This window comes from Hirundo rustica, chromosome 2, assembly GCF_015227805.2.
Source record: "Hirundo rustica isolate bHirRus1 chromosome 2, bHirRus1.pri.v3, whole genome shotgun sequence".
Classification (NCBI taxonomy): Eukaryota; Metazoa; Chordata; class Aves; order Passeriformes; family Hirundinidae; genus Hirundo; species Hirundo rustica.
The window spans coordinates 92,975,718-93,264,075 of NC_053451.1; the positions used below are offsets into that span (position 1 = coordinate 92,975,718).

Here is a 288,358-nt window from a genome sequence, read left to right on the forward strand (position 1 = left end):
TTGTAATTGAACCAACACTGGGGACAGCATTAGCCCCAAAAAGCAAGCAGAGTTTGTGCAGCTGATGTGCCACAGCTACCCTACACAGCAGAGCTTCCAAAAAGGGCCTGGAAGAGCAATGCAACCTTAAATGCCTGTCACAAGACAGAGGGTGGTATAGGGAAATCATCTCCCCATATTTTGATTTAGCAAATATTCATTCTGGAAGTGGCTGTAGAAAATCTGTTTTGTTGTTTACCTGGGTGATCGGCACAGAATCAGAGTCTTCCATCACTCCTGGTGCCTGTAAAAGATATCTGGCATGTGGAGCACATGATCCTCTTTCCTCTCCTCCCTTCCTTCCTTTCAGGATAACAAGTCAGACGAGGTCTCTTGTTAGTAGTCCCACAGCTGTTAAGGGTATTGGGAGGTCTGGAAGATCTGCCTGTAGCCCCAAGTGTCTAAATGGAAGGAGGAAGATTCCCTGGCTAGAGATTTGGGACTCTGAAGACGCTTCGGTTCTACAACACTCTACAGCTTCAGGCTGCAATTGTCAGCTAAATAAATTAGTCCTAAAATGTGTACTGGGGACATGGCCACAAGTGACAAAATTCATGTGGGAGGGCAAAGCTCTGAGTCCATCCCACCAATGGCTTGTGCAAGAGCCCCAAATTCTACCTTTGCTATTTACATTTCAAATTTTGTGTCTGTGTCTTTGTTGTCATAGTGACAGAAGGCACCAAGAATATTCTCTGGGTTTTTTCTTTGTCATGGACGCAGAACATCCTTTGGCATGTATGTTTCCTCTCCCTCATGGTTACTTTCTTCCTTTGCTTTCCCAAGAGCTTAAAAAAAATAAAATTGAAATAATTAATGCTTATGCTCAGTAAATTAGATAGTAAATACAAACAAATACAATACATACTAAGGAACTTGGGTTGAATGTCATGATTAAAAATGTGTTGCAGGTACTATTTGTTTTTATTTCACCCAACAGGAAATATCCTGCTGGCTGTAATGGGAGCTTAGACACCAGCATTCAACACAAACAGCTGCAAGTACCTGAACCTGAACCTCACATTTGGCTTCTCACATCATATTTTGAGGTTGAGTTGTCCAAATACACAACTTCCACTTAATTCTGCTTGTGCAGATAAGAGGCAGAGAGGGAGAGGGGACTGGGAAAGTTCCTGGTACTAGATAGGTGCTGCTGTTTTGTTCTGTGAGAAACAATCGAGGTCAGAGTTTTGGAAGGTGCACCATGAAACAACTGAAATGAAACAATGAAGACTTACAGTAAAGGAAAGAAATTGTTTGGGATTGAACAAAAAACATGGATTTTCTTTAAAAATATTAGTAGAACATGTTAATTTTGAATCTGATGTGGTGGGAGAGAATAAATGGATTTGCAAGCCACAAACACTATCAGAAGAGTGGTGTGACATGGCAGTAAGATGAAATGTCTGTGAACAGTAATGTAAAAGGTGAGGTGCAGGCAGATGTTCAAACGGACAGTCATCAGATTTACAGGTGAACCCACATGAGAGGATGCCCAAACTCTACTGGGGATAGTGGAATTTATTTTTATGCCACACTAATTAACTTTCCTAACTCCCAAGCTGACATACTTTCATATAATGCCTGTAGTGTCCACACAGAGATGAGAAAGCACATCAGTGACAAGAGTATTGTAGGATTTATAGTGCCTGGCTGCAGTAGCCTGGGCTTTTTGCACTTTTCTCCCTAAATCAGTGTCTTGACTCAATACCTGGATCTAAAATTAATTATATCAGGATTGGTAAGTGTGCATCTCTGTGAAATGTAAGGGGAATGTAAATCTTCATAGACTGAAACAGTTAAAAAGTTAATAGTGTGGTTGGCAATTAACTTTATGGAAAACACAAACAGCTTCTAGCAACAGCTCTTAAACAATGAGTCAGGGTGGACCCTTCTTGAATGAGATTAGATGCCAGTGAAATTAAGACATATCTCAACTTTCTGTATTTCAGTGTTCATACACATTTGGAAATAAAGTTGACAGAGGGTTCTCATGAGCTACATCTGGATATATAAGATGCCAAAGTTATGTGTATTCAGCTATGATATGGAAATACTCATGGACTCAGGATAATGGCATACTTCCCAAAGTTGATTGAAGGATATAATCATGATCGATGCAGAACCAGATCAGCAGGAAATCAGAGTGAAACTTATCTTTTGGATATGGATAAGAATTTCCTTGGTGGCAGTGGTGTTAGAATTTAAACAGCCATTCTCTTTCTATGTTAGCTTAAAATCTTTGGGTAGGTATGAAAAAAGACCTTTTTTCCTGTTAAGACAAATGTGTAGGACATAGGTAGTTTTCAATAAATTAAGTGGGTTGAAAATTCCTTTTTTTTTTTTAATGATTTCTCCAAATCACAATTTTTATAAGGCAAAATAAATTTAGTAAGTCCCATGAGACCACCTATCCTTTTGGAACAATTCACATAAATGGACTCAATAGGCAGAAGGTTAACTTCCAAACATGCCCCATTTCAGTAAAGGATGAATAAGCTTACTTTGAGAGTTAATTTGCTGAGAAAGAAGCCTGGGAAAAGCAGGATGAAGATGAGTGATTGTCTCCCACATGAGATGGGGACACAGAGTTTGTGGTGTTTATGTGCACGCGATCAAGTACTTTTTGTGCAAAAGCAACCAAGGCAAGGAACCATTGTGGTGGTGAGCATGTTGCTTCAGATCTGCTGGTTTGCCTGCTGAATATTCCTCTGAGAGAGCATGAAAAAGATCACTCTTGTTAAAATGCATGGAACTATGTTTGCCCATTCATAAAAGGAATGGGTTTGTTTTCTTTCAGAATTAAGCATGGTAACACAGACTTGTAGGGGAAAGGGAGGTACTCCAGCATGTCAGGCTAGAGGCAAGTAAGGGGAAATGTAAACGTATGTATTCATTTCCTACCTATAGAGAGAACAAGAGTTGAGTGGGAATAAAGTTTGAAACCATAGTTAAACTCCAGATGGACAATTCAAGAAAGGCAGATTCCAGATCACCTGCTGTGATCCATATTTGAGAAGACAGAGAAGCCTGACTCATGTTCCAGTACAATATACAGTGGAAGGACCTTTAGCTTTTTTCCACCTGGACCAGTTCCTTCCAGCACAATGATGCACAAACATGGCTTTTGTACTAAACTAACACATAATTTGCACTTTCTAAGAAGAGTCACTTAAAAGCCAAGTGAATTCCAACTGTTACTGAGCTCTATCACAGCATCAGTGTCAAGCTTTGTGATCTTGTGCCTGAAACCACTCAAGAGAAGAAATATTTATTTCTGAGCTATAACTTGGAATCGAATTATACACACTACCTCTTCATAGCTGGGAATAAACAATTAGATTTCAACCTAATTAATACTCACAACTTTCTCTAACTATGCAATTTTCTTCATGCTAGAAGCAACTTGTTCAGTACTTAGAGGAAAAAATGCTCTTCTAGGCCGGCTAATTGGTTGGAAGTATTTTCTGAAATAAAAGTCAGCATACCACTTGACGGCTTGATCCTTGGACCAGAATTTGTTTTCCTTCTCTTCTAGAGAAGTGTTTATTAGATGGCAAGATTCAGAGCTTTCAAATTTGGTTAACATTTCAGCATGAAGCATCTTTACAAAAGATGTCCGGAATCTCAAGGTAAGTTGTTGATCTACTTTTGAAAAAAGTATTTAAATTCTTTACCTTGTTAGGAAGAAAAGCAGATCAGGTTTTTTCCACATTAAATAAGGAGAGACTCATCAGTTCTCCCTGAAATAGGAAGTCTCTAAACCTAGCAGGACACTGCATCCTATGTATTTTTAAAAGCATAACGCACCATGAGATTTTCTTAACCAAAATGAATAATGGAAAACAACAAGTCTTTTGGTAGTTTTAAATTGAATCCTGTTTGTCACCTTTAAATGGAAAACCAACACTTAAACTATTAGGGCTCAACATTATTAATTTACTGCAGGCTTGCCTGTTAAAAAAGAAAGATCACACAGTACAATTCTCTTTTAAAAACCTTTTAAACCTAGATGGGGACATTAGGCACCTGATAAACTGACCTGTATAATGAAGAAAGTTAATGGATATATTTGGTTTTATCCCTGTCTTAACACTTCCTAGTGTAAATGAAGCCTTTAAGTGGGTATGGGGCTTGCTTTAGCATTTGAATAAAATGAAAATTAATACACCTGTATGTGCAGTGGAAACACACAACAACAAAGCTTTAATAGAATTATAGTCAAATGCTGTTTTTAAATTCCTGTACAGTATCACCTGAGGAAATCAGAATATTTGAAAAACAAAACCAAGGAACTTCAGTCTGTCTCCAACCTACCTCACTTCTTATCAAGATAACCGTCAGGAATGATTTTATAGAACAGTGTTGCATAAATTGCAGAAAATATTGAGTAGCCTCACTGTAGAATATAAAAAAGTTTTCAATTAATTCTATAATGTAGCTTACTAAAAGAGCATAACTTAAAACACATGGTATTTAATTGAGAATACTGTTCATCACTTAAATGGTTTTCTATCCTTTTTTCCTTTAAATAAGTAAATGCATTTTTATGTGCAAAATGAATTTGTGTGGTAACATGTCCATATGGGCACTGTGTTCTTCCTGAAATCCAGATACATCATCACATTATTTTTTCAAAAATAGTTTCAATGTTAATATCCTATCTAATTGCAATTTATGCATTTTTTTTCTTCTTTGCATGGATAAAGGGAAAAACATCTTCCATATTTACACAGCCCCTTCAAACTACCTTCTCTAGAAGTTCATTTAGTAGAAACACAAAATTTCTTGATGTACAAAAGGGAGATGGGTACAACATTCTTGTTTAGATAAAAATTTCACATAAATACAAACCTATTCCTCTGAAACCTTTATTACGGGAAGTGCAAAATCAACACAGAAGCAAAGGCCTATGCATTCTACACATCCTCAGAGCAGCAGAGGGAGGGACCATACCTGACACCCTGAACTGCTTTGTGGAGGCTGGCTGGGATGCCTTCATCCTGATGGAGTCAATGTACTTTGGAGCCTGTAATGATTTTGAAACTGCAAGGAAGTTCTGTAAAATTGTATCACCAAATGAAATAAAATTATGGTCTTTCTGTGCACTCAGCCTCTTCTGTAAAAATACATGAACACTGCTACCAGCTCACATGTCAGAGCACATTGTTTTTACTTTAGCTTCTTTAAATTGACAACATTGCAAAAGAAAGGAGAAATAGCTCTGGGTACCTCACACAGCGGAACAGTAAGGAAATGTAGCAGACCTTCTCATGCGTAGCTTATGAGTTTACTTTGGAAAGAACCTTCGCACTTACTCAATCTGTGCAGGAGGAACAAAGCTCTCCTGGACTGGTACCAATTTCTATTCGTTTTGGAACAATCCCCCAGACCCCAGCTCATGTTCCAGCCCTCTTTGAACTTCTTTTTGTTAGCTTGCTTTTTTTTTAGCTGGCTACACACACTCTGAAAATTGCAGACTTACAGAACTGGTAGGGGTTGGAAGGGACCTCTGGATATCACCCAGACCAACCCTTCTACCAAGGCAGGGTCACCGACAGCAGGTGACACAGAAATGTGTCCAGGTGGGTTCTGAGTGTCTCCAGAGAGGGAAACTCCACAAACCCCCTGGGCAGCCTGTTCAGTGCTCTGCCACTCTCAAGATAAAGAAGTTCTTCCTCATGTTGAGGTGAAACTTCTTGTGTTTTTGTTTAAGGCTATTGCTCCTTGTCCTGTTGCTGGGCACTGCTGAAAAGAGCCTGGCACTATCCTCTTGGCACCCATCTTTGAGATATTTGTGTGTATGGATCACATCCCCTCTCAGTCTTCTCTCCTCTAGAGTAAAGAGGCCCAGCTCCCACAGTCTCTCATAAGAGAAATGCTCCAAGTCCACTTAATCATTTTTCTAGTGGGCCACTGGACCCTGTCCCGTATGAGAAATGAGCATGACTACAAACATATTCAATAATCAAATCAAACACTCTGTTTTCTTTATATACTTACATTTTATTACAGACTAATATGAAACCATCTCATATTCATACTAGAATTACAGTAATTACTTGTGAGCAAACTTAAACCAGTCTTGAATGTTTATGTTTATTGCAAGCAGATTTGTATCTCCTGCTTATATTCTACATAAGGATTCAAAATGTGGCTGAATATAAACAAGTTCTATTTGGTTGTCTACAGAAATAAAAGTTAAAAATAGTAGTGAAAAGAAACTTTACAGTAATGTATTCACACAATGACTCTTCAAATCAAATAAATGAAGTAGTATAGGATAATCTGAACATTAGATTTGAAGGCTGATTTCTTTTCAAATAAATGCACCTAAAATTGTTCCATTAAAAATAAGTGTCAGTATTTGGTGCTGATGACTACAGACATCTTTAATGTTTAAAGCACAGATAACTACTCCCAGCCCCATACAGCAACTTTCGCAGATTCTACTTTACATTAGATCATGAAAGAACCTCTAAAATGCGACGTGTACATAGCACAGAATTTATGTCCAAGACAAAGCAGACTGAAATCCTGTGAATTTTCATAAGATAAAAAATTAAAGCTATATAAACTGATTTTTTGATTATTCTGCAAAGTAGAATCATGTATGTTCTTTTGTAATACTTTAACAAATTTCCATTAAAGCTTTTTTTAACAGAGACAGTAGCATGAGCACAAGGATCCCACTGGCTTCCAAAAGAAAACTAGTGCAGTTCGTCAGTTAAGCTATTTTTTTCCTCTTATTTTTGCAAGCCAGTTGGGTCAAGACAAACAGGCTAATGCAAGCAAGAAAGTAAACTGCAATCTTTTACATTAAGTGGCTGAACAAACAATTATTGTACATGGTAAAACAAAAAAGATCTTTTGCCACAAGCCACTGCAGGAATATATGAGCTTCTGTGGCCAAAAAGCTTGAAATACTTTCTAAGTCTTCACGTACATTTGGTTTTAGCGCTTACCAGTTTCAAGACATTTATAGAAGCAGTTATGGAGACATTATGCTGTTAAAGCTGCAACAATTTAAACGAGGCAAGTTAGAAGGTTACATAGATATTTAGACTTTTCCTCTTTCTTTTTCTTCTTCATACATAAAAATCTGTCTCCTTTCAGTGTCTCACCCATAATCAAACACTCTAATGCATTTTGACCTAATTTCTACTTTTTCATCTTTTTATCTTTTGCAGTAAAACTCCCAGGTTAACACCTGCTGCAGTGGACTAGGTTTACATGACAGTAGTAACAGGGACTGAAGCAAAAACACATCAAGTGAAGCCAAGTTGATGTTTTATGTTCATTTCACTAAACAGTCTATTATAACAAACAATCAGCACCAACTTTTAAGGGTAAAAGTATTGCTAAATCAAAGCAGAAACTCCCACTTAAACTCAAGCACTCTTTCTCCTACAAAAAATGACATGTTGAACTAAAATTTTTCAAACATGTATACAGGTGTTTCAGCCTGAACAATGTTGTCAACAATATCTAAGTGCAGGGCTACATGAAGTTTGCAGTGAACTGCTTCGTTAGTAGGCAGAACAGGAATGCAGCATTTTCAAAAACATCAAGCAAAAATTTCCTTATTTAAGGCTAAAAGATAGAACTCACAAAGTAAAAAAGCAGGAGGCTTTATAGAGTAAAAAAGCAGTTGTAATATAGCACTGCAAGTACAGCGCTCTAATCGCTGCTACCACAAATCCCAACAAAACATCAATAACTTGGATGAGACTCATAGAGCAACAGACCTGTATTTCTAATTTGACATTCATTAGAATTTTAACATTCAGCCACAACTCCACTCTAAGCTAAATTTAAGTGGCCAAAACTTATAGTTATAAAAAAGCCTTCAAAACATATACTTAAAAAAAATAGAAATGGTGTGTTAACAAATGTATGCGTAAAACAGATTTATAAATAGCTACAGTATGAAAAATATTTCAGTGCAAAGGCAATTTTAAGATTTCTAAAAAATACATTACAAATAATTTGTTAACTACACACAAGAAATTTGTCACTGCTACCGGTATAAAATGTATACCCATATTAACTTCTTAAAAATATATACACCAGTGTTTTATGTAGGGGACAGCTCTAACTGACCAACATTCAAGTCTGCAATGGCAAGTATATGTACACACACCCACACATGTGTATGTATTTCAAAATGCTACTGCTATAAGGACATTCTTTGAAACTTAAAAGCACTATATGTTAAATGATAAAAAACCTTTATCTGTGGTGCTCACTGTTAGACTTTGTAAAATTCTGTTATCTTTGGTATACTGAAGATGTCATAACTCACTTTACAATCTCTGCTTGACCCAGGGCATTTTAAAAACAAATCACTGTTTGTTTAATATGAAAACTACTCAGATTACTGTGAGGAACATTTCCTTCTAAGCTGATTTTTCTTTTATTAAAAAGTAAACTAGTTAGTAAACTTCTTTTGCCTCCATTTTTTTTTTTCCTGTTAAAACACAAAAGGGGAAATCATTTTTCTTTGTCACCCTTGTCTATGTGAAAGACAACTAACAATGTCTTGGCCAGGTCTTCCAATAAGTGCTGCAGGTCTGATTCCAAATACTTTGTTTTCACAGTGAAATAAATTTTTAGGTAATGTCCTCGCAGAGGTATTGAATAAGGATGGCTGTTAACCAATTGCAACCACCAAGCTGAAATTGACTGAAATTGGATTACTCCTTCAAATATTTTTGCACCCCAAAATAAAACACTGGACTAAAGAAACAACACAAGGATGCAGCTAATAGTTGAATTACTGCAAGATAACATAAATGTAGCAGAAAAAACAGAAGTGCAAGTTGGCTGTCATTCTTAAGGGAATTCAAACAGAATCCTTGTAGTCAAACTAGTTTCTATATCCCAACAATGGTTCAACTGTTAGTCAACAGTTGTGTGCCACCTCGTGGTTTGCTTGCAAAAGCTAACAGTTGTGTGCTTTATCTACCAAGCCTATTAACCAGCTTCTAACCCCACATGCACACCAAAACAAATCAGAATTAAGAGGATGAATCAAGACAGTTAAAGGTACTCATCCAGAAAAACCAGCTTTTCTTCTTTTAAGAAAAAAACCCCAACAAACTGTCAAAAAAAGGTTAATATATAGTACTTTCTACTATACGTATTTGACAATCATAAGGATAAGAAGTGAGAACACCAAATAATGTGCATTTTTTGACAAATTCTAAGATGTTTTAGGCAAAATGCTTACATTCAGTTTGTAAGTAGATACCAACATTGGTGATATTTACCTATTTAACAGCCAACTTGACTTCATATTGTGTGTGCATACTCTACACAAGGATTGTTTTGCCTATCTTTCTACAGGGAAAAACTAACCAAAACCATACATAGCCCTGATTTGGCCACTTACAAGGAAGTGAACATTAGAGAGTGTTTCTTGAAAGCAGATTTGCACAGAGGAAACACCAGTTTGTTCTACAGAAAGAGCAAAGGAAGAAAAAAGGACAGAGGAAAATCAGAAACGGCATTTGTTAAATATGCTTTAGGAGAATTTCATTTGAGATAACTGAGACAATTGCTCCTGGCTGAAAATTAAAACTGTCGATCTTAAAATGTAGGTCACTGACTGAAACTATGCACTTCAAGTAACAAAGAAAATCACTAAAGATGACAGAAGTAGTAAATACACAGAGGTCTTGACATAGGATGAAGAGAATTTTTAGTGCTACCAGTCTCACAGTACCAGACTGTGCAGATTGTTCATTGCTCCAGTAGTTCAAAACATAAAAGGAGGCCTATTGGCCGGGAAGGGTTCATACTTCTAGCTCTTGATCCTGTTTGTCTCAACACTACCTCAGACAGCAAAAGCCACATATAGTTTAATATGTTTCTGTGACATGTCTGTTTCCTGAAAAAACAAATAAACAAAACCACAGTTTTTAAAGGCTTGACTTGGTGCTCTGTCATATGGACGTTTCCAAACCTGACCCACTGTAGTGGTAGCCTGCACTGGAACGGCAATGCTTATTTGAATAGCCAAAGACAGATGGAAGTACTGAATAATCAACGCCTCTCCACTGCGTAAACATCACTTTTTTAGAATGAGAATTAGACCTTCTTGCTGGGGAATTGCTGCAGTCACTGCTCCTGTATCTTGGGCTTTTCAGACAGGCGAGAGGTGTGAATTCTGAGATGTGCTCCCGACAGTGCCTCGATGCATTCTGTTAAAGGGAAAAAAAAGAAACAAATACACAGTAAGGAGACAATCTTGGAACCAAAAGTATGTAATTGTTTTCTTTCACAGGACCACTGTCCCCTTGGTATAATAATGCCTTTCCCTAGACCACCACTCTGGCTATTCATTTCATGTGAAAGTATAATCTTGTGTTGCTTTGCAATCAACCAGTTTCAACATGATTAGTTTTACATTAAGACCTACAGAACCATGCACGATTTTATACTTAGCTTCTAAACCTAATAACGAGCTCTTCAAAGAGATGAAGACACAGAGGCCTGCTTTCAAATGGAAGTGTTTTAAATCAAGGTTATGTGTCATTTTGGAATTTCTCCCAGTTTTATCCCTGAATTTCTTATATGGAATTTTAAGAAGGACAGATTCAAGTACTTTGCGGTATATGTCCAAAGAGAGGAAATTCTTTACAGTCAGTTTATGCTAACAGATGAAGCTTTCAGAGTTCATCTGAAACTGAGTTTCAGAGTTCATCTGAACATTACACTTGCTTTGTACTTCTAAGCAGTATTGAATTTTAGACTTGCTTAGGTTACATGTAGCATCTATACAGGCAACTTATACTGTACATCTCAATACTATCTTGGTCTAATTGCTTATTAGAATTTATCTTTCTCACATAATCACTCTACACTCTGGCAGAATGAGCACATCCACTCAGAAAATGCTCAAGACTACAGAACACCACAGCTGCATGACAAGAGCCTGGACACGTACACAAACTGAAATACAACTAGCACAGCCCTTTCTCCAATGAGTTTATAAAATTCTTTTCACTAAATGCACATATAATTTCCAGGTATAAAGGTATCTAAGGTATAAATGCATTATAAACATGGTTCAAAGCGATGTTATTCATTAATTTCTCCATGAATGCTACATAAATGAGTTAATCCTCTATTCTTAATCATCCCCCCTTCTTTCCTGTTAATCAGAACCCAGTAGCAGAAGGACAAAATCACAACATAAATATTAATGATCTGGCTTACAGAACTTTGGCTGCAATGTAACATGACACTTTATTGACAATCACAAGCTTAAAACTCTACTCTTGCAGAACTTAGAGCAATCTGAAAGCTCTCTTAAAAAGACACTCTTAGAAAGGTCACAGAACTATCCTAAACTGCTCAGTACAGTGAGGCCTGGGTTCTTTTAAACACATATAGACCAAATAGCAACATTATTACATAAAAATCAGGTAACAGATTAGCAGATTTGTTTTGGAAATGTAAGAGGGAGTAGTCATACAGTTTGGTAATTAATTTTCCTATTCTTTCAGCTAGAAAATTAAGTATTTTAGTTACCATAGATAGTTCTAAAAATAAAATGCTTTTTTCTATACATGGCTCCGAGACAAGAGCCTTTACCAAGCCTGAAGCTTGTCAAGGAAGTTGGCATTTTCTACTAGTACTCGTGTAACAGTCATCAAAAGCAAATCAGGTATTTTAGCTACCTTCAGGTACTTTAAAGTCTTACAGCACACAGAGGACGTGACATTTGTCCTTTTCACATACTGCTAACTTTGCACTTTCACTTATATTCCTCATGTGCTGCTTTTGGGGTCAGGAGAGCATGAAAGGACTGGAATAGTCATGGCATCCAGGTGGGAATCATTAGAATAAAGAGTGCACCTTCTTACTCGTTTGTGTAACCAGTGGCATAGCAAGGAGATGACGTAAAGCAAAGAACTTCATTCTGCTGGCTTTATGTTTGGGGAATTATGTTCACTGCTTATGCTGCTGTCTCAGATATTCAGCCAAACTATCACACTTCTCTCTTGATCGGAGGCAGTGACACATCAGTGCCCTGGTCTGTACAGAACACGGCACTGTGGCAGACACTGTCACATGCACAGCCCCAGTCTTCTGACCCAAGGTCCTACTCACAAGTAACTCACTATGATTATCTTCACATGTTACCATCTGCATTTGGTCTATATACGTATTCAAGAACATGAAAGATGATGGATAAACTGCTTGTGGGTAAGAATTATCTCTGACTTTATGGATTCTACATTGTGGTGTAATGCAATGATGACTGCAGGTCTTACAGAAGAAATGTCACCCAACACCTATACATAATACTTTGTATTTACAGGACATGAATATGGATATATCGATTTATTGGTTTGCTTTACACGATTAAGATTCTGAGACAAAAAGATCTTACCTGTGGCATGGAACATCTCTTGCAAAAAACTAGGCTCTCCAAGTAAAACAATGATTTTGTATCAATACTGATAAAGAACATCAAAAACTCTGGAGGAAACAATTGATTTGTAAATAGCACCAATAGAAATTAATCCAAATTGGCAACACATACAGTACTGTTACCTAGCTTTGATCTAATTATGGCTCGGAAGGTGAAAGATTTCCTTCAAGAAGTGGCCCATCGCAGTTCGTCAGTGCATTTTGGGCTGTTTTATGTCTCATACTCTTCTGCAAGGATGAGGAAAAACAGTGAGACTCTTGCTGAATACAAGAAATGTGAATGAATTGTACCATTTGGTAACTGTTACAGCAAAGTCCTGTAAAAGTGATGGATTTTCTGACAGATTTAAAAAGGAAAGGTTATCCAGTGTAAAATAAGGTTTCTCTTTCTGGATCCTGAGATTAATCCTTTGGGGGCGTTTTTAATTCAATTTCAAACTCTTAAAAAATTACTCTCAAAAGCGCTAAACTGACTAAGTACTGTGGGCTGTGTGTCCTGCCTCTCTAACAATACAATAACCTGCAGTGAACGGGAGAGGTGCCTGTGCTACGTGGAGGCCAAATCAATCCTACGTTAAGGAGAGGACATCCCACTTCACTACTCCCAGAACATCTGGCACACTGAAGGGAGGTGATGGGCTAAGGAGGGCTGACTTACAGCTCAGTCCTTACACTATGGGCACAGAGGGACAGGGAGCTGCCAAGGAAACTTCTTCCACAGCATTCAAATATTGCAACAGCAAGATCCATCGCTTTGTTTCCACAGAGGAGCGTGACACGTGACAAAGGCAGCGGTTTGCTGGTGAGCACAAGGCAGCAGTTTGCTGGTGAGCACTTTTCTGAGCGCCCAGCGCAGTTGTTCAACAGCAGCTAAGCCCACTGCGGAACAGAAGAATGATGAATCCCCAGAGAAGCTTCCCCAGGCAGAAGGACCACTTTGGGTTTCCCCAGGTGCAGCAAAGGGTAAAGATCTCATAGTATGGCTGATGGCCCAAGCTTGTGGCTGAGTGAAAGCGAAGTAAAAAATCATCAGTCAAAAACAAAGAGAAAAAGAAAAAATATTTCTTAAAAAGGGATCAAAGTACAGAAGTAATTTACAGTTCAGAAACTAAACACCTGGTATTTCAGCTACCAAATACTTGGAATTGCTGAAACACTGTCAGTCAAAGTGAAAATTATAAAAATGGAAATAGGATAATTTAAATTGAATTTATATTTTCCCTAACAGAGCAGATGAAATTCTGCTACTAATGAAAGAAGAATGAAGAAAATATAATCAGTGTAGATTTATTTTAAAAACCCTATTGCTTTTTAAAAGTAAAAGCTGAAAGAAATCTGACAGCTGCCCAGTCACCAGTTAAAGCACAAAATTCAGTTTGTTATTGAGCCAGAGTTGCAGAGACTACATATGTAAGAAATAAGTAGATTTTGACCGAAATTACCAAAAGGCAATAGATTCCTCCAAAGCTTTTGCAGAAGTAATGTTTTAGCCCAAGAAAACCGTTTGTATGTATATATATATAAAAAATCAACACACATGCACATATATATACACACCTACATGTACATATATGTATGTGTACACACATATATGTCTGTATGTATATATGTATCACAGGAAAGCTCTCTGAAAAAAACCCAGAGCTATATGTGGTATATTTAAAAACATTCAAATGTTAATGATGGTAAGCAATCTCTCACCACACACCTCTCAAATAACTGAAAAATTCAGAAGTGTAAGAACTGCATCAAAGGCTTAATGCATTCTTATTGCCTGAGTAGAACTAATTTAGTAACCTGAGAAATGGTCACTGGTCCTATGTTAATCTTTTCAATTGTTACCAAAGCCTTTTTGTTATAAAGAAAGCAATATCACTTTTAGGAATGCAGTACATTTAAAAATAATTATTTATAAGCTCAGTTCAAACCAATCCTAAGGCACTTAATAGACTATTTTAGTCAGAATTGTTGATAGTTAAAAAATTTCTCTCTGTATTTTCCCTCTGATTTACATAATTACAGTAAATTTTATTGACTATATATTCTTGAGGGGGAAAGAAGGAGGAAATACTTTTTTTATCTTAACCACTTAAGGAAGAAAGATATAAAATCTGCAATGGAAACCAACAGTCTCTGAATATTAAGAACAAAACAGTTTTCTTGCAGACTGTAGGGGAAACAAGATTAACCAGCATTTATTCTACTTTTATATTGAATAAAGTCATAAACTTTCCGATCTTGAGCTGTTTTCTTTCCAGAAAGAGCACAGAATTTCATTAAAGGGCACACAAGGAAAGCTCAGTTTTATAATGCATGCTTGAAAAAGAAAAAAAGCTGCATTTTCTAGCAGCAGAGAAGACACATTAATAATACTCCAAAGACTGTTTAAGTGGTTTCCAGTACCACATTTTGTGTATGATGCTAGCAACATCAACCTAATCAGAATTATCACTTGTTTGTGTGGCCACTATCCTACTTATTCAGGTACAGTGGAAACACAACATACATTCATCTACAGACAGGCCAATGATTAAAATGGGATATAAGAGTCATAGATTCCTGTGACAGAAACATTCTGTAAAATGAAGCAAGAACAGTGACAAAAATTGATAGTGACAGTGACGGACTGTAACAACAATTTATACAATCTTTGAGATACACAGGAGGAAAAAGCTATACTAAAAAGTATTCCTCAAAATATAGTTGACATGAATCACAAATGGAGATAATGAGTATGGTAAATAACTTCTGATGATAAACTTTATAAAGTCCTTTGAATGAAATGGCCAAGCATGCAGAAAGGCAGAAAAAAGTCACCTTTTGTTCCATTAGAAACTTAGACTGCTTGAAGTCTGAGAAAGCATAAAGATGGTGGACTGCTCAACAGAAAGGCACTGATGTTTAGTCTGATTTCCCCAGAAGATTGTAGGAAGCAACCGAGCACATCATTTATGTTTAAAGCAAGGTAGCAGTTATTTAGACAAAGCAGATTGGAAGAGAGGAAGAAACAAAGAGAGGGAAGAAGAAACACAAGCGATATAACTGGTTAAAAATCACAGATCTTTGACTAAATATTTAAAAATGAATATTGCCAGTGTTGAGCCCAAAGTCTGCTTCACTATTGATTCATTTTCCACCACTAATACAAAATGTCTGGAAGAAATGCGAAGATATCTTTGCTAGGGGTTTTTATTTACTAGCTTGTTTCTTTATCTTAACCCTTGCTCATTCTCTCTCTTTAGACTTTTAAATTAACTATTGAGAATTCATACTGATGTCAACTCCTTCCACAAGTAGTGCCTATGGCAAAGAGACATCTAAGATCTCCAAATGATAAAACGTTAAATACTGATCTGCCTGGGAATGCTTTCCTGCTATTCTTTATTCTTTCCTGAAGTGAGGCATTATTACACCTGTACATTCTAGGAATACAAAACAGTGGCAGAGGGTTTTACATTTGCCATAGAGATATTTTTTTCCTTGGTAGCAAAATTCCTTTATTCCTTTCCTCTTAATGCAAAGTACCTTCTCAATTAAACATCAAAATCCTACCTAATCCCTTCCACTGTTGGTAAATCATTCTTTTAACCTAGTGGTGGCAGCTGATGGGCTGAAAAGGGCAAGGGCAGTATCATTAAGTTTAAAGTTCAGCACCTCTATTGTCCTTCACAATCTAACATTTATAATATATAAAAGTTTATTGTGGTTAAAATACAGGAAACAGTTTCTATTCATGTCCCCAGCATAGCACCATGGTTCCTTCCCACAGAACCTGGCCTCATCTCCAGCCTCAGAAGAGCTGGCCTGTATTTATACAGTCATTTCTCCTTTTGGGCTGATCAAATGAAAGGAGAGAATAGATTTTTAAATCCTCGTCCCGTTGGGCACAGCAAGGCACATTTATGTACAAATAATGGATCAGAACAGGCAAAATGTAAGTTGAAATATAAAAGAGGAAAAAATTATTAATAGGATATGAGTAAGTTTTAATACGTGTGTTTTTGTAACAGGCATCAGTATGTCATCAGGTATAAGTGCCTCTTATCTACCCTTATGGAGATCCCAATCCCCTTGCCCTTCTTATCTCCTCAAATCAAAAATCAGGTTGAGCCATTGAAGCGTCTCCTACCATCCTCATCAGCTGATTTCCCTGGGGTTGCTGGTACGAAGGCACAAGTGTTGCCCCAGAATTCAGGGTAATGCCAACAGGTATGTCAACAACAGGCAGCATCTTTCACCATATTGCTCAGACACCACAGATGGGGAACCTCTGCTCTAATCCCTGACCTTGGTCTAGGTGATTAGACACTTGTAATACAAAAAACCCCTAACTTCACAATGAAAAAGATTGTTTACCTGGATTCTTTCTGTTGCTGTAGGCCACAACTGCCTGCATAAAACCTTCTTCAGAACATCTGGAAGAAGGCTGACAGTTATGAGCAGAATTATACCCAGCCATGCAGGACCACTGGAGAGCATTTGCATGAACACGTAATACATCCTCTGATAATTGAGAAAAGGCCTGAGAGGAAAAAAGATAAAATAATTATTACACTTCAGTACACAAAAGAAAGGCTGACACTATTAAATACAAGAATTATGCCAGTGATTAAATACTTCAGGTTCAGTTTCCCAGTTTGTGGGTGTTCATCCATCCCAGTCTTCTCAAAAAGAGCTAACCATGCACCATCTGGAGAGAACTACCTTCTTCTTGTCTTCCAGACTGCAGGAGCTATCATGCTCTCCCCTCCCTGCCATAATGTGTCTCCCTTGCAAAGATAAATTAAGTTCATTCTTAAAGTGTTTATGCTCTTCCATGAACCCTCATCTTGCCCCAGGTATTTTCCACCTTTCTCCTTAGTGTCTTACCCACCACTTCCCTGGTCTTTGCTAAGGCTAAGGATTCATACATACTGCTTGTATGAATCCTCAGAGTAAGCCTAGTTAACCACGCTTATCTTCATACCTCTCAGGCTCCCCATAGCATCTCTAATGCTTTCATGTTATGCTCCCCATCCTATTCACCACATAGTTAATCCAACCACGCTATTAATACCTTCTCTTCACTATCTCCCTGTATCCCATGCAGTTGCATGATTATTAAAATGCCATCACTGTATATTACTGGGAACCAGAAGCCATAATCACTGAGAGCCAAGATCAAGAGGACAGTTTGCAGCAACACTGCAATGCAAAACCAGTAGGGCATTTTCCTGACAGCTTCCAAAATTTGACAGTATTTGCATACTAAAAAGCCAGCTAAGCTAAATTACATTTTTGTATACAGTCACATCTCTAATACAGAGTAGCAAGGCTGCTTGAGAACATTATCTGGGAAAATGTCACTTCTGCAAACTGATGGTGCAGAAACTGAGATCTGATCTTACTAGAAAAAAGAAGAGGCAGCTAAATATCCAAGGAGTTAAGAAGTAGTTCTCATTTGCAAAAGACATGCTAAATACAAATCCTTTCTCTAAATTAAATGGCATCTTAATCACCAAGCAATAGTTAGCCCCCTCCTTCTCTGGTCCCTCAAAATAGTGTATACAAAGTAGAATGGTTCCAGCAGTAGTTAAAAAGATGGCACCTCTATAAGTATGAAACAAAATTTCCAGCTCCTGATGGCAATCAGGCACACTAAGGAACAGAATTTGTTCCAACTTCATGTCCTTTCGAAAACTTTCAGTTTCAAGTACACAGAACTTTTAATAGCAAAACCTCCCAATACTTTAAATTGGCTACGCACAAGAGTTATACTAATTCTTACAAAGCTTCTTACCAACATGAATAAGTAGGTGATAAGACACCTACAGTAACTCCACTTTGCTAAGTAAGGAGACAAAATAATGAGCTCAAACACAGGACTCGTGGCCATCCACATCACTTCAAAATTGAGCTCCACTCCCTGTCTCTAGTTTTGACTGCTACAACTAGCTTCCAACATATGCCCAGCAGGTAGATGGGTAGTCACCAACTGCACAGACATGACCTATTCTGTGACATTTTGACTCAGAAAGGCAACATCAGCTCCTTGAACCAACCCTTGGGCTGCTTTTGACTGACACTACTAACATAAGCTCAGTGGCAGTCAGGGGTCTGACACTCTCCTTGTATTCTTCTTTAAGATTTTAGCAGACATTCATTGATATAAGAGCTGAGCACTCTCCAGTTAGCAATTATTTTTTAAAATAGAGTTCTGCAACGTATAAAGGCTAATTTAATTCTGTGAAAAAAAGGCGCAATATTAACAACTTCATCCTCCTGAAACAACTTTTGCAATGCAATTAATATTATGGTTCATACCAAATAATTCCTCCCCAGAGCAGAGAAAAGACAATGTAGAATACCAGTGATCCCCAGATCATGAAGTGATTTATCCATGTCCAATAATGTGTATCTAGTGCAAGCTGAAAAAAAAAGATATTACATGATGTTATTACTATCTAGACACAACAAGAATTCCCAGCAGGAGATAGAATAGTATTATACCTTTTGAAAACAGGGAAGGATTCTACACAGAATTAGTTGGAAACATCTTTCAAGTTTGAACACCGTTAAGAAGGCACACATAACAAACTCTCTACTTAAAGTAATAAAACAATGCATGGTGATAGAAAGAAATCAATATAAGAAAGCAACAAATAAAAAACCCCAAGTTTAAAGAAAGTTTCAGTGGATCAGGTACAGCATACCTTACCTTAAATGTAACCGTGAATACAAGCACAGTGAACACCACTGTTCCAAAGGTCCAAGTTCCAAACATCTATAAAAAATGGTCCAAAGCAGTTATAGGCAATATTGTCCACTATGTCATGAATTGTTCAGAGTAAACATCTTAAAGCTTAGTACTGCTTTGTAGCATGAACTGACACTTGAGCAAAAACTGAATTCCTACATGATCTATCCAGTGCAAAGTGTTCTGGTTTCTTGCTCTGCATGTACACACCTCAGATTTCAGAGAGTCAGAAAAAGACCATAACCTGAAGTTTACATGCATATTTCCTAATAAAAATCACAGGTAGCACAATTAACAAATCACTGAGATCAAAAAACAAACTGCAGTCATTTCATCAATCTTCTTGGATGTCATCTTTTTTCTGATTTCCCTTCTCTGTTGGATGCTCTTGGCATCCAGCAAAATTTCTTGGAGGTTCAACAGCATGTTATACAGATAAGCATAAGAATGTTATAACCATAAAGTACAAAAACGTCCTCATATGTTTTAAGATAAAACATTTTTGTGTTTGATTTTCTCCCCACTTGCATAAGGACATGAAAACACCTCAGCTATTCAAGTGGGTAGAAATAACCATTAATGCTGATGCAGGGAGGAACTAGTGGTGAATATTGTCACAGAGGACTGCTTGGACTTCAGCAGCTACCAGATGACCGGGTTCAGGATCCAGAGAAGTACTGGGAAAGTAGGCAATAGTTAGGACACTGTATTTTAGAAGAGACTGTGTTTGATTCAGGGTATTGCACCCATGAAAGAGAAGTGTCCAAGAGATCTGAATTACTTTGACAGACAACTGTTGAGATCTCTTGAACTCCCTGTTGCAGTTACAACTTCAATAATGAGACAAGTTCCATGCAGGCATGGAATTTCAGCAGAAGATCCAGTTGGCAAAGTAGGATGTTACTGCATGGACAAAAAGGCAAAATGGGAACATTCAAGAGATGACAATGTGGGCAGGCAGCAAACAGTATAAAAGCAGGGGAACAAATCACAGACAAAATTCAGCTCTAACTAGGATTACTGAGGGGTGTTGAGGGGGACAAAAAGGATATTTACAGTTATCCTTGCTACAAAGGAAAAATGCAAGTCTGCTGATGGAGTCGTAAGACAACATAGTGGAAGGTTTCAAAGAAAATGCTGAATTACTCAGTATTCTGGATATTAAACTTCACAAGCAAAACCCACTCCTTGCATTTAGCTGCAAAACTTGGGAAGGAAAGGAGCAGACAACTCCTGAGCTGTTCTGAGTTCTGAGTTGTTCTTAAGGAGGAAAAGCAGTGGATGCAAAATACTCTGAATTTAGCAAGGCATTTGACATTTGGACAATAAGGAAACAGGGGCCGGCTAAAAGGACTACTGTTACACCTGAAAACTGGTTGAACCACTGGACTCAAAAATCCTTGATAGATGGCTGGCTCCTGGTAATCAGTCAACCACACTAGGAACAGCAACTGGGCTGGAAATCACGGAATATCCCTGTCAGTAGCTGGTTGGACAGAATATCATGAGCAAACTACCAGGTGGTATAAAAATAGAGAACAGCTGAAATAATGAATGACAGAGTTACAATCCAGAGGGACCTCTGCTGATTTGAGAAGCAGGCTAACAGATACCTTACAGAATGAAGTAAGGAGAAATGCAAAGATTTACACCTAAGATGGACTAGTGACTGGCTGTGCAATGGCCCTGCTGAAAAGGAAGTTCAAGTGGGTTAATGTGGATTTCAGATTGAATACAAGCCTCTATTATGCCCTCTCTATAAATAAGGTAAACTGCACAGCAACTGGGAGGAACATGGCCACTGAAGAAAGGTTTTTACTTCCATGTACTCAGCTATAGTGAGGTTGAACCTGGAACAATGTTTTGGGCCCCTCAGCTCATGAGTGATGTGAAAAAAATAGGAAATGATCAGTGGCAGGCAAACCAAGGTGTTTAGCAGCCTACAGCTCTTTTGCAAAGAGGCGTGGAATAGCTTAATCTGGTGAAGGGAAAGTTGAGAAACAATCTAGCAGCTGCCCACAAATATCTGAAGAACTAAAAAGATGAAGAACTGGAACAAATCCCTCTTCAACAACAAGAAATATTCTGCTTAGGTATTGTGAGAAATTTTTCCACCACGAAGAGAGAAAAACATTGGAATAGGTTGCCCTGGAAGGTTAAGGAATCTGCATCTTCAGAGATACTGAAAACCTGAAAAACACTAGACAAAGCCTTCAGCAAATTGATTTTAATTAGCCCTACACAGAGCAGTGAGTTGAACTGGATCATGTCCAATCTACACTTTTCTGTATGAGCTTACCCAATACTACATGACAGGGTATCCATGTGGGAAGTTGATCAAACAAGTATGCTGCTGTGTGAAAAATTGTGAAAGAAGGCCACAGCCAGCCACAGGACATAAATTAGTAGGAAGCTAGGCTAAGATAATGCAATCAACTGTGAATGGAAATAAAAATTAAAATAAACAAATGACCAGCCAAAAGATTCATTATTCTCAGTAATCATTTCACTATTTTAAAACTACTCACTGTGTGACCGAGTCTATTGAACATTAGATAAAATTCAGAAAACCTTTAGCATTTTAATCTTTTACTTTGATATGCAATAGGCTCATGCTATCATCCTATTTTCTGTGCCCTATAAAAACAAGTGCTGTTAACACTGGATAGAAATCTGGATCAGCAACTTCCAATCATGCCATTTACCAACTTACTTCTTGCAGTTAAATTTTACAACATTCTCATGTCATAATCTCTCAGAGAACCTACTGTCAGTCTACATTTCTGCATACTGAAGAGATTTGTCCATATTTGCAATAAAAGCTGCTAGATGAAATAAAGAATTTGAAACAATCTTCCCCTATTAGGCTAGATAGAAAACACTGGTCTGCAACCAAACCCCTTATCCATCCATCTTATTGACTCAGAAAGTGAGGTCCCAGCACAGGGACAAGATCCATAAAGCTGCTACTTTGGCACAGAGAAAGGTAAGTGAAGTAATATGGGAAGACATGAGTTGCAAAAATTCACAACGTCTTTTTAGCATTGAATGTCTCAAGATACTACTCATGCCTTCAGGCAATGAATTGGTTTTTTTTCGAAGTCTGTTTGTCAACATCCAGTTTATTAACAAGTATTTTCCTGTGTTCCGCCCCCAACCTATCCAAGATTTCCCTTCCTCCCCCTGTGACTGTATTTGTTGATCTTCCATGTTTCAATTCAGCATTCTGCTCACCTATCTTCCTTCCCGTTGTTTTGTATTTCCCATTCTGTTTTTCCTTTTTACTTGATCTCTCTCAACCCAGTTTAATTGCATTTAATGTACTCTGTATCAAATGTTAAAATAAAGAAAATCACCCAGGAAATACATTTTATTATATGGGTAAACTAAGATGACATTTGCAATGTGCAATAACTTCTACAATGCCTCTCTTTCCTCTTACCTTTCTTCTGTAATTGATTTCTAACTAGTTGGTTTGTTGCAACACCAACCATGATGTCCTATCCATAGTGGAACATCATACACTCAAAGCAGTATCACAAATTTCTAACAATTGATAGGAGATAAATCTTAGTTTTGCTTTCTAGAAAATGACCAATGGAGGCATTTATGAAGTAGATCTCAGTGATTGGAAGAACACTTTTCCATTATTCTAGTAATATCACACTACAGGAAGCAAATAGTTTCAAACTAATTTCAAAACACTGAGAAACATTTCGGGGGGAACTATTTGGAGGCAAGCATAATGGTATGTTCATTTTAGTCTGACAGGCATCATCATATGGGAAAGATATTGACTTGGTTCACTTTTTTACTAGTTTTGTGATAATAGTGATTAGTTCATTTGTGGTGGAAAAAAATTTTTTTTTTGCTTTAGTACCTATTTTAACAATCTGGAACCTGACTTGTATCATTACATATCACTTATGGCATCAGTGTTACTGTCAGCTCTTTTATGTTCTTTACTGCCTTCTGCCTTTTCCCTGTTCAATAATAACATTTTTGTTGCAGTAGCAAACCTTTCAAACTTTTCAGTTCTTCACTGACTTTTTCCAGATGTAAGCATAATTTAAGAACTGGGAAATAACTATCAACACCTATTAGCATTCATGTGTTTATAAACTCACTTATGTGTTTCTGACTATTCTTGAACACTTGAAATTTTCAAGCCTTTAATCTAAAATTGCAGCTTAATATCTCTCAAGTTTTAAACATAAACACAGGCATGCATCTTCAATAAAGACAAATTTTCTAACACAGATACTCAAGACTCAGAATGTCTCTTCAAGTGTTAATATGGATATCTAGTTGTAGACTTCAACATTTGAAATTTGAGAATTAGGCATCAATCTGGCTTTAGAGCCTTTGAATTAGATTGAATTTGTGCAACGGAAGGTGACTAGAATTTCAGAATGGAATCGAGTCAGAATACTTGCAACACAAACTGTTTATAAGATTGGTACAGGTATGTTAGGTCTAATTTTCAGCACCTTAAGTATGTGGTGATGAAGAATTTTAGACATCTAACAGAGAGCATAATGGTATCAAAAAAAGCTGTAGAGCAATGTACAGTTCTGTCTAGTGGAAGTTCGTTCTGTCCTTAGATAAAATGCTTTTTAACAAGTGTTCTCTATCACACTAGAAGTTCATTTCCCTGACAATGTCACAAAGATGGTTTTTAATGATATCTGAACACTGCAAATGTGCATGTTGCATACAGACAACAAAACTGTGTAGAGTTTATTTTCTCTCTCACTTTGAGGACATTTTCTAAACCTATTAAAGCACATTATAGCATAAACTCTAAAAAAATTTTTATAGCAGAGAGTCAGCAACAAAATGTAGGTTACATAAAAGCACACAACAGAATAACAAAATGCAAGGAAGCAAAAAGCTTTTTTGAAGTTCAAGGTTGTTTACCACACCTCATATATCTCAATACACTTTGTATAAAGTTCCTATTATTTTAAGTACTTATAGAGTAGCTATAAAGAATATTTCTAACTATTGGTTTAAATGATATTTTACTGCTCTTTAACAGTTTAATTTAAGAACAGTGAAAGATGAAATGGATATCATGACAAATCCACAATAGTCTTACCATGTGAGTGCTGGTTGTCATTAGCTGAGGATAGGAAGAGAAGCAAGTAGCAAAAAGAAAAAAAGCACACAAATAAAATAGACCAAAATATCAATGGATAAAATAAATAAAATGCAAAACTTCATAAAATTTGCATTCATGTGACTGCAAAGCAAGTAGAGACGGATTATTTTAAGCTGCTATATGTCAAAAATAATTAAACTATTAAAAAGCTTGTTATATTTAAGACCTTTTATGATCATTCATAACTACTCTACCGAGAGTCTTTTGATATGTTAAACAGATATTCATCAGATGCATGTTAAGTATGAAACTGAAAAGTTACTGTATAAATTCAGAAGTAACGTGGAATTTATGTTATATATTCCTCCTAATTAGTATCCAATCCTATATCTCTGCTTACTAATACACAGTATGTTTCATTGTATAGTTCAGATTTTGTTAAACAGATAAATCGTCTATCTCCCTGTAACTCATAAAGAAGTTATAATCTTACATGAAATACTGAAGAAAACAATTAAAACTATGTTCATTTCACAAATGGCATTAAAAAAAATTACCACTGACTGATGAAATCCAACACTAACCTGTCCATTGCTGGTCACAACTGTGTTGTCTAACAATAAATAGGCACCAAAGAAAAATACCACAGCATCAAACACTCCTAGGAATGTCCAATAAATAAATGCACGCCAGCGCAGCAAAGCGTTCTTGGCAACATCTCTGTGTGAAACAAGAAATGTGTTCATTATCAACAAGTTTGAAAATTCCAGATAAATGAGATAATTCGTATTGTTTCTTGAAAACTATCACATTTCCACATTACCAACTGTCTACCACTTCAAATCTAACTGCTTCCTCAAAATGTCCTCTTCATTTATTTTTATTTAATTCTTACTAAACCCTTTTTACTGCTCCCTGTAATTCTGCTTATTTCAACAATGGCAAACTCCGTGTGCTGAATCCGTTTACTTTTCAATCTTTTTACAGAAGGTATCTCTTTTCCAGTGCTTGCTGTGCATGTCATGATCCACTGCAGATATTGAATGGTAACACTAGAGGTCTCTGGAGACTTTGCTTTATTTCCCCTAGGATACTTATATGCAGAATACTGCAACAAAATAAAACATTAATTTTATTTTGGAATGTGAAACAAGGGGGTTGCACTTGACTTGAAGCTTCAGGTCAAATAGAGTTTCTTGAATGTTTTTCCACAAAAACATACAGGGATTTATCAACAACAGAACTCTTCACTAGTATGCATTTTCTTACTAACAAAAAATCTTAAATGTTACTACTTCAGTTCTTCTCCACAGAAGAGGTATCAACTTAGCAAATAGCATAGAACGCATCAGAGTAAATCAGGACACAGTTAAATGAAAACCCCAAGTTACAAACACATTTACTACCAACCAGTACTTCCACCATACGAACTTTAAAGACTGTCTGATGGCCATATAAAGTATTTTCTCCCCAGAGATTAACAATATAGAGTGCAAACCCGTATGTGGCCAACCAGAATAACCACTATTGCCCAAAACAGCTTAGCAATAGGCTGTTAGGTATCACAACCCACAAGTTTCTGACAAACAAGCTCTGCTAGCTTTCATAAACCAAAAAAGGCCTCTGAATTACCATTTCTAAATTAAAAACATTCAAAACATCAAAGAGAAAATAAAAACATTACTGTTGAAACTCAGTAAATTCTTCTTTCAAAGAATGCTTTTCCTTTGATTATCTACTGTTACCCCTCCCTGAAATGCACTGGCTTTGTAGCTACAAGGATCTAAACTGGGCACCCTTCCTAATTTACATGGCCAAATGCAGTTAATTGGCAAGAACCGTATTTCAAGTGGCTAAGAACCTAAATGAGTCAATTCCAATGCCCAGAAGTGAGTCAACAATATGCAGAACACAATGCTGGACATGACACGGAATACATCCTCAGATACACTCGAACACTCTTTTCATCATCTTTTCTTTCAGAATGAAATGTGTATATAGAAAAACCCAGCATGTTTTCTTTTTTAAAAATACTTCTGTTCCCCGTGTTTCTTCCCCATGACTGGAGAAAATAAAGAGTACTAAAATAAATCTCCTAATTTGATTTTGTTAAACAGTGATTTCTATTTGGCTCTCACTCCCTTTGTAGCAAATGCATGGTGTGGTTTGTAAATGTGCATGTAAAAATACACATTTATCTATTGTACTTTGTAGGCCATGCACGTGCTCTTCCACACTTCTGTTGCAGTGTATCTGATGTTCTACCATATCCTTTTGGTACAGAAGTCCTGAGGATTTCCATTGTAACAGACACAGATCCCACAGCTGAACAATCAAATTTTGGGGTACGGTGTTTTAATTTTACCTGTACAGGGAAGGCTCTCTCTTGAGTGTGTCTGGACTGACATGTTGTTCCATTAGACTGTACAAGAGGATAGGAAGGGAGGTGAAGCTGATATTGTACAGTGTTAGATACGCAGTATCATATAAAGTCTGTAGATGGAAAAGAATTAAATCAACTACTTTTAATTTAAAATTAAATCCTCTGCATGCAACTTGATGTAAAATGAATGGGTGAACTTCTGCAGGAAACCAAAGTTATATTCCTTCAGAATGGAGGCAAATGCCCCTGAACAGCTGCTAAATGATATAGGACACAATTCTCCATTTGCATCCCATTCACCTGGAGGAAAAAGATCAGCTAAAAAATCCATTTCATGGACCAATATGATCCATATACTGGCTCCTCCTATAGTTTCAGCTGTAATACCAACTCCAAAGTGCCCAAACTGAACAGCACATTCCTGCAGAGGAAGAAATTCTGCTCTGACAAAGTTTTCAGTGGTCGTTTGAAAGGGAAACCAAAACAGAAAAAAATAGTTTTGTCATTTTAACTCCTCCTGGAGCTTTCTTTCAACAAAATCAAAGCAATAGTATTATTTTCCCCCAATTAAATCCAACTAATACTCAATTTAATACTGAAAACATAAACCCTTTTGTCTAAATTCAGTCATTCATTCTTTTGGTTTCTGTTCCCTCATTTAGAAGAAAGAAGAGGTAGATCCTTTCTACACAGATGAGAACAAGGGAGAAGACAAAAATTTAGGAAAGCAAATATTGGATCGCCTCCTGAATGATGGCACTTTTGTGGTGAGCAACAGTTCAATTTTTTCTCTATTTTTCAGTTTTTATATTTCCTTTTCAACTAACTTAATGCTGAAATTTCATCTGAAATTTGTAATTCATACCTGTTCATGCTAGAGAAGACTAGTTCATTCTCTCATTTTCATTCTGGATTCTAAAAATGAACAACTGGTTCAATTACTCATCTTTCAGGATTTCCTCCATTCATATCCAGTAGGCTTAAATCTAACTGACTGTACATTTCCCACAGACATTTCACTTTGCACTGCCATTTCCAAAAATTGTATTTCTGTATTCCTTGACTTTAACATTGTTTTTATGATAATTCATAAAACTGACTTCTGTAACTTAAATGCAATTGCCACTGAATACCACATGAATCAAAAATTACGTTCTTTTTTGTGTAAATTAACACTAAATTCTCAGGAAGATCCTATACTTTTGTTACAAAAAAGCAAAAGAGGTAACATAACATTGATGGGAAAAGATCAACTAACCTGTTGTGAAAACCCACAGAAGAACTGATACAAAAACTGAGGAAAAATGAAGCAGACATTCTGAAAAACAAAGTGACTGTTGTCAAGCAAAATTCAGACACTAATTTATTTACAATTCTATAGATATTTATATCATATACACTAACAATAGTGAGTATTGCAGGAACAGTAGAAGAAACTGCATATATTAAACCCCAACAGTCACATTCTGCAGTAATACTGTTAGACAAAAACACTTAATATATTTTTGAAACACTAGGCTACATTTTGAAAATTCAAGGGCAGTGAAATTTGGGATCCAGGAATACAGTTCAGTTAAAGCAAAGCAAAAAAAGGGACAATCCAGAGGAGGAGATAAACCTTGATAAGCAAGCAGGGATACTCTGGTTAGCATGGTTTCCAGCAAAGCAACTGTAAGATATTTCTAGCTGTAACCCCAAATGTCATCCTCTCCCAATTATACCTATAGTCAAACACTAGAACCCTGAATTACCCTGTGACAGTTCCTTTATACAATCTTCCATTGCTTACCGAAAGAACTTGGATTGCCAACAATTAGAAATAACGAAACTGTCTAAATAGGACGATACTCACTATGAACTTTTCCCACCTACATTATCCTAATGCATTTAGCACAACTTCATTTGCAGTAATGTCTAAGTTCTCAAATACTATTTCCAGTGTGAATTAGAAGTTCACTATAGAGACAGCGTGGAAGGTACTGGAAATAAGCAGACCAGTCTGAGATGGAATTTGTAGGATATGAAAAAATAAAAAAAATTTTTGCTTTTAAATGGAACATCTATTACAGAGTTTATCTATATAAAATCTACTTCTCTTCATGTTCAGAATAAAAACTATAATCTCATTTCAGCATTGCATCTGGTACTCAAGAAAATCTCTTTATACAATTGTTGCTGGTTTGTACCATTAGCTGCAAAAACTGTATATAGTTAGATATTACCATTTAAGTTTTTGAGGTTTCTGTAATTAGAATAAGGATTCTCCTACCTTATAAAAGAAGTATTGCACAAGTTCAGATATCCTAATATAATAAAAATGCCCATGAACAAGCAACATTTTTTTCAAATGTTTAAATTTAGGTATTGCATAGTCACTGTTTCTTGCTGCTTGACGACCTTCTTTGCCAATGATTCCTTTAAAAAACAAAAAGGAGGTGAAGCTATTTAATAACTAAAGAACTACTGAAAAGAGAATTGCAAAATTATGTAATAATGCTAAGATACTGATCTAAAGGGAGATAACGAATGTATCTCATACAATTCCTAGGATAAATGCACTAAAAGTTGTCTGTAACACATATAACCTGATTCATTGAGACTGCCTGTTTTTAAGAAATATATGGTTTTTGTCATTTCCCTTGAAATAACATACTAAGGAGCAGGCTTACCTATACCAACATGTGCTTCCAGAATCATACTGACATCATTTGCTCCATCACCAATTGCTAATGTGATAGGATGTTCTTTTGATAACTTAATCAACTTTACAATCTGGAAAAAAAAAAGTGTTAGAAACCCTCCTCTGTAATGGTTTGCTTATTTTGCATAACTGTAACACAAAATAAAAATTACCAAGGCAGTTTTATAAGAAATTCTCTGAAGGAACACAAAACCGACATTACTCAATGCAACAATTATGCATGAAGATCACAAGTTTCTTCATATTATGAAGTATTTGTTCCAAACATTTTTTATATACTTCTAAAGTACTTTGAGAGAGATGGGACAGGAGGAAGGAAGATCCAAATAATGGAAGATGTTGTTGAGATTGCTTAATGCTGTGTCAGTGCATCAATGAATTAAGAGTGTTCCAGAGACAGAGTGGACAATTTCAAAGAAGTCCTGAAATGAAAGACTAAAAACTTGTGCTTTCTCATCTGTGTTGAACTTTTTTTCCTACATTTAAGAAAATATATTTGACTCTGTATACATACAAAAACTATCAATGTATAAACTATCCAAAAATTTGACTTCAAATCTCTCCATTACAAATTATCGCCTCTGTAAATTTGGTACCGAGTCAGCTGCAACTAAAAAGCTGTACAAACTTCCAGACAGTTATAGTGCTGGTTAAATACATTTGTTACTGTGAATAAGGGTTACGTATGCTGTACCTGCACACTGAGAAAATGACATGACAAACTGAAAGAAAAAAGAGATGTGTATTCCAGTACTTCTTTCCTTTAAAAGTTCTTCAGCTACCTTGAGAGGTTTCAGTAAGGGAAGGATGTGTTTTTACTTGATACAAACAACAAATGCAAGCGTCAGGTACACTTAACCATGATAATGCACACATTTTTTTGCCTGTATTCTTTTTGGCTTTCCACTTATGTTAAAAACAGAGAAAAAATACCACTCTGCCATAATAAGTAACACAGGTTCTTGTAGTGTCAAAAGAGCACAAAGCTTCTTAGGTTAAAAAGAGAGCAGTTAGTTAATTTTTTTAATATGTTCATATTAGCATATACCAACCATAAATTTGAACAGTATGTACCTAAATCAAATTCAGGCGCACAGATGGGTGCTGTTTTAGCATACCATTATCTAAATTGCTTGCCAGCAGAAATTCTCCCCTCTCTTTTTTTTTGTTTTGGCTTTTCACTTTAGAAGATACAAAAATGAGCGGTAGCATCCTAAGTTACCATAGTAAGTCATACAGAGTATTAACCTTCAATATTTACATATGTGCATAGCTAACAAGCAGTTATGGAATTAAACACAAACCTGTGCTTTTTGCAGCGGTGCCATTCGACAGCATAACACTGCACTGCAGTTCCTGCAAATATTAAGAAAGATCTCTCTGTAGTTACCAGAGCTCCCATCATGTCTTGGTTTCATTATTAATGATAATGCTGCTCCATCAATAATTAAACCATAATCTTGCGTATCGGTTGAAAGTCTGTTCGGGGATAAAATATAAACTAAGTGTCACTGTAAAATTCTCAGACACATTTAAAATCTGGCAATAAGAATTATGCGAAAATTAATTAATGAAAAAATAATGAGCATAGAATACCACAAAGTTAATACACTTCTAATGGAAATTCTTTGTGTAAGACTGATATTTTACAACATTTTTAAATTCTGGATTATGCTGAAAATATTCAGTGCTTCACCAGTATGAATACAAATCTGATACCTCAGTGACTTCACCAGAGAGTATGAGTGTATAATAAATGACTTTTCAGTTTGGTTTGGAACCAAAGAACTGCAAGTGAGGTAAACCAAGAACTGCAGTGAGGTAAACCAAGCTGCAGGAATAAAGTTAATTTTGTGGTACATTCCATACATTCCATAACACACAGGAAAAATAGGTTATAAGGAAAGGCCTTTGGTACTGTGATGAAGAAATAATTTCTTTTCCAAAGGTCTACATTTACAAAAGTAAATGCGCCTTGAAGGAAATGCCTAAAAGAAACCTGTTGGCCCAAATGGATATGGCCACTCTCTACATCTAGAGCATAGATATTTTGCCTTTAGAGTAGTGGCTAAGTCAAAGACAGGTTTACTTTTATTTATAATACTAAAATAAAATAAAATAATTATTTATGTTCCCTATAATATTACAATATAGTCTCATCCATAAAAATCTATTAGCAGTACGCCTGTAGTAATCTGAGCATTGCTAGAAGTGTAACCACGGTCACAGGAAGTAGTTTATTCACTACTTTATCATACACTGAACAATGGGGAAAGATAACATGGTCTGGACTGCAAGAACCATTTTCTGTGGCATCCAAAAAAGTTATTTCAGAGCACCCTTGCATCTGCCTGCATTACACAACAGCCTCAGGCTCCAGGTAAACGTGAATGTTGTATAAGCGTACACTGAGGTTTATTTTTATTCTCTTTTCACTGTTCCAAGGTTATACACTTCTGTGCATGGGGTTTCAACAAACATGGTTTCAGAAAGACCAGTGTTTGTAAGTAAAACAGCATATTTATTATTATGTATTCTAGGCATCTCCCTCTTTTTGACTAGAACACAAGCTGGTTTTGGCAAGTAAGATAAATTTCTGTAAACTACATTTAATAACAGTTCCCAGATATTTTCACCACTTTTGCTACTGTTGGCACAAATAGGGCAATGTCACTGCTGTACAATAATATCAAGTGAAAAGGTATCATTATGAAGTTCAAGCAATGTACTGAAAGTTTGGTGTATTATAGTGAAATATTTTTAGCCTGAATTTGAACATACAGGTAGAATCCTGCTATTACTGTCTTAGTACTATTCTCCAGCTCTGGAGATAAAGGTAAAAAAAAAAAAAAAATCCAAAGAGTTTTAACATGGAGGAAATTGGCATTGCACAAGAAGTCAAACAAACATGCTAAATCACACTTTGTAAAGCCTGTGGTACTTAAAATGGTACAGATGACATGGAGAAAAATTATTTATTTAACTGAATATACAAATGTTCATGATTAGACTAACGGGATATAAAGTGTAAGGAGGGCTAAGAAAAATTATCGGGTCCAGAGATTTAAGCTCTAAGGCTAAGAGTTATAGAAAATCTCTCCTAAAATAGTATCACAAATGCTTGTTAACTTATTGCTAACAGTTTTATGGTGGAAAAATTATTACAGTATCAGCCATGATTTTTCTTTTAATAGACAAAGTAGTACCAGAAATGAGATAAAGAACATGACTGAAAACCTAAATTTATCCAAACAAGCTTATACTTAATCACCACACCGTAACTCACACATTAGCAAGAGAAACTGAAACATACTGTTGTTCTTAAGGTACTTGGTCATAATTTCGTTGTTTGCAAAATGCCCAGAAGCTTATTTCTGGCCTGAAAATCCGACTTTTTCCTTACCCTGAGAAGGTATCCCTGGTTAAGCTGCCATTTTGCCTTATGACAGTTTTATTTAGGTCAAAAAGCACATCATGTAAACTCTGCTCCTCAATTTTCTTTGTGGTTAGCTCAAGTATTTGTGTATTTCTTCGGAAGAGCTTGCAAGCGTAGCAAGTAGCTGCAGCAGTCTCCATTTTGTCTCCTGTCAGTACCCAAACTTTAATTCCTGCTTTCTGGAGTGCTTCAATAGTGTCAGCAGCTTTTTCTTGTAGTCTGTAAAGTCAATTGACAACAAAATTGACAGATTGCTTGGAAATGAGAAAGGTCTCTATTGAAAGATTTTCATAAACAAATAAAAAATTTCAACGTAAGTTAACAGATCTAAGAATTTCCCCCAAAGTATGACTCCAAAAATGTTTAGGGGACTAGTATATGTTTTTGCACCTTTTTAAGAGCTAAAGATTCTTCCTTCATTTCCTCAATACCCATTTTGTAGTCCTTTTCTCCAAAACTTTTGTCTATAACTTGATCAGTAAATTAATACACGCATGTCAATAGCTCGAATACACTGATTTTTGTACACTTAACTATTATTACTTGCTTACTAGGTTATAAAGTTACCATGTGTAACTTTAGTAAGCTAAGGGTGTGGAACTGATTCAAATAAGGGGTTTCCCAAATAAATCTCTAATACACAAAAAGAGTTTCCAATTACTTTGTCACCACCACTGAACAAAAGAAACTAAGAAATGTACTAACTAACCGATCTTCAACAGCTGTAGCACCAAGTAATATAAAATCTCTTTCTATCTTCTCATACACTTCTGCCAATTTCTTGTCCCGGTCCTGAAGGGCCAACTTTGCACTCTGAAGCAGCTTCTGTACCTTGCTGTATTCTTCTGCTGTGAGCTTTTTATATGCGACACACAACGTTCGCAGTCCTTCCTGAAGAACGCAATCAAAAGAAACAACACACGTTTTACAAAACTCTTTAAGCTTAGACTTCTTGCTGGTGTTTATGCTGGGGGATTTGAAAAAGGAACATCATGAAGTGACTAAGTATAGACTGGTACAGTAGAGTATAGACTAGGATATGGTTCAGCTTAATTCTGTTGTGTTCTGGAAGCAGTCACAACCTGATGGACCAACCTCAATCTCCCAAAAGATAAACAGCTCAGTGATCCAACTGGATATATGATTACAAGAGCAGGCAAAGTCAAGGTAAAGGTTTCCTTCCCTATGTGTATAATTAGGCAGGATGAGTCAGAATAGATAAAAGTAATATAAATAGTAGCTCTGCAGCTACTATGTAAGTGTACTTTATACACAAGAAGAGTACAGATTTTGATGCTCGGTTGCAGCAGATCCACAGACAGGGACAAAACATCACAAAGAGAACTGAAAGTGAAAATCCAACTGTACCATTTCAGTCAAGTGAAAATCAGAATTTAGCTGTGGGTGTTTCAAACTGCATCAAACTTTTGGACTGTGTGATGAATAAGAAAGGGATCTAGATTGTGTAAGGTGGGGAAAAGCTATAATAACACAGTAAAGTTTTGCCAGCTGAGTTATCTATTGCCTCTCTTAACACCATTTAACTGGCATTTCAGCTTCCATCCATCCAGTAGGTCTTTGTATACTTACTTATTCCCAAACAATGAATGTGAATTATTAAAATACCTCCCTGTCTCTTGATATTGATAAAAGCAGGTGCCTGGTATTTTCTTTGAGAGGCTTGTGTGTACGAGCCAGTCCTATTTCCAATTATGTCCAATGAAAAAATAGTTGCTGGTCTGGATTTCTTTCTTGACAGACGTGGACTGGATATGATATGTAAATACTTTTCAATTCCATTAGCCTCTTTTACTTGTAGTTATCAGACAGCTGTCCCATATAATGAAGCTTAGTAAAGCACTTTGAGAGTTTTTTGCTTCAAAACAAAAGCAGGAGACACTGCAGTGGTCCTTTTCCCACACACCTGTAATATTACTTTGTTTTCAGTTTGAGTAGTGGATGCCAGCAAATCACATGTTATGTAAGACTGGCAATTGTCCTGCATTGCAATGAATTCTGCATATTTTCGGACACAACAAAATTCAAATACTACTTTTAGGTAAAACCAAGTTCTGAAATCATTTTAAAGGTGATCAGCCAGCTCACAGCTAAATTTTAGCAAGCAAAAAATATAAGATATGGAAGATCACTGATCTCACCCAGAGCTTGTAAAGCAAAGGCAGAAAATCACAGCTGCTAAGGCTGGGGACTGAAACCAGCAATGGTTTCTAGGGAGATTTACAGTTTTTCACTTTTCTTCTATTCAAAAATTAATTCAAATCACAACTGTGAAAATGCCATACTAATGAGCTAACCGGTTACAGGAACTAATGACCTCTGGTTAAACATACAGTTGTGCATATCTAATGCACCACAACTGACATTTGGAAGATGAGATGGAGGACATGCAAATAAGGGAGTTACACAGACTGCTACCCACAAAGCCTGAGCCAACTTTGGCATATAATAACCTTGGTGCCTGTAAAGACAAATCTTTTAGCAGATAAAGCAGGTGGTCAGAACACTTAATTTCTTTTTGATACTGATATCATGTGAACAGATCGATAAAATGGAATCTTACCACTGCATTGCGTTCTACTCGGGATCGTACTTGTTCAATTTTACCTTCTTTAACCCTAGGAAATATGGAGGAATCTGCTCCCTTACAAAACAGAAATATATCACCTAGAAGAGACAGCATATGGAATTCAAAATGATCAAATATACTTTCTTCAAAAAACATCCAAATTAATAAGCCTTCAAAATGGTTTTTTCCAACTTTTTTATAACATTTGTACTCATATTTTATAAAGAAGTCTCTTATTTTATACAGAAAAGTACACAGACTGTGTTTAATGCTTAACTGATAAATCTGAAATAAATGCAAGTGAAACAAAAACATCTAACAGAATTGTGACAGCCCTACCTGCTGAAGACTTAACGATTACACTCATTCGCCGTCTCACAGAATCAAAACTGAAAACTTCCAATAATTCAAACCTGAAACAGATCAAGCATATAAATTAAACGTTACTTCTAACATGAATATGGAATATGGAACTAGTACAGAATAAAACAGCTGGTTGCAAAAAATAAATAAGGAAAGCCCTTAGGGACATCACAGGTTCTACTTCAAGTAATTAGGAGCTAAGTATGATGGGATTTATCGCGAATCTAATTTATTTAAGTAGAAGACCAGAAACCTTCCAGTAGAGCGCCGTACTGATTTTAAATTAAGTTTCTATGTGTAATACTTAAACATAGCCTTAGAACTTGAAATGCATACTTACACATAAGTTTGTTTTACATTTTTTCTAATTTTTACTATTCCTAATCACCCAGAAGTGCTGACAAAATTCCATATTCTTGTTCACATGTTGATAATTTATTCAAGTGAAAAAAACCCCTCTTCTATTTACTGGTTTTGTACTTGCCATTATTTCAATGATTTGATCTTATCACATGTTCCTTTCCTTTCTAAGAGGAAAAATTAACACAAGCTCCTGTTGCACTGTTTTGGTTTCATCAGTTTGTATGCTTCTATCATTTACTCTCTTACCTATTAAGACAATTTAAAACAACCTGTCTTTTTCCAGGACAAACATAAGCAATCCAACCATTAACCCCAACTTTTTCAGGATTTAACTCTGTCCAGATCTGCTTGTTTAATTACATCCTTAAGTCCTAAGTCCTTTTAACGCCCTAGAACTCAGACCTGTGCTAAGCTACATCAGGCCTATGTCTACAAACTGCATTTGGGAGAAAATGCTCAGTGATTATACTGCTTTCTTCTGAGTCACTAAATGACACTGACTCCACTTCTTATGGGCTAGGCTAAAAAAGTCTGAAGTAGCCTTTGGGAAAAATTCTCTATATTATCCTAAAAGGGTTAAACTAACAGCAGGGTTCCTATATTTGTGCCCAAGAGTCCCTGTGTAGTTGGCAGAGTACCCAAGCAGGAAGATCCAGATATACAACAGACTTAACCAGCAGACATCTGGAGAAGTGCAAGGTGGATTTTCAAGGGTATGTGTATACCACGGAACAGCTGTACTATTTCAGTGTTACTGAAAATCTGGCTCATATTGTGGTCTACAAAATTTATCCTACAGATACTACACTCCTGTAAATTCCATGGATTATTATGTGATAAAACCTGCACATTTGTGAACAACAAATTGGGTACACAGCATTTTCTATTACAAATATATTATTTACTATATATAAAACCATCAGGAACTATTAGATTAGGTCATGAATCCCACACCACACCTTCATTGTCATATAGATAATTTTTACTGCATATAATGTCAAAAAAAATTACTAATTTTTCTTTATTTTTTTACTAAAATGCAAGGTTCCTGGCTTTCCTGACTTAAAAATTCATGTGTAAGGAAACAATGATTTATTAAACATAGCAACAAAAACTTGTCATCAGTCTATTTTGTTATATATTTAACCACTCACTTTTCTATGTTATTTTCCCGATTTAAGATCTCCATGTAATTGTCTTTCAGCCTTAGATAGGTGTAACCAAGTCTGTAAAATCAAACACAGAACAAGAGAATGAATGCAACACCTATATAATTACCTGGTTCAAGTATGTCGCAATGATTTAAGACTGAGCCTACAACAGACCAGCACCAAAACTCCTAACTGTTTTTAGTTGATTTTAGACTATGAATATTCATTAATTCACCTTAAGAAAGCAATCAGCTGTGGATAACTTGGTGCTTGTTACTACAATTTTTGTTCTGAAAACAATTTTGAGCTTCAGTGATTAGATCTGTAGTTTAGAAAAATATAATATCTAAGTGCACACATACCTTTGTATTCCTTCAACTAAAGCAACTTCATCAGGTGATGATGATATATATATACAAGATCTTCTCGATACCTGGTTTTTCTTCAAACCATCTACACTGTCATCATCCTTTACCTGAACAGTGTGGCAAAGACAAAGAGCTCGGAAAAATAGTTCCTCTCTCTCCTGAAAAATAAAAGGGACAGTTGTCATTACGTGCTATCACTTGAAAACTCTTCTTTTGGGAGGTGATCGATGTCACTGATTACTGCTGATTATTAATCAAAGGCAGTCTCCTTTGAGGGGGAGCCAGGTCTTTCCCTGTGATAACCATACAATTGTGTCACAGCTGTACCCTTAGGATCGCACACAGGTGAAGCTAATGATGCAAAAAAACCCCAGAGTGCATCTTCTACCTCCTCTGAATGCCTAGATGTGGCTGATGGTGTTTTTTCTTTACTTTTGCTTAAACTTAGCAACAAGTATTTATTAAATACTAGTCAAGGTATAATTTAGAAGTCCTGAGTTCACACAGAAGGATGTAGTACCTGGAGCACAGGTCTTAGCAGATCTTACAGATTTCAATCTCTTGAGCAGCTTGAACATGCCTCAGTACTAAATAAATTACTGAAGTTCACACACTTTGGCAGCTCCAGCTGACCACTTCCTATAATATTTCAGATGGTTTGGTAATGACAGCTCCTGGTACCAGAAAGAGATTTCTCTTTCATGGATACCTGTCTGTGTTATATCTTTATGTCTGAAACCTATTCTTCTGTGTTGTTTAATACAAACTGTCTGTGCCATTGTGATTCCAAGATAAAAACTCAGCATACCTTGGGACCACATTCTGAGGGCCATGGGTGAGAGACATTAGGCTGCTGAATTACACAAACATATTCTAAGAGACCTTATTTTGTCACAGTGAAGGGCATGATATGAAGTGAGTGTGAATGATATGATACTGATGTAATAAAAAATACATTGTACTTTGGCTGTGATTATCCTGCCTATATACACCCTGTTCACCTGTTGACACGTGAAGACTCCCCAGCTTTCAACTAATTTTGCTTTACATAGCAAATAGCCACAATACATACATGCTGTAGGTAGCACACTCGAGATGTGGCTAAATTAAGTCACATTTTGAAGTAATTTAATTTGGTCATAACCATTCTCTGGCCACATTTTCACTCAGTGATGACTAAATAAGGGCTTGCACTAAGCCCCCATTTTCCCCTTTAAGTATTTTCTTGTCCTTTTCTTGCTTTCCCTGTTGTAGCTAAGGTTAAATAGAAACCAGTTATCTCTGTCTGTAGCTATTAACCAGAGAAAGTTCTATATTTGGGGTTTAAGTCAGCTTTACAACTGCATTAAAATGAGAAACTTCCCGTTAAGCCTTTAAATCTTACTCTTAACTAGGAAACGAAAATGTCTATGCAGTTACCTACTTTGATTAGTAAAATTCAAGGATGTTGAATTTCTAATATTCCCTTCATCAGTACGGTTCAATTTTCATGTTTCACTGTAAAAACCAAGAACACAGAAAGAGTTATCATACCTTTCCACTACTTCCTGGAGATGAATCAATCATATCAATGCCTGTACAATCATGGAGGATTTGTCCATTGCAGATAACATGTGGTATATAAACATGCCCTTCAATGCAACATTCTACGAATTCCATATTGTTCTCAGTTAACGTTCCTGTTTTATCTGTGAAGACATACTCAATCTGCAAATAAGCACAAAATAAAAACAGCAGGAATGTGAAAAGAAATTTTCCAACGTCTCTGAACAAAACTGAGTTTAATACTGAGTTACACCTTCCTTTGAAAATCCTTATGCTCTTTCAGAAAAGGAAGATAACAATTTCTTTCGGCAGCTATCTTCATAGAAATATAGGCCCTGAAAGATTTTATCCTATGAGAGTGTCAAACAGTGCTATCCTTCTGCCTCATAACACATTTAAATGATGTGTTTAACCCACTTCCACTCTTCTCTCTAGATCCTTTTTAGTTTTTAATGTCTTTCTTACTGCAAGACAGGTATTTATAGAAACAAAACACAAACAAATTTCATTTCCCAGGGATTATTATTTAATGCACATGCCTGGTTTTGGATCAGTTACTGTCAGAACAATCTTTAGGGTAGTATCAGAATTCCCCACTACAATTGTTTTAGTTTAAATGAGGAATATAGACACATACAGTTATACACATGGGCACTGTAATTGCCCTGGAAACACTAATTCTGTCTCAATATTGAATTTTTCATTAACTTTGTCTTTTACAATGAGCCCCAGAGCTTAAGTCTAACAACATTAAAAATAGAACTATCAACCAGAAGAACTAGATTGGCTCAATTTTGGAACTTGGATGTAGGTATTGTATACATACTGCATGTCATATTTGATAAACTAAGAGAATGAAGTAAGGTAAGGAACTAAGCCCTGAAAAGAAGGCTATTATTTAAAATTCATCAGATTGTTTATCAAACTTCCCCATTTATGCAGTGCATTGAATATCATTAATTATGCACACTTTCCACTGAGATTGACTTTTATAATATTCACTAATCTGAAAAGGCAAATGCCAAATTTTCTGGTGGCTTTTTATCTGTGGACAAAACACCCGCAGTTAAACTTTTTCAGAGTGAGTAGGATTTATACAGTTTTTTTTCATCTCAATCCCTACATTCAGGTTCATCATAAAAGTTCCAAAACGCTATCAATCGAAGGTCTTTTAGTCATTCAGCGTGTTGCTTTGTCACAGTGTTTCCTCGTGTTCAGACAGACCCTCCAGTTTCAGGTTGTGCTTACTGCCTCTGGTCCTGTCACTGGGCGCTGCAGAGAAAATCCCGGCTCTATCCTCTTAGTACCCTCCCATTCAGGTATTTGTATACATCGGTAAGATCTTCCCTGAACCTTCCTTCCTCCAGGCTGGACAGTCCCAGCTCCCTCTACCTCTTTGCATGAGCCACGTCAAGTCCAGTCCCTTGGCTGTCTTTGTGGCCCTTCACCAGGCTCCCTCCAGGATGCCCATGTGCCTGAGGTGGGGAGCCCAGAACCGGACACAGCACTCCAGGCAAGGCCTGGAGAAGGGCAGGATCACTTCCCTCAACCTGGTGGCAACACTAATGCAGCCCATGATACCACTGGCCCTCTTTGCCATAAGGACACACCGCTGGCTCACGTCGAACTTGAGTTCCATCAGGACTCGCAGGTCCTTTTCCACAAATCTGCTTTTCAGCTGGATGGCCCCAGTCATCCAACTCATTAATGATCAGGATGGGAGCCAGTACTGACCCCGGTGTACACTGTTAGATACTGGCCTCCCACTGTGCACTGCTGACCTCCACCCTCTGTTCACCCCCTTTTCAATCCACCTCACTGTGCTCCTCCAGGCCGTAATTCCGCAGATCCTCTTCGAGGATCTTATTGGAGACAATGTCAACTGTCTGCCTTAATAATGAAACACCTGCTACCACCCTTAATCCAAATAGATAAAAGATTACCTGTTTGACTAGAAAAAGCAAGAAATACAGCATCTTACTTATTTATTTGAAAAACCTGTGAAAACATTTTTAAGTGAGATCTTCAATATTTTCTCAAATAAAATTTATCTGTGTCTGTCTCAACATGATGATTTTCTTAACACAGAACAGAATTTCCTTTTTCAAAAATGAGACTAACAACTGATCATTTTAATGGATGAAACTTGAGAGTTGTGGCACTGGAAAATCAGTACCAGTCTAGTCAGACAAAAAGGTGGGGTTTTTTTCCATTAAAGTTTTAATCTAAGGAATATCGATGCTTATATATTTTCCCTCTATAATCAATGGAGAGGAAGTGTTTATCCTTAATACTATAGCAATACTAATTGAATTCCACTGACTGGGTGAGAAATCAGAATTTTTGATTCTGAAAATAAAAATATCTCAGATTTTATTTTTAAAATTAATTAGCACTAAAGAAAATGCACGTGTAGCTGCAAAAAAAACCCCAAAATAAAATCAAAAAACCTTGAAGAATCAATTTTAAAATAAAAACCTACAGTAGAAACATTTTAAAAAATATATATAATTCGATGAAATTTACCTGTCCCAACTCTTCATTGAGGTCAGAAGTGTTCACCAGTGGTCCTTCACCTGTATCCTCATCAAACATTTCCTCATCCCATGCAATGAAATAAGAACCAAGAAATTTCTGCATTTCCACAGTGACATACATGGATACAGGAATAATGTAGTTGAAAAGAACCATGAATGCAAGGAAGTCTGTAAAAGCTTGAAGAAACTGCCAAAGAAACAAGATAAAAATACTGATTTTTCATGTACCATTAAAGACTGCAAGATTACTACATGTATTTACAAATTGTTTTTTTCAAATAACTTTTGAACAGTGAGCAACGTCTTTCATAGCTCACAGTTCAGCACAGGATGGAAACCTTCATGATTTATAACATCACAACTGGCATGCAATAGAGCTTTTTGGTTTAAATCTGCCTTTTTTTTTTTTTTTGCAGATATACAGGTATGGAATACCATTACATAGCATTATTGTAAAGTTCTAGAGCAACTAATGAGCATGGTGAAGACTTTTTGGGGAACAAGGGAAACATTAACAGGTACATTTAAAAATTACCAGAAAAACAGCACAATTTCACAGCAACTCCTTCAAGGATTACCAAATTACATAATTTTCAGGCAGCACTTAATAAATAAATAAAGGGTTTCCTTTCCCTCTCTCAACACAAGCAGAACATATGCACATAATCTGGCTCGATTTTTCAGTGGTGGACACTTGCTGGAGCTACAGCCAACCTGCTGAGCAGGTTGAGAGTGCTGCTGGCAGTAATGAGAACTCTAGAATACCTGCCTAGCATGTGCTCCTCATGACTTAGGGCAAGGAAGCAAATTTTCCCCTAGTCTGATTGAGAGGATTTAGTGAAATAAATACTGTGCTTTCTGTAGGGCAGGGTTCAGTTGACTGCTTTGGATCCTCTGGGTATCCATTCAGGACAATGTCCCTGTTTCCTGTAAGAACTTCTGGCACTGGTGGACTGATGCTCTCTGATGCCTTTGAGCACTCATAACAGAGAGATACAAAATAGTGTTTGAGGGGCATTTTTATGGAGTTTCCTACAGTGGATTATTTTGAACGCGTCTCTTACAGGACTGCCAATAGCTGTGGGATTCCTTCCAGCCCTTGTATTTCTCTGCAAGAGGTCAATTCTTTAGTAATTTATATAAATAACAGGCAGCTCCAAAACACTTTTATGAAGCTTTTTATACTAAACCAGACATTCTCATCAGTTAAATTAACACATACAATTTAAGGGCAAAAATTTTATACACAAGCTTTCTACAAATACACTGTCACCACTGTCAACAAAAAAGCATGAGTGGTAAGTAAACAGGCTGTATATACTTTTCAGCAGAATCTCTAGAAATTAAGGGTTTAGGGAAACTTTCTTGGTATTATAATTTATTTCCATACCAAATTTCTTTTCTTTTCAGGCTCTGTTTTCTGATTATACCATGGCTCATCACGAAATGGTTCACTCTGCCAGGCATACTTCAGAACAGTATTTATTAGTGCTTTACTGACGAGAATACAGAGGTATACAACAAGAAATACATTCATTGATCTAAAAAAAAAAAAAAAATAAACACACCAAAAAGGCAAAATAAGAATCCCATTAGCATTTAAACTATAGAGTTTATTAGAAAATGTTATACTTGGTTCATCAGTCTAATATTTGCTGCAAGTCTAACAGTGCTAAGATGTTAAAGTAACTCTTCCAAAGTGCTTTTCCAATAAGGAAAAACATAATTGACATTATTTTCTATTTTTAATTTTTATTTTTCTATTTTTATAATGGCTTCCAAAATCTGTGTGACTAATTAACAAAACTAGTATATTAGTGAAAACAAAAGCATAGATAAAATCATAACAGAATATCTCTGCTTGTGTCTTCAGACCTTTCCATGCCACTTTGCTGAATCATTATAAGATTACTCCCATAAGTACTATTATAGAAATATAAAACCAAAAAAGAACATTTTGCCATGTAGCTGTAACGTTTTAACTCTAGGCAGATCTAAAAAAAGAGCAAGAGCATTTTGCATTTAAGATTATGTTTTCATTAATGAGGGGCACTAACTAAAAGCCGTGTATTACACATCAATAACAGAAAGAGACACATCACCACTGCTCAGTCACTGTGTAAGGGAAAGGCTGTCAGCGGCTCAGTGCCTCAACCAATGACATCTTGCTTTTCACAAGGCTGGACGCCTTACTTAGAGCTGATGGTTTTGGTAGCAGAGTAGGAATAGAAAATAGTCTCTATTTTAAAAATAGTAAGCAACCAAGGTCAGCTCACTCCTTAAGGATAGCACTGCCTTACTTTCCCATCATATATGTCTGTATGGGACTTGTTAATTTCAGCTAAACCATGGAAAACATGCCACAGACAAGCACTGTTACTGCAGCTGATCCAAAGTGAAGTCCATTTAAAAAGTTATTTTAACTGAATTCAAAACTTAATTGCAATAAAAAGCATTGAATGCTAGGATAATAAAAAACCACAGCTTTGGAAAGCTGTCAGTAAATGTACTCTAAACAGTGAAAGAAAAGTCATATGGAACAACAAAACATCATACATTAAAGAGCTAAGCATTAAATTAAAATGGCTTTATTTTCTAAACATCTAACAAAATAATTCAGTATTGAGAACCTCATTTATATGGTGTTACATGACTTGCATTATAAGTAAAAAATTATTGAAGAAGAAGCAAATTTGAAGTCCCTCTACCTCATTTTTTTCTTTTAAATCATTGAAACATACACCTTCAGATGAAAAAAAAAATCTGACTTGCACCATTCAAACATGCAGCTTTCAAACCCCAAAATAAGTATTAGAAATTTTACTTCTCTACAGCAGATCGCTTCTGTGATTTTGATTGGTAATTTAACGCCATCTTAGTTTCCATGCCAGTGTAGATAGCAACACCTGAAATTAGACAACTTGTTTTACTGAAGATTGCACAGTGCAGTAACTTCAATTCATTACATTATTATACTCTGTAATTTCTTTAATTCTTTAGTCTGAAGAAAGAAACCACAGACTTAGATGATAACCCAAATTTAGAATGGCTTTATTATCTTCGTACTTAGAAATTTTAAGCACCATTTGCATCCCGTTCCATACATACACACAGCTTCCAATTGAAAAAGTGTTTCTATGTAACAATATTAAACCTCATTACAAAGGTGTAAAACAAGTGACCCAATAGAAATCATAGGCCCAGCAGTAACTGCAGGCTGTAACCTTGTTTGGTGTTTGCTCATTACTTCAGGTACCATTAAAATAGTCAATAGAAACATTTACCAAAGATTTTTTCTGTGTTCTTTAAAGTGGCTCCTCTAAGAAGCAGATTTTCAGATCCTAATGGCCTGAAAAGGTAAGTATTAGAAAAGGTAAACATTTAGAGAAAATCATCAGACCTTAGTGGAAGTTACATAAAACAGGAAATCAGTTTTACTAAAAAACTTTTATTTTAACAAGTTGTAAGGCATATTTAAAAATTTAAAGTGAAAATTAAAAATAAACAGATGCCTAAGATTAAGCTCATAATTTCACAACTCAAGCATTAAATCAATGTATCTAAACCCCACGTATATAGGTACCCAAATAAAGACAACACCGTAATTGCACAGTACTTATTTTTAAAAATATAAATTCTATTATTTTTTAGAGTAATATAAACTGTAGTGTCCTGTATGTAAGAACTACTTAAGGACAATACACTCCTTAATTTTAAGTATAAATGGTATACAAGATATTTTTGATAATTACTGTAAACAATTTTTAAAATGCCGATAAATATAGGTAAAATAATTTACTGAAGAGTACAGGAATTAATGTAAGGAGCTCAATGAAATTGAAATAATATTTTGGAACATGATATGTACACTAATCATCTTATGACTTCAAAACCAAGGACTGCTTTACAGACAGACTGCATGCAGAATTGTCAGATTTTATCTATACAGCAATAATAATAATAATAAAGCCCACCAAGAAGTTCATGCACTGTTTTCAAATATTATTCAAAGTGCACTTTTGGTAAGAAACTCCCCCAAAAATCAAGAAACTCCAAACAAACAGGGCCACAATTCTCATGTAAAACCTGAAACTAGTTTCAAGAATCTAGTGGAATAATGTTAAATGAATGACCTAGATCAATGGACAGTTTCCATAGCAGACTGTGACAGGAAACAAGAATCTACAGACACACTGAGGTTAAGAAGGCACTTCACCAGCACTGAGCAACTCCCCACATGCTGGGATCTTGGATATCACCCTAGCAAGCAGCTTTCCCCTCCTATTGCTTTGCCTCCTTGCGGCAAGAATCAGAACAAAATCAGGTACAGCAAGTTGGATGTTGCCTTTCCTGAACACACAGCACTATGGACATTTTAGACAGAAGTACAAACACACTTAGTAAAATTTAACACAAAAAAAATTACTTGACATGTTCAAACCCTTCAACAACTAAGAAAAATGAAATACCCAAGTGATACTATTTATATTGTTTAGCACACCAGCAAGATCTCATGCTAATGGGGCAGTATTGTACAAGTGCCGTGAAAATCCTATCAAACATAATTTACAAACTAAGTATATTTCAAATAAAATTGAAACTGAATAAAGACACTAAAATACTAAAGAAGAGAAATATTATTAGAAGATGAAAAATCAATTATTTATGAAATAGCAGTGTGGAATCTCCTAAGAGAAAAATATTCTATCACTAAAAACAAAGCAGCACAATGATGGTGAACCAAAGGTAATTCTCATCATTATACTTATTCAACTGTGAAATATTTAAATGTGTAGAAACTCTGGATTTCCCCACCTTGCAATAGGCTCATTCCTATCATGGTAAACATTTATTCGACCCACAAATCTGAAAGGGAAATATACAAGTAGTTTAACAGTACTGCTAATAGATTATTTAAGAAATATTTTTTAGAATGCATCACAGAGACCATTTTCCAACTGAACAGACTCCAATTATCTAGAACATGAACAAGAACGTAAGAAATACATGTAGATATACACTTAAAACATGTAAATACAAAAAATACACAGAATGGTAACTTGACATAATTTTTGCAAATAAAGAGGTGTAAGAGATTATAAAAATAGGGATAAATCTTCTAAGTCGACACGAACAAGAAATAAAAAGTCTCATTCCCTAAACTACCCAAGCTAAGTCAGCGCAATTACTATCTTTTACAACATCTAAAGCCTGCAACTTAATTAAAACCAAAGCATAGAGCTAGTAAGTAATTCTTCCTCTGCATATCTGCCAGTACATTTTATCTGTATGTGGTGGCTTGACCCTGGATAGCAGCTAAGCACCCATCAGCCTCTTGCTCCTTCCCTCCCCAGCAGGACAGGGAAGAGAACTGAAAGAGCAAAAGCAAGATCTTGACAGTTTAATAAGTGAAGGGAAAAAAAAACCAAGTGACACAAAGGCAACCACTCACCACCTTCCATGCAAATGTCCAGCCAGTCTCCAAGCAACAGCTGCTTTGGAAGACTGCCTCCTGCCCCCGGGTTTTATTGCTGAGCATGACACTATATGGCACAGACCCTCTGGTCAACGGAGGTCAGCCATCCTCCCTGTGTCCATCATCAGCCTCTTGCCCACCCCCAGCTCATCTGCCGGAGGGGCAAAATGAGGAACAAAAAGTTTGACATTGTGTAAAAATTTGGGAACAATAGCTAAAACCATGGTGTGCAATTAATGCTGTTTTAGTGTCATAGTTGTCAACAACTCTACACTACACTGACTATTCTTCACAATCAGTGACAAGTACTGACTTCATTCCAGCCTGTCCAAGTGGATAACCTAATGCAAAGGGGATTAAGCTGGACATTTGGGTTCTCAATGACAGAGGAAACCGTGGCAAGCAGGTGGGCCCGAAAGGGAACCTCTGAGGCTCAAAGGAGTGCTAACTTGTCTGTCCAGAGAACATACAACATGGTGGGGCCACATCTGAAGAAAATAAGGTACAGTTGGTTATGATGCATCATGATATAAAATAACCACGTGCCTTTGGGAAAAAAGATTCACCACAGTGTTTTGTTGAGAGGTCAAGTTTCAAGTAAAAATCAGCAGAGATACAAGCTACCAATAAACATTTTCATCATTTCTGTGTCAACAGCTGTCCCAAAGAATTTCACCAGCTATACTAGCATGAGGTTCAACTCGCAGTCATTCACTTTGAGAGCCAAGTATTTAGAAAAAGGATCAAGCAAGTGATAGGCTTGATACTCTAAAGAACCTGTTCTCAAGCAGATTTCTAAACCAGCTTCTTAATCACACAGATCACAGAAAAGAGGTGCCTTCACACCTCAGAAATAAGCAATGTTTTTGATGCATCTTCCAACACTATTTGCTGACAAAAGAAGGCATTTTAGCTTGACATAATATCGTTTTCTGTGTATTATTTCAGCTATTTTTTACTGTGAAAACAAGTGTTCTCTCAATGGTATAGGACTTTTTGTATTACTGTTTAGAAACAAACCTCAAAAGAGGGTTCTCAAGATTTCTCATTAGGTTTAGTGGAATAGTGTACAGTTCTTCTGTAAAATATTGAGTATTGTATGACTTTTTTCAACTGTAGACATTCTTCTTCATGTTCTGCATTTAAGCGTTTTCCTAATCATGATGGCTTTGTGCTGTCATTAGCCGATATTTCAAAGCTTGTGCTGTGAGGCTCATGGTTAAAAACTGCAGATGAAAATCTGTATTTCAAATAGTCTTGACAATTTATTTTTTTTTCTGGCTGACATCCTTTCAGATTTGATTAGATTGACAGTGGCTTTACTTTGTAATGTGAGTGATGAAGTTCTCTACCAGGACTAGAAGTGCTTGCCATTTACTTATTGTTCATTTGTGCTAGAATGTTACTATTATCCTCTATCTGCAATATATTTGCAAGAGTCTTTTTAAGCCACTTCAGCATTCTGTGAGTGTTATTTTAGTTAAAACTAGATAATACAATGTATAAATCCATTATATACGACAATACTTTGCAATAGGCTGAAAGCAAACGAGTGAGTGCCCCAGGCAACTTCTCCATATTGTGGAATACCCTCTTCGTTTAAAGAACCTCACAAACTGTATGTGACATACAGAGAGGGTATGGGTGCCAATATCAATAAGCATACTAATTATTAGTAAAGCTTACTTTCTTTCTTATTTTTGTATTAAAAGAAGAGAAACTGAACTTCTAAATTTTTTACCACATTCCTCAGTGGACTGCTTTGTGCCATCCCTTTTTGGAAATCCCAGAGCACACCTTGGGAGCTACCTGCACAAAAGGAGTATGGATGGAAGACCTACCTGACTTCAAACTCACTCTAACCAGAGAGATGCAGGCAGCATCTTTTCATTATGATATTTTTATGATTTATTGCTCAGGTACCTTAAATGAAACAGGTAAGAATTATTTATAAGCCTTACTTATAAAGGTCAGGCTGAGGTTGTTCACATTCAATGGTAGCATGTAGTGCATCAATTTCTTGTTCATTGTGAAATGCCTTCGTGTCTTGAACAGCATAGTAAGTCTGGAATTAATAAAAAATGTAAATAAAATAAAAAAAGAACAGATATACAAGACATTAATCTGTACATACACTGCAGTTCAGCATGAAATTTACTAACTTTTATGTAAGAGCTCATCATTCAAATAAGAAGCATCTCTAAATGTTCCTATTTGGGCATCATCTTACATGGTGTTTTCCAACCTTTTTATTTTTTTTATGATTCTCCAGTTATGTGCAAGCACCTTGCAGTGTATTCATAAATCAGGTTACTGTGAAAGTATCTGAGTACAAAACTTTAGTATATTACCACTGTAATCTTCATGCCTATACAGGACACATACAAAATCAAAAATAAGTGTCTTAAAACTTTTCATAAAATAATATTACTTTTAAGAAATTAAGTAAGATGGTATAAACATAAATTACACAGATCAGTGTACCTGCTTACACATATAAGCATGAAGCCATATTGTGATTTGTATCAAAAATTAAAAGCAAAGTTTGCCTTATAAAGAAAATGTAGAGTATTTAATTACTTTGTGACTGGATTCACCATCCAAACTAGTTGTTGTAACAAAACACGTTCCATCTCCTCTACTACTCGATAGGAATATTAAATCACATGGGAATTTTTCATCTTCTTTCACCATTACAATATCTCCAACCTAAGGAAAAAAACACAAGAAAATAAAATGCAGGTATGTTAGCAGCCCAAATTTCAGATTTCAAAATAAAAACCTAGATTAACAAAAATATTTTGAAAATTCAACAATTTTTATTTACGCCAGGAATTTACCACAATAGTAAATAACTACAGAGATATCTCTGGAAAACTGAATTATATCATGTGGAATGACTGAGATCTGCTGTTTCTGGCTGTCCTCTCAGGATAACCATCCTGCAAGTACTGTCTAATTAAGTTTTGCAACATTATTTGTGAGATGGAAGATATAAGCCTTGTTTTAAGACTAAATACAACAAAAATGTTTCAAAACCACCAGGAGATGTGAGCTCAGACACAGATGAAAAAGCCAGTAATTTCATCTCCTGATGAAAACAGGATACATTTTTAGCAGAATTTTTGACTAGAAATCCATCTTATTTTTACCCATGTTTAAAGGTGAACAAAATAATTTTTACTCATGGAAACATAGGCAATATTTTACAGCATGTTAGAATGTTGCAACAGAACAGCCAACCAACTACAAATTCAAAATATTCTTGCAAATACCTCAAGAAAAACAAGCTTTTCTACATTTTTCTTGTTTAAACAAGTGGTGAAGACATACTCCATGTTCTAAGAATATCAGGGGTTTAATCAAAATCCCATCAAAATACATAATTTTTGCTATTTTTCATGTAGGTCAACATCTGTTCGATACATTTTTATGTGATAATTTATTATAATAAGACTCAGCTTAATCATTGTTCTTGTTATATGCTTTTAAAGCTAAATTCCACTACCCTTAGCAGTTGGCAGGAGTCACTTAATTCCATTTAAGCAAAACAGTCTGACAAAAATCAGCAATAGTAACATCTAAAAATAAAATTTTAGAATGATTATAAAAAATGAGATTTATCTAATTGTAGATATGAAAAAGTCACATGGCACAGGAGAACACAAACTCTAAGTGAACCTGCAACATTCAGGTATGAAATTCTCATTTTCCTTAGCTCAAACCAAATAAAAGTATTAGTGCATAGCATCTTCATAAAATTTAAAAGGTTTTCCAGCATTTGCCACTATGTCAACTAAGGATGCAAAGAGGACAGGGACAGGTCCTTTCTGGTGGAAAGTGACAGGACCTGGGGCAGTGGGTACAGCCTGGAACATGGGAGGCTGCACCTCCTTTTCATCATGCCGTTGACTGGACACTGGAACAGTTGCCCAAGAGAGGTAATGGAGTCTCCAGCCTTGGAGAGACTTAAAACTTGTCTAGATGGGGTCCTGAGCAAACAGCTCTTGGTGGTCCTGCTGGAGCTGGGGGCTGGATGAGAAGACCTCCAGAGATGCCTGCCAACCTCAACCATTCTCTGATTGTGTGAAAAAGAACTCCATTTTTAGCAATTCTTTTTTTTCTTTAATCAAGTGTCTTCAGGCTTTAGGTGCAGAGGGGTCTACTTTATAAAACCTAGCTGTTTTCTCATGTAATGTAAATCACCCGTTTACAAATATACATAGATATCCCTTTCTATGCAAGTATTTTCAAGGTCTGCCTCTCTTATCATTCAGTCACTCAATATACACCCTCTGAAAGGCAATAAATAGGGGAGAAATTCAGAAAATACAGGCAACAGATTAACCACTAAAATTCAAAATCCAGTCGCATGGCACTTAACTATTTTTGTTTGGAATATTTAACTCGTTAGTTAACACACCTGGAATTCTCAAGCATGTGATGTCGTGATTTTTTTTATTACCAGGAAGCCCTAGGCAGAAACTATCACACTCAAATAGAAGGTCACAGCAGAAAGGTTGTGAACACTGTTGATACACTTATGCCCAAAAACAGCAGAGCAGAAAAAGACACTCAAACAAACATATTAAAAATAAGAAAATTCCAAACAAATATCTATCAAATTTTCTGAGTTCTAAAGAAAATAATGTTTAGAAGTTAATCTGCTGCTCGCCAAAAAAAAAAAAAAAAAAAAAAAAAAAAAAAAAAAAAAAAAAGCAGCAAAACCTAATTTCTGAAAATATATCAAAAAGGGAATGCAGTAGCATTCACAGGGTCAATGAAGAGATTGTGATTTGATGGATTTTGAGAAAATATTCAGAATGTGTTGTGTCTGTATGCATGTATATATCTCTATACATTGCACTGACTGTCACAATCAGGCTTAAATAAATTATTAATGTGCATAATAGTCTTTATAGCTCATTCCAGAGTGTTCAAGGCCAGGTTGAATAAGGCTCTGAACAACCTGATCTAGTGCAAGGCGTTGCTGCCCACAGCACAGGGATTGGAACTAGATGAGGTCCCTGCCAGCCCAAAGCATCCTATGATTCTGTGATAATCACAATGGACAGGAAATAGATAAAAGATAAATCACGACAGAAATTCCAAGTAAAAAATGGAAAATTAAAGAAACGGTTACAGAAGGAGATAGTTAATTCGAATTAAGCAAAACAGCCTGATAAAATCAGCAATTTTAACATCTAAAAATAAAATTTTAGAATGACGATAATAAATGAGATTTATCTCATTAGACAGTTTAACTCATTAGGAGTTCAATTTTATAAAAATATCTTATTCAGAGGCATAAAACTAAAAATTAGTACACAGTAGGTCTAATCATTAAATGCAATAAATACTACATCATCATACTACGTATCTGTATAACTTGTTTTAGGTGTACAAGAAGGTTGAAGTAAAGTCTGACTCATGAAATCTGTTAAATCATAGTTACTTACTCTTAATTTTCGGCTTTGCTTTCTAACCAGTTTACCGTGCTGAATGAAATGAACAGGGCAATGATTTATTGCATTGTCAGCTTTATGTCGCAGCCAATCTTCATAACCCTAGAAAACAGTGAAATGGAATGATGCAGTGATGCACATTTGGCTATAAAGAGACAGAATAGCTCTAGCTTGTAAGAAAAATTTTAAGAACTATCCTTGATCACAGGAAGGGAAAAAATACTCTCACTACAACAAATGAAATTGTGATACATGTCAGTACTAGAGTTGTGCTGGATGTCTATGAAAAAGAGCATTCATGGTTACAATTAGTCCAACAAAACCATGTATTTTAATGAAGTCATTTGGGTGAATATGGGTTTCGAAAGTGTAGAACAGTTTCTGGTATTTAAGTGATCATCTCTTGCTCATGCTCTATTGACTTGACTAAGTGCATAGTACTTGTAAAAGCAGTTGACAAGAAGGTAGTAGTGTAGGCAATGTATTTTGGAAGAATGGGACTTTATCCTGCAAGATGATAGAGATGACATGACAAAAGGTTGTCATATTTGATGACTGCCATACAACTAAGCCAAACCTTTTAACCCTATATACAAGATACAGTTGTGAAGAGTATTGTTTCAAGAACCTTTGCTGAGTACCCTATTTTTAGCGCTCAATTACCCTAGGAATTTGTGTTTTATAAGAGCAGACAATCTAAAGGATAGGGGATCTGCAACTTTCTATTGAAAAGGTCCTGCCATATGACAAAGATTGGGACTGACAAAGTCAGCAGTGGTAAAGATTTGGAAAATACCACTTGTAGTCCATAGCATTTTTAGATCTAACTTTCTTGAGCACATTTGAAAATTCAATGCAGAACAAAAGTATCACTACCTTGGATGCTCTCAAAAATAATCTGGGAACTCACAGAGACTTTATAACTGTAGTTGTAACTCAAGAAAGTCCCAAAATCTACACAAGATGTCAGGAAGAAAAATCAAATGAAATACACAGACCTACAGTACCAGGCACTGTCATAATCCCGGCTTTGGTAGGTCACTACTAACAATAAAATAAAGTGTGAAGTTTAAGATCTTAAGACTGGGAAAGCCACACTAAAATACTAGCTCTTGCATGTATCACAACCTTTGCTCAACAACAAGTGCTGAATTTAACTATAGAATATACTCAATTATGAATAGCTACCACTGTAAAGAAAGAGAAACACAACTCTCCATAGGTTCTTTAAAGACTCATGAAGGAAAAGTCTGCATTTAGCAGACTGTAAAGGTAGTAAGTTATCTGTTATCTATTAAGGAACAACTTTTATCCTCTGCTTTGGGTCTGTCTGGGGTGGAGTTAACTTTCTTCACAGCAGTCCTGTGCTGCTGTGCTTTGTACTTGGGGCTAAACCAGTCTTGGTTACACCACAGTGTTTTGCCTACTACTGACGAGTGGCAGTATCAAGGCTTTCTCTTCAATCTTCTCCTACAGCAGACCAGCAAGCTGGGGGTGGGCAAGAGGCTGGGAGGGGACATTCCTTGGACAGCACACCCAAACTGACCCAATTCTCTCTTTAGTCTTACTTTTGCTCACTACGTTACTCACCTGTTTGATAGCTGTGACAGTGATGACAAACAAAAGTGGAAGTCCGCTTGTAACTGGACTAGTAGGTGTATCAATAATTAACTGCAACAAAAGGAACAATTATTTTCTGGTTATATTTTTGTGAATGTAAGCAGTCAATCTTTCAAGTAAGATTTTTCAAGCAATTCCATCAATATGAACAGAGCATCAAGGAATTTTAATTGAAAAAAACAGTGCTTCAATACAACTTTAAGAATGCATACTACACTGATAAAAATTTGAAAACTGGATTCTATAAGAAGATACAATACTGTAGTTAGATCACATTAACATCAGATGTTAATGCCTCATATAAATAGTTGCTTGCAAGACTTTAAGGAGGTATTAGTCTGGAAAGCTGCAGCTTTGGAAGCAAAATAATGGAGCACCATTAGAAATTAGCATGGCACTCACTGGCTTTACATGTTATACAACAGAGCTATTCTTATGCACACAAAGAATAAATTCTGAGTTATTGAGCTGGGGCTTCTGCAAATATAAACAAAGGGGTAGAATTCACAGAGGGAGTGCAAAGGACAAAATCGAAGTTGTCCTGGGAATCTGCATTTCTTTTTTTCTACAGAAATACAGCTTTTCAATTAGTAAGATTTTTATTATTTAATACAATAAGTGACTGTGACAGGTTCAGAAATAAGACACCTAGAAAGCAGCACACTAGGTATTCATGGAACTCATTTCAAAAATAAGTATGGATATACCTCCCAAAGAAAGCATCATATCAGTACCTACTTCAGTTCTCACAGGCTTTAATCACAGTACACTTGGAAAACTGCTATTGAGACATTATCTTGTTATAAAATATAATATTTTTGCAAAACAAAACTTTGTCATCAACAAAATTTACAGTAACAGTTTTATTCCTCTGGATGTTTATTACAAAATAAAAATTAGAGATGTTCTTTTTTATTTTTTCAAGATATGTCTTGGTATCCAACTAGTGATGCTGTCAAACTCTCTTCAGATTAAATTCACACTGACAACCTGGAAATTAAATAAAACTCCTTTTGTCACATCATCAGTGTAAAAGGCTTTCTAGCCTCAACCATTGACCTCCATTGTCATCAAAATCAGTTAATTTTAAAACCTTTTTCAACTTCTCCCTATTTTATAAAGAGCACAGAACTTATTGGAAAGTGGGGATAGCTTACCTGAACAAGGAAAATGATGAGAAAATAGAAGTTAGCTATTCTTCTGAATTGCTCAAACAAATTTTTTGGTATAAAGTTCCAAAATGTGTACTGAAAACAAATGCACAGATTATGAGTGTTTGTGAAGGAAATATTATTCACATTCAATTTCATATCTTACATGACAAGATTAAACTAAGCAAGAAGGAGTGTTTTTGTTACTTAGTTTAATAATTTACTGAATTTGAATCTTAATTGACAATCACGTATTCTCAGAATAGTATCATTTTTCTGAACTGCGATGATAGTATCATTTTTCTTTGTACTAGGGACTGTAAAGATTTTTAACTAGCAACAATACTTGTCCAGAGTTAGTTAGTTATGGAATAGTTTATTTAAAGCCATTAATGGATTTTAGAAGCAGCTTAGTAATTTCAAAGAGCACTTTTAACTCGCTTTCATGTTGTGTTCATGACTTGAGATAGGTGGCACTCAAGAGTTAACTACACAGTAAGAGCAAGACAACCAAATAAAAGCTATCAGCCCCTCTTTTGTTCCTTGGCAGGGACACAAAAATACTCCTTAAGATAAACTACAGTGGTGAGTAAGAGTAAGTGGCTGCATATTCCTGTATTGATCTTACAAATTACCACAAGTGTTGTAAAATGACATAAGAAACAAAGCTGCAAAGAGAAAATGTAAAAACCTCTAATTTAAGAAGTCATGTAACAGGGATAAAGGACCATCATCCAGTCCTCATCCCCTGCCCTGCAGCAGGTTCAACTACAGACTTTTTACACAGCTCACTCTGTAGCTCCAGAAAAACACTGCAAGGACTGCTTATTGGAACACATAAAAATGTAAAAAATGTCAGCTAAAACTGTGAAAAGGTTTGAAAAACGGCTTGAGAAGACTAGCAGGGCATCATCTTATTATCCAAATTATTCTCTGACACATAATAAAATGACAACTCCAATAAAACTTTCATTTCAGACAAGATGGACTAAGAAGCTTATCCTAATTTATTTGCTGTGTTACAAATGTGCCTTGTCTCCTCCTGGCAGATTGCACTTAGACTTGCTGATAACCAAATTATTCCATGAGCTAGATATCTGGATTTGGCCCTGAAGGCAAAGACAGACAGAGCTCCAGAAGAAAAGTACTTCTATTGCATCTCAAGACAAAAAGTATCCATAAGAAATATGCTTTAAATGCATATGAAACCCTGTTATATAGAGCAATCTTTTTTTACTTCTTGGATGTTAAAGCCTGAATATGTATAAGACACAGAAATGTTTTTCTTCTATCATGTCCCAAAAATCAGTATCTATCTTAAATACGCCTGAAGTCACCACTTAATCCTTCATAATAGCTAGTTCAGTATTAAATCACCTGTAAGCAAGCCAAAAACTCAGGCAGGCAGACATGCAACAGCTAGAAAATCAAGTGTTCTAGTCTTGCATTAAGAACACTTTTTATCAGACAGGAATGCAGTTTGCATTATCCATTATCCAGCTACGTGGAATTTTCAGAGAACAAGTTAGACTTGATTATTTTTCCTTGCACAACAATGCTGACCATTCAAAACTGCTCTTATGATAGATGACCATATGTATTCTATTCAATGACAATAATTGCATATTCTCAGCATTATCTGGTAAGTTATCTTTGTTTTCTAATTTTATCCATTTATCTTTTAAGAAAAGTGAAAAACCATTAAAAGTTTGATGATTTACTCAAGTCCCCCAAATCACCATTCATTAAATAAAAATGTAATCTCTTACATAATAACTTCTACTTTAAACCTCCTAGAGGGTTATTTGACTAAATGTCTGGCAATAGCATTTTATTGTTGGACTAGATATTTAAAATATCTGATTGAGGAAGCAAGTAAATAATTTAAAACAACAATCTGTAAAAAGGTTGTTCACCTTTATCCTTAGAATCCAATCCACCTCATATTCTAATCTTAGTTCACTGCTTTCCCTGCCAAACTGTTGTCTACAACAACTCCACCTTTGATGTCTCTTAGGCGAATAAAAGTGAATAATAGAGGAACTAATCACCTTTATGGTTGAGAAGTGCTTGCTAAAATGGATGCTTCTTTAACACAGACTACTTCTTAAAACTTTATTTTCAATCTGAAAAATTTTTAGCACTTTATGACTCTGGGTTTCAGGCACAGTAAGCACGTCCTTATTCTGCCCATTCATCTTCAACAGAGAAGGATTTTTACAGTTTAGGCAAGAAAGAACACTAAGATGTCTCGACAGACCCTGCCCTACCCAAGCCATCAGCAGCTCAAGAGCAGCACCTACAAATGCGCAAGTAATGTTTAATCAACATAACCACTTGTCAGAGAAGCAACAGAGGAGCTGCCACTCAGAACAAGATTTGTCTCATGACTGCTGCATTCAAGGCAGTTTCTCCACCCTAGCTAGGCAGGAACAAAATAAAAACTTTTAAAGGAAAGTCATTAAAACTGATTATATTAAATCCATCGGATTACTGTGCTAGGAGTCACTAATTTCATCTCTTTTCTTCAGATAATTTCTAGTCATGCTCTTTACAAACTCTTGAAAAGTAGTTTATATATATTAAACTACTTTTTTTTTTTTTCATTGTAATTTACTTAAAACATAAAAGTTTATCCAAAGAGTTACACACTATTTAGATAAGCTTTCAAGTTGGAGATGGCTCAGTTGATCTTTTCCAAATGTTACAGAAGACCTAGAGGCTGGGTGCTTTTTGCATATGGGAGGCAACACATCAGACACCAAGTAGCAGTAGTTACACATTCAGCCAAAAGAAGAACACATGGTGCCAACAGATGCATCTGAAGCACTGTGCAAGAGCCTGTAAGATCAATCTGGTGTCAAAACAGCAGAATTCAAGTAGATTTTCTTCCCATTTATACTTGCAGTAGCACCTGCAGTCCTGGTGTATTTCTGCACTCATGAGCACATCCATAGTGTCCCTGCCCATGCCCCCGGCTACATCTTGCTCTTTACTGATACCATCTTGCTTTCAGCTACCACACCTTGTTACAGCCTGTCACACAAATTCAAAAAAGTAAAATACAGTGTTCTTGACACTGTATTTTGACCTTTTCATTTGGTATCTGCATGCCAGAATTTTGGCTCATGTTTCAAGCTTCTCTTTCCACGCTAAGAACCTGATATTTTCTTAAGAGAGTTGCTTGAGTAATCACTTGACATCAAAAGCTGAAGTTGCAAGAAAAAGCACTTCATACTGAGTTTTGTCAACACCTCAGTTTCTTACAGATTATTTGTTTTAAATAGTCACCACCTCTCTCCTAACACACTCTGATTTCACTCTTTTCACTCAACCTTTTTGACTGTTTCTTATAAATGCTTAAAACTATTACAAATAAATATCTACTATATTGGTTTAGCTCTGGTTTGTAGACATCTTCCTATGATGATTTTCATCCCTTCTGCAAAATAGTAAAATAATAATAAAATCAGGGTAGTATAGAGAAAAGCTGATCTTGCAGTCATTTGGGTCCACAGTGACTTCAATATTTTTGATGTACACATTTTTATATCAATTACCAAGAAAAAAATGCATTCTTAAAGCTGCAGTTTAAAAACTAGATTGCAGGCATGTGTGCATATCGTAGGATGGTTTGGGTGGAAAAGGACGTTCCAGATCTTCTCAAGCATCTAGTGCCAACCTCCCTGCCATGGGCACGGACACCTTCCACCTGACCAGGGTGCTCCGAGCCCCATCCAAACCAACCCTGAACACTTCCAGAGATGCAGCATCGACAACATCTCTGGATAACCTGCTCCAGTGCCTCACCATCTTCAAGCTAAATCTAACCCAATCTTCTTTCAGCTTCAAGTCCTTCTCCCTTGCGCTTTCATTGAATCCCTTGTAAAAAGCCCCCTCTCCAGCTTTTCTGTAGTCTCCTTTTAGGTACTGGACATAAGACTTCATATATAACACCACCTTATATAGTATTATGTTATTAAAACAACATAAATATTACACATATTATGTATGTACATATCGTAGCCCTCTTCAGTAGAACAGCTGAAAAAAATCTAATCAAAAGTTCACAGTTTCTTTAAAGGTATTTTTATTTATAAATACATAACTTTTTTGAAATGCCACTTATCTATAAAGAGAACTGGTAGAGAAAACTATAGCAAAGGGTATAAAAAAAACAGGAAAGCAATAATTATTTGAAATCATAAGAAGTGATTTGAGAGTGTGCCCTGTGTAACTCAAGTGACTTGCTTATAAACATATAGGAAGTTTATAGCAGAACTCACCTATATTCTTTAATGTATTAAACTAATATCAAGACTTTGACTTGAAGCAAAAACATTCAGACTTCTGTGCCTGTATGCTAGCCAACAGAATTTGAATATTTTGAAAAGTGTTGTGCCATTTTTATAACAATTTGAAATGAATGTAGAAAGACACAATTTTTAAGAAAAGTATTAACATATGCACCATCGGCACAGTGTTTATTACTCCACTGAGGGAGGGATTCCTGTTTCTCCACATCACAAGGTCATTCACAACACAGGCATCAGTGAAAGCTCCGCTACATATAGCTTTTACACTCTTACAATTGAGTAACTGTTATTGTAGGACACAAAAGATGAGAGATTCCAAATATTTCAGAAGGCAAAGAGTATAGAAGGCTTTATTGTCTAATTCTTACCACCTTTTATAAGGTGCTGTGTTACAGACTTAACGTGATTGGTGAATAGGAACGACACCTCTCTAATCCCACTGGTGAAACTAGAGAAACAGCAAAACACCACCTGGAGGAGGATTGTTTTGGGAAAGGATAGTTGTTTGCGAAGATTGTTTTGCTAAGACTTTCTTGAGAAATTTTCTCTTGGGAAAAAGTTAGCAGCTGCTAGCAGGCTAAAATCTCTTAGACCCAGAAATACCAGGCCCACAAGTAACAACAACCACCATGTTCAGAGAAAGTGCAAAAATGAAACTGATTTGGGGCAGTTAGATCAAATTGTACACCTGATGAACAAAACCACATTTTGGCATAGGATTTCTTAAAAACAGTTGCTGATAAAACAGGATTTCTATTACAAACAAGTCTGCCTTTAGTAGTCTCTGTTCAGCAACTCAGTCTTATCAAAATAGAGGGTATTAAGTACAGGAACTCCTCTGACAAACAAAATCCCCCAGCATTTGTAATTATGTAATTTTAATAAAGAAAAAACTTACAGCAGGGATGACTGACTGAAGACAGAAGTCACAGAGAACAGAAAAGAGCATTTGAGAGAAAGCAAGCTTCGCTTTCTCACTTTTAAAGAGAGAATTACACCTGTCTTCCCTGACCTTAGGTTTAGACCTGTTGTTTTCCTTCCTTCTTCTGCTTCTTTTTCTCTGCGTGAAGACTCCAGACTGATACATAAAAACTTACAAGGCTTTGTTAGGGGCAGTACATCAGAAGATAAAATATTGCTAATAACCCTGAACTGGGATGGGAAGGGTAAATGATTTCTCCTGAGAACACAAGAGAGGTTGCAAAGAGCCCCTGATCTGGAAATCCCAAGCTGAGCAGGATCATCAAGAGCAAAGAACTTTTCCTTGCTCTCTCCAGGCACTGACAGTTATTCCCAGAACAAAACTGCACTATTGTGCCTGCAAGAAGTGCACACTCATGCACATTCCCATTGCAGCTCAGGTATTGAGATCCCTGAGCTAGCCCCTTTGAGAGTCCAATTGATTCAGAAGCATTTAAGCTTCACTGCCAGCCAAGTCCATTTACTCTTTCCATCTCTAACAGCTCCTGCCCCATTCTGTCTCTGGCAGGGCTGGGCACATCTGACTCTTCAGCCCTTCTAGCATAGGATCTGACCTCCTGCTTCCTCAGTGTGGCTGGGAGTCAGGGGATTACCCAGGCAGAAATGGAGAGCTCTGTGTTACAGCTGCTTTCAGAGCCAATCAGTAAAAGGCACACACAACACTCCCTGCATTAGTCCCTGTCCCATACACATTTCTGTCTACCCACCCTCTCTGCCCTGCCAGAGTATGCTACACAATTAAATATTGGTTTCACAAACACATGACCATGCCTCTTAGCACTGTGGGCTTTGGATGCTTTTCTGACTTTCAAATACCATTGCTTAGGGCTACGTTCGAACTCATCTTGCAAGTGCTATGTCATGGCCCTGGAGAGGCCAGACAAAGCCTTCCAGTTGCAAAGTATCACCTTGGAAAGTGTGAGAGAGCCTAGGTCTCTGCTGGGTTCCAAGTGGCTCGTCTTGATAGAGGTGGTTTAGTATTTCCTTGAGCTTCACAGTGTTAACATTACTGCTAAATGTGGCAACAAAATGAAAACAATCAGAGCAGACCCATTCTTTGTGTGTTTACAATAGCCCTGTAAGCGAGTGCTGCAGGAAAGAGGTACATCACAAGAGCACATATTTCTGATGAAAGAAATGAATCTTTCAACAACACCTGCTGAAACATGTCAAAATTGCTTAACTTTAATAAATTATTAGTCACTGAGATTAATTATGAGTCATCTCAATCAGATTAGCATGAAGGTTGCTAAGGTTTCCCTTGCAATGTACAGGATTCCCAACACACAGCATTATTATCTCAGGCCACTATCACAGAAATCTATGTTTGGATCAGCATTTAATGAAAAGTCCTAAGGAAATAGACAGACAACAGAAGACTGCATCACTTGTGAAACAAAATCAGGATCGCTTCTGATCTGTGAATATAGCATACAGCATTACAAAGTAGGAAATAAGAGTGGTACTGCTGTCCCACCTGAGTTCAACTTACTGCTTTTATACAAGCAAGAAGAGAAAACAAAGCTACAGCACAAATGATCACACCGTAATTTCATGTATAATTTAATTCTAGTGACATCTCTCTAGGGCAAATTCTTCAAGTAATAATTCTGCATCTACTGTAGAGTCAATCTTGCATTTCAGGCAGGAGTCATATCTCACTACTCCTCAGTATCATCTTCCAGGAGCATAAGCCCTGCTGCCTACAGTTATGTTGGTGATGCAGGCATAAGTGGGTTCTGTAGCTGTAAAATTTCTCTTTATTAAATTATGACAGTGAAAGTTTGCAGCTGGACAGGAGCACCAAGGCAAAATACTGTGTGTTGATTACCCACAAACTGAAACACAGAGCAAAAGCCTTTGTAAGTCTCCTTAACCCAGCTTCCTCTATGGGTGGTATGAGGGGGGGGGGGGGAAAAACCAAAAAAACAAACCCCAAAAAACCACACACACACACAAAACCCCCTGTTCTCCTGCCTAAAGTTCGTGGATTTTCTAATTTTGCCAGGTGTCTCTGACACAGGAAAGTCTCTCAGCTCTAATTAAACAGGCTGTTCCTATTCAAGAATTTTTGGCTCTTTCTTGTGGTTCTTTAATTTTTTTTTTTAAGGGGTGTTTTTTTTCCAAAAGCCATAAGCAGCTATAATTAAACATGTTCCTATGAACTCCATGTTGTTGCCTCAAAGATCTTATTTTCAGTACCATTTTTCCCTCTGTTCAACAGAAATGTACACGTCCAATCAGTCTTCAAGTCATTGATTCAAGTAGAACAAGAAGTGCAAATCCCTACTTTGTCAACAAATGAGCTTCTTGAAGCAGAGCAATTCTATAAAGGTATTAGACTAACTTCATAAAAAGGGAATTTGGATATTGAAAATATTAAATTAAAAACAAACCAGAACCATCATCATGCCACCACATAAATCCATAGCTGGCTATGTACTGGACAATCTGTGCATTACTCCACTGGCTTGAGAAAAGGTACAGACCAAACCTGAGCAAAGGCATGGAGCAGCTTTCACACAAACAGTTACTAAACAGGCTAAAGCTATTTCTCCTGGGAAAGAATATGGTGGAACACCACCAACAGAAACAAGACTATAAACAGGGGATAAGTCATTGTCAGATTCAAGGATTTGGAATATGAACTCAAATTAGCAGGAAGTTGTAAAATGAAAGCTCATAGTTTATTCTGGCAAACATTCCCACAGTTGAACTGTTCTGAGAATTTACATGGGTTTAAAATGTATTGAAGGAATTCACAGAGGAGAAATCCATTAAACACTACTAAATACAAAATCATATTCCCAGCACAATAATATGAAGCCTGAACCTTAAGGAAATTCTGTACTAAAAATTTTGATAATTTATCAGGTTTTTTCAAAAAGTAAAATCCTATTTCAGAAGGAAAAGAGATTGTTTCTCACCAAGTTTCGGTAGCTGCTACTGCTGCCTATTTTAACTTAGTTTCCTTTTACTCTGTAAGTTCTACCAAAAAGTAAATAGTATCAAAATGTGTATAATTTTTTTTCAAAAAAAAGCAAGCCACCTCCCTGCCAATTCAATTACTTTCTTTCTTCTACTTTTGAAACATTGGAGTTTTTTGACCAGCTGATATTTTTACATGCTGCAGCACTGTCATGTGATAAATTCAATCAAGGGCACATAACAGCCACTTCAAAGGCCAACACCCAAGGCAGCTGAAGTAGCTAAAAGTTAAATCAACAAAAGGATACATGGTACAAAGGTCACTGTCTCTAGAATGCAAAAGAAACTGCATGCACAATCCAAAAGACAGGAGTTTTAGTATTTTACTACTTCAACATATACCTTTTGCAACATCAGATATTTAATGTGTTAATATCATAATTGAATTAACACATCAAATCAACAGAACATTTCTGTCTAGCCAAGGTCTGCCCCGTATCATTTTTAACTATCGTTAAGAAGACAGAGCATTAAGCACATTCCACAGTGACACTGCAATGCACATGAAATATCCCTCTGCACTTGAATCAAAGTATTACCTTGCTGACATCGGGAAGCTTCTGGCGAAGCACAGCAAAGTGTACCTTCAGAAGGACCAGTAAAGTCTAACATTCATATTACTGCAAACTGATGACTTCTTCAAAGAATTATGACATCTTTTAGAAAAGCAGCATACAGAGACAAATTGATGACATTTCCTCACGCTTTTCAACTACCCTTTTTAGAAACTCAGTTTCTCTTAAATTGGTAACGTCTGTACTTGGAGTTTAGAGTTCCTCATCCTTGAAGAGCAATCATACACCCACTTACATAAGCACTAAACACCTATAAAAGCCCAGCTGAAAGTTACTGTCTGTCTCACTGATGAAAGATGAAGGAAGTAACCTTCATGGTTGAGATAACACTATACAGTGTGTTTGAGAGTGTGTACCTTTACTCTACTCTAACAATTATGAATCTGCCATCTTAATTTTGCACATTTGAGCATTTAGTAGGAAATTCATGTCCGTGTTCCGTAAGCTGTAATAGGTGCCCCCTCCAGAGAGTTCATAAGTGAGCAAGGGACCAGGATGGGGCAAAGGGTAAGAGGTAGCAGCTTACAGAACCAGAACAAATTCTAGTCAAGTAACAATGCTGTCTGGGATGGAGCATGGGAATAATAAGACTTTACTTGAAAGGGACAGCATGGGAAGTTCTCATATACAGGCAACAGTCATCGAAACAGCTTTCATCAGTCTAAGGAACTGTTCAATACTATAAAGCATTTACGTGAATTCTGTTCCCTCCTGAAATATCACCACTGTATTTACTTCCAGAAAGACAACCTACATTTTATTTTTTAAATGAGAAGTTTAATCAATAAACAGAAAAACTGAGAAACATCATGTATATATAAAATGTATGCCTTTCCCCTAATACTTTTTGTTTATGAAAGGCTATTTACAGAAACAGATACAGTTCACAGCTAAATAGTTTAACATTTAGGACATTTAACTAAATATGCTTTATATCCAAATAAAAATATAGTGAAGTCTCTGTCCTGAACTGGTCGAAGTCATACGTATTTACTAATTGCTGGAAGGGATTCGTTAGTTCCATGCATGCTTAAATCATACTTTTAAAAATATTGCTCTGCGAAGCAAAGCAATTTGAACTTTCACTAACTTAATAATCACAAAAAGATGTCAAAACATAGTTGAACAGAATGTTTTTATTTCAAGAAAAGTATCAGCAGTACCTTCAATGGCTTTATTTACATACATCTCAGATGAGATTGAAAAAATAAAAATGTCACAGAAGTACAAAAATTTGCATTAAATGTGTTTACTCTTCCATAATTCAAAAGGCAATATGAATCAATGCACAGAGCACAAGACTTCTCACTGTACCAGTTTCAATGAGTATTTTATCTGCCTCACCTTTCAAGCATTCTATGTAATTAAAGATGCCTAAATTCTGCACTGCTTCTTAGTACACTTCCTTTGAATGAAGTATGGTAAGAAGGTAGTAAATAGAAAAATCTCAAATGAGAACTGACACACCATTTGTGCAAAGTCTGGCTTTCACTGTGTTAATGGCTGGCAAGTGTTCAGGTCCATGAGGGTAATCACTCAGTTCCTTGATATCACAATGCTACCAAGGTTCTTAAAATGGTTGGGGATTTGAGACACTATTCAAAAAGAAATTCTCAGTAGAGGAGACATTATTTTGAACTGATTATTTCATATTAGCTAAAGGTGTGAGCTCATGAAGATTAAAATCTAAGTATATTGTAAACTTGGGAGTTATTGAGTAGCGAGCTATAAATCACCTGTGAGCATTCAAATTTCTATGTCACTGTAGTAGAAACCTTTGGCTAAAAAGCAAGCCAGCTGGAAAGTACCAGCTGGAAGTTAAAACTTACTGACGTAAGGGACAACTGGAAGGTTTCTAAACAGCACAAATGTATTATGCTACCAAGACTTCAAGTATGATGCACTTTCATTGAATAAAAAAACCCCACAGAAACCATAGGAGCTTTTGAAGGGAATGACACTTTTATGGTGGAGAGAGTATGATGAATCTAAGTGCACAACAAATTAAATTACTTCTAGTACTTTTTAAAGTATTGTTTTTGAGTACAAAGGATGCAGTCTTTCTTTAGGAAGATTTTATTTACTCCAGGATTGCCTCAAATGAAATTTGCTTTTTTCTTTGTTGAAAAGCTCATTATTACTCAAAGACTGTACTATACTAGTACTACAGTAAGCATGGGAGAAATTATTCCATTTCTGTTCATTTTAGAGGCAACTTAACAATTAGTTTCTCTAGAAGAAATGTGAGATATTTTCACTTTACCATTGCTGGTTGTGGAAAGGAAAAATATACAGGAAGCCTAGGAAAAATCTTAAAAGAAATAAACAGAATAACTTCAGCTGATTTATCTAAAGAAATTATTGGTACCTTTGATGAGACTATTCTATTATCTGGAAATCTCTGTGGAATGTAAGCTTCAGCGCCTGGAGGTGGTTCACGATGCCCAACATAAATAGTGCGACTGTCCACCCAATTCTCTTCTCCAGCACACTGCAGGGGGAAAAAAAGAGTTATGGTGTCAGTATTTCTGCAGCAACATGAGTCACACAGTGAATTAACTAATCACATGCCTGACCATCAACACATACACAGCCACCAGCGCATGACCCCTCACACTTTTCTCTATCGGCTCAAGATCACCAAAACACCTAATGCCAAGTCAAATGACAAAACTCTGTCTTAACTGCACTTCATTTTTCCATAGCGCAATGAAAGAGAATCCACGAAAATCGCTATTCTGACCTTTTCGTCTATAACTGAAAAAAGTGCGAATGGTTTAAGACTCTGAGTCAAATTAGGTATTTAGTATGCATTTGTATATTTGTTACTCTTCGCCACTGAAAAATCTGTGCTAGTTAATATATTTTAATATATGTCAAATACTTTACATTTTTGAGATTAGCCAGCTGTGACTTAGAATTTCATTTGCAGAAAGTGAAACTCTGTTCTCCTGAAATACTAGTAGTAATAATTTCTCCAATTCACACATGAACAAGCTTAGAGACTCCTAGGCTGCCAGGAAAAGACCTTAGCTTGTCAACTCAGAGCACTTCCTCTTCTATGAAAGCTGTAGAAAAAAAAAAGTAGGTGTTCCAAATTTTCACATTGACATGAAACTCTACCATACCTATAGCCTCCCCAAAATTAGTATTTCTGTGGTCTATTAACTGTAAAAAAAAAAAAAAAAAAAGGACAAATCACAAAATAACCAATTCTTTAAATTTAGAAGTTAATTTTTTGGAAGGGACATGGATTATAAAAATCCCTGTTGACCATCCCTTAGTCCACAGTCTAATTCACACCTACCTTATGAAAAACATTTTTGAAGCGCAGAACACATTCCTAACACCTGGAGTAAAAATACATCATAATTTAAACTCAAAACCTCTGCTTTATGTTGCACTGATGCATTTACACATACTTTAGTCAAGCATAAAGGAGGGAAGCTTCTTTTCTGCATCTCCAACAGCTACATTTACTTAGTACATTAAGTATGTCCTGGAAGTGCTCCTGGGCACTGGTGCTTGTCTGCCTCTATTGGCAACCTGTCAGACTGACACTGTGCAAACTAGCCCCAGACAAACAGTGTGACTTTGGCAGTTTACACAGCCAAAGCATCACTGCCCAAAGCAGCTGGATGTACCTGTGCAGTTCTTGACAGAATTTAATCATACAGATACACTACCTTCTTTTCTAGGTAGTCTTAATTTCAGTAGTTATAGGTCAATTTACTTTACTAGTACACACTTGGCTAGTAGTCCTAAAACAAAAATTTAGTTCTCAAACTTAAAAAACATTCACCTTAACATTTCCTTCATCAATTTGTGTCTATGTGATTTTTCCACTGCCCTTAAATGCAACACAGCCAAAGATCCCTTTCTGCATAATTTATTGGGGAGAGATGTATAAAATCTTGCAATACTCTGCAGATTTGGAGCAGTTAAGCTAATAAAACAATTATCTCTGTGATGTGCATGACTTTTTCGAGGTTGGAGAGAACATCAAATATATAAGAAGAAAACCTATTGGACTCAGACTATTAACCACAAAATAGCTGAGTAGAAGTCATCAAGTAAAATGTAAAGTGAAGTAGAAGGATTTAAGAAAAGCAACCTCTGCCATCCCAGAAGTAGATACTAGAAGCAGACACAAAGGACTCAAAATCATTACTTGATGCTTACACATGACAGAAAAATTAAGGCATTATGTTCAGAAGATACCAGAGGACAAAACTGCAATACTAGGCACAAAACTAAAACCAAAAGTAAACCCCACATTTTTTCTTATGCGTTATTCAACTTCCAATAATTTGAAAGAGTCACTTAATACACACTACATGAAGCTGTTCACAAAGTTAATAAAAATGACAGCCCCTCATAAGACCCACCAATGGCTCAGCCAGGGCTTATGCTAAGCCCTGTAACTGCCCCTGGCTCAGTGGGAGTGCACACACAACATCTCTCCCATGCCACATCTAGCACAGACTTGAAACCAGGACGTGCCTTGGAATAAAAACTGATTGATTTTCCAGTCAGACAACTTCTCCCTTATCACCAACCAAGTGGACTTGTCAAAAAGTAAAGTGTCATTCAGCCAGACCATTTCTGAAGGTCAGGTAGCATTCTTTGAGCCAGCCAAAATATTTTGGAAGGAAGTAAAGCATGATAATGTTTCCATATTCCACCTTACTCCCATGGCAATAACAAAACATGGTATCTTTTATTATTTTTTAAGTACACAGTACTTTTTTCTATCTTGTCAGTACACTAAAGGTACAACGCACACAAATTATCTACTGACACATAATACTCCTAGGAATGCAAGGGAATGTGAGCTATTCCTCTACAATACATCAAATTGTACAATATTTTTTAGTTTTTCATTAGGAAGGGCATTCCAGACATAAACACGAAGATTACTCCTGGTAAGTGAAGTGCCTAAGTTCAGAGATAATTACATAAAGGGCTAATGGGAATGCCACACAAACTTTGAAAACCAAGAAGAAATCACTTGGTTTCTACTTTCCTCTACAGAGGCCCAACTCAACAATTTATCTTACAATTATTATGAACCAGTCCAAGACAGCTTGACAACACTTTTAGCTCAAAAAAGCACTTTTTAAAGTTCCACTGTATACATTGAGTCTTTATCATGACTAAGTTAAAACAGGCCTCAGAAATTACCTATGAGCCTGGGAAGATACACCCTCCTGCTATTACCGCCAGTATTTCCAGGTCTGATAGTCCTGGAGTACTGTGTCAACACTAAGTAAACCAATCACTCTGGAATTTGTATCCTTAAAGCAAGGCATTACTTTAAGCATCGATAGAAATGAAGACAATCTCTTCTGTTAGCTTAATTTCACCTGGTTTTACTACAAATTGATAAATTTACCACAAATGTATAAAACCATATCTAACTTAAACTATCTGCTAGCACAGAACATTTTTTATTTCTCATTGTGTTAATAGGTTATAGAAAATAAATGCACTTTACCAACCTAATTCAACAACTTTAAACCTCAAACCACTCACAGTCCAAATGTAAAAACCTAAGCATGGAAGAGTAAGGCTCTCCTTGCCAGCAAGGCAACAAGGCAACTCATTTGTGTGAAGCCAAAAGTATCAGAAAATGATACTTTTAGAAAAACAGCACTGTAAGTCAGGACACAGGTCATGTAGAGAAATCAAACTACAGCAACTAAATGTCCTTTAATGACAATCTCCAAAGCCAAACACCCTGATCTGACAGTTCTTTCAGTGTTCTGGTATTACAACTTACAGAATGACACCAGAGATGCTGAAAAAAGCAGTCTGATGCCCCTGCCAGAACAATGAACTATATTAACTTTTTTTTAAAAGTTCCATTGCTTAAGCCCATTAAGAATATGTCCAAGAAACCATAACTATACCTTAGCATTATCTGCTTCTATTTATAGAGTAAAGCTCAATGTACTGAGACCTAGTTTTACTGGCAATGAAATGTTACATACCTTTTACTCTTTCAAGCAGTGTCAGCAACCATGAAAGCAAAGACCAGCAAAAGACTAAGGCACAGAGACAGAGACAGTTAACAGGACTTTACCTTGGGAGTTTAACTATTTCTGAAGCTTATTTTTTTCTGATCTTAAAAAAAAAAAAAAATCAAACTGAAACTACTTGAGATTCACCTTCATGCTACTCTGGTAATTTTTATCTAGATTTAATTTAAACAAAATATATTGCCTGAAAAGACAAGGGGGCTTGTATTCATTGGGTGACAGCAAAAGGACAATAGGAAGGTGCTGGTGGTAGTTGCTGGAAAAGTAACTGACTTTGAAAGACTCCAAGACCTTCCACACGTTTTTAGTAAAGAGATTTAATGTATGATTTTGAAATCAGTGGAAACACTGAATGACATTTCCAGACTCTCCACTTGAACTATTAACTCAGGCACAATTACCAGCAACAATCTTCAGTTCATTACATTTTCTCTCCAAATAATATAAATACAATCTTTAGTCAAATAAGTTAATATGCTCTAAGTACAGCTGAAAACTCAATCAGTCTGCCCTGGCCAGGCTCTAAGTACATTTCATTGAAGAGTATTCTCTTCTACTTTTTTCTAAATGCTTTGTGATTAAAAGGGATAGCGCACTCTAACCACAGATTTGACAGCAACAAATTCTCAGCCTCAGCTATCGCCCTGTTCACCCAGGCCGTGACTCCATCCCTCCACAGGGAAGTACTTCACACTGATAGAGGCTGGCTTTCCTAACAGCCTGGTGTTTCACTGAATCACCAATGGTTGATGTCAATTAAGCAATTAGCACCACTGTTAAAACTGCACACCAAACACACAGCTGCTCAACCACTTTGGAGTTTCAGGGTAACAGATACTGACAAGCCATTATCACTCAGAATCTACGGGAAGAACTGATAGTGCCCAGTGTGAAAAAAACATTCACGAGTTACAACAGCTCTGCACTAAAGGTTCTCAGTTTCCAATTTTTCATTCAGTGAAGAGAAACAACTTGAATATCTCAAAGCTGTAATTCACTAAAGTGAAAAGGGGAAAAAAAAGTTGTTTTCCTTTCTAATACTGTAAGGAAATCATCTTTATCATGCAGTATTTACATGAGATCATATAATCTCGTCTTTGTCTTCATTTGTACTGAGTATCTGCTCTTTTATGCTTGACATCATTCTGCAAGAATAGGTGCAGCCATCTCCCTTTGCAAGCAATGGCACAGAGCGCAGATTTTTACCTCATTGTTACAAATCCAGTCCTTTTAAGGGTAGATTTGATCTACAGATAAAAATCCATCTAAAGAAATAATAATTTAAAAATAATCTACATTTCTTAAAATTGCTAATGAGTAAAACAGATTAGCTTTTTAAAAGTCCACTTTTGTAGAAAAAAAAAAATCTCTAATTTGTATGCTTGTATTTGGAGAGATAGAGTGAAATTCCCCCTTAATCCATTTAAAGGATCTTAGTTAGATTTCCAATGATAGGCCAACTCACAAATACCTACAGACACAACACTTAAGCTTTACATTTTGTTCACAGCATTATGCCACCCTTCATATGAATTTGCCAAGCTCAGAATGAAGAGTATGACTTTGAAAGCTGCTCAGATTGTCATGTTTTGTACGAATATAGAATGGGACAGATAAAAATTCATATATTATCAGATAAATACCCTATGAGGTTTTATATTCTGAAAAAGGACTACTTCAATACAAGACATGGTAAAGAGAAAGTAAATTACTTCGTTCACCTATAAGTCATGGATGTATGCCATTAAATAACTAATGGAATACCAAAACACAGCTCTTCAGAGGCAACCACCAAAAAAACCCACAAAAAAACCCACAAAAAACTCTCCCAGAAACTTCTATGACTAATTAACACATTTCCTATGGGTCACGCATAATGGGATCTGCTGCCACAGAATATTATTGCATTTCATTTCAGCAAATGAATTTTAAATCCTTGGATGATGATTTTTGTCAGAAATAACATTTGAAATCAAAACTTTCCCCAATCAATTGCCTAAAAATCACAGAATATTGGATGCAAGTGTACGGAGAGGGAAAAGAAAGAAGATATTAACATTCTTTAACTGCAAATAGATTATTTTATTTATGAGTCTCAAAGAAAAGTGATCAGAAGCAAAAACAGGTACATCTTAACTACAGAAACGGGTGCCAGGCCCACGTTTCCCAGCCAAGCCGTATTTTCTACTACTTGGTGCATCCTGGTTGTCTGATCTTTCTTTCTACCTCCTGCAAGGGCCTTGTGCATGCAGACAGAAGTGGAAATGGATTTATAGCAATAGGCTGAAATAAGTTTTTGTGACATTTTTGAAGAGGAAATGGAGAAGTATGATGATGAAATGATACAAAGTTCTGTAATTCACAGCTGTTAGAACAAAGACTTTCACAACAGCAAATGTTCCAGTTTCTGTAAAATACCTAACACTTCTATATGTGTCCTTAATATAAATTTTATTTCAGCCTTCCAGGTCATGCTTCCTTGAGCACTGTACTTAAAGTAAAACATCAGCTATCCTAATAAAACTATATTCCAGTTGTGTCACATGAGCCGGCACTGGGACACTGCAATATAGCACTTTGAAGACAGTCTAATTCTCCTTTCTGATTTCCAGTTTGGAACATTTTTTAGCTGAATTCCCCATACTTTGTACTTTGAATGGTTGAATAATTTGACCTCCTGGATGACAATGGTTGAATAATTTGATCCTCCTAGATCTGTGTTCTTCCTAAAAAGGGTTACAATAATTCTTTGTTTCACATACATAAAAGCTCACCTCAGTTATTCAAGGAAGATTGAGATATATTCTAAGCAGTCAATTTAAAATCCAAATACTGCTGACATAGTGGCTCATTAGGTATAGCTGTTTCTGATGCCTGTGCTTTCTCTTCAGGCAAATCTTTAGTTTCCCTGTTTATTTCCTATTGTTACTGGAAAGTAACAATGAAAGTGACAGAGATAAATCGCCTATTCCATCCACATATGCATCCTTCACCTAGTTTCACAGAATCGCTGCAATGATGGCAAGAAAGAAGACCTGTGACATATGCGAATTACTAAGCATCTGAAAAAATGCTCTTGCTACACTTTTCCTTCCTCTCAATGTACCAGTTCTGACACATTCTGCCCTCTGTTGCTAGTGGGACAGGGACACCGTGTGCCTCCTGCTCCTCTGCCCAGGTCCAGTCAAGGACCCCTCAACAGTGAAATCCTTTCAAGAGTCTCACACAATTAAAAAGGCAAATGAGAAACAAACTTCATTGCAAAGTGCAGTGGTAAGAGAAACTAGATGGGAATGTGTCACATAAGACACGGTATACTTGACAGCCTTAGTACTTAAATTAATTAAAATCAGGTTTATTTCTAAGTAGCTTCAGACCAAAAGGAGCTACTGAAATTAAGGCTTGCAGAGGAAATTCACAGCTTCCTTAGGTGCAAAGAAGACCTGTAGAAGAAGAGCAATTTCATTTTTTTAAGACAACTAAAGGCCACTAAGATCTACATGCAGCATCAGTCACTCGGAGTATCTACAAAGATAGTTTCAAGAGAGTTGTATAGATACTTCAGAACACAGATTTTTTTTTTTTTTTACTCTTAGTTGCCAATAACTACTTCTGTTTGCAGTAATCCAACAAGAAAAAATCTAAAGCTATCAAAGTTCTCAGGGCAGAAAATAGAATTTCTTTATTTAAGAAAATATATTTACAGATTCTAAAGAGACAGGAGGATGGAGGGAGGCAAGCAGGAGATTGCTTCCATTCATTCAAAAATAAACAATAAACCCACAGATATCCCACACTAGCTATTTTCTTTTAGATTAACATTATTATTAAATTAAGTAACTAAATTATTAAGAAAAATCAAGCAAGAATGCATGTTGTGAATCTTTTCCAAGGAACAACACAATGCATATGGAGACAAATTGCACTAGTAAGATTTACAAGATCAAATGCAACAAAATCCATTCCTAAATAGTATTCTTATAGGAGCTTCAGATTATTCAAAAGGGAATGCATTCTAAAAATATGCTTTATCTTTAGAACAGTAAATTACTCCACCATTAGACACAATCAGAATTGGTGAGAGTGACACCACCTTCCACTAGGATTTTAGCAAACAAAACCAGAAGAGTCAAATTTCTCTTCTGAATTCTAAGACAAAGATAATTAAAATATATGGGCCTCTGCATTCTTCTTTATACTTAGTACAAGGGCTGTGCAAATGCCTCATCTACACGTTCCCTGGTTTTTAAATTATTCAAGTAAACTATGGATTTTAAAAGGATAGCTAACTATTGCACTCTGCAGTCTGTTGACACACAGTAGAGCCGCAGACTATTCCTACTTTTACTACAAAAATATAATGTAGTTTTGATGTCAAGAAAACACCTCCCCCCATTGTTAACCCCCGTCATCACATTTAAATCTGTAAAACAAGTTCACTGACAAGTAGCAACTACTCACTATGCTAATGGTCAGTGCCTGTTAGACTTCAAAAGGATTTTCATTCCTAAGTGAGTATAGAGCTAGTGAAGCTATGATTCTGGCAGACAGAAGGTGGGGCAACCTTCTTGTATTATATGATGATACCACAAAACTAACCAGCTTGTAAAATGCTGATCTTGTGGGCCACCAAGTCAGTTATTACATGAACTGTTCCATCCATAATAATCTAAAGCTACTTCCATATTTGTACTGGAGAATCACCAAAATATTTACTGTAAACTCAAATCTCCATATACCTTTACATATCTAATTATTTATACTTACTTGATACTGAACTACAGTTTCTTAAAGAACAGTGACTCTAACACCTTTTTGGGGTTGTTTTTGCTACACAAAGATTACTTTAAAAAATTCTCCCAGTATATATCTGTAGCTATGCTACCACACACACTTGAGGTCAGGCTGCAGCCTTATCAGAAGCAAATACACCAAGATAAAACTGAGAGAGAAAAACTACCACGTGGGTGCTACTGAAGTACAGTGGTACTACTAAAGCAATTGCTACCTGTTAGTTTTCCACATCGATAAGGTGAAACCTGAACCCTCAGTAAAAGTGGCAGATGTCATGTTTTGACAATTTTTCAAATCAAGATCTTGCTCATGTAGGCTGGTCCTGAATTACTCCCCCTAAGGCCAGACTCTATCAGTCTACAGAACTATCCACAGAAGTAGAAAGATGTAGTACAAGCACAAAGCTCTCCCTGCATTACTGGTAAATTTATCAACAGCCTGGAATAAGTCAAGATGACAATATGAATAGCCAAATCTCCTACTATGAGTAATTATATTTTGCCATACTCCCTGCAGCGTAATATGCAAATTCTCTCTTATATGCAATTGGTTTTGAGCACTATTTAAGGAGACAATACATAACCCCAGCATCCCGATACTTCATCTTGAAGAAATCTTGGACTTGTAGTTCAAAAATAACTTGGCTGTTCAAAATAAAGGACTAATTATGTAGCATTAGAAGCTACCTAGCAGTTTCCTTCATCTCCATGCTTTTCATTGAACATCAGCACCAAATCTGATGTTAAGCAAGTTCAGCTTGGTGAACACATAAGACACTGTGATAGAAGGACCCTAATTACAGTTGGCTATAAGGTTAATAAAACATTTATTTGGAGCTATTTGAAACACTTGCAACATACTTCTACACTCTTACATATACAATAGTATTTAAGTACAGTTCTGAAACATTCAAGGAATATAAAATTTTAAGCTATTAGTACTTCCTTTACTGCAAAGCAGTGTTATGCATTGAAGCATTTCAGGGGGAAAAGCCATATGCTGATTCAGGTAAAAGGTCATAAACCATATTTTACAGTTTTACCTACTAACACATAGGTGTTGCTGATGAAATGCCACATTCAATCCTCATGCATAATAGTGAAGATCTTATAAATTTTCCAAAATTAGCAGGCATCAGGATCATAAATCTGACTTCAGATAAAGTCTACATTGATGAAAGACAGGAATTTCAAACTTATAAAACAGCATAAAGGACATTCAATAGCTTTAAGTGTTCACATCAGGAGTATGAGCAAACCTACTCACGGCTGCATAAGAAGTTCATGACACCAGTAACCACAAGATTTTAGAATCCCTTTTGTTTTCACTGCACTTAAGAAATGTGAATTCCATTAAGATTAAACATTACTTTACAATTCTTTTAATGTAGTGAGCTTTTTAATATTTACTTTTAATCTCAAAGAATAGATTTAAATACTTGCAGGTGAACAATCTCAAGTACAATAAATATTTCACAACTCTGTACTTTTATGAACATCAAAAGCCATCAAGAACTTCAGTCAATTATTTACAAAAAATAAATTTTACCAGCATTTGCTATAAGTTTTAAAAGTCAGATATTTGTACAGAACCATTATTTTACATTAGAGGTATTTCCTTTCTCATATATAGTCACATACAGAATAAGATATAACATCTTTAAAAACTCATTACAAGACATTGACTTCTTAGTTAGAAGCTTGTTGCCAATTGCTAGTCAAAAACCCAAAAACTAGAAAGTCCAGAACACGTTATACAAGTAATTAAATCACAAACTCGAGAAATCAAAACAGCCAGTGTTTAGCACTTAAAACAGTGAAAATGAAGGTTTACAATTAAATTCCTTGAGAACTGGTCAGAGAAACTCCAGTATCTAACTAATCCCTGAACAAGCAGGACACCAGAACTCAAGGACAGACTTTCAGTTTTTATCATCCTAAACAGTTCAGTGAAGACAGGGTGAATTTTGAACCAAGATATCATTAATAATTCAGAGGAAACTTCTGATACAGCAAAGGTGAGGAATGCTTAAATAAATCACTTTCGTAAAATATAGTCAGTCACCTGTAAAGTACAAGTTGATCTACAATGAACGGCCAGCCTGAATAAACATTTGATACTTGTAAATTACTACTACTAAAAGCATGAATAATAGCCTGAGAACTCAAAGTAAGGTCAGCACAGTACACCCAGCACATCTACATCAAGCTCCAGTATACTAAGTACAGTATAAAATACATTATATATAAATACAGTATAAGAGACCATCTCTTGATCAGAAGCAAAGATAGTCCAAATTGTTTTATTTTAGCAGAACTGTAGCTACTTCCCATTTTAAAATGTTACTATGAGACTTGTATCAGTATAATTATACAATAAGATGTTATTTTAAGCTTTAGGTGATCCATATACCTCCTTTTATTTGTATGTGGAAGACAAAATGTCCACAACACAATTCAATATATCAAAACTGTTCTGTGTCCTTCATGCAGAAAAGGAAAGGTATTTTAAAAAAGATTTTTCTAACAAATCTAGAATGGTATACTGTAGGTTGAGATTAAGATATTCTGACTTGCAATGATTTTGATAATAAAGGCAAAGGAGTTTATGCAGGCTTGTCTGGGATGAGATAAGTGTAATCTCAGCCCTCACATGTCTGTCATTCAATGATACAGAGAAGAGGCTTAACAACCTTTTGATGCTGCTGGTTTCTATGCAGCAGCAAAAGCATATATAAAAGCATAAGAGGCGTCACTGACTTTTAGGCTTTGATTTACTGAAGTGACTTCTTTGATGTGGGGAGGAGTGAAGGCAAGTAGTTACAATGCATCACACCCTAAAAACAACTTGTGATGGGATAGATGCCTTTTGCCATAAAACTCTCTCAGTACTCTAGAATCTAAGAAAAATCACCATTTTCCCCCCACGACAAACATACTCCACAACATCAACTCATATCTTTAAAAATCTCCCTGAAGAAATGTTTCTCAGACTTCAAAGGCTGATCTGCTATTCCTTCCCTTTTTAATGATAAGCAAAGGAAAAAAAACAACAACAAAAAAACCTAACCACACTTGCTCTTCAATAAAATCAGTCTTTGTACCCCACACTTTGGGAAAAGCAAGTAGAAGCAAGCTCCCAGTACATGCTGGCAGGAAAGACCTCTATTTAGCAAATTTGAAAAAGCATACATATACCTAAGGGTGTCACAGGCCCTACATATCCTTCAGAAACCAAGTTGAGTATATCCAGCTTTTGGATAGCCTCTATGACAGATTATCTTAGAAAAAAACACCCAAGAAATAAACAATTCACCTTTACAATAAAAGAATGACTCCTGGGAGATATTACTTCAACTGAACAAATATCAAAAAACTACTGAACCAGAATCATCAGGATTATCTATATTAATCTGCTGTGTATGACAGGCACTTCACACCTGTGAAGTGAAATAGCTAGATAATCATAAAGAGCACATTTGCTAATTTTTTTTTGCTTCAAATGAATACACATACTTAAGAAATTGAGTTATTACAACAGCAAAGAAAATATTTTTAATAGATTTTCCCTAGTGTTCTTTTCTCAAAAAACTCCCATAGACAAATGTTCTTTTAAAGTTTCAGCTTTCATGCTTAATAAAACTAATTCCCAGAAAACAGCTTGCCCCCTCATGTGTCTTTTCCTGTTGGACTGGAAATTCCTATAATCAGTCCAAGTGAAAAATAAAAAACAAAACCCAAACTGAAAAATCTCATTTGCTGCAAAATTGAGTTAGGAAAAGCAATGAGGACTTCTGAACTAGCTTGTCATGCTGTGTTGTTTTGGGGTTTTTTACATCTCTGTGGAGGAAATAAGAATTAAGTATGAAGTAAATATCCAATACCGTCATTATACTGTAATGTCTGTTTCAAATATTGTTTCTTTCCAAAGTACACAACAGTTCTGTACTTCGTAATCATTTGATACCATCTAATAATAGGGAAGTGGGAATCAGATTTGACTGACTTCAAAGTGCAATGAACTGTAAAACTGTCCATATTCTGAGCAGAGGTTCAGGTCAAACAACTTGCACATTATCAGCTGGTTTGCATAAACTGACAGATAAATGCCTAGAATTCAGTGATTTTAGGAGAGGGAATTCTATACTCTCTCTAAACCATCTAACATGAGTTTATTGATTACCAGGCCAATATCAATAACAACTGTGTTTGTAAACAGAAGTCTAACCATTCATAACATTTATTCTATCAGGTAATTCTTTACCTTAAACCTTTAAAAAATGTTGAAATCCAAAGGCAATCCCTAAATGAAATTATAAATCCTTGCTCTAGACTAAACCTCTTTGTTCCACCCAAAACACAGTAAAATAACAAGATTCTAGAAATCCCACTTCACCCATAGACAGAAACACAGACTCCTAATGCATGAGGCATGTTTGATTCCTGCAGAAGAGCACATGACCATGTGGATTTTTTGTAAAATCCACATTTCCAAATGTGTTTTGATGACATGGGGCACACTTCAGGACATGTATCCTACAGGCAGTATCAGCTGTCCTGTAGGCAACAAAAATGGGGCAAGATACCAAAAGGATGGTGCCAATAATAAAACTTCAGGTGATAGCCAAAGGAGTATTACTACAGATGAGCTAAGTAATCCTTGACAGTGCCCTGGTTGGTAGTACAATGTCTTACAGGAGTTATTTCTGTCCACTTCCTAATACTTTCCTATTTTTCCCCTCCTCTAAATGTAAGAGCATACAATCCATAAGTATGAGAGAATTTCAGGAGGAGAAAGTAATTTACTTTTGCCATCTAGGAACAATCTTTCTTGGTTTTAGGAGGCATTCTATTATACAATTCCTTAGAAATAAAATACAACTACATTTAATAAAGACAGAGGGAATACCAGGCATAGATCCCAGATTGAATCATCGTAGGAAGCACACTACAAACAGAAAAGGAAACTCAACAGCTTTTTCCTTATAAATAAGCAGCTATGACTAAAAATCAAGGAAAGCAGAAAATATTTTCACATTTGTTTTACTAATTAGAATATGACTGCATCTGAAACCTTGCAAGAACAGCCATATCACTTACCATATCCAAGAAGCACACCCCAGGAAGCAAATAGCTATGGGAGGTCTAGTGCAGAGCAAGACTGTGAGTCTACCAGTTAATCTTAGTTCTTTTTCTAGTACACATGGCTCCTAAGGGGTCAATTATACATTGCACATTGAATTCAAATGGAGCAAATATTTTTATAAGAAGAGATAATGACTTTGTTTCTTAATCTAAGTTGATTATGTGCTTATACAAGAGGCTACCCCAGCTGAGCCACAGCCTCTGGTCGATGGGGGCACTGTGAGGTGGACATGGCACTGGACCCACCATTAGAAGGGACAGCAATGTTTGACAAGTTCTGGCACATGCAAGAAGTAAAGATATTATGCATCAAATTCACCACAAGGGAGTTAATATGCAATTATTAAGAAAACTTATCACTTTCAAGGAGATATATTATGGACAACATGCAATAGCCAAGGACACTGGGGTTTGAGTGAGGGTTTTTTGCCGCTTGTTTTATTGGTTTTGGTTATTTGTTTTGGTTTTTTTCCAGTGAAGATAAAACATTACAGAAGGAAGAAAACTGAATTCAACTGCCAACTTCTAGAAATAAAACCTCCAGATGCTTTTGTGAGGACACTAGCAGGAAGCCATTAAACAGATAATGGTTTCATTTGCAATTTGGGTAAATATTTACATTTACAGAAAGGATAAAAAGAAAGTATAGATATATGGATGTATAAATGCATAATGGAGATGTACATGCTCAAATGTGTTTCCACTTAACATAAATCTTTTCAATGAGAAGTATTGAAGTCCTACAAAAAAGTCCTATCAGAAAACTACACCTCCAAATAATCTTAATATGCTAAAACAAAATACTTCCTGGAGAGAAATTCAAATTTCATTTGCACACACACCATACACATACACAGTATCCTCTGAACTCATAGTACTAAGCTCTATTTCAAAGGCACAAACTGCCAAACCCACCACAATTTGTATATATTTGTTGAAATCTTGAGTGAAAACAAAACAAGTACTATAAAACCTGAGCACATATGTTAAATCATCCGTATTAGAACCTCTATCATCCCTCCCATACACTCTAAGAAGACCATAAAATGATGCCTCAGCTCCACATAAAACCAAAAGTGTGTCCTTGTAACAAGTAATGCTAACATTGCACTGTTAACGGGGAGGAAAAACAAAACAATAAATTGCATGTTTTTAACTGTGAAAAGAAAGGCTTGTTAACTCACAAATATAAAAGTTACAAAGATCTAGTGTCCCTGTAAGAGCTGCAGTAATTTTCTTTGTAAGCTGCTTAGATTTCCTTAGTAGTAATTATTTTTACAAGGTACTTTGTTCTAAGTCTGTAAATTTAGTATCAAACTTAGCTGGTTTAGAAAATCTTGAATTTGGTACTTGAGAAATAACTAGTGTTTCACTCAAGACCAACAAAAAAATAGAGTGTCTCTACAACAGTGTTGTGTTCAACTGATGAGGCTGCTTGCTTCGGCTCTACTGTGAGCACAGAGGTTAAAATCACATTTTCTACTCTGCCTTATCGCAGAAAAAACCCTACAGTATCACCCTCTCAGAGAGCTCTTCTGCCTTTGCTCAGGAAACTGAAATACAATTAACTTTAGAAAGAGCTTTCTCTTTGTGTGTGTGTGCGAAGGAAAAGTGAGCTACACCATGGAGATGGGAGGGACAAGGCATCATAAAGCAACTTTTGCTGGAAAACTCCTATCATCTGACAAATACCCATGTCCTCCAATTAATGCTTAAGCAAGTAATTCTCCCTCCCCTTGTTGCTATATACAGCTGACCATTTGAAAGGTCTCCATACTTTAATACCAGCAGAATCACTGAATCATTGAGAATGCCAAGCTGGAAAAGACCCATCAGGATAGAGTCCAAATCCTGGCCCTGGTCAGGTCACCCCAAGAATCACACCCTGTGCCTGAGAGCATTGACCCAAACACTTCTTGAACTCTGTCAGCCTTGATGTTGTGACCACTTTCCTGGGGAGCCTGTTCTAGTGCCCAACCACCTTCTTGGTAAAAAGCCTTTTCCTGATATCCAACCAAAATCTCCCTTGACTCAGCTTTGCACTGTTTCCTCAAGTCCTGTCACTGGTCATGAGAGTGAAAATCAGATTTAATATCCAGCAACAACGATATTAAAATTCACTCTTTCAAGTAAAGAGAACAAATACTCTGAAGGCTGGCTTTTAACACAGAACATGTCTAAAAAATACCCATATCTAAATTTAGAGATGGCATATGAATTTTACTAAGTGTCAACACTGTGATGCAACTTGGTTTTGGTATTCCATTATATGAAATTTGCATTGCTTCAGCTGTCTGTGGTTCCATGGTATGAAATACTCATTTCTATACTTCTCTCAATTTAGTCAGTATAAGGTAATTCTTCTAATTCTTAGACACTGTCTTTGTTCCAATGCTGGAGAGACAGCAATAAAAAGCCTGATTTCTTACAATGTAGATATGAGAACAAGGAAGAAATAGCATACTGGTTTTGTTCTCAGTAGTGTATAGTAATCTGCCTACTCCTAATGTTTCCATTTTAATTTTACAGCCTTGCAGTTAAGTGAAATATTATTTATAAATCTTTCTGTGCTTTGTTTGTAAGTCTGCACAGACATGAAACAGGACAGATGGAAAAGGATTTTCCTCAAATCCAGTGATATTAGCTGGAAACCTTATAGGTAAAATACAACCAAATTCCATCTCTTAAATATTTTGGTTTCAGCTTTGTTTCCCTTTTAATCCCGCACCTTAGTATCAACATCCCCACTGATGTCTCCACTGTGAAAGTCTAGGCACTTCTAAATATTATAAAGCTTAATACAGTATTAGATTTAGCAAATATTCAATATTTAGGAATACTCATGAAGAAAAATGGTTTTGTCTTGATGACTTATGAGGTACAAGCTTGGTGTACCTCAGGTACACCCTGGAGAGGAAGGGACACCAAAGGCCACACCACAACCTTTGCAAGCCCTCCAGGAAATGCCTACACTTTGCATTTCTTTCTTACTGATTCATAGTGGGATTTGCTAAGCAAATTAAACTGAGGACTGCCCGGTAAAATGGAAGAGCCAGCAAGCAGAGGGGTACATACTGAAGGAGTTAGACTTACAGGGAGCAAAAAATATTTTTCATGTCCCTGGAAAGAAAGCTAAAGCTTATAAAACCCTTGCTATCTGTAAAGACACTGAACTCCACACTGAATGCTCTCTTGTACTTACAACATGAAATGAAAATAATTCTAGATGATAGGAGCTCTTAAAAGAAAACGAGAAAAATTTAAAAAGGTAAGGAGCGTGGAGGAAGTCCACACAGGCCAAAGGACTGTGGAAAACAAGTAACGTACTGGCTGAAGGAGGCTGGGCAACAGGCCAGACCCACCTGGCGATTAAGCTCCAGGCACGGGGCAGGAAGGGGGCCGCTGGCCATGGCTGTGCCGGGCGCCCCTCAGGGCCCCCGCAGGCCCAGCCCGTCAGGGCCCGGTGGGAGCAGCAGGGGGAAGCCAGAGCTTGCCTGGAAACACAGGGCAGGAGCGCCCGGGCACTGCCAGGCCCCGCACAGGGAGCGTCCCCAGAGGCCCAACAGGCTCTCCCCGGAACTCCAGAGGTGCACGTGGATAAAGCTGGTGCGGTTTGCCCTCAAATGGCTGCAGAGCCCCCGCTGCAAGGCAGACAAACGAGCAAACCAACAATTCCAGCTCGAACCTCACAAGGGACCATCCACGCACTCTAAAGCATTCACGTTCCACTGACAGGAGAGTTTCTGAAGTGTACACATGCAGTTGAAGGAATTTGAGTCACATGATACTCAACTTCCTTATGTTAAAACATATTTTTCCAAACGACTTATTTTGAAAGTCTAGCAAAACCAGCAAGTTCTACCTTTGCGGCACCCACACAGTTGCCAGCCTGTTTAGCAGACCACGTGCTTCTAAAATCTGGCCTGAGAGAGAAAATGGAACATCACTGAAGTTTCCAGTCCCCGGGGCCACCACCGTGGCCACTGCTGTACAGTGTCAGAATGCCATGACTTGGCAGGGTCTGCTGAAACCCTGGCCTTGACCCCACTTACACGGGATCTAATCCTTGTTTGGCAGCCCTGAGGACACGAGTAATTTAGTCACCATTGCCTCAAACATGTGACAGATGCCAGTGCACATGCACATTCATTTCATAAAGTCTCTCTCAAGGGAAAAAAAAATGACAAGGAAAAATTGTATCCTCAGTACAAAACTGCTGGCATGTGATAAAATTCCCCATGACAGTAGAGCCACCTTAGTGGCCTTTCTGTAGCTAATGGCCACATGGCACAGCCATCACCACCAAAAGGGTTGAGCAACACAAATCAAGCTGCTTACTGCATACCTGGTAAGATTAAGATTAGTATCAGCTAAGAAAACTCCTTTGTCACATCTCCATAAGATGCTGTGAAAGCAAACAAAGAATTTCTAAAAAAAATATAGCACTGAAGAGAGAATGAATTTCAAACTTTATTTATAGGCATGGAGATAGGAAAGTCATCTACCTGAAAAGGACTCAGTGAGATAACTTGTACAAAAAAATACTGATTTATACTGGGGATGCAGTCTTGTAGGATGATTGTCACAATAACCTCTTGCTGCTGAAAGGCACAGAAGTGTCTTCTGTGCTGTTCTGATCTTCTGAAGACAGGTATTTTCCCATACCTAATTCCTTGTATGACATCATCTCTGGAACTGTATTTGCTCTAAATTATGTATTCTGTTAAAACAGAGTTCATACTGAGTTGCACAGGATAGACAAAACACAGTCTAGGCCCTTACTGCTACTTTGTTAACCTCCTAATCTATTAGTGGTTTTAGTTCTAAGATTTTTAATACTGTGGATCAGTTCGCACCACTGAATCAGTTAAACTAGCAGTACTATAAAAGAGCACAGGAAACAATGCAGCCCCCTCTCTCAGCACCTGAAAAAGACAATGCCAATACTAGCTGTTGCACTGATTTAATAATTTATTTCCTATGGTAAAACTGGGGAAAAATCAGCAACTGCTACACTTGGAAAGCCCCTTTCCTTTAAGGAGAATCACTTTTAAGTCAACTGACAACTGTACAGTTTGGTTTGTGCTTTTACAACAATATATTTAACCTCTATTCACAGCCTTTTAAAATGTCTTTATGCTATCCTTCAACTACCTTTGTTTTTTTTACTGGCACTCACATTTCCACAAGCTAATGAACTCTCTCAATTAAGGCTTGAAGATGGCCTGGAATTGTATGCTACTTTAAAGTACTATGCATCTAACTGTGGATAGCATCTCTGATCATATTGCAAAAATCTTGTATCTCTCCCATTTTATACAAAGCCAACATATGTCCAGCTTTCTGATTTGGTCTCTTCAACGTTAGCTAAGTAGTTCCAGTGTCTCTGAAATGATCACACACCAGAACATCTAAGAACACACTTACTCTTTTGAAATGCCTCCAAAAAGGCTATTCCTCTTTTATTGCTAGCTTGTCATTATTGCTTCGTGCCATTTCCTTTAAAAATGGGTGGCACTAATGTTATTGATTTAAGATGTTCCACCCCAGGGAGCTCACATAAAATTCAGTCAAATGATGTAATGTATTGGATTGTCCCATCATCTTAGTTCAAAAATTCTCTAGGTTACAGAAAAAGGCTAGGCTAAGAAAAGAAACCACCTTGGCAATTCCTTGAAATTAATAAATAAATTAAAAGGTCCATATTTTCCTTCAAGTTACAGCAAGTAATAAATCAATACAAATCAAATCTATTACTTTAATTATTTTTTCCCATTCTCCTGTATGTCAATAAGAGTAGATCACAGCTCTAATTACAACAATTACTTCCAGTGATGCTAATAAGATCAAATGAAACAGATGTGAGGCTGTTTTAAAGGGATTATTACAACTTTTCCAAGCCCCAAAATCGAAAAATCAATTAGCAGATGTCTATTTTGCAACCTTTAAAAACATGCATACTCTTCAGACACTTGCTTTGTCTTAGCTCTCTAAAAACATTCAGCTCTTTCTTTAAGCACCCCTAGAATGACATTCAATTCCAATATACCAGGATTACAGATCTGCTCTGTGTCTTGTGGGTCAAATATTATAACAAAGGTGCTTTCACATACAAGCTGTTGCTGCTTTTTCCTTTCAGAAAAACAGAATAGAAAAAAAAAGCACTATAAGGTATTTCAGTTTGCTCATAATTACACCAATACACAAGTTAATTCTTTACAAGTGTTTTCTACAATCATTTAAATACCAATTCTGAGCTTTAGTAATTACTGTGAGAGTGGCAAACACACGGTACCTTGTTTTAATCCTAGGAAAAAAACTCACCAATTTCATCATCACCTAGATCTGCTGAAGTGAACTTTCCTGTGGTTCTCCCACTCCCAGACAGAGGCAAGAACCAACACTGCATGTCGGTTTCTAGCATTTAAAACAAAAAAATAACGTGTTCAGCTCAGCCTATTACAAATGCTTCCTTCAATATAAAGCCAATCAACTGAAGAGAAATGAAAAGTCAAAACAAAACAGGAAGAGAACTATACATGCTGAGCAAGTAAACCTCAGAGCAGGATCTAAAGGTTCCCAAGCTAGGGCTCTAGAGAATTCAAGTGGATCAGTTTCCAAGGTCAGAAGACCATCAGTATCCAACGTTCAAGCATTAGCAGAAATCCATCAGAAAAAGGCAAAGGGGGAAAGGTTGTCTGGCCACAGATTTCTACAGAAACTCTGCTAACCTTGTAAATTCAGAAGGGTGGTGGATTTTGTCAAACTACATCCTATTCTGCCTGGTAAATCCTGTCTGCTTAATGTGTCTATTTCCTCCATAAAGCTTTAAAGGTTCTGAACACAGTGGGAATACAAACATATTTGAAGTTGACAAAACATGGGTAATCTTCTTCATGACCCATTGAGAATAAAGAGAGTACATGGGTGGAAGGGCATGTTAGGTCATGCTTCCTTGAGTCCTTGCATTTGGCTTGTTACTATACCCAGGAAAAGATCAACAGCAAAGAAAAACTCAAGGCACAAAAAGCCTCACGCACAGAAGAAATGTTTGTCTTCCACTTATCAGCTTCACTTCCAACTTCTACTAGGAATCTACATACGGCTAGACAAAAACTAAATATGATACTCTTATTCACTGAAAATTACTGTAAAGCCAGTCAATCACACAATATTCATTCTCACTCCTCACTGGACCAGAAGCCATCAGAATGACTGACCTACGTAACACCATTTCCACAAATCAAATAGGCACATCAACAAAGGCATAAAACAAGCCACGTAACTGATATGGTTTTCGTACATCTAAGGTAATAAGCTAAAGAGACAAAAATAAAGTAATTTAAGGATCAATAGTGACTTGGCAACCACTTTATCATCACCAAAACCTTCCTTTTATGTGGGACATACCAATCAGCAAAAATACTTCACTCTTGAAGTCAGGTATTTGTGGCCTTCAGAAATCTTACACGTCTTAATTTGTTTATATAAAACAAATAATTACCACACTGACTTGTCCCCATCATTGCTTCTCTCTACATAACATATGGTTACTCCTAACTAACATTCTACGTTTAAACATGGCATAAATAAGCAAAAAAAAAATTTAAAAATCCTGTAAGATTCTCTCAATGTGCCTCACTCTACCTATACTGATGTAAAGCAATCTACATCTCAGATTTCTCTTGCTATATACATGAATAAATTCCTCCCTCCCTCAACAGTTAAACTACTAACTCCAAAACAGTAGAGAAGACATAGCCCAAACCAAAAATTTTTACACTGTAGTAACTGACTTTCATATATTTGGGACAGTACTACAGAAAAAGCAATATTCTTTCTTAGAAGTTTTGCCCATACCCTACCACCCCTTCCTCACAACACTGTAGCCTGCCTTATTAGTCCAAAAGGAACAAGACCCTGTCCTATTTCAAGATACATGCAGTGTTATTTTATTGTGTATAGAGTATTTCCTAAATATTGCTCCATTTAGGAAATTAAAAAAGTTTCTACCCCTTCACTCTATGTCAACACCAACAAAAAAAAAAATGCTCTGTTATGGCTTATGTTATGCCAGCTATGCTGGCTTTTTCTTCTTGGGAAAGCAAAGTACTTGGAATTACAAACTTCAGTTTCTGTGTTCTGCTAATAAGAGATTAGAAGTTAACAATGCACCAACTGTCACAGAAAATAAGACTTATTTCCTGGAACAAACAAGATATCTACTAATATCCACTAATAGTAAAGTCTTTAAAAAACCTGCAAAAAGAGGAAAAGCAATCTACTGATCTGCAAATTGCAAATACTGTAGGTTTTACTCTAGGGCATCACAAAGGAAAACTTGAATCAGATTATCATATTTAATATAGTGCTACACATTGTCAAGTTAAAAAAAAAAATCAGGGTTTGAGTTTTCTATACAGATTTATTCTTAACTGTATTCAAAATAACATAATCTAAACAACTCCAGTGGGTATGATACAGAATTATTGTGGAAGAAAGTGCTTTTATTAATTAAAATGGCTCCTCTTCCATGAAGGAAAAGTAAGTCATAGCATAAGCTGTTAAGTCACCCAGACATAACACAACAAACAGCATCCTCTTATGTAATGTGTCTCTTGCTCCATCTTTAATATAGTTTAAATCGCCACAACCTGGATACATGGAAGGGGAAATAAAGTAAACACCATAATCTAACAGAAAAATTGTTTCTTTTGTAAGACATATGAAAAGATCTTGAAACACTTCTTGCAGTTCCATCTCTAAGTTTTGTTCTCTCAAGGCTGCTATATATATGAGAACTCTTTTTCCCTAAAATGTATCAGCACTTTAGTAAGACCCTTCTCTGCTGTTCCACTGTTTATATTACCTATTTCAGCCACAAAATTCGCTTTCTATTGTCTTCCTCCTGGGAAAGCATTTTTCTACATTCATCAGACAAAAGACTTCCTTTGAAAAATCAAGTCTCACATTGTGCTCTCAAAACTAAGCTGGCTCCTCCTGTTCTTTGCTGACATGCAATTCTAATAAAAGAACAAAAAATCTGATCATAAACACACCTTACCTTGAGAACCTTCCCACTTGAGATCAGTGTGAGTCAACACAAAAGTAGCTATTAGGCTATTCTTTATTAAAGAGTAACAGAATCGTGAGCTAGGTCCAAGATCAACCCAGCAGCAGGACAGCACTGCAGCTCCAAGTGTTATTTCTGCAACCGGCCCCCCAAAATGATTAAGAATGTTACATGGGCTGGTGTGTAGGGAGAGTGGTGTTTATACTCCACAAACAGATTCTGAAGTCTGTTATCTTTTCCTTTGAACCGGAACAAAATAAATGCACATATACAATATTATGTGGTGCTGGTAATGTCGGATTTTACAATCTTAGATGTCATTTTCAACCTAAACCATTTTATGATTCCATTGTCCTGCATTATACTACAGAGAACCAAATAAAATTCAGAGTAGAACAAAAAAAAAAAAAAATCTGCTTTTTTGTGGTGAAGTGGCAGACAATGAAAGCATGGAAGCTGTGATGTGTCTGGATGACACTCAGCACAGCAAGCATGCAGACTGGCCAGTAAAATGAAGTAGACCTACAGCTGGGGACTAAACAGGACTAAGGCCATGGGCAAAGTGAGGATCACCCACACCGCTGTACAGACACAACCACAAGAATGTTTTACAGAATAGTGGTAAATTTTGATGACAACACAACACAAAGCTAGACACCAAAAAAGGACTGGGATATTGTACTAGAACACCTTAAGAATGGCAGAAAAAAAAAAAAAAGTAAAATTTAATTATACAGAGTATAAGCTGAAGCACTTCTAAGGACTAAAAGCAAAAGGTGTGGCTATAAACTGGCAGTTCATCAGCTGGGAGAGGGCCAGAGGATAGGCCTGTAGAGAAAGAAGTGTACTGAAAATATTTTACAGGGCATGGGTGGCATCTAAAAAAAAAAAAGTACTATTCTGGCCTTATTCTAAAAAAGATCAATCTAAATCAAACCAGGCACACAGCAGGTCTGTATCAATAATCAGAGAGCCTTTGTAATGACAAGAGACTAACCTTTCTTTGTCTAGGAAAATTTAGGAATCCATGATATTCAAGTGTTAATACGTGCGTTTTCCTCTAAAATACAAATTAATAAAAGGGAACATTTGGTTCAAAACAAACACTTGTTTTATGAACAGACATGCACAAATTGTCTGTAATGTTTGACTGAAAATGAAGCTTCCAAGCAAAGTAGTTGAAATTCTGGTTGTTTGTAGAGTTTTTTTGAGAAGAAGGGTAAGAAAAACCTTCCAACAGGGGAAAGAAGTTCTAACAACTCTTGAACTTGGCAAACTGATGAGACAGATTCTGCTTGGCTGCCTGGAATATGGAACTTTATATGAAAGAATAAAAGCCAAAGGAATCTGGGAGAGGGAAGGTATTGCTCATCATTTGCTCACAAAAACATGATCTCTCACTGAGAATTTTTTTAAGTCACCACCAATCTGCATATTTCTTCCAATGTTAAATGCGTTAACATTCCACTGAAAAATGTTAAGTCCTAAAGTATTTTTCATTGCAAAAACATAATCACTTGAAACAATGAGACTATTTTAAGTAAGTCTACAGAGAGTACTTCAGAACAGGGCTTAGAAAAACATCACGTGCCATCTGTTTTACTAGAAAGCTTCTACCAAGCATAACATACTGAATTGCTTATCTAGTTTATACTTAAGATGTTCTTCCACCCCAGAAGACTTTTGCTGACAAACATGACAAGACAGATGACTACACCTGTACATGTGTATTTACTGGATATAAGTATTGTGCAGTCAACAGAACTGGCAATAGTCAGAACTGAAAACTAAAGCACCTGTCAAACAAATGGAAGAAGCTCAGACTTTGCTGTTTCAATTATCTAAGCCTAGCAGTCTGTAATCTCAAAGCTGAAGATCAGTACACCTACATAAACAAAAGCCCAACACTAAGAAATAGGACAGCCTTTTCTAATTGCTATGGATCAGCTTTGGAAAAAAAAAAAAAACAACAGCAAAAATACATTAATACAAACCAGGAAGATACATTAAGAGAATAGTACAATCCTAAAATGTTCAAGCTTTCAACCTGCAGTGCAATAACTAACAGTCATTAAAATATCACTGCCTACCATTAAGGATATTCCACTGGGATAAGAGATACCACAGCTAAAACTAACTTTTTTATAGAAATTATTTTTAAGTTCCTGGGTAAGTGGCACTATTTAACTGAACAAAGCCCAGAGTTAAAAAAAAAAAAAAACAACAAAAAAAAACACCACAAAAACCCAAAACACCAAATCCAAGTGGCATTGGTTTTCTTTGCTTAAACAAAAACTTGTCCATAAGGTACCAGTGAACTCCTGCCCAAGAAAACAGTGCCTGAAACTGGGAGTATCCCCACAGTATTATATGTGGATGACGTACGATGTCAGAAGTCTCATAAACATCTTCCTTAATTACACTTACACTGTAATTACCTTAATTTTGCAATAAGATTTCTACAAAACATATTTAGGGCTAAAAAGGTGACGAACTAGAAGCAGCATGCAAACAATCATCACCGTCTGTAAGCCAACCTGTTCTTCCCTCCTAATTCCCTTTTAAGAGCATTTACAGCCTGCAACACAGGTTAAGTGAAGCAACTTCTGTTCTCATTTCAGTATGATCAAGTCAACATTATGTCATAGTGTCAGCACAGCCAAAGTGATCTTGCTTCTGACTACACAGCTGCTGCCTGAAGATACAGATAAGGACTAAGAAGCTGAGAGCACTTCCATAGAAGGATCTTCTGCCTCAGAAGGCAATGGTGCTTCTTGGTGGTGCTTTATGTGTGCTCTACTCACTGAATTTTTTTATGTGTAACAGGTCATTCTGGCGAAGGAAACCACAGGGAAAAAAATAAAAAAAAAAGTTTAGTAAGCTAGGGCTAATGGAGAGCTATCTACTTCGGCCTTGCAAAGACCCATAAATAGTATTTGGGGGAGCTGTCATATCAATATTAACATATTCAACTTCCCACAGAAGTCTCCACTATAATAATGGCCTAACTGTAAGCAAGATATAACCAGTGTGCTAGAAATATTTAGAACTTTTTTAGAATAACGGAATCACAGAATCCTTCAGGTTGGAAAGGACCTCCAAGATCAGAGTCCAACACCTTTGATCACCATCTTGTCAACCAGACCACAGCACTAAGTGCCACATCTTAGAAGTCTTTCATGACTTCTAACAGTATTTGACTCACAGACCAAACACCAATGAGTGGCTTCAGGCAGCAAGAACTGAAGTTTTAGTGATTCCCTAAACTTCAGAACCACACTTAGTAACTGCTAACAGAATCAATGAGGCTTTAAATTCTATCTTAACTGCAAACACAAACATACACATCTAAGGCACTCAGACTTCTGCCATAGTACTAAGTATACATATGACAAAGGCAGTTGGGAAGACAGCAAAACCACACAGAATTTACCGTGAGGACATGGCAATAATTATAAAAATTATCTCAATACATTTCTACAGAAGTTTATCTATCACTCAGCAGAGACAAAGTTCACAAAAGGTAACAAAATCCTGCCAGATTTTATTAGCACTGTAAAGCATTCTTCAGACACTGTTCACACCAGAGATAAGACATCAGAGAAAAGAATTTCACCCTTCTGAAACAAGAAGAGATAGTGGTGACATTCGAATCCAGCTACAACAAAATATGTTCTGAGCAAAGAAAATAGGTTAGCACTGGCACAGGAACAAAAATACATCATGTGTAGAATGAGACAAAAGAATCCATGTCGAGGAAGAGAATCTCAAGTGGTGAAGCATGACCTGAGCATAAGAAGATCAGTATATTTTCAGTTTCCATGCAACAGCAGTTATCTGCAAGACAGCACCATATTAACAGAATACCAGAAGCAAGAGAGGCTGGAATGAAGAGGGAAAAAAATTACTAAGGAGAAGAGGAGTCATGAAAATGAAAACAGCAAATAGGCAGAACTCCTCTGAAAAAACATGTGTGTCAGATTTCCTTCAGAAGAAACTTCAACATCACTAAAATGAAGTTCCTGGTAAATATGATTCCTTGTCAAAAAGGGGGCTACACACAACACAAACAGATTCTATTCCTGACAGAAATCCATTTAAGACAGACATGCTCTAGTAGCAAACTGCTAAGCGACATTGACACTCAAACAATACACAGATAAGGTATTTATTTCATACCTCGTAAGCATCTCTATGATTATTTGTCACTTTCCACAGGCATTTTCTGTTTTGCAGAAATAAGCATGTAACATGATTTCTGCCACAACTGAAGAGCTTTTTCTTTCATAAGCACTGATACAAACACTGCAATCCACTTGCACAGATGCAATCCACTTGCACAGATGCAATCCACTTGCACAGATGCAATCCACTTGCACAGATGCAATCCACTTGCACAGATGCAATCCACTTGCACAGATGCAATCCACTTGCACAGATGTTTCTGTATCTTAATTTTAAAAACAGGCCCTAGAAGCTCCCCAAATAATCTGAAACCATGTTCTTTCCACACATTAGAGAATAGTGATTTCAGCTTTGAGACAATATTCTCTAACTGGGAAACACTAATCCTTCTATGAACTACACAATTCTCTAAACAACTTCTGCTGCGCTGGAATAAGCAAAACATCATGCAAACCTTCATCCAATAATAGAGCCACCTAAACTTGACAGAATCACCAAGACTTATTCTTAGTTATAAAAAGAAAAAAAGAACTCTGATCCTTGTCCTTTCAGGAAAATACTTTAAGTTTAAATCTCAACTGTTTAATATATGCAATGTCTTAAAGAAAAAAAATCCCAAGTATTAAGAAACCAAAAACTAGCAAACGCCTACTTTTCAGAAAGTATATCAATTTTCCTCTCTTCATATCATTCCTTCTCTTCAGATAATTGAGTAGTACACATCATTTTAGCCAGTGACCCACATTACACAGCATTAGCTGGTTTAACAATACTTAAGTAGAAAAAGGGCTTAAGTAGCTTACTATGTAAATAGTAAACCACAAAAGAAAAAAGATAGACAAAATTAACAGAAGCAATTTAGTGGTCATGTTTCAGTATACTGTCAGATTTAGCAAATAAAACAATACGAATTCTAAGTATTTAAACAGATTTGGGCTTTTCCAGCAAATGAGGAATTACCAGGGGTTGATTAAATGGAGCATTTTGCCTAGAGACAAGATTGGCATGTGAATACAAATTGCAAATGAAGTCAAACATTTTTACCTTTAGAGAAATTATTTTCAACAGTCACAGTCCCTAAAGGAGAACCTGTTCCTTCCCTCTGCAGACCTAATCCTGTCATAGTTTATTTCCACACAAATTCTTGCACAAACTAACGGATTCTTCCTATAAGAATAATTTTTTGAAGTTGTAACTGCAGAGTAACAATTAACTCTTTTAACTTACACCCAGAAATATTCATCTTTTCTGCAATAAAAATAACCAGGACTAAGGCTGCAAAACTTCCTTTTTATCAAAAAAGTCTGGATCCGGTATGGATTAGACTGTTTTAAAATAGAGAAAAGCTAGTATTTCACAGAATTTGAGATGATACTCAGTTCTAGTAGATTTAAGCATACCAGAAGCCTCAGCTACAATTTTTTTCGCAAGGGTTTTAATTTGAGGAGAAAAACCACAACCTTTCAAAGCAATTCTCTTGTGATACAATTTAACACTCAGTAAATAAGTTCTCAATTTGTATCAACTTCCCTTTGTAATTTTGTCGTATGTGCCCCAGCACAAGTTTTAACAAAAAAACCCACCAACAACCCATGTGAAAAACCAGCATAATGCTATAGCCAGCCTCTCTCTGACAAGGTAAAACTTAGGAGCTTTTTTTTCCCCCCCCACTTAATAGTGACCCCCATTTTATCTCCCTCTATACACTTCACTAAAACTGTTCAGGAACTTCTATTAGCAATTTGGGGAAACAAAAGGAAGGGTTAATAACCTCAGGCAAACCTTTGCATCAAATTTTAAATGAAAATTAGTCCTGGCAGCTTACATTGGATGATCAGCTTTTTTCTTCTACTACCCATAATACCTGACAGCAATTTACAGTAGGTGGTCATCAACCACCACAACTCACAGGGAGGCAACTCTTCTGCTAGTCCATTAGGTGAGTCATCCAGGGTGACATGCAGGAATATCTCCCTAACTGAATTTCTAACACCTGCACTCTTCACAAAAGCCATTAACCTGACCCAGAAACACTCACCAAGGTCTCCGAAGAGGAGACCAAAGCTGTTACACTGGGCCTGGAGGAAGGTGACTAAATTAAAGCTGCTCTTGTTTTAAAGAATTTTCACTACTGTTTCTCCTGAAGCAGATAATCAGGACGGTAAGTGATTAATAGCTCTATTAAGAATGTTGGTTTTCAGGTTGCAAAGTTTACGTGCCCAAGTTAGTCCACATTTGTATTCCTATATGCAGTTAACAGAAACCCAAATTCCCCAAGTATTACACAGGACTTAATCACTCAGAGACAACAGAATTACAGACACTCTACAAGACAGCCTTGAAAAGTCAGCTATATTTGCAGTGCTTTATTCTTTTCATATTTAGCATTAATCCTTAAACTGATCAGGACTCTTAAGATCTCCTGTGACCTTCTCCATAAAATCTCCTCTGCAAAGCATTTTTTAGTACGATACAGTAATCCATACAATGGAAATTTTCATGCAATAAAGTGGTGGCACTTGCTAGAGAAAGGGGAAAAAAAAAAGGCATAGAGACACATCCTTTGGGTCCCTTTTCCAGAAGAACCTCACGCTCAAGTTTAACTCACAAACTTTCCTCTTACCTCTCAATCCTGTTTAGCCTTCTCTCAAATGGAAGCCAGGCCACAGTGATCATCCCAGTCACCATTACTAGTTTTACTCATGGACAGGAACCAAAGATGGGTACAGCATACAGGACACCAAGGAAGAACAATAATGACCTTTTCTGTTCTACTTCATATTCCTTTCCTAAACACATCTGCCTTCAAAGTTTATACCTTGAAAGAATTGCCCAGGAAACATTTCTGCCAAAGGCTCACAACTAACTAGAATTCTGTTAGAGCAGACAAACAGAACAGTTTTCATTCTCCTCCTGCAGTAGGCATCACATTACAGTTAGCAAATACAGAATCCCAGAAGCTATTATTTATTGTCTGGTATCTGTCTATTTTGAAATTCTTCTGGAACATCTCACAATTAACTTTGGATTGTGTGATTTTGCATTCCTAACTGAATGTCAGCACACTTTGTTCCTCTGTCTAGAATATGTATAAATTTGCTGAGGGCACATGTCCTTGAAGATCCCTTTGGAAAGACCTCTGTGGAAATTGATCATTTAGTCTTACCTTTTTCTCATCTTCTGGCCAGTTATTAATACAACAGGAGGTGGTTCCTCTTAATCCACAGCAGCTGATTTCCTTTAAAAGCCTTTGGCAGGAGGTCTTGTCAAATGCTTTTTATAAATCGAAGTGCATTACACAGCCATATACTTATTCCTCTCCCTCCCTGTGCCCTCCAAGGATTCTAGCTGCTTTATCATGCATGACTTCTAGCTAAAAAAGGCAGTCTTTTTTTTTAACTTGATGTGTTTAAAAATTTTTTATGGTACTCTACTTTCTTGAAGCACTCAGTTCTACTTCTTTCCTAGGTTACTGTGGCATCACATTTGCATCTTCCATTCCTCAGGTACACATAGCCTGCTGTAAGTGATGGACTACATACTTCTGACAAAAAAATTAGACACTAATACATCCGAGGTATTTTACACCTTGAGTAAATTTTAACTGCTCTGCATGATGTCCTATTTATACTGTTTGCCTCTCAACACATTAATTGAAAAGATCTTGCTGACCATGCCTGTAAGAAATTCTTCAGTCTGAGAATTCATGTACAGTCCTCCAACAGCAAACACTTCTGCAGACAATTCCTGTGGCTTCTCTGCTGTAATATCACCTTCAATAAAAATTCCCTGATGTGCTGGCCACTGAACAGACCACAGCCTCCCTCACATTCTTCTCATCATCAGTGATGCCAGTAACTATCTTAGGGTTTTGATTTTAAACCTGCCATTCTTCAAACAGTTCTGCTCATTGAAGGATTACTACCATCAGCTGTTTTTATTCTAATTAACCTGTTGGGTTTAGTATTTTTTTAATTTCTCGATACATGTTACTTCCAAGCCTCTAATCTGTTGTCTTGACATGCAAGATTCACCTTCACAGGTCTACCTCTTCAATTCTTCTTACTTGGCTTCACTGAGTCTGAGGCTTGACTTTTCTTTTTGGGAGGGGGAAGAATAAGTCTTATTTAAAAATTTGAGAGTATTTTTGTTCATACAGGAACACCATATACCATACAACACAGGTAATTTTTTTCAAGACAACTGCCAAGTAACGTCTCGAATCTGCACTGCCTAAGATTAACATTTCTTCTTTGAGCATCAAGGTAGACAATCAAACACCACCACTGACAGCTGAAATAAGTATTGTCTCCACCACATTCAGTAGTAAGACTCGTTCCTCTGCCTCCTCTATCCTGAGTAAATGAACCGTACTACTTTTACCAAAACTTCTTCCTTTTGTTTTTTTCACACCTTTTAGCATTTTTGTAATTGTCAGTATTCTGATTATGTGCCTAAACAGCATAGGTACACTATCAGTCAACAAAATAGCAACAATATTAATGCCCTTCTCCTTTTAAGATGTACTTCAATCCATTTAAACTAACATATCTTACATTTGATCCTATTTTCCTTAATCATATAGCATGTTTCTACTAAAGCAACTCCTCTGTAACGCAGTTCCTACATACTTGCACCCAGATACTGCAGTCTCTTTGCTTATCTCTCTCTCATCGAATTTCTCAAAACACATACAGCATGAATAAGCTCATTTGAAAATAGTTATTTCAGTATACTACCTTTTTCAAAAGGCACAGAACATTTTGGTAAAGGCATACAAGATTCCATGCTTTATCAGCTTGTCTATTTTTATATACCATTTAAGAGGACTTTAATTTAGCAATACATTAAAATTCAGAAGAGAGGCAACAAAAAAAAAAGGGACAGAAGTATTTTCCTTGGCCTTTTATCACTCAGTGAAATACTATCCAAAAAACCCCCTTTTCTTCTACAGCTTTCAGTTTAAGGAATGATAAAAAATTTATTACAATAAAGCTAGCATACTTGTAAATTTCATGCAGAGTGCATCTCCAATCCCAGGGACTAAAAAGGAATCCTTGCATTTTTAATTCACCTGCCTATTCACTGCTCATTCCTACACTTCCCAGTAGTTCTCCACCAAAAAACCTTTTAGCCCCTTTGCCAGTCCCTGAGAGGTCAAACAGCACACCACCATCATTCAGCAATCTTGCCTCTCAAATACTGCCCCTACTCAGCCATGTGATTCGGGAACCATTGCAGTGTCACCACCAGCTCACTATACCCAGGCTCTCTGCATTCATCTTCTCTGACACTACCAGACTGTCCTTTGGAATGCCTAAAAAGCTTTTGCTCACTATCGGCTTCCTTCAACTCCCCTTTTCTATCATCATTGCTTAACCCTTCTCATTGGCAAGCTGAGACACCTGTCTGCACACCGGTCTCTATGAACTTCTTGGGGTCTGGAAATTACTAACTGCATGGCAATAATACAACCCGACACTACTACAGTTCACTAGTGGATTTCGCAGCGTAAGGTTAATCACTGAACTCTATGATCTTTTCCAGCCTAAACAATTCCATAATCTCATGTCTTATCATAATATAAAAACCAGACTTGGTTGAAACAAAACAGCAGACAAAGCTACCTACACTGACAGCACGTGTTAACAAATGTCCAAAGTTCAGCAGAAATATAGCAGCTGGCAATCCTAACTTATGGATTCAAACTGATTTTGGCTCAGATGCTCACTGGGTGGGATATGCTTTCTACATATTTAGATATATGCTTCCAATAAAAAAGGTAATTTTAACAAATTAAAATTAACACAGAGAATAACTGGCATTCCATTTATTAACACATCAAATTAAACTGCAGTGCAACCTTCACATCCTGTTAGACATTTCTGATGTAGCTTACTAGCTGTCAAAGTCTGATGCCTTTTGTTGCATCCTCTTGAAATGTCAAAGTTTCATAACCTGCAGCTATTCTGTCACTTCATCTGATTTTGTACATGAAATAAATGCAGTGGGCATCAGATCACTGCATTTGGCCTGCTTGAAGGGTGAAAAATTTAAGTCACAGATCAGGAACAAAGTAATATAATGTGGCAGCCTCTTATTAATAGCATGAAAGGAAGTAGAGCATGGAATAGCTTTCTTATTACACCAAAAATGACATATTAGATTACAGTATGCTCATTTTTTGTCAGATTATATAGTCATTGCTCATAGAAGGACAGAGAATTAGAGTCTGTCTAGTTTTTTAAGCATTTTTCCAAGAGTTAGGAGGCTTCTTTGTTTTACTGTTTTCAAAACTATCATGACTAGCAAACTACCTGGAATAAATATGCTGTTAAACAGAACTACATTTTTTAACCAGAATTTTTCATTTTTGTTCTATTTCAACTCTCCTGTGATCAGAAGAAATACTAGAGTATCTAAAGGTAGAGAAAGCAATCAAACAGAACCCTCAGCCTCAAAAGCAGAGGAGTTTCATTGCTATTCTGACACTGTTTAACTCTGCCAGTTTCTGCTTTGCTCAGAGCAATGTCTTCCCTCTCCTCTTCTATGGAAAAAACACCTTTGTAAGCATAGCTGGTGATACACACACTTCAGCATGCCCAAACACATAAAAGCTGCATTTGAGCCAGTGAAATCATGAACAGTCACAAGAAAAAAAGGTGAAGTCTGAATAGCACTACCTAAAAAGTGAGTAAAGCCAGAGACTGTTCACCAACCCTGCACAGAAGCAGCAGAGGACTGCTCCCCCATCCAGTGCAGACTCCTTTACTGTAGGCATTACAATTAAAACAACAAATTGGATGACTCTCAGGTGCTCACCTAGCAGGGAGGTCTCTTAAGGAAATCCATAAGCCCAAAGATATGCTGCTCCCCCAAATAAAAACAGCTAAAAAGTAGTAGCTTGAATTTGCTTTCATTTGTTAGTTAAAATCAACTATTTGATTTTGGAGGAGGGGAAACTTAGTTGTTTTCCATACAAGCATTCTCTGCCTTTTCCAGTTTTCTCCCACATGACATTCCAATTAAGCTGTGCATTACCTTATCACCACCCTCGAGAGGTACCACATGCAGGTATCCCAGCACTGTTGGAGGAGACAAATAATATGTGAGAGTAGAGTAGTATAGAAACTCTGATGCGTTGATGCCACTGCAATAAGCAGTTAGAGTACTACCTCTGCAAACCTTGGGAGTCAAAGCTAGACACCCCATGCTTAAGCTGTGTTACTTGCCTGAGCTTTTCGAAGGAAGTGACAGTAATAAATAAACATGAGAAATTAAGATACTTGGAGCTGATCTGAAATCTCAGCCCGAACACACTAAGTAATTTGACAACATTAGGCAAAGATATGTCTTTTATTAACTTGTCTTCTAAGTACAGACTTCTCAACACCAACATCTGGACAGCGGCTGAATGGAAATCGGGTACAGATCAAATGGCAGCAGGCAAATAACTGCACAGTGCTTTCACTGCCACCAGAGCTCCACCCACCCTGCAGCACACCCAGCCACTCCTCTCCATGGACAGGCCACCTGCCGCTGCCCTGCACAACAGATGGTGCTCAAAGATTAAAACTTCCATTTTAGGTTATCAGTTTCATCAGAAAGCCTAGTCTTACCGAGAGCATTTACTGGACAAATTCTAGTTTTCCCTGTCACCACTAGGTTTGAGGGACCCTGGCTAAGTTCTTTATCCTATCTAGGACTCTCTGTTCACATTGCATATGAAAAAACTCCTCCAGCTCAACCAGATCTAGAAACAGAGACAGCAATTCACTAGCATTTACTCCCGTGCTAAAGTCCTCAAGCATGCCCAGTACTGACCTAGCTAATCACCCAAGGCCAAAATTACAAGGATTCTTGAATACATTAAATGTTTTACATATTGGAGTGGGGTGGGGCACCCCACATGTCTATTGCTACAAAGATTTAATTCATCTGATACCAACTGTACACATAATGGCTGATCCTATGAACCCAGCATGAATAGCTAAATAGCTGCCTTCTTACAATCTAGACTAAGAACTTTGACACTGTCAGAATACCAAAACAAAGATTAATAATTTTGTTTTGTAACAAAATTACACTTGCTACGCAAATATCTAACAATTTTACTCTTTTAGTCACTCTGTTCTTCAAGGTCTCCTGGAAAAGTAAAGCTACTAGTTGTATGCCATTCTTAGCTCTAGGATGCCCAGGTGACCTGATATAGTAATTCAATCTTCGCTTTTGCCATTTACTCTCAAGAATTAAACCAGTATAAACTTGTTCTTGAGAAGTATAAGCTGAATGCTAGACCCCGCTGAGTGTCCTTCCTTCATTTTTGGTGTCTTAGATTTCAAAAAAAAAAAAAGTTACGAACAACTCAGATACAGACCCAAAAATTTCAACGAACAAATGTTTACTTGCCATTGGGAGTCACTTATCAAGCCCCACTTTGTCAGGAACAGGCCTGATGACTGGAGAAATGAGAGCATTTCCCTTGAAGCAGACTCAGCTAGTATATAACTTTTAAAAGGAAAGGTGTTTCCCAGACAGTATCGCTCCTGGAGAGCACAAAGGCAAGGCCACTTCCTTAAGACATGAGAAAGCTGTGTCAGTAATGGAGAGAGTGAAGTTACTTTCCACAATGCATAACAGCAGCATACAGGATGCATCACAACATAAAAGCTTCAAACTCGCACACACAAGAAGCAGACATTACATCAGAGGCACATCCTGAAATCCTGACAGTAAAAAGGGATATTTTTTTTTTCTTTTTAAATACACAGAAGAAGGGTAACATCTGTATGTACCATCACAACACATTGTGAGGCATTTATCCTCTAAGATTAAGACATAGGGATTTTTTTCCTAAGTGCAACAAAAGGCAGTAACCGCCAAGAAAATTACCAAAGCTTCATTCTCAGCTCAAATAATTTACTTAATCATACTTGAGCAACTTTATACCTCTTAGTAAATGACACTGGTAGCTCACAATTCTACCAGATTCAGAAAATACAAAGGAGTGATAACCTCATACCAATTTTAGAAAATATTTTCTTTAGGCAGGCAAGGGTTTCTTCCTTCCTCATTTATATCCATCTCTACTGCAGCAATATCAGTCCAAGAGTCACATTACTCCAGGTCATCAATGTTATAAATATGGCACTGTAAGAAGGAGTCATTACTATCTGAGCAGCAGCTTCTACTGATTGGGCTTTTATCATATATCGCTGTAGTAGTGGAGAAATCTAATGTTAGTACTGTGGTAAATGGCAATATTGCTAATCAAGAGAACAAAACACTTTACATCAGGGAGGTATCCTTCAAACTAACTGTGCTGCAACAGGAGCCTTCAGGGACTTCTGCAGAAACAACCAGAAAAGCAATCTTTACTTCTCTTAGTCTCTCACACTTCAGGAAGCCCCAATACTCTCCAGATTCCGTGGTTTCGGAAAGAGCTCTCTTCATGCAGGAACAGCCCCTCTCAGTAAGGGTCCTAACAAACGACCTATGGAACTGGGTCTAAGCATTCTCTCAGGCCTAATTTTTAAATGTACACTTAAGCTGATTAACACTGCCTCGTATTTAACTCTTCCAACATTTTAAGTAGTTGAAGTATGAAATTGAAGTCCAAGTCCATGGCATTATATACTCTGATAAACAAGTATTTTCCACCATTTTTAAGGTTTTGCTCCCCCCCTGCTTCCCTTCCACATCCAAGTTTAAGTCTTCACTTACCAACTAATTTTCCCTGACAACTGTTTTTATTATATCAGAACGGGTAAATGCATGACCCACGTAAGAACACAGAAAGCATGTAGAGACCTCAAGGGCAACACAAGTCTGCATGTACCTGCAATTAGTCAAGCAAAAATATCCAAGAGTACTAAGACATACAAGAAAAGCATTTACTTAATGGACAATATTGGTGATAAGTGGGCTTCAAGGCAGTCCTGAACAGAAAGGCTCCTACATAAGAGCCAGGCTTTTCCTCCAAACAGAAGAAAATAACAAACCTTCCTACAAAAGGATCAAATAGAGTATGTTTAAAACCAGGAAGAGGTCTCAAAATTCAGACAAGAAAGGACAGCAGAGAACTGCAAACATTTGCCTTTAAAAGACTCTTGAGCATGAAACCCAGGAAAGAAACAGGTTCCTCAGAAGCTCAGACACAGAAGCAGAGAAACCCAAATGTGGATTCAACCAGACATGAGTCAGAAATTGGTTGTTTCTTTTGTCAAAGCCATTTGCTTTTTCTGCATTAGACATGGGAAGCAACTTTAAAAAAAAATGCACGCTAAACAAAACCAAACATTTTATCATTTGGGGAACAGAAATTATTGCAGAAGCAAAACTGGTGCGTTCAAATATAGGAAATGGAAAGGGCCGCTTAGAAGAGGAATATAGAGACTTTAAACAGTGACAGCTCTCATTTTTCATCTTCTCCTCTGAACACCTAAATCCTTGGCATCTACAACATTTGTTTCCACAGGAAGTTTTATATGTATATGTTTGTATACTCATCCATGAACTCACAGTATACAATTACATCTCTATTGCACCAAAAGGAAACAGTGAAAAATAAAGAGTCAAGTCAAATTCATAGAATGTTTTAGAACACAAGAAGTCTAGTAACTCTCTCCAGGTCCACTAATATTAACGTGCACACATCTAATATCATGTCTTTCATTAAAGACACAGCATGCACAACAACTGTAGAAAGTTGTCACAGGTTCTGTTTCAAACCCCTCAAAGTCATCAAGGCATTTTAAAGCAAAACAGTAGATTTAAGCCAAACCTAGTGATTTTAAAAACTCCCATTATTAAAGCCTTTGTATTTGATAATATTCATGTCTATTTATAAAGATCACCTTATACTCTAAAATTAAAAAAAAAAACAACACTCTTAATAGCAAGGATTTACTCTATCTTGCCCAAACTAAAAAAAAAAAACAAAAAAAAACAAAAAAAAAAAAAAAAAAAAAAAAAACACCAAAAAAAAACCCCAAAAAAAAAAGAGTAATTATCAGCATTTTCAGAGGTGACATTATTTGAACACAAATATAAAGTTTGTGCCTTGAACTATTATTTTGAAAGCTCACCTTCTACAGAGTGGAAAACAGCCAGCCAGATATAATAAGCACACACTAAGGGATTCAGAATTGGTTTATTTTAACAGAAAACAGAGGAAGAGAGAACTGCAAACCCACTGAGATGCAATATAAAAGCAGGAACTTGGTGGGTTGGGTTTTTTTGGTTTTTTTTTTTGAGCTTAACTTCCATGGGTTCTACTTTGAATCTCTCTCTTCATTTGCAAAGAAGTGAATTTGGATAATTTATATTAAAAGTTGCAGAATATACTCATGTATTTTTAAATATAACAATGTGTTTTCACTCAAGATACACTCAATCTTATAAAAGACAACTTCATTTCTTGCTTGGAGCATAATAAGCAAAAAAAAATTAATACTAAGAAGTAAAAGAAAATCAAGACATCAAAAGTAAACTGCAAAGTTTAGGTATGTTAAAAAGCATGTTTCAGCTTTTCACTTTAAAGATGTATTATATTCCTCTCACATACAGCCCTTAATTGTTTGCCAGGCAATCTTGCTCACTTTTTTTTTAATGTTCTAAAAACTACAGAAGCTTCTCACCAGACCAGCATTACATTTAAAGGTCTACAGTGAGCTGGGTAAAGGCCATCTCGGCACACATCTCCCACCATTAGCACAGACTCAGTTTTGAAATAAATATTTATTATCCTGAAAAGAGCTGTGGTTCCCAGGGAAAACAAACAAACCAAAAGCCCCAACATCCAAACACTCACAATAAACCAAACACCTGTGAAAAGGGCAATGCTGAAAGAAAGCCCACCTTTTCCAGAGAGATGACTCCTTAAATACTGAGCTCTTACTGTGAAAACCCAGTAATCCCCTACTTCAGAATCTTCAGAAATTTTCACATTTCTCCTTTATTTTAACACTCTTTATTCCACACATTAGAAATCAAACAGTAATAGTGAGGGAGGGCAGAAGGGACCGAGACAGGGTGTCTCAACTGACTGAACACCCAAGAACCTGCATTTGAAGCTTTATGTCTCAGGACAGATGGATACCCACACTGGTTTCCTTTTTTTTTCCTTCTGTAACCACTTCAGTCTCCTTTACCTTCAACACCTCACTACTTCTGTTCACTTCTTCCCTAGTCCCTTTTGCATTTGAACAAAGAGGAAATAATAATAACTTCTTGTATGTTTTGTTAGATGCTCAAAGCCTCAACCACACCTGCTTCACTTTCCCCTCGCACTGAAGTTATAGATACACCAATAATCATTTCTCATTTAATACTAGTAAAGCCTAAGGGAAATTCATGTTCCCATGAGAGTTGATAGGCATGTCTGCCATCTTAAAAAATATCATTAAGACTTTCAAGCAAACAGTTCATGCTTTTCAGACAAAGGGTCACAAAGCAAGGTCTCCAAAGATTGAGTCAGCTAAAGTACAGAGAAACAGGAAAATTTCCATCATCCAGCCTGTACCACAGCTCCCATCTTGGATGAGGATATATCCCTCACAGCCATAAAAGTAGGATTACTTAGGTTTTTATCATGCTTAAACCCCACCAACACCATTTATGTCTTAACTAAACTGAGACCTTTACTCCAGCCATCTACATATAATAAAGCAAAGAAGCCATATGTCCTTAGGTGCAGCATTTCATAAATAATTTAAAATGGCAATTTCACTTCCTTTAGATCAGGATTTAGCCCGAGAAATCTTTACTATTCTTATTAAATATTTACTATATGGCTATTCTGGCATCCTCACAAAAGCCACTGCATACAAATATTATGCATTAGAAAAATACAAAAGATACATTTAAAACATTTAAAAGATGCTGGCAAGTGCACAATAGCTGGGAAATGCAAACAAAGCTGACAGCCTAACTTTCACTGCTGATTCTTTCCAGGACAAAAAGCAGCCTCATGAGGTAGCTTGACCCTTTGCTTTAAGGTCAAAATGCATCAAACAGTTTTCCATAAAATGGACATTTGTCACTACCTGAAGAAAAAAAAAATAAGGAAACATTTTTAGTGAAGCGAAAAGACAGGCAATGCTTTTCCAAGCTTTCCATTGGTGCATGTTACAAAGCCAGAAAGGTCACAGGTGTTTACCAGCTCCATGCATGCAATAAAAATGTATCTATCCTTCTCTGCCAGCAACATTTCCATCTTCAGAATAACAAAAAAAGCCATAAGATGAAGAATGCAGGAGCCTTAATATAACACACTTTCCTCAACAGCCCATCCCCTGTCACCCAAGGAAAGTTTCAGCTTATTCTAAACCTGTTTTTTCACCAAGCTTTTCCCACAGCTGTCCCGGCTGTAGTCATATAGCCACGTGTCGAGGCAACAGGCACAGAACAATGACCAGACACAGCAATCCCACCGCAACTTCCAGATTTATTGCAGGCAAGGAGAAGCATCTTGCACTGCAGCAATAACCACAGTTCCTGGGGTTTGGCAGGCCTCAGCACACTGCAATGCAACCATTTTTCCCTGTGTCTCTACTAAGAAGCCAAAGGAACATGCTTCCCTCAGGCTCTTGCTGCCTCTATAAAACTGCTACAAGACAGCTTTATGTATCACTGCTCCTGCAAACAATGTGCCTGTAAGAAAAAGCTTACACTTTATTTGAAGTGATCCAATAGCAACCAGTGCCCTCACCAAAGCTTCCTAGCCTAAGCATCAGATCATTATTTAGGTAACCCAAAATCTAAACCAGACCTGGACACGCTGGTTGGGAACATTCTGAAGTGGTTCTCCCAGGTACAAAACTTGGTTCACAGAGAGTAGGTCAGTCAAAATTCCAAAACCTCAAAGGCACCTATTTCAAAACACACCTTTATTTTACAACCCCTTCTAGCAACAAGCAGCCAGGCTGCAACACTGACCACGCTGCAATCCATTTCTCTGAGGGTACAGGCTGAACACTAACATTTCCCCTCTGTACAGAATGAAGTAGCCCTGAGCTACCATCAGCTAAACCCGACTGTGCTCAGCACCAGCTTTCAATTCTCTTTTGCTGCCAGGCTGAATTGCCACTTTCAAATGCATCAATCAGATACACACTAAATTAGGAACAGCACTTCTTCCCAGTACAGCCTGCCAAGACAGCTGCAGCACCGTTTTCTCGACTAATGACTTGGAAGGTACTAAAATAAAGTTCTGGCACTGATGTCCACTAAGAGAAGGTACTCCTGTCATTACTGGAGATAGCTATCATTGTGTTTTTCTTTTTAGTGTAAGAGTGCCATGCAAAAACATATTTAGTAACTTAGTGTGGCATAATCCTGTCAGTTATACACTTCAGCTCAGTTTTAGGGAGATAACAAAAGCAGGCTTTGTTGGCTGTAGCTTTCCAAACATCCGAAGCAGTGGGATCTTCAAAGAGAGCAAGGGTCAACTTATCCTTCCTGTATAAGGCCCCACACAGCAACAGCTGATCTGGTCAGCTGGGGATCAGATGTCCCCGAGCAGACTGTGGGAAGGAGGGAGGTGATGTCTCTGTTAGGCCATGAGAACCCTTTTGGAGTTTACTGTGTTGTTTCCTGTAACTTCTCAACAGGGATGCATACAAAGAGACAGACAAGGTGGGCAAGGACCTGCATGGAGACCCTCCTGACACAATCTGGGCTCAAGGAGGATAATAACTGTGGAACACCGAACCAGGAAATCTGAGCAGAAAAAGACCTTGAAGAAAGCCTTTATGGAGGAAACAGGAACCATAGTAAGATTACCTGAGGCAGCACTAAAGGGAAATTGAGGCACTGGAAGAGGATACATCCGGACTTATTATTTCATTATTGTGACATAGTGCATGGAGAAACAGTGTCCTGAACCATCTGCAGAGGAAGCAAAAGCTGGACAAACAGAGCTTTAGCAAGCCAAGTGAGGCTGTTAGATGCCCTCCAGAGCAAGGGTTGCATATTTTCTGGTATCTGTTCTGAGCTTAGGCTCAGAATAAAAGCCTTTTCAGGAACGTCTCCAGTATTTTAAAGGCTTATGGAAACATCCATGAACAGTGCAAAATAAAACCAGATGTTTTAACACATTTGCTAATAAAAATAAACATTTTCAGCAAAGATTGCTTTATGCAAATGGATTGTACTGGGCTCAGCCTTTCCAAAGGAATATCATTAATTCTTCAAAAGTCTGCTCCAAAAAGAGGAAGAAAAATCTTCCTCCTGGAATAGTCTACCGAACTTTCAGATCCCCTTTTAGAACATGCCTCTTAAGAGTGTATCCCAATTTAAAACACTTAGCAGGAGCAGGTAGATTCACTCTGCCTTTTTTTTTTTTGTTAAGAGTAAACTCAAATCAGAAGCAGGAAAGCTAGCTTAATTTGCCAACTTAGTGGTCAAGTTCTAAATAAAAGTTTGATCAAGCTTCAACTGACCACATAAGTGGAGAAGAGGGAAGTATTTATAGCCTGCTCTCCCTCAGCCACCAGCTCAGAAACCACAGAAGGACACATTACAACACGTGACTTCAAGTGCACAGTATCAAATACTCAAGTTTCTCTTTCAGCCAAGGACTCCCACTCTTCTATGGAATATTCTTCCACCATTCTTCTCTCTTTGGTATTTTAAAACAGACATAGAAACCCATTACATTAACCCAAATTATCTTAAGAGAACATGTCAACTACAGTGAGATCAAGGAGGTTTTACTTCCATATTTTCCTTTCTAAGTCAAATACTCTTCACCATCTTTTTCTCAACTTAAGGCCTGAGATCCTTTCCAAAACTTGTTATCTCTTAACCCAGTAGGAAGTCTTCCAAGAACAGCTTACATGCCCTTTGCCACGATCCAGTATATTTTCTATATTAATGGCATTGCATAAGTAACTCCATAACACTGTCTAGACTTGATGCTGTTTTCTATCTCCTTCTTACCATTCCCACACTCTCTAAACTAAACAGTTTCAGCACCTAGATGGAGGTCCAGAGTAACTCCTCAGAGCACATGCACCCATCAGTGCTCCATGGTGACAATGATCTTGTCGTGAAAGTTGAGACAGGCCAGCTTAAGTCTCAAGGGCACAAACATTTTCACACTATTTGTTACTAATTAAAGTCTAGTAGCTTTTCCAGCCTCTCAGGTCACACACAACAGCAGGTTCCAAATTAAGTTATAGGCACGTAGCTCTCAAAGAGTTTCCCATCCACAGCTCCCTCTCCACCTAGCTACTCACTACCATTCTTTTTTAGCCTAGGACTTCCTCAGATATTATGAACATCTGAATTAAGGTACATGACTCAGATGGCTTAACAAATTACTCACTAATTTGAGAAAAACTAATTTTTGTAGGAAAAAGGTTTTGTAATAGGCGTATGAATTAAAGAGAGTGGGGAATGACGATAGTAACAATGTATAGGCTACTAGAAGAATAGGAACTAGGAGAAATACTTCAGCCTGGTCAGGTGCACAGCTATGAAAGCCTCAGTTTCCCCTACAGTAGTTTTCACTGAGCAGATATAAACACAGGGAAGTTGTTGTGCACCTGTGTTGTCGTGATCTTCGAGCACAAATGAAGAAGTGCACCACACAGTCTAATTACTGCTGTGGAGCCTCTGGGTTACCACTTAAGGGTGTCACACAGCTTTATCCACAGAGCCTGTTCCATCTTTAGGATGTCTTATTACCACCACCAGCTCAGAGATTAAAACCAAGATGGCTGCAAAAGAGGCAGGAGTGTTTTCTCCTTTAAATTAAGCAGAAGTCACTAGTTCTTATTTGAGAATTAGAGCAATACAGGTTGGAAAGGATCTCTGCAGATCATCTTGTCACTTTTTATTGAAAGAGAGGTAAAAAGAAGGAAGCTTTTTCAGACTAGCCTGATATTAACAAATATTTTTGTTGCTTGTTTTAGAAATACTGAGCTTAAGTCATTATTTTCAGAATTAATTAATTCATTCCAAATATCATTAGTGAAATAGATTGTGTACACCTTGTCTTCATGCAAAGAAAACCTTGATTTTTAAGCATTTGACACTAGTCTTCACATTAAACCAAAGATACCAGTCTCCCACAGCTGCCTGGGCTATAGACTTTCACAATCTCGAAGTATTCCTGCTCTGGTATCCTTATTTCTATAAAACATGTTCTCATAAACACAGGAGAAGACATCAGGCATTTAAGCGCTGTTCCATTTCCCCCACACATCATTATGTTTTGACTGTACTTAGAATTTCAGGAAGGTCAAGTCATGAGATACAAGTGCTGCAAGAGCATGCATATCAGAGAGTCTGGGGAGAAAAAGGTGGAGTTATTTTCCGGTTGGTTTATTTTTAAGTAATATTCCCTCCAGTGTGCAGTCCCCCACATACTTCTCATTCTATAAATCCCCAAGCTTCTTGACATTTACACAAACTGTTAACTCCCACCCCTCTCCCAATTACCTCTTTTCTGATGCCAGCTGCTCCTCACAAAACAAGGCAGTGTTCCACGGATGTCAGCATCTTGCCAAATCAGCCCCTGACTCATCAGTCAGCACTCTGGGATGTCGCTTCACTCCAGTCAGAGGCACTACCTAGAACTCTGGCACTTGGCAGCACTCCCTCTATCACAGCAAAACTTGCTACTGCTTCACCCATTTCAGCTTCAAACCCAGAGGAACAGAGCTGCCTCTCCAGGAATGCACCCACACAGTCACTGCCCAGTGGTTTGTCACTCAGCAGACTGAAACAGATGTCTCTATGAACGAGCCAACAGCACACCCCAAGATGAAAAGAAAGCACAAACCTGTCTGTGCAGCCAGAGTCCCTCCTGACAGCGCCTGCAAGACTCCAGGAGCTATACACCACTGTCTCAGCTCACTTAACACTCCTGCTTTGGTCCTTTCCACATACTGCAGGAAACTGAAGGGAAGTCCAGATCACACCTTTAATCAGTTTAAGGGAGAAGTGACAAGATGCAGCTGCCTGCAGCCAGCAGCCCCACGGACACACTTTTTCACTCCTGTACTGACCTAACTGCCCAGTGCCAGGTGGGAAGCTCCCTGTGCCCGAGCTGGAAAGACCACATTCCTCCTCTTCCACCCCAAATCTCCAAGACATAACTATGAATTTGACAGTGCAGTAGCCCTTTTCCCCATTATCATACACTGTTAAAGATCAGCTACAAGCCACATAACCAAGCAGCTGCTATTCTGTAGCAAGAAAGAGTCATTATAAGCAGAATTAAGTGGTCTGACTGCAGGCAGAGGGAGAAAGCAAGAAAAGCCAATGCCACTGCCTTACTAGCCTTAAAGATCTGCAAGTATTTACAGTTCTCTCAATGACTCAACTATTACCACAAATCAAGCAAACTTTGTTTGGCTTTTGTCACCATTTTTAACATTTAAGAAAGCAACTGCCCACATAAAAGCATTCTTATTTTCATCTTAAAATACCTTAGAGTCTGCAAGAAAATAACAAAGGAATACTGGCATTTTAATTCTACATGCCCAGTAGAAATCTTGCCTCAAGTCATTTTTTTAAAAACTTGTTTTATATATATGCTGCCATAAAAGATCTTTGAACAAGTTATGGCAAATATCAGTAACAGAGTAAAAATACTCAAGGTAACCTCTTCACTTCTTAGGAAGTAAGTCAGAGGCTCAAGAACCTTCCTTTAAGAAACAAAGATTAAGTTTGAGACCTCCTGGACTCAAAGAGGCAGGAGATGCAAAACCACAATCCAGGCCTTTATAAACATGTCTTTATACCTGCCTGTGTTCACTTGCACTGTTTCACTAAAGCATGGGAAGCTTTCCTATTGCTCCTGTGTCATTACAGCCAATGAGTATGGAAACATAACCTCCTTATGTCAGAGAAAAGCTTACAGCGTCAAGAAGTCAACATATTCATATTCACGAATCAGCTTAAAGCAATCATGCCATTCTGGGCTAAGGAGAGTGCTTTTTTTCCATTTTTGTCTTCATTTCTTCCCTCTTAGTGCCAATACACAGGCACCTCCTACCAAATTAGGCCATCTGGTCACTTGACAGCTGCAAATAGCGAGCAGTCAGTTAACATTGCTCAGGAGATTAACAATACCACAGCATTTGCAGGTGAAGTTACAATAACCCTGTGGGTTACTTTTTAGTGCTGTCTTTTTTTGATCTTAGAAGGTGAAAGAATTGTGCAGTTGTGCCCAACAACTGTCATTAAACAAATTTCTTAGCCCATCTTTAGCCCACCTGCCCCCATCCTCCCCACTATGATATTAACAACCAACCATATATTCAACTATGCATCTGTTATACCAACAATATACAAAGATCTTAAAGTCAAAAATAAAGGGGATTTGTTTAGAACCCTGAAAACTTCTTGTTTATGGCAGTCAAGATTTGAAAATCTGATAAAAATTTCTGGTTAAAAAGGATAAAAATACTAAATATTCTTTTAAAGGAAACAGCATAAGACATTTTAAAATCTATATACTGAATTTTAGAGATCAAATTAACTTGATAATGTTTTTAATATTTAAGGTTACCAGAGAAAGATTAGATTTTTTTTTTTCTTAGTCTAGGTGAGCAAAAATCAGAGTTAAACTTTCCAAAGTTCATACTGATGATGAAGAGACTAGAATATGAAAAATTAGGGTAACTCTAAACATCATCGTTCCTGTAAGTGCATTTTTACTGGAAAAAAGCAAAAAAAAAGGAATTACACAATTTAATAGAAAGAAGTTTATCACTGCTCTGTAACACGCAAAACACACCAATAAATAACAACAGCATGTCAGTGTATTCTATGTTTACAGAAAAAATGCGGAGTATTAAACTAAAGGACTAACATTAATCTATTAAAATCTGCTTAGAGTGTAAAGGAGTCTTTTCAACCAAAGCAAAACATCTAGCCTGAACTTACTTACATAATACTTCTGCAAGTATCAGCACAAAAGTTTACCTTTTTAGCCATAACTCAGTCAATAAACTGTTTTAAGCCTACATTTACAGTAACCTCTTTCATACATATTGTATTTCACATAATAAAAGAGTGTATTTCTACACAGGCATATTTTATAGTAAGATTAAATGGCAGTCTGGTTTTTAAGATTTTTCATGCAGTTAAATTTTAAATAATGTCTCCCCCCTCTGAAAAAGTAATCACTGAATAAGCAGATGTCAAATTCCCCAACAATATTTGCTCTACATTCCCAAAATTCATCCAGTGAATGCCATGCCCTCTATTACTATAGCCTCAAGCCAAAGGCAAAGACACCAGATACATTTTAACAGAACCCCATTCTCCTTGAAGTGGGCTTTGGGATCCCAGAGCCCAACACTCCACTCATTCATGAATCCAGGACAATGCCAGCCTGGGAAATTACAGTTTATTCGACTCACAGTAACTTCAAGAATAAGACCAAGTAAATAGGCTTCAGCTTTTTCTTGACATCCTTTCTTCAGATATATTACCATCCCCAAACCAGGATTAGATTCAACTCTCTAGTGTTCGGCAGGAAATAAACCCAAAGAAGCTATGAGTTTCAGTAACCTACCTACTACTGCTAGTAATGAAATTAAGACTACGAGTGCAATTTCTCGAGGCGAGTGTCACTCAACTACCTTCCTTGTAGCTTCACAGGACACTATCATCCATGCTTCATGGAAGGCAACAAGTGCCATCATTTACGGTACAAAATTGTAATCCAAACTTCTCAAAACACACAGCTGGTTTTCCTTCACGTTAATCCTTATACTGTCCTATGGACATCATATATGTTCCAATAACAGTAGCATTTTCCAGTTTTACTTTCTAATGGTCTCTTGACAAATATAGAAGTTTCATGTTAGCCATCAAATGCCACTGCTGACTCAGACTCATCTCAAGAGATGCTATTTACAATAGCATAAAATAGTTATACAAGCACAGCTAATGGATAGTGTTTCTACTTCATTACAATAATACGTGCAAACAACTCACTTATAGGACTTTGAGAAGAAGAGAAAAACTAAGTAAAATGATAAGCATGAACTGACACAATTCAGATAAGAAAAAAATCTGTTTCAGTTCATCTGCATGTCTACTCCACAGTGTAAAATTGAAGCATCAGAGATAAAAATACTGGGCAAACACTTCAGTATTCCTTCCCTCTCCCCAGTCCATCCACACAATTTTCTCCACACAAGTACTTCATACACAAGGGGTTTCTTCTGCACACAACTATTTTGATTATTAACGGCAGTTTTGCAAAACTTTAATGGCACATCAGCAGATGTTCTTTTCAGAGGATTTCACAACATCCCATCTTAATGGTGAAGCAGAGGAAGAGCCTAATTGTCCTTAATCCTCCATTCAAAATAGGTTACATGAAATCCTCTTTTGACTGAAGCAAAGAGATTAGTGAGTGTCACCAGGAAAAAGAAACACTATTCCCCCCTCACCCTGGCCCGCAACTAGATGAGCTTAATGATTAATGAAGGAAACAGATTCTCCTATTTCAAAAAGGGAAATTAGTTTACAGGGAAGAACAAAATAAATGGAAAAAATGTCTCTATGAAATCTCCAAGTTCTTAAGCTTCCATGCTAGTAGTAATGATCACGGTGATATAAATAAGAAGCATACCAAAACACACATTCCCAGTATGCACCAGTAACCAGAAAAGAGCTCATATGGAGACCCTTTTTTAAAATACCAACACACATCTGTATCCCTAGTAAATCCTGGTCTAATTTTTGAAATTGCTAAATGAATAGCACACGATTTAAAGAAGCACATGTGCACCCATCTGCACATGAACGCAGATGGAGGAATAAAGAGGGAAGTAGGTGGTATCAGGAGAAGCAATACAGAAGACTTAGGTAACAAGAAAAAAAAAAACCAACCCCAAAACACAGCTGCTTTAGGCTTGTGCTCACACCCAGTTCTTTTCCTGTGACACAGTAGTTTTGTTCCCTGGAAGCATTAAAGTACCTTACAAATTCTCACTATGGAAAAGGCAGACAACACTCTCATCCCTGCCCCAAGAAAAAAAATGAATGCATGTAGCAATTAGCATCCAGATCCACAGAGATACCTAGGCGATTTATCAGCCTGTGGTCTTCTGTGATCTTCCAAACAAACTCCAGAGCCACTGGCTCATCTCCTCAGTCAGTCTCCTAGTACAATCCAAGGTAGGCTGCCAGTTTCTCCCTAAAAAGAGTGTGGTTTTTAATACAGTATCACAAATATTCAATACTTTCAAAATTAAAATCAAAGTTAAATTGAAAAAACAAAACCCAAACAAAACACTTTTAATGATGACTCAAGAGTCTGTGCCACAGGCTTCTCATAGTCATTACTGAGAAAGAAGAAAAACAGCTTGTGTACATATGATATAGAATAAGAATCCCTGGTTTGCCTTGTCTACCTGCAGCTGTTGCCATGGCAATTATAGCAGAAGATAATAGCATTCCAGTGTCATTTTGCTTCACAGCTCAGGATGAACTTCAGCTGAAACATCCCTCAACAACTATACAAATAAAAATAATACATTATCCTATGTAATGGTAAGCCATTAGAATAAGCAGAATTATTCTGGAAAAAATATCATCTGTCCAAAAGACTTCTAGGAGGAAAGGCAGGCTATTTTGCTCAAACAACAACAATAAAAAAGCCCAAGAAAGAAACCCAGTAAAGTTGAATCCAGTTGCATAACAGGTTCTAAAACGTCTGCTCAGTCTTCTCTGCGACACGGTTTTCTCTTGTTTCTGCTCCCTGACACACCTGCACACGACATGCAGCAGGCATCCCACAGGAAATCCCCCCTGAGCACCTCAGAAACCACAACGGGTTTCTAGTCACACTTAAACCTAGTTAGATGGACCAAGTTTTATTATGCCCATCTCAACACTACAAACAGTAGCCTGCCATGGTATTCGGGGAATGCTTTACTTGTCAGCCTAGTCACTGTCTTCTAAGTGCGCAGACTCATTAGAAAATCTCATTCCATCTTGTCACTTCTCTTGCTTCTAACACTACTGTATGACAGAAGAAAAAAATCAATGAGAAACAGTGATCAGAGATGTTATGCTATAAGTGTGCTATGTGGTACTTTCCATTCCCAAAAATAATTTCCAAAAGACTTTCTGCTTGCAGAACTGAAACTCAGTGGTGCTTGAGAAAAAGCACAAAAGAAGAACAATGTTAAACTTTTTTTTAATCAAACAACATGCTATCAAGAGACAAAAGCAACTGTACAGTTCTCATCTCAGGATTTTTGATGCTAAAAAAAGATCAAAATTTCTTGATCTATTTTAAGTCACTGAAACAGTTCTACAATTTAGATGCTCCAAAAGCATTATCTACTATCACAGAACATCTGATGAGTGCAGATGAGTAATATTTTGTAGTCAATAGCAACCAGCATGTAATATGTACACTGACTTCCCGTAAGTTAACTATTGTACATACACTATGTCCTGTTTTCATTTGTTTATTCTCGAAAGAAAAAGGAAATTATATTTGTCTTGTGTAAATTAGTTAATTGATGGAGTGGGGGGAGGGGAAAAAACAGAGCTCATGCAATTCTCCATGTTTACTGCCCTTCAGCAATAAATAATTGATGGAGAAAGGGAGAGTATCTGGGGGCTTTTGGGCATCAGGTAATACTGAAATATCTTTAGAGTACATTACAATCCAGAATGAACACAAGACTCACTACCAGCATAAAGAGCTAAATTTGCAGGAGTGACAAATTTTGTCAGCCACGTTCAACAGAATTAACTTGTAAGTAAAGCTTTGAAACTGTGCCTTTTTAAAATAACTTGCTGAAAAGTCAGCAGGAAACACTCCATATAGATACCCACCCCCCCAAAAAAAAAGAAGAGAAAAGAGAAAAAGGCAATTAGGCAAATAAAAAAGCAATGGTGCTTGGGGAAACAGGAATTCCAAAGTTACTCATGCCATTTGATTCCCTCTGCTGAACCTCTCACAGCAGGAAGAACTGGTACGTGCACCAAAGAAGAGCTGAGAGATGGGAAGCATCTCAAATTCCAAAAAGACATTGTGACACATGGACTTGCACAAGAGATAACAAAAATCGATTACATACCAGGAATAGACACAAACCCTTAAGAGCCGCAAGTTACTAGTTGTTGATCCATGAATGCATATATAGATCCTACAGAGAGCATCTTTTGTACACACAACACAACTAGCAGACCAAGTCTGACATATAAATGTGTTTACATACAGTTAAAACAGCTTCAGATGTTGTCAAATTATACCTCTGAACATAAAAACAAAACACAACGCTTTTGACTTGACTAGGAAGAAAACTGTTTAACAGGAACCTTGACTAAGAAACGTATACAGCACCAATTTAAAAATAAAATGCATTCATCTGCAAGAGTGCAAAGGAGGCTGAATACACTCAGAAGCAAAAGCAAAAACCAAACACCCTCAAATGAATTAACTAAATTTAGATTAAAAACAATAGGTCATCTGAAACACTTGACAAAGGGATTGTACTTTAAGACACAAATGACTATAAAGCACCAAGGCTTACAACTTCACCAACTTTTGGGTCAAAGCAGTTATCAACCTCTACTACATCAAAGTTAGAAAAATAAATCAACTTAAGTTCAATATTAATTTTTGTCAACTAAGACTACATGCACGAGTAAAATACTTAGGAAATCTAATTAGAAAACCGTTTTAGAATTATAATGCAAATCAAAAGCAAGAAAATCATCTAAGTCAATGACGAAAAGTCACAGGCTCTCATGAACCTTAGTTAAGAACTTGCTAAAAATCCCTACCATAACTTCCTGGTTAGGCTAGTCAAATGTCTTCTCAAACTACAGTTAGAGTTGACCCACTTCTACAAAAGTGAAAAATAGAGCATCCATTGGTAAACTCAATTTATTCCAGCCTCCCGAAAAGGAGATTTTTCAGAAGTACCTGCACAACTAATAGGCCAGCAGCTCCCCAGAGACCAAAGCTGTAGTAAACCACTTTCCTTCTGGAAACACGTCTTAACCTGCTACTACCTGCCTTTAGAAATACTTACACGGGTAACAAATACTTAAGATCCAGACTTGTAATCCTAAAGTAACAGGAGAACCTGAAAGAGGAGAAGCAGTAAAGGAGCAAGATGTCTAAATATACTACATAATACAGGCAAAACTCTTCAGTAATACAGACCTCTGACCTGGTAGCATTTACTGTACAACCTAAAGCCATCAACCTGGGCAGGAGCTTCTAGTGACCATGGCCAGCTGTCTTACAAATACAGAGCAGACTGTCACCACAGGCTGCAAGATGTTCAGCAATCATTTAGTGTCCAAACAGGCATATGCTGAAGAGCAACATCTTCCAAGATTGCCCAGATATATTCAAATCAACAATATTCAGGAATATCCAAATCCATGTTCAGCCATAAACAGCTACAAAAGACATACGCCCATCTTTTAAAAAGGAAAGTGTTAATTTTGTGAAAGATGTCACCAAAACCTGTTTAAATATTACTAACCAACTTTTGACTGTGATGAGAACAGACTTCAGAAGTCCTATCACCAGCAAAAAATATGTGATCAGAGAAAACTAAAGCAGCTGCATTAACACAGGCAGAGCAGATCACCTAATGATATCCACAGTGTCCCAAATAATTTAACCACCAAACAGTAGCTAATCTTGTATGGAAGCAGTTTTAATTGCCATAGTATCTTGGTTTTTTTCCCCTAAATAGTGCACTGCTTAATATTAAGCTAACAAGTTCCTCTTGTTACTAAGCAGGTTCTGCATGACACTTATAGGACACTCCATGCTAATTCTCTATTTTCTGGCTGTGCAGCTGCCCTCCCTGGGGTAGAACATATCCTCTGGGGAATCCAAGGAGAAGACAGACAAGCATTTTTGTCTGATGCAAAAGCAACATCTATAAAAATTATTACATTTTTATAGAGTACGTGACAAAAAGTATAGTCCCACCAGGTAATGCTCATATTACTCCCACACAGCCATTATTCCTATTATTTGGGAAATAATAATTTTTGGTGTCAAAATTTATTTATGTTAATGTAGAAGATCTATTCAGTTCCTATGATTCAATGTAGAAGCAAAGCTGTGTATTAAGGTGTTTATTTTGTTACTTAAAGATGCCTCTAATATAGCTCATACACATTCTAAAGCAGTAAAATATACAGATTAGCCTCAATAGACACAAATAAGAAAATTACAATGCTGTTTGTCAGCTTGAAAGATCACAAAGGATTTGGAAAACTGAATTTCATGTCAGCTGTACTACAGTGAAACAAATTTTTTCCGTAAAAAAGTTACTTTTCACCATCAGTCCTGTAAACTGAGTATGACTGCAGTAATGGTTACAGGAAGCAAGAGGTAAAGTGAAAAGAACCCAAAATTTGCAGAATGATCTAAAGAGGCGAAACGAAAATGTCAATTAAAAAAATTAGTAAGACAAAGACAATTCCCTCTGTTCTTCTAAGAGAAGACATCTCTTGGTGAAGAGATAAAAAGTACAGTGTGACTAGCATGCTGAATATATGTTTTATTCAACCAACATCACTAAACTCTTCAATGCCACAAGGATAAAAAAAGGACACTCAATACAGGTAAAACAGCAAATATTTGAAAATGCTAACCAGGAAGCTGACAGCACCCAGTCACTGCCATTCTTCCACAGGGCCTTGGAAATATGTGCACTGATTTTGCACTGCTTCAGGATAGAAACTGTACAGTAAAGGAAAGAGGAATGGGAGAGACCTTCCCAATCACAACAAACCCCATAGTATTTAATTTATGCCTTTATGTCCAACAACAAACAGGACTGAGAAAGAAAAGTAATGACACGGAACTGTTAGAAACCATCCTATTAGAAGTCTCCATTAGTACATCACCTCACAACTGTTTTCCTGAGATCATACCGTAAGAGCTCTCAGCTCAGCTAACCCAGCATCTCCAGATGCATCAGCCAAGGTTCTCAGCACAATCCAGAGCTCTTCTCAGAAAGACCTGCAGCTGAAGAAGCCCAAGAAACTTGCAGAACAAAAATTCATAGTTCTAAGACTCTGATCATAAAAAAGGTTTTGTATTGACTTTAACTAAACCCAAGCTTGAGCTTACTTTGGAATAAACACAATATGTAACTATCCGCTCCAGCTCCCTCACAGAAGAGGTGCTGCCTTGTCTCCCTTATTAAAAGTACTTTGGAAAGTGACAAGGGCATCTTACATGTGCATACAGAGCTTTGGTGAACAACTCTGGAGTGATGCCCCTGACACATACATCAGGCCCAGCAGTCAAACTAGTACTCTTCATTTTCACTGCTGCAGATGCACAAAAGTACTTGAACCATGGAGATACAAAAAAAAAAAAAAAAAAGAGAAAAACCACACAACACAAACCTCAACAGTCTTACTGAATCTTACTGAAATGAACACAAATTTACTTACAGAACCTTTTCCTTAGAAAGGTTTCAAAGTTAAGACACTGAATGAAAACAAAACAAGAAGCAACAGGTGAAAATATATAAGGCAGCACGGACCACCCTAGGCAATTACCTAGGCACAGCCTATTGGCATACACACAATACAGAAAGCAGTGTGACCTAGGCAATAGGAAGCCTTCTTCACATGGGATATGTTTTGTTTATCTTTTAGACTGCTGCATTAGTCCCATCAGCAGGGCAGGAGGGTGGTAACAGTCCACAACTCAAGAGCTCAAGCCCCTTACTTTCAACATACTTTCTTCTCTTGTATCTTCACTGCAGCTGCTCTCAAGCCCACTTCCTTCATATTTGATGCTTAAGCCTACTTTGGAAGAGGTCAGCAACAATGTTAGACAGAGGAGATTTAACAGTGTGCTTGCTCTGTGCAAAATGAACATGCCATTTGTGCGGGCTCCAGATGTGAGCACACACAAAGAAAGAAATCAAACTAAATCCAGCAGTTAGATCAGCACTGACAGAACTCTACAATCTTTCCAAATAGACCTCAGCACAACTCACCTGGTCTCTATATCCATAGAGACCATTGCTTCTCATTATTACTGTTGCTACCCGTTATTTGGAGCATTCTTCTTCCTTTTCTCAGGACCACTTTCTAAAGATCCATATACACATAGCTGCTTTCAATACTCACCTCTCCACCCTCTCCTCATCCCACATATATCCTACTGTAATCCAGAAGAAAAAATAGTATAATTTTTTATCTCTGCTACTTTTCTTTCTTTATACTTCAAAAAAACAGACTTCAGCTCGTATTAGGTGGACACAGCTCTTGGCATGCACAAAACCAAATGTAATTAATGTAAGTTAGAAAATTTGATTGCTCTGACCAAGGCAAAAGTACTTCCTGCATAGAAAGAAAAGCTATTTTTATTTGAAAAGCCCTATTATCTCTGCCCATCTTTTAAAAATTACTTCTACACCCAAAAGCAGAAACTTGCCATTTCCTGGTATTTTTGGTCCCCATGCCTCGCACTGAACAACCCCACGCTTACAGGCATTCTACTAATCCACCTAAACCATTATCCTGAGCATTCATTAGGGGTTCTATGCAACCAGAGCCGCACTCACTGACGCACCTCAGCCTACACTCGGACCCCACTCTAATGCGCTGCCGAGTCGCTCTCTCGGGAGATGCGGGTGGGTTTTCACACGCTGACCAACAAGCCACACGAGCCCTCCTTCCCCGGAGCGCCCTCAAGCCTGGCGTGTTCGACTCTTACTACGCACACCTACAAAAACTTGGGACCGTTCCGACCATTTGTCAGCATACTTAAATTGAACAGCTCGACCAAAAAGTCGCTTGACTGAAACAATAGAGCGAACAGAAAAGTGTGGGGGGGGGCGGACGGCAGGTAAAAAAAAAGCAAAAAAAAAAAAAAAAAAAAAAAGCAAACACATTCTAAAAAAAATAAAAGGAGGAAATCCGAAGAGCTAGAGGTTCTATCTGCCCTGCTAACTACGTATCGCAGTACACTGCAAATTACAGCGCTCTGAACTCAGGTCAAGCCGCTGAGGTTCAGCGAAGGACAGTCCCGTGGGGCGGCGGGCTGCGGGGAGCGCACGACACCCGGTGCCGCCGCATCCCCGCTCGCACCGGGCATCACGTGAGGAGAACCCGAGGCTCCCCGGCCGCCGAGCCGGTCACGGGACCGCCCAACTCCTGACCGAGCCGTTCCTGCGAGCCCGGGGCCACGGCGGGGGCTGAGCCCCGCTCCCGGGGCCGACCGGCACCGGCGGTACTCACGTATCGGCTCACGAGGGTCCGCAGGAGGCTGCAGTCCATGGCGGGCGGGCGGCTCAGGACCGCGCCGCCGGGCGCTCGCCGCTGCCGCCGGGCTCCCTGGCTCGCTTCCTCACTGGCCACATGCAGAGAGCCGCGCTCGCCCCGCCGGCCCGGCGCTCGCCGCCGTCCCCCGGCTATGCCATGTGCTCGCCGCCGCCGCTGCGGCGCGGCTCCCCGCGGCCCCGCATGCCCCCCGTCGCTGCTGCTGCTGCCGCCGCCGCCACTACAGTCCCGCCGAGGGCAGGCAGATGGGACCGGACCGGACCGCACCGCACGAAAGCCCCTCCCGCCCCCGGCCCGCTGCGCTCTGCCCGCCGCGCGCGCCGCCCGGGGCTTTATCCGGCGGGCGGGGCCGGGGCCGCCCCCGCGCCGCTCCCCCCGCCCTTCCCCGGGCTTGGCGCGCGCGCGCGCGCTCGAGCCCGCCGGTACCGGCCCGGCCCCCGCCCGGCGCGCGCCGCTCCGATCTCGCCGGGCGGCCCCGGCGGCGCGCACGTCACGCGGGGCGGGCACGCGCGCGCCGAAGGCCGTGCCCGCTCCCCGTCCCGTCCCGCGCGCGCGGCTCCCGGAGCGGCCGGTACCGGCTCCCGTGCTGGGAACGGGCTGGAGCACCGGGGCGAGCCAGTGCCTTGAACTGCAGGGAGCACTGCAGGGAGCGATCCTGGGAGGGACGGGAAAACATAGCGAGAAGCCAGAGAGTAACATGGGGTGCGTTGGGAGGGAACTGGGAGCGCTGGTGGAGAGCCAGGGAGCGGCACTGGGAGTAGTGGGAGGGGAACTGGGAGCGCTGAGGGCAGCCACGAAGCGGCACTGGAAGAACTGGCGTGAGAGCACGGAGTGGAAGCCAGGGAGTGATGCTGGGAGTGAAGGGGGAACGCTGAGGGGAGTCAGTGAATGATGCTGGGAGTGCTCATAACTATAGAATGGACTGGGTTGGCTTGGAAGGGACCTTAAAGATGATCTCGTTCCAATCCCCCCGCCATGGGCACGGGGACCATGGGCCATGGAATGCTGCTGGGAGCACTAGGGCGAGCCTGGAAGCCACACTGGGAGGGAACTGGGAGCAACGGGGGGAGACCATGAGTGATACTGGGCGGACGTGGAGAGAGCCCTGGGAGCGCTGAGAAGCGACAGGGAGCGGCAGTGGGTAACCCCCGCGCCCCGCCCTCACCTGCCCCACTCCGCGCCCCGGGCAGGAGGGAGCGGCCGCCGCGCCCTTCCGGGGCGGAGGCGCCCGGGGCAGGACGGCGCCGACCCCCGCCCGTCCCGGCGCCTCCCGGGGACGCTGCCCCGCCGTGCCGGTCCGGCGGAGCCCGGCGTGCCTCCTCCCGCCCGGGCTGCCAGAAGCGCTGCCGGTGTCCTGCGGGGTCCCAGCGGCGCTGGCGGTGCGCCCCGCTCGGCCCGGCCCGGCCCGGCCCGGCCCGGCGGCAGAGGAGCGGCAGCGCCGGGGCGCAGCACGGCGGGGAGCCCGGCGCCGACAAGTGGGATCGACCGCGCTCGAAAAGCGTGGCAGGAACAGATTAAGAAACCTCTGTCCGGTGGCGAGCCCGGGCATCTTTGCTAAACCCGCAAAGAGTAGATGTTGCTTGATGGAGGGTAAAGGGATAAGCAGCACTCGGCAAAAAATGCCCACGAGAGAGAAGTAGAAGCGTACCATCCTTCCTTCTTTTTTTTTTTTTTTTTTTTTTTTTTTTTTTTTTTTTTTTTTTTTTCCCTAAATGCCTGAGACAGCACCTTTTAGGTATTTAGGCCTTTGTTTTCTGCAGTTGTTTTTTTTTTTTTTTTTGGTTTTTTTTTTTTTTTTTTTTTCCCGTGCCATTTATACCGAGGAACTCGCTCAAGTTTTCAGGAATCTTGTACCTAGTCTCAGATTACTCTGTACAGCTTCATATAAAATGAAGGCTCTGAACCAAATACTTTCTCAAAAATTAATTGAAACTTATTAATTTTATAAAATTCATTTTTTTTACTAAAAAGGTCGATTTTAACAAAATCAGAATTTTATGCTTATGAAAATCTATTTCCTTCTTTGGCAGCAATCACATAAGCTATCCCTTATTGCCTAGTTTATGGCTAAAACAATGAAGTTTTTGCTTATTTTGGTTTTTGTTTTGTCACAATTACGTAGTTTTCTGGACTCCATCAAATATTCTACCACAAAGAATGCACAAACTTCTAATACAACAAACACATAGAAAAAATAGAAATTGAACTATTTGAGCTCATTATGTAAATATTAAGAGAAAGAGCATGTGACTGTTTCTTTACAGGTCACCTTTAATGTAGATGCATTTTATAAATTCAGCAGGTTTTATTGCTGGTTAGATTGCAAAATGTATAATTTAATGCCCACTAAGTGCACTGTGGTCAAGCTAATGTTGCTGTTCAAACTCTAAAGGGACGTTGGTCTAAACCCCAATTTTCATCTTGGTTACAACTAATACTCATTTTGCAGCACCTCCCATTTTCCTGCTCCTATTTACAGTCCTAACACTTCTGTGACATAGGTTTCTGTACTTACATCTAAGCTTCAGGAAATCATCACTGAAATGGAAAGGTGAGAATAAAAAAAAAGATCCATGAAACAACAGGAATTTTTCTCAAAATTAGCAATCCTGCATGAGTTAACACAAAACTTCTTTATTTTCTCTTTATTTACACAAACAGTTACATAGTAAAATAATATTATGTGTGCATGTCATCAGTCTTCAGGAAACTAGTTTATTGCCAAGAAAATACTACAGAAGAACTTCATTAACATAAAGTGATAATTTCAAAACATTGCAAAGCTGTAACAGGAAATTGTTTCCTTTGCTTTTTATGCTTTTTAGTATACTTCTCTGTCTAGCTATTCCAATTTCAAAGAACTTATGGAATATTCCTATTTTGTAATATTTTTTCAAGTCATTCCGCTTTTATTCAAACAGTACCATTTAATCTATCCAATCTTTTTAATGGCATTGCTTCTTAGGTGGGTTTTGAGTGAAAGCAAATTTTCAAATTATGCGGAAAGTTGCTTTCTAAAGTTTTCTTTAATACTTTCAGTAGTTTTTTTCATCCAGATGCCACAATATAATTTTTTCACTTCATTAAGTGTCCCTGTGTGCGATGCCACGTTAGTTGGTGCACCTCACAAAGCATCTCTGAAGGGAAGGAAGTTCACTTGCTGAGCTGGGAACAGTTAACAGTGGTTCTGGTCTGAGCACAACCATCATGGAGATATTTCTGAACTCCTTGCTGTTTCCTCAGCTTAGGTAAGCAAGCTGGGGCTGCAAGAAGCATTTTCCTCAGATCCAGAGCATGGAAGCCACTCATAGGTGTAGGTTGGCTGCATTTCCTGAGGTGAAAAGGGGACCAAAGCTCCTGTCCTCACTGACTGTTTCAGTCCAGGGCAGAGGACACACACATGCTCAGATACAGCCATTTCCAGGCCACTGCTCAAGCAAAGCTGAGCCATTTTTCTGCCCTTCCCTACACTGCCAGGAAAAAGAGAGAAAAGGAGCACAGCTGGGTTCTGGGCACATACTGAGGTGAAATCCCAGCCTACATTAGTCCTTTGTGCCCATATTTCCAAAAAAAGGGCAATTAAATGTGCAGCCCAGAGGAGAGCACTGGTAGGATGCTGAAAGTTAGCACAGGACCTTGCCACCTGAGCTGTGCTTGTGCAGGGAGGACTGCACAGCACATACATTTGACTTTTGGAGTGACAAGCTTCTCCAGTGTGCAACTGAGGAGGGTGTTGAGGTCATACTTTTAGACTTAGGTACATCAAATCTGCCTAAGTCAGGCTTAAGGTGCCTGAGTCTTTTATTAGATCTCTCCTGAAGTGACCTGCTAAAGGTCACGTTGTGACTTAGCAGTCAAGCCAAATTAGGAGCCTTGATCTTACTGGTCATGGATCTGTTCTGCCTATTATGCAATGTTTTACTTTTAAGCAACTTATTAAAATAATCATCTTTGAATATGCCTTCACATTTATTTCACTCCTCATTTCTCATTTTAAAAATTCCTAAAATTACCTGTAAGCTGTATTTTCTAAACTTCTTGTGTCTTTTCTGACTGCAGATCTTCCACTGCTCTCTGTTTCTCCTTCCTATTCTTCTGATTGATTCCTAGTTATCCATTACTGGCCTTTCAGGACACCCCTACCTGCCCAGCTGAATTACTCTAGATCTTACTGCTTACCACAGAATCTCAAACCCCTTCTGATTTACTTACTGTGTCACTACAGCTCTGCTTGAAACACCGCGCTCATTGTTTAAACAGCATTAGAAATCAAGGTGAATATGTTAGTGTGTAAAAGATTTACTTTTCTTATGTACAACTGTATTTGCTGTTACTTTGCAACCCTTATTAACTTACTCCATAACTGCAGTGACAATGTTGAGACTGGTCCAAGGGCAGCAGCTTACTACATGCTGGATTCTCTTCTTGAGGCAGTAATAGATATTTTGCAGTTTAATCCACCTTGATTTTGAAAGGTGGGAAGGCAGGATCTAAAGCTGGGCTCCAATAAAGTGCCACAGTTCTAACAGGCATGCTTGTGATACAGTATTAATGGCTAACATGAAAAGAGATACCAACAATAATTCTGAAATATGCTTTACGTTAAAAACATTTCACTGCCTGGAGTTTGTAACAGATGTACTTCATTTGAAGAATATAACTAACAGTTACTGTGGTACTCGGACAACTTACCTGCCCAGGACAGATAACGAATTGAAGGTGAAGACAAAGCAAGTAACATGACTAGCATCAAACTGCACTGGTGATGATTTTAGTAGAAGTAGAGTAGCCCAAAGGACAAAGGGAGACTCAAAAAAGCAGTGGACAATGCAGATCACTTCACTCTTCCTTGACCTTCTTTGTCTAGATCTGCTTGGTTTGTTTTTTTTTTTCAGGAAACATGTATGTGGAAAAGAGACATTTCTGACTCTTTGACCTATCTGTTTCTAACTTCTGGTAGTAATGCAAAACTTCTCTTATAGTCAAAAGCTAAATGCACTGTCATTATGACAACATATAATTCCCACATCCTTGCTAACAAAGGTGACCTTTGTTAAATAGTTTCTTAACAAAATCCTCTAAAAGAACAGAGTATTGCTTCTAAACAGATTAAATCAAACAAATGTGCATCAGTTAAAATAATGTGGCTGCCATCTTCTGCCAGCTCAGGCAGTCAACTGCAATTACAGCCAAGATTTGTTCATCTGCTTTACCTGATGCAAGGGATCCAGTCCCTGGCTGCTGCAAAGTAAACCCCTTCATCAGGAAAGGCACAGGAGTCAGGAAGGTCCTACTCGTGACACGGAACAGTCACATGGACCATCTGGAAGACTTCCCCCATCACTGTGAAACAGTGTATGAAACTCATTAAGAGGAAGCCCAGCCTCCACCAGAAGAAGCTTCTCCTGGGATGAAGTGCTGTTGGCTGCTGTGGTTACTAATGTGATTTTCCATTTACTTCCTTGTTCACTCACCTGCTTTCTCATTCAAACACCACGCACAAGTACCTCCAGAGATATCTGTTGTTGGAATAGTGACAAACCTCATTAGTGGCAGCCATGCACAATCAAAGAGAAAAAAAGATACAAATGATCAGCAAATAAACAGAAGAAAGTGCTGGAATCTATGGGTATTGTGAATAATATTCTGTCCTTGGTGCTTTGTGAACTTTGTGTTCTCTTCACTTTGGATTTGCATTAATGTTAGTCTTGCCCTATGTCTCTATTTTACACCTCAGCGCTTCGTACCGGCAGAGAACTCCCCACAGTCAGACTCCTGTGACTGTAGAGCCGAGTGCAGCATCAGGATTTAGATGAGCAAAATATTGCGGTTTATTTTTGGTATCTTAAAGGGACAAGCACATCATTTTGCTGTTTTATTTTGGTAGCACTTCACAAGTCTTGTTCCCACCTTTACATACCTTTTTTTCACCTTTTACACATTTCTGATCAGACAGTCTAAATTTGTAGTAGTTCTATGCTATGAAACTGTCAAAATCCAAATAAATTGCATGTCTTGAGGCTACTTTCCCCCCACCAAGTATCAAGAAAAAAGAGATAACATTTTTAAAAGTGAAAATTCCTGTTATATTCCATGGTAATAACCAGATGGACTAGTTACTACTATTATTTATCATAACGCACTTCCAGGTTAGGAAATACTTTTTGACAATACTTTATAGCCATAAAAGCAGGCAGCTCATCCTCCAAAAGGGTAGTAAATAATAAGGATATCACTTTCTGGCTACTTTAATGTCATCTGTAAAATTACTTTTGTTTTGATGTAGCATTCAATCGAAGCTGGAAGAAGTCTTTTAGTGGTTTGCTCTTTCCCACCAAGTAAGGTACTAAATATAGCAGTATCAGCATTCTGGGCTTCAAAAAAAACTGTGGTTCAGATTTCTCAAGAATATCTGCTTTTCTCCTGACAGTGTACAATTTGTTTTATAACGGTTTATTTAGGAAGCATGAGTAACTACAAATCAATACATAAAGTACCAGAAATATTAAACACTACAAAAACGAGCCTTTCACTTAGATAATAATGATGCAGTCATGCAGTCATCAGATTTTCCAGTTTGAAAGTTACAGCTAGCTGGAGGACAAATTCCTAAGAAAGAGATACAGCACTGGAGCCTAGGACATTCTGACTTGTCCCACTGCCCATGTACCTTTGCATTGTCCCTTCCCTCTTTGTTATTCTTGGAACCTGCATGCTCAAGGGCTGGGAGGAGACACTGTAGTGGGGTGGTGGTGGCAGCAGAGTGTCCAAAATAGGGTCCTTTCTTCACTTCACTCCTCCTGATGGCCCACCACAGGCAGCAGGGATGGAAGTGGGAGGGCTGCAGTCTGTTATTTTTCCTGTAGGTAAATCCCAGGTGACAGTAACACAGACTGCATGTCTTCCATTTCCATTGTCCAAAAAGCATTAGCATTTCCTCCCAGGTTAGAAAAAAAACCAAAAAAACCAAAAAAACAAAAAACAAAAAAACAAACAACCAGTATACCAATGTATATTTTCAAAGTAATTTTTGGCCATGTGTTCAGTATTAATGGTCTATACATGTTTTTTTCATCTGCCTGTAGCAAGTATCAAAAGTATACAAGTGCTTTTATGGTGACAGCTTACTCAATTGACAGTAGTTCTTTAAGACACTGTCATGTTTTCCTTTACTGCAGCTATGTCTGTCTCATCTCCTTGAGCACTGCAGAGGCTGGGCATGATGAGCATTTTGTGGACTGGGAGTCTTGCTGTGAGGGAACATGGTGAGACTTAGCATTTTGTAGATGGATTCAATGAAGTGTGTGAGATCCCCGAGCTTTCAACCATGACAACATTCAATTCCATCATGTCACTTGCTGTGAAATGTGTAATGGCCACAGCCCTTGCTCTTTTTTTTTCATGTAAGAGTTTGTCTGTAATTGTAATATAGTTGCTGTTACAAGTTTGTTCCAGTTGACATTTGTATAGTAAGAAAAATTGCTTTAGTTAAGTAAGCAATAATTCCAGGAAGAATGTTTCCTTCCGACAGAGATGTATTGTCACAAATTTTTACATCTTTACAAAAGGGCTTATAAAGATATAAATTAGTTGCATAAAAGGGCAAAAAAAAAAAAATCATTTTCATTGTCTTATCTTTCCTCTCCAGAGCACAGCCTATTATCTTGTGAAATATCTCTGTATTATATATAATTACAGAAGTTTCGATTCCATATTCTCCTTTAATATGCCACACATTTAAATCCTCTAGAAGGGAGCAGGAAGGGGAGCCAGACTTTTATAGAGGCTGATATTCTCTGTGGACAGATGTATAAATCTAGCTCTGGTCTGCATAAATTTTATAAGCATGAAAAAATTTGTGTAGCTTGCTGAGAGCGTGGAGGTAGATTTGTGTGACTATGAATGTAGCTTGCCCACAGGCACTGTGTGTGCTTTTGCTCTTCTGCAAGTTTGGTTTCTTCTTCTCTATTCATGTAATGGGCATTAGGATTGTGTGCTAAATAGAAAAGGAGTAATAAACAGTAGTGTTTATTACTCCATCCATACCTTGTCATGATGTCAGTTCTGAAAGGAAGCCCGCCTGACTTACAGCTGAGTAGGAAGGAAAGGGAATCAACAACTACACAGGGTGAAAAGGCTGGCGAGGGAGAGATTTTATCAAGAGGCTGCAGTTTGCAAAGCAGCAGTCTTTCCTGAGATGTTCGGTCTGTGCAGACTGAGGTGGCTAGCTCTGAGGAAGCTTGAGTTTCCATGTAACTGGTCCTAAGTTCTGGTTAGGCAAACCCAAGCTCTTGCAGACATTGTGTTCTAACCCAAAAAGCCTGTTTGCTGGAGTAGGCTGTCCTGGCTTGGGACATCAGTTACCACCTTGCCAACAGGTGAAAGTCCCTGCTGGACCCAAGCAGGAGCTGCTAACAGAGCGTTTGACTTTCTAGTGTCCAGAAGTGTGGGACAGAAAAAAATATCCTTAGCTGGGAATTAATCCAGGGGAACGGATTTTTAATAGTAGTGAACTTACAGTGGAGATGGATAATACGGCCAGAAACCATTTAAGACGGATGTATCAGTAGTAAGCTAAGTGCTATGATTAAGTGCCACCAACACTATTTGGTACTCTATAAATAGATATGTCTACTAGGGCAGTCCTGCAGCAGCCATTCAGTGTTGACTGATTTTAAGACAGTTTAGGCTGCTGTTGCTTTGCCCCATTTTGATGCTACAGCTTCTGCAAAGCTGGCTGGTGCTGGGAAGGAAGCGCCAAGCTGTGACAAGTGCATGGTTGGTATCTTCTACAGCTAGTGCTTTAACATCCCCAGGTGAAAGGAGAGAATAAAAACTCTCTGACTTTTTGAATATGCCTCTTTCTTTTGCTTCCTAAAATAATTGTTTATTGGCGATTTACTGCCTAAAATTAGGCCCCTGTTAAAAATGATCTTCAGTGTTACGCCAGAAAGATGAATGGAGATGAATTTTCCTATACATGGAGATGGAGCTGTGATTCAGAGCACGTAAAGTAGGAGTTCTGTCCTGAGTGGCACAGGCCTGTGTTGATGTATCTGAACTGGAGAGTGCCTGGGCCTGTGACATTTCTAGAATGAGTCCTATAGTGGGTATTGATTTATAGCTGGATATTGTGTTCATGTTTTCATAGTGCTGTTGAATTGAGTTCTACAATTAGCAACTACTTTGCCTCCTCTATACTGAGAAGCACATGAGCAAAGAGGAATTTCAAATTTTTGTCTTAGTTTACTGTATAGCTTAGAGAGGGGAGTAAGGGAAATGTCAGTTTTTCAACTTTTCCCTGCTATGCCTGTCCTCCCCCTTTGGAAAGAGAAGGTGGCTCAGGTTAATCATCAAAGGCAAGATATTAAGAACCCAGTAGAGGAATAAGTGATTTATGAAGGCTTTCATGCTTTAAGGTCATGAGTCAGGGATTCCTTCCTTGAAGTACTTAGCCCTTAGACTGCCTTCCCATCTTTGCTTGCTACTGTGCAGTCCCATTGACGTCGGTGGACTAGCACGTGGGTAACAGATGAATTTGCTCCTAATGATCATCACACAATCAATCTGAATGGCTTCTTTCATTTCTGTAGAGCTGCTTTGAGCTTGAAGGGTGGTGAGAGTGAAGACAGAAACAAAGTCTTGTGAAAAAAATTGACCAAGTCTTGAGCAACTGCTAGCCAGAGAGAAGAGAGATGAGGGGAAGGGAGTAGAGAGAGCAAAGGTGGGTAGCTCTTATCAATTAATTCCTGACATAATTATTTATGAAAGCAAACATGGCCACATGCGAACAAACTCCTTTTTTCTGTTTAACAGCATGATTACAGTGAGACCCTTTAGTACCAGTCACTGTATACACACACACACATAGTGGCTGGTGCATTACATATTTGTATATATAGCACATATACAGAATGATGCCATGCAGATATGTATGAATTACACTATTTGTAGAGATGAACTTGCTGCTAAAAAAGAATTGGAATACAGAAGCTGAAACTGTATTACTACAGTGTATTACATATCGCTTAAGTGTTACAGTTATGAGACATAAAAGCTAATTTTAGTCAAGAAGCAGCATATGTTGTCTGAGTTCCACGAGTAGACTGCTGCCAGTGTGCTTTATGCTAGTGAGCCTAAAGAGAATTTGGATGGCCCCATTACAGCTCTGTAGTTTTTAGAAAAGCTCTTAACGGCACTGAAACCCTGGATAATAAAAGCACTTGTTAAGTCATAGACTTTCTATTCAGTCTCATACACAGCGAGCAAGAAAGGCTGTGGGAATACTGTGTTACACTCAGAAAAAATTTAAAAGCAAACAAACAACATTTTATCTCACATTTGTGCATCTGCTGGTATCAGGATATATTTAGCTGTGTTTATACAGAAAGTAAACAGGTAATTGGACTTCAATAAGAATCAGTAAAGTACTCTGATGGATTTTTTTTAAGAAATTTTATTTTACAGTGAAAGCGTGGTTTGGCATTTTTACTGCATGAAATTGGAAACTGCTTGAAATAGGAGTATTGACTTGGTTTATTCTTGTGTTCATCACGTAAACAAAATTCTATAAAATAACTTTACTAAATAATGGAAGAAAAGAACATTTAGTAATAAAACTATTGTCATCTTCAAAGGCCTAAACAACTACCGAGGTGCTGCATATGCATATAATGTTTTAGAAATGCACTAGAAAGCCTTGTCTAGAAGCCTGGATGTTGATTTAATATTAATTGGTGGAAAAATAGGAAAGAGCAGATAGTGAGACCCCCCCTACTTCCATTACACTTTCAAAGATGCTTTTATTCCAATACATAAACGCTATTACTTGAAATAGATACTACTTATTGCAGCTTTTACTCAAGTATTATTTTTGCTGAGCAGAACATAACCATGCTTCCTTTTTGCCCAGTAATTTTTCTCCTTTTGTGATATAATGATGGGGTTCTGCATAATGTCCTGCACTGTATAGGGTTTCCAGGTGTTCCACTCACTGCTGACAAAACCAAACATGTCTCTTTTTTATGTAGCCTGTTATGTTGGTCAGGAAAAGGTAAAGACAATGAACTTTCCTCAATGATTAAAGTAAAAAAAAATTATTTCTGATGAAATATCCTTTCCTTTTTCAATAAGCCTAAATGTTACTCTTTCTATGCTGATAGGCTGCCAAGGCTTTTATTAAAAGATGGAAAATTTGGCATGTTTTCCCCCCAGATCTGAGTGGATTGTTCATACATCTGATGCTGGCACATATGAAGCAATCGATTTATCATGCTTGAGTTTTTGTGCCCTTGACATTTATATCTAAAAAATCAAACCAGCCTGGAACTGCACTGCACATTACAAACAGGAGGTGTATCCCTGCAGACTTCAGCTACTTAGCATTGGCTTAGTGGTAAGGGGCAAGAGCTGTAAAGCAGCATAACAGTGGTCTTTTCACTTATATGTCGTATTTAGAACACTCAACATGTGTCCTTTGTGGCAGGTAGATATCAACAATATCATAATTTGTGTCTGTCACACTTCGATTACTTTTGTTATGATCTACTCCAGGTTTCAGCACCAACCTGACAAGGCTGAGGTAGGGGACTCCAGTTGTAGCAGCTGCAGAATATACCAAATACCATGCTAATTATTATTTAGCTTCTGTTAAACAGGTGAAAAAATTCTTAGACTTTCCCAAACCACAATGGTAAACTGAAATGGGAAGGGCAGGGGAAGTGAGGGGCAATCAGATATGTCAAAACGGCTTGTTTTCTCTAAATCCATCCAGTAAAAGTCATCTTTTGTATCAGCAAAATAATTTGGAATGTTAAATAACAAGAAAAGAGACCCCAGAAATGCCAACATGCCAAAACACCATTTTAGTCCTATTTGTGGAAAAGGACTATAAACGAAAATCTGTCTCCACAGTAGAGAGAGGAATGGAGTGACTTTTGACTTTCTAGGATGCTCTTAGTTTGAGATCACAGCCCTTAGAAGCGTTACAGAGCCAGGAATGCAATCTCAATGAAACTTTCAGCCAGATTTACAGAATCGCTTGCCAAATGTAAATCTCTGATAGAAAGAAACAATAAGAAGGGAAGAACAGTTTTCTGGCATCTAGTAAGCACTTCAGTCCCTGGAAAAATCATTCTTTGTGTTAATATGATTTATAGGATGCTGTCATAATTGATTATGCTGGAAAATCCGATACTAAATTTGTGAAGCTTCTCATGTGAAAGGAAGAAGCCAAAATGAATCTATACATTTGGGGACAATAAAAAAGGAGAGTCAGCTCTATGATAATATTCTAGGAATACTGATGGAATTTTATTAATCCTGCATGGTGTTGCCAATGCAGAAAGATCATGGCTGGAAAGCTGCCTGGTGGAAAAGGACCTGGGGGTGCTGGTGACTGCAGCTGAACATCAGCCAGTGTGCTCAGGTGGCCAAGAATCCAATGGCATCCAGGCCTGGATCAGCAATGGTGTGGCCAGCAGGACCAGGGCAGGGATTGTCCCCCTGAACTCAGCACTGATGAGGCCACACCTCAAATCCTGTGTTCAGTTCTGGGTCCCCACTGCAAGAAAGACACTGAGGGGCTGGAGAGTGTCCAGAGAAAGGCAACAGAGCTGGGGAAGGGTCTGGAGCACAAGCCTGATGAGGAGTGGCTGAAGGAGCTGAGGTTGTTTAGCCTGGACAAAAGGAGGCTCAGGGGGGACCTTCTCACTCTCTACAACAACCTGAAAGGAGGCTGTAGCCAGGTGGGTGTCACCCTCTTCTCCAAAGCAACCAGTGATAGAACAAGAGGAAATGGCCTCAAGTTGCACCAGGGGAGGTTCAGATTGCATATTAGAAAAAATTCCTTCACTGAAAGGGTTGTCAAGCATCAGAACAGGCTGCCCAGGGTGTTCAAAAGACGTACAGATGTGGCACTTGGGACACAGCTTACTGGTGGAGTTTGCAGTACTGTGTTAATGGTCGGACTCAATGATCTTAAAGGTATTTTCCAACCTAAATGACTCTATGATTCTATGATTATTAAGGGACTGTTTTCTTCAAGGTAACATTTTGTAATGTTTCATGCTGAGACCACAAGTCCAGACCGACCAAACCCTCAAATTTTGATTGTGCTCCATATATATAGCTTCAGCTATATTTGAATAAAATTAGATCATTGAATTCAGCTCAGAAATTTCTTCCTGTTCTCTCCCAAACTACAGTTTCATTAAACAAATTTAAAAATACACTTGTAGAACTAGCAAAATTAGGGTATCTTCACTGTTCTGCGTACTACTGAGGTTTTCCTTTCTTTTTTTTTCTGTAATTTAAACTTCTGTGACTTTTTGACATCATTCCTCTCTCAGCTGGGTATGCTTTCATATGTTTACCAGTTTTCTGTTGGTCATACAGGATAGAAAACTCTTCAAGAAAGTCACCCCTGCCTGGAATTTTGTGAGATTCGTATGTGTCTTTGCAGTTTGGCCTAAATAAGTAACATTTTAACAAGTATTCTTGCCATTAGCTAAATATGCCTGGTTTAAATAAATAAAACCAAGAAAACTACTGATGCAATTACTTACCTTATTGTGGGCTAATGCTCTCCCAGTGCCTTGTTGGTTTCCATTGATAGGGAGGTAATTGGTTTATGTGCTAAGAAAGCTGATTATGCTGCCCAGACAGAGCAGGAGGAGGGTCTGGAAGAGGTAGAAAATACATAGACCAGAAGGATTCCCACACAGGAAAATATGTATGACCTGTGCAAAATCTTCATTCGTTTAAATTCTGTCTCTGTTACATAATTCCTTGCCCACCATGCTCTATTACTTATAAATGCTGATAAAAGTGATGTGCACTGCTGTGTTATCATCCAAAGAAAAGGGAACTGGAAGAACGAGGTATGTATAGAGAGGCTGAAGTCACTGAGATTGAGCTGGGGAACAGCAGCCTGAAGCCTAGACAGAGAGAGGGAAAATCACGGACTGTAGCCAGTGAAAGCCACAGGTACTCAGAAGAGGTCAGAGTTGTAATTAACCTAGTACTTGTGAGAGCCAGAATCTCTCCTGTTCTTTATCTGTTCCCTTACAGACAGTTCAGACAGAGTAATTCTGTAAATGATTGCCTGAACAAGCAGGACCAGGATCTGCTATTTCCTGCAAAGTTCCAACATAAGAGAGAAGGAAACCAGACACACCTCTGTACACTAATTCAAGTAAGGCCCCACTTGAAGAAATTTTTAAAGCAAATCAACCAGACACTCTACAAAACAGAGGCCATTTAGAATATATAATACATTTATATCCTAGCCATTGCCTTTCTGTGGGTAAGTTTAATTTGTCAGTTCATATCTAGTTAAACTATGAAAGAAAATCAAACAGTGTTACTTCAAAGGCAGGCTGAGCTTGATACTACCTGATATGTCAAGCCAGGATAGCTGACATGCAAATTAGAATCCAAAGGCATTCACTCTTTTATGCTCAGGCAGGTGCTGGCAAGATCAAAGGGACCCCTAAAACCTTTGAATTTATTGAAGGGAAATTGGGGGGTTTGTCTAGAGCTTACAGAAGGGCAGAGAGGACCCTAAGTAGAGACATAGGCAAAACTGCAAAAGATGCAGTGATAAAAAAAAAAATCCAGACATCTTTTTCCTCAGCCAAATGATATCTCTTGGTCAATATCGCATTAGTGAAATTCTGAAGAATCTCTGATTGACATCTTTGATATGGTGATGAGGTCTCTTACCATTCATCTTCAAAATTAATCAGAGTATAAAGGGCTGGGATAAAAGGGCCTTCAAATACTTTAGGCCATAGGCTTTTTCCTTTGGTTGATACTAGAAATCCTAGGGAATCTGAATACTAAGTCTGAAAGTCCCCTTAAAGTCTGAAAGTCCCCTGTTTTCTAAAATTGATAGCCTATCAAGAGAAAGACCCAGGGGAGTAAGATAAATATTTCTGTGCAATAGAATATATGATTTTTTAACCACCTCCTCAAGTGGTATGGAGCTTAGAACAGGTGTATTTTGCTTACTGTTTTCTCTAAACTAACAAGACTTCTAGTATTTTAATAAGCACTGTCTTAAGCAAAGAACTTGTATCATACTCTTGTATTTTGGATTTACAAGCAGAACAGTTTCAGGAGTGAAGCAGCACTGAATTTCTAACAGGGTAAGACCTTAAAACATTAAATCCTAAAACCTCAGATGCTAAACCTCAGTGTTTTCCAGTGGGTGTTAGGCAAGAAAGCAATAGACGAAAGAGCACTTTCTCTTCAGTGTCTTGTTACAAGCACATGGACTAAAGCATGTAATTAAAGGTCCAAGCAGCATTAACAAATGATATCATACTAAAAATACCACCCAGAATGCATTGAAATTGGCTGGACTTCTTAGCTTTTTCCCTCCTAGAGTGTCAACAAGAGCATCAGAACTGTTCAGCTTTGAAGAGAGGTGACTTTGTAAATGTCTGTCAGTATCTGAAGAGAAGGTGCCAGGATGGACCAGGCTTTTCTCTTCTACCAAGTAATGGGACAAGAGGCAATGGGCAGAAAGTGAGCAAGAGGAAGAACTTCTTCACATGCAGATGACCACGCACTGGAACAGGTTGCCCAGAGAGCTTGTGGAGTCTCCCTCACTGGAGATATTCAAGAACTGCCTGGACACAATCCCGTGCCCTGTGTTCGGGGATGACCCTGCTTGAGCAGAGGGGTTGGAGCAGATGACCCACTGTGGTCCCTTCTAACCAGACCCATTCTGTGACTCTGTGACTCTGTAATATTAGGCTGTACTGTAGCTGCCTAAGAATAGACTTCTACTGGAAAAATCGATAAATGGTAACCAATGCAAATCTGCATTAGATAAATTTTTACATAACATACAAGGACTAAGAAAGTATACTAGAAATTTCAACTCCTTTCAAAAATATTTGTCCCTTCTATCTATAAAGAGGAAGTTAAACACTTTTATTTTGTACCATTTCCTGTAATATGTTTTGTCTTTCTTGTCATAAAACAGCATAGTGAGGCAGAAGAAGTACTTCTCACTTGCCAAGGGGAACTGAGAACACACATCTGTGGTGCATTTTGTGTGTTGCTTTATGTCTTGATTTTAGTTCAGATTTTCCAAATGCAAGTGTACACCATGGCATGAAATCTAGGAGTGCAATTTGACTTACGTTTCAGTGTCTGAACTGCAAGAATTTTCACCTGAACGGAGTGAACTCCTGCTATAATCAATGAAGACCTAACCACCGTAGGCAGGGAGCTCAGGGAGGCTTTCAGGTGACCAGATGTGTTTCCCTGTAGACACCTCTCTATATGCAGACATTTCCACTGTAGACACCAACTGGGGGAACCCCAACTGCTACATAACCCAAAGTGCAGCTGGTATCTCTGCATCCTGGCTGAGTCCATGACAATATTCAGCAACAGCCCTGCTTGGTGTGTGCCCTGCGGCTGATGGAGAATGGACACGTCAGCCAAGGAGTGCGTGATTGGTGTGGAAGTGGCCGTGGCCCTACACCACGTGTGGCACAGACAGCTGCGGTCTGTAGGTCTCTGGGGCCCATGCAGCCTCGTCCTTTGAGCAAGGTGGTCACGGACCAGCTACTGAGTGAGGCAGATAGGGAACAAAACTCTCTCAGGAAATATTCTGGCTGTTATCCCATCCTCTGTCCTACGGGATAATACGGATATAAACAGTATGGTTCAAACCAGATCCCGTGGGAGTTGGGCACTGGACTCCTTTGGGATTTTGCCTCCACATGAGTTATTACAGGTTATAGAGGAAGTCTTTGAGGCAGAATATAAACAAACTGTGGCAGGCCAAATCTTAGGCTAATGTTTTGCACCTGGACAGTCCATCTTGAAGTGTCTCATGATTATTTTTTATTTTTCTGAAGAACATTAATTTAAAATGTTTCTGTGATAAACAGAAATAAATTTGAACTGGCTGTTAACTCTTTACATCTGTTTTCATTGAACCAGATGGATTTTTGTTTTTGTTGGGTTGGGTTTTTTTTTCCCTCATCTCTCCTTTTCCCAAAAAGTAACACTTATCATGAGAAGTACTGTAAGCCACCAGCTGTGAGTAATTGCCCCTGACAATAGCACTTTGTGCAGGTGACCCTGTCTCAGCATCCTCCACGCAGCAAATGTAACCTTGGTCAGAGCTATTTAGGCCAACATTCTTTGATCACAATGCATTTAATGATATTGATGTTGATATTAATGTTATTGAGAGTGAAAAATACTGCTTTTAAACCTCTCATAATATTTGTTTTTTCCTCCTGCACCTTTACATAAACACATCCTCATTCTCACAATCAAGTCTAACAGATTTTGGTACAGGAGAAAATAATGTCTTCATTTAACACTAGGAACATGGAGTTCCCTGTCTTCAGTTATGGAAGACATGTATTTATAGAATATGGAAAAATCTGTTATTCCCTGGGTTGTGCACTTGGCTGATAGTAGAAGACCAAGTCTATCATATTTGCATTCCTGGCATTACTTCAGAGGAAGCTGAATCCCAAACGGGTATAAACCTCCAGGGTAAGTATAGGTTAAAGCCATTTTCAAAGTAACTTCATGCTGTCGGCACTGATTTTTCTACGTACTTAAGAAGTCAATAGATATTTAGATAACTGAAGACTGTATTTAAAATCAGTTTCATGTGATAGTAGCTCTATAATCTGCATAACAGGGAATTGCCAAAGAGTCTTAGACTAAGGCATCTTGATTTTATCTTCTATATAACTGTGATTATTTTTTAATAGAGAACATTCAGATTGTTGCTATAGGAATGTGTAATCTAGGCCATTATGAAAGTTGAAACCACCCATATTTTAGCTGGATAATGTTATTTGCCTAATATTTGAAAAGTATTGCATTTGAAAATATATATTATATGTAATAGAGTAAGAACTAATCACATCTTTTGTTATGTAATGTCAACTAGTTTTGTGTCTAATATCAAATACAATTATTCAATAAAGTCAGATCTGTCCTGTACTATCAAATATATGCTGACATCTGAGAGAATAGTGGGGTTTTTAAGGACAAATAAACCTGGATATTTGGAATATTGTTTTTAGTAAGATAAAATGATTGCATTCCTCACCCACGAGAAAGCTTTTCTTTTCTAGGATATATATTTTTAGAACTTGTCATACTCATTGAAAAGACAACACAATGGCAAAGGCAACAAAAATAATACTTTAACACAAAAATAATATTTTATGCAAAAATTTACTTTAATAAAATCATGTAAGTTTTTTATTCTGTCCACTATAGCTCATACACTGCTGCCTAGCATGAATAGTATTCTATAGACATCTGTGTCAGTTAAAAAAATCTAGGAATTATGAAAGCTATGCCAAAATGGTGAAACTAATGGACACTGCTAAATCATTTTATAAAATGTTGCCACAACAACTGACAGTTTGACTGTGCATTTTAACTAAGTACTCATTTTTACTTCTAATTCATATGAATATCCATTTAAGCCTTTAAAGGAGACTACTGTATAGAACAGAATTTCAAATATTTGCTGTGCTTCTTTCACGGAAATTTTTTATCATCTTGCATTTTAAGTTTTGCTAAATGTCAGTGTATCGCCTGTTGTTTTAGCTGATGCTTGTCACTTTAACCTTTTTCCTAATATAAATTTTGTTTACCTGTGTATCATACAGATAGGTATATGTTGTGCATCGATATCCATACAATCATAAAGGATTTATGATCTAGATATTTGTATGTCACATACATAAAGTTCATTTAAACCACTTCAAGTTACTCCCTGATTTAAGGCATTCTACTTATGCTGTGAGTTAGCGAACCTTCGTGACATTCCAGGCCAGCTTTTATTTCCTTGCACTGAGAAACTCCTCTGATCTTGATCATCTTAAACAGTAACACAATCCAAGAAAATGTTTGTAAATTCTTGTAACTCTTAGAGGTAAGACTGCACTACTCTGGAATGCTGCTAGCTGTAATCAAGTCATAGAATCATAGAATCTTTTAGGTTGGAAAAGACACTTTAAAAAGTTCATAGATTTCAACCATTAACTCAGCACTGCCAAGTTCATGCCTAATCCAGGTACCTAAGTGCCATATCTACGTGTTCTTTAAGTGCAAGCAATTGCAATCTTGATTAAAAGTTGAACACAAATCATGCTAGAGTTATAATTGCATACCTGTTCTATACACCTCATGTCACAGAAGCATCACAACTGATTTTTGCAATGCTTTAGAGTGAAGGTGAAGAGGAAATCATAAATATAATGTAGAGGAGGAATTAACTGTTCAAGACATAGTTCTGCTTGAAACCATTTAACACCTGCTACTAATGATAGCCACCACTAATCTTGCTAATTATTTTATATTCACATGATATCGCCCTTTTTTCCCCTCTTATATCTTTTCTCTGTTTAGTATATGAATAAACCTAATTAACATAATTTGAGCACTCAAATAGCACTTTTCAGGATCAGAAGCACTGTGTAATAAATGTTGGCTTTCTATGGCAACAGGGCCGGAAGGGGTTTTCTCCTCTTTGTTACAACTTTTAGGTGTGAGAGTTACGATAACAACACTTATGGTCACCTTCATTTCAGTTCAATAAATACAGTGATGTGCGTTCAGTCTGCTGATATGGAATTGTAAGGCAATCAAACAATCCTGTATAATGAATATGTGGATTTTCTTCTTTGAAACATGGATCCTTTGCTACTCATATATTGACAATTAGATCCTAGATAAAGAAGTGAATCTCAGGATATTATGAGGGGCTAGCTGGACAAGATTTGCACAAGTGATTAAACATTGTTTTTCAAAGTCCAAATTATCTCCTCAAATTAATCTGTATTTGGCTAAACTTTTATCATTAGAATATGGTTTTAGAGGAAAAATAGAATGTGTTTTACCTTGTTCCTGGTACAGAGTGGACAGGGGTCCGTAAAATTGCCATATGATGTATTTTTTTCCTTTGATATTTTTCCACACTGAGAAGTTTTTACAGACATGCAGTTATGCAGATATCTGTAGTGGATAGCTGGTACTTTAAACTTTTTCTAGGTAGGAGTAGACAAGCAATAAGAAGACATACAGCTCTTATAAAATCTCGCAGGGGTTCCACAGACTCCCGTGGAAGCAGAGAGCTAGAACCTGCAGTATCCTATTCCTTCAGAAAAAGGTATAAAATATTTAACCTGGGGAAAGTCCTGCAGGTACTGACTCCCATGACAGAACTTTTCCTTTAATGGAAAGAACAATCTGGTCCTTTGAGGAATTTCCACCTTGTCTTACAAGTAATCTGTGCTGAGTTGACAACTTCTTTCACCACATTTACAGTGACATTAAATAAGGTTATTCAGAACGTGGAATTGTACTGGTGTTAAGCTAAGTTAACCTTGATGAATTACAATACTAAAATATTGCAAATTTAAGAATTAATGTCAGTTTATGTTTTAAGACAGAAAACTAAACACTGGAAGATTAGAAGAACTGTGTAAGATGCATTATATTTTCCTCTAGGTTCTAATAATAAAGTGCAGTTTTTCTCACTGATAGGCTTGTGGTATTTTTAGACTGAGATAAATACTTCTGAGTAATGTAACTGCCCTAGAGTAGTGTGGTGGTGGTGCAGAACTGTTTTATTAGGTTTTTATAAGAAGTTTATGTTATGGTTCATTTCACTGTATCCCCAATTCTGTATCCCTTTTGTGTTGTCTGTATAATAAGGTGTTTTGTGTCAGTCCTCCCACTCCTCACCTGACTTGTAACATCCCCTCTGCCCCAACCCCCCTCTCTGGGGCAGCTTGTCTATCACTTTGAGGAACCCTCCCAGGTTGTGAAATCTCAGGGAGAGGGCTTCAGGTGACAGGCCCCCTGGGGGGAATTCCTTCAGCTGTGGATTTTAGTGGTCCAAGGCTTGGGGGTGGGCACACCTTGTTACCCCCTGAATCCCCTGATTTGTTGTCTTGTAGTATCCTCCCTGGAACCCCTCCCCCGCTTATGCTCAGCTCTTAGCTCGGAGCTCTGAGCCTTTCTGCTCCTCAGCTCTTGAGCTAATAAACATATTTTAACCTGCTAAGCTGAGAGCCAGCCTTTTCTCTTCTGCTGCTGTTGGCTGTCACGACACAATTGGGTCCAGCTGCTAAGCTGAGAAGCCGAAAAGAACTGGGACCTTCTGTGGCTGTGTTGACTCGAGCTAGCCGGAGGTCAGCTCCCGCCCGGTGCGGGACAGAACCAGACACATAGTGTGGGTGTGTGTGTTCATGTGGCCAAGACAAGAAGGAATATATAGTTCAGAAGAGGATTTTATGTTGTCTTACAAAATACATAGGATAATATATGTTCTTTCAAAGTCATATAATAATGGCCATGGGAAGGTGTTCAAAATTAATTTAATGTAATATCTTTCTATTTGGTTCAGAGTTGTAGAAGCTGAAGCAGGACATTTTCATTTTTTATGAGCAATTCTCATTCTAAATGAATAGAATGTGGATCGGTGTTTCCATATTAAGAGATGGCTCTGCCACAGCTCATCTTTTCCATCAATAATACATACCTGTCACCCCCGGCAGTTAAGAAATCCTAACTGGTACTGACTGTTTCCAGATGTATTTCAAAATGAGACTTAAGCAAAGGTTCTTCTGTTGGCAGTTTGAATCATTATTTGACTTTATTCAGTTTGCAGATGCAAACAGGCATGTTATAAACACACACACATTTTTACAGCATGCTTTATTAATTTTTTAAGTTAGGGATTGTCTGTTCATATCTGCCAGGGGTAGATTTATTGGGATGGGCTAAAGGACTTTTAATCTTTCCTTCTCATAGCCTACCCCATTCGTACCATCAGCCTTCATCATGATGGTGGAAAAAAAATATCTGTACAACATGTCATGACAGTTAAAGCCTATCCATAGCAATGCCTTGATTTACTCAGATATTTTTAATTTTCAATTAAAACTAATGGTACTTCATCCAGTCTTGTCTTAGCTCTGAAAAGACAAAACCATGACTGTAGTTTACCAGCTAAGCAGTTTGTAGGAATCCCAGAAATACATTTATGTATGGTTGACATTGTGTGCTATTGTTTTCACAATGCTGGATGTCTTGCTCCAAGGTTATTTTCTAAAGAATTCCCAGCAAATGCAAGCATATAATTAACAATCAGTTTTGCAAGGATTTTCACTGTCCTTGGAGCAACTGTGTTGCTGTTCTGTGAGCCCCTAATCAGGACTGTCAGTGAGCAGCAAGGACCAAGTTGCGGAAGACAAACATCTGTAAGGACAGGAATGCAAGTGGAGACTCCAGGACACTTGCCTATCTTAAGAGGTATTCCTTTCAGGAGGACTAGGTCACAACAGAATTTTAATCAAGCAAAATGTCCCATATCCATCCTTTGCATAAGGGATAAAAACTATGCTGAAGCACACTGAGTTGATTCAGGATTAAATTAGACTGTGAAACAACATGAGGTAGAGACCCAGTGCCATAAATTGTTAAAATCAGCTTGTGTGGTATGTAGCTAGAGTCTTTGTGGCAGCAGTTGTACATTCCCAGGAAAATGGCCAAGGACTTTATATAAAGATGGCTCTTGACCATGTGAATCAGATGAGAAGTTCTTCCTAGCAGTAAATAAATTTGCTCATCTTGTGTCTGAGTCATCAAAACTGATCTGTCCATGACCTCTAATTAAAGGTCTTTTAATTCTTTGTCCATATTCTTGCCTACTTTTCCTATTAGTGAAACATAACTAGTATATACAAATAGCTAAAATAATAGAGTAATACATATCCAGAAAAACGTATTCCTATTTTTACAGAGAGAATCTGAAGAAATAATTCCTTCCTGAACTTTTACCCGCAATGTTATTTTTTACTGGTCAGTTTTTCTGCTTTTTCTCCTGCATGCACACAATGGCTGTTTAGACCGTGAAAATTTCAGACCTTAACATAACATTTAATCTATGTTATTCAGCACAACAGTCTGAAAATTCTCGTGAGAACAGGTACATTTCTAGTGATGTGGAATGCTGAGACATTTATGCTATGGGTTAGCATGCATGTCAAAAGAAAGGCCTGGGAAAGACAAAAGGCTGTTGTCGTGCTTTTCGATTTCTGAGAAATTAAATTATTAATCAGTCCACAGTTTTATATACTGATGTATGTAAAAGATTAATATATTTCAATTGCAGAGATTAAGGAGAGAACCCATAAATCTTGTGATAGAGAAGATGATGAATGTCTAAAAGGCATATTTCCCAAATATCTTGCAGACCTCAAGACTAACACAAGGACACAGTATTTTACAAAAGGGAATTAAAATGCTCCTTTCTTTTCTGCCTGCTTCTCCAGTTGGAAGTCAGAGATGTTTTTCAGCCAGAAAGTCTTTGCCTGCAGGTGAACATAAGATTACAAATCTGTTGTGTCATGAAAAGCCTATGCAAAAACCACATATTTGCTAAAATTTCTGAAAATAAATGGTAACAGATTATTGTAAATATCCATTTACATTTGTCTTGTCACTATCATATCACAAACAACAGAACATTGCAGCGGAAACATGCACACAGCAGATTGTCCAAATATATAGCAGACTTGTTGAATGTAAAGGAAGTTTGCTGTCCAAAGTCCTCAGCTCTGTCACAGTTTGTGAGCAGTGCACAGCCTGTGGGAAGTGTTGCTGCTGAAGCTCCCTGTGGTAAGTTCTGTGCTTCCAGAGACAGAGAGAGCACCCACAACCACACCCCTCCGAGAGCTCTACTGGTGTGCACGTAGCTGTTTCTCAGTGCATGCAATGCATACCCTGCACAGTTCTCTTAGCAGAGAGCTACACCTGACATCATCACTACAGAGGCTTCTTCGGACAGAATTCCTGTCAAGAATTTTAAGGAAGGGTTTGCTTGCTATCAGCTGATATAAGAACATAGTAAATGATTATTTGCAGCAGACAAGTAATCCATTGTCAAACTGTAATGGGAAAAGAAGATGATATTTGTGAAGAGAAACTACCTATTAAAATGTGATGATTCTTTATTGTCAAGTGTTTAAAAAATTAAAGTGCTTTGGTTGGGGGTGTTGTCTTTGACTGTGTTTTTGTGGTTTTTTTCAGTTAGTGTTAAGCTATGTCTTTTAACTATAGGAAATATCATTAAAATATTGTTTAGAATTATCATAGATTTAATTTAGTGCGTCACTGTGGTGAAAGTGTGTTTCTATCTGTCCTAACAGGCAGGTTTTTTGTAAAGACTCAGGGTATTAAAATAATTGCTTCCAGATACATACTTTTAAAATAAGTTCCTGGTAAACCAGGCATCACAAAGAGTTAGATAACAAGTACATACTGGGGCCTCTCCACAATGTGGTCTGGGCTGTACGGGAAGCATGTGCCCATACTGTGGAGCCCTGAGTTCAGATACCATTGGATGTGGGCAGATGATAGTAAGAGAGCTAAATAGTTTCTCCCTCTATATGTCAGTTCCACTTTTTTCCCCGAGGGCTTGATAAAGGGAAGTAAAGAGCCTAAAAGTGCCTTTAAAATTTCATGGGCTGCAGGTGGAGAAGGTGTCTGAGGTGTCTGTATTCCTTTGTGAAATGTGTGTCACTAGACAAAAGGGAGGAAGCAACTGAAAACCAAACGAGGTCTGGAGTTCTGCACAACCTTTGTTCTCCCTCTGGTACCGGCCAGATATATCCTATTTCAAATATTATTAAACTCAAACTGAACTTCTGGAAAGTGATATCAGGTAAAAACATATTTTATGGGGAAAAGTGCCGTAGAATACCAATGAGGAGAACGTGACTGAACAACAGTGGCAGTGTTTCTACTTCATCTAAGTTTGAAATAGGAGAACGCGATAGACTGCTGAAAGCAACTCCAGCAATGCAATATCCAGTATCCGGAGAACAAAATCCTTTTGTTTCCTGACCTCGGCCTCATCAAACGAACCAAGAGAAAAGTGTTATTGAGCTGGAGGAATCTGTTTACTGGAACAAATACTGAAGCTTTGCACCGGCATCTTAGAGCACAAAAGATGTTGGAACAGAACAGTCCTATTATGGAAAAGAGAAGCAGCAATCATGTACAGATGACAACAAAGTCAACAGAAAATGAACTTGAACTACAAAGTAAACTCTGTCAATAATTTTGTTTCCTTTATTTAGCTGACAGCTGTACCTAAAATTGATCTCAGTTATACTGACGTAAGATGTTTTAAGGACTCTTTAAGTGACATCTACATTTACTTCTGTTTGAAATGTTCAAGTTAAATCTGCTTGTGCCTTCAAAAATGCATAATCTGGTTGAGTGAATAATGGTGAAAAATATCTATCCAAAATTAATGTAATTTTTCTGTACTGCTAACTGTTGTTTAGTGCATTCTGTAATGAGCTCTGGAAGCTCCTGATCAGCTTGCTGTAATATCAAAGACATTGTTTAGTATTTGTTTTGTTTTCTCTACCTAACAGCATTCACTATATGAATATGCTTTTACTCTGTATCTTGATATGCTTTCTCTGGTGTATGTAACTAATCAGCTAAGCTATGTACTTGCTTCTCGACTGGATAATATGCTTTTAAAATACGAAAAATAGGGTGTATAATAAATAATGCATTTTTATGTTAGATTACTTGTATTAATTATTTTTATTAAGTTTTATGATTTTTCTGCAATTTATAGCCACTTTTGAATACTTATGGATTAGTGTAAATCATAGCAGACAACTGAATTCTCTATTTTTTATTTTAAATCAATTCTGTTATTATTAAAAATGGATATATATTAATTTAATTACGATCTCACAAATTACATTCCAATACATTATCAAGATTTTTCCATAAGTTTGTTCATGTCTCTAAGGAGTATGTACAAAAACACATGAGACAGAATGAAATTTTTGAATAATGGCCTAAAAGTTAAAAAATGCACTTCTGTTTTTTATCTTTAGGGGAAAAAAATTTGCTATAAATGACAAGATGGAACTTAACATCTGAAAACTTTGCATTTTGAGTTTTCACTGATCCATTTCATCCTGTGAGTGAACTACACGCACCAAAAATCACCCACTTCAACAAAACCTATGCAATAAATCATACGACCCTTCCTCACACCTGCAGAGAAGAGCTGGGTAAGCAGTTGGATCTTGCAGGATGTCCCGAAGGTCATTGCCTCAACCTCGTGCACCTCAGCAGTGAAAGCAGGTGTCCTGCATGCCTCCTCTTGTTCTCCTGAGGGTGACATTGTGCCTTTTTGATTTCACTTAGTTCCTCTGGCATGCTTGACAGTGTCATATCCTCTCATGCACTTGTGGAATTTGTTCATCTAGGAGGAAAAAAAAATAAAATCGATTATCTGTAGCTCTTCTGTGGCTCCCCAAACATGATAGGACACGATATGCTGATGGACTCAAGGGATCAACCCAGTCTAGGCAGCAAGTCATTTTATCAGGAATCTAAGAAAAGAGATGTAGGTGTACAGTTCTGTGTTTTCTATAGTTAGACCCAACTTCTGCAATCCCTTTTTCATTGCCTGAGGTTGAACACGTTCTTGCTACTTAAATTGTGAATATTATTGTCTCTCCTGACCAGCACTGATATCACAAGCTGAAATCTCATATACCTGCTGAAACACCTCTGACAATTTGTTGGATTCTGAACAAATTTTAATTCTACAAAATTTATTTTTGTGTTTGCTCTCTTTTCACAACCTGTTCTCCTCCCCCACTGCTACAGAGTCCTGCTATTCTGGAGTACACGTGGCAAAAGAACGGAACGGCAGATGGGCTGCTCCATATTTAATGCCTTCAGGGAGAAGAACACAAGGGCATGCAGAGCACATGTGTGGTCCAACAGCAGACTGTCAAGGCAAACCCTCAGAAATGTGGGAAGCTAGTGCCCCAAGAGTGAGAGTCACAGAGACAGAACAGCTCAAACCACACTCCTCCAGTGCAAGAAAACTTACTGTTCTCATATGAATTTATGAAGCATTCAACCTGATATTTCATAAGTCAGAGATTTTGCTCAAAAGGCTGGGGAAGTTTTAGATGAGAAAATGTGAAGAGGGATACCATCACCTCCTGTTTCTCTGGGAGATGATAGTGTGGAGGGGCACTAACAGTGCAAAAACTGGATCCTAGCTGTTTTGGATCTTGGGAGCTGTACCTCATGCGCTCACTTACAGACACTGAGAGTAGCACACTTTGTATAATGAATGCCCTGCTTTATTATGTTCATATATCCCTCACCCCCAGGTGGTGTTGTATTACCTCGTGATCACCACAAAATCTGGTTTCTGCCTTAAAAGCAGTGATTTGGCTCGTGGGACTGGGAACTGCAGGACCCTGAGCAAGCTGTACAGGTGGAAAATCTTCCCCTCTTCTAATATACTCCTTTCTAACCTTCGGAGTAGTTGCACTTTCCCCGGACCTCAGTCTGCTCTGTTCTGGCTAGCTTCGCTGGCTGTGAGTAAAGAATAGGACTTAGCTTCTGGGCCAGTAATGAGGGGATAATATGTATTCCTCCCTCAGATGAACATCTGTAGAAAGGAAAGAAAGGCATCTGTCAGCTGCACCACACGTTTTTTGTAACAGCTGGAATTATTAAGTGTGAACCTGCAGAACTGAATTGCTGTTGTGGCGTTTGCCTGAGCAGGAGCGGAAAAGCTTTGGGAAGAGCCCATGCCCTGGGGTGTGCATAGGGAGGTTACTTTAGTTTCTGGGCATGTCTGGACTGTCTCTAGAGTGTGCAGAAACAACACCAGTCTCTGACAGCGGGCAGAAAGCAGGAATACGCGCTGGACACTTAATACATCCTGGGACAGCAAGGCAGAACCGAACAACCCTCTTCTCCCAAGTGAGAGCTGCAGTCTACGTTCAGATAAAAATACCATAGAGGCCTTTTATTAACTGGGGGGTAGGTGCTCTTGTCTTCGTTTCTGCTGATATGCAGCTATCTCTGCAGTTAGCTGATGAGGCAGCTGCCGGCGGCCGCCGCAGGGCGGAGCCACCGAGCCCGCGGGCAGCGGAGGCCGGCAGGGCCCCCGCCGCCAGCGCGCCGCAGCCAGAGCGGCCGGGAGCGGCGCCCGCCTCTGCCGCGCCTCCCGAGTGACACCTGCCGCCGGCTCCGGCACGGCCGCGCCCCGCGAACCCGCCGTCACAAAGCGCTCTCATCTTCTGCACCCAGGTCTTCTGAAGAGCCAAAAGAACGGCCTCCGGACTGATAACTTCAGTTGGATGTTCCACATAAACCTGCTTTGATGCTCATGTGACTTTCTCCTTATTACAAAACTAACAGCAACACTACCAACTTTACCATTCCATGCTGACGAGCAGCAGTAGCAGGTTTGTAGCACAGCTTACCGAAAAGATTCTGTGTCAAGCAGAGGAAAGGACTCTGTGAGATCAAACTTGAGCTCTGACTTGTTTTAGTGTTGTTCTGTTCTTTATCTTAGCAGAATATTAGGTTCAGACTCTGGTGCTTGTTTTACTAAATGTCGTGTCCCAGCATTTGTGTTTTACTTGTCTCATTTCTGCTATGGTCACTCTTGTGTTCTCAGGTTGCAGTTTTTCAGCTGCATCTTCTGAAGCTAACACGGATAGAAATATAACCTGGAGAACTCACCGGGGACAATCTCTCCCAACAGTCTATAACTTGTTCTTATCATGCAGCCAAATGACCTCATTTTTTAAAATTAAATTACATTGCAGAAGACTAACTTGATTGTATGAGAAATCCAGAGTTTGCTGATTATTTGCTCTTTCCATCGTTTTCAGCTGAGAGTTGTAGTTTTAAACATGTTAACTTTCTCTAGACAACTTTTCCCATTTCCAAACAAGAAGTAATTTATCCTTAAAATGGAAATAGGGGATTAAAATGGCAGAAAATTTATGATTACCAGATGCACAAAATATATTAGCTGAGCTGGTACTTATTAACATGGACAGTTCCCTTATTACATTAATTTCAGATGAAGACATGTGGATTCTGTCATCTGGAATTAAAACTACATTGACATACAACACCCAGAGCCACTTCTGACAAGCATAAGCCTCCAAGTTTCCCAGCCCCATACTTCAGCAAGCCTTGGGCATCCAGTAGCCTCCTCCTCATGCCCCTCTTTCCATGAAGAGGTAGGCAAGATGTGGGGGCCACCTGTGAGCAATGCTGCACCCCCAGGTAAACATTAAAAACTGTGAAGTCCTTCCACAATAAACATGACTACTTTTCCCTTAGGCAAATATAACTAGGCATGTATTACTAGGCAATAATATTAAGGTGCCCATAACTGAATTTAGATGCCTCACATTATATGAGACAATTGAGGAAAATTTATGATTTTCATCTAACACTGATTTTTCAGGTATTAGCTTGTCTAAGGTTTGTTGCTGAAATTCTTTATTCAGTGAAGCAGACTGTGTTGGAATGACTCAGTGTGATGTTTTCCATCTTAATGGTTTGACAAACAACTCTGTCTGGTTTGTGTTGTGTTTCTGTCCAGTAGAGGAAGTGACTGGGAAATGAAATGAACATGCACAGTTTCCTGGACTGGACTCTGCTTTGTTTGCTTACTTGATCACATATTTAGTTGTCTCATAGTGTCCCTATAAAGCAGGACAATAATGCTCACCATGCAGTTCTCTAAGAAATCAGAAACAATGGAAGGAAATTTTCCAGATCTCCAACAGCCCATTTTGGAAAAAAGATACTACTAAACAAGATTATTAGAAGACTTTTACACAAAGATTATGCCACTGTTATTATAGGCTCTCCCTTAAAGCAATCGTGATAACTGTAATCATAATCCAGTGAATTCCAATTTTTATGAGAAAACCTGTTCTTTCTAAATTATCTGGAATATAGTGTTCACTATTTTTTCTTATATTGAGGATAAGAGGGTTTTCTGACTTTAACTCCATATTGGCCCTAGAAAGACAATAATGACCTTTTTCTTCAGGAGGTTTGAGAAATCTGAACAATGTTAACAAATATATGCTGCTGTTGTGCCTTTGAGAGAAGTGCTGAGTATATACCCATGTCTTTAAATAGAAAGCAGTCAAAGGATAACTGCAGTATTTAAAAACACTGAGAGCATTCTAAGTAGGAAGGAACGATAGTTCCATAGTTAAAGTATAAGAAAAAGAGAATATCTGCATTATGTTCCTGAACTGGGAAGATTTTTTCCTTATAACCTCGGGCAAAATGCTTCATCTCTAACTGTCTACATTTCCATACTTTATTCAGTATAAAATGGGGATTATAACCCTTTTCTGCCTCAGAGAATACTAAAAATATATGTGCGGGGACAGACATCCTGAGATGGAAGGTGTTATCTGACATTATAAATGGAAACACAGGATATGGCTACACAGGCTCTCAGTTTAGAGCTGATCTAATCACACAGAGGAAACCCAAGAAACAGAGTCAACAAACCTCATTCTCAAAGGCTCCAGTTACTACCTGATTGTATCGCTCGTGTATTTATTTCTGTCTCTGGGAGCCTGATTCTCCTAGAATATGCTTTTAACTGCTGCAGATCTTCAGGAGGGAGGAAGTGTTGAGATTAGTTTCTAACCCACTAGATTTTATATTTAAGAAATCTTTGAACAGTATAACACATAAGAAGTTAACTAGAGAAAAACTACCCTGCCTCAGGACAACGAAATGCTCCTGCATGTAGGAAACAAATGTGGTTCCCCTGCTAAAACACACACCTAAGAACTGGCAAATCTTTGCAGCTCCAGTGGTGCTCCTTTTGTCCCTCAACTGCTAACAGTTCAACACTGGTGGTAATAAGCCACTGTTGGAAATTCTACAGCTTCCCCTAACCCGAGAATCTGGGAGCGTGTAATGTAGGCTTGGATTCCCAAACATATACAAGCCCAAAATTCACCAACGCTTTAACAGCCATAGGGGTATGTATTCCTACATGCCTTCATAAATTCAAGCCTTAAAAGTCATTTGGTTGAACCTATTTTTTGGTTTTATGTATTTATTGCACCTCTTAACCTAATCAAATATAGTAATTTTTTAACCAGGCATAGAAAAATTATTAAATAGTTTACTGCAGGAAACAGAGAAAAATGCTATATTCACGAATGTAGATACATGGGATAATAACCCTCAGACTAGAATGCGGCAGGCAAGAACACTGGGAATTGTTCTTATTTTCTTAAGAAGGCTACGGATTGCAGTTTGTTTGGTTCTCCTTACAAATATACATAGTAATACACACAGACTCCTCCCAATAGTGTGAATCAAGCCGGCAATCTTCAAGAACTGTAATGGAAAAAGCTCAGGCTCAGGTATGAAGTGGACTTTAGGAGATGGATAATCAGCTTCATAAATACAAAGAGTTCACTAAAGTGAATGGGAATTTTTCTTCCAGGATTTGTAGGAACATGAAGCTCAAGATGCATTCTGCAGGGGATATTGTCACCTTGACTGTCATTTTTTGTCTGGAAGTTTGGCACATGTTGTTACGAAATGACTAATTGCTATACTCAAACTGCAGGAAAGAAAATAATTTCCTTCTATTTTTAAAACTGTTTACCCCATACATTTAACACAGCTAGGGACACAGCTAGTACATAATTTTCTTGACTAGTTCATTGGAAAGGAAAAAATGAGCATCAGGATAAACTCTCCGAACACTGAGAGGGGAGAAGAAAAATCAATAAACACTCTAAAAAGCATTACAGAGTGAAACCTTCAGACTGATCCCTTAAAGAGTACACTGTCAGAAAGCTGCCTAAATACAGCTAGCTCAAGTACAATCACAAGATGACATTTGCTTATCAGTTCATTAATATTTTTGACGTTTAAAACCAAAGCACGCGGGGAATTGGTTCCTCTTTTGCCAACTGGTTGCTTTCTCTTCTTCCTTGTGATGTAAGGAAAAATCCAAACCTTGACCCTTAGGCTTTCAGCTCACATAGACATCAGAGTTGCTACTGGAATGAGAAATATGTGCCTGGGGAAATGAGTGAACAAAGTAAAGTTCTTAAAATAAAATAATACCCACAACGCTGACTTTACTGCTTTAAAGCAAAATAAGATAATGCCACCAAAAAAAACCCAACAAAAAGTCAGAAAACTCCAATTATTTTGTCATTCCTGCTTGCATAGTATTGCAATGCTCTGTAGAGCTTTATTACTGACTTATGCTGTATGTAATGAGTTATGTTTGCCTAGCGATATTATCACATTTATAGAAATGATTCCTTATAAATATATTAGTACATATTTTTTACTGGTTTGCTACATGCCACTTTTTTATTCTGTGTCTTATTTTGATAGTTTCCCCACTCACACCTTTTTCTAGGGCTGATAAAGACCAAAAGTCTTTGCTCTAAAATACTGAAGCCAGAGATGGTCAAAACTCCTATTGAAAAGCTGATGATCTGCTCAAAATGAAACATACATATTTAGAAATATTAACTCAGTTTTATTACAAGGCTTCATTCCAGGCTCTCTTCTGAAATTATTGCTCTGATTTTTAAAATTAAAGAGTTGTCAAAAAGTTGCTTTAACTTTCAAAAATATTTTGACACTATTTTAGGGAGTTTTGACAAAAGAGAAGTGCTCTTGCAAAATGTTTTCATGGAATCACTTGCTGACAGAAGATGATTTAATGTGATTTTTTTACTGAAACTCCATATATGTAAAATGACTGTGATATGACAGACAGCACAGGACTAAGAAAATGGCAAGTAGCTTTAGGGCTAATTAGAATCTGTTTGCTGCTGCATCTAGACTATTCTTTCGAAAGATGTATAATGGTGTCCAGCCCTGTGGGATCAATAGCATTTAATATGGAGTAGGCTTCAATGTGCATCTGTCTGTGTACCTTCCTGTTGGAAAGGAATTCTGTTTATGACTAGAGAGTACTGAAAAAAATGAAACTTCTCAGATAGCCAAGGCACCAGCAGAAGAAAAACAACTGTCCTGAGATGCAAAACATCAGTAAAACTTCCAGTTTATAGGAGACCTAGAATTATTCATCTAGATAGTTAATGTTATTCATCTAGATCCTGCCCCTCTACTCAGCCCTAGTGAGGCACATCAGGAGTGCTGCGTGCAGTTCTGGGCTCCTCAGTACAAAGGAGACATGGTGCTCCTGGACTGGGTCCAGGGGAGAGCAACACAGATGATTCAGAGACTGGGGCACCTCTCATGTGAGGAGAGGCTGAGGGAGCTGGGCCTGTTCAGCCTTAGGGAGAGATGACTGAGAGGGGACCTCACCAACCCCTGTCAGGATCTGCAGGGAGGGCGTCAAGAGGGTGGAGCCAGGCTCTGCGCGGTGGGGCTGAGCAATGGGACAAGGGGCAATGGGCACAAACTGAGGCACAGGAAGCTCCCCCTCAACATGAGTGTGTTGGCTTGAAGGCAAAACCAGCAAGAGACTCCAAGTCAGTAAAAACAATTTAATAGGAGAGAAAAAAAGGTAAAAAAAACAAAAACAAAAAAAACCCCACATGCAATAGTACAAAAGATCACTGACAGAGTCAGAATACAACCTGACACTGTGGTGGTAGCAGTCCAGTTGAAGTGGCCTTGTTGAAGCAGTGCTCCTGCAGAAAGGTCTGGTAGCTCTTGTCCTCTGGGAATCCAGTGGGTAAGGCTGCCTGTGCTGTCCCAAATCCCAGATTATATCCAGGTGGGAATGCTTGGCTCCTCCCCCTGGGTGGAGCATCTCACAATGGGCTGATATCATTTTATCAGTCTTGCAATGGGTCCTTGATTGCCCATTAAACAGAGATAGCTCCTGGAGGGAGTTATCTATGAGTCATGCAGCAGGGCATTGATGGGCCATAAACAGAAGATAGTCCAGAGGGAGGGGGCAAGGGAAATACTGCCCAACCTAGTTTCAACAGCTCATGTGGATGGTGATAGAATACATACTTTGGGCACATCTTACATTGTAACCTAGGACAATGAGGAAAAACTCCTTTATTGTGCAGTTGCTCAGAGGCACTGAGCAAGATCCCAAGTAAAAATTTTAAATGTCCTTTGTTTTGCTCTTATATAGCTTAAATCATGGTTTCTGGCATCTCTTTAAATATTGGGAAACACAAATTTCTTTTTTGACACACTAACACCGATTCAGTAGGCTTTCTGTAAGTATATGGCATTATGGAATGTACTTCAGTCTCCTTAGTCAACAGAGGAACAGCTGAAGTGAAGAGTTTGAAAATGGAGAGGTGGTAGTAATATTATGAAAGTCACAACAAACAGGCTGCAATGCAGAACTAACACAAGGAGAAGGGTTAAACTGGATTAAACTCTCTCTTCATCTGAGCCCCACTTGCGCACAAGGACATCTATCTGAAACTGAGTCACAGAACATCATCCTAAAACATATGGCTATTCAAAAATTAGATCCATTTAATACCCTTTTAATGCTGCAGACTCAGCATAGCAGGGCTCTAGGCCATTATGAGGTTGCCTATGTGGAAAATACATGCTCAGGGACAGAAGCCACATGGTGCTGGGGCCAGAAGAGGCCCAGCTGCTGTACTTCCTTCCAGGCCTGCCATAGGCTAACTAAGGCACAGACAGTATCCACCCCTATTTCCAGCCACTGTAATTCTTAGCATTGGCTACATGACACAGAAAAAATGTCTGTCCAGCACAGTGAAATGCTGGAGGTGTTACCATGATTTCCTACTGCTTTTGGTGAGCCCCATGAAAAGCGAGAGCTATCTAAGGTATTGTGCCCTGTAGGCATAACCAAAGAAGAGTTCACAAAAGCGGCACACCAAGGATAAGATTTTTTCCTAAGGATAAGATTTTTTTTTGCTTAGTACCACTGATTAGATTTACACGATTTAAGATTAAAACGGACAGTGATACCCTGCAGACTGATCTTTTGCAGAATGTAAATGCAACTCAGTAGCTCCCATGCCAGTTCATACCTGGTCACTAGGCCTGTATCAGAAGGGTGATTTTAAATGTTTTAGATATGAATAAAGTGCCATGCTTTTAAACATCTCTCTCTAGTAAGTGAATATCCTTATTTAATTAAAACTGTAATTTGTTTCTAGTCTTACTTTGGCAAGCTTCAGCTTCCACCTCCTGCTGGATCTCATTGCATGTTCTTTTGTTATAAAGCTATTTACTATCAGAAACATGATCTTTAAGTAGCTGATCTGAAACACAAGTCCCTTTAAACGTCTAAGGAGGACTTGATTTTCTTGTAAGACACTGTTATAATTTTAAAAGCACACATTTAGCTCTGCAAAATTATGAACTTTCTGTACTGTAAAAAATCTGAGCAGCAATAACTTTTTTATTGTCCAATGCTGAGAGACCAAGCAGCAAGGTGAACTAAGCTTATAGCTATACAGTAAGAAAATAGTTTATATTTTTTTTCTTTCTCATTCGTAATGAGATTTTTTTAAGATGATTTAAGCAATCATAGCTGTACTGGAGTTGGTAAAACCACAATAAGCTGCATGTGCTAGCAACCTGCTTTATCACAATTAACATTTTTTTAACAGGATTTTAGGATTCATTCTTTCCATTAAGAAAAAAGCCAGGAGGTTTGTGAGGAGTGACATTAACGAAGCTTAGTTTCCCTCTATTTTCCATCCCTCTTGCCTCTTTCTGACTACGTTCCACATTATTTCCAGAGTTCTCTGTCCCTTACACCTTCAGTTCCTAAATCATCCATCAGGCTGGGAAAGAGGAGCTGGTGCTGTAGATGGCTCAGAGCTAGGATGTGTGCACCAGGGTGTGCACACCAATCAGCTGCTTGGCTAAGAGCAAACACAGCAGAGAGAAGTAACTTCTCCTTATCTTTCTTTTCAAGGGGGGACTGACAGGCCTTAGTACCCTCAGCTGCTGAATCCCTTTAAATTTTACTAATATCCTTAAGAATGCTATCCCTCTGCTGAATGCATTTAAAATTGGTGATGAGATACGGCAGTTACAAGGAGGCACTGACATACAGAATAACTGCACTAAGCCTCATTTTCTTGGGAAAAAGAGGCTAGAAATGAGAGAACACATTCTCAGTAATGTAACAGAATGGTGGCTATCACACTACCTCAGAAGCATAACATAGGATGTGGTTGTGCTGAAGTTGAAAAGCTTAGGTTTGTATTTGGACTGCTGCTTGCAGGAGGCCCAAGTGAGCCCAATTCCATGGCATGTTCTCATCGTGCTGCTCCATAATGTGTTCTGATTTCAGACCAGTGACACAATTGCCTTAGTTAAAATGAACTAGTGTGACCAAAAAGAATTAGTAATATCCACTTATAAGCAGTAACTGGGTATCTGTGAGTGACTGGATTCCCTTGGAATGTAAAGGTTTTATAAAGGAACACCACTTTCAGATATAATTGCAAAAGTTGGGGTTTTTTTGCCTCATGCAAGAACCAGATTTGCTGCCTGCTAGATTGACACCTTCCACCGTGGAATCTAAATCTGAAGTGACTAGCAGCAGTGGTGAGTCACCAGCTCTTTGCAGCACAACGGTGTTTGCTTTGGGCAGAAAAAAGGAACAGAGAGTCTTCTGCTGTTCAGTACCAAAAAAAAAAAAAAAGCTCACACCATCTTCGAAGCCTTCAGAATTTTTGGAAATGAAGCTTACAACTCTTGTTCACACGGGATAAAGTTCTGGTAACTTTATTAGTTTTGGGTCCTATTTTATTTCTCAAAAAATTCTAAAGAATGTATCACTATGAACTGAAGAGTTACACTGTGTGTGATGAGACTATGAAGGTTTCTACTAGAAAATTCCAAGCAACAAAACCCCATACATCCTCAATGTGTTTCAATTCTTGGCTTGCCAATGTGATTTGTTTCTAGCAGTAATGCTAGCAATGAGCTGTTGCTTACATCTATAATGCTTCCATCATGAAAGGCCACGTGTACATGCCTGTAGAAAGCATACACACAAAATTGTGGCTGTGGAGACAATGAAGCCAACAAGGACTGTCAGAAAGCCATGTGCTGCAGAGCAGGAACGAATTTTTTCACAGCCAGCAGTGCACCAAGCCCACCTGGCTGCTGCTGCAGCATTTTAAATCACCCCTTACAGGTTCCACGGGACTCCAGCAGCACAAGGGCGATAACTATTTCCTTAGTATGTATTTTGGGCTGGACACGGCATGAATTTACTGAAGAAATGGAACTCAGACATCTGGTAACATCGGTGTCTGTCTAGGGGTGACAAGCCTGAGGAGCAGGTCACAGGGAGCAGCGCAGACCAGCCATGAGTGTGCTGTCCCTGGTGCCCACACTGCCCAGCAGCCGGAGCCCAGGCCCTCCGCAGGGACTGGGGACACCCAGCTGCATGGCACTGCAGGCCACAGAGACGTGGGTCCGGCATCCTCACACATTTTTCCAGACCTGCCCCAATTTGTAATGACTTTGTGTGGAAAAGCCACTAATGAAACTTGGTGCCCAAGGCAGCAAATCACAGAAGTGCAGCCACCCCACAGCTTGTTCTTCTCTGTGGGGAGTAAGTGAACCCGATCTCCCTGGAAGTAATTCGTGGTGTTCAATTACTTCTATGGAGTTTTGGGGGGAAAAAACCTTAGATACTTGTGAGATCTTTAAATTTAGTTGGGAAATATCTAGTAAAAATTCCTAACAAGAAGGTGAAAATCTTCATCTTAAACAATTCTTGTAGTTAGCCTGCTGTAAATGTAAAATATAAGGTAGTGATGTAATTGGGCAAAATTTGGTAAATAACAAAAAAATAGTTGAGTTTCCACGATCTAATGGTTGTTCCTGCCTGTACATTCCCTCAGTTGGTCCTTCAGAATTTTCGTTCACCCTGGCTGTGTGCCTTCTCAGCACTCCTGTGTTGCTATGTTTGTGAGGATGTCTGTACGTAGCACTTACAGCTAATGTGGGACTATTGCAAAATGTGGAATGTGTAAATATTTCTGAAGAAATTTCTGATGTTCGATCTTTGTATACTTTCAAGCCTAAACAACAACAACAAAAGAGATTTAATCTTTGAAACGGAGAGCTGCTAAGAAGCTGTAAGCGATGTCCAGGCGTTAGAAAGACAAATTAATTGCTGGAAGAATTGCTTTGTTAAGGTTCAGGGCTTGATATGTTTCAATGACCTCAGACCTGGGGGAGATTAACAAAACTTGGGGCTGATGGTAGACACAAAGAATGCAGAATTTAGGGCCACAAGGACATCTAGCAGGACTTCCAAGATCAAGAAGTAATAAAGCCAATTCAGCAACTGTACTGAAATCAGCTCCAACTGGGTAAAAGGTAATTCTGGCAGGACGAGATTGTGGCCCCTGACTCACAGCTACCAACTCAAGAAACCCACTGACTCAAAAGAAAACAAAGACTGAGAATGTAGACTAATAAGGATGAGAAATAAGGGAATCATTAATAGAAGATAGAATACTAATTAAGAAGAGAACTATGTAACTTGCAGCCAATAAACACTAATTCCTTTGTTTACTAAATAGTATGAATAGTAAAAAGTTTTGATAGTTGCGATGTGGATCTGCCACCCAGCACCCCTTTCAGTGCAGAACTGTAAATAAATCAAATACCTCGACCCTGTGTGCGTATTGGCCTCTAGCACATCGGATGAAAGAACCTATTTTGGGAACAGGATTACTCTGCATCCATGTCTACATTCTGCAATCCCACGTCTCAAGCCCACTGTTAGCCCTCCATCAAGGACTTTTTCGTTCCTGCCCGTGATGGCCCGAGAAGGCCTCCACCTCCCGCACGGGTGACAAGATCTGTGTTGCAGTGACTCCGTGCTTTGACGGCCCGTGACTTCCCGCAGAGGCCGTGAGGGTGGTTGAGAGGAGTTTCCAGGTGCGGGGCGCCGCGGCGGCGGGCCCGGCCCGTTGGCAGCCCGGGGACGGCGGGGCGCTCCCGCCGCCGGCCCGGACCGTTGGCAGCCCGGGGACGGCGGGGCGCTACCGCCGCCGGCCCGGCCCCGTTGCAGCCCGGGGGACGGCGGGGCGCTCCCGCCGCCGGCCCGGCCCGTTGGCAGCCCGGGGACGGGGGGCGCTCCCGCCGCCGGCCCGGCCCGTTGGCAGCCCGGGGACGGCGGGGCGCTCCGCCGCCGGCCCGGCCCGTTGGCAGCCCGGGGACGGCGGGGCGCTCCCGCCGCCGGCCCGGCCCGTTGGCAGCCCGGGGACGGCGGGGCGCTCCCGCCGCCGGCCCGGCCGTTGGCAGCCCGGGGACGGCGGGGCGCTCCCCGCCGCCGGCCCGGCCCGTTGGCAGGCCCGGGGACGGCGGGGCGCTCCGCCGCCGGCCCGGCCCGTTGGCAGCCCGGGGACGGCGGGGCGCTCCCGCCGCCGGCCCGGCCCGTTGGCAGCCCGGGGACGGCGGGGCGCTCCCGCCGCCGGCCCGGCCCGTTGGCAGCCCGGGGATGGCGGGGCGCTCCCGCCGCCGGCCCGGCCCGTTGGCAGCCCGGGGATGGCGGGGCGCTCCCGCCGCGGGGGCTGCCCGCGCGCGGGGGGCGGCGCCTGCCCCGGAACCGCCGCGCGGGGCATTGTGGGTGTGCGGCCGCGGCTGCGGATTTCGGCGGGTCCCGTGAAAATGGCGCCGTAGGCGGCGGCGGGAGCGGGAGGTGCCGCCGGCTCCCTGCGCTGCCGACCGGGCGGCACGTCCTCGCCTCCCTCCTTCCCTCCGCCACCCCGCCGTGCTCCGGCTCTGCCGCCCGCTCCCTGCCCGCCGGGCCACTTTCTGCCTCCCGCGCGGCGATGGCGACTCCGGACCAAAAATCCCCCAACGTTCTGCTGCAGAGCCTCTGCTGCCGCATCCTGGGCAAGAGCGAAGGTAACGGCGTCCCCCCGCTGTTCCCACGGCGGCGGCGCTCGGAGCCCGCGGGGGCTGCCCCGGCAGGGCTGGAGAGGTGCCGCCCCCTCGGCGGGGAGCGTCGGCGGCCTCCCGGCCCGGGGCGTGACAGCCCGGCAATGCTGAGGTGCCGGCCGCGCACGGCCGCGGCCCCGCGAGCGGGAGCCCTGCGGCGGGAGGCGGGTCCGTGCCCTCCTCCCCCGGCTCCCCCGGAGCGCTTCGCTGGCTTGTGAAGGCGATCTCCTCTTCGGGGAGCCGGGCACCGGTGCCGGGGTGTTGGGGCCAAAGGGGCCTCCGTGTCCGCGTTGAGGAACCTCCGCTTCCCGCCGGTGCCCGCTCGAGTGGAGCCACTGGCGTTCGCTAGGTCCGCTACAGGTTCTCGGTGTCTTGATGCTGCTGTGAATCTCCAGCAGGGGAATGGATCTCTTGTCTGTTTGCGTAAGTTTCTCCCTTGCAGTCAAGGCGAAGACTGTTTTTAGTAAGCAGTTGGAGGGGTGGAAAGGAAGGCATGCATCTGCCGAGTCTCCTTTTTAAGTTACTCTGTCAGCATGGCTCATTAGAGAAACTCCTGCAAGAAGCTTTTATTGCATCTGTTTTCTTGTATGAGAGATGACTTTCTCCCTCATTAGTAATGGTTGTCAAGTCCCTTGTTCTTTTCCCTCTCCATGCTCCTTTCTTCTGACAAGTCTTTTTAGATACTTCCAGGACAGTAACTAAAACTTTTGAGCGTTGACCTGTTGTAAAAAATTACTAGAACATGGCCTACGTGTGGATTATTGCCGTCTTAGAAATCTAGACAGTGAGTAAGAAAGTACAGATATATATGTTGTCTGTCTCTCAGACTTTGTTTCCATCTGTTGCAGACAGCATGTCCTGGTCTCACACCCCGTCTTTGTCTCTCAGTTGGAGAGATAAGGGTTTAGTGGATGAACTGTTTGGGGAATGAGGAACTGAAAGTGGCAGCATGGCCACATCCAAAGAGTTGCAGTTACTGTCTCAATGTCAAAACGAGGATCAATAGCAAGTGGTGTCCCTCAGAGGTTTGTACTGGGGTTGACGATGATCAATATCTTAATAACATAGACAGTGAGCTTGAGTGTGCCTTTGGAAGGTTTGCAGATGACACCAAGGTGAGCAGTGCAGGTGATGTGCTGATGGAAGGGAGTGTCAAGCAGAAGGACCTTCACAGGCTTGAGCAGGCCCGTGTGAACCTCAAGGTTCTGCACCTGGCTCGGGGCAATCCCCAGTATCTGTAGGGAGTGGGGGATGAATGGGTTGAGGGCAGTCCTGCAGAGAAGGACTTGGGGAGTGGATGAAAATTCGGACATGAGGCAGTGATGTGCATCCCAGAAAGTCAACATATTTTGAGCTCCTTAAAAAGAAGCGTGGACAGCAGCTAGGGAGCAGTGATTCTCCTCTCACTGCTCTGCTTTTGTGAGACCCCATCTGCAGTACTGTGTTCAGTTCTGGGGCCTCGAGTCCTAAAAGGATGTGGATGTGTTGGAGCAGGTCCAGAGGAGAGCCATGGAAACTGTGAGAGGAACGGAGCACCTCTCCTACAAAGCAGCTTTGAGAGAGTTGGGGTTGTTGAGCCTGGAGAAAGCTCTGCTCAGAGATCTCATTGTGGCCCATCGGTGCTTAGAGAGGGTTTATAAGAAAGACATGTTTTACCAAGGCCTGAAGTGACAGAACAAGAGGCATTGGCTTTAAGCAGTTATAGGGTATGTTTAGATTGGACACAGAGAAGAAAGCTTTTACAGTCAGGATTGTGAGGCACTGGAACCAGAGGCGTTGTAAATCCCATCCATGTAAGTGTTTAAGACCAGATTGAGCGGGGCTTTGAGCACCCTGATCAAGTGAAAGATGTCCCTGCCCATGTCAGGGGAAGTGGACTAGATTGTCTTTGGAGGTCCCATCCAGCCCAAACCATTTTGTGATTCATCTGAGAGGGATGAATCACAAAAAACACTCCATATAACTCTAAGATCGTGTGGATCTTTTTCAAACTAAATAATTCTACGATCACCAGCTATTGATTGCTCTGTTTTGTTTTTTCAAAATCTTCTCCTTCTCCATTGTATTTTTAAGTCTTCTGCAAGGCAGTGTTTTTTTTTTTTTTTCCCCAGGATCTGCAGTATCAGATTCTGTGTCAGGAATTCCTTTTGTAAAATTTTATCTGGATGTGGCAAATTTCTACTCTTCCCCTGTCTCCACCACATCAGCAGTAGCTTCTAAACTGTGTAATGCCTCTTGCATTCTTCTGTAACCACGTTGCTTTTAGCAAGTGTCCTAACTGTATTTTAAAGGGTGTTTCACATCAGACTATAATTCTAAGTTGCTCTTATAGCTCTGTTTTTAAAGCTCTTTCTTGCCTTTAACGTTCTTTGGGAACTTTTTTTTTCTGATACAATTGGTATATGTTCTTGTTTAAGAGTATTTCAAACATTTGCTACCAGAAATCTCAAATTATTGTGCTAGTTCCTAGTTCTATTTCCAAAAACAAATTAAAAAATTGGAAAATAGATTGTCTTGCTTTATTGGAATAGTGGATGCCTTTTCATTTCTGTAATGTCCTGTTTTCTTCATGACTCTTTTTTCTTAGATTTGGGGTCAAATCTAAACTCAATCTTAGCTTGTTTCTTAATGATACGAGGTTTGTGATACTTAAAAAAGTTAAACAGAGCATGAGGACAAGAAATGGAAACCTCTGTTTATCAACTGAAGTATGAGTATTGCGGTGAGATGGCTCACTTCTAGCAGCTTAGGATCCAGTGGTTTTTTTTGAAGTTAATAGTTCTGATACCTCACTGTATCTCCTGACTGGAATAATAATTTTATTTACAAGCAGTATGTGCAAAAACATGCAGGAGAACTGGGTTTTGTTATTTTTCTAAATAAATGTTGAGCTTGTTCCTGTGTGTTGGGATTCTGAGAATGTAACTTAAAATCCTTTCTATGTTTGACTAATGAAAGTGGAAATTTTGGCCAAAATCACAGTAAGTTTCTGTGTGCAACCTGTAGCCTGCTTGTCTGCGCACTTGAGGATTATCTGAGGACTTCTTTGAAGTGACAGCTTAAAAAATAGGGGGTTGTCTGCCACATTTATCACCCATGTTTTTATGCATGTGACAGATGGGAAGTTTGTTCTTACCCTGCTCTTTATTCCTTTGTTAGCAGGGATCCTAGCACTGAGACCTCACCCTTCTGAGACAGGATTTCCCTTGAAGCAGTCGCTTGTAGTACATGTGTTAGCTCAGATATAGACTTCAAGTGTATAGAGACTGAAAAAATCAAAAATTCTGTGAAAGTCTCAGTCATTAAAGGTGCATGTGGTGGTTTTTCCCCCCAGCACCTGATATCTATGTCAAAGGAATGCATAAAAGGCAAGAAAGGAATTTTGTTAGCGCTAGCATCCTCTGTGTCAAGGAAACTGCATGTATCCAAAGGTGGTAAGGAACCCATTGGACAAGCTATTTAGCATCCTGCTGTTTCTCAGGCTTGTAGTTCTTGTTCTTTTCAGCACAGGGTAAGTTTGAAGTAAGGTATTAGTGTGTGGTTAGTGGTCTATTTGCAGCTTCTCTACTCCTTGTGTACAATGAAGTTAGGCTGCTTTGTATATACACATCATCTTTTTTGAAGCAAACTTTACAATTGTTATCAGTTTAGTCTTTGGAAAGTAATTTATGATGTTCAAATACTCCTACAGAGCTTAGGGACAAAAACCTTAGACACTTAGGAGATCCTTAAATTTAGTAAAGAAATCTCTAGAAGCTGAAAACATCCATCTTAAACCATTTGTGTAGTTAACCTGCTGTGAGTGTGAAGTACAAGGTACTGATGTAGTTGGGTGAAATTTAAATAGTAAATAATAAAGGAATTGATGTTTGATTTCATGGTTGTTGCTGTCTGTGCGTTCCCTGAGTTTCTACTTGAGAATTTTTGTTCTCCTTTGTTCCTTCTCAGCACTTGTGTGTTATGTTTGTGAGGAAGCTACAGCTTCAGGAGGAGCTGAAGGGTTCTGTTTATATAATATCTGTGTGATAATTGTTCACTTAAGGGATTCATCTCCTTCCAAGTCTATGTTGTGCAATTCCCCACCTCAAGTCTTCCATAAATTCTCATCAAGGAATTTTTTGCTCCTGCCCATGACAACCTTAGAAGGCTTCCACCTTCTCTGCTTGTTAAAGATTTATGTTGAAGTGAATTTGTGGTTTGATGGACTGTGATGTCAGGCTCTGTGGTGGAGCCGTATTCTCTCTCTTCCCCCTTCTGGAATCATCCCCTAAGTATATGGCTTGCTTTGTTTCCAGAACGAGTCAGCTGCATAGGCCTAGTTACTGGGATTTACTTTTCTGCAAACAGCTCTGCCTCTGGGAAATTCATTACAAAGTCTACTGAGTTATGTGGAAGTCCCCTTCAGTTGTTTGTTCGGTTTTTTTCAACATTACCTATCTAAACTTTTTTTCCCCTAAAACTAGTGTTTGAAAGCTGTTTGTTGCTGTGCTCTAGCCAGTCCTCAAGGAGGGGCTTCAAGCTTTGCATGGTGCTGTGTGTCTGCAGTCAGCCACTGTGATTAGTTTGGGGTCTCTGCCCCTGCAGTTGGAGGTGTTGCTGACCTCTCTCTTCCACATGTTCTCATAGTACTGTACTGGCTTTGTATTATCTTCTGTGTTTTTCCAGGCTATCCACTCACTTTTATACTTACACCTGATCTTGCATGGAGCTTGCCTACCTTTGCAGTAATTGCTATAATTTTCTTTTTCCCCTCTGTGTTTGTAGGCTCCAGCAGTTATACAGGGTTACATGCCTCTTTTCAGACAATCCTTTTAGTCCCTCTGACAGAAACCTTCTTGTTCTTAGCTGTCTTTCACAAACCTCCTGGTAAACTTAAAACTCTAAGAACTCTTAGTGCCTCCAATGGAAATGACTGGTATTACTGTAAATATCAAGCTAAATCTATTTGAGTTTGAAACTTAAAAAGATTTTTGTGTGCCAAAGTACTATTGGAGGTGTGCATGCTCTAGAAAGTAAAGTAGTATTTCAGTCTTTGGGGAGCAGTTTGCTACCTGAAGTCCGTACTGTGGCCTCAATTTCATCTCCAGAGTGTCAGTGGCATTTCTGTTACTGCTGTTTGATTTTGGTTTTTTAAACTCTAAATTATTGGAATAGATGTTAAAATTTCATGTCGGGGGAAAAGCATAGAGTTCATTCAAAAGGTGATATGGAGGGAGTTTTACCTATGCTAATAACAGAGCAGATGGGAGTTGACAAAAGATGCAAAAATTCACAGTGAGGGAAAGTTCTTAAAAGATTGACAGAGCTGTTGATAGTCCATTGGGATAGTTCTCAGATAAACCTGTTTGCTAACAATGCAGCAAGAGCCAGCCATATTAACAGAATTAAAGAATAGTTGTTTCCTGGGCTGTGCATCAAAGTTTGTGGACAGCTTCTAAGTAAGAAAGAATGGGAGTGTGTGTGGCTTGGGCTTTATTTTGTACTTAGGTTGATTATTTTCCTTTGTGGGAAAGGGGTCTGGAGACTAGAAAACCCGTTAATTAACAATAAATTTGAAATGCTTCAACTAAAAGCTTTGATCAACAGAAGAGAAGCTTAGGATAGTTGACTAAATCAGAAGACTGATATAAAATCAATTTTCTTCAGGAATACCTCATAGAATTATAGAAAGGCTTCACTGGAAGGTACCCTAAATGTCATCCAGTTCCAACCCTACTGCCATGGGATGGAACACCTTCCACTAGACCAGGCTGCTCAAAACCTGTTCAACATGGCTTGAACACTTCGCAGGACAGGACATCCACAACTTCTCTTGGCAAACTGCTATAGTGTCTCACCATCTTCACTGTGAAGAATTTCTTCCTAGCATGGTGTCTAAATGTGTCATTTTTTATTTTAAAATAGTTTCTCCATGTCCTATTACTCTCTGCCTATATAAGAAGTTGCTCTCTTTTTTATGACCCCCTTTAAGTACTGAAAGGCCACAATAAGGTTTCTGCACAGAGCCTTGTCTTCTCCAGGCTGGACAAGCCCAGCTCTCTCAGCCTGGCTTCAGAGGAGCAGTGCTCCAGCCCTTTGACCATCTTTGTGGCCTCCTGTGGACCTGCTCTTAACAGGTCCAAGTCTATTTTTTATGCTGGGGACCCCAGAGCTGGATGCAGCACTGTAGGTGGGATCTCATGAGGCTGCAGTAAAGGAGAAAATCGTCTCCCTTGACCTTTTGGCCAACCTTCTTTTGATGCAACTCGAGATGTGTTCAGGCCTTTTTGACTGCGAGCACACATTGCTGCCTCATGTCCAGCTTTTCATCCGTGGGAACTCCCAAGTCCTTCTCTGCAGGGCTGCTCTCAATGGGTTCTGCCAGTGTGCAGTTGTCTGGGATTGTCTCAAGCCAGTGCAGCACCTTGCATGTCATAACCAGGCTGGGCCTAAAACTGCACGTTTCAAACCCAGTGTTTTCTATAGGAACAAGCAGTTTAGCTCACAATGCACGTAGATTCTCCTCAAGAACAAAATAGTAATGCTAATAGCATTTGAGACCAGTCTTCTAGTTTATCACTATATACCATGTTAATGCAATTGCCTTTTCCCCCAGGTAATACTTCCTAGTAATGTAGAACATCTGATATGAGTAAAACAAGGAGATATAGCAGCATTACTGTCTTGGCAAGCATCATATGTACTCATGATATATGTGAAAAGGTGAAAAGTTCTACAGCTTTTCTTCCCAGCTTAATTTTGCAAGAACAGCATATTAGGCATTTTGCAGACACTGTTATAGGAAACAAGTTTGTTGTTTGGGGTTGGGTTTTTTTTGTTTTTTTTTTTCTTCAGTGTGTGGTTTTGGCAGCATCTGTATCTGAAGTAGTTTGCAGCAATAATTTTTCCCTGGTCAATGCCACTCCTGCAGCATTGAATGCAGTTTAGAGTGTCATTGTTTTACAATAATTTTGTATTTGTGTTTAAGGAAAATGGTTGTCTGGGATGGTGGACAGCTGACTTGAGAGTTTGCTAACCTTTGAAAGAAAGAAACTGGTTTAGCTAAACTTTCTTTGGTGTGGTCCTATAGTTTAGAAATTGTTTATAGATGTATTTAAATCACCAAATGTCTTTTTTCAGGAAGCAAGATTTCTCACGATGATTTGGAAAAACAGTTTCAATTACTACTTAGGTATTTCAGGACTTCCCCCTGCTTGCTTTTAGAAACTTGATTGACCAATAACCAATCTTATTTAAAGAAATATGTAAGAGTATAAAGTGAATTTCAGCTCATTTCCCTAAAATTATAGGTAATGTTAGCAGCTTCTTTATAGCAAAAATCTTCCTGATTTTCAGAATGTCCTCTAAAATACTGCCTTCTTGCAAGTATATTGGCTAATTATCTCTTTGTCTTGTGAACTTTTCCTTTAATTTTTATATTTAGTCCTTTTTCTCCTTGCTTTCTTTACAGTCAGAGTCTTTCTGTGCATTGTTTCTATATATTTTTTTTTCATGTGCTACACTTACATTTTCTTCAGCTTTAGAGTGCTGTTATCGACCTTTTGAAGTAGTTCAATTCTAATACTGCATTGTGTGTAGGAAAGTTTGAATGGCTGTGTGGAGTATAAATCTTTGAAGGATTGATAGGTTGCTTTGTTAGAAGGAGACAGTTTTTAAATTTTCATTTTTTTCTTGTGATTCGCAAGTGCCATTTCTCTGTTTAGCTGTTTGGCTGTTTCTCAGTGTCATTCATTGTGTGTGTATTACTTAAGGGGTATAGTCTGAGAAGTGGCTGTCTATATCTGCATTCTCTGCTGTGATCAGACCTCTGGAAATCAAGTCATGATAATGTTGTTTTACCCCTTTAGCCTTCAGACAGCTGCATCAGATATATTGAGCTTGTTGTTATGTAACAGAGTCATGCTGTAATCATTTTCTGATGAAGGATGTTCAAATAGATGGCTGTATATTTTAAGTATGTCTGCTGTCATAATGATGATTCTTTGAGGAGGGAAGCAATTAGATGTGCCTATTAGTTATAAGCTGTGAATTTTTATTGTACTGACACATATCTGTGTTAAGTTATGTTTAATCACTTCAGGTACAGAAGTTATTTTACAAATTCATGAGAAATAATCTGCTGAAGAAACACCCACAGCAGGGAATTTTGTTTGTAAAAGAGAAGCTGAACTTGATTTGAATAAAACATGAAAATCTGAATTAAATAAAATAGAAAAGCAGTCTTGTAGAGCTGTTGAATTGCTGGTGCAAATCAGAAATATATCAAGAGCAGATAACTTTTTCCATGTTTTCAGTAGTGCAACAGGTTTAAAAAGCAGGATTTGTTGGATGGAATTGTAGTCTTTCATCTAGAGATCTTTCTCAGATGCCTTGTTAGGGCAGTATGGAAAAGGCTGTACTAAGTTTCAGTGCTTTAACTAATCTTGCTCTGGTTGGTGTTGAGATAGAAGGTTGTTACAGGAGGTAATCTATTTTCCTTATCTATTCCTTATATAAAACTTCCCCAATACAGGAAAAGCTTACCTCTTTCCTGTCTGCTGGCAAGTACAGAATTGAGGAACTAATGGAACATATGTTTGGGATAACTTAGTGCCAGTATTTGACTTTATTGACCATGCAAAATACTCTTTGAAATCTTGAGTTCTGTTATGACATGCATTAAACTTAGGACTTACACAGAAACGTTCCCTCATACTTAACTCTTCACACCTGGTTCACCAGTAGCTGGACCATTAAATTTTTATTTTTATATTTTCAAAACCTTATTGCAAGTGAAAGGTTGCTTAGTCTAACAGTAGAGGAGGCATTTGCCATAGAGATTTGTGACCTTACAGTAATAGTGGCATTTTCTTCCGGAACAATAGAACAATACTCTTGCTCCTCCTGTAGGCCAGTATTGTCAAATGCTGGTAAGTGTTAATGATTTCATCTGAGCAGACTGTTTTCCTGATTGTGTGAGGTATTTCTTGGTGTGAATTGGTTAATGCTTGCTGTTCTGCAGTTGTGTTCTGATAGAGTTGGACCAGTGGATGACATTTATAGTACAAGACAGTGTAAAATGGGCATTAAAAAAAAGTAGGGCATTCAAACACAATCTAGCACATAATGACTTTCAAAATTCAAACTTCTTTCCATAAATTTTTGAAGACTTTAATGCATTTAATCAATATTTGACTCCTGGTATCTCCAAGGTGATTTTTTTTTTTTCCAATTGCAAATATTAGTTTATTTAAGAGATGATAAATGCTTAAAGCATTTCTTCTTTTTGTGGTCCTTTACCTTATTTCGTTTTTCTGTTCATTTTGTATGTATTTGTCCTGACCAGCATCCTTGGCCAAACCTTTGCTGCCTTATTGGGCAGTTTTCCCTGAGAGCTGACTGCTCAACTGGCTAAATAAAACACACAAGCATGTGATGCATTTGCACACATAATTGTTATCTACAGAGCAGACAATACGCAGAATTGCTTAGATGAGTTTCTGCCCTGAAGTAAAAAGATTCAAATATGTGGCAAGCACACTTGGATATTTTCTTATGTACCCTTTTCCTTGTGTTACTACAGTTGTTTCTAGATAAGGAATAAAAATGTGTCTGACCTTTTATAAGGGCATCTGACATGTCTGTAGGTGTATTGTTTGATTTTCAGGTCAATAAATGGGAATATGACTGTGCTGTAAAGGTATTAATACTGACCTGGCCCTATCTTGGTGTTACCAGACTGTTAGTTTCCCCAGAAAGCACGGTAATTGCACTAAAAAAGTGCTGTTCAACAAGATTAAAACCAGAATTATTGCATGAGGAAGAAGCAGTGGAAGGAGGTCACTGATTTGTTAGTGTCCATTGTTAGCGTGCATGTCCAGTGTTAGCGTGGGATGAGATGCTGATATCTCTGAGCTGGCTTTGATCCAAAGGGTGAAACCATTCAAACTATTATAAACAAAACCAAACCTGAAACCAAGATGCAAACTGGTAAAAACACTGTTGTGGATATGCAAGTGAAGATCCACGGGTAGGTGGTGAACATGAGTGTATTGCTGTGGTGTGTGAGCTGAACTGTGTGTCTGTGTGCCAGGTCCCACAGCATCTCTGGCCATGGGGATAGGCAGAGCCAGTTAAGTGCTCAAATGCCCTTTAGTAACTGGGTAGACCTAGGTGTCTCTTTCAGCCCAGAATAGGAAGGGCTTACTCAAAAATTTTGGTGCAGTTACTTGTGGATTGTGTACAGGTGAGCATGTTTTGAAATACTGCATTAATACTATGATAAACTGGACTTTACTGCCCTCTGGTTAGAAGTGTGCCTAAGAATTGCGGCATAGTGTTATAAGATCTAAGCCAGTATGCTTTGCTGCTTTCAGACATAGCAATATAATCTCATGTCTGCCTTTTTTAAAATTAGTTTTAATAGATTTAATATAGATTCAAGAATGAATTTAATAATTCAAAATAGATTTAATAATTTAATTAGTTTAGCATTCTCCTTAACTGACAGAGTTTTCTTTTTCTTTCAGCTGATGCAGCCCAACAGTTTCAGTATGCAGTAAGAGTTATTGGAAGCAATTTTGCTCCCACTGTTGAGCGTGATGAATTTCTTGTAGCAGAGAAAATCAAGAAAGAACGTAAGTGCATCTTGATCCTTTCTTAGAAATACAAAATTCTTTGTTGTTGGAACCCTGGCTACTGAGAATTTTAGACTTTCTGTGCTGACAGGCACTGACCCCCAAGAAAACACACTACATTTGACCGGAGGCTTTGGAAGAGGCTTCCAAAAGTGAGTGATAGCACTGGGATTATGGGTGTGTAGTTTGAATACAAGTATGTAATATCACATGGTGGAAAACTTAGAGTTTAAGGTCTTAGTATATAGTAATATATATATAAAGCAAGATGGAGATTTTAGGGTATAGACTAAGTCCTTCTTTTTCCTCACCTTCTTGGGTTTGGCTGGTGTATTGTAATTTGGTAGAAAAATCTGCATTGTGGACCATGGGTGGTCAGTTATTGGGTTAAAAGTAAAAATCATTTTGGTGTAATTTCATAATTGGAAATTTTGTTCGTAAATGACCTTGGAAAGAGATAGAGCCATTTTTCACTTTGTTAGCTAGAACTCACAACTTGTGAGACTGTACTATAGATAAGAATTAATAAACGTCTGAGTCTGAACATGAGCACTGTCTCTCGGGCATTTAATCCTGCCTCTAACAGAAAAGAAGATAAGAAAACCCACACTTTGTGAAATTAATCAGGTTATTTCTCTGAAAAGGGGACAACTTTGCCTCAGAGATAGTTACCTAATCTATTATTAATGCTTACTTCCTGAAAATCTCATGATGTAAGTGCCATTAATTTTCTAGTAAATATTTCTGAGTGGTTATTTGTAGCTCAGATTTTTCTGAATACTCAGCTTAAACTTTCCTTGCTGCTTTGTATCTTAGCTGCTAGAAGGCAAAGAGCAATTAATACTGCACTCCTTTCACCTTAATAGTACTCGGAATTCAGAGTTCATAGAATATAGAAGAGTGAAAGACTGATATTTTTGTGATGTGCACTTCAAGAATATGACACATTGGCACAATTAACTTCATGAGCTCTTGTGTGGACCTTGCTGAATGAGCATCCTGGGAATTGATGGAATGGTTTGTGACTTACCTGACTTGCCTTCAGTCTCTCTACAAGTTTTCTGCAACCATCTTCTTAAAAACAAAATCACAGACCATGGCTTTGTAAGGGATGTTGCATTTCCATTCCATTGTGCTCTCTGCTGCTCTGAGTTAAGTGTTGCACTGTGTGTATCCAAAGGGGACGTGATGAATTCTTCTTGAAAAGCCACGTACTGCTTTCAGCAAATTCTGCTGTGCAATAGCATGTCCAGGAACAATTACTTGAATTGTGCTAATGAAATTAAAGCTTTGTATTTGAGCTTTGACTATTCAGAGATTGCATTAGGATAACTGATGTCAGTGGTTGTAACTGGTTTAAGGTCCATGTGTATTTTTTGCTAATGCAGAGCTTCCGTGACTTGTTGATAGACAAATAAGCCCATTAGAATTCCTCTAGCTACGACTCCAAAGCACTGGACTCTATAATATGTACTTTCTGCCATGCTTTGTCCACTTGTAGATAGCACATCATATATTCTTTGGGCCTGTTGCCAGTTTTCTGAAGAGGACTGTCAGCCTCATCCTTCTCCCCAACTTCAGCTGATATTAGTGGTCATGTAACAAGTCACTGGATATATATCCTTATAACTTTACATTGGAGATTGCCAAGTAAATCATTACTTTTTGTGGTTAAGTGTACTTACCAGTGAGATTTGACACTAATTAACATTTCTAACATTTAGTAGCTATTTTTCTTATCACTGAAGTTTCTTCAGATGTCTTTACTGCCTTGGTTTTCTTTTAACGTGGCTCTTTCTGATGCAACATAGCTTTTTAAGAAATCCTAGTTGGAAGATGTGTCTCTTCTGAGAAGGTACTTCTGTAACTGGCATTGATTTGAGACTGTTATTTTTTGTAATATATGAAAGTTGTGTGACCCTGGAATTCTGCCTGACTTGCAGCAAATGGCATTACTACTTTTTTGCTTGCTTTTATTGCCTAAAATAGAAAAAATGACTAGTTTTGGAGCAATTACATATAGTTTTTATTGCATTCTTTAATGCATATCTGCTTTCAGTTGTGTCTTCAGTCCCTTAGGTCCCTAAACCAGCTGAATGGCAGACTCGACTTTACCAGGCCACTTATTTAAAAAATGTATATTTTGATTGAGCTAAGAAAAGCAGGTACTTACATTGAATCTTGCATTGCAAGAATTCAAAGGGCTGGGATGCAGATAAGATTAAAACAGGCAAAGTGTTTAGGTAAATACAATGGAAGCAGTCCAGCGTCATGAACTTTCTTGGTTGCATTTTATAATTTACCACAAGTATATGTAAAGATGTGACTGTTACACTTTCAAATTTTTAATCTACTTTTTTTCCTTTTTTTTAACAGTTGTACGACAAAGAAGGGAAGCAGATGCTGCTTTGTTTTCAGAACTCTACAGAAAACTCGGTTCACAGGTAGTTTAATAAATGTGTAAAGAATAAAGAAATTAAAAGCACTCATAAGCATCCTTCTGAGGTTAGAGTTGTTTTGGAGAGTGCTCAGGTCATGAACAATGTTTTTTCTAGGAGGATGGTTAAATACTTGAACAGCTTGCCTAGGAAAGTTGTGGAGTCTTCATCCTTGGAGACAAGTCAAAACCTGACTGGACACAGTCATGGTCTACCTGCTTTAAACAGGAGGATTGGACCAGACAACCTTTAGAGATGGCCTTTCAACTCTAGCTATATTTTTAGTATTTGATTCAAGTTATATGAAGGGGTACTTCATATGAAGAAAGGAACCCTGTAAAAATAAAGGGTTCATTTTATCTGTAAAACTGATGAATTTTCTCGTAATTTATTTTACAGAAATGCCTTGCAGTGTATTGATTTCACTAACTTAGTATTGTTGTGCATCTGAATTTTTAAGTGCTCCAGGTCTTTAATGTTGCAGGTTAAGGGTTTGCTGACTTGGATGGCTCTAACACCAGTGTTAATTACAGAATGCTGCATGCCAGTATTCTGACAAAAGATGTTAGTGTGTCGAAAACCTGAGTTTAACATGATAATGCTAAGATTAAGATTACAAAAAAGGTATTCTGTGCAGGATACGAACTAGTCAGAACTTGGTTCTCCTCTTCGCCTCTTCCATACTTGAGTTGCCCATTACTTTGTTAGTGTTTGGAGCTCAAGTTACTCAAGTAAGTTGTCCTGGTGTCCTGTGGGTTTGTGTATTAATTGCACTGGTGTGTACAGCAGAGCACTGATTTGCAGACAACTCTTAATACAGACTTTGTGTAACATGTTTCTGTAGCTTATGTACTGCATTGCCATTTGGCAAGCAAAAAGTGTTGGAGAGCATGATGAGTAATCCTTGGAATAAAATGCTTTGCCTTGTTTTATGTTTGCTTATTCTTCTGAATGTAATGCAAGATATCTCCTGGTATTTTACTGCCTCCCCAAACATTTTAGATTCTTTTAGCCTTTTTTTTTTCTTCTGCTAGCATCTTGTGTATGTGAAATAGTATCATGGCTCTTTAAAATTCACACAACCAATTATTATTCAATCTGCTGTTAGGTTTATTAGTAATGGTATACAATCATTTCTTTTTCCCATGAGCATAGGGAAGGGATATACGTTTACTGAATCAATGAGGCTCTTCTTCCAACAATTCTCTTGAAAGCAGTTGGGCAGGGGGAAAAAAGTGTGTATGAATCTGTTTTAACTTTGTTTCATCCAGCACTCCAAACTGCTTAGGCGGTGAGTGCTTATTTTTATGACAGGCTGCCACTTGAGCAAACCATGCTTCTTGGAGCACTTGGATTTATTCTATCCTGGCCAGTCGAAGAAGCAGTTGCTGCTCCTCCTTCACCGCTTGTTAATCAGTTGCTGTATTAGTTTCCAGCAACAGATGCAATACCTCTACTTTTTGCTTGCTCTTGAGATCAAAGCAGAAGATAATAGAATTGTGCTCTACGTAATAATATAGAATGTATCCTTTTATATAAAAACGAAGAGCTTTGGTAAATTATGTTGCTTCATAAGGGATGGAGTCTGTGTTGAATCTTGAAATGATTCAAGTTTGCTTTATGTTCAACATTGCTTAGTATTGCAGATCATAGCCTGATCAATATTGCGAGGGAATTTTTATAAGTTTCTTGGACTCAGCTTAATGTCCATCATAAGGTTCTATGCTGCAGGTAAATTCAGGTGCAAGTGTGTCACAAGAACTATGGAATAACAAATCTAGGAATGTGCATATTTAAAATAAATCGTTTTAGTACTTGCCTTCATTTTAAAGTATTCTGTTTGTAGCTTGGGCTTTAGCTAAAGTTGGCCAGCTTTCTGCTTAAATCTAAAACTGCTGACAGTCTTAGTCTATAAGTCTGTATGTGTCTGTTTACTAAAGACTATATTGTGTATCCCTCAAGTTTTGTATCAACAGTGCCATGTTAAACTATGAAAATTTTGGTAGCTCTGTTAAATGACATTTAACCCTCACTTTCAAGGCCTCCCTGTAATGGAGAGTGGAGGGGGAAAAGAAGAGAAGACAGTTCCTTGCTTAAAACCTTCACCAAGACTTCTACTTTTTCACATTTAGGTTAAATTAATGGCTGCATCTGAGATGTTTTAAGTGGTGAGAGTGTGTGGGAATGCTGGTAACAGTTCAGCTCTGTATAAACCTCGTTCTTAGCAGCTGTGAATTTTAAATTGAGCCTGCTTGCTGATCTCAGAGCAGGTGAGAATTCATGATTTGAACGCAGTGGAAAAAATTAATAAAATTAGTGATACAGAGGCTGCACTGTATATTCTCAGTTTATTCAAGAACATGGCTCTGAGTTAGTCTTATTTATCTGTAAAGTTTATTTGTGTGTGTATATATTAGGAAGTTGGATAATTAAAAAGAATTTTGTTTTTATCAGGAGTTATACTTATTTATGTTTGTCTTCATTTTCCTTTGAAGGGCATTTTGAAAAACAAATGGTCAATACTCTACCTCCTGCTTAGCCTTAGTGAAGATCCACGTAAACAGTCTAACAAGGTAGGTGAGGAGACTTTTGTTGCTTCTGAGAAATAGTAAATGTGTGTCACTTATTTCAGATTTCTTCAAGAATCATTATCCAGACTTAACCATCAGGTTCTTTTCATGGTATGTGTGTGTGAGGCTGAAAGGAAGAAAATACTTGACTTAAGTGTCTGTAATATTTGGTGTAGTTTTCTTACACTGCATAAATGTAAAAACAGGAGCTGTCCAACACGTGTAACTGTAGTTGTGAGTACATTAGTATATACATGAGTATATTAGATGGGTCGTTTCTGCTTTCTGCTTGGTGGTGTGATGTCTGCTCATGTGATAACGAGTTTTAAATGGAGTAGGGAAAGCAAAATGGAGTTGCAGCTCTGCTGGCGCCAAAGTGCTTTTTGCAGCTATTGTTAATGACAAGTTGCTAATTGCATCAGCAAATATTTCGTTGCATAAACATGCAGATATTTCTTGTGTTCTTGATATTATGCTCCTGTTAACTGAAGATGTGACTTAAAGCAATTTCCACGTCTTTTTTTTAATTATTCCTCCCTTTTCAAATTCTTTCCAGGTGTCAAGTTATGCCACGCTTTTTGCTCAAGCGTTGCCACGGGATGCTCACTCAACCCCTTATTACTATGCCAGGCCTCAGACCCTTCCACTGAATTACCAAGACCGCAACGCTCAGTCTGCCCAGAGTTCCTGCAGCATGGGGAGCAGTGGGATCAGCAGCATCAGCCTGTATGCCCTAAATGGGCCAACACCAACTCCACAATCACTCATTCCAGGGTAAATTTTACCTTACAGATAGGTTTGGAAAAGACTTGCTTGCCTTTTTTTTTTTTTTTTTTTTTTTTTTTCCTTCCCCTCCACCCTCTGCTTTTGGATGCCATTGGAAATTCCACTTTAGGTGCAGAGAAACTGAGTTCCTGAGTTGAACAGCTCAGAATATCAGGTGCTGGCATGTGACCATATGAAGCCATAAATGGCTGCTCAAATGTGTCCATTTTTAATCACTATCTTCTTGTCTCCTAATTTTCCTTCCCACCCCCAAGAGCTGTGAAACAAACATGAAATCACAAGATGATTTTCAAAAAGGACCAGAGGGTTTGGTGGTTTTTTTTGAGTTTAAGATGTATCTTTTTAGTAGAGTGTATTTGACATGAGCAAATAAATTCATATTATGGAATTATTGCTGACAGAACTGGATTTTATTGTTAATAATAGGCTTTACAGTACAGATACCACAGTAGTGGTAAGATGATGTAGTTCAGGATTCTGGAAATGGAAGCATGGTAAAAAGCAGTATTTCATCCCTGGACTTTTGGGTAGGAGACTTGGGGCTCTTCTGGGATCTTCTTGGAAAGATCCCTGAGAGGCTGCCCTGTAGAAAAGAGGGATTAAGGAGAGAACAGAATAGGATGATTCTGTTTGAAGGGAGCTACAGTGATCATTTGGTTCAACTGCCAGACTAGAGAACTGGCTGATGTTCAAAGATCGCCTCCTGCAAGCTTAGGAAAGAAATGGGCAAGGAGGAAATAAAAGTGGCAGGAGATCTGCAAGGAGAAGCAAGTTGTTTCTGACAAAACTCAGATATAAAAAGTGTACAAAAGATGGAAGCAGGGCCAGGTGCAAAGGTGCATCCAGGGGCAGAGTGACTGTAATGAAATCCTAAACTGACGTAGAGCTTAATCTGTCAAGGTGCATGAAGGGACCCAGCAGCTATTTTTGCAAGTACATAAGCAGTAAAGGAAGGCTAGAGAAAACATGGGCCCATGTTCAAGGGGCATGGACTTAGGTGACAGATGTGGAAAAAGTTGAAGGACTTGGTACTTGCTTTGCATTGTGCTGGTAAAGTCAGCTCAGGACACTGAGACCCTTGGAAAAACCTTTGTTGCTCTGGAAGGCATGTCCAGACATGTGATGGACAAGAAGGGGGGGAATTAGGAATAGTCAGCACAGAGTTCAGAAAGGCATGCTTGACCAATCTTTCAGCCTCCTATGATGAGATGACTGACTTGGTGAACAAGGAGAAACCAGTAATTGTGGCTTATTTCAACCTTACTAAGCCTTTTAATGCTGTCTACCTGTGATAGCCTTATTGGCAGACTTAAAAAAATATGGACTAGGTAAGGTGACAGTGAGGTGAACTGAAGCTGCTAGACTCAAAAGGATTATGATCATTGGCACAAAGTCCAGTTGGAACCAGTCCCCAATGGTGTAACCAGAAGCTGCATCCTTCATCCCACCTGATGGCACAGAGTGAATCTTTGGCAACTTTGCAGATGATACAAAGCTGGGAGGAGTGGTTGTTGAAGGAGGTCATTAACCTGCTTCTCAGAGGGAGGTCAGCTGGCTCCAGAAACAGGCTCACAGGAGCCTGCTGAAGTTCAAAGTCCTGTACCTGGGAAAGAATAACTCCACGCAGCAGTACATACTGGGTGCCACCTGATTGCAAAGCAGCTTTGCAGAAAATGTCCTGGGATTCATGGTAGGCACCAAGTTGAACATGAGTGTGCAATGTGTGGTGAGGAAGGCTAAGAGCCTCCTGGATTGTGTTATGAAGGACATCACCAGGAGGGTGAGGCAAATAAAACTTCTCACTGCTCAGTACTGATGAGGACACATCTGAAATGCCGGATCCAGCTGTAGTAGAAAGAAAAGATATAGGCAGCCTGGAAGAAGGAGTCTGGAGAAGGAAGCCCCAAACCATTTAGGGGTTGAAGCATCTGACCTATGAAGGGAAGCTGAGTGACACCTGGAGTTTGTTCAGTCTGGAGAAGAAAAGTCTTGGGGCCTTACCTATGTAATGGTGTGACAAGGGGTGTAGAGAAGACTGAGTTAGACTCTTTTGGCTCAGGGAAAGAACAAGAGGTAACTGGCAAAAAATTGTGAGTGGTGAATCACAGTTAATCAAAAAGGGGAAAAAAAAGCTCTTTGCATTAGGATGGGGATGTATGTTTGAGGGCTGGGGCATATTGTGAAACACTGAAATGGGTTGCCCAGAGAGGTTGTGTAGTCTCCATGCTTGAAAAATATTAAAAATATGACTTGAACAATGCACCAGCTAATCTTCTCTAGTTGGTTTGCTTTGATCAGAAGGGTTGTAGGAGGTAATCTCCAGAGATTGCTTCTGGCTTCAATCATTGTATAATCCTGATACAATATAGAAAGATATGTCAGTGAGGTTATTTCCTATATCTGCTTGCTTGAAAGTATCAGCAGAACCTACCCTCTTTCTGGCATGTTGTTCTAACCTGTTCCTACTGTTACATTTTATTGCAATTTCACTGTGCTTTTTAGTCCTGTAGTCTGTGAGCTGAACAACCCAAATTAAAGCTTTCTGTGAGCTTCATTCCTCCTGAACTTCTCTTTATGCCTGTTTTTGTTTTTTTCTAGAGTTACATTTTTCTGAACAGCCAAAATTCAGTGTTGTACTCTGAGGCCTTACTAATGCTAAAGGCATCAGAGCTCAGTCTTCAGCATTGAGACTGGTTGTTCTCAGGACTGGTGGCCTCCTGAGCTGGACAGGGAGCAGAATGGACCCACTAATCTCGGAGGGAGAAGTTACCACCCTGCTGACCCACTTAGGTGCTCACAAGTATATGGGACGGGATGGGATTTGTCCTAGAGTGATGAGGGAGCTGGTGGAAGAGCTCACCAAGATGCTCTCCATCATTTAATCAGTCCTGGCTAACCAGGGAGATCCCAGGCAGCTTGGCCAATATGACATTTTTTCACGATTAAGACTTTCTTTGTGAGAAGAATGAGCAGGTTTGAAAGGAAGGGAAATTGGAACTTGTCTGGATATTTTCTCCTTGAGTGCATCTTCAGGCAGTTGATATAAACTATCTGAAAGAGTAGAGTAGCTGGAAAGTGAACTTTCTCCTCTTACTCTATTTTCCTTTAGTTCTTTGACATGTAACTACAGTTTCAGGTAATAACAAATATATAAGTGTTTCTATTATGAATGTATTTATTCTTATAGTACCTTCACTTTTAACCAATTTCAGTATAATTACACGTTTCATTGAAGTTAATCTTTGATATGAAATCGTGTATGTCAAACTTCCCTTTTCTATGGGTCAGGGCCTTTTGTGAAAGTGTAGGCTTACAGGTAGAAATACATTGCTTTTGTGTTCTCTATCCTTTTTTAAGGTTCCTTTATTAAACCACCACTTCCCCTCCTCCCCCCCAAAAAATCTGCGAAAAACTTGGGGCAATTTTTAAAATTTGCATCATTCCACACCATGTAATGGATATAGAATCAAAGTTTTTAAAGATGTTTCTTCCTTTTATCCTTTTAGACAATCCTATCAAGCTCCGGGCGTGGGAGATTGCCTCCGTCAGCAGCTAGGGTCGCGTCTTGCATGGACTCTAACTGCAAACCAGCCTTCTTTACAAAGCACTACCTCAAAAGGCTTTTCAAATGCCATCTCTCGTGGTGTGCCAAGGTCTAGGCGAGAAGGGGATACAAGTGGTGAGCAAAGATGTATTTGTTAAAGATAATGTTTTCTACAGTTGTTATCCATCACCTCATTATATTTTAAATGGTTTTGAAGTCATAGCATGTTGAATAGCATGTTGATTTTTTGAAGAGAGTTCTTCTCGAGTGAGTGTAATAGAAGGATAGAAGCAAATTTGCAAGACTGGTATATTTGGCCACAATCTCTTTGGCTGGTTGTTAATTTCTTCTTGCACTGGTTAGTTTGATTGTGATCTGGTCCTCTTAAAAGACTGAGTTCATTCCAGTGTTTGTCAGAGTTAAGTGATTGTGACATGGGAAAAATGATCATTCTTCTGATAATCAGAAGATGCTACTGTTTTTAGAGTCAGAAAGAGAGTTCAGTAAAATGAACTTGTTGAAATACTCATCTGTTTGTGATTCTGTGTCTTTCACAACTTGGAAATGTGAACTGGAATATAGAGCTCTTAAACATGTTTCTTTAGATTAGCATACTGTTTACAATGTTGTATTTAGAACAAGTGACACAAAATGTTGTCAATAAAATAAAAAAAAAAAATGGACTCCTGAAATCACAGAATGGTTTGAGTTGGAAGGTACCTTAAAGATCATCTTGTTCCAGCTCTCTTGCTGTGGACAGGGCCACCTTCCACTACACTAGGTTACTCAGAGAGCCATCTAGCCTATCCTTGAACACTTCCAGGGATGGGGCATCTGCAGCTTCTCTGGGCAACCTGCTCTAGTGCCTCATCAGCCCTCACAGTAAAGAATTTCTTTCTGAATTCCTAATATTGCTAATTTATGTTCATGATTAAGTGCCTGTAAACCTGAAGCTGATGCCTAGAGGATCTATTCTGAATTTACACAAGTGTAACTAAGAAGCACTTGTTTAACAGGTGATCTCTGTGACAACTCTTACCCTAAAAATAAGTAAGTTCTGAGTAAGTGAGTTGATGGCAGATGTTGCCATCCCATAGCACTGTTATTCCCTGGCAAAGAAAGACGAGAGATGCAAGCATTTATTTGTGGTGTTTTGGTTTGTTTTTAACTTCTATACAAATAAGTGTGGATATTAAGGAACTACAATGTAGCCTGTCTGCCAGCCTCTGTATCTTTGAGTAGCAGTGTACAAAGCAGTGGTTTATAGATCAGAGTTGTACTGCTGCATCTGAGAGCAACATTCGGCATTTAGAAGCTAATTAACAAGACTGTTACATGCAAGATGATGTGTGTATCTATATAATGTAAATGTGTGTTTCATACATTTGGTAGATTTAATATATATAAAAATAGGAAAAAAAAAAAGGCAGAAAAAGGAGTAGGAAAAAAGCATAGGAAAAAGAAATAGAAAAACATATAAAATCTAGCACTGCCTCTTAATTTATTATCCTGATTGCTATAAAAAGCAGTACTTCTTGTGTTGAGTCAGCCAGCAGCCGTGACTTTCCTGTGTGGGATGGGTATAAGGACTGACAGTTGTCTTAAATGTAGTCGCTTGATGGTATAGAAATAGAAGTAGGACTGCATTCAGAATATGGAAGTCTATTGTCAAGAAGATAATTTCTATGAATATTAAATTCCTGTAAATATTTTTTTCTTAATGTTGCTTGCTTTTATTTGAAGTTATCTTACTGTTACATCCACACACAGAGTATAAAAAGGCACGTTGTATAGCTGATGTTAGTACTTGTATGATTTATCAATTAAAGGAATGTCCACTTGCCTCTTTCACCATTTCAGTACAAGTTCCTAAGCAGGACACCTTACAGTCATGCACATCTTACTGTTTTTGGGGGAGACTGAGTTTTAAATGTATCTTGAAGAGAAGACTATTTTTGCTGAAATAAGAGTCGAATTTATTTTTCTTGGGGTTTTTTTCTGAGAAAGTGGATTGTTGGGGAGGCAAACTGACAAGAGTAAGAGTACTGTCTAAATTGGGAGAAGCATGTTGTAGCATCTCAGTTTCTGCATAGTTGTTGTTAAAATAGTTTAATTTTTGAAATCCTAAATGAATTTACAAAGGCACATGGTGACGGTTTGCGCAGAAAAGGTGGGGATCGTTTCAGTGGTCTACACAGTGCCTTTTTTGATCTTATGTTTCCTTTAAATTCATAAATATCTTACATCTCTGACACAATCCAACCTCTGACTGGAGATAAGAACCAGAAACAAACTGTATGTTACAATAGCAAAAGCTTTACTAAATCAAAGATAAATATATCTTCAGAAACAGTATTTATACTTAAATATTTTCTAGCTCCATGGCTGTTGTACAGTCAGATTTCATGAAACTTCTCACTGAGCAGTGGCTTATGTGATTGAAAGCCATTATGAAACAAGCAGCTCTTCCTTCTGGGTTAACTTTTCCTAGGTGAATGTAGAAGAGATTGTTCTGTAAGTCTATTTTCAACTGTTTGTTCAAAGAAAGATGAAGTTCCTGTGGCGTTTGCCTCAGAACTTGCACTGGTGTTGGATCAATAGATGACAAGGATAAGAACTGGCTGATGTGTCAGTTGAAGTAGGACGTGGCCTGTGCCTTACAAGCTGGCTGCTCTGAGAGAACCACAGGTAGCATTAGAGGCAGATAAAGGTAATCTTGGGCTTTCCTGTCAGACTAAGAGGACCTAAAACATTTCGTTACAGGTTACAAGCACAAGTCTTTACAGTTTTTATAGTTTAGGGGGTTTTTTTGCTATGCATCTAAATAGCTCTTCAAAGTTGTAATCAAAACTAATTGTCTCAACAAATCTAAATACTTGTTTTGTTTTTGTTTTTTTCTTTTCTAGGTTCTGTTGAAATAACAGAAGCAAATCTTGTAAGAGATGTTTTATATGTCTTCCAGGGAATAGATGGCAAAAACATCAAAATGTGCAATTCTGAAAATTGCTATAAAGTGGAGGGAAAGGTACTGTGTGGTGACTTGTATTTCATATGTAAGCAGAGAAGTATATAGGGGAAAAATAGCCATGAGAAACATGTAAAAAGGTTAAAATATTATTAAAATTCTATATTCCATCTACCAGCTGTTTTGTTTTGTTTAGTCCTGGTTTTGATTGTTTTGTTTTGGGGGATTCTTTTGTTAATTCAACAGAGTAGTTTCAACAGTAGTAGTTAAAAATCGATTGGGTAGATTAGATGCCAGAAAGAAAATGTAACATTTCACAAGATGTGAATAGCCTCCTGACTCCTAATCCAGTAGAAGGACTCTTAATTTATGGCTTTGAAGACTTCTGTTGATATTCTCCTTTTCAGTGTATAAGAATTAATATAAAGGAGATGCAGGCATTTGGCTGCATTATTATTGAACTAAATTTAACAGCTTGAGAATGGATGGATGGATGGATGGAATGGATGCCAGCCACTTGATTTTATGGGCCTGATGACAATTACAGGTGATCAGATGCAGATTACCTAGGAAAGAAAGGACTGGTGATAGAACTGAAGAAAGATCTGATGTGAATTTGAATGAAGACATCAAATGGGGAACAAAAGAATAGGAGAGATGCCTGAGAGACTATGCTTTAAGGTGGTGAGATGTTAAGCTTATCTGCAATTCAAAAAATCCCCAAGAACGTGAATGGGTCAGCTGAGCAAAGAACAAAAAATGGCACTAGTTGCTTTAGCATCTTCACATTCAATATTTAAACAGTACAGCTTCAGAGTTCAGTTTCTGCAAATTGTTTTTCCGTGTTCTTGGTCAGGTGGAAGGACAATGCTTTCAGTTTTTCCTTATATTAAAAACTTTCTACTTTGACAATATAACATAGTCCTTAAATGGTGGGGAAATTACTTTTGGGCCATTTCATATGCTAGGAGCATGGTAGACAGGTCGTTATGTTGATACCTGAGCTAATTTCCTTTTTTCCTTCATAATAGTTGCAAAAAATGAAATGTATAGTTGTTCACCATTACTTTACAATGACATTTATGGCGCTTAATGGAGTGATAAATGGAAAAACTCTTGTTAAATAAGTTAAATCTTATTAACAGCTTCTTAATAAACATCTGCCTGTAGGTGATGCAAAGTTTGTAATACCTAAGCACCTTCACTTGAATAAATTATGTTCCACATATGAGTTTATATATGGCAAAAGAAGGGTAGCATGATATTTTTTTTTTCTAGAGGAATGTGAAGAAAACTTAGTCAGTGATTACAAAATTGACAATGGGTTTTACTGGTTTTCTGTGTAGCGCTCGTATCCAATGGCTGGTTTGAGGTCAGAAGCTGTTTTACTTGGAACTTGTAATTCAGGGAGTTTAGTTGCTGACCACAAGCCAGCTGAATAATCTTTGCCCAGGAACTTTGTCTTCAGTTATTTTTGTGATCTTCCATTTTTGTCATCTTTCATTCTTCCTTATTTGTACTTGGTCTGAGCTACTGGACCCGGTGAAGATGAGATTATCTGACTCACCAGAGCTGCAGCTGGCACTTCTTCTGACAAACAAGGAGGACCAAGATCATGCCTCCTCTAGCTGTAGTGACTGCACATTAGCCAAAATAGTAGTCAAAGCATGTAGTACTCCCTCAGCTGACACTCTCATTGTACACAGTCTGGGTTATTGGGTTTTTTTTCCAGAAAGAAACACACTTTCTAAGGTGCTGTTCTTGCTGAAACGTTTCCTGTGTTAATATTAGATCTCGTGATGACATTCAGCACTGTATAAGATAGCAACTTCTGATTTGATCTAAGACATACAAATACAATAACACCAAGCTAATTTTGTTTGTTCCTCATTTAATTCCTGCGGATGTGTGTTATGCTCAGTGTTTGCCAAGTACTCTGTACTTGCAGAATTCTAAATAGTTCTTTTGTCATCTCCGTAGTTTTAGCTGTGGGTAGGGTTTCTGTGTCCAAATATGCTTGTTTGGGCTGGAATTTACCCTACAGTAGTTGTTCAAGAAGTTAAGGCTGTACCTCTGTGGGTAAACAAGAGGGATAGAGACTGAACTGTGGTCTTACAACCAAATGCTGCAGCCTGGTCCAAGCTCACACTGGTGTGGATAACGCATTCTGACACTAATTGTTATCTTGGAGAATGCGTGTGCTGTTAACGAAAACGTTTAATGAAGGAGATTGATTTCTAGTTCTTTGGCAGCTTAACTTCTTAGAACGATTCCTTGCTTTGGTTTCAACTGTCCAGCTGGCTGTCAAAGTTAAAATTGCCTGTAGAGGTGGGACTGGCCCATCTGCTGTGGGCAAAAGTCAGTCTCTGCCTCGTGGTTTGTGTTATCAGTCAGATTGTTTGGGGATTTGTATTCAGTGAAATTTTGAATACTTGATGATATTGTTCTTGATTAATATGGTGAAATGTGGAAGAAGAAAATTTCAAGTAGGAGGTCTTATCTGTTGGTAATTTAAAGGCAGAAATGTGCCGATTCAGACGAAAATTGTAGTGTAGCTAAATAGGGTGTTGGGACTAAGGCAGGATTGCAAGGTGAGTGAGGTACTAGAAGAAAACCAGAAACAGACTAGAAGAGTTCAGAAGGGCATATGATTAAATAACTTGTAAAAGCTGGACTTAACCTTGGAAGTTGGGTTCTGCGAGTTGGTGTTTCTGATGCCTAGTCAGGCATTGGGTCATTTATTTTCTATTAAAGGTTTCTTTTGCAGGTAGCAAGAACTAATTATTTTGTCAAAGCTTTTTCATTAGTTTCGGTCATTAACACCTTTGCGACAACTCTCATATATTCAGTCTTGCTAATTGTCAGTATAAGATAAAGTCTGATAGTACAACATGAAAATGCAAATTTCTTCCTTCCTTCTGAAGACCATTTTGTTATTGCCATAATTGCCTAATGTTGAAGGAGTGCATGAATACTGTTACATTAAAATTTCCAAAAGAGAAGGTCTCTTGCTAGTAGTTTGTTTGCTGCTGCCTTTTTAAAGCATGTGTGTATAAATATAATGCTAATTACATGGTTGTCTGCTGTTTTGCAGTATCAGTACTGTAGAATGTAAAATGAATTGTTTTTCAAACTGGCTTTTTTTTAATGAGAAAGAGGACTTTTGTGAAGAAACCAGTATTGGCGTGGCAGATTTCACTTAATTGCAAACTCATTTCTGTTAACTTTATAGGTGAGCTTGTCCAAATCTCTCCGAGATACTACAAGTAGACTTGCAGAGTTGGGGTGGCTACATAACAAAATAAGAAAATATACAGACCAGAGGAGTTTGGATCGTGCATTTGGACTTGTGGGACAGGTGGGTCAGCTAGAAAAAACAATCTAACTACAGTACTTGGTCTTGTTTGGCCAAGAAACTACCGAGTCAGTGCAGTGCTAGAATGATGCATGAACTTTGGAACTTGAATAATTCATCATTTGATTTACTCCTTTTGTGGATGCTGCATTCGATAAGGGTGATAGTCAGCAGGCAAGGAAAAGGCATTTGCTTTTGCTGATCTTAAGGATTTGCCCCTCTCATTTGTAGCTGGAAACGCTCATAAATTCCTTTTCTTAATCTCCCCTTTTTTATAAAAAATGATATTTTAAAATTATTTCTGCATGTTCATAAACAAAAACATTCCTTAAATGGGATGATGTCATCCCTGAGGTAATTAGTTACCAATTCAGTTGTTAGTGACCTGTGCAGGAGACATTCTTGTCAGCAATTGTTGATGTTCATGTGTTAGTACTGCACTAGCATACATAAAATGCAAGTAGTCCATTATCTTCTGCCCTTTCTTTTGAATACAGCATCAAAAGAATATTAATTTTTTGTTTTTATAGGTTTCATCATCATGATTTATAGTCTACAGTAACTTCACTGCTGCTGTAATACCCAAAACCACATTTACTGCTAAGACATTCCTGTTTCCTCTCACTTGCTCCCTCTGTAAAACTGGATATTATCCCTTCTGAGTCGACAGAAATGTTATCCTTGCCTCTAGTCATAACATCCTACCTAATCTGCCAAGAAATTGAAGTGCTTCTCCCTTCAGTCTAATTTTTCTTAAGAGGTCAGTAGAGACACTGTAGTGCTTCCTACTTTTCTAATGTTTTATTCTGTTCCATTCTGTCTCTTACTCAACCCTTCTAGTTACATATAAATAATTATTTTTCTACTGATCCAATGCTGATTTCCATGTTTTATATGGTAGTGCTACTGTGTATGCATTTTCTTTGGACTCTCCCCCTTATATCTGGGTGAAGTTTTATTCTTTATCTAGAATTGTGCTTATGTTTACTGTCTCTTGCTTTAATCTTCAAGTTTACAGAAAGGCGAGAACTTAAATTCTTCAGTAAATCTAAATGTACAGTATCTTACCTTCCATATGGAGGTTTCACATCCTGTGCAGAAGGCTATGCAGTTATCTGAATCCGCATAGCTTTAATGCTGCTTATTTTGCTTGAGGCAAGCACTTGTGTATATTCCTAGGACATAAATGTACAAATAAAAACTTATATTCTCTTCTTGCTGTCAGTGTCTGGGCACAGAGCACATTGCCTTCATGCTCTTTATAGCTTTTATAGCTGAAAATTTCAGGTGCTGTACACTGTGCATTAAGAATTTAGCACAACAGTGTATATTGTTATAAAACATCTTTTGCTTAATATTCTGAAAGAATGATTGCATAAACCCCTGTTTAAACCAGGTGTAGAATGTCTGTCACCTCTTTTATTATGATTCTGGTGACTGGTTTTACCACACAAAATGTCAGGCATTGACATTAGAAGCAGAGATATAAAAATATATTACACTTTATATTTTCCTACCTTTGCTGATTAATATCTAAGTTTTACTTTGTCCTCAGAAAATAAAAAGAATAATCAGCAGTTAACTATAATTTTGCTTACTTTGGCATTTTTCCTATTTAGATCCAGTTGAGCTAGTGGGCATTTTAATTTTTTTTTCCCTTGAACAAGCATTTTGATTCCTTCCTCAATTCTCTTTTGCAGCCTACCAAATCAGAATTCCAGGATAATGTCCAGTTTTTCTGTAACAGTTTGGGAAGCTAAAGTCTGTGGTTTGTGACGCAGGAATTGGTACTGGATGTAAATTTTAATTTGTAAAGCTTCTCTGAAAAATTGGTGACCTGTTAGATTCTAAATCCTTTTGGCTACAAAATCATTAAAGTCAATGATTACTGTTCTTCCTTTCTGAGCAGAACAGTGCATTTGATTGTTTTTTCTGGAGGCTCTGCTCTGTCCTCTATCTTGGCAAGTGCCACTTTAATAGGTTCAAAAATTTACTGGAGAAGCAAGTGAGAAGAAATGAAAAGTGGAGTTACACAAAAAGGGATTTATTTTTGCCCTTCAGTATCCTCTGGAATAAAATGAATATCAGATTTCTTTGCAATTTCTTACAATGTTGAGTTGAAGAAAGGAACCTCCTTTCCTTAAAAAGGATACAATGGCAAGATTAATGACTTTTTTTTTTTTCCCCTAGGCTTCTTAGCTGCTTAGCAGGAAAGAAGATTTATTTTCTCCTTGTGCTTCTAGAAATTATGTCTGCCTTTTACATACTCTCATGAATAAACACTTTACTTCAATTTCTTGGGTTCTTTCCCAAGAAAGAAGTTTTCCTTATTTTTTCCAAATTCTTTTGACTGTAATTTTAAAAGATCTTGAGGGGAAAATCCTGGGAAATTCCCATTAAAAAAAAAAATCCAGCAAAATAGATATCAAATTCATTAACTCAGAATTGGCTAGAAAGTTCTGAAGAATTTGTGTGTGTGTGTGAGAGTATTTTTCTAAGAAACCAAACAGATAAAGAACTTGGGGCACTTTTTGGGAGGTTTTAAAGTCTTTTTCACTTAGTCCCAAATTAATGAGCCATATTTTTAGTTCTGTTTTGAAAAATGTGTTGCAGCCATTTTCTAGTCTGCATGTTAGGTTAAGACCATTGCAAAAGTAAAGCAAGACCTTCCCCAAGCCCTAAACTGTGGAAAATATTTATCACTAAACAAGTATGATTTCAGGAATTGATTTTTAAAATTTATCGTGATTTTTAAACTATCTAAAATTGCCATGCTTAGAATTGTTTTACAAAAAAAAAAGTTCTTGCTTTAGTCGCAACCAGAATTAACTTCTGCGCATTTTCCGGATATCTGAAGATATACTTTGTGTTGTTCGTTTCTTCCATGTCAAGCGAAGAATCATATATAACTGAGAATTGATAAAAGATGAAAAATTTAGAGTACTTGATCTGGTAGCATTTTTTTGAGCATTGTGTTTCCTTGTTCACGTCGTGTAGTTTGTACTGTAAATATAATGATAGTCGCCTAGCTTTTCTGTTCTGTTGTTAGAGGTCTTCTGAAATTTAAACTCTATTACTGTGCTGTTGGAATTCTGGAAACTTAGATTTTAAGACTTTAGTGTATAGTAACGTGTATGAACATCACACTTCACTGCATATTGTGTCTTACATGATTCTTACAAAAATTTTTCAACTAGGTCATGCTATAATTTGTACATCCCTGTACTAATTATTAATGCCCTGTATTAATTATTAATGTCATGTTACAATTTGTACATCCCTGTACTAATTATTAATGCCATTACTGAGATGATATATCTACTTGAAGAGTTATATTTGTCATAATTTAATCTGTTAATAGAGTTAAGGTAGCAGGAAACAAGATCACTTGATAATGTGTATGAATTCTTAAAAGGTATATGCAGCTCTTAGGGAAGCGCTTGGTCATTTCTCTAAGAATCGGCTTTTATGCTGAAACTAGTAGAAATATTCCCTTTAGGAAATTTCTGACTATGTTGGAAGTGTAGAAGATTTCTCCTGATTACTTTTTTTTTTTCCTCTCTTCCTTTTACAGAGTTTTTGTGCAGCATTACATCAGGAACTTAAAGAATACTACCGACTTCTGTCTGTTTTACACTCTCAGGTAAGTGATATGTATTCAACTTTACTATTTTGTTCTGTGTTGTCTAAATATCTCCTAGAAAGGTAATACCTATCTCTTCTGTTAGAATGTAAAGGATGTACATCAGTTTCTGTTGACAGTGAACACAATTCTCTGTACACTTCTTATCTTTAAATGTATGTGCCCTTGAATATTTTTCTTGTGAGAACTCACTGGTAATTGATGTGTTACATAAGCAAGGAATACAATGTGTATTTCTAAGTCTCTGTCCCTGTTTTGCATCCCTTTTGTTAGTTTCATCTTGCATAATATCTTTATCATTCAAATCCCAAACAATGTCACATATCCTTGAGGGAGGAAAAAAGCAATCTATATTTCCAGCAGTACATGATTCAGCAGCTAGTAATAACAATTCCAACTTTTTTTCTGTGTGGGGCAGTTTGTACGTTTTTCTTGTCCCTTTATTTTCTGCGAGTAAAGACATCTGTTCTGCAGTTGTTTCAGTGTTTTATTGTTTTTTGTAACATATAGACCAACTGAGTGCTGATAATCTTGCAGTTTTTCCACAAATACTTGTAGGTATGTGCATCTACATGCTGTCTCTCAAATAAAAATAAAATTAACATTATTCTTCTTGCTTGCCTTTTTTTAAAGGAGTTTCAAGGGGTTCATTACTTGTAATGGTGGAAAATTTATTCTGAGAATTGACCTAAAGCTAAATTATACTGCCTTTTTAAATTCTGTTTTCAATAAAATCTTTATTGTTTGTCATAGGCTTTTGTTACTGTTTTCAACACATCTGTTCCTTTTAATTCACTTGAAGTTCTTGAACATTCTTGACTTTTGGAATGTCTGTTATATATACTTCTTGCTTGTTTTTCCTGGCTATTATCTAGTTATTCCTTTTATAATTACTTCTTACTCTGTCCAAAATGTGTTTTCTCTCTTGGTTTGCTGAAGCTTTGATTTATTCTAACTTCTGAAACTTCTTGACCATGAAAATATTCATCTACTTTGCAATGCAGTTTTGTCTACCTTTCCTGCTTCACCAAACCTTTCAAAAGAATGGATGAGTAGGGTGGGAGGGGATGCCTGTAAGGAAAAAAACAAAGTTCTGTGGTTACTTATTTTCAAATTGCATTTGCCTCTGTGTTGGGTTGACCCTGGGCAGCAGCCAGGCACCCACCCAGCCTCTTGCTCCCCCGTCTCTTGAGGAACAGGGAGAAAATAGAAGGAAGACAAAAAGACAAGTCAATCAAGTTAGTGGCAGTTGAGAAGGGAAAGCAAAAGCTGTGCGTGCAAGCAAAGCAAAGTAGGGAATTCATTCACTACTTTCTATCAGCATGCAGGTGTCCAGCTGCTTCTGGCAAGCAGGGCCTCAGCAAACTTAACACTTGCTTGGGAAGGCATAGGCCATCACCACAAATGTTCCTATTTCCTTCTCCTTTCCCTGAGCTTTTTTTCTTGAGAAAACTTTTTGTCCTCCATAAGCTTGGAAATGGTTTTCCAGAATTAGTTGTTATCCCAAGGAATGAAGTGAGTCTCACTGGTGTGTAGTTTTATGGCTTCTCTTTCTTGGAGAGAGGAGTGACATTTGCTTTCTCAGGGTCATCAGAAACCTCCTCAAACTGCTGTGTTGTAAAAATAATGGAGAGTGGCCTTGCAGTGACATTGGCCAGCTCCTTCCCTCAACACTTGTTGCTGCATCCCATAGACTTAAGCATATCCCATTTGTTCAGTGTACCCAGTCTTCCTTGTTCCAGACTTCTTATCTTGACATCTGGTGTCCCCAGCAGCAAATCTTACTGAAATACCAAGGCAAAAAAGACATTAAGTACCTCAGCATTTTCCATTTTTCCTGTCACCCCTCACCTAGCATCATTTAGTAGTTGAACACGTGTTTTTCCCAGTCTTTAACTGCTGTTCTTATTGTTGCTCTTCACATTCCTTGCCAGATTCATCTTCAGTGTTAGAGTTTATGAGCACTTTGAGCATGCTGATTAAATGCATTTTCATAGGGGACAGTAAGTACAGTGTTGGCAATGCATTGCTAGAGCAGCAGTTTGGAGTTTTTGGGGAATCCAGGTTCCTCAGCACCTAACTGAAGGGGTTCCCAGAGTCATGTTATGTTTGGATCGTCAGAAGCTCCTGGCAACATTTCTTCCCAAAGACATGAAAGAAGGAGATCCAGCAGTGGAGGAGAGATTCTTTTGTGACTTAAAAGGTGGAAGGGCTTGAAGGTCACATTGCAGAATGGACAAAAAACCTGTACCTTTTAGCTTCTTGGAAATGTAGAAAATTGACTTGAAAATGAGTGTATGTGGCATTCTTAGATTCAGATCATACAGGCTGCCAGCTTTTTAAGAGTTGTTAACTGCAGTTGTAGAGAGCAGTATGGGCATAGAACAACAAGAATCTTGTCAAAGGGTTCTGTACTTGCTTTATAACTTTTTATTGTGTGGTCAGAGCTTCCTCTGAGCATGTTTCTGTCCTTGAATGAGTAATCCTGAGCATACTGTCTACTATTCCATAAGCGTCTCTGGTCTTTTTCTTGCAGGTTGTTTTCACATTGTCAGCCCATTTAAAAATGCAGTTCCATGATGAAGATGTACCATGTCTTCCCTAAAGTCAAAGGGTGGCTCATGTATCTCTCTTATCATTGCTGATTTCCAAAAACACCTAAGAAAAATCCCAGACATGGACCCAGGAGCATTTGGAAGCAAATGAATTTAACTGGCTCTAAGGCTGAACTTAATGTGGATGACACTAGTCTTAAATTTAACTAGTATGTTGCATTTGGCTAAAACAATGTGCTAGATGGGAAAGCACAGAGTGGGTTGGTTGTCATATACCAGAAACAGTATCTTTTCTAGGAGATTGTCTCCTTGTACAGTTCTAGGAACTTGCTTCTGTGTTCTTGTGTTCTTGTCCTGCTTATTCCATCTGTACTTGTATAAGATTTGCATTTGCAGCTTGGATGCAAATATATGGCTTTTATTTTCCATGGTGTTGGAAGATTCATAGTAGTCACATTATGATAATTTTCTTATTGTAGGTTTTAAAGTTTGGTGGTTTTCTTTCAATGTAGAAATTCCTTAATCTCACTATAAGGCAGTTTTAAGTTCTGATGGCTTCTGGAGGAAGACATTGAATGGAATTTGTCCCATATTGAATTAAAATAAGCTGGATGTGCAGTAATAAAAAGTTCACCTCCTACAGCCTACCTTTCCTTCAGATGTTTTTCTCTACTCTTTTTTTAATATCTCTTGCTGTCTTTCAGGATCTCTTTTTTCTTTTCCTTTGCTCTTCTGTCTTTTCATGACTATTACCTTACTGTCTTTAACATTCTTTGTCTTTGTGCATCGTCTACCTTATTGCACTTACGCTTGTCTCTGTTCACCTGTGCTCAAGTCTCTGTTTTCACTAAAAATTGACTCTCAGGTTTTGGTCCAGTGATTTGATGAGAGAACACATAACACTGGGTATTTCAAGTGTATTAGTAAAAATCTGACTTCAGAACAAACTGTGAAACCTGAGTTCTGCTTCAGTTTTGTTCTTTGATAAGTCTTTCTGTTTCTAACTTGATCAGTTACAACTGGAAGATGATCAGGGCGTGAATTTGGGACTTGAGAGCAGTTTAACACTTCGCCGTCTTCTAGTCTGGACATACGACCCCAAAATAAGGTTAAAGACCCTTGCAGCACTTGTTGATCACTGTCAAGGTCTGTTGAACATTAATTTAATGCTTCTGGGGATGTTACATAACTTTGAGTAGTTGTGCATGTTAGAGGTGGGTATTAATATTAGTGCTTGTTTAGACTTTTTTTTTTAAGAAAATTTCAATTAGGTAGTTCAGATTCTCCATCTTAGTTTAAATAAACAAAGCATGACAAATTATAGTGCTGTGTTGATACATTCAGACTTCTTAATTTTTAAAACTAGAATGTGCTCAAAAATTCAATTTCAAGCATGCACTTTTCCTGCTATTTTCAGTTACTCAATTGTCTTTCAGAGAATGGTATACTGAAAAAGCACTACTAGTGTGTTCTGAAATGGTTTGCTTAGTTTCTTCGCTATGTATGAGTATTTTGCAATTTCTCTATATAAGATGGCATAGAGGTGTCATTAGCAACTTGTCTTCAGATTCATGTGAAACAACAAAACTTTACAAATCTGCAAAAATATCATGATTTTGTTGGCAATCCACAAGAAGATGCTGGGGAGACTGGTGTTGGAGTTTACCAGAACTTTGGCCAGTAGCTGACTAAACTGACCACTGACGCTTCTGCCTGATGGTACTTCAGATTTATGAGATTGCAGCCCTTTAGAAAGAGCATCTTAGCCAAAAAAAGCCTACAGTATTTGCTTTACCTTGATTATTGGAATTGGTAGCAATTTTTTTTTTTTAAATGGGTTTTCCTTTAAGACAGTCATGAAAATTTTTAGTTCCATGACCTCCACCACAAGGAAGCAGTAAGCTGTGGAGCATGGCAGCAAAATAAAATATTCAGTCTATTTTTAGCAAGCCTCTTACTTTTCAATTGCAAGAAGACAGGAGATACTACCTAATGGAGCTATGAGGGGAACTGTAACCAAGAAACAGGAAAGCTGTGTTTGTGTGCATGTATGCACACAGAATATCTGAGAGTGTCAAGTACAGGAGAGAAGGAAAATATTCTAAGGGTCCTTTAATGCTTCTCTGGAAGCGTAACATCAACCTCTGTGTGATCTGATGCCTTGAATTTTGCATTCCTCTAAGCTACCATAAAGTAGACAAGAGAACTCTACTTAAAGGTTTAGTGAAGTTAACAATTCATGTCTTAAAACCTAGGAATTCCCTGTTAGCAATAAAAAAAATTTACTTTTGCTACATTTTCGAATTGCTGTTTAGCAAGCTTAGTATGACACAATACGGGTAGCTAAAATCAATGGCTGCTAAATTTAAATGGTGTGCATATTGTTTTCCTTCAAATGTTTCTATTCCTCTCCCTTGCTTCTTGCAGGGAGAAAAGGTGGTGAGCTGGCCTCAGCAGTTCATGCCTATACTAAAACAGGAGATCCCTACATGCGATCTCTGGTTCAGCACATTCTTGGCCTAGTATCCCATCCTGTACTGAACTTCCTTTATCGCTGGATTTATGATGGAGAGCTGGAGGATACATACCATGAGGTAATGTATGTGCTACAGTACACACTTCATCTCTTTGCTTTGTGGCGTGATAATCTGTGGGAAGCTTAGAGGAGAATTTGAAAAGCAGAGTGTGATGAAAATGTATGTGAGTAAGCAATACATACAACAACCTGAAATATCACTCTCTTCATGAATTTGATATCTGCAGGTTGCAATGTGTTGTCTTCCAAAAGTCATATGCTGGGTTTGGTTAGTAGAGTCAGAATGGTGTACTGACAGTAGGTCCTCATTTCTGAAGACAAAACAATTCCTCTGTATCTTTTCTTGCTTACTTTAACAATAGTAATGTATGCAGAGTTCTTGGTAACTGTTCACAGTGCAAGCCTTGTATTTGAAATGAAGCTCAGAATATTTTTCTCTGACAGCATACTATTATCCTTGATAAATAAGTTCAGTCTTTCAGATGGGGTAGAAGAGGCTTATGGTTCCAGAGTAAAAACTCTGCAAAGTTATTTGTTGTGGCTTCTGTAACATCAAGTTACAGTAATTGCCCTTTTTCTTCTTGGGAATATTTTTTATGCCTTTCTAAATTCTCTCAGCACTTTGCTATCTCTGATCAGTACAGTCTTTTTAAAGTGATAGATGTTTTGGTTTTGTTTTTGTTCCAACAAGCCAAAGAATCATTTTTTAAAATGAGTTGAGTGCTTCTGAGAAAAATCTAAGTATTTTCACTTGAGAGTCAAATATGCTGTCTGTTTTCTTGGAATGTCCTCATTTTGCTCAAAATTTAAGTGAGTCACAGTGACAGCTGATCTTTAAGGTCAGAATTCTGTAAAATATCTATGAATCTTTTTTTAGAAGTGTAAAATAGACACTTTTTTTCCCCAGCTACTCTCCAGATATGAGGTTTTGTCTTTTATGGATTTTTTGTAGTTTGTTAGCTCTGACCTCGGCATGTGCACTGGAAGAGTGTTCCTAATACTGAAAATTATAGTTGGATGTGTTGTACTGAAAGCCATAATTTTCATATGATAGACAGTTATGAACAAAGACAATCAGGCATTCTTGGGGGAAGTGGTCTTTGGAGGCAGTGAAAAAAGTTCGTGTCCAGAAAATGGGTATATTGTTCGACAGGATGAGGACATCATCCATCCAAACTTCACTTCAATAAAACTAATAAAGTAATTTTAGTTTTTTACAGATGAGGGGATTCTCTTGTATGGAGTCAAGAGGTTATAGCATTTGATCACCATATTGGTTGCAAAATTTTGGGGGGGAGGGGTGTGGTTTTCTTGTGGTTTTGGGTTTTTTTTCACTCTGCATCTGTTGAAATAGGAGGAATAATAGGTGAAATTATAGGTTAGAGTTTACATTAATCTTTTGCTTTTAATTTTTATTTCAATCTTCAGTTTTTTGTAGCTTCAGATCCTACAGTTAAAACTGATCGATTGTGGCATGACAAATACACTTTGAGGAAATCAATGATCCCATCTTTTATTACAATGGAGCAATCAAAAAAGGTATGAATCTAAAAGTTCATCTTCTGATGATTTGTTTGCCCTATGCTGCTGCTTAGATTTCTTCTGAGAAAATAGAGGCCAAATTTAACAAAACATAATCATCTCAGGAATTTTAGAATTGTTTGCTGAGTGTGTTGGTGTAGCACATACGGTAAAAACTAGTTAGTGATTGACATTGAGGAAGGCTGTAAGACTGTTTCTCCTTTCCTTTCTCTGACTGTTAAACTTTGAGGAGATCTCAAGTAGGGAGAAAAGAAGTTTCTGTTTAAAACCTTTCCATATTAGCATTGCTATTCTGAATTGCTGTGGTTGGGATCATGAAACTAAGAGCACAGAAAGATGACAAAATATCTTGCTGTCCTGGTGGTTGTGGATGACTTCTGATTTTTTTTTTTTTTTTTTCTTGCAAGCAAATCACTTTTTAAAAAATCCTTTTTTGTTCAGGTCCTTTTAATAGGAAAATCCATAAACTTCTTGCATCAAGTTTGTCATGATCAAACTCCATCCTCAAAGATGATTGCTGTTGCAAAATCTGCAGAATCTTCAAAAGATGGTATAGTATTAGTATTATTCAGTATCTCCCCTTTGAACTGACCTCCCCTACTATATGTGGGTTAGGCTGTAAACTGACTTCATGGATGGTGAGGTGGAGGAGTACAAAAACGCCATCTGCCCTAAAATATAGATAATTTAATGGATACTTTTTTGTTACAAAAAATGTATGTTGATGCATGTGTAATTTTTCTTGTAAATTTTCTTAATTTGATAGGTTTGCTGGATGATTGTTAATGTACTGAATTTGTCAATGAAACCATTCAAAAAACCGTGTGCTGCTTCAGCTGGGGTGGGAGCAGGGTTATTCTTGAGTGCTGCAATAAGAATTTAGTATGTTTGAGTTCTCATCAAATATACTCCATTATACAATTCCATAATACTGAGTTAATTTTGTGGTTGAAAAATAAAAAAATACTCAGTTGTAAATAAGAGAATAAGCAATAAAAACAGAACAGAAGCCTTTCTGTAAATGTGCTATACCAATATGTTAAAAATAAGTACGTGATAGGTTAGTAAAATTCTTTTTGAAGATTACTTAAAATTGGGATCGCCAGCTGGTGAGCATGGAACCAAAACTTAACTATTAGAATTCCTTCAGGTTATTTTGTTTCCTTTAAATTAGATATCAATTTTAATGAATGAGCACTTATGTACCATTTGTGGTTATTTTTTGGTGGCATATTTGTTGCAATGAAATCAACATTATTATGATGAAAGATAGCAAATAGTGAACAGCTAAACCGAGGAGACTTCATGTCTAAATACTGAGCAAAGAATGTGTAGGATGCCGCTACATTTCTACATCTTGGAGAAAGGACGGATTGCTGCCTTCTGCTGGAGGTGGTTTTTGCTACTGTAACTTCTTTTGATAACTTGTTTAATATACCAAAGATAGTCAACTGTTGAGATATATCTCACTGGGATAAGTTTTCTGATGCTAATCATCCAAATATTTTTCTGTCAAATTCTTGTTTTCATAAGAACATACTTCTTAACACTTTATAGCATAATATTGCTTATATATAAATTTAAAGCTTGCGGAGGGGCAGGGTGTTTCGTTTGGATTTGTTGGGGGTTTTTTTGCCTCCAGATAACCTTGGATTAGTTTTAATGTCACCTCTTTAATGTGGACTTCTGGCATGAGTACCTCCATAAAAAATATTCTAGTAATAAAAGCCCATTCATATCTGGAAGAATATGTCTTCTGATAATGTGATTTTGTTCCATGTTCAGTGCTTGCTTAGTCAAAGATAAGCTAAAGTGCAGAAAGGGGTCAGGGTTAAGCGAATAAGGGCTGTATTTGAACAATCATCTTGCCAGCTACTCCTGGAGAAAAAAGGAAAAAACCACATTCTTTGGCTGCACTACTTTCACCACTTTATTCAGCATTTATGGCCATGCTTTTCTAATATTGAAATTTGCACTTGTTTCTCTATGGAAGATCTGCACAAATACTGGTTTCCTATTATGTAGGGGATGAGAGCTTCAAAGCACCTACATTATCTTAAGTGCTGAGAATAACTGTTTGAGACAAAGGCGTAGCTTTAGAAATAAGTTACTCTATCTGCAGTGTACTGAAGGCGTGCTCAGCTTAGAGTTGGCAGCCTAAATATTGCTCATGGTATTGCATTGCTTTAATTGTGCATGGAACTGCATGTGTATTTAGGGCATTTTACCCATTTAATCATGAAAGAACATTCTGTATCAGGGACATTGGAATTGCTTCCTTTTGTCCTTGTTTGTGCCATCTGACAATATCCTGAAAGTCCCTTTAGATATTTTTTATTAAGATCATGGAAAGCTAGGATGCCAGTCTGAGTTCTGGATGCTTTTTCTCATTTAAGATATGAACTTTTCATGGGTTTGGCTGTATTATTTATTTCTTTCATTTGCTTTGAAACCTTAACTATCATGTTTCCCCAGTTTCCTTTTGATGCTGAAGTGATGATGATATGGAAAACTGTCTGGACATGTATTAAAACAAGAAGTCTGACATAACTGTGTAGAAGTTGATCATTGTGCCTGGCAGGGAATTGTAGCATTTGGGAGAGGGGAACAGTAAAAAAGGCCAATAAAGTGACTGCAGCTCCAACATGTAGCTGTCTGTAGTTTGGGGACTTCTGGACCAGTAATGACAGTATATTCAGTAGCAGCTCATGGACCTGCCTGTCAGTGCTTTTAGTCTGACCCTTTCTTTATCCATTTCTGGCTTTTCAGTGTTCTGAGATCATTTTGCAGTTTTCAAAACTTGTGCCTACGCCTTGTGTTTGTTGATGTAAACAATGTTTTAAGAGAATGAGAGAAAAAGGAATATGCTTGAGTTACCTGGGGCACAGCCAGCAACCTGATATTTTCTCTCCATCTTTCATGCATGGCAAGTTGGGGACAGAAAGCAGGAAGCAGTAGAAAGTAGCAGAAAGTTTATTTCACAATTTTCTACAGCTGCAGGCTCACAGAAAAGGGACTCCAGTAAAACTGTTATGAGATAGCAAGAACTCTGGCCTCCTCTTCAGGCAGCATGGAACAATACTCCAAATACTGAACTGCCAACTATCATAAATTCAGACCTTTTTCTCTTATCTCAGGAATCTCTCTTCTGCTAAGTGTTTTGACATTCTGATTCTTTGATTTATTTTCCCCTGCACCCTTAGAAGTGCCTTCTGATTTAGATTCTGCCCAGCAAAGGTTTTTCCTAATTCTGCACTTTTAGATCTCCATAAATTATTTGATTTGTAAAGGGCAGTATTTCAGCAAGCTTAACAATCCCCAACTTCTTAGTACAAGTGACATAACATGAGCTTCTGCTGCAAAGCACAATCTGGGCACAGATTAAAAGTAATACTGTTGAAGTGTAGGCTGCTTTAGACTTGCTTTTGCTTTGGCTATGGCAAATGTGTAACACGGTGGATCAGAAGAAATGGCAGTTTTTCTGTTTGTGTGTTTCGACTCCAAAGCTTGTTTGCCTCAGTTTTTGAAAACTACTAATTTAATTTTATTTTTATTTTCTTTTAGCTGCTGATTTGTTCACAGATCTGGAAAACGCATTTCAAGAGAAAATTGATGCAGCTTATTTTGAAACCAGCAAATACCTGCTGGATGTTCTCAATAAGAAGTACAATTTGCTGGAACACATGCAGGCCATGAGGCGCTACTTGTTACTTGGTCAAGGAGACTTTATTAGGCATTTAATGGACTTGCTCAAGTAAGACAATAGGAAGGGTAATTATGTTGAATTTCTGATGATTCTGTGCATGATCAGCACAGAAACTGTTTTGCTTTTTGAAGAGAACTTTCTAAGTACCTTGTTCAATTAAATTTTAGAGTAGTAACTTTTAAATTCTATTTCTGGTTTAATTTCTTTAACCCTGAGGCTTAAATATGTTCTTCCTTTTTGATAAGAAATACATACAGTATCATTTGACAAAGTCTTGAAAAGTAATACTAATACAGATATCTTTATGTTGGCCCTGTGACCGCCTTGAGGATGTTGGCACTTCTCTTGGTCCTGTCAGCAAGTTTAAGCAGAAACGTTCTGCTCTTAATGCCGCCAGTTAGCTCGGCTCTAATTATTACACCTCTATATTTTGGAGGTGTTTGAAGGGGTTTGACACAATGTTTTGGACCAATGCAATTTTAAAAATCTAGTCGCTTCCTCACTGGCTTCTGTTTCAAGCACTCAGGTGCACCCACAACTACTGATTCTAGTTCTTAAAGAGTAGTTGCAAGCTCACTTTTACATGCTGGTGCTACTGATGAAACTTCTTCAATCAGAAGCATTGGCTTGCAAAGCTTTTCTTTGATCTAGAAGGCAGGTTTTGTGATGAAGCTGTCATTAACTTGCTTGTAAATCAAAATCAACAGTAGATGACCGCAGTTCTTAGTGTGAAGGTGAATGAGCTTGGTTTGTGGAGTCAGTATTACCTTTGAGGCAGAAGGAGTAAGAGGCTTTCCAGATTCTAAGGGAGAGGGAGGTAGTACAAGAGCTGGTGTTGTAACTCTTTAGAAAGTTGAAGTTACGTAGAGGAGGTGGGTTTCTGTGTTTCTGCCACCGCTTCTGAGCCTGTGAGGTGGCTATCAGTAAGTTTCTCAAAACTGGAGTGAAATTACTGGTTTGATGTGCTAATGTGCTAACTCTGCCTCATTTAAGACATGAATGCAACTCAAATTACAGGCTAGCTAAACTAGCAATCCTGGTAACTTCAAATTACTGGCATTAAAGGAGGGTTAAGTTACTCCTCATGCTAACATTCAGGAGTGTAGCTGCACATGAATAGACATATTCTGCTCATACTCCGTGCAAATACTTTGCTCACTGATTTTCTTCATGATTAAGTCTGAAAGAGTAATATGAGAAGTTTTGAATGTCGGTTAAAAAGGGGTTTTGCTGTGTGCTGCTACTGAATTGCTGCTGCAGAGTATTTCAGTAATGTGCTGTGACTGTTTCATAACCACCAGGCCAGAGCTTGCACGACCAGCTACAACCTTATATCAGCATAATCTGACTGGAATCCTGGAAACGGCCGTGAGGGCCACGAATGCCCAGTTCGACAATCCTGAGATTCTCAAGCGATTGGATGTTCGACTTCTGGAGGTCTGTTGCATCATGGTGACTCTGACCTGAAACATCCCTTTGTTTGTGTGTACTCATGCAGACATGTATATGAAACAAAATTTTGTGACGACATTTGTATGGGAAGACATTTCCCCCCTTCCTTTCCACTGAAGTTTAGTATGAGTAATATAAAGTTCATTTAATAAATCATCTTCTTTTTGCTTTCCCTTTCTATTGTCTATTTGTATTTCAAAATGTGGGTTTACAGCCACTGACAATACAAAGTTTGAGTATTTGGAGCCTAACAGAAATTGATGCTGGTGGCCTTGATTTGATGTTCTCCTTAACGGCTCTTAAATGCTGTTGCTCCTACAAGAATTAGGGCAGGAAGGGGCAGGTTGGGGTGTGTGCCTCCTTCTTGCCTCTAGTTAAAAAAAGTGAAGCAATGAAAGCACACTTCATGGAAGAGGCCTGTGGTAAGAAACTTGAGTTAATTTGGAAGCTTCAGTCCCTGAGGTGAGACTTCAGTGATGAGGTATAGCATCTAAAATAAGTCTGTTTCAGATTTCAGATGCCAAAGAAAATTTTCCTTGCCTTTATTTTCCTTTACTAGGTACAGTGGAGAAACACTCAGATCATTCTCACCCTTGTATCAAAGGGTTTGATCAATTTTTGTGTAATCTGCTACTTGCAACAAGAAACTTCTGTATCTCTTGTTGATGTGGATGCTTGTTTGCTCATAGGCCCTTCAGAATGAAAGAGTAAGCAAGTAATGCTCATCTTCAGCTTTAGTATGCTCTGATTATACACTGATAGCAGCATATCTTTTTAATACAGGTATCTCCTGGGGACACTGGATGGGATGTCTTCAGCTTAGACTATCATGTTGATGGGCCAATAGCAACGGTAATGTCATACACTGCTGGCTCTGAATCTGTTTTGGGTGCTGAATTAAATTGCTAAGTGTTCTTTTAATTGAAGTAACCTTTTTTTCTTCTGAAGCGTGAAATCAGAGGGGTTTTTTTGCATCTAGGATGTACCCACTGTATCAACAGTTAAGGAAAAATCTCAATCCTTACCAGTTAACTGTGAGTGCTGAAAAGCAGTAATTAGTTTGTTCCAGCACAGTTTTTAGCAAGTACGTAATAAATTGAGTGTTCCTATTCTTTGATAATTACTAGTCTGTAGATACTAATTTGAGAAAATCTGCAAGGAACTGAAGAATGTATTTGCAGAGAACTTACTTATGCTGTCTAAATGACATTTGATAGGTAGTTGCACTGTTCGTCAGAATGTATTTAGCCTCTATAATGAACTTGTAAAGAACTTCCTTTTTAAGCAGGACAAGCTGAGTCTGACCAGCAGAAGGAATTTTCATATTCAGCTTTAAAAGAGGCTTGGGCTTTGTTATGTTCACCACTTCTTACACTTCCAGCAGTGCCCTCTGTCTACTTGAATACTAGGTAACTGTTCAGCCCTCAAGGGAGGATCTTTCCAAAAGCTCTGGGATTTCCAGGAAACTTTTTGTTTTTACAATATATACCAATAAACGTCATGGATCAGATAAGGTGGACTGTGAGGAGGTCCTTGGAACTTCAGGACATATAGTATGTCTACTAATTTGTACTGACATTTTCTTTGTTTTGTAGGTATTTACACGTGAGTGCATGAGCCACTATCTAAGAGTATTTAATTTCCTTTGGAGAGCAAAGAGAATGGAGTATATTCTTACTGATATATGGAAAGGCCACATGTGCAATGCAAAGCTTCTGAAAAGTATGCCAGGTGAGAGGTGTCCAGATAGATAACATGCTTGTAAAATGGATTTAGATGACAGCATCTTATTTTAAATTGTGTGTTAAGGGGGAACAAAATGTCTGATGAATGATGTTCAGATTAATTTTGTATTTTGGTGCTGCTCTTGACTGGCTGTTTAATGGTAGGTGATGGTGACGATGATGATGAAGGTAAAATAATGTAATTGTAAATTGAATTTTCTTATCTGTTGTTTTACTTAATCCTTGGTCCCTGTCTTGAAAAGTTGCGCTAACATAAGTATCTTTATGCTGGCCAAGTTGTGAGACTGTAGCTCTTCCATCCCTTTGTATTCATCTTCCTTAATGTCGTCTTATTTGTACCCCATGTCTCCCTCTTTTGCTGTCTGTTAACTTTTAAGCCTCATACGTGTACAGTTCCGAATTTACTAGTTTTACCTTCACTTATTCCCTCTGCTTTTGTTTGGCTAAGAACAGAAGAGGTTAAGAGAAAGACGTTTGAGAAGAAATAGGAAAACTCTGAAATGTAGTGGTTGTGGTGTATTTTCCCAGTATGGACTGGGACTTTTTGATCCTATTTCTCAGCTAGAAAATATAGCTGTATTTGTGAGCATCTGTACTGGCTCACTCTTGAAATCTATCTACATTTCTTTCAGTAAACAATAACTGTTGGGAGTTACACTTCTTTATGGCATAGTAATACTTAGAAAGTTCTTGCTTTACAATTAAGAATCTTTTGTGGGTGGGAGAGGATACCTAGCCTCAGAAGGTCACTGCTGCTGCCATCCAAGATTAGTGGCTGTGTTAGGAAGTATTCAATTTGGTGAAAAAAAATTGTACTAAGCTGATTTGTTGGCTGTGCTTTTCCTTGCAGTCTTTAACATGCCATCTCTTTGGATTTTTTACAGAGCTTTCTGGGGTGCTGCATCAGTGTCACGTTCTGGCATCAGAAATGGTCCATTTCATTCATCAAATGCAGTATTACATTACATTTGAGGTATACTCTACCCACCCAATTAGTTACTTAGAAAATGAAGCGTTTGTAGTGTTCTGTATGTGTTGTGTGTCTTAAATTTCAAAGAGCTTCTCATTTAGCAAATCAAAACAGCCCAATTCTTTATCATTGCTCCAGGTGCTTGAATGTTCATGGGATGAACTCTGGAACAAGGTCCAACAAGCACAGGACTTGGATCACATCATTGCAGCTCATGAAGTTTTTCTGGACACGATCATAGCTCGGTGCTTGCTGGATAGCGATTCCAGGGTAAGTCTTCTCCTTTGCATGAAATTGTAACTTTATTATCTTTGCATATTTGTAGGAACCACCTTCTTTAACATTGTAGGAGTGAAGGGCAAAGTAATCTTTATTCCTCTAAGATTTTATAATGTTCTGTTCTGTACCTACTGGCCAGACGTGGTGACACATGTTGAATAAAACTTGCTGTAGTGCAGGCCACAGCTAAGCTGTGTAATCATGGAGCAGCTGACTTAGGACTTTGCAGAACAGTCTCTCCAGCTGTGTAAAAAAAGATTTTTTTCTTTTACTTTTCTTTTCTTTTACTTTTTCTTTGCTCCTTTTCTGGAGAAGGGTGGTAACTTAAAACTCTTGTGCTGTACAGCTGTTGAATTGTTTTGTTGCCTGTCTCACAGGTACTTCTCAACCAGCTTCGGGCAGTCTTTGACCAGATCATTGAGCTCCAGAATGCCCAAGATGCAATGTACAGAGCTGCCCTGGAGGAGCTGCAGCTGAGGTTGCAATTTGAAGAGAGGAAGAAGCAGCGTGAGCTTGAGGTACAATAAGGATATTTCTAGAATGTAAAAATTAATTGAGGCTTTTGATATATGGGGATTTTAGGTACCATGTAGACGTACAGTAAAATTGAAAAATGTAGTTGGGACAGATGTAAAAATCATCAGCAGTTGCTAGGGACTTCAAGCAAAACTGCTGAGTGGTGTTTTTGATTTCTGTCTTGCCCAAAATCAGAGTTGACTTCTCTAGTGGACTTTGGAGGAGGAGAAATTTAGGGTTCTTTTAGATGAAGTAGATGAAACCCTTATGCAAAAGATGCCACAGCTCCATGTCTGCCTCCCTGCTGCGAGGCTGACACGCAGTGTTGGTGTGAGACTTGCCTTGCTAATAAACCTTATTTCTTTCATGTGCTGTACAACCACCAAAGGGGAGTCTGATAGTTTCCATATTGGAGGCTCTGTGTTTGTCTTTCTATGGCAATAATTGGTTTTAATAAAGCTGATGTAGCTGGGTAGAAGGTGGCCCAGTTAGCAACTTGAATCATGTGATGCTTCACTTCTTAGCTTGTTTGGTTTCTGTGTAGGGCAAGTGGGGTGTAACTTCATCAGAAGAGGAAGAAGAGAACAAGAGGATGAAAGAATTCCAAGACTCAATACCTAAAATGTGCTCACAGCTGCGAATACTCACTCACTTTTACCAGGTGCCTCTTAAATTACATTTTTCTAAAATATGCTGAGCTTGTGTAGAAATGAATTTCAAATATTGAGTAGGTGTAACTTCTGTATTCATGTGTAAGCAGCTGGAGCTAAGTCTTTGTTTTTTCCTTCTCTCCTTATAAGCCTGTGTTCACTGCTCCTTAGTAGTCAAAGGTTTTGTCATCATTTATGTTCCCCTGACAAAGGAGAAGAGTAATTTCATGTAAGTTGTTTTCTTCTCCCAGTAGCAAAAGTAATAGCTATCTTTTGGTGTAGTCTGAGGGGGAAAGATAGAATTCCTTCTGCATTCTGTTTTTTCCTCACAGTCTTTGCAAGTCATTGCAGTCTATTAAAGACTACAGAAAGTTTATTATTAAGGGTCTAATACTTAATTTTAAGCTCACTGGGGTGGGCAGTGGATGTTTGGGGTAACATGTGCAGGCTATCTTCTGTAATTTATTCTGGAATTATCTTTTTTATAGCTGATTCTAAAGCTACTATTCCCCAGAAAAATGAGCCTAAGTCTTAAAGTGTAGGTTGTAAATAATTTATGATTTAGGTGCTCTATGTGATTGCTAAAAGTTGGCCAGGTAGGTTTTGCCTGCTTGGACTGTATTCATGCTGAGTCCTACTATGGATTTTCCTCACAAGATTTCCGTGGCCAGCTTTGGTCATCTTTGGAAGTAATGAGTGCTCTAGTTATGAGCGTGTTCTGGTTAATATTTACTGGAGATTAGGAATGAGCTCTTCAAGTGAGTCTTCCCACCTTGCCCAAATCCTCTCCTTTCCTGTGTCCTGTGGGGCTTCTGCAGTTGTGTGGCTAGAGCCCAATGGGAAGATGGGATGCAGAAATGTGCCTCCCACATGCCAAGTGCAAATCTCCCCTCAAATCCCTCCAAATGCAGTCTGGTTGGGTCTGCAGCACCGACTGCCCCCCTGGGCACATGCTTTGCTGTTGTGGGGTGCCCAGTGCTGCTGTATGACCCACACCAGATGGGTGTGTGTGAAGCCAGCACTGTTCTAATGCTGGCCTGGTGGCATTGAACCTGCAGCACAGACTCAAGGTGAGGTCTCCTGTTGGCACAGGTTGGCTCCTGAATGCTGTCCCAAGGCAGTGGCACACAGAGGCAGGTGCTCTGCAGCCTGGGAGTCTTCTGGCAGATGGAGTGTGCCAGCAGGGCACAGGGAGTGGGGAGCATCCTTTAAAAAACCAAGCTGTTCGTGCAGGAGACTGTGGCATGCATGGCAGATACTTGAAAAATAAAATAAAGCTCTGGGTTTTTGCAGAAAGAATGAATCCAGTGTAACTGATTTGTTAACTGTTGGATATGAATCCTTGTGTTTGCCTTTTCCCAGATTCTCTCTGCCTGTTTACCAGGTCTGTGCACCACCTGATACTCCTGTGCAAACACACCAGGGATGTTTTCTTAGCCGTCTCTTGGGTTTTTCTTTCCCCTTCAGGGAATCGTCCAGCAGTTCTTGGTCCTGCTGACCACCAGTTCTGACGAGAGCCTTCGGTTCCTGAGCTTTCGACTGGACTTCAACGAGCACTACAAGGCCCGAGAGCCGCGGCTGCGCGTGTCGCTGGGCACGCGGGGCAGACGCAGCTCCCACATGTGACACGGCTGCCCAGGGACACCTCGGCGCCCGGTGGCACCTCTGCGTGGACGCGGCCGTCGGGGGACGCAGCGCAGCCGGACCGCGGGATCCGAGTCTCCATTGCTGCGGGCAACATCCTCTCACTCGGTGACTGCGTGACGCCGGATGGCAGAGAGCAACAAAAGTGGGGTTTTTTACACTGATGTTTCTAGAATTACGGGACTGGATGGGCTGGTTGGACCTCATCGCATCAATCAACTTGTTAAATCGTCCTTTTAAATGAGCGCCAATTTTATTTGAAGCTTTCTGAGCTTTTTCCACTGTAACTTGGGTCTGTGTCAAACAAAATCACATGTTCTTTTGTTTATAGAAAGCACCATTTCCTTTTTTAACAAGAAAATAAGGTTATTTTTTCTATATGTACTTGTTCTATTTGAAGAGAGCTTTTGTTAAAGCCAACAGATCAGGACCCAAACTTATTGTCCTTGTTAAGAAGCTATACAGCATTTCATTATGCTGATTTTCAGTGTTGTGATGTGTTTGACTGTGTGAGAAACTTTGTATCGGGAGACATAAAGTTATATTTAATTTTTTTTGTCGTTTTCAAAGTTAAAGACTTGGAATAAAAATTTAGTGGGAAAATTCTATGGTTACTGTACAGGAGCAAACTATAAAAGCAGAGTCAGGAGTTTATCTGTTGCACTTAAGATCTAAAAGTGATGTTAAAACCTCAGTACTGAAGGAAAGCATTGGTTAAGCTTGACTGCTTAATGTTCAAAATCAAATACATAGAAACAAACTGACTTGGCTAATGTTGATTTCATTCTCTTTTTTTCCCCTATTTTTTTCATTGTATATATTTATATATTGCTGAACTGTTCAGATGTTGGGGAGGGGGGATTCTTCTTTTGCAAAGTTGTCATTATATCAGGTCATTTATTATGTTCCACAAGTGCGAGCTTAGAAAAATAAAAACACAATTATCTTTCACACAAGTGTGTTGTTTCTTGCAATTGAAAGTTTGTGATTTTTTTCACAGGTTAAGAAAGGAGAAGCTTCCATTAGTTAGAAGCATATTGATTTATAGAACCCTTCACATTGCAGGGTTTTTGTACTAGTCTTACTTGCACTGAGAGTTGTGTGCAGTTCATTAATTAGCAATTACCCTCAGATCAGCTAGGTTTGTGACTGTTTTTGCCTTTTGCCCTTACTTTGCTTGGACCCTTGGGAGTCAGAGGCACCTGCCAGGCCATGCAGGTAAGGCTGCTCTGAGTCGTCATGTCAGTGAGCTCTGATGGGACCACGTGCTGACTGGCAGCCCTGGACTAGCTAGTTCACTCCCTGGACACCAGGATTCCTGTTGTGCAGGCCTCAGAATCCTTGATTTTGTTAAAACATGTAAGGCTGGTGCAGGTGCTGTCACTGGGTGTAGTGTGCAGGCAGCATTTCAGCTGTGAGCAAGGATGGACTTGGTGAGCCAAGGGAAAGCTGAAGGTTGCTGAGCTTGGCGTCATAAGGTAATGGATCGTTGACAGGCAGAGTAATACAATTTCTGCCAGTGTGGTGGGAGCACATTTTTGTAAAGTCTGGAAGAATAGCAAAGATTATTTGATTGTGTTTTGACAAAGACTTAGAAAGATGAGCTGCACGAGCACTGTTTTGGCCATTGGGTTGAGAGTTGTGTTGTGTGTCACATCACTAGACAAGTCAGAGGCCAGAGAGGCAGCACCAATGTTGGAACTAGAGGACAAGTTCCATAGGAAGGTTAAATTCTCTTTGCCCCTAAGATGAATCCAGCAGTACCGAGGAAACTCACAGTAGTGGCCAGCTGGGAATGATCATTTTGAGGTGATTCTACAGCAACCTGTTCTGGGAAAAGTATTTACTGCTGCTAGGCTGAGGGGACCAGTGGGGACCTGCTATTATCCCCATGCTTCTTTGTAGGTGAATACCAGTTTCTTATCCTCTAACCTGGCAGCTGGTATGTTTTACATGGATTTTCTCGTGACAGCCTCGCCTTTGTCAACAATTCCTAACAAGTGCGAGAGAAATGCTCTTACATTTCACTTGTGCTCCAAGACCAATATTGAATTCTACACAAATGCACATAGTGACAGGCTCCTGCTGCTGTGGCTACACAAATGGCTTTCCTTGTAGTGGGTAGCAGCAGCACCATTAAGGTACATTTCTGAGGAGAAATGTGAGAGATTTTCACCTCATTTTTCAACAATGAAGTTAGATACTGCAGTCAATGTTAAAGAATAATCTTTAGCAAGATGTTTACTGTACAAGAATGTTCTTTATTTTTTAATGCACACTTCTGACTGGTAATTTCAGTGGTTTTTTCCTAGAGTTACAGTGTCTGAAAATACAAATACCGCTGTGGGTCTGTCTCCAGCCGTATTTCCAGCTCGTCCTCACTGTATTCTGTCCCAGGGCCATTGCTAACTGAGCCTGCACCCTCAACCCCTTCCTTTTCAGGGTTGCCAAGGCCTAAGGAGATTTTGGAGAAACTGCAGTACAAGTTGAAATGCAGAAATGAAGAATAAAACTATCACTCAGCTTAGGGTGTCATACAATATGTAACACTCTTCTGGGTGCAGGGCTATCCATGTGGTGCTACCAATATCATAAACGCTTTAAAAGAAAAAGAGCTGAAAAATATTTTCTTCTTTTGAACAACAAGGGATATTGTTCTGGTAACTGAAGGGAAATAGTATCTTAACCAATACGAACTCTGAAGAAGTTTAAAAACAACCCCTGGAAGTTTTATCTCCCTCTGTAAATTCTAACAGCTTGAATGCACCAGGGTGCCATATGATGCAGCGTAGTATTTTAGAAGCATCCACTAGGACATGCAGAAGCTCATGATATAATGTATTTTCCAGTGAATTAGTTATAAGCTTAGGGTAGGAGATCAAGGACAGAATATAATCATAATCCAGTTTTATTTAAGTGATTCTATTCAGTCAAGGCCCTGTGTGTTTTCTCCTCTTACACCAGATGCAGTGAATAAATGCCAAGGTCTCTCAGCCTCACACAGGAGCATACTATTTATTTTAAAAGCCTAAATCTACGTGATTTGTTTTGTTAAAATTAGTTGTGGAAGGATTTTATCTTCCTCCTGTCACATATGTAAGGTGTTCAAGAACTTTTCCAACCTTTTAAAATAGCATTCTTACCAAGAATGGCCAATTACCTTTGGTCAATGTGCAGCTCTAACTTCCAGTATGCTACATCTAACGACGACTTTCAGTATTGAGGACGCTCTTTAAGTACATATGTAACTTTTTAAACACAGTAAGGGTTGAAAGGCAATAAATGATTGGGGAAAAGGGAGGTATTTTGGACAGAAAATTGAAGCTTTATTTTAAACTTCTAGACTTAAAGTTTGAAGTTGTCTGTGATCTTGCATGAACGTTTCCTAATGCTGGCCTTAGAAACAACCCATGGCTGTGCACATTTGTACTCATTTCAATTTTCACCTGAATGAACAGCCTCAGAGATGACAGAATGTATTTCATGCTCGCATAAGGGTGCTCAGGGACTTCTCCAAAGTGCCTCATTAATTTTGAAAATCATCTGTTGATTACTTGAAAACCTAAAATGCCACTTTAGCTTCTAATAAGATTCTGCTAACAGGAGAGGGGAAGGAGTTGGGAGGGCTGCATGAGATGCAAATATTGGCAAGTAGAGCAGGGACAGGTACAAGAACCAGCTGTTTCAGAAGTCAGAGGAAATAAGTCTGTCTGGTTTCTACAAGGGCATTGTAACCATTGCCTGCTCTACCCTATTTAACAAAACAAAATTACTTAAAATACCAAGGATAATAATAAACAATTACAAGTAAAATACTCTTTCTTAATCTGCAGTTGTTCAGAGTGAAAAGTTTCAGTTGCCACTGGTTTAACATATATCATTCTGAGGGCTTGCTGAACCACGAATTTAAAATATAATGAAAACTTTATTTTTATGTTGACAAGGAATACTATGACTTTCAGGTATGAACCAGTCAGACTCCCTAAAGTAACTGGCTCCCTGATGTAGTATTTTGACCATTTTTTTTTAGCTTGGTGTAATGCAGTCCTTAAGGCATGAAAACCACTCATAAGGATTAATTTGGTGCTTACTCTCTTTCACCAGAAGAGCAGCAAAGATACCTCAGTCAGTATTTATTTTCTTGCTTTTTGTTTCCAAAGTTAGCTTTTTGCTAATACACTCTGACAACCCAATATTGCACATTATTTCATAATATCTTGGTACTAAAACCTCGGTGCCACGTGAGTGGCAATAGAGACTCAAGTGCAGGTGAAAAGCCAAAGCTGACCAGAGGTGTATGGTCAGAGAGACACAAAGGTCAGGAGAGTTAAAGAAACCAAACTGGTAGATATTCATTCACAAAAGGAGAGAAGGGCGGAGAAGAGAGCAGGAATCCTGAAAGGCATCCAATGGTGGCCAAAGAGACACTCAGGAAACAAGAGAAATCTGAGGAGTGTAGGAGGTGAAATTTCTATCACTGCACTGTTAATTTACTTTAGCTCTTTGTGGAGCAAATTATGTTAAATGTTTTCCTTCAGAAATGATCAGAACAGCAATTAAGTTGGCTAAACATTTGGGTATATAAAATGCAATTGGAGTGATTATTACCATCAGTCTGAATATTAAAATATATGATGGGAAAAAGCCGTCACAAAGTGTTTACCCAGTGTACGAATTCTTTCAGTGCCACAGAAAATGAAAATTAATTATTTGCTTTTGAGTTACCTGCCAAGGTAGGTAACAAGGTAGAACAAGGTAGTTAGGCATCCAGGATGCCTCTCACTTCTACAATGGGAACATTCCCAAAGCTGCTCAAGGCCACTTCATCACCCTTTAAAGATTTTTCAAAAATTACACAGAGGGAGGTAAAGAGCAGTCTTCTGCCTTGCTTTCTAAGATGGCACTGTATTCACTCCTCAAAAGAGGGTATTTGTACTGAGTTTTGCATCTTGCTTTTGTTGAACCTGCTGAAGAGCATAAAGAAACAGAGGGAAATTACAGACAGGCTTGCAGCAGTAATTAAAAAAGTAACTGGGATCTTTCCTTTAGCAACCTGGTGTGTAAAAATGAGATAGTGGAGCATATTATGATGGGTATAAAAAGGAAGAAACTAAAATTCTCTAGAAAACAAGAAATTGAACCATCAGATGGAGAGAAGTGAAATTGCGCCATTTAGTGGTGAACAGGAAGCATAAAAACGTAAAATGCAGGGTGAACATGGTGTTTGATAAATGAGAAAAGCATAATTTCCACTCATTGCAACTTAGTATTAACACAATTAATGTTTAAGGATCAGAATCTGATCCAGACTTATCCCAGACTTAGAACAAGTGCACAGGTTTCAGTCTTCCACAGGCAAAATATTCTGGAAATCTAAAGAAATCTCCTTCAAATGAAAATATCAAAACAGACATTAATAACAGAATAGGAAAAAATTACAAAAAAAGAGTAATTGGATGGTACTCAGTAAGTGAAATAAAATAATAAATGTTACAACTTCCTTGATTAAGACTGTAAAAGGGGAATACTGTAAGTGACTCAGAAGAAATAGCTGTGTAGAAGAATTTTACAGCTGCTTGTGGCTTCTTAGAGGGTTTCTTAATGGACAGTTGTATAACTGCAGGCTTATTTTAAGCTTGACCTTTCTCCTTTATAAATAAAGAACTCCTCAAAATCACCTTTAAAGGGTTAGGCAGGCACCAAACAAGGCCAAATTTTTTGGTTTAGTTTTGGCAAGCTGATTTGGATGCACGCTACTACTTGTAGCAAGCACCTGGCCATGCTGAGGGACTTCCAAACCTCACCAGCAGAATGAACTGTATCAGGATGCAGAAGAATAGAAATCCTGCTGATCCCACACTTTGCCAGAGCCAGTGATGCTCCCAGTGCAGTGTCACACATGTCACAGACATGGTCACACTGCGTCCCTGGTCAGACTAATCTTTTGCAGCGGCTTGCAGAGCTCCAGCTGAAGCTCTTCATAAACCTCTTTCATTTCTTGGACCCTCTGACTTGTCCTCTAAGTACGTGGATACAGAGTTTGCTTTTCAAACTCAGAGACTGAAATTCCTGAAGCAGCCTTTAGAGGACAGCGGAGAATTGCAAATGGTGAATTTTCAGCTATGGCTTTATAATCCGGGATACTTTGGTTTTATTATCAGCGTTATGAATTCTGATTCAAAGTGCAGACAAAGTAATAATGTGTGTTGTTCATAGACTGTTTTTTCAAGACAAGGTTGTGACTTGTAACAGCAGTGTATTTTTAATTATATTGTAGCCCTTTCTATCAATAAGAATTTCACTTTCCATCCGGCTAAGCTGTGGCCTCACTAAATGAACAGCTGCACTGTCTAAAGGAGCTCACTTCTTCATGTTGAGACCTAATGGAAAAGGTAACAGTGTTCCCAAATAAAAAATCCTGGTGACTTTTTTGGGAGGCTGTGGTGATCCTAGCCTTTGGCATGGGGGCTTTAAATCTGCAAGAAATTTGCTGGTTGGGTCAAAATGTTGCATATCTCTCTCCCTGGGAAATCTTGGGTGAAATTTTAGGACAGCTTCTAGCAGTATTAGACTGTAATAAGGTTTTGCTTGAATTGCTAGAAGCTGGCTGGGCACTGGGGCAGAGCCTCTGCCATTGTGGTGTGCCCAGGGCTGCTGTATGACCCACACCAAATGGGTGTGTGTGAAGCCAGCAGTGCTCTAATGCTGGCCTGTGGCATTGAACCTGCAGCACAGACTCAAGGTGAGGTCTCCTGTTGGCACAGGTTGGCCCCTGAATGCTGTCCCAAGGCAGTGGCAAAGGAGAACATGCTTTAAAAGACCAAGCTGTTTGCACTTGGTGTTCACGGCAGGCCCTGGAAGATCCAAATTCTGACCACCAGTTCTGACGAGAGCCTTCGGTTCCTGAGCTTTCGACTGGACTTCAACGAGCACTACAAGGCCCGAGAGCCGCGGCTGCGCGTGTCGCTGGGCACGCGGGGCAGACGCAGCTCCCACGTGTGACACGGCTGCCCAGGGACACCTCGGCGCCCGGTGGCACCTCTGCGTGGACGCGGCCGTCGGGGGACGCAGCGCAGCCGGACCGCGGGATCCGAGTCTCCATTGCTGCGGGCAACATCCTCTCACTCGGTGACTGCGTGACGCCGGATGGCAGAGAGCAACAAAAGTGGGGTTTTTTACACTGATGTTTCTAGAATTACGGGACTGGATGGGCTGGTTGGACCTCATCGCATCCATCAACTTGTTAAATCGTCCTTTTAAACGAGCGCCAATTTTTTTTGAAGCTTTCTGAGCTTTTTCCACTGTAACTTGGGTCTGTGTCAAACAAAATCACATGTTCTTTTGTTTATAGAAAGCACCACTTCCTTTCTTAATAAGAAAATAGAAATTATTTTTAATACATGCTTGTTCTATTTTAAATCATTTTGGTTTTCGCCAGGAGTTTTGGATTCAGACCATGTAGCTTCCCCCCACGAGATTAGACTGCCGCTGATGTCTTGACTCTCTGGCTTCGGGTTGGGTATTTCTGCTTTTATTCCTAAGTCCTGCTCAGCTTTGGAGACCTTTCCTGATGGTTCGCCAATGCCAGAGAGTGCTGGCCCCTCCCCTGCCATGGCTTTTTCCCCCAGGGGGCAGGGCCATAGGCAATACCCAGAGGCACCACCCAGTCAGTGATAAGTGGGAGGAAACAGGATTAGGTTTGAGGGGGATGGGCACTGCTGGGCAAGGACAGATAGAAAAGAACATTACAAATCCAATGGAATATAAACCCAATTAATGTATTACAACAAGACCAAATGTTCTCGTTCAGAAGTTATATAGAACATTTAGTTATGATAAATTTCAATACTGTGATGTATTTATAACAACCTCAGGTACTTTGATTTTTTTTCCTGTATTTGTTTTCAAGGTAAGTATTACAAATAGTCATTTAGAAGGGAAATTCTGTGGTTTCTGTACAGGAGTGAATTGTAGAAGCAGATCAGGAGGGACCTTACTGCTTATGAAATATCCTAAGAACTAAAGTTGAAACCCCAATGGTGTCAAAGTATAGTTTCTTTTTGTTGAGGGTTAAGTTTCCTGTAGAATTTTTTCCCCCCCATAAGTTGCTAGGAGACTAAATACTGATAGTTAAAGGGTGCTCAACCCAAACAAAGGAAGTTTATCACTTAGTTTTGGGGGAGGGAAAAAAGCTCCGGGGAGCTGAGGGTGGCGGGACTCACTGCTCTCGGTTTTCCGGGGAGGACGGTGGGGTGACGGGTAGCTGCGTGGAGTCCATGGTTAACGGAGGAGTCTGGTCCTGGGAATTCTATCATCTGTTGGGGTGCCCAGGAATTCGGAGTTTCTTCGCTGTCCTGCTGGATTTTGGGTGAGCCCGGGTCCCGCCGCTGCGGCTTCTCCGGCACTGCCACCTCTGCCTGCCAAGGACACCCCCTACCTGCGGAGGACAGTCCACCGCGCCCGGCTTCCAGCCATCAGCGCCGGAGCTTCCACCGTGTGCCCTCGGGGTTCTTGGTTCTGTTCTACTATTGTTATAATTGCTGTTGTTGTTTGTCTGTCCTGTTATATTTACTAGTAAAGGACTGTTATTCGTTTCCCCATAGCTCTGACTGAAAAGTTGTTTTTTTTGTTTTTTTGGGGTTTTTTTTAATCTTCCAAATTATAATAACTCAGAGGGAAGGATTTGAATTCCTCATTCCTAGAGAGGCCTGCCTCTCCTTAGCAGACACCTGTCTTTTCAAACCAAGACACTTTTCAAAAACTGATGTTAAAAAATATCTTGAGTAATTGAAATCGACTTTATTTCTCTTTCCTTGTTTATATTCCTGCTATATATTTATATATTTCTATCCAGATATTAGAGGAGGGAATGTTTCTGGATTGTTTGCAAAAAAGCCATTATGTCAGATAATTGAAGTCGCCATATATTATGCTTCACAAGTACAAATTTAGAAAAAAACCAGTTATCTTTCAAAAACTGTTTTTCCTTTTGCAATAGAAAGACATTAATTTTTGAGCAGGGTAAGCAAGGAGAGGGCTCCAGTTCAGAGTGCAGGTGGTTTGCAGATCTCTCTAGCAAACAAACCCATTATAAGGCTTTGGTACTAGTATTAACTGTAGTTACAGTGATGTGGAATTTGTTAATTAAATTTGCTCTCATTAATTAAGTTAACCACATCTGTGACTTTTTTTGCACTTTGCCCTTACTTTGCTTGAACCCCTGGGACGCAGAGGCACCTCCCAGGCCATGTAGGCGAAGCTGATCTGACTCATGAGGATGAAACCTGCAGGTCCAGACTAAGATGTTTGTCCTCTGGCTATCCAGACCCTGCTGAAGTACAGGTGAAAGCAGTGCTTCCCAGTGGGTTATCCTGCAGAGTAACCGGCCTTTCCCAGGTGGGATGGACACAGACCTTTCAACTGCACTTGCTGGTGCAAGAGGAATGGAACTGTGGAGAAGGGGTAATGTTCAGGCAGTGAGACAGTCCCAGGAGGGCGTCGGACACAGGGCAGAAAGGTGGGAATTCAGCCATGATGTCATTCTCTTTCTGGACAATTACACATATCACTCTCTAGAGGAAGCCTTTTAAATCAAAATCAAAAGGGGTAGATTAAGTTCTTAGCAGGATGACAAACTCTTGAAAAAGATCTGCTGAAAAGACATCACAAATTTTGTAGTTGAGGCAAAGATACTGTTTCTCCTCCTCACAGCTCCAATATAATGTGCCCAGTATTTTTCCCCAGAATAATCTGGGTTATAGAACCTGCAACTTACATCGCTGGTTTGTCTGACTGTACTCAACAGCTTGTTTAGTACATCAAACAGATGAAATGTTAAATTAGTATCATGCACTAAATTAGTATCATGACCAACTCCACTGTTGTGAGGCAGGCACTGTGGTTCTTTTAAGTCTTAATTTCTGAGCAGCAGCTGTGGATAACAGGTATTTGTGATAGCTGCTCTTGATTTTGGGGTACAGTAGAATTACAGAAATCGTGGTCTTTTTATAATTTGCTTTTGGTGCTGAGTTAGTGTAGGGTGTCTCATGATCAGACTGCTCTTCTGAAATCACTGAACCCATGCCATTGCCCTAGGACTTCTCTCCTGGAAGTCATGGATAGTTGAGTGCAGCTATTGTCGAGATTTGTGTTTTGTATGGAAATCACATCCTCTTTTTGCTTATATTCCTGAGTTTTGTCTGTGTTCTTCTGACTTTGATTCTTTTATAGGCAGTATCAATACTAGTTAATATTCTTCCTCTGTGAGAGAAAAAAAATTTTTGAAAAGGACAACAGTTGGGTCCAATGGTCTGAGAGGTCTTTTCCATACTTTTCAATCCTATGTTACTCACTGATATGAGTTAAGAGGCCAATTAAAATAAAATTACATCAAAGATCTCAGTATTGTTACCAGCTATTGCTGTACTCCAAAGTTCAGTGGTGAATTTTGTGACTGCAAGCACTTAATTGCTAATATCAACTATCTAATAAAGAATTATGTGGGGTGGGGAGGGGATCAGCTGTTTTCTCCATCGCTGAAGTAACTACTGAAGCCAACACTGCCCCAACCTATATGAAATCAGAGACTGCCACAGAGACTGTTATGTGGTGTTTTCATACATACCTGCAGCCTTTGTGTTCCTGTTGTCTGGAGGGAATCGTGCAGTCTATATGTTAGAGGGGAAGACCCTGCGTTGCTGATAATCCCACAGAGTGTTTGACATTGTTGTGTAATCTTGGGTAATCTGTCTTGACATTGACAGGAAGTTTTCTTTTTCACTTTGTTAGTGTCTCTGAATGAGTGAAAATCCTGCAACAGCAACATTTTCTTGATTTCAGTAGCAACAAAGGGAACTTCCAAGTCACTGCAAATTAATATGCTGTAGAGTACCTCTGCAGACTGTCTCTAGAACTGCTTTTATGGCTGTGGCAGTTTTGATTGTTTTAATTATCTGATTCAGTGAGATGCAGCCACATTCCTTCTTATCCTTACAGCCTATCCACAGTTACAGAGAGGATCAAACCAGAGGGAGATTGGAGGGAATACTGCTGTCTTCCAACATACCTTTTTCACATGTCAGCTGTTCAGATCTTTCCTGCTATACAGTGTGGAACTGGGCCTTTAACAGGAACTGATTTGGAGAGTTTTAATTTCAGCAGTTAAGGGATACTTAAAGGGATACAACCTTTGCTAATGATTTAAATTTGCAGTTGTATTTAACTTTTTTTTTTTTTTTAATCTCTGCACATGCAGTCTGGGCTCTGGAGTGCAGGTGTGGGCTCAAAGCTGCTATCCCCAAGGGAACCTTATCATCTGGACTTGGAGGCTGCTGGAGGACAGACCTTGATAGAGCTTGTTGGTCCATTCATCCGATTGCTACTGTTGTGTTAAAGGATCTTCCTCCCCGATGGATTCAGAATTCAAACAGCATACAGACATATGCTTTAGTTTTAGGTAGTCCTATGAGGAGCAGAGAGTTGGACTTGATGATCCTTATGGGTCCCTTCCAACTTGAGACATTCTATGATTCTGTGAGCTTGACTCTCAGGGCAGTGACTGCTGTTTCTTCCCACTGATCTCACCAGAAGACCCATCTGCCATTGAATTGCTCTCATGGTTGTACATCACAATTGTCAAAAAACCCTTCTTCCATGGGCAGCGTACACATATATGCACCAATGCAAACATCAGCCTAAAGGATATGTTTCTGCTCTTCCCTTCATGTCTTTACATAGGACAACACAAAGCCATGGTTGCTCTTGGCTGGCATTTGGCCCTTAAACATTTTTGAACAGTTTTAAACAAGAAAGGCTCTCTCTTTTCCTACCTAGTTTCTTAGAACTTCCATTCCTTTAACACAGCATTACTCTTGCTTTGCAAATGCAGAGACTACAGTAACATATTCCCTCCTTTCCACTTTTGTGTTAATTCATTCTTCTTTCTGTATCTGTTTTTTCTTGCTTCTTGTTCATTTCTATGCCCTCTGTTATTCTGATATTGCCTTCTCTCCACTTTTCGACACCTTTTAAAAATGAAAGAAATGAGAGGGACCTTATACTACTCATTTTCTTAGGCTGTTGTGTTTCTTCATGAGTGATTACTACCCTGAAGGGTTTGCTGCAGCAGAGACCAAAAGCATAAACACCCCCCTGCAGCCCCTGAGCTACCAGCCTCCTCCACTGATACTCCATACAACATACTCCTCTGGCATCCAAAAATCACCCTCAAACTGCATCTGAGTAAAAAGAGGGCATATTTAAAAAGAAGTCTCAATGCAGTAGGGGAGACTTCTGGGATAAGAAGAAGTCTGCTTATTCTAGCAGACTTCTGGGCTCCTCATCCCTCTGACCAATAAATGTTTCTGCCTGTCTCTCTGTAGTCTTCTACCTACAAATCTAAAACTGTAGGCTTCCTACTGAAGATGTTCTGCATGAGGCAATTATGTATCTTCTGCTTTTACTAATGCATAATAATGATAATAATGATAATAATAACAACAATAATAATAATGGCAGCACTGCTGCACTTACTTTTCTTTGTTCTGTAGAATATGTTTCAGCTGAAAAATATTGCCCAGTTAGACCCATTAGAGAGATTTTAATTTGTAAAGTGTTTTCTTAGGGTCTTTTTGATTAATTCTCAAACCAGATTTGCACAGCTGGATTTCAAAATTAATGCAGCAAATCATTGTATTTGTGTGGTGTCTCACTCCGAATTCCTGTGTCTGGCCTTACCAGAATTTTTCTTTGCATTCTAAATGACTCAGTAACAACAACAGTATCAGCAGTATCTCTGCAGCTGAGGTCATGCAACAACACAAAAATGTTTGCTCTCGTTCAGGTGAATAAGACCCAGCTCTTATCCCCAAAAGCAAGGGTTTGAAAACAGCACAAGGATAGCTATATTTACTAAATTAAGAAATAACATGACGATTTTGCTATCACTAAATTGTACCCCTTGCTAGTAGGCGAGAAGACTTCACTGGATTTGCCTTGTGAAATACTTTGCCTAGTGAAATGCAAGGAATATTTCAAGCAGAAAGAACTTGAAAACAGACATAAGATGAATAACTTTAGTATTTCAGTTGAAGTGAATTAGACTTGGAGATGACCATATTCCACATTTACTTTATGGTGTCTCTGGTGACCACTCACCTCGGATAATACAGCTGAAAAACTGAAATGAGCTGTGATGTAACAGTGGGCAAGAGGTGATGATGAGAAGGAGGTACCTGTCATTATGCCAGGACTCCAGAGGTGCTAGGTTGCTGTACTGGAACTGACAATCACAAACTAACCTCTTTGTGTACATATTTGGGTTCCATTGATGCCTGCTTAAGTGATCTAAGCCACTGCCTTTATTTAGGACTAGGCAGAACTAGTGGAAGCTCCTGACAGCCCAATTCCTTCCCCTGAGGCACAGGAAGATAGACACTGCTGGTGGGCAACAGAAAGGAATTGTCCCTGTTCAAAATGCCTGGAGAACCAGTGGGTAGATCTCTCATTTCAGGCCTGTCGGGGGGAATGAAACAGAAAGGGTAGATAGCCCTTGTTTTTTTCCCCTCCTTTTTACACCAGACCACTGCACTCTCAGGCATCAAATGCCCATGTACACCTTTCTGCCATTTTCTTGGCTGGGAAGATTAGTTTGGAAACACTTTATCTGCACAAATTTACCTGACACCAGGGCAGGAGTGCTTTCAGATTGTGAATTATAACTTTCCTTTATGCAATGCTACTTTAAAACACAAATCAAAAGACCAAAACTCACTTGTGCAAAAGATGTTGCTTCTGCTGGTACCCTTTTAAACATGGGTGTAGCATTCAGTCTACTCAGAAAACACAAATTGCTCTGAAATCCAGCGCAGATTGGAATAAATAGCACGAGTCCATACAGTTGCAGTAGATCACAAATCATGCTTCAAGACTGAACTAAACTTTGCCTTCAACTGGACATTATCAAACTGTCTCCAAAGGCATTCTGGCCATCATCTGTGCCACAAACAGTGACGTCAAAGAGTGATATCTCTCCCCAAGATGCTGACAAGTGAGTGAAGTGGTCTCACCGCAGCTAAGAGCCAATGTTTTAATAGGTCCAGACTGGGAATTGATTTTAACAGATTTCTTCAGATATGGCAGAAAAAAGACCACTGGCAAACCTTGATTTGAGTGCCTGACTAGCATCTGTACATCTTGAAATAAAGAAATAGTTGAAAGTAATGGAAAATTTCTTCAGGCTTATTATTTTAACTTTGGAAAAATGGTCTTTGGAAACCAAGACGGAAAAATATGTCTTGTAGGCAACAGGTTTCAATAGTGAAGAATTGCTGTAATTCCATACTCACTAAAACTTTCCAGCATGTCAACAAGGATTTTTTAGGAGATGCTGTCAAATGCCTTGCTAAAATCAAGGTAGTGTTTTCTCCACATTTCTCCCCTCATCTATCAAACAAGTTTCATCATAGAAGGTGATCATCCAATATGGTTTGTCTTAATCACCTTTTTGACCTTACTTTGCTTGGACATACCTTCCATGAGGGCTCAATACACAGTTTTCCCAGAAAAAGTGTGAGCTTGAATGGTGAGTGGTCTCCCAGATCTTTCTTTGGTAGATGATAATAAATTAGACTTTTCCCCCTTGTCTGGCACTGTGACCTGCATGATCTTCCAAAGATGATAGAAAGCAGTTTTGCATTGAAGTTAATCATTTTTTTCCGCTCCTTCAGCTCCATCTTATGAGGTCCCATGGCCTTGTAAGTACTGGGTTTGTACAGATTGTCCCTCTCTCAGCTCTCCTCCACTTCCAGTAAAAATTTCATATCTACATTTTCTGTTCTTTTAAACCTCCTGATATATTGCTAGTTGTTAAAATGAACATTGCCTGTCATTGAATTATTTTATAAAAATGTAGCTTTTAATTTTAACCTTAATCTTTTTCTTATTATGATTATAGTTCCCCTGTTACAAACAGAAGACTTTTATGCCACTTGACACAATGCAGCTGCAAATAAAAACAGTTCTTTATCTTTTTCACGCAGAAGTCATTAAAATAGGGTTTTCTGGACAAGTGAAGCTAGGTTCTGCACCAAGAGCTTGTGATTCCTGGGTAAGAACTGCTAAAAACCACAGAGGAAACATTAAATAAATGTGTGAAGGTGATAGAAAAGGCAAGTGGCCTTTATTTTCTGAACCCCGGGTTCTCCCTCAAGGCGGAAATTCAGTAGTGAAAACAAAGCAGAAGCGTGTGTGTGAGGTTTGGATGCGCTGGGCTGATGAGGAGGGTTCGGTGCCGTGGGCAGCAAGGCAGGCGCTGGTGCAGGCAGTGCTGGCGGACGGAAAGGCAGGACCAGCTCCGGAGCTGACACGTCTCCCAACGAGACTCGGGAAAAAGTTTCGCAGACTTTAGGAACTCACACTGAGGCAAAATACAACCCAGCAAAAGGAGGCGAGAGCAAAGCACAGGCGCTGGTATGGCCGCAGGTAGCCCGTGTGGTTTGCAGAGTGAGGGTGAGGCAAGCGGAGGACTTCAGCTCGCAGACTTGTTCCCACGATTTCACTGCAAGTTCTTCCGATACGAAAACGAGGACTGGTCCCATGTGAGGTTCCACAAGCACCTCACCAATGCAGAACCACGCATTACATTCAAGAAGGGTACGAGAGCTCTGCGCTAAACCCACAACAAAGCTGATTTTGAAACGGTTTTAATGATAGACAATCTGCATACCAATTGACTCGTTTGCGTATACAATAGCTTGGAACAATACCAGAGAAATATGTAAAAAGTCTGCAACGCTGTATGACAATAGCTTCCAAGTACGCTGACCTTCTGCAAACGAAACAAACGAAAAGTACAGTACTCTTTTGATGAGGCATTAATGAAGGATTAAGAGCGGATACAGCTGCATCACACGAGCGCTGTTTTCACTCCGTGATTACAGCAGAAGCACTGCGTGGGCAGGCAGCGAGCACATGCTGTAGCACGCCCGTGTCTCACGGCACCCCGGGCCGGCGATGGGTGCGGTGCGGTGCGGCCCGGTCCCCCCGCACCGCCCCGGTCCCCCCGCACCGCCCCGGTCCCCCCGCACCGCGCCGCCGCCGCGGGCACCCCGCGCACGGCCCGGCGGCTCTGCAGGAAGGACTCCCGCACTGCGCCCGGCCAGCCGCGCCACAGGTTAAACAGAGGGCAGGAGCGCCAAACTAGAGAAAAACACGGTCAAAAAGCGAGCAGAAAGGACACGAAAACTTGAGCGACCTGACGCTGCGCAGAGCAGCTGCAGAGAGCGGGGTTGGTGGGAGAGTTTGCAGGCCGGACCCCAGCATTTCTCTGTGCAAGACAATATTCTAGCGTGCAACTGCCCCCATTCATTTCAAGAGATCTGAGCTGCTTGAAGTGGTGCTCAAACCCTCCGCGACTACCTACGGTTTTGCTCTTACCCTGCTGTCCTCCCTAGGTATCTGCCTCCAGAGTAGGGAGGCACACCGTATATCCATGGAACATAAAGTATATATATATACACCTGTGTGTGTGTATTTCCTTTTTTAGGTCACTACACCAAATAATGTGAATAATAACTTATTCAGTTGAATAAAACTGAAGTTCTCAACATGCCAGGAGACTTCCTGTTGTAATGAACTGACTTGGAGTGCTTCAGTTCACACACAACCTGGATCTGCTTCCTAACTCTTCCCCTGGCACATACCCTGGGTAACTTCCATGGAACAACTTTTCCAGACAAAACGTTGCTCTATCCCCCTTTCCCCACCCCCTCCTTCTGCAGGGGCATATGCTCTGGTTGTGTCCCAAGAATGCCTCTAGAATATGCCTTCCAGATGAATGATTACTTCTGCTTTTCAGTTTTGGTTAGTAGTTGGTACTTCTGGTTCCTGGATGCCGTAGTTTTTCAAAGATCGTTAGGGATCCATCTGGGAGATGTATTCTCACTGGCATTTCTATTCCCCCCCGTGCTAAGTGTGTACAGTGATTGCTCAAATGCAGACTTTGGTAGCTTGTGGTTCTTCTGTATTTGTGGTGAAGTAAGTGTTCTTGCCGTTCCCTCCACAGAGTCCTGACAAAGATCGTGGAGGTGGTATATTTTAATTTAATTTTTATTTTCAAGGCAGGTTATTTCAGGCATCTGCCTTGGAGGTTATCCAGGCTGCCAGCAATGCTGACACACGTGCAAGTGAGTGCAAAGGGGCAAAACCAAAAAGACTTACTTAAAGGTGTACTTCTTAAAGTTAATTTTTTAGGTAGAAGAAAACTTTAGTAGCAACATTAGGATCCACAACCATAACAAGATGCTTTGAAGAGGTCTTAAATAGTGGTGCTTGAGGCAGCAGTGTCTTACTAGACCTATGTAGGAAATTATTTCCTGTAGGGTACAGACTTGCCCTGAGTAAGCAGTTTAACCTTTCCACTGCTATTATTTAACAACCTCCTGGCGATTTTTTCCTGTGGAGGTTGTTAACACACATCTTATCTAGGTCATCGACTACTAATTAGTGCAAATCAAAAAAACACTAGAATTTGCTGATAATGGTCAGGACAATGAAGTTCTTCATTTGGTTATATAAACCTATACAGACACATAGATACACATTGCAGCCTTTCCTGTGCTCAAGTCATAAACTGTTTTTTTAACTGTCCAGTTATTATATTCACAGCCAATATTCATGTAATTGTAGAATAACAGTGTCATTGAATATCCTGAATTGTATGGGACCCACAGGGAGCGTTGAAGTCCAACCTGACCCTGCACAGGGCACTCTAAGAGTCACACCATGCACTTGAGAGCACTGTCCAAACACTTCTTGAACTGTCAAACTTGGCGCTGTGACCACTTCCCTGAGGAGCCCATTCCCAAGCACAGCCGCCCTTAGGGTGAAGAACCTTTTCCTGACATCCAGCCTAAAGCTCTCCTGACTCAGCTTCAGGCTGTTGCCTTGGGTCCTCTAACTGGTCACCAGGGTGAGGAGATCAGTTCCTGCCCCTCTGCTTCCACTGTGAGGAAGCTGTAGACCATGATGAGGTCTCCCCTCAGTCCCCTTTACATCAACTGCCTTGATATTGAAAGAAAGCATATATGAGTAAAATTTTCATGAGATGATATTTAGGGCAGTCTGTTAAGCGCTTTGGAGGACAGATTCATAACTCAGAATGATTTTGGTACACTAAAGAAATGAGCTGATATTAAAAAAAAAAGGAAAAAAGTGGAATGCACAGTGCACATCACTGCATATAAGAAGAAATAGATGCATGAATGTCGAGAATTTTTCTTTCCAAGTGTCAGCACCATAGGTTCCCTAAATTAGTAGCCTAATCTGAACCAGTGATACAATCCTCTTTCAGAAGTACCTTAGAAGAAACATCAAACGGGAAGGCTCTGGTAAAGCTTGCAGTGGAATCCTATGACTGGCTTTGCACATTTACTTCAAAAAAGAGATAAGCAAGGAACACTGCAATGACAGTGGTCTTGCAGTACCTAAAAGGGCAGATGATTATCCTGGCCTGGCCCGTGGAAGTTGTCAAGATGCTTAATTTGCCATAAAAAAATTTGTAGCCAAATTGCAAAGCCAAAATTCCTAAGATAGTTTAGCCAACTTGATTTTCTAAGACCGGTCTGGCAAAATGTGGTCTGATGGTGATGACAGCTGAGTTGAACTCTAGAGTGGCATATGTCACTTGGTTTCAAACTCCTGCTGCTGTCACTTCATTTGTCTATGTTATGTGTATGCCTGAGCAATTTCCACCTGAAAGCCAATCTTGATCTGACAGCAGTTCATGGGAAATGGACTAAATGCTTTTTGAGGAATCTTCCAGCCCAACACTGATATTTCAGAAACATCCTTTATCCAGCCCTCAGTTACTGCTTTAAGTCAGATGTCTGTGCATTGGCACATGGTCTGTGCTTATCCTAACAAATCCTAGGGTGGTTGCAGTCAATATTACTTTATCCAGAACCTTTGAGAGAAATGGGAAACTTAGTTTCCAGCTGAGTGGGTAGAAGAGGGTGAACAAAATTTCTACGTTCCTTGGACCCTGTAGATATAAATGTCTTATCTTTGTGTCCACCTCTGTTAATAATAACAGCAATAAAAGACCCTCTCAACCTACTAATCTAGAACACCTACAAGTTTGTGGCAGATGAGCTTTCCGGCAGTGCCAGCTCTCAGTTACCTGTTGTTGTTACTCTTGAGATTGTGCTGAGTATGAAGTTTTACCTGCTTTTCAATTCTAACACTGTATCTGTTCAGACCCTGAGTTCTGCACAAGAAAAAAAAAAAAAAAAAAAAAAAGCAAAATTAGAGCAGGGGAAAACAAGCTGATCTGTCTCCTTTAACAGTTATCCTCATTCCTGTAGAGGTGGGAGAAGTGGACTAGAGCCAGGTTCAATTCCTTTCTGCATGCCACCAAAATGTGCTAAATTCACTTGTGTATCTGCCAACATTTACTCTTTTTCTTCTCCCCAGCTTCATCTCCAAGGAAACTTACTCCTATAAAGCTTTCTAGCACAATAAGGGCTCTTTGGTAAGAGAGGTGTACAGTGCTATCAGAATAACCCTGGATAATCCACCCCAAGAGAGTGTCTAGGAAAGATGATCCCTAGAAACAGTAGTGATATAATTTCTGATTATGCCTCAGTCACAGGAACAGTTTAAAAATACCTTATTGTGAAACCCATGGGAATATTAGTGGGTAGATTGACTATAAAGACCATGCAAATTGTAACCTTCTAGGAGTCAAAAAAGCAAAAGGAAAAATATTAACCTATTTGAACTTTCTTGGTTGGAAACTTAGAATTAGCTGTATCAATTATGAAGACTGGTCCAAAATTTTCTTGGTCTGTTTCAGTAAATAGTCAGTACTTGCTGGTTTAGAAGATTATGGAAAATTATTAAAATACAGTCTTGCCTCTATGATAGTGAAAAATCATAAGCACCATTTTATATGCCTCTACAGCTGGAATAAAAAGTTAGAAAGAAAACAGAAAGCAATTATCTGAAAAGAAGACTACTGTCCTGACAGATACATCCATCTATGCTAGTTTTTCTGAATGAGTATCACCTCTGTTCAAACATCATGCTTTACAAACACTGGGCTGATTTTCCTCCTCATTTTGAACACCCCCTGAAACACATAAATTGCCATACTGGCTCAGCCCCAGGCTTTATTTACCACAGAGCTTTGTGTTTTAAAGGAATCATGCAAATGCAGCACGTGATGGAATCTCACCTGGTGCATTAAAACAGAATGGAGCATATCCAAACAGTTCCTGAGAAATTTTTGTTTATCCTGTCCTTTAAGAGCTTCAGCAATAAAAATGCTACAGTGCACTGTGTTTAACTTTCCCAGTGCGCTGCCATTGGGTTGGAAAGTTTTTTACTCCCTTCAATCCCCAGGGGTTCTCTTCTCTTGCCTGACTTGGAGGATTTTCAAACCGACCAGGGGTTTCTAAGTAATTCAAGCAGGAGGGCAAGCCTGAAGGTCAGTAAATTACACTGGTTGAATGTTCAAGCAAGAAGAGACAGTGAATTGCATAGCTGGAGGTGCATGGAAAATAGAAAGGGATGAAAGTGATCGATTAGAGAAGGTGGTGAACTGAGATTGTTGTGACTGAAACCAGAGGTTTTCACCTTCCACTTTTTCTTTTCAAGACACCCACACTTGTTTCAAGTCAGCTGAGCAGAAGCCAAACACAGCTGTATGGATGTGGGCAGGCTCATGAATTTTGGTAAACGTGGGCATGCTGTTGTCCGTTACAATTCATGCTCCTGGCAACCTCTGCTAAGAAAAGGGAAGAAGGCTGGGGAAAAGTGTCCAGTGTGACAAGAAGTGTTTGTTGATGTTCAAACATTTTTCTCATAGAAAGCCAAGTTAAAGATAACTTGCTTTGCCAATTACTGATTTTATTAACTTTGAGAGTATCCTTAGATATGTGGAGAAAGAGACCTGTAATTTGGCAATATACACAGCATACAAAGTAATAGCTTGTTTTAAAACACAAATGATGCTGACTATTATAATGTGAACTGTTTTCCAGATGAAAAGAATGAAAGGGATGTAATTGGAGAAGTATGCAACAGTGGCTAATATGCTATTATTTGCAAAGAGATATTACAACTTATAATCTTCTTTCATAGGTTTATGTTGTTAGTGTTTAATCAGGCATGTGAGTGTATTCAGGTGTTAAACCATTCTATTAGCTAGAAAAATGGCACTATTATTTACTGAGCTCTTTGTGATATATTGTTGGCTTTTTTACTTACTACTTCTCCTCTTTGTGCAGTTTATGCAATTGTCCTTTCTACATTTGTCTCATACAATGGCTTGTAAAGTGTCACTAGAGCAAATTAGCCAGGTAATAATCATGTTTTTGGCATTTTGTACTTAATAATTTATATGAACTAATTTTATATCCCATCTTGTTGTTTGGCATCAAGCTACAAGATGGTGCCTTTGAGCTTTTATCAGCTTTCCATAAAGTTTTTAAAAATATGTGATAACACATAATATAGAAGTGAGAGCACATGGTCCTCTCCAACCTTCTAACAAAGAGTGAAGCATAGAAGGCTGGTGGTGGACTAACCCTGCATGGGTGGAAGTGCTAGCAGAGCAATATGACTGTGGAGCTAACCTGCTTCAGCTAGGGGTTTGTGGAGATAATCTTAGGTCAGTTCCAGGAATGCTGTCAAGAACGGGGAAGGATCAGTGTACCTGTATAGAAACAGATCCAGAAGCCCACAACCTTTCTGGGGGAGTACTGGGAGATAGGGCTTCAGTACCCATGAAAACTTAGCAGCATCCACAAAGGCAACACAGATAGAGTTCATCTTCTTTGCCTTTATTTCAGATCTTGCCTTGCAGAAGGAAGGATGCAATTAAGCAAAGCCTCCACTATTTAATTACTAGGTGCTGCCACCAACTACTCTGAGACCAGAAAATTCACTTCCCTTCTTGTATTACCCATTTATACTTGAAAACATCAACACCTCCTTGGAGTGAGGTGTAGTGCTGCTGGCAGGGGAAGCGGTGAAAATCCACAGGACACAGAAGAAGCAGTCAGTGGACACAGGAGCCACTTGTGTACACAACACAAATATGAACAGTGCCATTGAAGTCAGGATGCCCCAATAATACAGCCTCAGGCCAAACACAGTCATGTTCTGACTATAGCAGAAAGAAATTGTTATAAATGAGAAAACCAAATTTGATACATCAAAATTTGGAATTTTATTGAGAGACAAAATAACAGTCTCGGACAGCCACAATTAAAAGGACAGCATCGAGCCCGGGGTCGGCGCCGGGTGAACAACGATAACACACTCTGCCAGTCTGTTATCCCCAAGTTCACATCTGGGGTTTGCAGCAGCCTCTTTTTATACACTGGATCGCGGAGAGAGGCCTGAGATGTTGAAAGTCCTCCCTCCGAGGCAGCTTCATTAAACATGCAGGTTTCAGTTCTAAGAGTCTGAATGGATCAGCGGAGGAGGACAATGCTGTCGATGGTCGGTTCCAGGTGTGGTGTAGACATGTTAATTTTAGCCGGAGACCATCTAGATACGGATCTGAAATTATCATCGGGTTCTCCGGGCTATCATCTCTGTTTTCCATTGCCTTTTGTTTCCTTTCAGCGATTCCTGGCAGTGACAGTCTTCTGTCCTCCTTTCTGGTAATTCCAATCAAGCTCTCCTCGTCTCCCTCCCATGCCTTTTCAGGCTAGGGACATTCTTGCATTTTATTAAGTCTCCTTCTTCCCGAGTTAACCCACAAACTGCTATTTAAAACAAAACTTAACTTCTAACATGCTAGTTTATACAGAACTCATATTTATACATTCGGTATTACATTTTATATTCTATTAACATGAAGTAACTTTTGAGCAGATGTTACAATCCTTATTAACGATTTGTAGCTAAGGCATGTTTGTGTTTTCTCTCCAGGAAATTCTAATCATGTTGTGTCTCGTGCCTTCCCCCCCTTGTCTTTCCAGGCAAGAGAAATTCCTGCACTTTTACTGAGCTGCTTTTTTCTGAGTCAACTCACAGCATATTGGATTAAAACAAAACTTTACTTATAGGGGTGATATTACACTTTATATCTTTTAACACGAATTAACTTTAGGACATATATCACAAAACCTTCAAGCCTATGAGTTTTGGCTAGCAATTTACATCTGAAAGGGCAACATTTTGAGACAAAAGAGAAAGTGTGGTAAAGCACAGTGTGTTGTCATAGGAAGTGTTTTAATGGAATGAGATTAAAACAATCTTGAAAATTAACTTGCATGAATTTCAAAACTGCCTTTGCTGACAGAGCTCTGTCCTTATCTGCTTTACTAAGAAAATCTACTGAAATGCAGATATGTCGTCATCATTGAGATGGCCACAGCACTCAAGAGTGCTTCTTTAAAAACTTCAGGGGGCTCCACGTATCAGTACCTTGTTAACTAAAAGCCTTTCATACCTTTGCTATGTTGCAGTCCCATTAATCGCTCCACGCAGCTCTGGCTCCTTCACTCCTCTCTTCTTGCTGCAGTTTGAGCTCGCTGCTTCCTGTCCCTCACACGACCACTTAACCCTGTCTGTGCCTCGTACGATGTCTTACCCCTTCTGCCCCCCGCACAACCTCCTGCTCCTTCCCCCTCACAGCACAGCCAGCAGACCACAACTGCGTGACCACTCCACCAGCTCACTCACTCTTTTCCCACCCACAGCTGTGAGGGCAGGGCTGTTCCCACTCTGGTAATTAACACAGCTGCAATTTATCAGGGGCAAGAGTGCCCCCAGCACTATGTCTGTTCTCCCACACAGATATTTCCAGAAGCTACTGCAGTATTCTTTATAAACTTCAGGTTTCTTTGCTAAACCTCTGTTCTGTCAAAAGTGATCCTAATTATCTGACGTTTAATCAGACCAATTTTTTATTCTTCACATGCCGTTTCAAGAACTCTGATCCCTAACTTAATTAATGAATCATTGTTTCCCGAATTTTGCAGGAACAATTGCAATATTTTTTTCACTTGTCTCCTTGAAAATAAATGCTGAAAATTGGTTGAGATTCTCAAAAAAGCTGTTGCTTTCAAGCCATTCTTCCCTTCCCTTTCCTTTCCCTCCCCACTGGGATTAATGTGACCCCTTTAATGCCCTCAAAGCCTCTGTGGGGTCAGTTGCAAGATACTTTATCTGTGGTGTGTATTCTAACAGCATCTGTGCCATTAAATCTGGGAACATTTTGACATCCAGTGTTTTAACTCATATCACAGCTAATTAATTCAAGCCTATGAAGCACTTTGAAATTATAAACCCCCTTAGTTAACATTGTTCTTTTCTATGGTTTACTATGTAACTCACATGAACTTTGAATTAGAGGGTTTCTCTCTTTGTGATCTAAAATCCGTCTTATCAAAGATTGACAAGTTGTTTCCACCTTTCAGAACGCGCGTTCTCAGTTTTGGCTTGACTCTGCTAGTCACTGAATGGAACACCATGAAAACGTGAGCTCACCGAAGGTCAGCAGGGACCAAGAGTCCATACAGAAAATGTTACCTTAGCCACGACTGGACTCCTCAATGGATGTAAGAGAGATTTTAGGAAGTTGCATGAAGGACCCAGGCTTAACTCTCCGTTTATGGGATGTGGTCGGGCTTCCTGCGTGTGCTGGCTCAGCCTCGTACTCCAGCATTGCCAGGCGAGAGCCGAACTCGGCCACCTTCGGCTGCCATCTGCAGGAAGGCAGCCGGGGTCTGCGGGTCTGTGCTGGGATTTACACGGATTTACACCTGCTCTGTGCTTAGAAAATAACACTGCAGCGTGCCTGGGGCAAACGGTGCTGTCATCCAGAACTTCCAAATGCTCTGTTTCTACTGAGGGCTGAAGGAGCTGCCACAGATCACTGTATCTGCAAAAAATTATTTTGCAGGAGTAAGGCTGAGCTTTTGATTAAATTAAGACAGGGACCTAAAACCAGAATAACTTTCATCCAAAAGCTGTGGCTTCCTTTCACGCTGGTTTCCTGAGCTGTGGTCCCAGGATATCAAAGTGTCGGTGGTGGGATGAAGGAGGACATCGTGCTTAGGTCTTACGCCTGACACAGCGCAGGACGTGGTTACACTGGCACGTAAAATCGTGCGAGCACTCATGTAGAGGCTGGCTCAGGCAAGGCTGCAATGAACAGACACTTCCCAAAAACATGTTGAGAAATCATCTTAATTGTGTCCATTGTTAAAATAGGTGGTTTTAGCTTAAGCAGTGATATTATTATTATTTGTTATGCATATTATCATGCTGCCTACTTGCACTTGTATGTTATTTGAAAGTTAATTATACCTCTCATCCTTTCATCGTCTCCACTAATTTTCAATTTTAATGCATTAATGTGTTATTCTTGTATGACATGTATCCTAGATGCAGGAATAAAAATTAAATTGAAATCTTAAGGTAAAAAGAAGGTTCATCTCAGTTAATTAATATTTACCTCCAGCAGAACACTGACTAATTACACTGGTGCTGTAGTGGGGACAGACCTGTATGAAGCTGGTTACCCATTATCTGCCCAGCCTAAGGAGCAATCCCAGCCCCTGTGAGCTGATGAGAGTCCTTGAGAGGCTCCCAGCTGCAGAGAAAGCACAGATGCCTTCTCCCTCTGTTCTGTGCTGCTGAGGAATGGTTCAGAGCCAGCTTCAGCAGCTGGAGGCAAACAGCCCAGGCTGGTGAACAGGCAGGCCTTGTGTGGTGCCCTGCAGCACCAAGGAAGGGTGAGCGCCTTTCTGCTCCTGCCTGTCCCTCCCCTGAGCTGCAGTGTGCACTGGTGCTGGGGAGGTGCATGTGGCATCCCAGCTCTGGAGATTCACAGCCATCACTCCTCTTGGAGGCACTGTGTGCCCCGGATCCCAGTGAGTGTCTACCAGTCCACTTTCCTCTTAGGCTATGTCAGACTGGTTCCTTTCAACAGGTTACTGAGGAAACGTAATAAATGGCACCTGCCAGCATGTCCTGGAGTCCCTCAGTTTGGCCTGGCCCCAGTTACCTTAAGGTAAATGGGGTTCTCTTATCGCTGGGAAGGAGTGGTGGGACAGGGAGTGCTGGTGCCACAGGCTGCATGACAACTCTGCTCATCTGTGATCCTCCAGCAGCACAGCACAGCAGCCCTGTGGTCCAGCAGAGATGGGGACCTGAGCCTGGCAAGGTAGGGCTTAAACCTCTGTGAAATTTCTTCCCTGCTGACTTTATTTTGGACAAATTATTTCAATTTCTCCTATACCAACAGACCTTGCCAAGTTAGACACTCGCTGGTCTTCCCAAGGTCTGTGGATAAACAGCTCAGTGGTAGCCCTGGGAACAGGGTCCCTCATGCAGATGGTCTTGCAAGTGCTGCTGAGAAGCTGGCTGGCATTAGGAGAAGGCCTGAGTCCACAGCTGTGAGATTCCAACAGCCAGAACAGGAGGAAATGGCTGCAGTGCTAACCTGTATTCTGCTGGCAGTGCTGGGACGGGGATTCCTTCCCCCAGCCCTGTGCCCCCACTAGAACCAGGCCATGGAATCATCATGCAGCCAAAACAACAAAAAAATCACCCTGTTTTCCATGCAAAGGACCATTTCATATGTACCTCAAGAACGTCTTCTGTCTTGATGGCCTAACAAACTCACAGGATTGAGTAGGCGTCTTTTCTCTAAACCACTTTTGGCAGATCTTTTCATTAATCATTGCTGATCTGAACTGTTTGATTCCACTGAAGTACGTAAAGCATGTGCTCAGTGACTGACTTAGTTATGGAGTCACCATTTAGTCCAGAGGTTAAATGCAAAGTTGTATTACACACAGAGTATTGCTAAAATAACTCCAAGCTTTTAGTTTTGATTTCCACTTTATTGATTTGCACGAGGTAAATTTAATTCCAAATATTAGAGATGGCTGAGATAGTCATTCAATTTTGTTATTGTAGTGAAGAAACCATTAGGAAAATGGAGTAGTAAAGGTCACAGTAATCTTTTCTGGAATGAAGAACCAATTTTATTCAGAGGTCAGATTTGAACAAAAACTCTACAGCACTCTCACTATGTCATTATTTAAGCATTTACGCAGTTTCATTGATATACAACAATTGCAAAACATGACATTGCTCAACAGAAAATGGAAAAGTGTGAAAGAGCTGCTTTCCTTCCATGAAAGGTCTGTGAATTTCCCATGTTATGCAAGGAATTTCCTATGTTAATTTGCTTGCACTCCTGAATTTACTCTGTTGTGGCTTTTGACAACAGCAAGCTTCTCTTTGACCTCAGACATATTTCCAGGCATGGTGTTGACATCAGTGTGTTAAAAGAAAGGGACTGATGAGGGTTGGGTCTCCTCCTGACTTTTCTGCAGACTCCTTGCATAACTCCAGGTAAGTCCTATGAAGGCTTTGTTCCTTTGTTAGCCAAAACAGGGCTAGCAAAACACCTATATTTCCTGAGGTTGAGGTAAACATAATCCTTTTCTAAATAGAAATATGTGTGACCGGCAAACACAAAATAAATATCTGGAACTATATTTCTTCCTCCTTTTTACACACTGAGTTATCACTAAGTCTATAATTTTAATTCTTATATGGCTTTATTGTCCTGGGTGAGCATCAGAAGTAATGCTTCTCTACATAATAGAAAATTACATATGTTGAGGATTTCACTTTCTGCTTACCATCCCATCCACCAAAGGTCCCTTCCACCCTTACATCCCACAGGACTGTCCCTGATTGATTCACATACTGTATCTTTCTTAAAGGGAAAAATGGACATAAAAGCAAATATTCTACAAAGGTCTGATAACAATTTTTCCCATGATTTGTATGAGGGCCAAGATCAATCGCATCAAGAGTGTGAAGGAACATGCTTTCATAAAATTTCCTCAGAAGTGAACTAAACCTGTGGGATAATTTATATGCCAATTTCTTCAGTTGCTCTACTGAATAAAAGTAAAAATAATTTTATCAGCATGTTTTAATTAATAACATATTGTGTTAAATTTTCTGGTTTAGATTTTAAGCCCTTTTGTGCCATTGGTGTGCCAGTGATTTTCAAACGTTACTTTGTCTGAAATACACAGAAAGATGGAAAATGGCTTCAGAATCCTGGATTAGCTGTCACTGATGGCATAAGTCTGTCAATTGCAGCTGGTAAATGCAGGAGACTGACTTTCTCCTCTTATATTTATTTATAACTGCCATTTCAGAATAGCAATAAGACGCTGCAGGCCATGCATTTTGAAGGGATTATTGCACTTCTCTTATGACTAAAGTCACCTGCCCTTTAGCCTTGTGTCTTATAACACCTCCTGAGGAGTTCAGTAGTAGTCCAGAAATGACAGCATGCTGTGTACTATGGCTTCAATATATTTAGCTTGATCATATGGAGAAATAATGACAAAGTAGGGGAATGCGCAAGAAACCCACCCCAGCTATTCCATTCTTTTTCCATTCTTTTTAAACCAACTTACAAGCGAAATAATTTGCAGGTTGCCAACTGTTTGTAAAAACGTACACGAAACACGGAAGGATTGCTTCCCTGTTACGGTATCTTGCAGTATATACGAAATATCAACCTTTTAGTACAGTTTGGATTGTTGTGTAATATAGAAATAAAGCTAAATTCTTAAAAGGGTTAAACAGTTCCATTCTGCCTTAAATTACCGCTGTCATTCAATTCATTAGATGAGTTTATGGAGTTACAATATGTCTGTAATTTATAGCCTGCTTACTGACAAAGCTTAATGCTAACATATGCCTAATTTGCCAAGGTTATCTCAAGCCCCATTCATCTCCCCCACTAACAATATGCTGCTGATTCCATGCTTCATGGATGAGGTACATGCGGTTTCATATTTAGTGCTATCAATCACAAGTAATTGCCTGCAGCTCCCCGCCTCAGTGTTCAAAGCGATTTCTCTTCAGCCTCCCAGGCTTGCTGCAAAGGGAGCGCGCGTAGCCGGAGGAGGGCATCCTCCTCCAGCCTTAGCAACTGCAGGCCCCAGGCAGCTGCAAATCCGACAGCAGCGGCAGCTGCCGTGTCCAAACTTCTCTTCTGGAGCACACGCTTCTGGCAGTCAGGAGAGCGCACTCCTGGCTATGTGACTGTGCGGCAGTGCGATTGTCTACGGGAAATGAGTCGGCTTCTGGAGCGCTGCCCTTGGGATTTCCCCGTTCATGCGACTGGACTGATCCAGGATACCTCCAGCCCGGGTCCCTCTGCCCCAGATCACAGTTTGAGGATGTTCCACCCCGGTCCCCAGCCCTTAGTCTGCTTGCACTGGCATGCGAGATGCCGTAGGACCAGAGGCTGCCAGAGGAGGTCACAGTACACGTCTGTATTTTCAGTATTTACCGAGTGTTCTTAGCAACAACAAACTGTACCTTACGTACCAAAATAGTTTTAAATAGTGAGCATCACAGTTCTATCAGCCCATAAACCTGTGCCCGGCTTTGTTTCTGGGAAGGGTCCCACTGGTTTGTCTTGCAGAAGTGCGTACGATATCCGGATCTGAGAGTTACTAACTCACAGTTCCCTGCTTTCTTCCTCTTTGTCTGCTTGCTGTTATTTGCTGCAACTTCACGTTCAATTGTAAATGGCCCCTTTTATCTGCATGTACTTACCCCTCTGCCTATTCAGTTAAGGTTTTTTGGTATGCCTGTGGTCACCCCTGAAGGTGGACACTGACTGGAAAATTCAGCTGCAGTGTCTGATCCTGAACTGTTTATGCAGAATCTTATTGGAAGTCATGGGCATTGCTCACAGTCTCGTATGAGTACTAATGTTAGTATTTATAGCACGTGGATAAAAATTTCAATTTTAATGGGAACAAACACACACACACACATTGTCTGTTGAATGAGCTGCTGAGCCATGCAGTTATGTAGCTTTCTGAGCCTTCAGATTCTTTCCAGGCATCTCTGAGATCACATTAGAAAATACAGAGAATGAGTTAACAAATACGTTTTGCCTAAAATATATGTTCCACTTCACTCTAGGATCCAACAAAAAAGAGTATCAAGGAAAAAAGTTTCCTCTTAGATACTCTGCTATCAACCAGCTATAATCTATTTGTTGAAGATGTTGTTGTGCTTGATATTCTGAAACTTCCCCAAGATAATGGAGACTGTTTGGCAGACCCGCTGAAACTCTCTGTTCATGTAAATTGGCTGTGATCTGCGGTACTGAGAGAAATGACTGCAGCTAAAACAATCCTGAAAGGATGAACAGCTGTATAGGATTTAAAACCGGAGTAATATTCATTAGTTTCACTGCATAGGAACACCATAAGTTTCAAGTCCAGTAGGAAAATAAAAAGCATTCGGGGGGGGGGGAGTTTATTTAAAGAAATAGCTGATGCTGATTTTGGTTGGTTTGGTTTTGATTTTTTTTTTAAGAATTGAAAATCACTATCCTGTATGGAAGTGACAGCTGAAAACAGTGTTAGCTTCTGTTAGGGATTTGGGTTTTTTTCTTTGTTTCTCTGCTGTGCCAGAACTCAGGGGCATGCCGTGAAAAGATAGCAGTCATGGACTTCACATACATTTACCTTAAAAAGTGCTAACTCCGATAGCAATCAGAAAAACTGTTGCACTTGCACTTGCAGAAGAAAAGCTTACAGTCTGTGGCTGTGTGGTTGGTTGTGGTTATGCTTGTTAAGAATTAACATTTGGTGAAATTTAAAACTGTGATTCTTGCTTGTACTTACAAAAGATTTTATTTCTTGAGAGTCTGATAGGATAAAGTCAAAGAATCTGCTAAAAATTTGTATCCATTTTACTGCCGGGCCTCGGATAAAAGATCAACAATTTTATTTTTATAATACAGGTCAAAATTTTTAGGTGTGCTTTTTAGTCAAATCAGGTGAGTGACAGAAATACATGTAATGCTGTTTTCCATATAATTTATTCAATATGATTTACAATTTTAGTGGCCTGCACTGTGTAGAGATAAAATAGATAAAATAGATTCCATTCAAAGAATTCAATATATTTAATTCAATAGCTATTAATTACCGCAGGGGCAGGATTTTTTTTTTTTAAATTAGGAATATCTAAAATAAACATCAAAACAAATCAGAGAATTCATAGAAAACATGTCTGAAATGGAAATATCTTAGTTGTTTTTCAACAAGAGTGTTGTGAGATTTCAAGATGCTTCACATTTATCTAAACACAACTTAAGCAGCACTAGCCAATAAAATATTCTGAAAACTTATCTTTTTGTTTTAAAGATTGTTTCTTAAATCAGTGGCTGGAAGGAAATGTCTTTGTGAATCTTTGCATACATTCCAAAGGGCTCTAAGGCTAAGTGGCTGCACTTTGCATAGCGTCTGCTGACTTCCCATTCAGAGCGCCTCTGGCAGGCGGGGGGTGGAGGGGTGCTGTGCTGTGGTTTGTGGGAATAGGCTCTTTCAGTTCTGGTTTATTACATGGCTAATTAACCAAGGTCACCGAGCTCTTTTAGAAGCCTGCCAATAGAGACATCACTGGTGCTTTAACAGATCTGTTTATTATATTGCATGCCCTGATAACGTGACATTGATTAAAAAAAATATATGGGGCAGCATTTACCTGGAGCATTGTATAAACATGCAAATAAGGGAAACAAAAAATCCCGTGAAATAATAAGCAATACAATGTTTTTACATTTTTAATCTTAAAACCAATTATTTTCTATTATATTGCACAACGATTTGATGTAGCAAATATAAACAACTGGAATTTATAAGCTGTTACGTTAATGTGTCACAGTAATAACCTGACTTACCTGTGACAAAGGATCTTCGGGAGATTGCCACTCTATGTACAAATTGCCATGGAATGCCTGGCAGTGAACGATTGGTGAGTAAGATAAGGGGCTGCACCTCAGGATTATGCACGGGGCTAAAATAAACCTGTGTCCCTGAAACTGACGTGAATGCAGAGTAGGTCTCCTTACTGCTGCCGCTACACAGAGCCATCTTGCAAGGTGTTGTCACCCTCATTTAAGTAACTAAGGGGTCTCTTAAAGCTAGTAACAACACTGCTGTTCTCTGCATTAAAATTTCAGGTCAGAGTCCCTCAGGCTGTTCTTGGCATGCATGGTATCCTCAGTCCTGCTCCAGCCCTGCCTGTGAACACAGGTGTGTGTGACAGTGTCCCTGTCTGAATGACAGATGCAGCGCTTCCCAGGGGAGCGGCTTTGACAACAGCTCATCAGCCCCACACCACCCAGCTTGTACCTTCCTCTGAGGGACCCCACAGCAGCTGTGTGTTGCTCCCTTCTTGTCTGCCAAGAGCAGCTCATGGAAGCACCACTGCTGCACGGCCGTATCCTGAACGTCAGCAGGGCATCCCCTGCTTTGTGCCGGCCTCTCCTCAGACATGGGATCAGCTGCAGCTCTCCTGTCCGAGGTGGAGTGTTAGGTTTGTTCCCTGACATTCAGATGGTTTTTAGAGTCTTTTTTGCCCTCTGCAAAGCCCTGTGCCAAACAGATGAAAGAGACGGAGTCTTCAAGTTCTGATTTTTCAAGGTTGCATGTTTCGTTTACTGTTTCTTATCTTACAATTTTCTCGGTGTCCAAAAGATGTTTGCAGCTGCTCGGACCTCTGACGACTCCTCCCGCCCAGGGCTGTCCTTGTCTTTTATACTGATTGCTACGTATTCTTTAGTTATCATTTCTTGCCAATACCTATCATTAATACTAAACAGGTCATCTCTACCTTGACCCAATCTCTTTAAACTACTTTGCGCCAATGCCACTGCTGAAATGGAGTGAGGGAAGAAGAAAGAAGAAGTAGGAGACAACACCCCAAATCCTCCATCTTGCCCCCATTCACTTCAATGTTAGAAACCTAAACTTGCTGTTTTTTCACCCTGTGATAAGCTAAACTACTATATTTCACACTCTTGTGGCCTGCAATCCCTCCTGCAGTGCAGGAAGTCTTTCCCATAGACTGAGATCAAAGCCAGTGTCTCTCTGAGCTCTGGGCTGGGGTCCCAGACCCCCCTGTCCAGGTCCCTGACCCTCCAGGGCAGCCAAAGGAATGCCCTGGACTCCAACAGTGGAGTGGCTGTCACTGCATGTTACTGATCCTGCATATGAGGTTATCCACAATGGAGCAGGTTTGTCCATGACTATGTGGATATGGCAGCATGTCTCAGAAGTCCCATCTGGAGGTTACCTGGTGTGGTTTGACCCCCACAATGCTACAGACTTGGAATGATTTCAAGATGATCTTCTGAAAGGCAAGGAATATGCAATCCAATCTTGAGTGATGGTGTGGGGACAGTCTGAACAGTTTTATCTGGGAAATGCTAATCTGCCCTTCACAGAATCAGTCACAAAATCACAGGGTATGTTAGGTTGGAATGACAGTGGGTCATCAGTCCTACCTCCATAAGCAACTTCATTGCTTAAACAAAGTCCCCAGATGGTTCTTTAATATCTCCAGTTTTCAGTCACCTGCCCAGTAAAGTTCTTCCTCAAATGCAGGTGGAGCTTCCTGTGCATCAGTTTCTTCCTGTTGCCCCTTCTCCTATCGCCTGGCACCACAGAGAAGAGCCTGCTGTAATGTTGTATCCCTGTAGGGTTCCGCTTCATCTAGGAGCGAGAACACAGGGTTCAGTGTGAGCCACAAACTCTCTTAAACTTCTGGAATGCCCACAGGGGTTTGTGGCCCCAGATGCAGTGTTCTGGGCTGTGATCTGAAGAGGCCCCACAGTGGCCGCAGCTGCATGCATTGTACTTCCAGGGGAATCCAGAGCAGGTAGCCAGCTCTTATTCTCTAATGACCTTTCTTGTATTTCCTCCAGAGGCCTCCAGAGCACTAGGGGAACCATCTCTCAGTGCCTCCCTTCGTGTCAGTCCCATCCTCACCCTCACATCCTGTCTTTGTACCAAGAGATTAGCTGTTTCCTTGCCATCAAAGACAAGGGTCCCAAAGATTACCATGCAGTCTGATGAAAACCTGGCTTCTTGAACCATGCTGTCCCTACTCCGTACCTTCTATGGGTAGGTAATTCATCTATGGTAGGAAATAACTCTGGTGTTTCTAGGAGAACTCCTACCCTCATTACTTACATAATATTCAAATAAGGTTCTTCTAGCTCTCCCCACTTTAGCAGAAAGCTTCTCCTAAAAATTTAGAGTTCATCTCATCAGATTTTTTTGGAGGATCTTCTGTTACATCTCCAAAGATTCTGAACATGATTAGGCTGCCAGTGTATTGAAACCACCATCTCAGATGGTGCAGAAATCATCACCCTCTCCTCATCTGCCTCTCATGTCCACTGTAGTCTCCTAGACACCGGGTGGAGTTCAGCTCTGGAACAGGATGCTTGTACTTGGGTATGTGGATGTGGGAGCCTTTTGTGGTCAGCTGCATCTTGTGGATGTAGTCAGTGGAAGGGCAGAGTGGTTTGGCTTTCCCAGGTATGGATGCCAAGGGTCTGATTCATCTACCAGAACTCTCTGGTAGGTTCACAGTGCACAAGTGGGAAGCCTACAGTAGTACATGTAACACCTGATGATAGCTATTAAGAGATCCCAAGACCACATTGGACCAAAAAAATAAGCAAACCAGGAATTTTTCCTATAGTTATCTAGCCAGAAGCTTTTGTTCCTTTGAAGTATGAGCTGCCTGTAGAAGCTAAAGAATGCTTATCAGTGCCTCATAATCTGATTAACAGCACCACATCTCCAGTAGCCACAGCCAGCAACAGTCATTTTTGTTGTCCTTAGAAGGATCTAATGCAAAACTAGACAAGATGCAAAGAATGACCAACCCTTTTCACGGCCTTTTACAGTTCATATGGGAAATTGCATCATTACTAGTCACTTCTTACAAGTCACTTCTATATCCTTGGTTTCTGCTCCTTCCTACACCTTTTCTGGTCTTCAGTCTTGGACACAAATTGTCAGAATGAAAAGAGAAAAAGCTGAGAAAAAAACAAACAAAAAACCTCCCTAAAACCCCCAACCTAAAGAATTACACTCTGTCAGAATGAAGTGTCAGTAGGCATCAGACTTCTGACTCCATGAAGATCAGGCAAAGAGAAGATTTTTGCTGTCTCGTGTACTTCAAAACTTAGTAAATTTTGTAGATGAATCTAGAATTATATTTTGCTCTTTAGCTGCTTAATATCCTGTTACAGTCCTTGGAACGTGGGTCAAAATACTGTTCTAGCCATCAGAATATATGACAGGCTGGTGACCTGGATTAGATGCAGGGAGACACTCGTTTGCAGCTCTTCTGTCACACAGATTTGCTCTCTCACTGCCAAGAAGGAAATTCAAGCACATTATTCATGTCCTGGGTGAGTGAAAGGATGGAACAACTACCTCTCACCTTTTCGAAAAGGAGAAGAGTGATGGGTTCTCCATTTTTTATGAAACAAAATGAGATGCATCTTATTTGGTCTGATTTTATTTCAAATGTAATTGTATTTTTACTCACTGTGGCCTAAGCACTTTCACACGCAGTGAGTGCAAACAGGCTGTCCTTTTGAGGTGGGGGTTGCAGGGTCTCTGCAGACTTCTGTCCTGACACATCCATGCAATCATACAAAAAGTTCAACCCTCTGGAAATGACTGCAGTAAAGAGTAGTTTCTAAATATTTTAAATTGGAAGCAACTTAAGATACTGGCTTGTTCAAACTGGTATAAAATATGTTATCAGGATATTTTTTCTGTGATTTGTCTGATTGTGGAACCTTGGATGTTCAGACGGAATTGGCACAACTTTTTTCATTTCACTCTGAAAGGTCAAACTGAATACATTCTGTTCTTGCTCGTAAGCACAGTTTGACAGAGAATCTCACTGTTGCTGGCACTCCAGGTATAAGGGCAGTGTATTAAGAAACATTTAATTACCTACTTTGTAAAACCTAAACTCATGTTTTATAGGAAAAGTCAAACTACGATTTTTCTGGAGAGGAGCATGTTAAGACTTTATTGTTTTTATTTTCTTCCAACAGTGCCTAATATCTAAATGACATAGATTTAAACCACTTCCAAAAGCTTTTGACTTGAGTAGGCCATACCAGCCATTTTACCAACAATCTTTTCCTTCCACACCTATATTTTTTCCAGTCATGTGAAATATGCCATGTTTGGTATTAATTTTCTGTAATTCTTTTGGTAAAAAGGTCAACAACCTTTTTTATCCTACCATCTTTTATTCTGAACACCATTCTTTGTACCTGTCTAATAACTTGAAGTAATATGAAAATTTAAGCAGTTAATGTCTGTTCCCAATGTTTCTCAAGAGTCCTTTTGGTTTTAGACACCCACACATGGTCTCTTTTTGTAAAAAGAGATCTTTTTCCTTTAAGCCCCCATACACTGTTTGCTAAATCCCCGGCGAGCTGAGGGGTTTACACCAGCAGGATGGATACACATGGTCCTCTGAAAGCTGCCATTAGAGCAATTCATAAATGTGGCTAACAAAGTGGTAAAGGCACTGTGAGTTCTAAAATACCTCCACATCTTGGATCTTAAAGTTCTCCTAAAACAGCTGTTACTGCAGTTTTGGCTTCACTATCAGTAACAAAATTACAAATATTTCGTTACCTCAACAATCTACTGGAAGACTTGTTAGGAAAATTCTTTAAGCCTCTCTGTAATGTCTAAACTTCACTTCTTTCAACAGAAAACTCTTTGGAAGGCCTCTGAAACCCACGAAATACTTCTGCCTGCTTTAAGATGTACTTGTGCTCCCTTATGTAAAGTGGAAGCCAACAGTCTTCTTGTTGGATGGTCAAAGCCTCGCTACATTCATTTCGCTTTTCAAAACACTAAGTTCACTCTTCCCAAAATTGTTATCAGTACAAAAATTTCTTCAATGGGAGCATTCCTATAGCCAACACCAGGGTTTATTTGGCTTCTTGAAGAAGGATGAAAGATCTGCTGAGAAGAATTTTCCTGAGGCCAATTCAACAAATCCTTAGAAAAGATGCTTGGAGCTTCTGTTCCTGCAGCCAGAAGAAGGGGGAGCAGGAGGTTCTCTGGGCAGCTTGAGGAAAACAAAGGACATTTGGGACTTTGTTTGCTTTGACCCTGCAAGGAGAGACCAGTTGGTCAGTGGCTTAATACTGAGGCAGGAGGATTTGGGGCTGTTATTCATCTTGATTGGAAAGAAAGGGAATTCAGGATTTGGTCCAACTAAAAATGTGTCAAAAATCTTTACTTTTGATACAAACTTTACACAAAAGGAAAGTGGTGGTTAGGAAAGAGGTCTGGCTCAGCTTCTGGAGCAGATTTCACTTAATGATGTTGCATTACCCCTTATGATTGCCTAATTCTTGCCATTATATGCTGTTGTTTTCTTCTATCCACAATTATGTCAAGTTTCTGTGACTTGGGATCAAATTTGTTTTGCTTTTACTCTGCCAGTACCTGAATTCTTGCAAAGAGAGGCACGACTTCCCTGAGAATGATGTTAGAAAAGGCTTTTGTGATCCCTTTCAACCTTTTTTATATAAATCTTCACCATTTTTATTGTTTTGAGCACATATTCAGTTTGTCATGAGACATGATCTGGGAATAAGGAGGGCTTCTTTCCATCCCATGAGACTGTGAGTGGATCAGAACAAGATAGGAACTACTTTTTTCTGTCATGGGCCTGGTCTATCAAAAGTGGTGATTCATCTTAGGTATATCAGATTTTGCTTCTCTGATTTGAGACATGTGAAGAAAATTGGGAACCAGAAAATTTTCTAACAGCATCACTAATAATTTTAAAAAGTCTTTATTTAAATATAAAAATATAGAAAAATATATTTAAATACATTATTTAAATATAAAAGTATTTTTAAGTTAAAAGTAAACTCTTCCAAAATATTCCTGCATCCTGCTCAACATTTTCTTCTCTGCTACAATATTTTAATTCCATTTTTGATGTAGGAATTGACTTACCTATTTAGCTTTTTCCTTTAGCCATTTTTATTTTACTTTTATATGTATGTATTTTATACTGTGAAAAAAGAACCTGTCTTCACTTGAAGTTATTCCATCTCCAATTACATATGAGCATTTATTTCTGTATGTGTGCTTACTTGAAATTTAGTGTCTTAAAGTACTTAACGAGATTGCTTTTTAAAGAATCCTAAGCATGCCTGTCTTAATACTTGAGGATAAGGAACCTTAATTCTTTTTGTTCATGTATTTGCCCTGAAAGTAGAACTTCTTATAAAGTGAGAGAAATGTTGTTGGGCCTGCCAGGGAATCAGCTTTCCAAATCCCAGCCTGAACTCTGACAGAAAGAAATAAAAGCATAAAACATCTTCTACAAGCTGGTCTGAACCAGTGTGTGTGTGTGTATATATATATATATATTTCTGCATGAGAAAACTCTGTTTAAAACTAGCATTTTGCCTTTGACTATATCATCTTATTCTTAAACACCCCTCTTGACTAGCAAAAGCCATACTTAGGCTGGGTAAAGAAGGATTGCAATTATGTAAATCTTTCAATCCTATATAAATACAGCCTATCTACAGAAGCTTGTTAAATCTCTCTCAGTTGCAGAAGTGGTGCTCATCAAGCTAGGAAACACAATATATATTTCCTGGAAATATAACATTATGACCAAGCTCAAACTAAAACTCACAATTCAAACTCTAACTATTTGATATGAATCTATTGAAGATGTCACAAATTATTTAGGGTAAACATAAACAATCATATTCGATGTTTATTGTTTGAAATTTTCAAACAAATCTGAAGTAGTACAAATATTCAGTGGACAGAAAAGAAGAGATTTTATCGTATAACTGTTAATTATTTGTCTTCATGAAATTTAAAAAAAAAAAAATCTAAAACTTGCTTTCATACTCTTTTGCTGATCTTGGGTAAAGGCTCTTTTATGCTTTACAAAACTTTCTAGGGAGGGGGCATTTTCATAACAAGTAAGATAGACAACTAGCTCTGAGGCTTTCATTACACCACCGTGTTGAGAAATCCTCAAAAGATGCACATGGAGTATTTGAATCGTACCATTTTGTACATCACCTCCCTTTTGGGTACTTCACAGGTTCACTTCAGGCTCTCTCTCTCTGGCTGCTGACCTGACAGAGATGTTTATACTTGGGATGCTTCTGAGCTGCCATCCTTCAAAATTGCCTGTAGTTCTATTTGCTCAGTTCTGCAATGGGAAGGGGAAGACAGAGTCTAATTTGCACCCTGTTATGTGTGCGTTTGCTTGTTGTTTGTATTTGTTGTACTTCTATTCTGGGCTTTCGTCCAGTACCTTTTATTAACATTTTTTCTTGGCTGTCTTTCCCATTCCACATGCTATTTTTAATTTATTTTTATTTTTAACTTATTTCAACACTTGTAATTTTTTTTTTAGCATATCCTGCCATCTTTTTCCCTGTTTACTGGAGCTGTTTCCTTCACAACATTCCTCAGGAAAGTCTCTATGTCTCAATAACAATGTTCCATTTAAGCTTGCTAAAGAATTTTTTTTTTTTTTAAATTTTTTTTTTTTTTTTTGCATCATCATCCACTGACATAGGATCTCCCTGTCCTAAAACTTTGAAATGGAGTGTATTCAGCTTAAAAGTCAGTTTCTTGGCTGGGGATTTAGTTTGCATTGAACAGAAATAAGGTGCTAAGCTTCTTCAGGGGAGCCCTTTTCCACCTCCTGACAGAGTACTGGGAAAATGTTGCAGCTGAGCCTGGGACACTGGTGATAGATTTTTGCATTTTTACTACTGCTCTGAAAAGTCTAGTTTGGTTTCCCTTCAGATTTAGAGAGCTGGAGAGACAGATCGGTCCAACATCTACACTTTTAACCATCTCTGGTTAACCTCCATCTTCTATTAGGGTCTTGTTCCATTTCCTCATGGACTAGGAGGAAGTCGTAGGGATTTGAAACCCTGTGAACTGGGAGATTTTGGCAAACAGACACAGAAAGATATGAGATCCCTGCATACTGGGGGCTGTCTCGTCATGTGTCTAACAAAGCCTTCTTCACAGAGATGGTCTTGAGAGGTAGCAACCGTGGAGGTTGCTGTCCACAGAAGCATCGTCCTTATGATCTGACTGGCTCAGCCACATTTTTATGCTCTGGAGACATTTCCATGGATGGGAAGGTACAGATACTGTTGCAGTTAATGTCCCCCTTCTGTCCCAAATCCTTGCTTCAGCTGGCATGGGATTCTGACTTGCAAAACTGTGTCAGATTCCTGGCCAAACTAAGTCCACGTTATTCCAACATTACTGAAGCTTTTGATGTTGGTTCACTTTTACTGTCTAATTATGGTCCCCAAATCATCTTGGTGTCTGACTCCCACCACATGAATAGTCAACCGTGTCTTCTTCAGTCTGGTGGGAGCCACTCTGTGCACTAAGGAGCACTAGGTAACAAAGGGGGTTTTCATTCACTCCCTCTCTGTCTCTTCAAATTGCAAAGGTAAAACGAGTCAAGAGGACAAGGGAAGGCTCTGGAGCACATCAAGTAGAAAGAGTTGCACAACATGCATTCAGTAACCACAAGCAACTAAAGCAGGAGATAACTGAGCTGGTAACAAACCCACGCTTTCCAGTCACTAAAATGTATGTGGGAAAGGTAAAGATACATGTTTTTAAGAAAATTCTATAATTGTGCCATGAGAATTGTAGGGTATTGCCAGGGCAGTGGCTGAGAAAAACTGAACAATATGCCAGAGATCTAATATCTGGCAGTCAATGAGGAAATCAAGATGTAACAGGGAAAATCTCCATGCCAGGGAAAAGATGTATATCTGTTTTTTCACCTTTCTCTTTTTTTGTGTGATTCCATGTGTCCTGCTTCTGGTAGGGGAGATGTTGAGACTGTTTGGGCCACCATGGCATCATTGTCCTGCTTAGCAGGTGGCTGTCCCGTCCAGAAGGAACGGTTGTTGCCCAACAAAAGCCTGACTAAACTGAAGATGAAGGTAGGAGCAAACTCACCAAGTTTTAGACTGAGCAAGACAGAGCTGGTGCTGAAGAAGGAATCTGCAGGAACATGTATACCCTGGAGGAAGGGAGATTTGATTTCTTGGTGGGCGTTTGCCTGTTTCTCCACTAAACACTGGCAGCACAGGAGCATTTATTACCTTATGTGCATCTTGAGTGAGGTGTGGTGAGATACACATGGCCTTACTAATTTCTGGAGTGGAGTATTCCCTCTTGCTGGGTGTATCCTTGGGGCTGACAGGAAAACCACTAGAAGGTATGCCAGCTGAGATGTGCCATCCTGGGACAAAGCACTTCCCATGGCTGTGCCTACACTAGCACAGCTCAACAGTACTGCTGTGAGGAATGCAGCAGTTAAATGGCTGGAAATCTACCTCCTTCATTTCTTCTTCCTCCCTAGGACAGAAGAGGTCAACAGGCACTTGAGGGATTCCCCAGGTTTAATTCTTCAGCAGTTTCTAGCAAGACATTTTCAGCGGAAGACTCTTGACTCTGAGGTTCTCTTCCAAGGAAGCCCAGAATGGGTTCATTGACCTGTGGGGCACAGACAGGCTTTCACCTGTAGCAGAAATGGACAAGTTGGTTTTGTTTTGGAATTACATGCAGAGAAAGGAGAAAGCCATTGAGAAGTGGTGATTTGGTGAACTGTGTGCATCGATTCTGCGTTAAGCATGATATACATGAAATGGAAATTGAATGACTGGTAACACAAGCTGCATATTAACTCCCCACCTCCATAGTCAAGTTTGTTTTGAGCCCACAGTTTTTAAAGATGGGATTGATTTGCTGTTCCCTGTATTCCTTTCTTATGCTACTACCACCCGTAAAAACTCAGCTTCTCAAAAATGGAACAAAAACCAACTGAATGTCTTATCCCCACTGGCCATTCCATTAGATTGTGCTTTGGACAATGGTATTAAAAATCACTCTACAGCATATATGTTGGCAGACAAATACATTTTTATAATCTGAGTGACCATGATGTCCCAATTTGAATAGGACATTGTGAAATCCACTAGTATTTCATGGACTCCAAATGACAAAGAGCATCAGAAAATCCACTCTTTCTCTTCTTCATGTTTTTCATTATCTCTGCTTACCCCTAGAAGAGCCATTCAGTGTAATTTACTCTGTGATGGATAGGCTGCACAAATCTGGTAGCACGCTCTTCTGCTGTGGATCACTACTGAATTAGACCTGCAGGCAGAAGAATCTGAATGTCAAGCAATGCCAGCATTTATGATCTATTGTTTCATCTTGCTTTGCACTTTGCAACTCAGGCTTGTAAGTAGGTGTATCTCAAGTGACTTCATTAATTTCTGACTTCACTAAAGATTTGTCAAAGGGAAATCCTGCTCTTTCACACTGGTGGGAGCTTACAAACTGCAGGAGAGAGCAATCTCATGGTAATACCAATGATCAAGAACTGGAATCTAATGGAATATAATCCATGCACGTGCCAAAATTAAAGCAGAAAATTTTATTTTCTACAAAGGCAGAAATCCATGCGGAATACAGAAGTAGGCTGGTGATTTTTCATCTATTTTTTATTTTATCTGAAATTTTTTTTTAAATTATTTCACCTGGCTTTGGCAAACAGTACAGACTCTTTGAGAACTCCTGGGCTACAGTGGAATTGGAGAGCTAAAAAGGGCTTCCAGGCTCCTAGGCTGGGATGTGAACTCTACCTGCATTTTAAATCTATGTTGGAGTGAAATTTATGAGCCCATTGTAACACTGTTTCTTCTCAGCAAAGCAACTTTTGTGTATGGGCTAAAGAGGAGCTGCACCACATTCTATGAGATGCCCTCTGCAGACAAGAGGTGTCCAGCCAGGATGCAGACTTTGCCAAAGCAAACAAAAGTGCAGAGATGCGAGTTGTGGCTGCATTATTCATGTAATGGTAATGAGAAAATTAAGTTATTCTCAAACTCAGTAACTTGAAGCAGCTTGAGAGGTGAGCTTAAGAAAGAATTAGGAAGGGAGAGAACACTTTGAATCACTTCATTAATTATTTTGGATTAGGAGATGCTGCCAAGTATCGTGACAGCAATGTTGCTTCACATTTAAAAAACAGTTCAGATTTTACAAAGATGTACATGGAGGGGCTCTGACATCTTTTTCAGGAAAAGGCAGGGTGTGTACAAGTCAGAATATCCCCAAGTTTCTTGTGTCTGTAAATTTCCTTTTGCTCTAAAACTCCAGCTTTCCAAGATTTCCCCAACATCTCATAAAGGAATGAGACTACAGAGGTTTGGTTCTGGGTTCCAGCAGCTCCCGGCTCTGTAATCTACTGGAGCCTGTTCTTGGAGCAACCTGCATTCCTAAGTGATTAAGGGACGCTTTGTCCTTCAGGTTTTGTAGGTCATTTCATTATTAGAAACTTGCAATATTTTTGCCAGACTTCCTCTCTCTCTCTTTATTTCTCTCTTTCTCAAAAACAAAAAACCCAACTAAAACCAAACCTGATCTTTTTATCTAATACCTCAGAAGAGTCATTGGTGAGATCAGAAGCTTTAATGGAGCTGTTTATTGTAGTTCAAATAATCTCTAGCAGCATCTTCCTGGAGCTATAACAATGGAAGGGTATTTTATAGCTTTGAGAATAATAGTGTCATATGGAAAAAAAGAAAACCTTATTATCTCAAAGTCTTTATCAGACTTAAAGAGCACACTAGAGAGACATTTTTATATATATTTAACTCAGTACTTAATAAGAACAGAAATAGACCAAAGAACAATCTTCACCTAAATTACTGAGCCTCCTGGACTTCTTACCTCTTTGTGTTTGCATGCATGCAGACAGTTTGAAAACAAGCCACCACTCCTGATAAGAGTAATTACTTTAATCTTTGTCCTGGAAACATACTGCATTTACCCTTTGGCTGTGGAGGAGCCAATCGGGAAACACTGGCAGCTCAAGTTTTCTTTTCAAGAAGTCCCCGTGTCCTGCACGCCTGTCCTTGGCAGGAGCCCATTGGACACCTGTGCTCCCAAACCTGGCCTGCTAGAAGTGCCCACTACAGATGTCAGAGCTCTTTTGTTGACTTCCTATTAGTCGCCACTTAATGGATGTGAGCCGAACACAGCTTTGCCTAAGCACTTATCAATAGACAGCAAACATTCTTCTTTCCATGGGCAAAGGGTCAAACTGTTTTGCCTGGCTATAAAGCTGTGCCAGATAATTGCTGGTGATTAGCAATTTTAATTACCAGGTGCTAGGGGTCGTTTCTTGTGGAGCTTTTTTTGCTGTTGTTGTAATTGGGCAGGCTGTCAATAGGTATGGCTTATTGTATACATGGTGTGTATTTGCAGATACATCGAGCATCCTTTTAAAGTAGGTAAAATAAGGTTGGTAGTATAACTTGCTTCTGATCAGCTGCATAGTGCTCCAACAGGTTTTGTGATAAAACTTGTCTGATACAGGAATCTTTAATACAAATTGCTAAAGCAGCCTTTAATCCTCTTGTAAGCACTTGTATGTACTATTGTTATTGAAGAGAGGCAATGATTTTAAAGTCTTTTCCTGCTACATTGGTCAAGTTGGAACTGAGCTTGTCAAACATGTTCTACCTCATCGGTTTTGCATGCAGAGTTTTCATAGAATCACAAAACCAATGGCACAATGAGCAGCAAACTAATCTTTTCCCATATCCAGCAACAAAACAGGTTCAAAATAAAAGTGACACAAAAGACTCTTCTCTGATCTTCCTCACAGCAGAGCGAAAATAAGCAACTACAATACTTCAGTATCTGGTTTTTACTAAAATTTCCTGTTTTTCCTTTTACCTACTTTATTCTACATCACAAGCCTTGCAGACATACTGAAGGTCTCTGAAAGCTGAATGTACTGTTTACTAATCTACTTGGGTTAGAAGAATAGGCTTGTTCTTCAAGGCAATAAAAAAAAGACGAATACCTCTGCCGTACAGAATCCTAGCTCTGTTTTTATTTGTTCTGCGGTAATATCTTGTCATCTCCCAGCTCCCCTCTTGGCTTTGTTTTTTCCAGCAATAGCTAGGCTGCTTGAAGGAGGAGGAGGAGAAGCTCACGAGGAGGTGTGAAACTGTAGTGTCGGGTCTCTTTTGTGTCAAAAATTAAAGGTGTCTTAATGCTTGAGGTTGCTGTATTGGTGCTTATGAAATTCTCCAATATGGCATTGTGCAGCTACAGATTATCCATACTGGTTCCCATTCTGCCACTGGTTAATGACAGCTTTGATATCATTGAAACCTGCACTTAAAAAGAAAAAAAAAAAAAGAAAAAAAAAGAAAAAAAAAAAAAAAAAAAAAAAAAAAAAAAAGAAGAAGAGTAGTTAAATGGTGCATGTAGAAAGATGCCCCTGGGGAAAGATGCCCCGGGGAGGAGGGTGCAGTTCCCAGGGTGCTCTCATCCCATGTTTCCGTGGCACAGCTACACCCCGTGTAAAGCACAGAGCTTTCTCCTTTCCGCTAACTCCAAAATCTGTGGACTAGCTGCAAAACCCTAGTCCAGACAGTACTACAAAGAAAGCTGCAAACAATTAAGATTCCTGAGAAATGGGGCAGCCTGGAGCTGCTGAATCTGATTTCCTGAAATCAGACTTTGTGCAGTGGGAGATGTAAGACCCTGGTAACAGATGCATCCATCAGGGGCAAAAAATGTTGGTCATACGACTAACACACAGTCATGATGTGTTGATCAGTTCACAAACAACCTTTGTTTCCAAGCCTGAAATCTGATCTTTACTGTATAAACACATTTCTTAGCTCAGGTATGATGACATTAGTTATACTTCTCTCTCTATCTTCAGCTGAAAATAGACCATTTTTCTTCCTACACTCTATTCTTGTTTACCTAAAATCACAGGCTGAAGGGAAAGGTTCTTGATACTGAAAACCACTGATGCCAGATTATTTTGGTTCCAACACAGATTTATATTCCCTCTTTTTCCTGTCTCCTGCTAATGGCAGTTCAAAAAGATGCAGAAATCAACACAAGACTCTCTGCTCCTGCTGTCACAGGAAGTTCACAAAACAGGTGTTTTCCTACCTCTCTGTATTGAGCTGATTCTGGCTGGATGCCAGGCACCCACTAAAGCTCCTCTATCCCTCCCCTCTACAACTGGCTGGGGGTAAGAAAATACAATGAAGGAAAAGGGCCAGGAGAGGTCACTCACCAAATGCTGGCATGGCAAAACAGACTCAGACTGGGGATATGTATTGAATTTATTCCTAACAAAATCAGAGCAGGATAAAGAGAAATAACATAAATCTTAAAAACACCTTTCCACACCCATGCCTCCTTCCAGCTCTAGTTCCCCCCTGCCCCAGCAGTGCAGGGAGACAGGGAAGAGGAAGTTACTGTCATTTCATCACAAGTTTTTCCTGATGTTGCTCAGGGAGAGGAGTCCTTCCACTGCTCCAGCATGGGGTCCCTGCCAGGGGAGACAGTTCTCCATGACCTTCTCCAGCGTGAATCCATCCCACAGGCCATGGTTCTTCACTAACTGATGCAATGTGGGTCACCCTTCCATAGGGTGCAGTCCTTCAGGCACGGCATGCTCCAGCATGGGTCCCTCACAGTCACGAGTCCTAAAGGAAACCGGATCCAGCATGGACTTCTCTCTCTGCACGTCCCTGCCAGGAGCCTGCCTCTGCCAGGGCCTCCCACGGGATCACAGCTTCCTCTCAGGCATCCAGCTCTGGCATGGGGCTTCTCCATGGGCTGCAGGTGGATCTGTGTGGCGTTCCATGGGCTGCAGGGGCAGAGCTGTCTCACCATGGGCTGCCCCATGGGCTGCAGGTGTATCCAAGCTCCAGCTCCTGGAGCACCTCCTGCCCCTCCTTCTCCACAAAACCTTGGTGTCTCTAGAGCTGTTCGTCTCACATATTCTCACTCTGCTCTTCTCTGAGAACAATTACAACTGCGCAATAACTTTTTTTTTTCCTTCTTCTCAAATTTGTTATCACAGAGGTGTTATCTCCGTCTCTGATGGGCTGAGCCTCAACCAGCAGCACATCCTTCATAGAGCTGGCTGGCATTGGCTCTGCCGGACATGAAGGAGGCTTCTGGCAATTCCCACAGCAGCCACCTCTACAGCCCCCCTGATACGAAAACCTGGTCATGCAAACCCAAGACTCCAGTATGCCCCGAAAAGCAAAGAGAAATACTTAGTTATCTAAACTCATTCATCCCAAACACCTTATGCGATGATCACAGCCCCTCTCAAAGCCTCGGGTTTTGGCCTCAAGTACAAATGCCCGTAGATGGTATCCTTACCAGATACAAAGCAATTGATAGGAATCTGCATGTAACAGTAGGTTTGCTTTCTCTTGCGGTTTGTGTGGCAACATGGAGCTGCAAAGGCCTGAGATGAGAATTCAGCTGCATTCATAATGCAATTCCTGAAGAGAGTAGATTATGGATAGAGTCTAAGCCTTAACTTTGAATTGCCTTGCTTTTGTGGATTGAAGTTAGACCCATACAACAGTATTTGAATGTAGACTCTGGTACTTTGTTGATATTAGTTACCTACTGTGACACACAGCACATGGCAGTTTCAATTTTGTGCGCTGTAAAATGCAGGTATTGTACACCTGAATTATAATCTTGCTGTGATAATATGCCTCTATTGATTCAACAAAACAAGTTGTCTATTTTGTCTTCACTCAGACATCTCTATGAAAGAAAGACTGACAAACAGAAAGGTAAATATTTTGGACTTCACAACTTGTGGCATGACAAAAAGGATAAAAGTGCAATAATTCTGAAATGAGACCTTGCAGACAATGCCACTCCATTTGAACCAGTGAGATGAACTTCCTACAAAAAATGTTTATAATACAGCCATGTTAAAATGTAGTGAACAATAACTTTTAAAAGTATAAAGCAAAAAATTATCTATTTACTATCAAGCAGTATGTTTTATACTGCTAAAACATACTGTTTGAAGTATAAATATGAAGGAACAGAAATATAAAATGAAGCTGAACCATTTCACAAAATGGTTGGTGTCCTAATCAGTGAACAACACTTCACTTTTTACAAGGTTTTTGTATTTATTACTAAATTCAAATAATATACAAGTTTTGAAGACAGAGTTTTATTCATAGAACACTAAATTTAGTGTCTTCCATGAAAATTAAAGTTTAAAAAAGTAGCTTTCTTATAAAACATTTGTCTCATTTTACACTGGCTTAATTTAAAAATGTTATTTCTGTACCTTCACAGTAGCTGTGTTGGAATCCTGATGGAGCTGTACGTGATAGGGCGCCCTTGGCAACGCTGATTTGAAAATACCTTTGTATCCAGAGCACAAGAGATATATTTTAGAAGGCTGAATTCAGCCTGGACCAGTGTTATCTGACAAATATTGGAGGGCTTTAAGAAAGGACCTGTGGACCAACAAAATGTGGTGTTTTTAGCCACCTCTTCTACCCAGAATTTTTACTGCAAGAGTGCTTGGTGGTTGGAGGCTACACAGCAGCGCAGGTGGAGGCTGCAGAGTGTATGTGGCTATCCCCACTACTGTGCATAAAAAGGCACTTGTGAGCCACTTGTACTCAGATTTCTGCCTGGGGTTGCCAGATGCTGGGTCCAAGGTCAAGCAGAAGCGAGCTGAGCTAGCATTTGATTTGTACCCTTTTCCACCTCATGGGCCATCATTGAGTCATTCATTGGAGCCTTAAGAAAAATCTGTGTGCAGGCTGGCTCAGTTACTAACCCTTCACTAGTACTGCACCTAGTCTCTAGGGAAAACTAATCAAGGACATCTTTCAGTGGATATTCTTGCAGTGTTTTACTGACTTTTTCAATAACTAGTGTTATTTAAATTGCATTAATTCAAAAATAGGTGTTTCTGTAGAACACTTGAGTGGGTAGAACAGGAGAAATAATCCAATAAAGACAGATATATAACAAGGCAATGAATCAGTGGCAGTCTTTGAATATCTCATAAAAATGATGTTTGAGTCCTGTGAAGACCTCTTCAGAGACAGAAAGGAGCCAAAGGCATGCTTAAGAAACTAAAGGAGACGGAGTGCTGAGATATATTTTGTCTTAGTAAATGTCTGCTGAAGTTCACTTATGATCCTCAAGCTTTTCACTTCCTCATGGCTGCTGCGCACTGATGTTTGCAGAGCAGAGGGAGGAGGCAGAATCGTTAACTCCCCTCCATGTCCTTCAAGGTGAATGCTGGCAGCCTACAGGTAAGGACAGGTTCTTGTAAGGGGCTTAAGGAAGAGGGCCCACCTCTGTTGTGCCATGAGAACTAGGGAACTGATAACCTATGGCAGGACATGGGAGGCATTTTATATTTCATTGCTCTGTGCATCTCTCACACCATCTCAAACAGAAAGAGTTCCAGTGGAACACAAATATTACTTAATTCCACCACTTTACATCCCCCCATATGAGTTATTAGCTTAAGTGCTCTGTTGCAGCAGCCCTCTTATTAGAGGGTAGAAATGAGCCAAGACACAGACTTCTTGTTCATCACAGCATGAAAAGGGTCCTGGTTTATTCCTCTTTACAGCTCAGCCATCCTGACTCCAACTATTCACTGACTCTGGCTACAATAAGCTCCTGCTGTAGGCTTCCATGGCAGCCTCTGGCTGCTGGTTATTTCCTGGTAAACGATGACTGCATGTATTACTTTGCAGACTCTGACTGCAGGCTTTTACCAGCCAGACTGTGACTGCAGGTTCCAATAACAGGCTCTAAGTGCAGACCCAGACTGACCTCACAGCAGAGATTATCTCTCCCCAGGTTCCTACATCCTCATGAGCCCCTTCATCACCTAACCCACTCGCTTTTACCACACTTATCTTTATTGGATATAGCTGTGACTCATCAGGGGCAAGGCTGTATTGGGTAATTAACACAGCTGTTACTCATCAGGGACAAGGTCACTGTATTCCCTTCTCCTACAGTGCTCATGAAATAAAGTTGGGGAAAAGACGGTGTACCAGAAACTTTGGTGCTTGTACAGGGGGTTGAACTGCAATTCCTGGCCTTAAGGAATTACTCAGCACGGTGGCACGACTGTACTTCTATGAATGATTCTCTGGGTTCTGCAAGTGTGCTGAACCACTTATTATGCCAGAGGAATATAAAAGCATTCAAACACAGTGATGTTGTGAGGTGTTCAGGAGAAGACCATGTTGCGGTGAGTTCAGGTGAATAAACTGGGTTAGAGAAAAGGGAGATGACTTCTCTCTCATTTCTTATGGTGAAGGAAATGATATTTCATGGCTGATGAGAATATCAGCCATTGAAGTCAAGTAATTTGAAAATGGTACCTGGGTCCACAGCAATAGAAAACCAGCAGAAATCTGTTCATATATTAACAGGGTTTTCAGGGGCTGGAAGAGGAAAGACAGTGTGTGGCATGCAAGAATAAAAGTAATGTGATGAAAGAGGTTAATGTGGTAGATGTCAATGAGAAAGAATAAAGGAAGGAAGTCTGAAATTAAATAACTAGAAGATGAAGTTTTCAGTGTCCTACAAATGATGTCTACTTTTCTAATCAAGGATTTTCCCTGAAATAATGAACACAGATTTTTATATACAAAAGTAACATATCAGAGACTTTTTAGAATCTCTTGCTATTTGTGAGCCATTGTAATTACAAGGCAGATAAGTGGTCTATAAAAATTGCTTTAAGATGTATACTCCATTTATGTTGAAGAGAGCGTTGCAATTGTCTATTGCCCTGGTCTTTACAGTTTTGGAAACTGTTGATCAGTTCCCTCAGTCTTCCTTTCTGGCCATTCCATTTCCTCCAACTACTCTTTTGTTATGTCCTGCTTAGGGTATATGCTTCATACAGACTCTTTCCAACTTGAAGGCAAATCAGCCCCTGTACCGACTCAGTGATTTAGCTGAGGCTTTATCACCTCAAGTAAAGCAGAAGGATTGCCTTGCACATCTTACAGATGACCGTCCTGTTTACACATTCCAGCATGATGGGATTTTTTTTTTGCTGTCACATGATGTCTTTGGCTGACATTCAGCTTGTGACAATTCTAGATCCTGCAAAGCTCTTGAGTAGTCAATAATTTGCCACTCTGTATTTAAGCAGCTGAGATGCAGAAATGAGTGTGGAACTTTTCATCTGTTTTTTTTCAGACTATTCCAGTTTCCCAAACTTTATTCAGAGTCTGATTCCTGTCCTCCAAATCACTTCCATCTCCTACCAGGTTAGAGTCAGATGTAAATATACAAAGTACAATCTCTATTTCCCCATCCAAGTTACTAATGAAGATATTGAATAGAGCCAGACACAGGACAGACTCCTAGAAAATCCCTCACAATACATCCTTTTAATTTGATGGTTGACCACTGGTAACTAAAGTCCTAGCACAGCTTTCTGGCCAGTTTTGCCTCCATCCTATGGCTGCCCTTTTGTTACTGTCCTACAACTGGGGGTTATTCCTGTGAACACCTGGTCTTTTGTCAAAAATGCTTTCTTTCCCCTCTGCCACACTTGCATGCTGGTTACCCCAGGAAAGAGCACAGTGTCTGAGGAGCTTTGCTGGGCCCACAGACAGTCAGTTAGTACAGTTGGGGTGCCAGTTAACTTTTATTTGGCATTCCAAGGAAATGCCCTCAGTGTTTAGGCTGGTTTTTTTTCATGTGCTGCTGTTGTCCTCCTCAAAGGAAAGAAAGGGTTTTTCTGCTGAAAGTGAGCTAGTGATAAACATAAGGAATCTTTTTTTCTCTTCTTAGTCCCTGATGATTTTTTTCCTTAATATTGATATTTTATTAATGCCTTCACTATCCAAAAAAGGACGTAAAGAAGGCTATGTGAACTCAGATAATGCAAATAGATTTTGGTTTCAAAGCCTCAAATGTTTTTAACTCTGCTCAGGTAAAAATTTAATTCTGTGGAAAATTAGAAGAAAGCTTTTTGCTTGGAAAAATAATTAGCCATGTGTAATACTAGATTTTTTGCTCTTCAGCTCTTTTTTTAATAAATCTGCCGATAATTTCTCTGGATGTTTTAACGTTCTGAACTGAGTCCTACCCTTTGTGAAATGTATGTACCCCATAAGGACAACACTTCTCAGAGAGGACTGATAAAAAATCATCAAAAGTGTGGATATGGTTCAGGGGTCATGGGCATTACCAAAGGTCAGAATGTTGCTGTAAACATTCAGAGCAAGTGGAAACAAAACATTTTAGATATTCAAAGATGTACTCCCCTGAAGGTCGGATCAAGGCATTTTAGCTCCTCATCTTTCACAAGAGGAGAAGACGTGAGGTGAAGAGAGATATTCTGAGATATAGTTTAGGAGTCATTCACAATTTGTAGGGCAGCCTGTATGAACACAGCTTGCTCCATGTACCACCTTCAGAAAATAAGTGTTTGTGAAATGACTTTTTATTTAGGAGGACCTCAGATCTTGCAGTTACAACATTTTAGATGTCAAAAGCCTGGATGGATAAGTGTGAAGAACATTTTAAAAAAGAAATCTTTTAGATACTGACGTTTAAATCGCGTATTGAATGAATAATCCACTCCAGAAATGTGGAAAATATTTAGTGAACAGCTGGAGTGACTGCAGTCAATTCATCGCTCTTTTAACATGGGATAGAGGTCAGCAAATGATAACTATGTTTAAGTGGGGATATGAAAATGAGTATAATCAAGAATTTTTAAAAATATAAACCATCTGATTAAAGGAAGAGAATTAGGGGATAATTTTCCAATATCAGAAGCTAAGCTAAGAGATAATTAGAAGAGCAAAAATATGAATTTTGAACCACTGAGAATATTTCAGCGATCAGCAGAACACACAATGAGGCTAACACAAGCCTTAGCTCCAGTTTTAGCAGAGTAGGGGACTGACATATCCATTTTCACCCCAGGCAGTACAGTCCTTCTCTGCAGCCAGGGAAGCAGCTGCTCTGTTCCCACTGCTGGAGAAGTGACATCCTGCAAACATCCTCTGCGTGTTGCTGCAAAAAGGAACAGTCAGCACAGGGACTTTAAGGTGTGAACCTTCATCTGGGCTCTAAACAGCAGTGGGGTACACTTTCCTGGCTGAAACTGATTCTTCTCTGACATTTTTACTCCATTTTATTATGGGCTTACCTCTTCTGTCTCCACAGTAATTTGGCCCTAAGTGAGTAATAGAGAGGTTTGCACAAAATAGCAGAGTTGTGGATCATCACCAACAAAAATAATGAAAGCACTTCTATCATCTTTAATTTCCAGTCAATGAACAAATGAGGTTATTGGCTGAATAAGGGGTAGAGGATTGTCAAGCTTTTTAATTCAACCATTCTTCTGGTCTGACTCAGCTGTCAGAGCTGGCTTGAAGGGAATGGTTGAGACAACACACAGTCTGAGTTGTTAGAGGGCAAGGAAATCTATAGAATTAAAGCAATGATTATGAGTTTCCAGGAACATTGATATACTAAATCTGGGAGTGAGAAATATATTATCTTGGGTAGGACTTTTAAATAAATTCAAGATTTTTGTATAAAAATTAGGTTTTCAGGCCCACAAGAAAAGCTCACATTTGAAATGTTGGCTGCTTGGATACACCTCACCTACAGGAATTGTCTTGTGTTGCTAAGGATGCTATTGCAAACAGACAGAATTTCAATTGGAGCCTGGAGCAGGCAGCCTGCTATTTCTGGTGGAGTGTGGCGTAGGCTGTTCTTGTTTATTATTACTTCCACAGCAAGGTGTCAGTTCCTGGACCTGGCAAGGTAATCTGTCTTGGATGAAGTGTCTTCCATTTCAGGTGGGGAGACTTGGGATAGCACCACACAAGTTGATTTATATACCAGATTTATCTAAAAAATAAGAATAGAGAGAGTTTCCCAGGCTCAGGATTTTTAGGTTTAGTTCACATGAGCTCAGAAAGTATATACAGACATAGCAGATTATTACTGACGGTGAAATTGGGGCAGCACAAAGCTCAGTAACAGTGTGCCCAGCACGATGAAGGCAGCAATCATCCCCCGGTACCTGGCACTGCTGAGGCCACACCTCAAATCCTGTGTTCAGTTTTGGGTCCTCCACTGTAAGTAGGACATTGAGGTGCTGGAACTGAAGTGTCCAGAGAAGGGCAATGGAGATGGTGGAGGGTCTGGAGAGCAAATTCTATGAGGAGCAGCTGAGGGAGTTTGGGTTGTTTAGCCTGGAGAAAATGAGTCTCAGGGAAGGCCTTATTGCTTTTTTCAACTACCTGGAAGGAATCAGTAGTGAGCTAGGTGTTGGTCTCCCCTCCCAGGAAACAAGCAATAGGACAAGAGGAAATGGCCTCAAGTTGTTCAAGTGCAGCTATGGACTGGATATTAGGAAAATCATCTTCATGAAAGCTTGATCAAGCACTGAAACAGACTGTCCAGGTATACTGTTTTGCCCTTGGAGGGTTTTCTCACAGTCTATCTTAAATCATGAACTCTTCATTATTTTGGTTTTTTCTCTCCTCTACAGCTGTGGTAGGGCAGGGTGATTCAGCAACTCTCATGGGTGCCTGGTCAAACCACAATAGCAGGGAAGTGGTGGAGTTACCATCACTGGAGGTGTTGAAAAGATGTGTAGATGTGGCACTCAGGGACATGGTTTAACTGTGGACTTGGCAGTTCTGGGTTAATGGTTGGACTTGACCTTAGATATCTTTCCTAACATAAACAATTCTGTGATTCTGAGGTCACAGGTGGGAGAAAAATCCCAGTAAACACACTGAAATCAGCTACATTAAGTGATATGGTACCTTAGTCACACAGCCATCAAAATCCAGTCAATTTTAACCTAACTTCAATAAAAGCCTAATCTTAGTGGAGATTTGCTGTTCAGGAATAATCTCAGTCTTTTTTTCCAGAAGATGTAAGAACAGGTGATGCCTAAACTACTGTTGTTCACAGGGGCATAAAGATGTCTATGAGCTCCAGGCTCTCATGGAGGCTTTGAAATTTTTCCCTCAACATCACTGTCACTGAAGAAGAGCAGGCTTGTTCTGTCAGCAGCTGTTAAAAAGCCCCATTAAAGCAGTTCCCAGTATCTGGTCTACTTCTGTTGCCCTAATGTCCTAAAGTCAGGCAGTGTATTTAGGTTTATCTCAAAAAAAAAAAAAAAAAAAAAAAAAAAAAGTCTTCTTGCTCATGGTTTGGCAACAAGTCTTAAAAAACATCTTTAAATAAAGCTATTTAGGAAAATATATTCAAACAGATGGTTACTCACACAGTGGCAATTCTCTCCATTTCCAAAGGCCATTCTGGATGGAAGGAGGAGGGAAAGAGGGAACCTGGCCAGCTGTCAGAAGCTGTGAGCTCCTGGCTGCTCTTGTGTCTTTTTGCACTGCTTTTCCTACCACCTGCCCCCAGATTATGCTCTGTGAGTGACTGAGAGCAGGGCACACATAGGTTACCATTGCTTTTAAACATGAGATTCACACTGTGAATTTTAAAAGTCTTAGCCTGTTGTCAGTCACTGTCTTTTTCTGCTCCTGCCCCTTTTCCCCCATCCTCTTCTAGATATGCTGTTGAAAGTAATTCTTAAAGGAAGTTTATTACAGGTAACAGCCCAATCAGTGACTAACCACTATGACTCCAGAGAAATGGAATTACATTTATTTATTAAAAAATCCAGATAAGCTTTTCTTTTCCTATATGGGAACAGATAACCTTTGTTATTAATTTGAAATGTATGTAATTCAGCTTAACTGGGGGGAAGGGAAATCAGAAGGAAAAGGATGCATCCTGTTAGAAAATGGAAAATACTGTATTTATCATCTTAAAAAGAACAAAAAGATCTGCAAGTTATGTGGGTTTCTGTGACAGTAATTATCCTTCTATTCAAGAATGAGTAATTACATTATTCTGCATGTTCACTTCCCCCCTCCCCAGTTATGTGGCATGTGCAGGCAGGTGCACACACACATGCAATGTGCTTGTACCCTGAAGAATAAAACCAGGGTGCACTAGAAAAGGTAGTTCTGTTGTTTCCTTGAATAATGGTGATTATGGTAGTTCTTTGTTTATGCTAAACACCCCTGGGTGAGAGGAAGGCAAGCTGAATTTCCTTATTTCTTTTAAGGAAGCTGGGTACTGCTCTGCCTTACCTTGCACTAGTGTGTGCAAGGGTTCCCTCCCTTCTGTCCACAGTGAGAAAATATTAAGTATTGATTAAGCTAGAAGACAGTTTGTGGAATGTGTGTTTAAAGAGAGAGCTTTCAGTGCTCACTGCAGGATGAATATCTGCTGCAAATATTATTTATGTATTTGTTCTAAATAAAATGGGAAAAATAACATTTGAATGCAATTATATAGCTCAAGTATTTTTGGGGGAATTGTTTTTTAGGATTATTCTTCCTGAGTTACTGAATGACACAGTCATTTAGGTCAGAAGAGATACTCAGGATCATCAAGTCCAACAGCTAACCCACAACTGTCACGTCCACGATTCAGCTGTGTCCCCACGAGCCACATTTACATGTCTTTTCAACACCTCCAGTGATGGGGACTCCACCACTTCCCTGAGCAGCCTGTCCCAGTGATTGACGACCCTTTCCATGAAGATATTTTTCCTTATCCAGCCTAAACCCTGGCCCTCTCCTCCTGTCCTATTGCTTGTTTCTTGGGAGAAGAGACCAACACCCAGCTCGCTACTGCTTCTTTCCAGGTACTTGTGGAGAGGGATAAGGTTCCCCCTGAACCTCCTTTAGTCCAGGCTAAACAACCCCAGCTCCCTCAGCCGCTCCTCACAGCATTTGTGCTCCAGACCCTCCACCATCTCCATTGCCCTTCTCTGGATAGGCTCCAGTAAACAAGGGCAGATTCTTAAGAGTATGGAAAATGGAAAAGAAAAAAGGGAAAGAAGGGAGGAGAGGAGAGGAGAGGAGAGGAGAGGAGAGGAGAGGAGAGGAGAGGAGAGGAGAGGAGAGGAGAGGAGAGGAGAGGAGAGGAGAGGAGAGGAGAGGAGAGGAGAGGAGAGGAGAGGAGAGGAGAGGAGAGGAGAGGAGAGGAGAGGAGAGGAGAGGAGAGGAGAGGAGAGGTGAGGAGAGGAAAAGGAAATGGAGAAGGAAAAGAGATCTAACACACTGATCAGTGAATGCAAGCCTTAAAAGAACCTGAGGACGGGTCCCAGAAAAAACACAAAGCAGGTACAGCTTTACGTAGGAGATAGAGTCACAAACAAGGCACTCAGCTCATCAAATGACATTTCTACATTTCTACATGCTTACATTTCTGAAGTACCATCTCCAGAAGAGAACAAGGTTTTCCTTTTAGTAAGTACACAGCACATCAAGGCTGAACAATTTGTTAATGTGAACGTCTGAGAGAGGAGCGATTACAGCAGCAAAGGTTCTGACACACCAATTAAAGTAGTTGGGTTGGACTAAAAGAATATTGTAGAACACCCATGTGCCCAACTTTGTAGACAAAATTGCTATGGTTTGGGGGAGCCTGTGGCTTTGTGATCGCATAATCAAAGGCTGTGAGGGTGGGAGCACACCTGGGTTAGTGTGAGTGTTGTTGCTGGTTTTGTGAATGCAGGTTTGACTGCACACACAACCCCAGGAAGCCCCTGTTCCCGGGGAGACTGGGGACAGAAACTTCACTGTTATGTAGCTTTTAACTGTTTTGTTAAGAAAATCTAGTGAGGGTTTTTGGACAGGAAAATTGCAGGATTTAGCTGGAATATGAGGAATCTTTGGGTCCCTAGTTAATTATGATTTGCTTTCTTACAGTAACAGAAATAGTGTTGGAGAAAAGAAGACAGTTCTTGTAATAATAAGCGTAGGCACTATTACTATTTTTTTATTTGTATTCTTCCTTCTTCAAAGAAGCTGCTGCAAAGAACCCAAGTTCTCTCAGCCGCTCCTCATAAGACTTGTTCTCTAGAACCTTTTCAATCTTCATTAGTCTTCTTTGAACACGCTCCAGCACATAAATGTGAAGTTTATCTTTAAATTTTCTTGCTTTTTTCACATGCTGGCTGTGTAAAGCAGCTGAATCTTTGCCAGACTTGGTAGCTACTTGCAGATTAGGGCTCTCCAAGGAACTTTTGCCTGCTTTTACACAGCTCTCCTTGCTTTGTGTAATGCTGTGCTTCTGTCTGCTGTCACCACTCTCCAGAGGGAACTGTCCCCTCATCCTGTACCTGGATGCTGTTTCATGCCAAAAAACAGTTTAGGAGCATGAAAACAAGTACAGGACCAAGGATTTCTCTGGGGAGCGAGGTCAATCAACAGCATGGGTGTGCATTGTGTTAGGAGAAGGAGGATCATAGCATTTTTAGATACATACTTTAAAGAAATGACTGCAGGAACAAAATTGAGTCATGGTCATGGTAAAAAAAAAACTGCCTTAATTTTTATGTATCTGTCTCAACAGCTTAAAGTCCAGTTCAAAGAAGAACTCATCACAGCCTCCTCTACTCTTTTTTGTGGGCGTTTGTTTTAACTATGCCAGAGAAAACCACGGAATAATGAATTGAGATGACCAATGACATTTCTTAAGCAAATGTTTGTTAATGCTCTTCATTTAAACTCCAGCTGCATTTAAACCTAACCCAGATTTATTCAACCATTTATTTGCCCTACAAACAATCTTGTTATGGCATGTTTCTTCCCAAGCAGCTATTTGAATTATTAGAGAATTAATCTTCTCTCATAGTTTGCAGAAGAATAATGTTGGGGTGTTTTTCATTTTTTATAATATTTGCTCTCCTGCTCAGCTATTGCACACAGTATCCTGGTAGAATAGGTTGCTTATTCCTAGCCTTGAACATGTTTACCAAGAAAACATTAATTTTAACAAGCAATTTTCAAGTGTCTTGTAACAAGTCATTCTTTCACCTTGGTTAAAGAATTTCCTTTGATCATGTTCATTCCGTGCTGAGAAAAAGCAAAGTCAAATGAAGAGTGGAAAAAACTCCCAAACCACTCTATAAAACAAAAGCCAGGTTTCAAGTGTATATGCACTGAAATTTGATAAAGTTCTTGGAATATAAAAAACGCAGGCTTTCTGTAGGTTGTCCCATTACAAACAACAGTACCAAAACATGCATACTCAGAGATTAAAAAGGAAAATAATATTTTCTGGTTTTCCCCACCATGAAATGACATGTTTCACTACACCAAAAAAGAGCGGCTGAGTGTCGGTGATCTGGGTCAGTTTTCATGAACAGCCTAACTGATAGCATAGCAACTGCATTCAATGCATTGGCAAATAAGCAAAAACTTGAGAGGGGATGCAGGCATGCTGGTCCAGGAATAGAATTCAAATGTACCTGGCAAATAGGACATCAACTGAAAAGGCTGGGAATATAAACATCAATACAGCACACATGGTGTCCAGTTCTCCTCTTCTGCTCTGCCTTAGCAAGGCCTTGGATGAAATGCTGTGTCTGGTTTGGGGTGTCACATTCCAGGAAGAGTAATTGGAGTGGGAACAGTGAAAACGATCAGAGCTCCAGAAGACAACATCTCAAGCCTGCTTGCACTAGCTGAGTGAATGCTGAGGTGTGACATGGTGGGCTTTTAAGTACATGAAAGGCTGCAGCAGGGATGGACTAAACTGTTCTTGTCTCAGCTGAATGGGAGAGAAACCACGGACTTACACTGCATCAATTACAAATTCAGGTCAGACACAGACAAAACCTGCCAACTCTGGAAGCAGAAATCCTGGAATAACGCTGGGAGAATTCGTTATTACTGGAGATATTGGAAACATGTTAGACTGACATCCGTTAAAAAGGAATTGGGGTGCTTGAGCTTCCTTGGGCATAGAGGACAGGGGTATAATCATGATTTCAGCAGTCCTGTGGTTTTACGGCTGTATAAATAGTCCATCAAGATAAGGGAATCAACACCAGAGTAGAAGGTAGAGTCAATCACTTTGTCATCTACCTGCAAAGAAAAAGGTGCTTGCTTTCTTCCTCCTGCCCCCCGAAAGGACTGGAGTATTTGAAAGATCTCTCTGAACTTGCAAATGTAGAATTTATTTTCCTGCTGCTTTCATAGACACTATGTGATGGTGCAAATGTATTTCTGAGTTTCCATGTAAAACCATACAGGATAAAAATGAAATTACATTATATCTGGATCCATGAAAGCTGTGGGTGGGTGGGAGGGCTGCTGCCAAAGCCGTGATTTTAAGCTTCATGAACTGGGGAGAAATTGCGGCTCCTCAGTGAGATTGATTCCATGACTGCTCAGCTTGATAAGCTCAGCAGAAGATCGTCAGGAAAAAAAATCCTAAAACCTGTGGGGATTTTTTTGTTTGAATAAAAGCCCCTGTTATGAAACTGTAGTACTGCTTGTTAGTAGCTTTTGCTGTTTGACACAAATGCTACCCATCAGCTGATAGCATTAGTGATTATTTATTATTTCAGCCTCTAGTTAACAAATATAATGATAAATTTCTGCTGAAAATACCATTGTATTTGGCAATGGGTACTTTTTAAAACTTGTCTGATGTCTTCTGCTGAGACACATAAATAGAATCCAGCAATAGAAAGGTTTTTCTGCACAGTTGGGGTAGAAAAGAGGGTTGTGTGCATTTATTTCATACTTTGAGAATTCAAGGACACAGAGGAGCTTTTCGCATTTACATCTTGGCTTTAAAGGGAGCTGGGAAACTTACACCAGGCTTCACTGTATTTTTCCTGTAGATCTCCATTCCCTTTGCCATCTCTCCTCCCTCTTTTTAGACAGGCTTTGAAAGTCCTTACGGGCCTGATAGAGTATTACTCTAGGAGTTTCCTCATAACCAAATCCTGTCACATGAGGATACTGCTAAGAGAAGCAAAAGCACTAACAAGTTCTAGCAATGCCAAATTACATTCAGTTCTTGTATTTTCACTTGGCATAGTAACACTTCCAAAGAGCAATTGTTTCACAATCAGAACTTCTGCAGCCTGCTCATTTCCTTTCTCTTACTTAGCTGTTCAGAGACCAACAGACACAGGCAAGCCAATAAATGTCCATCTGAGCAATTATGCAGCTTGAACGTCAAGTGAGACAAACTATATTTTTTCTTGCAAGAACAATTTAAAGGGACAAACCTGATAGTATCACTAGAAATAAATCATTTGCATAGCAACTCTTTTCTCTTTAGTGAACTTCAGGTACTGATTAAATTAAAGGTTCTGATTTTTAAGAAAGCTCTTCTCCTAAAATAGTCCCTCTGTCAGGACAGAGATGGGACACAATTCTCTTAAACAAAAGTCGGTACTCGCACCATGATTTATGTAACATTTCCAGCAAAGTACTCAAGCATATGCTAGCTGTTCCTAGGCTACTTAGACTTAAATTTACACTGAAAGTTGTATTTATAAATAAGGAACTTGTGCCTGCATCACTGGAAATAGAAGAAGTCTCTTTTTAGGCTTGTCACTAGAAGAAACACTGCTATGCAGAAGGATTTCAATGGCTCTTCCATGAAGGATGACTGGCAACATAGCTTAAAATGTTTTTAATAAAGAGATTGAGAGGTTTACAGCTCTTTCCTCTAGTAAGCATTTAAAGAAAAGAAATTCCTTTACACAGCACAGCAGATGTTCAAACAGATGATTGATGCTTCATATCCATGCTGATAGCCATGTTGCCCACAGGGAAGTCCTGAGTAAGAGGGATTTCTGAATTGAGCACTCTGAGGGAGGAGGAAACCTGATTTGCTAATTAGTAGGATACTTGTTAAAGAGGTCAAAACCAGCTGGGTCTGCTTAATATATCCTGCAGTGAATTGCAGAAATCTGCAGGCTCCATCCTTTGTTTCAGGGTCTGTGTGCAATGTGGAAGTAAATAATTGACATTAAGTTTATATTATTTGGAGTCTCAGATTAATCGTTGTCCTTAACAGGACAATGACTTTAAATCACTTTCATCCCAGGTGTTCAGCAAAGGGGGCCATGCTGCTGGGTCACAAAGGCTAAAACTTGTTTCTGATGTCTTTAAATATCCACAGAATAAATATCTGGTTGCACTCGTCTCCCTGACTGCTTTTGTATTAATTGGAAGAGAATTTGACCATATTTTTGGCATCTGCTTTAAGATGGCATGAATCACACCTTCAAAATGCTTCTTTCTCTTTTCTGATTACACAAGCAACCAGTTGTGGCTAGCTTAGGGACAGACATTTAACTATCAAATCTATTAGGTTAGGACAGATGAATCCCAAACAAAAGCGCAAATATACATGGTATGCCTGGACACACATCCCTTACGTTGCAGTCCTCTGCTGCTGCCAAATGACATCTGTCTGAGCAGTGTCATGTCTGGGTGCATGTCTGCCTTTCACCAGGAAACTGGACAAGAGGGAGGGAGGGAGGGAGGAGAGGGGGTGGCTGCTGCCAAGCTTTCATCCCAGCATGGTATGGAAAAGTGGCTGCAGAAGCCATCAAGACCAAGAGCTGACAGACTCTGGGGTCCCAGTGTGTAGAAATAGCCCATGTGCCTGCTATAAAAGAGATGTAGTTCAATTCACAGGACACCCCTTGGGCCCTAGATTAGGACCTCTCAGCTGGTGGCTTCACTCCCTCCTTACATGATGCTTGTCATAGAAAAAAGAAGTCTAAGACACCAAGGCTATAAATAATAGCATCAGCTTTCTTCTGTTTTAATTTTCAGATATAGGAAATTATTGCTCAGCAAGGGAGGCAGTGTTAAAGCAAAACCTCTGCCTAGAAGCCCAAGTGCCTTCTCTGGCTGCAGAGCTATCCCTGTTTTGACACCAGCAGTCTGGCACTGCATGAGGCATTTCTCCAGCTGAGGATGGTTGGTGGGAGCAGCAGTAGTGAGGCAGGTCACCCTCCCTCATTGTTCTTTGACTTTGCTTTCAGGTAATTTCAAAGAGAGGTTAATAAAGACTGTTTTTCTTTGAGCAAGGCTTGCTTTCTGTGATCATTTTCTGATAATATCATTTGTTTTCAACTTGGCAGTAGGTTTGTGGAATGAGATCCTGCTGGACCTCCATGACTTTGTATTTTACCTGGCAACAAACATCTCAGTTCTTTCTCTTGTCACTTGATCTAGGATAAAAGAAACCTGTGCCTTTCTTAAGGAGGGAAAAAAAAAAAAAAATAAAATCCCTGAGGGAGAGAATGATTATAGAGAACATGGGATGTGCACTGTACTGGGTGGCCATTTTTTGGCAAAGTTCTGAACTCAAACTCTGTTTATCAAGTAAACGAAACATTTCATCATGTGCAGTGTGCTTGATTCTGCAGCAAGTGGCAGAAACAACCCCAGGCAAGGGGTGAGACAGCATTACACTTCTTCAAGCTCTGAAAAGAAACCTTTGTGCCAGCTTTGGTGCAATATTTGGTTTGCTTGTAAAAAAATGCAGTCTTCTATAATTTATAGTAGGTGTAATGAAATATGTGTAATTTGATGGAAAGTCCTTGATAAGATACCAGCGGTGACAGCATGGGGTTATTTCCTAACTGGCATTTGAGCGAGCCAACATGATTAAATCAGGGCTCATTTTAAGTTGACTTGTAATTGCCTGCACAGGAAAGGTAAAAAGTGAGTTCCTCTGTAACTATGAGATTTTGTTCTCCACATCCAGATGGAATATAATATTGCTGCAGTGGCTTGTAGGCTTGTGGGGTTTAAATAGTGCCTGCAATCTGGTGCCATGCTGATTTACTAATCCTTGATCTTAGTTGAACATGATCACAGTCCCTGCTTCTGTTCATAAGGGATAGGCTTACTGTTAATTGACAGGCTTTGGCGTCCTACCAAAAGAGCTGCTATGTAGAGAAGGAACTAAAACTGAGCAGAGGATGTATTGGACAAGCCAGTTTAGTGGGGGAGAAATCTATTCAGTAGATCTTTATGCCAAAAATTATTTTCTATTTTATTGTGTCATTAAAACTACAAGTATGTGATTTGCATTTTAACATGAAACTAATAAAAACAGAATAATCTGAAATGTGTTTGCAGGGTGATTAAGGATATAAGACGTGCTGTTTGGAATCTTCCCAGCTACTCTGCTCTCTGTTTATTTAATTATTGTGTGAACTTCCATGTTTGTATCTGCTCACAAAACTTGTGTGCAATGGTACATGCTAAGCATACTCAAGCTCATATTTGTGATATTGCCCACAGATTTCAATGAGATCGTATCCCGGGGCTGGGGACTGCATGACATTTTATCCAGCATTTTTGAAATTTGATGGAAATATGTTAGCAAGCTGTAAATTCTTTTCCAGTAACACCCTGGAAGTTTCAGACTGTCTTCTATTTATTCAGAACTTTGTTTGCCCCAAGTTTTGATCCTTTTCTCTAGCTTTCTAAACCTGGCAAAACCTGAGAGAAAAATAATTTTGTGGGGAAGGCTGAAATTCTTTACGGTCTATCTTTTACATGTCAGTATTGCTGGCCTCACAGGCTTCAGGCATGTTAAACTGAAGGACAATATTTACATGTTAGTGGTACTCTAGGAGTATACAGCCTTCCACCAAATAGGTTTATAGCCTGCAGCCTTTTATAGCCTTCATTGGCTGAACTTGCCAATGTAGATGTGTTTATTTGTTTATTTGTGGATAACTTTAAACCTATCTTGTATTCTGGATCGGACACTCATGCTAACTTTGAGCCCATTTACTTACATAATATAAGGGCTTTGAAATCCCTGGAATAGAGTTTTTACCCTATGTGCTAAACTTTGGGGGATTTCCTGCCTAGCTTCAATATTTAATTTAACCAATGGAAAAAAACATTTCTATGTTCTGGGAATCAGTTGTAGGGCAGTCCGTTCCTTAATTAATTAGTGAAGGAAGGAAGGAAGGAAGAGGAAGGAAGGAAGGAAGGAAGGAAGGAAGGAAGGTACGGTAAGGAATGAAGGAAGGAAGGACGGAAGGACAGGAAGGTACGGAAGGAATGGAATGAATTAAGGCAAGTCCTTCCTTCCTTCCTTCCTTCCTTCCTTCCTTCCTTCCTTCCTTCCTTCCTTCCTTCCTTCCTTCCTTCCTTCCTTCCTTCCTTCCTTCCTTCCTTCCTTCCTTTCGGTTTAATGAAGGGCAGTGTAACTCTGAAAACTGAACAAATTCTTTTGTGTCGGGCCAGGGCTGAACTGAGGAGCAGGGCAGTGCAATGGCACATCTGAAGCTCTCACACCAAGCTTAAGCCAGTGACTTGTAGTCAACTCTGAGCCTTCCCAGCTTTCAGTTGTTTGGGATGCTCAGATGGTGCAGTTTCCATGCTGGTCTAGAGGATGTGCCTTCAAAGCGGCCAGATAATTTTTCCCTGACTATGTCCTCACACAGGGTATTTGGAGGTGAAGACTGTGATGTCAACAGTCATCTCGTAAGTGTATAACCCACCCGTGAAGTCTGTCCATATTAGGCATCCATGTCCATATCAACATGATGTTTTTCTTCTCGAGATACATCAGTTCAATAGAAAAACAAACCTTCCTGCAACTCATTCCATGGCCTCTGGGATGGTCCTAGACCTCCGAAGCCACACTAGAGCTATTGCCATATATCTGCAGCTCTGTGTAAATCTTTGTCTTAGTGGCAAGGTCAGTTTATACTTCTAATTGTGACACATGGAAAAAGTGTTCGTGTTCCCTCTCATCTACTTTCCTGAGCTCTGTCAAGTTCTTCCAAACTCTGAGGTCAAAACCTCCCTACCTCAGGCTTAGTTAGCAGTGCCACAGCAATCTTTCCCTCATCATCTGACCAGTTGGGAGATGTCAATATTTTGGTTCCTGTGGGGTCACTGTGTGCAGCCTTTCTATTGGCCTGGCTGGCCTCATCCCTGCGTGTTTCTTATCTCTGCCAGCTATATCACTATGGAAAGAACGGCTCTCTGCACCCACCTCCTGTGGAGGGTTTTACACAAACCTGCTCTCTCATGCCTGGGGCCTTGGTCTTCTATGAAACTTGAACTGGGTGTGAATGATATTTAGAGAAATCCTTCTTCAGCCTACCTGTGGTGGTGTCTGTGATTTTGCCTCAATAAATCTGCAGCATATCCTCTTCTCTGACACCCCAGTTGTCTGGATTAGGCTGAGATATGGCCCAGCTTTTTCCAGTCTGTGATCCTTGGTTTTGTCCATGAAAACAAGAGAACTGGAGCGAGGAACTGAGCTAAAGGGGATGCTGTAAGCCAGATCCTCCCCTGTCCTAGATTTGGACAGAGCTGGGGTGCACAGCTGAGAGACATTCCTGGGTTCAAAATGAGAAAAAATGAGCTTGAGTGTTTTCTTACTCTCTAATTATTCTTAAGCAATTTAAAACCAACAGAGACATTGCCAGTCTTGACAGATTAATTCACACAGCATTTCATAAAGTCATATTGAGGTATCACTGCAACTTCAAGGCAAAAAACCATATTTTTTGTATCAGACATTTGTCAGTGAATCACTGAGTGTCCTGATTTGAAAGGCATCTACAAGGATCATTGAGTCCAACTTCTGGCCCTGACAGGATAACCCAAAGGATCACACCATATGCCTGAGAGCATTGTCCAAACATCTCTTGGAACTCAAGCAGACTTGGTGGCTTTCATCGCTGGCTCCTTCATGTCCTGTGGTTGCAATTCAAATATTGAAAGACCCTCAGCTTTTAATCAGAGAGGCATGGAGGCATATTCTGTATGGAAACACCAAATGGGCTGTTTCTGGAGCTGTAAGAGAAGTTGAGGTTTCTCACTGTGTCTTAAGGCCACTGAACTGTCTTTTTAAATCTGAATTGATACTGTTGAGCATTTTTTTTAACACTCTAAGAATAATCTTATTGTGATCACTTAGAAGCTATCTTGTGAATTAATAGAGATATGAAATTTAAGGGGATTTGCTAAATCACTATTAAAAAACTTATGTGTACATTCTCATTCAAAATTCAAAAGGTTTTTGTTTTTAGTTTAATTTATTTCACGCTGTGGTGGTTTAAAATTATTTTAAATAAGGGCAACTTTAATTCTGAAGAGGAAAGCACACAGGCAAGCTGAATAGGATTTACCTAAAATGCATTAAAAATTCAACTTGAATTAACTTAAAAATTCTCTTACCTTGAGTAAGAGAAAAACATATTTGCAAGTTGAAAAAATGGTTTGACCTGAGAGGAACATAAAAATGGGAGGTGGAAAACAAGGTCTATTCTCAAAAAAGTTATTTTTTACAAATGTCTTTAAAATTTAGGAGAGTTTCTAATAAAACAAATTGCCTGGAAAATTCAACTATTCCCTGAAGAGTCATTGCATTCAATTTGGAGACACCACCCAGCCATTAGAGTGTGAAACAGCTGCACTCGAATTGAAAATCTTGGAGCAGTCTCCTCCAGGAAGTTGTTTCCCACCTTTCTTTACTAAGACTTGACTGTGAGGGGCACCTGCAAACAGCTGACAAGTGCCTTATTACAAATATTTTATTAAAAGTGCTTTTTTTATAAATAGCTTTCTGTATTTGGCAGGGATTTTGAGTCACGTTGGAAAATGTTAGCTACAATTAAGTAGCTCACTAATAATCCAAAGCTGGAGAAAGTTATCAGAAGGATGTTAAAAAATATATCTCAGGATAGAAAAGCAGGCATGTATGTTTAAAGACACTCCTAGGGGGGGAAAAAGTGTTGTGGTGAGAATGTAATGTATTTATAGAGCTCAAAAGCATGTGCTCTGTGAAGGTATTGATAGGCAGTCTGTCCTTTTTTCAAGTCTTATCTTCATGGTAGCAGAGCTCAAATGTGCCAAACACTTCTTGTGTTCAACTCTGATTGCATCTGTGCAATTTTCTCTGAGATTTATGTCTGGTGCCAATGAAAGCAGTGGGCATTGTCTCACTATATTTAACATATTTGTTAGATTAACTGATTGCTTACACGTTTTTATTCTTATCACATCTGCAGTGCCAAAACTTCACTGATCAACAAAAGGATGCTGGCTGGATAGATAGCAAAGTGACTGCTGTTCCAGGCAAGAAATGCAGGCTCAGAAGTGTGACTACCACAGCCAGGGGAGGGCAGAGCTCATGTGCCTGCTGAAGTTGTGTTCCTGGTATTGTATTATGGTTTTCCTAAGGGTTTTTGGAATGCACCCTCTCACACACATGCTTTACTTCTTCATTTAGGAGAGACTGCAGAAAAGACAAAGGCATCTGGAGCAGGAAAGTCAGAAGTTGCAGTAATAGGGCAAAAATATTCACACCATGACTTTGACTGGTGCCCTCTCAGTTATAATATTCTTGCAGAATATTTAATACCCTGCTATTTGCATGCTCTTCTACCCCAGCACACATCCCAGTTAACTGAATGTAGCCACTGATCATGGATATAGGAAACCAATTGTTGTTGTTGTCTCTGTGTCACGATTTTTAATTCTAGAGGCAAGTAGCGGGTTTGCTTGAAGTTGGGCTTCTTTAGCTTTCTGATGTGTCTTCTGGGGTGTGGAGTTCTCAAGGCACACATCTAGCTCCAAAGAAATTATACCTGGTGCTCCTCTCTCTGATACGAGTGGGTGCTCCAGAACATTGTGCTGCTGGCCTTTCAGAAGAGGTGAGTAATATACTCCTGGACTATGCTTTGTCATAAAAAACTTCCAGCATTGCATAGCATGACTGCATATATGCCCATCAGTAACCTCCGTGTGGGTGATTGAAGTGACTTTTATTGGTATTTTCTGTATTGCACTTGCCAGTGTACTCTGGGACTGGATGAAATATTATGTTTAATCTCTAATTTCTGCTCTGAGAAGTGGGTTGTAAATAGCAGACATGGGAGAAAGAAACCAGCAATGTACCTTCCAACACGCTTTAGTTCATCTAGTTTTATTTTATCAAGGGCCCTTTATCCCTACCATTTATCACTGGTTCATTTCTTACAACTGCCGTGGCAGAGAGGGGCTTGGGAGGTGATTTCAAAGAGAAATGAATATAAACCTTAAAAATCAGCTCACTTGGAGACTGCCTAGAGGAAAAAGCAGCTACTGTGGTAGGAGGTCAAACCCAGGCTGACATTCCAGCCAGCGAGGGGACAAAATCACTGGGATGAGAGGGGCAAGAGAAACAGGGAAAGACATAAGGTTAATTAGGAAGGATAAAATAAAAACATTGAGCTTGAGAGAGTGAAAGAGAGGAAACTGTTAAACAGGTCATGGAACAGAACATCAGACAAGGGAAAGGACATTTGTCATTTTAGCTGCAAAACTGCAGTCTGAGCCAACTGTTCTAACTTCTGGTTTAGCCATTTGAGAAAAAGTTTTTGCCTGGGTTTTTCTAGAGTTTGCACTACTCTTTTCCTGTTCAGGGTGACCAGGAATTCCCATTCTCTCTAGATTTTTAAATATTCCTTTCTATTCATGTGAGCCAAAGAAGTTTATGGACATTCAGCAGGTATCAATGTCACGGTGGCGCACAAGTAGCAGTTATCTGTGCCAACACCAGGTTTTGTGTGGCTGATACTGAGCTTCATGGCTGCATTCTTCAGTGCCTCAGCAGTGCTTCTCTCAAAACATACAAGCAGGGTGGACTATGAGTACTGAAAACCATGATAATTTCAAATTTACTTCTCATTCAAGTTGAATGTAATTTTTTAGATTGTTTGGGTCTCCTTAATGTTTCTGCACAAGATGTACATTCTTAGCCAACTGATAAGATTTGAAACCATATATATTTCACAACGGTCACAAAATCCACACAAAATAGACATCTTATAATGCCCAAATATGCTCATTTAAAAGTTGGTAGAGGAATTGTCCAGGAAGTAGCGTATCACAACAAGGTTTTGTACAGAGCACATTTTTTAAATGAGGCTTTTGGTTTTTTGTTGTTATTGTTTTTGTTTTAAGTCTTTGAAAATAGGATTTGATGCTGATCTGCTGAAAGGCCTTATCCAGCAGTACTGCTGGCACTAAGTCACAGGGTAAACACAGCCTGGCGGTGCAAGTCACAATGGACCACAGCTTGAAAATTACTGGCCTAGCAGCCTGGGAGTGGGAGCTCCCTGAGCTCTGCCTTTGAATCTCTTTTCTATTTCCTTTCTGAATTTCATCATGAACAGTATAAAACCCATCATTTATGTTTCTTGCCTTTGCCTGTGTAAAGGGAAAAGTACAAGCACAAAAATACATTGCCTTTTGCCCCCCCATAAAGTCTTCATTCAGATGCTCATCAACCTAATTTTTCCTTCCTTCTCTCTCCTCTTTGCTCATGGGCTTTCAGCTCTCCTTTGCCATATCCCCCTGCTTCTGTTAGCATTGCTCCTTTGTGCCTCATGTTGTTTCTCCTCTCAGCATGGCCTGCTGATGTGCTGTCATGCTGAGCAGAGGGGCTGGAGCAGGGAAGAGTCCTGCCAGCACTGGAAGAGGCAATGCTGTGCCTCCATTCAGTGCCACATTTATGTTCACTGATTATCAAGAGGTGCTGGATCCAACTGAGCCACTTCAGCTTGGTGTGACAGCATATCAACAGAGAAAGGAGGGAGCCCTGGGCCCTGGCACACACTGAATCATGAGAGCATCCCACAGCAGACATGGACTTTCTTTGCTTCTGGCCAGCAGGGACTCGATCTTTCTTGTGTCTGTCCAGTGAGACTCTTTTGTAACGTGTTTGTATTGCATTGCCTGTCCACCTGGTAGCACGCAAGAGACAGGGCTAAGGATTTGATCTCCTGTGTAAGTTCCTTGGACGCTCTCCAAATCACGTCTGGTTAGGCTCTTGGCTGAGAACGTCAGCCCACAGCAAGCATTCCCTGTCCTGCTGAAGGCTGGAGCATTTCAGTGTCCTTTGGGGTGCTGCCCCAGCTGCTGTGTCTCAGCTGGGAGATGCAGGCTTGTTAAGCTGCTGTAACCTTGCTTAAATCTGGCTGTGGGTCTCCAGCCTCGAGTGAGATGGTGGCTTGCATTGCCTGTTTCCATCAGCAGTTTGTAGCCACTAAGAGGGCAATTGCCATGGGGTTGGCTTCACTGTGCCACCACTGTCACCTGCAGGGGTGACAGTTCTGTGTTGGGCTTTCAGTCACTCCCATCATCTCTACCCCATTTGCATGACACTCCGGCATCTTTATTGTTCCTTGGCTCTGTGTAACATTTATATTCCCTCCCAAAATTCAAACGCAGGTGTTTTCTAGCCTAGTGAGATAGAATTTTCTTTTGAATTTTTTTGGGTGATGTTAATATTTTCCCATAAAGGAAGTAATTTGTTGTAACTTACTGCTTAAGTTGGTCGATTTTTGAATGTTTACTGCCAGGCAGATGTACACAGTTTGTCCTACAGTTGATGATGTTCCAAACCTTGTCTCAACTTTTCTACAGACTACTGCAACACTTCCATGCTGGTCAGAGTAATGTTTTTGGATTATAATCTATCAATAAGTTTCCTGCTTTTGTGTTCTTTATACAGTATTTTTTACGCTTCCATAGATAGCTTCAAACCTTTATTGAGAGGCATGCCCTTAGCCTCTGCATCCTTTCCACTACGAAAACTTTTGCTGTGATTTGTTCAAAGTCTTTTCATAAACTCCATCTTTCAAGATGTGGGCATCTTTGGCAGTAACTTCAAAGAAGCAGTAGAAAAGTCAGATGACTGATACTGAATGGACATTTTTTTCTTTGTATTAGTCAATGGAAATTTTAAGCCTCCAAGTGTTCCAAAGGATTAGGAGAACCATGACAGAAATGCAAAAAATAGTATGAAGGGAAAATTGCAGAGTCCCCTTTTTTGCATGACGACTTCCTATTTCATCACAGAACCTGTTACATTGTCTATCAAAGTCCTGCTTTATGTTCCACTCCAAATCTAATCCAGTTGATTTTTCTGGGCTAGGCATACAGATTAAGAGTCATTAACAATACAAGGGGTTTGTCTCTTATTCTCACCTCAGGTAACTATACTGTTTTAATGCATTCTTTTTGTGGCTGGTGAGGTGCCATTTTTATTTACAGGTGATTCTGTGAAACATTTTCTTGGTGCAACAGCAGGGTTCCAGTTTATGCCCAGGTAATCCCCTGACTCCCAGCCACACTGAGGAAGCAGGAGGTCAGATCCTATGCTAGAAGGGCTGAAGAGTCAGATGTGCCCAGCCCTGCCAGAGACTGAATGGGGCAGGAGCTGTTAGGGATGGAAAGAGTAAATGGACTTGGCTGGCAGTGAAGCTTAAATGCTTCTGAATCAATTGGACTCTCAAAGGGGCTAGCTCGGGGATCTCAATACCTGAGCTGCAATGGGAATGTGCATGAGTGTGCACTTCTTGCAGGCACAATAATGCAGTTTTGTTCTGGGAATAACTGTCAGTGCCTGGAGAGAACAAGGAAAAGTTCTTTGCTCTTGATGATCCTGCTCAGCTTGGGATTTCCAGGCCAGAGGTTCTCTGCAACCTCTCTTGTGTTTCCAGGAGAAGCCATTTACCCTTCCAATGACTCCTGTTTTACCAGCGGTCATTTTTTAAAAACTTCAATAGCAAAATAAAAATATTTATATTCCTGTATTTTATTTTCTGTATGAATTTATTATCATCTTGATCTGTGCATATGTCTTATTGGGAATGTAGGCATTAGCTTGGGAGTTTGCTGCCCTTGACCTGAAAGATCCCAAGTGTGTAGGTATGCTTTGAGCTCTTTCCTCTAAATCAGCTTCACTTTCGTACTCTCTCTGAGTGTACTGGTGGCTGTTCTTCACGTGCCAAAGCCCTGCACATAACAACATTGAGCCAAAACCAAGACCGTAATTATTTTATAAGTTCTTATCTCAGTAACTTTATTCATAGTTACCTTGGAACATTGTTTACTACAGGTTCTGGGCTGCAAAAAACTCTGCTGCAGGCTCTTCCAGCAGATTCATCATTGCCACTTAAATTTTTGTGCACTTTAATAGTTTTTCATCTGTAATATTTTCCTTATGATACTATGGTATTCTGAGGCTGCATTTCTGTGGTGCATACCTTTGTACATGTCCTGGTTGAGCCTTTTTCTCTTTCAGTATTACTGATTTTTTTTTCTATCTGTTTGGCTTAATTTTTACTATGTTTTTTTTTCCTAGCACTACAAGTAGAAAATGGTGTCTATCTTATCTTCAGCTTGTGCTAATTTTTTTCTTCACATGCTGTGACTCTCTTTCAGCTAGAGCCCTGATTTGTCATGGTAAATTATACATTGCTCAGTGTCATGTAGGTTTGTGCTTTAAGTTGCGTCCTTCACTATTTTCCTTACTCTAGCACCTTCCGTCAAACACATTTCTTTTGCAGCTTAGGAAAAGAAAAAAAAAAAAAAAAAAAAGAAAGAAGGTAAAAAAAAAGAGTAAATAACCTTCTGTTATTCCCTTAGCTGCTTTGTTGTAAAACCTACAGAAGTTTTTGCAGTGCTGTCTATGCAAACTGCTATTTATCCAGAGTAGGATATGCTGAGGGATACCACAAATCAGCTCTCAAAAAGTGGGAATTTGAGGAGCAGTGTAACAGTATCTTTTTGACTCTTCACCCTGGTCATATTTCTCAGTTGCTCTCTGAGCGTTTTACGGCATGATTGCAGTTTTTTGGTATGATTTGTCTCTGGGCTGGTGAGATGTGGGCTGATGCAGTGTCCTGATGCCACTAAAGCCTGGTGTGGTGGGACAGAGTTGCTCACAGGGCTGCTCTCTGCTCGTTCTCAATGGGAATGGGAAGATTCTTTCCCCATTTTCTCAACACAACATGGGCTCCTTTACACAGCATTGTACAAGAGCTCTCCTCATTCCCATTGAGATGAAATTGCTTGAGGGGAAATTTGCTGTTGGAAAAGAATGGATGGGACAGGAGATCATCTTGTCGGGTTTCCCCATTAGAGTGTGGAAAATGCCCTTCTTTGGTAGGTAAGTCAACCTTTTGCCAGGCCAAGGGAGGAACCAAGCCCATGTTTTCTGGTATAGGTACATGGTAAGGGAGGCTCATAAAGAATGTTGCAGTAGCCCTTGTGATACTGGAGTGGCTCTGGGTCTGATCCCAGAAGCTGTTGCAGATACCACTTAAACCCTTGCTGCTACAAGGGGGAGACAAGCTCCTGGTCCTTTCCTGCCCTAACCTCAAACTAGGGAAGGCAAAGAGCATGAGGAATAGGAGGCTGTGCCCATTTCAAAAGAGATGAAGCTTCACCCTCAGGAAAGCTGAGTTGCTGAAGAGAGAAATGACATTCCTTCTGAGTTACATCAACCCTTCACACTTCTCTCTACCTGCCCCCTGACTGCAAAACAGCCACGTCAAGGGCTATTTTATACATGGAATAATTGAACAGGTGAGCTGAGGAAAAAAAATTTTTTTTTTTTTGTGGACTTTTTAGCTCCAAATTACCATTGCTGCCTTGTAACCAAGGAATTCTTACAGTGACAGAGGGGCAGATAAATGCTGAGTAAACAGTACGTACGTGTCTCTAGTTCAGCAGAGTGGGACAAAACATGAAGCAGGAGCTGCCTATCAAAAAGCTGTAGCACCATGACAAAAAGTCGCCTGCTTTGCTTTAGAGGGCATAAGCTTTGGTCCTAACTCTCAGAAGGGGGTGCTGTTACCTCATCTGATTTCTTTGTATTTTACAAGTATATCTATATGGTTTGCATGCATATGTATGTATGTATATGTAACATCACTGTAGTTTTAAAAGCAGGCTAAAACATTTAATTCATTTTGCCCACTGCTTTGGAGCATGGTTTTTATGAAAAATGATCATAAAGTTGCTGCTTTTTTGTTTTAATTACTCACTAGTGCAGTATGCAAAAGAATTTTCAGCAATGTGGGGTTCTTTTGAAAAGTATAGGAAACATTGAAAATGGAAAACCAGTGTAACAAAAGGAAGAAATAGCGGAAAAAAAGTGGTGTCTTTATTTTTTATTGTATAGTGCACAGAAAAGTTTACTGTCTTGTGCAGGAAGTGAGAACAGCATATTCATACCAAGTGTGTATGAAAAACAGAGTTGAAATCAATGTATTTACTATGCAAAAATATGATGATTTAGATTATCAAATCAGATAATTTTAAAAATCTGGATATTGTTGCAGTATTTCCACTAATTTTTATCTCTTGACATTCATTGTTTGGACATCAAAATAGTCTTGTTATTTTGTTATCTTGTTTGGACATTTATTTATTTAATTTGCACCTCTAAATTAAGAAACAATAGTTGCATATATCTGTCTTGGACACACTGCTGATAAATGTGGCTGACTTTCTTTTCTTCATGTCTTCCTGCCCCTGCTAATTCTTGGAGACACATCACACTTCTCCCCTACCAAAGCCTTGCTTTGGAAAATGCTACCTGGATCAGTAGCCTGTCTCTCTTTGGACATGAGAAGAGTTCAGGTGCCCAATATCTCAGTTAGACTGGACACAGTAAGCAGTGAGAGCTGTGCAAGCAAAGGATCCTGCTGAATCTGCAAGCTTTCCCCAGCACTGCTGGCACAATCCCTGGTATTCATGACCATCCGTGAGGGAAGCCGGCACAACTGACTAATGGTCTCCAGCTGGACCTTTGGAGAACCGCCTTGCCCTCAAGGTGCTGGTTTGCAGGGTTTGAACCCTTTCATGACCAGGTCATCATCCTGACTTAAAGGCCAAGCAAATACGACCTTAGCATTAACCGATAATAACTAAATGCCATAACCTGTGATTCTGCAATTACCAGTAGGATTTCTGTTTATTTGGGATTATGGCCATAGCCATATTCTGGGTTTAATGAGTGGACATAGGTCTTTCTAATCATTCTACAGTGTGGAGCATGACTTCCCATAGGTGCCTGTAATCCAGACTTCCTGCAAAACCCAACCGTTGGCTTCAGGGGTGCTTAGAAAAGAAGAATTTTCAGGATGATTCCTATTTTGCATAGGGACCTCCTCTGGCAGATATTTGGCTAGTGTCTCTGAAATGCTGTAAAAACAAAATTCTCATTGTCCTGAGGATTGTGCCTTCTAGGTTTCTTCTGCCCTATCATCTCTCTTGTGGTAATGTCATGGAAATGATTACATAGAAAGAGGTGTAAAGATAGTGTTAAAATGACATCAAGACAATAATCTTGCCTATTATTCCTCACTTATCTGGAGATCACAGTTGGAATTTGGATGCTGAAGAAATTGAATATGGAACTTAAGAAGAACAATAGCAGCTTCTTGTAAATATTTCCCAATTCTTAGTTTTGTAGGTCTATGAATTGCTTATCTTCAACCAGGAATAAGATCCTGGTAGATATCTGCTTTATGGTGAAATGCCTCTTGATTCGTACATTTCTTTTCAATGTGATAAAAGGAACCCTAATTTTAATTCCAGACCAATTCATTTTAAATGTTAAAACAGATGAATTGTACTGCACCCAAGACCTCTGTGAAGAGAGTCTGGCAAGTTTCAAGGGATTTTGAAAAGTGTCTTAGTCTGGTCCCAGAGAACTGGCTAGCATGACATTGACCACTCCATATCTTCATGTCTGGGATGTGCCTGGGATTCTGGCCATTCCTAAAAATGCACAGGATGAACATGAAATTACCTTCTCCAAGGACAAAGGGTCTAGAGAGAGTCAAAAGTGGGTTTCACTTCATAACTTCCTTGAATTTTTCCCTGTGGGAGAAAGTGGGGTTCTAAGGAGCTGAGTAAGAGAAGGCTGTTGTGCATTGAGAATGGTTGCAGGAAGACCAACAGGGAATGAAGAATAACTGTTCAGCTGGAGAGATTTATTTTACTTTGTGCAGACATATATATATGTTTTGAAATACCGTGACTGTATTTTTCAGGGTCTAACTTAAAAGATCATCCTGTGGCACCTGTAACAATCTCTTCTGGAACTGTCTAGTACTAAGATTTAAATGTTTAGTTCTAGACTACAATGATCTCTTTTGCCCTTTGTATTTGTTAGCAATTTCTAAGTATAGAATTTTAAATCCTTGGGTAGAGTAATAGAAATTTGTTTGTTTGTTGTCTGAAGAAACCACTCTATCTTGCATAGCAGTAAACAGTCATCCACGGGAGGAGTTTTAGGGCTGTATGTGCTGGATGTTGCATGCTCCTCTAGGCACTGCTGGCTGGATAGTCATCCACTTTGGAGCACAGCATGTGTGCTCCTCTGCTTTGTGCTTTGTGCTTTGTGCTGTGATATGAAATCTCACTTTCTGTTCTCATGTCCAAGACCCAAACACTTTCTCCTGAACCCAGGACCTGCTCTTATCCTGCACAGGGATGAAGGGCCCCCAAGGATGTTGGGCCAGGCCATGCCTCTCAAAGAGCATGAAGAAATATTTCTGGAGTGTTTCTTTTCTGGGGAACATGTAGTTTATACACGTGCACATGCACGCGTTTGTGCGCACACACGCACAGTGTGGTCAGTGCGCACAGTGTGGTCCGAAAAACGTGAGATGCAGTCATCTATGTGTGTATGAATGGCAATCTTCTCCTGTTTGGTTATCAAGGTACGAGCAAGCAGGCTAAGATGAGACTTTATCCTGATGAGATGTAGTCAATTAATAAAGGGGATGTGATAAAATCTATGTGAAGCAGAATGTGCTTTTGGTAATGCCAGCACGGTACACAGCACACCTCACCACTAATAGCATTGAAGGATAGAAGAAGAAAACCTTTCTGGAGGCTCAAACTGCTTAGGTGGCTGCCAGGAAAAAAGGATGAGTCCATGTTGGAAAGGACTGATACAAACCTCCTAGGTACCTGAATGCAAAATGACGACGCCATCTTACTGCTTTCGTCACTTCTTGTAGTCATGCTATGAGAATTCTTGGGTGTAATCACCTCGGTGTTCTGCTACAGGCCACAAAACTCAATACATAAACCTGGCACAGCATCTGCTTTCAGCTGCACCACCTATTTGTACTTCTCTTCTTGGCTCCGGCTGCAGCTCACATTGTCATGTGCATGTATCGCGTATCAGATGGGAAAATCAGGCTCTTCATGTCCGACACTTCTTTACAGCAGGGCTGAGCTCTCCCGTATCGTCTGATAAGATTGTGCTATAGAGCAGCCCATGAAACACAGTGTGAAGTGATTTCAGATACCTTCCAGCATCTTACCAGCACATAAATAGTTAGCTGCCATTGGAAATCCTAAGCTACAGACAATGGGAGATGGTAACCTCTTGTGCACAGGATTTAAAACTATAGGATCATTGACCTTGAATCGTGCATGTAGCCTGGGAAATCTAGAGTTAAGCAGCTTGCAAAGCCATAAAAGCCAGCCACCAGTCCGAAGAATAGAAGCCTTCTTCTAGTTTTCCTGCTGATATTCACTGTTGTTTCAATCAAAGTACAGGTAGTACTTGAAGAATGACAGATCTTGTGAGCTTTATATACCAGTAAAATGAGATTATGCTTCATGACCCTGCTGCATTTGACTTTTACATTAGAGAATATGATTCAGGGAGTCATTTGGAAATCCAAAAAAATA

At 39.2% G+C, this 288,358-nt stretch overlaps 2 protein-coding genes across 3 annotated transcripts; one reads left to right on the forward strand and one right to left on the reverse strand.

Moving 5' to 3' along the window:
• Positions 1-6,021: 6,021 nt before the first annotated feature.
• ATP11A (ATPase phospholipid transporting 11A) lies at positions 6,022-122,912 on the reverse strand. 2 transcript variants are annotated; one of them, XM_040054704.1, is made up of 30 exons: positions 122,796-122,912; positions 66,695-66,817; positions 55,473-55,562; positions 54,286-54,366; positions 52,690-52,797; positions 49,811-49,939; positions 49,192-49,295; positions 46,570-46,620; positions 45,039-45,103; positions 44,579-44,660; positions 43,145-43,295; positions 41,744-41,941; positions 39,206-39,379; positions 37,667-37,830; positions 37,308-37,379; positions 35,767-35,840; positions 35,422-35,525; positions 33,550-33,731; positions 32,808-33,059; positions 30,709-30,883; positions 29,373-29,475; positions 28,973-29,118; positions 27,962-28,021; positions 26,686-26,813; positions 24,905-25,040; positions 19,178-19,243; positions 18,784-18,887; positions 16,837-17,002; positions 15,298-15,386; positions 10,112-10,241 (listed from the first exon to the last, which is right to left on the reverse strand). In XM_040054704.1, exons 1-29 carry the CDS (start codon positions 122,832-122,834, stop codon positions 15,309-15,311), a joined length of 3,405 nt encoding a protein of 1,134 aa, XP_039910638.1. In that variant the 5' UTR covers positions 122,835-122,912; the 3' UTR covers positions 10,112-10,241; positions 15,298-15,308. The 2 variants fall into 2 exon arrangements, with proteins under 2 accessions (XP_039910637.1, XP_039910638.1); XM_040054703.1 differs by lacking the exon at positions 15,298-15,386 and having other exon boundaries at positions 6,022-10,241.
• Positions 122,913-162,414: 39,502 nt separating this feature from the next.
• On the forward strand, positions 162,415-211,103 carry TUBGCP3 (tubulin gamma complex component 3). Its single transcript, XM_040055297.2, has 22 exons — positions 162,415-162,602; positions 173,144-173,251; positions 175,628-175,695; positions 178,185-178,262; positions 178,816-179,033; positions 182,552-182,724; positions 185,496-185,614; positions 188,787-188,912; positions 192,484-192,552; positions 196,121-196,253; positions 197,535-197,701; positions 199,072-199,182; positions 199,627-199,735; positions 202,750-202,939; positions 204,193-204,328; positions 205,127-205,195; positions 205,939-206,074; positions 206,973-207,061; positions 207,197-207,328; positions 207,715-207,855; positions 208,398-208,514; positions 209,971-211,103. The coding sequence occupies exons 1-22, from the start codon at positions 162,527-162,529 to the stop codon at positions 210,127-210,129; spliced, it is 2,724 nt and encodes a 907-aa protein (XP_039911231.1). The 5' UTR covers positions 162,415-162,526; the 3' UTR covers positions 210,130-211,103.
• The last annotated feature ends 77,255 nt before the right edge of the window (positions 211,104-288,358 follow it).

Coding starts and splice junctions, on each gene's coding strand:
- TUBGCP3 (XM_040055297.2), top strand. CDS start 162,527: ATGGCGACTCCGGACCAAAAATCCCCCAACGTTCTGCTGCAGAGCCTC. Junction 199,183..199,626: donor CAATGGAGCAATCAAAAAAG/GTATGAATCTAA, acceptor TTTTTTGTTCAG/GTCCTTTTAATAGGAAAATC. Junction 208,515..209,970: donor TACTCACTCACTTTTACCAG/GTGCCTCTTAAA, acceptor TTTCCCCTTCAG/GGAATCGTCCAGCAGTTCTT.
- ATP11A (XM_040054703.1), bottom strand. CDS start 122,834: ATGGACTGCAGCCTCCTGCGGACCCTCGTGAGCCGATAC. Junction 49,940..52,689: donor AGCAAAGCCGAAAATTAAGA/GTAAGTAACTAT, acceptor TTTTTTCCTTAG/GTTGGAGATATTGTAATGGT. Junction 28,022..28,972: donor TGCAATACTTCTTTTATAAG/GTAGGAGAATCC, acceptor TTTGTTTTTCAG/AATGTCTGCTTCATTTTTCC.